The sequence below is a fragment of the Saccopteryx leptura genome, chromosome 2 (assembly GCF_036850995.1).
Source record: "Saccopteryx leptura isolate mSacLep1 chromosome 2, mSacLep1_pri_phased_curated, whole genome shotgun sequence".
Lineage (NCBI taxonomy): Eukaryota > Metazoa > Chordata > Mammalia > Chiroptera > Emballonuridae > Saccopteryx > Saccopteryx leptura.
The window spans coordinates 237,311,650-237,553,029 of NC_089504.1; the positions used below are offsets into that span (position 1 = coordinate 237,311,650).

General features: G+C 44.7%; 4 protein-coding genes, 1 long non-coding RNA gene and 1 pseudogene across 11 annotated transcripts; 4 read left to right on the forward strand and 2 right to left on the reverse strand.

Annotated features, from left to right (window-relative positions):
• The first annotated feature begins 6,367 nt into the window (after nt 1–6,367).
• Nucleotides 6,368–25,225, forward strand: OASL (2'-5'-oligoadenylate synthetase like). Its single transcript, XM_066370736.1, has 6 exons — nt 6,368–6,763; nt 11,276–11,558; nt 13,134–13,309; nt 18,950–19,191; nt 21,843–21,990; nt 23,879–25,225. The coding sequence occupies exons 1-6, from the start codon at nt 6,569–6,571 to the stop codon at nt 24,365–24,367; spliced, it is 1,533 nt and encodes a 510-aa protein (XP_066226833.1). The 5' UTR covers nt 6,368–6,568; the 3' UTR covers nt 24,368–25,225.
• A 2,900-nt stretch (nt 25,226–28,125) lies between these two features.
• On the forward strand, nt 28,126–36,704 carry C2H12orf43 (chromosome 2 C12orf43 homolog). Of its 2 annotated transcripts, none has more exons than XM_066370737.1 (6): nt 28,126–28,274; nt 30,256–30,298; nt 30,479–30,577; nt 34,152–34,225; nt 35,316–35,406; nt 35,873–36,704. In XM_066370737.1, exons 1-6 carry the CDS (start codon nt 28,127–28,129, stop codon nt 36,222–36,224), a joined length of 807 nt encoding a protein of 268 aa, XP_066226834.1. In that variant the 5' UTR covers nt 28,126; the 3' UTR covers nt 36,225–36,704. The 2 variants fall into 2 exon arrangements, with proteins under 2 accessions (XP_066226834.1, XP_066226836.1); XM_066370739.1 differs by having other exon boundaries at nt 35,876–36,704.
• HNF1A (HNF1 homeobox A) lies at nt 36,263–56,815 on the reverse strand. Its single transcript, XM_066370735.1, has 10 exons — nt 55,116–56,815; nt 47,077–47,276; nt 44,898–45,084; nt 44,248–44,489; nt 43,286–43,437; nt 42,963–43,164; nt 41,124–41,315; nt 40,360–40,481; nt 40,133–40,277; nt 36,263–38,581 (listed from the first exon to the last, which is right to left on the reverse strand). Exons 1-10 carry the CDS (start codon nt 55,436–55,438, stop codon nt 38,454–38,456), a joined length of 1,893 nt encoding a protein of 630 aa, XP_066226832.1. The 5' UTR covers nt 55,439–56,815; the 3' UTR covers nt 36,263–38,453.
• On the forward strand, nt 53,239–85,941 carry LOC136395623 (uncharacterized). 5 transcript variants are annotated; one of them, XR_010749365.1, is made up of 7 exons: nt 53,239–53,348; nt 53,463–53,593; nt 66,864–66,980; nt 68,974–69,212; nt 74,068–74,254; nt 80,812–80,882; nt 85,813–85,941. It is a non-coding gene; the product is annotated as an uncharacterized lncRNA (long non-coding RNA). The 5 variants fall into 5 exon arrangements; XR_010749361.1 differs by having other exon boundaries at nt 53,258–53,593; XR_010749362.1 differs by lacking the exon at nt 80,812–80,882 and having other exon boundaries at nt 53,258–53,593.
• Nucleotides 85,942–95,073: 9,132 nt separating this feature from the next.
• SPPL3 (signal peptide peptidase like 3) lies at nt 95,074–205,307 on the forward strand. 2 transcript variants are annotated; one of them, XM_066370761.1, is made up of 11 exons: nt 95,074–95,589; nt 151,821–151,898; nt 171,910–171,998; nt 181,699–181,818; nt 182,534–182,612; nt 183,449–183,561; nt 192,955–193,061; nt 193,444–193,607; nt 195,404–195,603; nt 196,611–196,720; nt 203,505–205,307. In XM_066370761.1, exons 1-11 carry the CDS (start codon nt 95,567–95,569, stop codon nt 203,574–203,576), a joined length of 1,155 nt encoding a protein of 384 aa, XP_066226858.1. In that variant the 5' UTR covers nt 95,074–95,566; the 3' UTR covers nt 203,577–205,307. The 2 variants fall into 2 exon arrangements, with proteins under 2 accessions (XP_066226858.1, XP_066226859.1); XM_066370762.1 differs by lacking the exon at nt 171,910–171,998.
• LOC136393977 (large ribosomal subunit protein eL13-like) lies at nt 120,865–121,894 on the reverse strand (annotated as a pseudogene).
• Nucleotides 205,308–241,380: the final 36,073 nt, after the last annotated feature.

The window sequence follows — 241,380 nt, forward strand, 5'->3', positions numbered from 1 at the left end:
AAGTTTCTAAAATAAAACTTTCTAAAATTAATAAATACTTTCTTTGGACAAGATGGAATAATGGAAAAAAAATCCACAGTATCCTCAACTGAGCATGCCCTGTGTAGCAGACCCCAAATCTAGCCCACCCCTTCTTATCCACTGGCTCTTCTCCCTCCCCATAGAAACATGCCCAACTGGTTGGCATCTTGACAAACCATAAAACCAACACATTACCAACTCTATGTTCCCTTTTAAAATCTTCAAATGCCATCTACTGTGTTAGCACTCAAATAACTGAAAGCTGCTCAACTCTCATAGATTTCACAAAACTGAACAAAAAAAAACAGTATATGAGGCCCAAATGTTTATTGTTTGAATAACTTTACATTGTCTTGAAGCTAATTATCTATCATCATAAATATGTGGCAGATGTCTGTAGACCTAGTTTAATGTTGACTGAGGTTTGCGAAATTGCCACTGCTCTTTAAACTGTTATAGTTTGAAACAACCTACTACCAATCATTGGCAATAGGGGGACCATTCAAATTTATGCAAATTTGGACATAGTCAGTTTAAAAGTTTAAATTAAAATGTGTCTTGATTGCGGTTTTTGTTTGTTTGTTTGTTTTTTATCAAGGGAGAGGCAGGGAGGCAGAGAGGCAGATTCCCGCATGCACCCCAACCGGGATACACCCAGCAACCCCGGTCCAGAATGATGTTCTGCCCATCTGGTGCCACTGCTCCATTGCTCAGCAACAGAGCTATTTTATTTTTTTTATTTATTTTTTATTTTTTTATTTTTATTTTTCATTTTTCTGAAGCTGGAAACAGGAAGGCAGTCAGACAGACTCCCGCATGCGCCTGACCGGGATCCACCCGGCATGCCCACCAGGGGGCGATGCTCTGCCCCTCTGGGGCATCGCTCTGTTGCATCCAGAGCCATTCTAGCGCCTGAGGCAGAGTCCACAGAACCATCCTCAGTGCCTGGGCCATCTTTGTTCCAATGGAGCCTTGGCTGTGGGAGGGGAAGAGAGAGACAGAGGGGGGGAGAAGGGGAGGGATAGAGAAGCAGATGGGCGTTTCTCCTGTGTGCTCTGGCCGGGAATCGAACCCAGGACTCCTGCACGCCAGGCCGATGCTCTACCGCTGAGCCAACCGGCCAGGGCCAACAGAGCTATTTTAACAACTGAGGCAAAGCCATGGAGGCCTCCTCAGCACCTGGGGCTAACTTGCTCATTCGAACCATGGCTGTGTGTGTGGGGGGAGAAAGAAAGAGAGAGAGAAAGAGAGAGAAGGGGAAGGGGAAGGGGAGGGATGGAAATGGTCACTTCTCCTATGTGTCCTGATGGGAAATCAAACCTGGGACTTCCACACACCAGGCCAATGCTCTACTAGGACCTCTTAAAAAGAAAAACACATTTATTTATTGATTTTAGTGAAAGAGGAAGGGAGAGAAAGAGACAGACAGGAACATCAATCTCTTCTTTTATGTATCCTGACTGGGGATTGAACGGGCAACCAACCAGAGCTATCTGGCCATGTGAGGTTTTTTCAAACTGAAGTTTCAAACAATGAACACCCTCCATCCTACAACCTCCTCTAGCTCACACCCTGTCTTTCTCCTCCCTTTCATGACAAACTTCTTACAAGGGTGGGCTACACTCCTGGTCTCCATTGCCCTCACCCACTTACTCCTCAGCCCTCCCTAATCTAGCTCTGCTCCCAGCTCTTCCTAAGACCGCACCCTCTGTAGTCACCAGTGGCTTCTCGGGTACTTCTTAGATCTGTATTTCTCAACTTAGCAGAGGTTTTTAAGTTCTCTGGATTTGTCACATCTCTTTGGCCACCCCAACTGGTACTTCAAGTTTCATTTTCTTTCCTATCACTTAATTTTGGTATCAATCATCCTTCCTTAAAGCACCAATGATTAATCCATGTGCTGAGGAAAACCAAATTTGTCTTCACATGGATTGATCACATTCCTTATCACCCATGGATACCTCCAAGTCATCATTTAAAGAATAGAGAGCCCAAAAATAAACCAGTGCCTAAATGGTCAAGTAATAATTGGCAAAGGAGGCAAGAATATACAATGGGATAAAGATAGTCTATTCAATAAATGGTATTTGGGGCCCTGGCCAGTTGGCTCAGTGGTAGAGCATCGGCCTGGCGTGCAGGAGTCCTGGGTTCGATTCCCGGCCAGGGCACACAGGAGAAACGCCCATCTGCTTCTCCACCCCTCCTCCTCTCCTTCCTCTCTGTCTCTCTCTTCCCCTCCTGCAGCCAAGGCTCCATTGGAGCAAGGTTGGCCCGGGCGCTGAGGATGGCTCCATGGCCTCTGCCTCAGGCGCTAGAATGGCTCTTGTTGCGACAGAGCAATACCCCAGATGGGCAGAGCATTGCCCCCTGGTGGGTGTGCCGGGTGGATCCCGGTCGGGTGCATGTGGGAATCTGTCTGACTGCCTCCCCGTTTCCAACTTCAGAAAAATACAAAACAAAACAAAACAAATAAATGGTATTTGGAAAATGAGACAGATACATGGAAAAATATGAAACTCAGCCACCTTTTTATACTATATGCAAGAATAAACTCAAAATGGATCAAAGACTTAAATATAGGACTTGAAACCATAAAACTCCTAGAAGAAAACAAAGTCAGTACAATCATGAACATTTCACTTCATAATATATTTTTTTTCCAATATATCTCCTTGGGTGAAGGAAACAAAAGAAAAAAGTAGTCAAATAGGACTACATCAAACTAAAAAGTGTTTTCACAGCACAGGAAACCACCAACAAAATGAAAAGACAATACACTTAGTGGAAGAAGATATTCGCCAATGAAACATTGATAAGGGGTTAATATCCAAAATTTATAAGAACTTAAACAATTCAACACACACACACACACACACACACACACACACACACTCACCAATGTTCATTGCAGTGTTATTTACAATACCCAAGCTATGGAAGCAACCCAAGTGCCCATCAATAGACAAGTGGATGAGACATAAAAGCTGTGGTACATATGTACAATGGAATATTAGCCATAAAAAGAATGAAATCTTACTCTTGTGACAGCATGGATGGACCTAGAGGGTATTATGCTAGCTGAAATAAGTCAGAGAAAGACAAATACCATTTGATTTTACTTATATGTGGAATCTAAAGAATAATGTAAATGAACAAACAAAACAGAAATATTCATAGATACAGAGAACAGACTGATAGTTTCCAGAGAGGAGGGGTGTTGGGGGACTGAATTGAGAAGTACAGAGTGGTAGTTACAAAATAGTCATGGGCATGTAAAGTACAGCATAGGAAATATAGTCAATAATATTGTAATAACAACTATGGATGGTGCCAGGTGGGCATTGGAAATATCAAGGGAATACTTTGTAAAGTATATGATTGTCTAACCACTATGCTGTACACCTGAAACTAATACAAATGTTTAGTTTGAATCTAAACTGTAATTGAAAAAAAATTAGAAAGTGTGACTAGGCAGTGGCATAGTGTCTAGAGCATCGGCCTGGGATGGTAAGGACCCAGTTTTGAAACCCTGAGATTGCTGGCTTGAGTGTGGGATCATAGACATAACCCCATGGTTGCTGGTTTAAGCCCAAAGGTTGCTGACTTGAGTCCAAGGTCGCTGGCTTGAGCAAGGGGTCACTTGCTCTGCTGTAGCGCCCTCATCAAGGTACATATAAGAATGCAATCAATGAACAACTAAGGTTCTGCAAGTAGGAGTTAATGCTTCTCATCTCTCTCTCCCTCCCTGTCTGTTTGTCTCTTCTGTCCCTCACTCTCTTGCTCTCTCTCAAAAAAAAAACCAAAACGTTAAAAAATTTAAAAATCTATATAAAAATGTAAATGTTCATTTGTTCAAAATCGTAAATCTCCGAAAGTTTTTCACCAATTGCTTTGAACTTTTGACACAACGTTGCATTCAAATAAATGCTCTTTTTTATATACACACTATTATATAGATATAGATGTCACACGTGACAGGTAAAGACATGCTTTTTTGAAAAACAGCACCATCTGTTGGACATAAAAGTAATACATGCTATACTAAATATTTTACGATTCCATTTCAATGTTTCCGATTTACGATCCACTTACATGCAGCCAAACTTGAGGAAGCATGGCTGCGAGCATGGCGATCATGTTCTGCAGCTTCAGATCTGCTTTTCTCAACAGAATGAACGCGACAGGCTGAAAGTGGCTGAAAGACGTCAACGAGAAACAGCAGATCAGCGTCAAACATGACTCCGTGCTCAGCAATCACGCGATTACCATCGCCTTGCATTCCGGTACAATCCAGCTGATGATTATAGTTTGAGCTGGCATGTTCTCATCGGCACTATGACTGAAGTGTGTCCTTATTGCAAGGCTCTAAAATTTAATGGAGAAACAAAAGAAATGTGTTGCGCCACCAGAAAAATTAAACTGCCTCAACTTGAAGAACTATCAGAGCCATTAAAAACTTTGCTTGCCAGACATACCGCCAAATCAAAGCATTTCCTATCTAACATCAGGAAATAGAACTCATGTTTCCAAATGACATCGTTCAGTGCAGAAATCGTAACAGCTCAATTCATGCCAACTTTCAAAGTGAAAGGACAAATTTATCATAAAGCCGGCTCCCTGCTTCAATTCCCAGTTGGTCAACATAAATTCCTACAAATGTATTTCATCGGTGATGGCAAAGATGAATTGAATGCACGCTGTGGAATTTCTACCAGCATGAAAAGGTCCATCATTTACCAACTGCAAGAGCTTCTTCACGAAACAACAATTTAGTGCGTTTGTTCAAAACAGCAATTGACATGATGTCATCTGATACACACAAGATTGTTATTCATGCTGACAAAACGGCTGCTGGAGAACATGTGTGAAGATTCAATGCTTCAAGTATAGATGAAGTGGCAATTGTTATAGTCAGAGATCAATTCCAACCTAGAGATATTGTTCTTCATTGAAGAAACAATCAATTGACAAAAGTTGCAGAAACTCATCGATGCTACAATGCCATGCTATATCCAGTCATTTGTGGGATGGTGCTGATGGATATCACTTCAACATTAAGATGATAAATCCAGTCAGTGGCGAAGAAACAAATATGAAATGCAGCGCAATGAACTATTATTCATACCAATTAATGATTCGAGAGAATGAAGACAATCACATTTTTAAATGCCGTCAATTGTTTTACCAAACATCGTAGATATGTATGCAAAAATTGAAACAGAACATTTGATATTCATCTGTTTGAGTCAGACCAAGCTTCGCTCTGAAGAATACATTCATTTGTGAGATGCAGTTGTAAATGATGGTAATACAACTAACGTTGGAAGACTAACGATTTTGCCATCTTCATATACAGGCAGTCCATGTCATATGCATGAGTATGCTCAAGATGCAATTGCGTATGTTCGTCACTATGGGTGTCCAGACCTATTCGTTACATTCACATGCAATCCAGCTTGGGATGATATACAATAGCTCTTACTTCCTGGGCAATTGCAGGTGGATAGGTATGACATCACAGCACGTGCTTTCAGACAGAAGCTGAAATCGCTGATGGATTTCATGGTAAAACATGAAGTGTTTGGATCTGTGTGTTATAAAAAAATTAATGAGCAACGTCGAAGAAGCAACAATCTTGACAGGACCTTTCGAAGGTGAAGATGTCCTCATTCCTCTCACATTCCTATGATTCTAACGTATATACCATTTCAATTTAAGAGATTGCAATTCCCAATTTGAGTGGCGTTTGCAATCACCATCAACAAAGCTCAGGGCCAATCTTTAGAATTGTGCGCTTTAGATCTACACACAGATTGCTTCTCACATGGACAATTATATGTTGCGTGTTCTAGACTTGGCAAACCAGACAGTCTCTATATCTGCACAGACAATGGAACAACAAAAAATATTGTATACCCACAAGCATTGTGAAATTAAACATATTAGAAATGTGAGCTTTCTCTTTTCTTTCTTTTCCATTTAACCAGACTGAGCCACAGCAATGTAAGGCTCGTGGCCAGGTACAGCTAGTAAATAAATAAAGTCTGTTCTGTCTGATTCCAGAAGTCCTAGTGCCCATCCCAACCATGAACAAGTCCATTTTCTTTCTGAACTTCAGTTTGTATGACAAGATGGGGTGACTGGATTGCCAGATACCATCCAACTTTGACCTATTAGGAGAGTTGCCTCCTCTAAGGGCCAAACTCAAGCCAATTTCACTTTCCAAACGTCATCAAAGGGAAACTCAAAAAAGTTGAGAATCGAAACCAATAGCAGAAAAGGTAAGCTGGAAGCCAAGCCTGTTAAGGTGGCCCCAACTTTCTGGCCTCAGCTCAAGTGTCCCTCAATGCCTCTGCTACAGCGAGGGGTCTCCAAGAAGGGATCCCCAGATCAGCCTGGTCACTCCTGGTTACTCTCCACTATGTGCCTTTATCGTAACAGGATGCTGGAGGACAACAGAGGAAGAGCCTCCTTAAGGGAGGGAGTGTATGCCAGGAGCTGAGTGTGTGGCTATATATCTGTCTAGGAGTGGTACTCTCAGACAGAGATGGCACTGTCCCCAGAGCTGTATGAAACCTCTGCCTCCAAGCTGGACTCCTTCGTGGCTCAGTGGCTGCAGCCCAGCCGGGAGTGGAAAGAAGAGGTGCTGGAGGCTGTGCGGATCGTGGAGCAGTTCCTGCGGGATGAGCCCATTGAGGAGAAGCGTGGGTCGGAGACAGTGCGGGTGCTAAAGTTGGTGAAGGTGAGGCTGATCTTCTCTGTCCCTGAGCCAGGGCCAGGCAAACCCAGTATGAGGGTCCTCATCTCGGAGGATGCTGGAGACCTCTTGCCTAGCCCCTGTTGCTAACATCTTAAGACACCCCACCTTAGCTGCCTGCACGTCACCACACTGCTGCCTTGAGCAGAACAACCTGGTAAGGAAGCTAATAACAGTTCACTTTTCAGGGTACACTAGCCTCTAACCCCTTATTACATAGAATATAGAGATATATTGCCACTAATTTGTGCACCCTGTGAGGTAAATACTATTCTTTCCCCGTTTTTCAGATGAGCAAAATAGAGGCTCAGAGACATAAGATTCCTAACAACCAAATGCAAAGCAAGATCTTTGACTGGCTCCTGGTGGGAATAGATCACCCATAAAATACCTTTTAGAAACAATTGGGGATATTTTAATATGACCTGGATGTTAGACAATGTAAGGACATCATTGTTGATTTTGTTAAGTGTAATAGCTCTGCGGTTATAGGGGAAACGTTCTCTTTTGTTGGACACAAATGCTAAAATATTGGACAAAGTTTCTTGGTGTTTGTAATTTAAAGTAGTTTCAATGGTTTTCAGCCTTTTTTACACTTGGGACTGATGAAAATAGGGAAATTATTTCTAGGACCGCTAAGGCAGGAATCACCCTGAGCATAAGCAAATTCGACTAAGATCATTGGGTCTATAATTTTCATATGACATCAGGGTGGTTAACTCTTTCGTGAACTAGCACAAAATTTTTGGCAGATGGGTCCATGGACTGGGGGTTGGAAAAGACTTGTTTAAATGAAGCAAATGTGGCGAGGAATTCAGACTTGCTGAATCTATCGCTGACTGGGTGTGTGTATACACACACATACACACACACACACACACACATGTTCATTGTATTCCATTCTCTATGTTTCCAATTTTTATAATAAAAAGGTTTTTTTTAATGAAAGCACAGAAAGGTGAAGTGATTTGCTCAAGGTCACACAGCTAGTGGTAGAGCTGGGATTTGAACCAGGGTCTATCTGACTCCATAGCAAGGGCTCCAGAGTGCCCCAGAGAGATTTTTCCCCAGGCCCTTTCTCCAGCTGCCTTATGTCACCTCCTGTCCTAGTTAAAATAAAAATTCAATAGAGTCAAAACTAAAAATGGCACGAGACTCTGACAGTCTCAGTCAATCCCTCTTTTAAGCATTAAGGAAACTGAGGCACAGAGAGGGTGACAGATGTCCCAAGGTCACACGGCAGGCTTGTGACAAAGGCAAGACTGGAATTAAGACCCCCCACCCTGAATTATGGTTTCCAGCCCAGTGCTCTAGTTCTATGTCCAGGGGCAGCCACCTTGGGGAAAGATTTAAAAGCCACAGACACCACCTCCCACCCCCTACATCTTTTCTTTGTACCCATCCTCAGCATCTGAAGCCGGTGGTCATGTGATTTAGAAGTAAAAAATCATGCATTTTGACATCAGCCAGACCAAGGTGTGATTCTTGGCTTCTTCCTTTACTGGCTGTGTGACCATAGATTCATCACCTTATCTCTCAAACCCTGGGTCTCCTCATCTGTAATTGGGCAGAAGCCTCAGCAACACCATCATCTCTCCCTCATCAAGCAAATGGGGAAGCAGGCTAAATGATTAGCACATGGTAAATGCTTAAAAAAAAAAGTATTGTTATAAGTTCTTGCCTGAGCTATCTTTTTGGTCTGGGGCACCAGTCTGAGTCAGACAGATCCTCCCAGACAACCTGGCTGACTACCCAGATGATGCAGTAGCACAGTGGTCCCCAACCTTTTTTGGGCCACGGACCGGTTTAATGTCAGAAAATATTTTCATGGACCGGCCTGTAGGGTGGGACAGATAAATGTATCACGTGACCGAGACAAATGTCAAGAGTGAGTCTTAGACGGATATAACAAAGGGAATCTGGTCATTTTTAAAAATCAAAACATCGTTCAGACTTAAATGTAAATAAAACGGAAATAATGTAAGTTATTTATTCTTTCTCTGAGGACCGGTACCAAATGGCCTACAGACCGGTACCAGTCCGCGGCCCAGGGGTTGGGGACCACTGCAGTAGCAGATGTAATGGGGGAAGTCTGCAGACAGGAGGATGCTACGAACAGAATGAGTTTTGATATTAGGAAATGACATTTACCCAGCTCTCAAATTCTGCCCACAGACCATATCCACTTCTCACCTTGAAACCATGAAATAATAGAGACACCCAAAGAGCAATGGCTAATGAGAAATAATACTTTATTTGTCCTCTAAACCCTCCCCTCACCCTAAAAGTCTGGTGACCTGGGCTGGTCCACATGAGTGAATGCTTGTTCCTGAACGAGTTGGGTTTGAACTAAATAGGTTTGAACTAAAGCAAATAATGAAACCTGGGGTTTTTTTGGTAAGATTTAAGTAAAGGCATATAATACAGTCAGATGAGGTTTTTAAAATTGATTTGAGAGAGAGAGAAAAGAAGAAATATAGAAACATCGATTTGTTGTTCCACTTACTTATGTATTTATTGGTTGATTCTTGCATGTGCCCTGACTGGGGATTGAACTCACAGCCTTGGTGTATCAAGACGTCAAGACGATGCTCTAATTAACTGAGCTACCCAGCCAGGGCAAGAAGCCTATTCTAAATAGTCTTTCCTCTCTGTCTGGGTCTTAATACTGAGAAAGGTCTTCAAGGGAATGTGGTCCTCGTCTGCACACAGGGACCCATCCTCAACCCTCTCACACGGGGCAGAAACACTGAGTCTGAATGCAGGTAGAAAATGAGAATGGAAAAAGTAGCGGGGGAGGGGGATGGCAGACTCCTCCTTCTCAGAAGCAGAGCCTGACTCATGGACTTAGGCCCCAGGGAAGCAATATATCAAAAAGCCCCACCCTGTATTCTGCTTCTTTAACTATGACTATAACTCCTAGCTAGGAACCCATAGCAAGTTGATGAGTCTCCACTGCTTCAGGTTTCTCATCTGTACTTTGGGGATAATTATACTAGTAGTCACGTCCCTTAGTGGGTGTGAGGATGAAAAGGTCTTGTTATTTATAAAGGGCTTTCAGGAGTGCCAGACACAGTGAGTGTTCATCCCACCAGGAGAGGTAACTGACCTGAGGTCTGTTCACTCCAGCAATTCTGCCTCCCAGTCCAAAGTGAGAAAGAAGGAAGGCCAGAGAGTTGTGGGTCTTTTGTATACCAGAGGCAACAGGGGCTGGAGAGCAAGCAGACTCTCAGAATATCAAAAAGACCCCTTCAAAATCCTCCAACTTGGGCTCCTTCCATTCATATGAGGAAACTGAATCCCAAGCAGCAGAAGGAATGATATAAGTCAACCAGATAAAGAAGAAGAAATGAATCCTAGCCAGTTAGCTCAGTCGGTTAAAACAGTGACCCTGGGCCGTGGACCGGTACCGGTCCGTGGGCCATTTGGTACCGGTCCGCAGAGAAAAAAATAAATAACTTACATTATTTCTGTTTTATTTATATCTAAGTCTGAACGATGTTTTATTTTTAAAAAATGACCAGATTTCCTCCGTTACATCTGTCTAAGACTCACTCTTGATGCTTGTCTCGTAAGTTCGACAATTATATTTAAAAATACCACGGTTTTTATGCCAGTCGCATAATTTTATTTTGTGCATTTATCCGTCCCAACCTAAAGGCCAGTCCGTGAAAATATATTCTGACATTAAACCAGTCCGTGGCCCAAAAAAGGTTGGGGACCACTGGGTTAGAACATCATCCTGAAACACCAAGGCTGTGGGTTTGATCCCCCGTCAGGGCACATACAGGAAGTGGCTAATGAACACACAACTAAGTGGAACAACACATGAATGGTTCTCTCTCTGTGTCTCTCTAAAACCAATTTTTTAAATAGTTAAATAAAAAAGGAGAGAGAAGAAAGAAATATATTGCTGACTTCCTGTGTGTGGGCGCATAGCAAACCTTTGGCACACACTCCCTCATCTAATTATCCCAGTTACCCAATGACTCATGGTCTATCATTTTCATTTCTCCCATTTTACAGATGTAGGATTCAGGATGATCACATAGCTGAGAAACAAGGGCAGGAGTCGAGGTCAAAGTCAGGTTGCTCCATCTTACAGCTGTGGCTCTTATCCACCAAGCAATCCTACGCCCCTTTTGTTAATGTCATAACGTTACTCAGACCCCCCCTCCCCCAGTTGTCAAACAGCCCTGTGGAGTAGGCATTCATATTCTCTTGAAACTACCATGACTCTGCAGATGAGAAGACAGAATCAGAGCAATGCAGTGTGGTAAATACGAAGCTCAGGCTCTGGAGTCAGGCTATGTTCTGTGTGACCTTGGGCAAGTGGCTTACCTTCTTAACATCTCAATTTTCTCACCTGTAAAGAGTGAGTATTGGTACTGCCCACCCCATCCGTCAGGGGTGTAGAGATTATTAAACATATGAAGAGCCTCAGGGATTGCCTGGTACAGACAGTGGCCTAGGGTAACCAGGCTCTGTGTTCTGCAGGTGGGCTCCTTCGGGAATGGCACAGTGCTCAGGAGCAGCATGGAGGTGGAGCTGGTGGTGTTCCTGAGCTGTTTCCACAGCTTCCAGGAGGAGGCCAGGTACCACCATGCTGTTTTGAGAAAGATATTGAGAAAGCTGATGACTTGCCAGGACCTGCTGGACCTCGGGCTCCAGATCTTGGGGGTGTTCCCGGGAGTCCCTGATGCTCTCGTGTTTACCATCCAGACCAGATGGAAGGAGGAGCTCATCACTGTCACCATCGTGCCTGCCTATAAGGCTCTGGGTAAGGGGAGAGGAAACCCACCCAACTCACACATTTGTCCTTCCCGAGAGACCTGCAACAGCCTCATTTCTCATTCATGGCCACATTCATCCCCTTCAACCCATGTCATGCTCGGGGCTGGTGACCACAACGCATGGGACTGACCCAGCTCAGGCTGTCATGCAGCTCAACTTGGGAAACAGATTTCTCAAAGAATCATACAGATAAATATATGATTGCAAGAGGAGGCAAGGCCCACGGAGAGGAAGGAGTTAGAAGAGTAACCTCAGGTGCTTCTGTAGCACTTATCATAGGTGGGGGGTGGGGGTGGGGGCTGTCATTGTTTGGGCTTTTCCAGAAGCAGCCTCTGATCCAATGGTTTGAGGGCAGGCAGTCCCAGGAAATGCTGGGAGGGAAGGGGAGTGGAACAGAAAGGGAAGGCACATGATAAATCAACACATAGCCTGACCTTTGGTGGCACAGTGGATAAAATGTTGACCTGGAATGCTGAGATCGCTGGTGCAAAACCCCGAGCTTGCTCGGTCAAGGCACATAGGACAAGCACTCAATGAACAACTCAAGTGAAGCAACTATGAGTTGATACTTCTCACTCCTCCCACCACTCCTCTCTCTGAAAAATCAATAATAAAATCTTTACTTTAAAAAAAAAAATAGGCCCTGGCCGGTTGGCTCAGCGGTAGAGCGTCGCCTGGCGTGCGGGAGACCCGGGTTGGATTCCTGGCCAGGGCACATGGGAGAAGCGCCCATTTGCTTCTCCACCCCCACCCCCTCCTTCCTCTCTGTCTCTCTCTTCCCCTCCCGCAGCCGGGGCTCCATTGGAGCAAAGATGGCCCGGGCGCTGGGGATGGTTCCTTGGCCTCTGCCTCAGGCGCTAGAGTGGCTCTGGTTGCGGCAGAGCGACGCCCCGGAGGGGCAGAGCATCGACCCCTGGTGGGCAGAGCGTAGCCCCTGGTGGGCGTGCTGGGTGGATCCTGGTCGGGCGCATGCGGGAGTCTGTCTGACTGTCTCTCCCTGTTTCCAGCTTCAAAAAAGAAAAAAAAAAATTAATACATAGAGCAACAGTGGGGGACAGAGGCAAGGAATTCGTGATGCATGCCCCAAAACAGCACACCCCTCAGCAAATGTGTTCTCAGAGCCCAGCTTTCTTACCTGGAACTGGGTGTCCCCTATGGTGATGGGAGGTTCAAATAAATCTGAGAGAGAGATCCAAAACAGACATTAAGGGCAGAGGCAGATTTAAGGTGGGCGCACCTGGCAGGCGCCCTGGGCCCCGACTTCTGAAGGGCCCCGCAAAACCCCAACTTTACACTTTTTTCTAATGTAAGGGGCCCAATATTTTCTTCTGTGCCCGGGGCTTCAACCCACCTTAATCCGCCTCTGATTAAGGGAAAGTGTTGGAGACATTGAGGGAAGACAATACTCCTTGAGTGGCCTAAGAATTAGAAAACGCATTTTTTCTCCAAAAGGACAATTCTCTTTATTCTCTCAGGCTGTAAGTAGAAATAGTCCAGGGCATTATAGCAACCTGAGGCTTCCTCAATCCACACCCTCTCCCTTTGCTTCCTCTCACTCTAGGGTCTTCTGTTCCCAACTCTCAGTTACACCCTGAGGTCTATGTGAATCTGATTGAAACCTACGGTGACCCTGGACATTTCTCTCCTTCCTTCTGCGAGCTGCAGAGGAATTTCGTGAAACATCAGCCAACCAAGCTGAAGAGCCTGCTGCGGCTGGTAAAACACTGGTACCTGCAGGTGAGGGGGGTGCCGGGAGGGGGGCCGGAGGAGGTGTGGAGGGCGGGGGTGGGGGTGTGTGGAGGCAAAGGCCCGATTTGTCATCTCAGGCAACTGCCTCAAGGAGAAATGGAGGTAGGTGTGTGTGGGGGGCAGGGGGGAGGGAGAATGCTAGTCTTTAGAACTATATAATGAAATAATGAAGAAGCTAGAGAAAGAGGAGGAAGAGGGGGAGAAGGGGAGGGCGATAAGAAAAACAGAAGGAAGGAAGAAAACAAAGAATTTACAGAATTTTGGTAAACAAGTACTTGGCATGCTCCATCCAGTTACACAATTTAAGACTGGCTAATGTTAATTTCACTGAGATAGCTGCACGTTAACCTGTTAAGGACTAACAAGAGGAAGATTCATTTAATTTCACTCACACCAACCTGTTCTTTGATTCGGTATTATTGAAGTTTTATTCAACAAGTTTTATTTAGCTAAATGTTAGATGTGTTGATGGACAGACACATAGAGACATAAACAGTTCGTATTGTATGATGGAATGAAAAAGTCCCATACATAGGGCTGGGAAGGATCAGTTTGTTTTTGTCTGGAGTTTTGTATAGTCCCTGGTGTCATTATTGACTTTCATGGCCAGTAGTAGTTTAGTGTTATCAGTTCATGGCCAGTAGTAGTTTAGTGTTATCAGTTCATGTCCAGGGAGGAGAGGGGGTTGTCAGGGACCGAAGAACTGCGTTGAGAAGCTGGAACTGGTGTATTGAATTAAGAATATGCAGATTGGCCCTGGCTGGTTTGCTCAGTGGTAGACGTCGGCCTGGCGTGCGGGGGACCTGGGTTCGATTCCCGGCCAGGGCACATAGGAGAAGCGCCCATTTGCTTCTCCACCCCCCCCTTCCTCTCTGTCTCTCTCTTCCCCTCCCGCAGCCAAGGCTCCATTGGAGCAAAGATGGCCCTGGCGCTGGGGATGGCTCCTTGGCCTCTGCCCCAGGCGCTAGAGTGGCTCTGGTCACGCAGAGCGAGGCCCCGGAGGGGCAGAGCATCGCTCCCTGGTGGGCAGAGCATCGCCCCTGGTGGGCGTGCCGGTGGATCCCGGTCGGGCGCATGCGGGAGTCTGTCTGACTGTCTCTCCCCGTTTCCAGCTTCAGAAAAATACAAAAAAAAAAAAAAAAAAAGAATATGCAGATTATATAACTTGCTGAGTGAGGGGTCAGCAGGTAGCTTCCTTAGCTTCTGAGCTCCCACTTTGGAAAAGCGAAAACCGAAACCCACAGGGTGGTTCTGATTGAAGGTGCAGTTTCAATATAAGTACACAAAGGAAGTAGTCACAAGATTTATTACTTACAGATCCCAGAAGCAAGGGGGTTTAATGAGGAGTGGAGGGTGGGGGCGGTGCAGGCTGTCCACCAAGTTAACAAGGTAGCAAGTACTTATTATTTATAAGGTGGTTGGGGTGCATGCAGGTCACTAATTTTTCCTGGGCTTAACTTATTTTATTTTAAAAGGTGCCCTGAGAGAAGCAAAGCAGGAACTTATGATGGGAATCTGAAACACAAGTTCTATCTAAATGGTCAGACTCTGGGTGTGAGCAGGGTTATCATACTGAGAAATGTGGAGGCAGCAACTCAGAAAAACAAAGCTGATTTTCAAAAGGTGTTTTTCTCATCACAGGAGCATGTAATTTAGATCCTTAGGTTTCATCTGTCCAATCTTAACTGTAGGGATGTCACTGATCTCAGAGATGTCCCAAGTTTGTTGATGCTCGCTTATGCCTGCCTAAAAAGTGTTATTTTTACTATCTATAATGCTGGCTTTCATAAGCCTTAGAGCACTATCAGGTCGGTATCAGGAAGGATTTTATAGGCATCATTTCCACATACGAGATTCTGTCCTTGATTTTTAAAAAAAATTTACCAACAAACTGATGTCTTCTTTTTATACTTTGAAGTATTTAATTTAGCACAGTTATGGGAACAAGATGGAATTTACTACCCTAAGTATTTTCAGTTGAGCCTTTTGACTTCAGTTCTTTGTTTGTTTGAGAGAATGTTTTTTGCCATTTTTAGTGTACAATTCAGTGGCAATTACATTCACAATGTTGCGTAAACACAACTGCATTCAATTTTCATAACTTTTTCATCACCCCACATAGAAACTCTGTACCCATCAGACACTAACTCCCCATTCTCCCCTCCCCCAGCCCCTGGCAACCACCATCTTACTTCCTGTCTCTATGAATTGACCTATTCTAGCTTCCTCAGATAAGTGCAATCATACAATATTTGTCTTTTTGGTCTGTTTTGGGTTTTTTTTGTCCTTAATTTGTAATAGTGAGATTGATGATTATATCTAATTGGATGAGATCTCTGGCAGAAACACACATTTATTCATGGATTTAATTTATTTTTATTGATTTATTGATAAATTGACTTCCCTAATTCTATCCTGGTAGAAAGGAGGACTTTTTTTTTTTTTTTTTTTTTTTTACAGAGACAGAGAGAGAGTCAGAGAGGGATAGACAGACAGGAACGGAGAGATGAGAAGCATCAATCATTAGTTTTTCGTTGCGTTGAGACTGCTTAGTTGTTCATTGATTGCTTTCTCATATGTGCCTTGACCGCGGGCCTTCAGCAGACTGAGTAACCCCTTGCTGGAGCCAGTGACCTTGGGCTCAAGCTGGTGAGCTTTGCTCAAACCAGATGAGCCTGCGCTCAAGCTGGTGACCTTGAGGTCTCGAACCTGGGTCCTTCCACATCCCAGTCTGTGCTCTATCCACTGCGCCACTGCCTGGTCAGGCAAGAAGGAGGACATTTTTTTTTTTTATTGAGCTAATGTAAATATGACTTTGTCCTGAAAAAAGGAACTTAAGGTCACTTTGTGAATATTTAACCACCATTCTGAATAGTTTTGTAAAAAGAGCCAATTTATATATGCTATTATTTTGCAAAATACTTATCTTTGTTTTTCTGAGGATTGTTAGTTTATAACCTATAGTAGAAATTTTTTATTTTATTTTTTTGTATTTTTCTGAAGCTGGAAACGGGGAGAGATAGACAGACTCCCGCATGCGCCCGACCGGGATCCACCCCGGCACGCCCACCAGGGAGCGACGCTCTGCCCCTCCAGGACGTCGCTCTGTCGCGACCAGAGCCACTCTAGTGCCTGGGGCAGAGGCCAAGGAGCCATCCCCAGCGCCAGGGCCATCTTTGCTCCAATGGAGCCTTGCTGCAGGAGGGGAAGAGAGAGACAGAGAGGAAGGAGAGGGGGAGGGGTGGAAAAGCAGATGGGCGCTTCTCCTGTGGGCCCTGGCCGGGAATTGAACCCGGGACTTCTGCACGCCAGGCTGACGCTCTACCACTGAGCCAACCGGCCAGGGCTTCAGAAATTTTTATATAAATTTTTATCCTGAGGTTTCAATTGGAATAATATATCACTCAAAGAATGTTTAGTCTTAGTTTGCACAAGTACAGCCCTATAGAGAAGGTAGGAGATACATTAAATAGAGTTATTTTCTTACATATCCATCAAACATAGAATATTAACCAGGGTAATCAATTCTTGTTTTTTTGACTTTGGTTAAATAACTGCTTTTATGAAGTCATCTACTTCTGGAATAGAAGAATCTGGTGAAATTCTGACTCAATCCTTTTTGGTAAAGATATGAACCTTTACCCATGAATTTATTCCCAATAAGACTCCATAAATACCCCATAGTGGAGGGGGGAGAGAGGGATCTGCCCACAGATAGATTAAATTGTTGTCAGATCATTCTTTTTCTTTTATATACATAAAGACAAAAAGAATTAACCCTTTTGGGTTTTTTATTTTAATTATGGGTCAAAATTAACATAGCATAAAATCCATCCATCAGTCAGCTCCTAATCTTATAGGCTATATTCTGGGAATCACATACAGACATGCAGACAAATTTTTGAGTCATTTATATTCATAATGATATGCAAGACAACAATAGTGAGGCTCCCAGGAGATAACAGAATTTTCAAGATGCACATAAGGTAAGAGAAAGAAAGAAAAATACAAAATATTATAAAAACCTTATTTGATGGCCACACAACAGAATATAATTCCTAATATCCTAATATCCATTTTCCAGTAGAGATCATGGGGTAGTCAAACCATAAAACCATATTCACAGATTGTTGTCATCAACAGGGACATAAGTGGCACTCGGCACTCTACAATAGGAACAAGAACGAGAATCAGACTTGGCCGAAAGTCAGATCTAATCCAAAATCAAAAATAGCAACAGAGCCTGACCTGTGGTGGCACACTGGATAAAATGTTGACCTGTAGTGCTGAGGTCGCCAGTTTGAATACCTGGGCTTGCCTGGTCAAGGCACATATGGGAGTTGATGCTGCTCCTCCTCCCTTCTTTCTCTCTCTCTCTCTCTCTCTCTTCTCTCTCTAAAAATGAATAAATAAAATCTAAGAAGAAATAAAAATAGCAACAGAGTAGATTTAGGGAGGAAGGAGAGAGACAGCAGCAAGAATAAAATCTATTGGCATTCAAGATTCACCCTCAGAGTTGAAAGGGGGGCGTGTCTGAGTGTGAACAGTCCAGGGAGGGGGTGGTGCATTTCTCAGGCAACACAGTTTAGACAGTTTGGGAAATAGGTCCCCCCATGATGGACAACCTCAGTGGGACCTCCAACTGCAAAAAGAAACTGAAACAAAAATCATGTATTAAATAATAACTTGCAGAGAAGTAGCAAGGGAATCAGGTTGTGGAGAAAAGCCTCAATGCAATGAAAAAATATAATGGGTGTTGAAAGAAACAATTACCAAGATTACTAGGTTTATAGTTAGTATCTGCTCGTGGTGGGAAAATAGCAATTTTCTCACATGCTTATCATACCAAAAAGGGTCAGGACATATCGCAGACAGCAACATTAGAAGAGCCCAGTATCTCCTAAACATGAGGAAATCAGAGTATCCTGAATGAATATCAGCCCAGGCAGGGAACATAGACCTTTTCTTCTGTTTTGATCTTTGTTTGTTTTGTTTTTATGTACCATTAAATGGTCTAGCGAAGATCCAAAATGAAACAAAGGCCTCATTCTTCCCAAGGCTTACAATTCATCATCTAAGTTTTAAGAATCCCACTAAAATCTAACTCATAATGGAGAAAATAAATTGTATGGCTCCGTTTAAATTCAGAGAGAGAGAGAAATCAATTTGTTGTTCCACTTATTTATGCACTCATTGCTTGATTCTTGCCTGTGCCCTGACCAGGAATTGAACTCATCACTTTGGCATATCAGGATGACACTAACCAACCGAGCTACCCAATCAGAGCAAGAAGCTTTTCTTTAAAGAAAATCTTTCTAAAGTCTAGTACCTTAAATTGAATTAACCAGAGCTGCTTAGGCTGGGATCCTGCTCACTTCTTGAGACACCTCATCATAACTCCAACCCAGGAATTATGTCAAGCACAATTGGAAACCCACAGGACTAACCTAGCCCCTTAATTCTAAAATGGGGAAATCCATCTAGGGCCAGAGAGAGAGATGGACTTGGCCAAGATTACACAGCCAGTAGATGGCAGAACTGAGACAAAAACTTGGATATTCCGGTTTATCATCCTGTGCCATCTTATAACAGATTCTTGGGGTCTCTCTCTTCTCATCTCTTTGACAGTATGTGAAAGCCAGATGCCCCAGAGCCATGCTGCCCCCTCTCTATGCCCTCGAACTACTGACCATCTACGCCTGGGAAATGGGAACACAGGAGGATCAGAGTTTTGGGTTGGATGAAGGTCTCACCACTGTGATGGAGCTACTCCAGGACTATAAGCTCCTCTGTATCTACTGGACCAGGCACTACACATTCCAGAACCCGATCATTGAGGGCTGTGTCAGAAAACAGCTCCAAAGAGAGAGGTACTGGGCCCCTGCTTGCCTACCACATGTCAGAGAGAGAAGAAAGAGAATTGAGGGAGAGGCAGTATCGAGTGTCTCTTTTCCAGGGGAGGGGGCTTTATTAAGTATTAAGGCTATACTGAAACTTTTTTTTTAATTTATTGCTTTTGGAAAGAGAGAGAGAGAGAGGGAGAGAGATTTGTTGTTCCACTTTATTTATGCATTCACTGGTTGATTCTTGTAAGTGCCCTGACCGGGATCAAACCCACAACCTTGGTATATCAGGATGACTCTCGAACCAACTGAGCTACCTACCCATCCTGGGCTGCACTGAAATCTTGTACTGACGGTTGACTTCTCAGGTTGGTTGGCCTCCTTTCAAAATCACCAGGGTCTTAGCAGTTATAAGCTTTTTCTTTGTCCCTCAAACCACTGTTATTCCCTACCTTACTTAGCCTTCTACCCTCAGAAAACCATTTTAGAATTTATTTATTTTTTTTAGTGAGAGAGAGAGAGATAGAGGGACAGACAGGAACAGATAAACAGAAAGGGAGAGAGATGAGAAGCATCAACTCATAGTTGTGGCACCTTAGTTGTTTTTTGTTTTGTTTTGTTTTTTTACAGATACAGAGAGAGAGTCAGAGAGAAGGATACACAGGGACAGACAGACAGGAACGAAGAGATGAGAAGCATCAATCATTAGTTTTCCGTTGCACATTGCGGCACCTTAGTTGTTCATTGATTGCTTTCTCATATGTGCCTTGACCGCAGGCCTTCACAGACCAAGCAACCCCTTGCTCGAGCCAGCGACCTTGGGCTCAAGCTGGTGAGCTTTGCTCAAACCAGATGAGCCCTCGCTCAAGCTGGCGACCTCGGGGTCTCGAACCTGGGTCCTTCCGCATTCCAGTCCAACACTCTATCCACTGCGCCACCGCCCAGTCAGGCATCTTAGTTTTTTATTGATTGCTTTTCTCATATGTGCCTTGACTGAGAGTGAGGGGTATTCCAGCAGAGCCAGTGACCCCTTGCTCAAGCCAGAGACCTTGGGCTCAAGCTGGTGACCATGGGGTCATGTCTATGATCCCACACTCAAGCCAGCGACCCTGCACTCAAGCTGGTGAGCCTGCGCTCAAGCTGGCGACTTTGGGGTTTTGAACCCGGGTTCTCAGTGTCTCAGGCTGATGCTCTATCCACTGCACCACCGCCGGGTTAGACTTACTTTTTTATTTATTTTTTATTTTTTTCAATACAAGGAAGACAAACCTGGTCTCCTTATGAAAAGAGGCTTGATTATAAGGATGCCCAGAAAATCGAGGCTGCAAAACTATTGGGACCTGAGGCAAACCTATAGATTCCTCTCTCCCTGACTGTGTCTCACTGCCCGCACACTGCTTTCCTCTCTGCTTCTGCTCTCTCCACACCTGCCTACTCCCCTCTGACTCCCAGGTCTGAGGCCTCTAACATCCCTGGTCCAAACTCCAGACAGAACCAGTCTGATCACTAGGTACAAGGCTCTCTAGTTGATCGCTTTAGGTCAGGTGACTCCATCCCATAAGACAGTCTGGCTCTCCTGACAGGATGATTTCAGGGAGCCAGGGATGTTGGGAGTAGCAAGCGTGGAGCCTAAAATGTTCAGTTCACTCCAATAGCCTACTATCACATTCTATCACATAGATAAAGTCGCAGCTCCCTTCTAAGTCAAAAGCCATAGGAGCACAGGGCTAGCACTTATCATGGGCTTGGCATCCAACACATGTGGTCATGCCAAGCAACCCAAGGAGGTGTACTGGACCCTCTTCAAGCCTACATTGTTTAAAATATTCATTCAAGCTCTGGCTGAGTAGCTCAGTTGGTTAGAGTGTCATCTCGATACACCAAGGTTTCAGGTTCAATCCCCGGTCAGGGCACATAAAAGAGTCAACCAGTGAATGCGTAGATAAATGGGACAACAAATCGATGTCTCTCTCTCTCTCTCTTGCTCTCCCTTCCTCTCTCTCTAAAATCAATTAATAAAAATTTTAAAAATATATATATTTATTAAACATTTATATAAAGGAAAGACACTTGGAGGCAGCTCAACCTCTCCTTTGTTGAGGAGGAATCCCATGTACTGGTTGTGAGAAATTAGGAAGGCCTGTGCCTCAGTTTTCTCATCTGAAAATAGAAATAGCAACAATAATACTAGTCCCTACCTATAGAATTGTTGTAAGGATTAAAATAAGTTAATTCACATAGGGTTTGGCCCAATGCCTCAGTATCAGTAGTTAGGGGTGTTGTTGTTATTGTTATCCAAAGCAATTCAGCAGCTCTAGCCTCAAACATAATGTAGCCTGTCAGCAAAACAAAGTCTTTGAACTTAAGAGGCCCATCTACCTGAGTGGGCATCCTTTATTGCTTCAGCATGCCTTTGGCATCTCATCCTCTTTCCCCTACCACACACGTCACCAAAATTCCTTACAAACACCTACAGAACTCTCCCAAAGAGGAATTCTTGGAAATCTAATCATCTCTGTCCCATTATTCTCAAACAATGCTGTTGGGCCTTCCTGGCCCAGGGATCTGGACATAGCAGATGCTCAGGGGCTTGAAGAGATGATGTCTGAGAAGGTTTCTTTCTGGCTTGCAGGCCTCCAAACCAGAAAGAGCCTGGACACCCTCTCCCTGTGTTTCAGGCCCATCATCCTGGATCCGGCTGACCCCACCTACAATGTGGCAGAAGGGTACAGATGGGACATAGTCGCTCAGAGGGCCTGCCAGTGCCTGAAGCAGGACTGTTGCTACGATGACAAGGACAACCCAGTCACCAGTTGGAATGTGAAGGTAATGGCTCCTTTCCTGGCTTCTGCCAGGAGCTTGAAGCCCAGAATGAGATAATGAGATAAATACACGGCATTTACTTATTTATTTCTGTGTCAACAGAGTCAATAGGGCATTAGAATCCAACCGTTTGAGGCCTGGCTGCACCACCCACCAGCTCTGTGAACTTGGGGACATTATTCTCTAAGCCTCAGATTTCTTATCTTCAAATTCTTGTCCTCCTTTCCTCTCTTCTTCCCATACCTACCAGGGCATCAGTTGCGTGAGCCCAATCATTCCTTGCACGAGCTGAGCCCAGGCAGGTGGATTCAGTCAGCTGTTTTGTTCCAGCACTGGGCTTGGGGTGGGGTGGGTGGTGGGAGCAAGGGGGCAAGGGGACAATAGTCTCTAAAAGAAATATGCACAAAACCTGAATTTTGTGCATATAAAATGAATTATAGAATTAGTTCTCTCATATTTTCAAGCTTGGCCTTCTCCCTTGATCTTAGCCAAAAGGCCAAGAAGTGATTGAGCTAAGCCTTCTCAATCAATAAACCTTTCCTTGCTCCAAACTCTGGGGGCAAAAGAAACTTCTAGAAAGAATTACCAGAGGAGATACTCAGAAAACAAAGTAAAATGCTAAATAATATAATGTGAACCCAAACCTACATACGGGAGAGGTAAAGGCCATAATAATCTATTTTATTCACACTGTACTTCACAATTTGCAACGTGCTCAGCCAGGATAGTTCTGTAAAGTAGAAATGTCAAGTATTATTATTATTATTATTATTATCACCATCATTTTACAGATGAGGAAACTGAGGCTCAAATGGGTTAATTGACCAAGGTCACACTGCTAAGAGGCAGCAGGGTTCACAGCCAGGTCTTTGTGGGGCTCTGGAAATGGGACATAAATATTATTTCTGAAGTCACCAGAGAAGATTCTTGAAGAAGAGAGGGCCAGAGGTGGGCCTTAGAAGCTAGGGAGGGATATAGACACTCAGAAAAAAGGGCAGTCTGTTCAGGTAGAGGATTGAGGCGGGGGCTGAGAGCCAAAGGACTAGAGGTGTGAGCAGGAACAAAAGTCAGGCTTGCTTGGAGCAGGGGCAGGTAGAACCAGAGGTTCTCTAATAAGGTGCAGAGATTATAGACAGGAGCCCACCAGCCCAACAAGACCCACAGATGGGCTGGGAAGTGTATGTCTCTGGATTTTTCCTGACTGGACAAACCATCATGCAAAGATTTTAAAAAAAAAATTTTTATTTACTGATGTTAGAGAGAGAAAAAGGGACACAGAGAGACAGAAACATCGATTTGTTCCTGTCTGTGCCGACTGCAGATCAAACCCACAATCTTTGAGTATCGGGATGATGCTCTAAGCAAATGAGCTACCTGGCCAGGGCTGTGCAAAGATTTTTATCTAAAAAAATCAGACGATTTGGCCATGCTAGGCCTCTATTCCTTCTAGAAAGGATCAGCTAGTGGGCTGGCCCTCCCTAGCACCCTCCAGGTGTGTTCTTCAGCCACCTGGGACTCTCGGGCCCCTGAGTGTGGCCTCTGATGGTGAAGAACAGACCTTGGAGAGGGCTCATACACCTGCTCTGCTCCTTACTGCCTCTATGATGTTCCATGAATCACTTCACCCTACTAGACCATAATTTCCTCATCTGTAAAATGGGGTAATAGGAGAAGCCACCCCTCATAGGGCTGCTGGGAGAATAAAATGCATTAAGAAGAGTATAAAAGGCACCCAGCACAGGGCCCGGAAGGTGGTTGGCACTCCCTTCCAATGTTTGGTAAATGTTTGCTGCTGCTGCTGCTGTTGAAAAGGTAAGGACAGGGGAAGGGAACTTCTGCATGTCAGACAGAGGAGTGTGAATTCAACCCCTCTCTCTTCTCTTCCTTGCAGAGGGCACGAGACATCCAGGTGACTGTGGAGCAGAAGGGTTACCGAGATTTGGTCCTCACAGTGAACCCTTATGAGTCCATCAAGAAGGTTAAAGAGAAGATCCGGCGGCAGCAGGGCTGCTTCGGCCTGCAGCGTCTGTCCTTCCAGACGCCCGGCGGCGAGCGGCAGCTCCTTAGCAGCCGCAGCACCCTGGCCGATAGCGGGATCTTTTCCGACACTCGCATCTATCTCCTGGAGACCATCTCCCCCGAGATCCAGATCTTTGTGAAGAATACCAATGGTGGAAGCCATGCCTATGCCATTGACCCCAACAGCTTCGTCCTGGGCCTGAAGGAGCAGATAGAAGACAAGCAGGGGCTGTTTATAAATCAGCAACAGCTGGAGTTTCAAGGCCAAGTCCTGCAGGATTGTTCGGTTTTTAGGAGCTATGGGATCAAGGACAGTGACACTCTCATTCTTTTTGAGAAAGCCATATATGTTCCATTTTAACTCAGCTAATTTCTTCTGGAAAACCTCTCTATGCGGTTCTCCATCTCTCCTTCCAGCTCTGCTGGAGTTATCCTAGCCAGTGGAGGGATGAGGACGGGTGTGAAAGATCAGATATACAAATGACCAGACCATATATGTCCAGAGGGTTCTGACCCACAAGCTCCGCAGCCACCAGTTTGGGAAACCAAACCACAACCTATGCAGCAATCAGCCCAAACTTGTCAAGACTTGATCAATAACTACCAGCTTCCCTAATCTCCCCCTATCCCTTCCAACTCAGCCCCAACCAGAAAGATTCAAATAAGCTCTCTATAGTCACATAGAATGATGCCCTGCCTCTAGAGAGCCCACTTCCGGCTCCCCCATGCCACCACCAGTCAAGGCATACCTGAGGTCTTCTCTCTTCTCCACTGTAAAACCTGCCCACTGCCTGTCTTGGAGTCTATGCCCAATGCAGGGGATGTTGGCTGACTCCCTTGCTATAGCACGTTGGGATTAAATAACCTTTGTTTGGGAAGTATTTGAGATCTTGCTTCCCAGCAATTGTCATCAGTTTGGCTCAAATAAACTCATAGAAATTCTAAAAAAAAAAAAAACCCAAAACCTTTGTTTATTCTCTTTTGGATGGTCTTCATGCTGTCCTAGTGGTGATTGCTTAATCCCTCTATTTTCTCAACTCTGAGAGTGAAAACTGTAGAAACTGAGAAAAAGAGAGGTAGTCTGGGAGAACAAGGAGAACACAGTGTAAAAAATCCCACTGACAGGCCCTGGCCAGGGAGTTCAGTTGATTAGAGCATCGTTCTGATACACAAAGGCTCCAGGTTTGATTTCCCAGTCAGGGCACATACAAGAATCAACCAGTGGAAAAAAAAAAAAAAAAAAAAGAATCAACCAGTGAATGCATAAATAAGTGAAACATAAATCAGTGTTTCTTTCTCTCTGAAATGCCTAAACAAATAAAATAATTATTTAAAATATAAAATAAAATCAATCAATAAATTTTTTAAAGTTCCATTGACTCCATTTTTTCTTTAAAGGAACAACATTTATAACCTTTCTCCAATGTAAAATCAGGTGGAAGAGAATGGTTTTAGCAGCTAGGTAAAAAAAAAAGCACAAATCTGGGGTTTGGCCACTAAAAGTTATTTACAATAATGGGAGAGGAAAACAAGTTATTTCACATTACAGACTTCCTCACCCCACCCCATTCCAAAGTTTAATACTTGCTTACCAAATAAAAAAAAAGACACATTTGATTCACAAGCTGGAGGTTTGAACTTGAATAAGATATTTATAGAAACCTAGAGAGGGGCAGTCTCCTTCTCCGGCCCATGTGCCACTAGGCACAGCACAAGAGACTAAAAACTCAACAGGGGTAAGGCTAGGCACTCAGGGTTTGGGAGTGTAGGCACCCCCACATCTGGCACGGGGATTATTATTATTTTTTAATTTGACTTATTGATTTCCTTCCCCTCCCTGCAGGGAGAGGAGAAGAGTGAGGGATGGCACTCATAGGTGCCTCACTTTAGTTGTTCATAGATTGCTTGTCATATGTACCTTGTCTGGACTCAGGGATTTCAGGAGTAAACAAAACCTATATAGAAAAGAATTCAGGGGAAAAACCAGTAATTGCCTTCTGCAGGGGTGGGGACAGGGAAAGAGGTAGGGCTAGGGGCAGGAGCATTTCATATTACAAACCTAACTTGGAAAACTACAAGAACCATCTTCAACTGGCCTTAAGAGAAAGACCAGGTGGATGATGGGAGAATCCACAGCAGGGAGAGGAGGAAAAGGGAACATGTCTGGGAGTGGGCAACAGCCCTTTCTTTTCTGGGCACAGGAAGGCAGCCAGGGCACCAGGTCCAGGCAGTGACCTCACAAGGACAGCACAGTTTCTACAGCTTAGAGATCACCCACCTGCCCTCATCCAGCTATTCATTTGCTCTTTGGCATGGTGTAGGCCACTCTCTGCCCCAAGGGAGGGGACAGCCCTGCATCCTGGGACCCTCTCTCTTTTTTGTCTCCTCCCTTACAGGCAGCACTATCCTCTGCCCTCTTGGCCTGGGGCTTCTGGCTCTCTGGGGTAGCAACAGCCTTTCCCTCCCTGCAGTGCTTTTCTAGCTGCAGGCACGGATCTCCACCTGCTCCTGGTCTTCCTCTGTGGGTAAGGAGGCAGATGATTCACCATGACCCCCCCTTCCAATTTCTGAGGAGGGACAGGCCATTCACTTTGAAGGGCTTCTTGAGCCCTGGCTGGATAGCTCCTTTGGTTAGAGCAGGGGTTCCCAAACTTTTTAGACAGGGGGCCAGTTCACTGTCCCTCAGACCATTGGAGGGCCAGACTATAAAAAAAACTATGAACAAATCCCTATGCACACTGAACAGATCTTATTTTAAAGTAAAAAAACAAAACGGGAACAAATACAATATTTAAAATAAAAAACAAGTAAATTTAAATCAACAAACTGACCAGTATTTCAATGGGAACTATGCTCCTCTCACTGACCACCAATGAAAGAGGTACCCCTTCCGGAAGTGCGGCGGGGGCCGGATAAATGGCCTCAGGGGGCCGCATGTGGCCCGCAGGCCGGGCAGTAGTTTGGGGACCCCTGGGTTAGAGCATCATCCAGAAGCATGGAGGTTGTCAGAATTCAGGGCACACACAGGAACAGATTGATTTTCCTGTCTCTACCTCTCTCCCCCTTCCTCTCTCTAAAATCAATAAAATAAACAAAAACTGAAAGCCTTCTTTCTTGGGAAAAATAATTTCTTCTTTTGGGAGAAAGGTCTCCTTGTGTGTGTGTGTGTGTAGGGGGGTGGTTCCCTGTGGCCCTCACACTCTGGCTAGGGCAAACTCCTGAGTGTTGTGGATTCAGCTGGCTCACAGATTATACTCTGAGGGAAGCAAGGCCCTAGCATATTGGAGGAAATACAGATTCCCGAGTCCTATCTCTCAACAGATTCTGACTCGGTTAGTTTTGGGTTAGACCCAACAATCTGCATTTTAACAGGCTTCCTAAATTATTCCTGATTCCTAAATGGATTTTGGAATCTTTGGAATGGATAATGTAGAAACTACTATATTTTTAATCAAACCCTGGGAACTAATCCTGGTTCTGTCAGTAACCCCTGCTCAACCTTAGGCAAATTTTCCCCTCTCTGTATGCATCTCATTTTTCTTATCAAGAAAAGAATGGAACCTGACCAGGCGGTGGCGCAGTGGATAGAGCGTCAGACTGGGATGCCGAGGACCTAGGTTTGAGACCCTGAGGTCGCCAGCTTGAGCACGGGCTCATCTGGTCTGAGCAAAAGCTCACCAGCTTGGACCCAAGGTCGCTGGCTCGAGCAAGGGGTTACTCGGTCTGTTGAAGGCCCACGGTCAAGGCACATATGAGAAAGCAATCAATGAACAACCAAGGTGTTGCAACGAAAAACTGATGATTGATGCTTCTCATCTCTCTCCGTTCCTGTCTGTCTGTCCCTATCTATCTCTCTCTGACTCTCTCTCTGTCTCTGTTAAAAAAATAAATAAATAAATAAATAAATAAATAAATAAATAAATAAATAAATAAATAAATAAATAAAAATAAACTCTTACGTTTGAGGAAACTCCCACGACAATTCAATGGCCATTGGCAACTTGCGTCTGAGAACTACAATCCCCACAATGCCTCGCCCCGATTCTCTGCTCTCACGTGGGGTCGTGGAAGGGGTAACGCTTTTGAAGGCGCTCCCCACAATCCTTTGCAGTAGTTCAAGATGCCGGCGCCCAGAGGTTCCATGAGTGATTTGGAGAGCGGCAGCAACAGCAGCAGCGATGCGGAGGAGCTGGCGCGGTGCCGTGAGGCGGCAATGCCGGCCTGGGGTTTGGAGCTGCGCCCGAAAGAATCGAAGAAGAAAACGGCCGGTAGGGGACTGTGTTCGAGCAGTCTGGTCGAAGGGCATAGGATCTTCCCCTGGGGTCTGCGAGGATGGATGGTGATGAAGGTGTCACCGGGACTCGCGTTCTTTTTTTCCAAGAGAGCTCCAGGGACTGAATAGGGTTCAGAATCAAAGCACAGGCTGGTGCAGCAGCGTGGGTTGTTTCATTATCCCCGTCAGGGAAACTGAGGTACTGTATTTGAATGTCTCTTGACTCAGCTTAAGTTGGCCCATCGTCACTGCAGCACACTGGGCAGCCGGCCAGCTCTCCGAAATGATGCTACAGCCACCTCTCTGGATTCTCACATTAAGCCTTTCCCCGCTTGCAACACATTTTCACACCCCGGGTCTGCCAGTGAGCTGTGTCCAACACATAAGTCTCACCGTGACTCCCTAGTGCCCCGGGAATAAGTCCAAACTCCTCATCATACGGGTACTTAATCATAATCCAGAATATGAATATGGAATGGGAAAGATATTTCATCTGTACTTTCATTAACCTCTCTTTGAAATTTAGCATCTCTTCCCCTTCTTCATGTGAGCAACAAGCTACGAGTAACTTTGATGGTACCTGTTACTTTCACCTATCAAAAGTCACAGATTTTGGCCCTGGCGGGTTGGCTCAGCAGTAGAGCGTCGGCCTGGCATGCGGGGGACCTGGGTTCGATTCCGGCCAGGGCACATAGGAGAAGTGCCCATTTGCTTCTCCACCTCCCCCTCCTTCCTCTCTGTCTCTCTCTTCCCCTCCCGCAGCCAAGGCTCCATTGGAGCAAAGATGGCCCCGGGCGCTGGTGATGGCTCCTTGGCCTCTGCCCCAGGCGCTAGAGTGGCTCTGGTCCCGGCAGAGCGACGCCCCTGGTGGGCGTGCCGGGTGGATCCCGGTCGGGCGCATGCGGGAGTCTGTCTGACTGTCTCTCCCCGTTTCCAGCTTCAGAAAAATACAAAAAAACCCCCAAAAACTAAAAGTCACAGATTTTCATATCCCATTACAGCAGTGGTAGTCAACCTGGTCCCTACCACCCACTAGTGGGCATTTCAGCTTTCATGGTGAGCAGTAGCGGAGCAACCAAAGTATAAATAAAAAGATAGATTTAACTATAGTAAGTTGTTTTATAAAGATTTATTTTGCCAAACTTAGCAAAAATCCGACATAAAGTACTTGGTAAGAACTATTATTATATGCTTTAACTTGCTGTAACTCTGCTTTGTAAATTTTATGAAGTCAAGTTACTTCCCTACTTTATAAATCACCATGACTGTGGAAACGGTGGGCGGTTAGAAAATTTTACTACTAACAGAGATACAAAAGTGGGCGGTAAGTATAAAAAGGTTGACTACCCCTGCATTACAGTTTTTGCAGATACAGGAAGGACATTTTATTCACAATAAAATGTGGAGAAAATTACTTACACTCATTCCTACTTTAAAATTACAATGACTTTTAGACACTGCTAGGTACGTAGTAGGCGCTCAGTAAATGCTGGAATCAAATTACACTTAGCCTGACTTTGTGGTTGCACAGGACATAAAACATTGACCTGGAGTGCTGAGATTTCTAGTTCAAAACCCTGGGCTTGCCTAATTAAGGCGCATAGGAGAAGCAACTACTGGGAGTTGATGCTTCCCGCTCCTCCCCCTTCTCTCTCTCTCTAAAAAATAAATAAATAAGAACTTACTCGTAGACCTGCCTGTTCATCATGGTGGTTAAGAGAGAGGCTCTGGAGCTAGTTGACTATGTCCTCATCCCAACTCATTTATTAACTGTCATTTATTAACTCTTTGACTCTGGCTAAGTTATTTTATAGTTTCCTCTTCTGCAAATGGAGATAATGGTGACCTCTCAAATGGGGTTGTTGGGAAGATTCAATGAGTTATACATATCAATCACTTAAAATTATACCTGATACACAGCAATATTGTTATTGTCATTTCCTCTATAAATGTCTCAGTTTTCGTTATTTCCACAGATGCTGCAAATAATCAGTTGCCAACTGCCCAGCCAAGCCTCAGGTACAGTGCACTTGGGACTCAAGTTTCGTATCCACTCAGCAAATGTTGGTCCCCTACTGTGTGTCAATGTGAAGTGAAACCATGGGATACCAGGGTGAATAAGGCACATGTTGTCCCTGCCCTTATCTGGGTAGCTTCTGAGCTGGCAGGAAGTGAGGACTCTGTGTGTGTGTGTTGTAGGCATAAGGTGGATGAGCATGAACAAGATGGCAACGAGCTTCAGACCACACCTGAATTCCGAGCCCACGTAGCCAAGAAGCTGGGAGCCCTGCTGGACAGGTAACCAAAAGCATACATTCTCTTCTCCTGCCCTCATTAATAGGAATAGTAATGGCTTGTAGTGGCTGAGAGCTCACAGTGTGCAACTAGGTGCTGTGGAAAGTATGTGGCATACGTCACTTCATTGCATTCATAAGCACCTGACCACATAGGTCCTATCATTTTCTAGATGAGTAGACAGAGGCTCTTTGTGAGAATAAACATTTGCTTGAAGTCACAGGAGGTAAGGAGCAGAGCTAGGACTCAAACCCAGGTATGTGACTCCAAACACCTTGCTCTTCGGCACTGCATTGTTCTGCCCTGAGATGAGAAAGGAACCTGAGAAGCAAGAACTCATTCATAAAAGGTCAAGGGACAGACAGAATTACCACTCGGGTGCTTTCCATATGTCAGGCACTAGGCCAGTTCTCCCTTACATTGGAGAATACAATTTGTAAAGATCTAGGTCAGCATTTTTAAAATAGGCGACAAGGAATACTAGTCCAAAGTGTGACTAGAACAAAAGGGTCTTAACAACAAAGAAGTTGAGAAACACTGCAGTCTGCAGACCCTCACATGCCCTTGAAGATTGTGATTCATAATTACTTAATCAAGGCTCTTAGAATTTTTGCAGTAGAGAGATCTGTGTAACTTTTTTCAGTGCAGGAGTTTCTAGACTCACTTGGCTGCTGCCTTTCTTTATGGAGGACTGATAGTGTAACATGAGACTCCTTTCGGGATACAATGGTCTAGATCAGGGGTCTCAAACTCAACTCAGCATGTGGGCTGCAGAGCAAGATCACAGCCGTTTGGCGGGCGCACTAGGTCTACAAAAGGCAACTGTTACGCAACACTTTTCTCACTGCAGTTGAAAACAAAAAAAAAATCAGTACAACAAGCACAATCGTACATGCAGTTTACTCAGTGTCACAAAATGACCAGAAACTGTAGTTCGCATCACAACGCTGTTAACTAAGCTAATATCTAGCTAGGATGCTAGAGAAATGAAAAATACAAGTAGGCCCCTAGGCTTACTTAATTTTATCCAAAATATTTTGAACTTCGTGGGTTAGTCTGCGGGCCGCACAAAATTGTTCGGCGGGCCGCATGCAGCCCGCGGGCCGCGAGTTTGAGACCCCTGGTCTAGATCCAGTCCTGATTGGCTGAACAGGTTTAGAAAAGGAGGTGAGGATGTTCAAGCCAGAGTTCTTCACTTTGAAGCAGATACCAGAAAGGACAAGTGAGCCCTTCCACAGTGTAAACCATCTGCTTTTCTGAGACAGAATGTTGGACCACACCTCAGCAGCCTGGAACAACATGACATAGTGCCAGTTCCCCAGTTTGCGAGTGTGGGAGATGTTTAGGATAGTCAGTTGACACTTCAAGCTGTGGGCACAGTTTTTCTTTCTGACTCTTCAGCTTCGGGGTAAACGGCCCACTTAGCACTACAGGGATCCACACCAGACATCTCCCCAGGTGGAACTCCAGCAGGATGCTGGTCAGTCGTGATCAGGATATTCTCTGCATTGTTTCTGTATTTCTTTCCATAGCGACTTAGTGATACTCCAGTTGGCCCCTTGCATGAGATCAGGGTTATTCAGCCTTGGCACTATTAACGTTTTGGACTGGATGATTCTTGGTTGTGGGGGCTATCCTGTGCATTGGAGGGTGGTTTACAGTATCCCTGGCCTCTACCCACTAGATCCTAGTAGCACTTTCCTCAACAGTAATGACAACCAAAAATGTCTACAGACATTGCCAAATGCACCCAAGGGGCCAGTGTTGAACCATTTGTTAGATGCAGGGTCAGAGTCAGGCACCGGGCGGCATCCTCTCTAGTCCCTCTTCCCTGTCTGATCTCCTGTCTGGGACTTCATGGGATGCCTTTGGCACATGTGGAAGGCAGTTAGGAGAAAGTGCCCAGCATGTTGCTGTGTCTGCTGTGAGGACCGTGTTGAGAGCATTGTTCTCCATATTCTGAGGTGACTTCCCTGTCAGCATTCACCAGAGACATGCTTCCTGGGCTCAGCAGTTCTTCCTGCTCTGTCCTTCTGGAGAGAGGGCTTATTTTTGTTAGAGGTCCTATGAAACTAACTTCATATTATGATGATATTAATCATCATCATAGCTACCATTTACTGCGGGGGTCCCCAAACTTTTTACACAGAGGGCCAGTTCACTGTCCCTCAGACCGTTGGAGGGCCGCCACATACAGTGCTCCTCTCACTGACCACCAATGGAAGAGGTGGCCCTTCTGGAAGTGCGGTGGGGGGCTGGATAAATGGCCTCAGGGGGCTGCATGCAGCCCACGGGCTGTAGTTTGGGGACGCCTGATTTACTGAGTACCTCTTTGTGGCCAGGCTCTGTGCTAGATGCTTGATGTCCACTATCTCGTTTAATCCAGTGACAACCCTAGGAGGTAGGGACTCCCCGTGTGCAGATGGGTAACAGAGGCTTACAGAGATGAAGTCATTTGCCAAAGGGAACACAGCTAGCAAGTGACAAAGACAGGATTCTAAACCCAAGTCTCTGAAATCTGAATAAGGCCAATGGATTGTATCAATATCAGTTTCCTGGGTGTGATATTGAACTGCAGTTATGGTAACTGAGTTACCGTAGGGACAGACTGGGTAGAGTATATGGAATCTCTCTGTATTACTTCCTGGAACTGCATATCAATCTAGTTATCTCAAATTTTTTAAAAAATTAAAAATTGAAAAAAAAAAGGAACAAAACACAACCCAGGTCTCCCCTACTCTATAAGCTGACCTCTGAACCATTTCTCTAGACTGGTCAGATCTCTCTTTTTATGCTTGCTGCCAGGAAGCTCAGAGTAAGATATGTGCCCACTCTCTAGCAAGTGTATAGGATTTCTCACCATACTTTCAGCTCTTTCTGTCCTTCTTGTGTTTATTTTCTCTTTGACCTATTTGAAAATTGCATTCCTTTTGTTGTACTATGAGTATCTCAAAAATCCTCAACATTTCCTGGGATAAAGTGGGGTTTATTTTTTATTTTTTTTACAGGGACAGAGAGAGAGTCAGAGAGAGGGATAGATAGGGACAGACAGATAGGAATGGAGAGAGATGAGAAGCATCAATCATCAGTTTTTCGTTGTGACACCTTAGTTGTTCATTGATTGCTTTCTCATATGTGCCTTGACTGCGGGCCTTCAGCAGACCAAGTAACCCCTTGCTCGAGCCAGCAACCTTGGGTCCAAGCTAGTGAGCTTTTTTTTTTTCCTTTTCTTTTTTGCTCAAACCAGATGAGCCCACGCTCAAGCTGGCGACCTCAGGGTCTCGAACCTGGGTCCTTCCGCATCCCAGTCCGACGCTCTATCCACTGAACCACCGCCTGGTCAGGCTAAAATAGGGTTTAAACAAATGAAGCACTGCAGTTTGAGCGGGCAGGGGCTGTTCAGCAGGTTATGGCTTTGGGTGTTAGCATTCTTATCAGGCCAGTTGCTATTGGCTTTTGCATTTAAGATGATATGCCCCATTCCTTCCACTTAAAAAAATTGTTTTAATTAAAATTTTTTTTTGTTGTTGTTGGTGCCCAAAATCTTACCTAAATCAACCATCTCCTCTTCCTTCAGTTCCATTACCATCTCAGAAGTTGTGAAGGAGCCAACAAAGGCTGAGGTACAGGACGTCACCCCAGAGGATGATGGTGAGTACAAATATTGATCAACTTACCACCTATGCAACTTACGACCACAATCGCTAGCCATGACTGCTCCGCGTCTGGCAGCACAAGCATTGCCCAGCTGGGCGTACGACAGTGCGGACCAGCTTCCGGCAGCACTACCATCTCCACGTGCTCCATTTCAACTGTTATCCCAGACTCAGTACAGCAATTTATGTTTTGTGTCTTGGATATTTTTCATCAAACCCCTCCCAAGGTGTCTACCAAGAGGAAATTGTCTTTGCAAATATTAAACCAGTTGTACTGGTAATGCAGTGTTTTACTTAAACCTGACGAATGTAAAAATAAACAAAATGGTATAGAGATGATACAAATGGCATAAAATGAACAAAGAAAATTATAGTATATATCACAATAATGAAAGAAAATTATTATAAGATATGACTTAAAGATTTTTATAACATCATTTCACAGTACTGCACATATAGCCTACTCAACTTAACGACCAAATCGTGTTACGACTGGTCTGTTGGAACCAATCGTGGTCGTAAGTTGAGCACTAGCTGTAGTTATCTGCTAATATCAGCTATCAGTTAGGAGTTACCTACTGTGTGTCTGGAGCGTGGTTTTGATACATTATCTTCTTCCATCTATGCAGCCCGCTCTGGGGCAGGTACCATGTGATGCCCCCACTTACAGGGAGGACTATAGGGAAGCTGAGGCTCTGAGGAAGGAAGGCACTTACCTGAGGTGACCCCTTTTGTCTGACCCTGAGCAGGAGTTCCTTACCACCACATTGCTTTGCTCCCCCGTCTGAGTTTCTGTTTCGGGCCAAACTCATTTGCTGCTTAGGAGGCTGCCTTAAGCAGGAGGCTTGACTGCTGACTTCCAAAAGGCGCTGAGGGGTTGCTGACCTGACTTGGCAGCTGGCGTCCCTCGGCACCGTCCTCTGGCTCCAGCTGTCACCAAGCACGCTCCTCATCCCGTGAGACCTCACCCCATGGTTAGACCAGAGCAACTCCTGGGTCTTTGCCTCTGGATTGGCAGCTCTTTTAGGGCAGAGGCAGGGCAGCCTTGGCACCTGGAGAGCTGACTCTGCCCCTGTGGGTTTTAGGCTTCCGCCTTTTCTTCACCTCCGTCCCTGAAGGCCCCAAGAGGGAAGCTTCTCCCCAGCCCCGCCGGAAGCGACTGCCATCCAGCTCCAGGTGAGATCGCACACCCTCTCCTTGGGTTCCCTTGGGTTTGCCCATTTTCTGTGTTGGTCAGTGTCCCAGAATAGCCAAGCTGACTCCAGTGAGGTCCAGGCTAACAAGGAGCCCTGTCAGGTCATAGTACCCACCCACGGAGGGGGAAGAAGCTCAACTGGGGATTGGCTTTGGAGGTTTACTGCCTTTTGCGCTCCCATGTTTTACCCGGTGCCTCACTCCTTGGGCATCCTGTGAGGCCTGGGCTTCATGAAGATCCCCATTTTTATAGATGAAGATGCTGAGGGGCAGAGAGGTCACTTAATGAGGTCTCATAGCTGGGAAGCAGAGAAGCCAGTGTTGGAACCCAGGTCTGCCTCACTCCTGAGCCTGAGCTCTCTACCAGCCTCCCACGCGGCCTCTCTCGAGTGGCCGCTTTGTGGTTCGGTCTCAACTCCAGCTGAGCCACACTGCCCTCCCCTTGCAGCAGTGAGGACAGCGGTGAGGAGTGGCAGCGGTGCCGGGAGGCAGCTGTGTCCGCCACTGACATCCTCCAGGAGTCAGCCATCCATGGCCCTGTCAAGGTGGACAAAGAGGCGAAGAAGAAGAAAAGGAAGTTGAAAAATAAAGCCAAGAAGGAGGCCAGCACGGACTTGACCACAGCCACCACCACAAGCAAGGCCACAGTCGGGAAGCAGGAGAAGGAGTCAGCCGAGCTCAACGGAGACCACGTGTCACTTGGGACCAAAAAGAAGAAAAGGAAGAAAAAGGCAAAGAAGGCCAGTGAGGCTTCCTCGTTCCCACCATCAGAGAGAGCAGCAGCCGTGCCTGCAAACTGACCCCAGGCGTGGGCACGGGGCCGACTAGTCCTGATGATGAGGCGCCCACCTGGAAGAGGCCTTTCTAAGCCCTGCCTCCCTCTCCAAGTTCAAGGATTTGTCTGGCAAGACCAGACGCCGCCCAGGATCGGGGCTTGCCCAAGAGTCGGGGCAAAGCCATGGTTCTAGAGTGAGAAGCCTGAGCAAGACCTGCCCTCCTGTGCTCCCACAGGCGGCTGGGGCAGACCTGTGGACTAGAACATTCTGTGGTCTCGGGAAGAAGGAGCTTCCCGTTATTTGAGACTGATGGCCAAGTGGTGAAGTTTCCATCTCCCCAGTACTGCCTGAGGAGAGCGAGTAAAGGGAGACCCTCCTTCCCCCCACCCCCACCTACTCAGCCTGGTGTGGGAGACAGTCTTCATAAGAAAATGAAGGAAGGGGTCGCCGAGGTGCCAAGGCCCAAAGATTATGAACTTCTCCCTCTATGCTGCATAGATTGATCTAACATTGTCTGAAAAAGAGATCCCCCCTCCCTGTTTTCCAGAATTTTCTTTCTCCATATTTATGAACATACCACATGTGATCATGTCCCAACCAGATTATTGAAAATAAGTTTTCAGACCCAACATGAAACAGTGATTGGGTACTGCCTCCTGGTCAGTGCTGAATCTTGAGGAGACCTTTTAAGTAAGCATCACACAGGAGGGCCCTCCTGCCTACACCCCAAGATAGGTTCCTACACCTCAGCTTTAAGACTTTAGGAATTGACACAGCACTTATGGACTGGGTTTCGTGCACCAGGGCAAGAAGGAGCAGAAGCTCAAAATGAAGATAACTTTCTGGCTTCAGCACCTTGCCTCGGAGATTCGGTGAGAGTCTGTGTGCGCCGGACGCTCCCTCCTCAGGCCCCTGGCCCACCGTGCCTCCCTCTGCTGGCCCAACCCCATCTGGGCAATATGTGGATGACAAGAAGTTTCCGACACATTCCTCGTTTACTTTACTAAAAGTTAAATAATGTACAGGTTTGCCCTTAGCTGGCTGCAAGCTGCAGGGGTGCAGCCTTCCTCAGTCCTGAGATGGAGGTGGTCTACGCGGGCCAGGTTACCTGCAGCAACCTCAGGGAGATGAGGTCACAGGAGCTCCGGACTCACACAGCTGTCTTATCCCTCTGGTGGCACTCGGGCGCAGGCCTCTCAGGGGGCTGCATCTGCCTGGATCTCTCATCCCTCAGCCATGCAGGCCCCTAGGCTTCCTGGCACGAGTCTTGTCCACACAGGTGGCTCCTCTCTCCTGATCTTGCATCTCTGCTCCCTTTGGGCACCTCCGTTCTGCTAGCTGCTCAGACCTTGCTGCCCTTTGAGCTCAGCAGCGTCTCCCCCCGCCCAGGGAGGGTCTGCAGGGCCAGAGAGGCCAGAGGAGTTGCTGCCCCAGGACTTAGCACCAGGCATAGAATCACAAGGTTCCCAGGAGCAAGGACAGTGTCCTATTCTTGAGGGGGGCTTTTCCATAGAGGCACCATGCCCACCTGGCAGCAGAAGACATGATGCTCCGGAATGAATGTCCCAGAAAACTGGAGGTCACAGGGTCCAGGGAGGGTGATGGCTCAGGACAAGGGAAGCCAGAGAGCCCTGATGCCATCACCATTAGCTTAAGCTCCCTGAGGACTTGGGCATTTGTGCCCCAGGCCCCCACAAATAGTAGCCCCTCAGGGAATGCGTATTTGAGGTGGGTACAAATGGGCATGTGGGTCAGTAGCAGGAAGGAGGACAGGATGGAGTGGCCTGCACAGGGCGTAGGTGACAGCATGGGGCTACATTGTTCTAGGGCCTCTCTTGGAGTTCAGTGAGTCAGCTGCACAGGCTTGTGTCCTGAGAAGAGTGGCTAGGGCTAGGGCTCTCCACAGGCCCCGGCTGGGGTACCGGACCAAAGCCTATTGCCTTCTGTTCTGAGTGACAAGATTTGCCCGGAGCACTAGGGATAGTCTTTCCCATGTCCTTCCAGGAACAGGCTCTGCTTCCCAGCTCTCCACAGTTCCCCCTTGTGCGCCGAAGCAGCCCTCCTTGGGTTGGGGCACCTCAGCACACCCCCTCTCCGATTCTGGCAGAGCTGGCTGGGGACCAAGGCACAGCTTTCCAGGGAAAGGCAGAGCTCCGTGGTAGCAAAGGTTTTGCAGGCTCAGATGTTCTGGTCCCCACCCCAAGCAGGCTGTGTAGACTTCAGGTGCCAGCCCCTGGGAGGCGGTTGCTGTAGTTACTGGGAAGATGAGGCCATCTGCGTGGAGATGAAGGTCTCGATGACGCTGTGGTTGGATGGCAGCAGGTGGCTGTGGCCATTGGTGGATTCGGAGCTCTGGTACAACACCAGGCTGCTGGAGGACACTACAGAGGCAAATGAAGCTGCTGGCTGCCCACCAAGCCTGTCCTGACCCCTCCCACTCATCCCCGGAGGCACTTGGGACAGGGGAGGTAGGACTTCTTCATAGCCCCTAGCCAAGCTCTGGGGACACCCAGGGAGTGGCGTCCTCAGGACATTTTAGTGGAAATGTTAGAGAAACCTTGGTGACATGGTGAGGTGGTTAGTTTTTGGCATCAGTACTTGGGTACTTGGCTAGGCTGTATTACCCAATCCTCAGACCAAATGCTAATCAGAGTGGTGCTGTGAAGGTATTTTGTAAATGTGGTTAACACCTACAGTCACTTGACTTAAATTAAAGATGTCTCTCAGTAGTGTGGGTGGGCCTCACCCAATCAGTTGAAGGCCTTAAGAGCAAAAGCTGATATTGCCCAGAGAAGGATTTCTGCCTCAAGACTGCAGTGCCAGCTCCTGCTGGCCTTCCCCCCTGCTGACCTGACTACAGCTTTCCTTGGTGCCAGCCCCACGATCACATGAGCCGATTCCTTGAAGATGTATGTGTTCCTATTGGTTCTGTGTCTTGGGAGAAGCCTGACCGATGCCAGTGGTTGAGAGAGAATGGGCTCTGGCTCCCCCCGTCCCCCCACCTCTTCAAAGACCCCCAGGCATGTTACCTTTACCTTTCTCTGTCCTAAGCTCCCAGGGCACTTCTTTTGCCTCTGTAACTTGTTTCCTATGCTCATTTCTTCTACTGCTCACTGTTTCTACCTGTGACTCTAAATAAACTCTTTTATTTAAAAAAGAGAGCAACAGTGGGCTTTGAGTTTGACCTGGGTTTGAGTCCTGGCTCTGCCACCTCGTAGCTGTGAGAGGCAAGGCCACGTCCGTCACCTCTTCGAGTGTCTGCTTTCTCTGTAAAATGAGGATGACATGCGCCTCATGGGTAAAGCAGGCTGCCTGGACCACGAGCCCTCAGTAACTGTCACTGCAGCCACCAGAGCTGGGCGGAGGGCACGAGGCTCACAGAGAGGTAACAAAATGTGCCCAAAGTTGCATACTTAACAGGTAGCTGCCCCAGGCCTCCTAGCCCAACGGCCTGCCTTCACGGTAACCTTGTAGGTTGCAGACTTGGCTCATAGGGGAATGGAAATGGATGGGTCAAGTCAGATGTGGTGGCCAGAAGAGCCCACACTCTGTTGCTATGTGGAAACATGAGTCCTTCCAATTTTCCAAGAGATGCCAGAAATCTGGATTTCTTGCTGAAAGCTCCTGTTTTGTTTTGTTTTGTTTTGTTTTTAAATGATGGCAACGATTCAAAGAAATGCTAAATCTGAACCAAACCAGCACATCCCTGAGCCACTTCCAGCCACAGCCGGCCCTGTTATTCTTCCTCCCATGGCTTTGTCTCTTTCCTCAACTAAGTCAATGAGAAATATGTTTCTGGAAGATGTACCCATTTTTCTGTGGTTTACACTCCTCTTGGCTCACTTAAGGGCAGCACAGGGTGCCCTCCAAAAACCTGCCTCCTGCCCCATCTGCTATACACGCAGCAAAGGAGGGGCAGGAAAGGCCCTCACCTGTGGGGCTGGCGCTGAGCCTGTGGGAAGGCTGCAGGTGCTGGATGCCGGCAGGGTCCTGGCTGGGGATGTGGATGGTGGTGGCCTGAGAGGCTGGCGTGTGAAGCCCAGACTCGCTGGAGGCCTCGGTGTCTGAGGCAAAGACCTGGGGGACAGAGCCGCCTCCTGAGCCCCAGGGTGCTCTCTGAGGAGGGCCCGAGGATGGGGCGGGGCAGCACTGGCCTTACCTGCTTGGTGGGTGTGAGGCTGGCCAGGGCACTCAGGTTGGTGGTGTCGGTGATGAGCATGGTCTGCGGGAGCAGGCCCGTGTGGGTGTACTGGGCCACCTCGGGCTTGTGGCTGTAAAGGGCTGGCCAGGAAGGAGAAGACAGGAGAGGGTACAGGTGTGGCACCCTGGGCTGAGCTGGAGCCCCTCCCAGGAGGGCCTCAGGGCTGGGCGCTCTGGGGGAAGTCAGGTGAGAGGCCTGAGAAATGGCCTGATGGGGCAGTGGTTGGGGACTCAGGGCTGAGTTCCAAAATGGAGCTCCAGACAAAGGGTGTGGACCCTCTCCCCAACTCCCGGGGCTGGCTCAGCCTGGCTTGGTGGGAACAGAAGGCACGGGTGCTCTTACACTGAACACAGGCCTCAGAGGGGAAGGCTGGTGCCCCCATGAGGGCATGAGTAGGGCAGAGAGCAGCGTGTCTCCAGCCCCCAGGGGCCTCTTCAAAAGGTAACCCAAAGTTTCACCTGTAGCTACCCCACACAAAAACAGACACTAGTAGGAAAACACATCTTCTCACATTGAGAGTTGTGCTTTAAACCCTGATGAACACCCAAATGTGTATCAACTCACACTTGTACACGTGGCCTCACACATTCACACATGGAAGCACATTCTGGCCAGATACCCATCCAAGCGCCCTCAGAGCCCCCTCTGTCACAGGCACACTTGTTTCAGACACAAACGGAGATCACAGTATCTGCTAGATCAGCCCCTTCCCCTGTGCTCACCATGGGGGCTCTGCAGCTGGGCCATGGTGGCCATGAATGGGTTCTGGGCCATGTGGCTCTGCACAGGGGGCATGAGTGGCTGCTGGTAGGAAGGATGCAGCGGCTGGGAGAACTGGACAGGCTGCAGCGTGGTCAGGCTGCTGCCCATGCTGTTGATGACCGGCACACTCTGTGCCTGCGTGGAGGCCAGACCTGGGGCAGGAGGGGCAGGAGTCAGCCAGGCCAACCACCTCCACTGCCTCCCCAGGTCCCCTGGGACACCAGACCTCCCTCCCAGACCTCCCAGAGCCAGTGGGTGGGGGAGGAGGTAAAGAAGACAGGAAATACCTTTGCACTAAGACCTGTCTCTAACTCAGGTGGCTTTGGCAAGTCACTCCCTTTCTCTGAGCCTCTGGCTCATTCTTATATGGACAGGAGGTGGATCTAAGTTCCCTGGAGCCCTGGGTTCCACAGCAGTGCAAAGGCCCTGGACTTAATTCTGTTTTCCTCTCCCAGAAGCTGCCTGTCTTATATACAAGGTGGGGCAAAAGTAGGCTTACAGTTATTCCTATGGGAAATAATACAAGAATATGGCCCTGGTCAGGTAGCTCAGTTGGTGAGAGCATTGTCCTGACATGCTGAGGTTGTGGGTTTGATCCCCAGTCAGAGCATATACAAGAATCTACCAATGCCTGACTGGGCGGTGGCGCAGTGGATAGAGTGTCGGACTGGGATGCGGAAGACCCAGGTTCAATATCCTGAGGTCGCCAGCTTGAGCGAGGGCTCATCTGGTTTGAGCAAAAGCTCACCAGCTTAAGCCCAAGGTCGCTGGCTCAAGCGAGGGGTTACTCGGTCTGCTGAAGGCCCGCAGTCAAGGCACATATGAGAAAGCAATCAAGGTGTTGCAACGTGCAATGAAAAACTAATGATTGATCTTCTCATCTTTCCATTCTTGTCTGTCTGTCCCTGTCTATCCCTCTCTCTGACTCTCTCTCTGTCTCTGGGGAAAAAAAAGAATCTACCAATGATGGCATGAATAAGTGGAACAACAAATCAGTGTTTTTCTCTCTCTCTCTCTCTCTCTGTCCTATCAGTCTCCCTCTCTGTCTATTTTAAATAAAGGAGAGGAGAGGGGAGGGGAGGGGAGGGAAAGGGAAAGGGAAAGGGGAAGGGAAAGAGAAGAAGAAACCGTGTTTCATATTCATAGGAAAATAATACAAGAGTAAACTCTGGACCCTAGCTGGGTTCCTCAGTGGATAGTGCCGACCCAGTGTGCCAGAAGTCATGGATTTGACCCCCGGTCAGGGCATGTACTAGAAGCAGTCAATGAGTGCACAACTGGATGGAGGTAGGAGAGATGAGTTGATGCTTCTCTCTCTCTCTCTCTCTCTCTCTCTCTCTCTCTCTTTCTCCCCCCTTCTCAAATCCATGGGAAGGAAAAAATAAATAAACTATGTTTTGTATACTCACAACTGTAAACCTACTTTTGCCCCAACCTGTATTGAGCTGCATAATAGTTCCTGTAAATAAAGTCTTCTGAGCATTAAAATAGAAACCCTAGAAAATGTTTATACCACTTCTGCTGCTGTTTTTCCCACAGACTTTTTCTCTCCTGAGGTACCATATAATGTATGGATTCTGTTTGCTGTCTGCCACCCCCCCACCCGCCCCCACTGAGTCGTTGAGATGTTGGTCTGTTCGGTTTACCTGTGTATCTCTGATACAGCACATAGCCTGGTACAGTCGGCAGTCAGTCAATACTTGAGTGAATGACTGAATAAGTCCCAGAGGCTCTGTAGCTCTTGGGGTATGTGGGAGCCACCTGAGCCCCCCCCCATGCCCTCCATCCCACCAGCTTACCAATGACCAGGGTGGAGGCGCCTGTGTTGGTGAATGTAGAGCCCAGGGAGGTGGGCTCACCAGCCCCAATGGCCATGACCCCAGGAAGGGAGGCCATGATGAGGTTCTGGGGCTGCTGGTTGAGGCCTGGGGATGTCTGCTCCAAGCTGTGCAGCGCTGTCAGGGTGCTGACAGGGGGTAGGGGACCCCCAGCTGCCGAGACCTTGAAGGGGAAGCCAAGCTAAGTGAGGGTGGGGCCACCCACTGCCTCCCTGGGGACCATGTCTCCCAACCAAAGGAAGATGGGGTTGGAAGGGCCTTCCCTACCTGGGGAGAACACTCACCAGCTTGGCTTCAGTGCTCAGCAGGCTGTGACTGGGCTCTAGGCCTGTGGGGGACACTTGGTGCAAAGGTGCAGATACTGTCACCAAGGAACTGCCACTGCTTGAGGGCGCTTCCACCCCCTCACTTGTTGCAGACTGTCCATAGCGCACACCTGGAGGGGGAGCAGTGTCCAGCCTCAGCACCCCACTTTCCTGCCCTGCAGGGTCCTCCTCACTCCTCGCTGTGTTGGTTTGCTAGGCCACTTGCCCCATCTTTAAGCAACCAGCAAACTCTGTCCAGCTCCCACCAGGCCCTGCGCTGGCTGCCCCCAACTCCTGAACACAAAGGCTGCATTTTATCAGCTCCATGCCTGCCCCCGTGCCTACTGCTATAGCTGCCATGCTGTAGGTGCTCAATAAAAGACAACTGAACCAAACTGAACTGGTGCTAATAAACTGCAGCAAATGGAGTTGACTAGAAAGCACTGGAATTCGTTGAAGGAAACCAAATCTAGTTGAATAGAACCTGAAATCAGTCGAGCTTGAGTTGAATTGAATCAAATTGAATTGGATTGCATTGAACTGGGCCGTACAAAATTAACTGAACTTCCTTGAATTATATTTTTAGTTAAATGGCGCGATTGGGAAATGGACTGGATGAACTACTGAATTTAAATGCACAAATTGGATTATAATGGAGTGAACAGAATAGAACTGACTTGAATTGAACCAAAAATGAATTGAGTTGATTTGATCTGAAATAAAATGAATTGAAGTAACCCAAATCAGAGTGATGAGAGTGGAGTGGACACATGTTGTGGTCAGTGGAGGGGAGGGGTGAGGGGTGGATAGAATAGTGTAAATAGAATGGCTGGAACCAAACTGAAGTGCTACGAGGTTTAGGTGGCTTTTGCCACTGGGGCAGTGCTCCCCAACTCTCCCTCTACCCACTGTGCCAATCCTCCTGCCCATGTAGCACTCACCGTGGACCTTGCTGGGGGAGAGGGCAGGTGGGGGCAGGCCGGGGGAGCTGTGTGCGGGCAGTGCAGGGCTCAGGCCCGGCCCCGACGGCGGCCCGCTGTATGTGTCCATGGCCAGTTTGAGCCGAAAGGCTTCTTCTTTGCGCCGATTGGCAAACCAGTTGTAGACACGCACCTCTGTGACAAGGTTGGAGCCCAGTCCCTGTGCCTGTGACGGTGACACCCCTCTCTGGATGCATTCAGCCCTGCAGAAAGAGCCACTTTTGAGCCTCCAGGCCAGATGCGGAAGAACCCAGTCCTGGGGCTCTGGGGGGAGCTCTGAGAAGTAGGGCTCTACCTGAGTGTTTGAGGCTAGCAGACCTGGGCTTCAGTCCCACTTCTGCTGTGTGACCTTGTGTAAGTGACATAGCCTCTCTTAGTGTCTCCGATCATAAAGTGAGCAGAATAACTATCGGATTGTAGTGAGGATGAATGAGATGAGCACCCACACAAGAGTTGCTTGGGTTCGGGGGGATGCTAGAAATGGAACTAGGTTTCAGACACTGAGCAGGATTTGAGACTGGGGAGCCTCCCTCGGGACCCAGAGCCTCTGCTGTTTCCCAGCCTTGCCCTGCCCAGACCAATCCAGCCCTGCTAATTGCCAGCGCTTCTACCTATTGCACTCCTCCACCAAGGCCTCTCGCTCCTCCTTGCTGGGATTCTTCTGCCTCTCGTAGGCTTGGAACAGGATCTGCTGAGATGCCGGGCCCCATTTGAAACGGTTTCTCCGTCCCTTCTTGGTTGGCAGCTCATCTCCCGTGGGCTCCTCAATCAGCCCGCCCTGCCCAGCGTGGGTAAACTCTGTAGGCACAGAGAAGGATGAGCAGAGCCCTGGCCACTCCCACCTTCCCATATCAGTTTGTGCCCGTGCTCCCCATTCTTTCTCATTCCCAGCCCGGGGTGTTGAGCTGGAGGAACTTACTTACAGCTAGAACTTAGAAATCTTCTCACCCAGTGATGACAAATATCACAGCACACTTGGGCCACCACTTTCTTAACCCGTGTCCCAGGCAGACATTGCTGATCAACCCCTGCACACTTTTCCACAGAGCCAAGATATAATCTCACAAGGCTACAGGTAAGCAACAGCATTTGTTTGCATTTGACACACGTGCCATCCCATTTTACAGGTAGGTTTCCGGGAGGCTATTTTTCTAGGGTTGCGCCGTAGAGCAGAAAATCGAATCATATCTTCTGGGTAGATTCAGAGCTGTGTTCAACATTCCACATTGGGAAATCAAGCTTAAAGCGCAGTGTTTGCCAGTAGAGAAGAGACCCAGCAGCCAGCAATTAGCCTATCAGACCATCCCTGAGCAAGCCAACAAGGGTATGGGACAGACAAGTGGCAGGACAGTTTTATGAAAGAGGAAGGGAAGATTCTGAATGACAGATACAGTATAGGCATAAAATATTCAGAAGGATATTTGCAAGACTGGGCGTGCCAATGGCTGTTTTAGGAGAAGGATATCTAATTTTTATTGTAAAATCTTTTCCCCCTCTCTATTTTTTAACTGTGTATTGCCTTTTTAAAACCTGGATAATTAGCCTGACCAGGTGGTGGCGCAGTGGATAGAGCGTCGGACTGGGATGCGGAAGGACCCAGGTTCGAGACCCCGAGGTCGCCAGCTTGAGTGCGGGCTCATCTGGCTTGAGCAAAGAGCTCACCAGCTTGGACCCAAGGTCGCTGGCTCCAGCAGGGGGTTACTCGGTCTGCTGAAGGCCCACGGTCAAGGCACATGTGAGAAAACAATCAATGAACAACTAAGAAGTCGCAACGCGCAACGAGAAACTGATGATTGATGCTTCTCATCTCTCTTCATTCCTGTCTGTCTGTCCCTGTCTATCTCTGCCTCTGTAAATAAATAAATAAATAAATAAATAAATAAATAAATAATTAGCTGGGGTCAGTGCCCCAGCCAAAAAAAAAACAAAAACAAAAAAAAAACCTGGATAATTAATAAAAATATTAGAAATTATTTTATACATAGGCTCAAAAGTGTGAAAGGGTTCCACAATAAAATATACAGATGATGTATTATAGAATTGTACACCTGAAATCTATATAACTTTATTAACCAATGTCATCCCAATAAATTCAGTAAAAAAGAAAAAAAGTGTGAAAATTCACTTGGGATTTGGTGGGGGTATGAGGCCTGAGGAAATCCACCCTCCCCTGAAAGAGCACACACAGACCCTGCCAGGTTTGTGGTGGAGGAGTCCCTGAGCATATACTTCGCCTCTGAGCCTTTACACTTCTGCCCAAAGCACCCTTCCCTACATCTCCATGGGCCAAAATTCGACTCACGCTTTAAAACTTAGCATAAAGGTCATACATACTTCTAGTGTGAACCTTCCAGATGCCCCTGCCTCCTGAGAAAAAATAGAGTACTGTCTCCTCTGCCACCAGTTCAACACTTCGGAATATACTTTATGTAGCACTCTGCATTGGGCCAGGAATAATGTGAGGGGGCTATAAACTACAGCTTTGGCTGTTCTCCCTATCATAATACACATCTCACTGTATCATAATGGTCTTTTCTCCTTCCCTACCACACAGCTCTTGGAAGGCAAGGGCCCAGTTTGTCCATCTTTGGATGCATAGGACCAATCCAACTTTCCTCTCCCAGAGTGCCTTGCGTAAGATAGGTAATAAATGCTGGCTGAGTCCCGCTCACTTCCTGTGAGTCTACCTGTCTGAGTAACGGGGTGGTGACACTTCCAGCCCCCACTGTCACGCCGCAGAGAGTCCCAGGCCTGCCAGGGAAGACAGGGCTGCAATCGGTTGTTACTTACGCTGGGCCACCTCTCGCTGCTTGCGGACATACCAGGTGTACAGGGCGGCTCGCTTCTGCGTCTTCATGGGGGTGCCCTTGTTGAGGTGCTGGGACAGGTGCGACTGGTTGAGGCCGGTGGTATCAACCACCTCCCGCTGCGGGATGTTGTGCTGCTGCAGGTAGGACTTGACCATCTTTGCCACGCGCCATGGGTCCTCCCTGGAAGGAGGGTAAGGACAGGGCACACTCAGCGGGGGTAGGGGGGCCCTGCAGGGAGGCTGGAAGTCCTGGGCACTAGAATCCCTGTTCACCCTGGGGGTGGGGATTGTGGATGAAAGCAGGTGTGGAGCCTGTGGTCTGCACCCTGACTCAGGGACAAGTAGGTATGGGCACACATGCCAGGACAAAGGAACACTGACACTGACACATGAACATGGGTACAGGGACCTGTAGACACACAGATATGGAAGAAATATAGTCAAAGGCCCACCCAGCCCCACACAGACACAGGAACAGATCACAGTTTAGAAATGGTCACATGGACACAGACACATGAACAGACCCCACGGGAAGCAGCACAAGCCCGATGGGGAGGGTCCTCACCTTTGTGTCTCCTTTAAAGACCCCTCATCCTGCCTGGAAATGTTATCTGTGGCTGTGTCTTATCCATTGACAGAGACTATAGATACCTTAAGGGCAGGAATTGTCTGGTTTTCAGCTCCTAAAATAGGCCTGACATACATTTTGCACTTGGCGATGCATGAATGAATGAGTGGATGGATAGATAGGTGAATAGATGGATGTCAGGATGGTAGGGTAGATGGATGGATAGATGGATAAGAGGATGGATGGATGGATGGATGGATGGATGGATGGATGGATGAATGGATGGGTGGATAGATGAATGGATGAATGAGAGAGACTACTGGGAAAAAATTAGATCTGAAAACAAGGAGAGAAATATGATTCTCTCACTTTATAGTCCAGGCCACTGAGACTAAGAGTACTGAGTCTGTCACTTGTATCTCTTGCCCAAGGTCACAGGACCAGCTCAGCAGAGTCCCGTCCCACCTGAAAGGATTCAGTTCTAAGTCAGCCTATCAGGTAAAAATCACTCAGGGTTGAAATGTCCCCTGACAATCTGCACTAAACCCCAGGCAGTGGTCCCGCCGGATGCCCCAGGCACTGGGGCAGGCAGCTGGATTTCAACAGTCTCAGGTGAAGGGGTTATGAGCAGGTGTTTAGAGGACTTGTAAGAAAAATGTGTGGCCCTGGCCGGTTGGCTCAGCGGTAGAGCATCGGCCTGGCGTGCGGGGGACCCGGGTTCGATTCCCGGCCAGGGCACACAGGAGAAGCGCCCATTTGCTTCTCCACCCCTCCGCCGCGCTTTCCTCTCTGTCTCTCTCTTCCCCTCCCGCAGCCAAGGCTCCATTGGAGCAAAGATGGCCCGGGCGCTGGGGATGGCTCTGTGGCCTCTGCCCCAGGCGCTAGAGTGGCTCTGGTCGCAACATGGCGACGCCCAGGATGGGCAGAGCATCGCCCCCTGGTGGGCAGAGCGTCGCCCCATGGTGGACGTGCCGGGTGGATCCCGGTCGGGCGCATGCGGGAGTCTGTCTGACTGTCTCTCCGTTTCCAGCTTCAGAAAAATGAAAAAAAAAAAAAAAGAAAAATGTGTGTGTGTCTGTGTGTGTGCGTGCGCACGCACACATGCACCAGAATCCCACTCTGTGGGCTGAGATTCTCTCACTAGAGAGACTCAGGGACCCAAGGCCATCTGTGGTTCATATTCCTGTCCTCTGGTCACTGTGGAACAGAGGGGGTCAGATTGCCTCTGCTATATAAATTCTCTCTCTCCCTTTCCTGCTGTGTCTCATCCCTTCCATCTTCCCCTCATCCTTTCCTGAGCCTTTGTTAAAAATATGTGTCACCCTGACCGGATAGCTCAGTTAGTTAGAGCATCGTCCCAAAGCGCAGAGGTTTCCGGTTCAATCCCTGGTCAGGGCTCATACAGGAGCAGGTTGATGTTCCTGTCTCTCTCTCTCCCTCCCCTTCTCTCTAAAATCTAAACATTAAATATATATGTGTGTGTATTAGATAAAACCAGCTCACTACACCAGTATCAAAACAGAACTGGGATTTGAACCCAGGTTTGCCAGATTCCGGAGCCTGTGTTCTCAAGCCCTTGACTCAGCAATTTGTTCTAGAATCCAAGACTTCTGATACATGCATGTGTGGCAAATGGCATGTGTAAGAGGTGATTCATCACCGTGTGGCTTGGCCACAAGAAAAGATTGGAAACCACCTAAGTGTCAGGAAAAGACGCTTATTAACTGAATTGCGGTGCCTCTGGTCAAGCAACTGTGAAAACCCACTGAGGGGACTGTGTAGCTACTCGATGGGACAGGTTTTGTCAAGCAGGCTGCTGTGTGCATAAAATTTAAAGTGGGATAAAAAAATGTCTGCATATTTGCTTGTGTCTGCATGAAACAGTGGAAGGACACAGACGAAACTGGTGACACTGGTGGGGAGGGGAATGGGGTGCTGGGGACAGGGAGAGGGGTGTTACTCTTCCATACTTTTTAAATTATGAAATGTTATATAATATCTGACATAAACATATATAATATTTAAAAGTGAATTCTGAAAAACTACAAGGGAAACAATGCCCAGTGCTCTGAAGTTCACGCTGCCCACCCACACTGCCTTCTCCCCGAGTCCTTCTTCTCTGTCATCAAAGGACCAGCCTTGCCTGTTCCCTCGACAATGTCCTTCTGAGATTCAGAGGTACAGAGCCTGTGTCAGCTTTGGCCCTCTGACTTTCTCCATTTTTATTTTTTTTATTTTTTTTTGGCAGAGGCCAAGTCAGAGAGAGGGACAGATAGGGACAGACAGACAGGAAGGGAGAGAGATGAGAAATATCAATTCTTTGTTGCGGCTCCTTAGTTGTTCATTGACTGATTTCTCATATGTGCCTTGACTGGGGGACTACAGCAGACCAAGTGACCCCTTGCTTGAGCCAGTGACCTTGGGCTCAAGCTGGTGAGTCTTGCTCAAACCAGATGAGCCCGCACTCAAGCTGGCGAACTCAGGGTCTCAAACCTGGGTCCTCCACATCCCAGTCCAATGCTCTATCCACTGCACCACCGCCTGGTCAGGCTGACTTCCTCCATTTTTATCAGCAGTTCCCAGATAGGCAGGGAGGAAAGGACTGTAGGGACTGATAAATTTAAACTGGTTAATAGTACGACAACATTCCATTTGTGTAAAAGTGATAGGCGTGAGAATTTTCATGTTTCCTGAATTTTTCCTGTGAGCCAGGAGCTGTGCCAAGAGCCAGTCATTTAAACCTTACAGCTACCTTAGAAAGTCAGTACTACTCGTATATCCATTTCACAGGCGAGAAAAGTGAGGCTCAGACAGGTGAGCCTCACTTGTCAAAGGTGATTTAGCGAGGACTCAAGAATATCTCACTTTGTCCAGAGCCCCCAGACCTCTCCCCAAGCTCCTCTCTCTCCCTGTTTCTAGGGGCTCCTAGGGGCCTCTCTTTCCACCTCCCCCACACCCTGGGTGCCAGTCAGAGCTGGGAGGGAAGGGCAGTACAAAGTCCAGCCTTATGCTCCATGGCAAACATGTTTATCTGTTTCTGGAGCTGGGCTCCCGGAGGGCCTCCCCCCACCCCCTGACTCCGCTGCAGTCACCAGCCTCCTGAGCAAGCCTCCCTCCCCCCCTCCTCCTCCCTGCTCTGGAGAGAATGAGCTCAGTCTTCCTCCCAACAGAGCCTCCTCTGGCTCGAACTACACACTTATTGTGACTGCCCATCTAACTCCATGAGTCTCTCTGTCTCTGTGTGCCTCTGTCTCCCTCTATCCTTCCCTCCCTCTCCTTCCTCTGTGTGTCTCTCTCTTGCTCATTCTCCCCACCCCTCCCAACACCCACCCACCCACCCACACACACACACACACACACACACACACATACTCTCTCTCTCTCTCTCTCTCTCTCTCTCTCTCTCTCTCTCCAAGGACCTGACTCTTCAGATCAGTTTCTCTGACTCAGAACTCAGAGACCACATCTCCAGGTATCCCCAGCTTTCACTCTCATAGGCTCAAAAATCAAACCAACCGGGGTTCCAGTCCCACCACCATGCCCTAGCACCTGAGGTGCGCATGCCCACAGCTCCTCTGCAGCACAGCAGTAAACCCATGCCTGCCTCAGTGCTCCTGGGAGAACTGAGCAAAAGCCTGGGAGGCTTCCAAAAGGAGCAAAATGCTTTCAGGCCCTGGCACACTGTAAGTGCTCAGTAAGTGGAACGACACTGTTACAACATCATCGATGAGTCTTGGGACCCCCAGCTCCACAGCAGAGAGAAGAGGGCCAAGGAGAGGGGAAGATATGCCCACTTCTCCCTCCTCTCACTTCCTACCCATGCTGGGGCCAATCAGATGTTCAAGGCTCCAGGCTGTTAGCTCTCTGGGCCCTGGGGTTTCAATGCCTCCGAGGTTGTGGAGCTGGGAGACCACCCTGAAGGGCCACATGTGGAGGGGAGCAGAGTTCTCAAGGTGGACCCTTCGATCTCAGTTTGAATCCTGCCACTACTCCCTGGGTGGCCTTGGGAAGTTGCGTAGCCTTTGTGTGCCTCAGTTTCCTCAACTGGAGTATGGAGCTAGCGATAACTATTTCACAGGAGGAGGAAACGAGTTTAATGCATTTATAAGCCCTTGTGATCTCGGGAATACTGCATGGAAGTGAGTTGATGGTAAAGCTGAGCAGCTGGCATGACTAGGGAGGTAGGAAGGAAGATAAACTTATCAAGGACAGGCATGAAACCTCGAGGTGTTGTGCAGGGTGTGGGGTTGGGAGTACCTGGTCCAAGTCCTGGCCTGACCACTTTACAAGTTACCTTGGGTAAATCACTTCGCCTCTCTGAGCCTTCCTTTGCTCACCTGTAAAATGGGACCACTCATAATGGCAACCATCTACTGTGCTTACTACATATGCATGCTACATGTTATGATGCTACTTAACCCTGTTGTTATCATCTCTGCCTTGTAGAGGAAACTGAGGCTTAGAAAAGTGAAGTCACCTGCCCGCGCTAGGATTGGGGAGCTGGGATTCTAACCCAGGCAGGCATGCCTCAGGGATGCCAGGTTGTCCCACCTTGACCACTATCTTACTGAGTCTCAGTGCTTTGGTACTGCACAGTGCAGAAGATCAAAGATCTCCAAGGTTGAGGTTGCTGCTCAGGGACTGGGAGGACGCAGGAGGACATCCAGGGAGGAGCCTCAGATGCAGGTTCCCCCCTCGGCCATAGCAGCAGGTGTCCCCAGGACCTCAGACACTCCTAGTTACTCATTCATTCATGCTGTATGTCAGCCACTGGGCTGATAGTAGGGGTGAGTGTGGCAAACTAGGCCACATAGACTCTTCCCTTGGAGAGCTTCTATTTTTATGGGAGATAGGAAACAAAGTAATGATCAGGGAAAAGAAAAAGTAAATAAAGGTAGTTGAAATGAGAGTTACTTGGGGTGGAGCCTACCTTTAGGCAGTCAGGGAGGGCCTCCCTGAGGAGGTGACATTTGAGCAAAAGGAGGAGAAGGAAAAAGCCATGGGAAGATCTGGAAAGAGGGTCCCAGGCAGAAGGAACAGCCTGTGCAAAGGTCCTGAAGTGGGACTCAGCCAAGTCAGTGTAACTGGAGGAAAAGTGAGGGAGTGAAGGTAGTTTCTCAGGAAGAAGTCAGGGAACCAGGGCTGGGAGTTTGAATTTCATTCATTGTCCAAGTAGGGAAATGGAGGCAGGAGGCGGAAAAGAGACTTGCCCAAGGCCACACAAGTGAATTAAGGATGGCGATATGCTGCAGCCTCAAGCATGGGGCACCCAGGACCCAGCCTGCCTCTTCCTGTACTCTGTCTTCTCCGGAGCAGTGGCTTTCACTGGAAGTCTTGCCTCTGCACCATCATTTCTGGCTTCAGACTCCCCCCCAGCCAAGTCTTCATCTAGGGACCCCCACCCTGCTCCTTCCTGTGCCCTGAGACTACAGGCCCCACTTTTTCCCTCAGGGCGGTTTCAGATCCCTTTTGTTACCTGAACAATAAGTAACCCAGGTAGTTAGTTATAAACTCTGCAGGAACAAGGAGCTGGTTGATAATTTATAGCAACATCTCAAATTTAAATGGAAAGTAAATAGCATGCTGTTAGCATTAAAGAAAACCCAATTGGGGCGGGCGGGAGCACTCCAGCCTCCTCTCAGCTTGGGGTGCCTCACTCTCTCCCCAGCCCCTTCTCCCAGCTGGGTATGAGTCCCCTTTCCTCCCACTCCTCTGCTCAGCTCGGCTCCTCCGGCCTCTCTACGTCTCCCCGTCTCCCTGGTATCCTCTCTCTTCCTCCAGCCCCCCTCTCTCCCTCAGCTTCCAGGCCTCTGCTGGTCCCCAGGGAGCACTTTGAACTCTGCTCCCTCCTTAAGTGCTATGGATCAAGACTTCCCTCCACCCACCATCCCACCAAAGGGTCTGCTGATCAAGAGGCTCCACCCAGCCAGGTAAGAGAGGCCCTTGGCACCCCCTGTCCCCCAGTGCCACCTGAAAGCCCCCATTCCCATCCGTGGTCCTGAGCAGGTCCGGCCAAGCCCCATCCTGTCCCAGTTGCCCTCACCCTGGATCTGCCATGCCTGACTCTTTGCCCCTCCCCTGCAGCCCAGCTGGGCCCTTTGCCCTCCACTTCCTGCCAAGTCCAGGGGCCTGTCTGCTCCCCTGCCCCCTGCCGAGGCCCTCATGAGGCTGGGCAGACCCTGAGGACTTCCTGAGACAGGGATCCAGCCCTCCCCCACCCCAAACTGGGATCAGGACCTTGGACAGAAAAGAGATGGTCCCCTGGAGAGTGTTTTTGGGACTCTTCCTCAGAAACCCTACTCACACCCAGCTGGCCCTTGGCCCCCAGCCCTGGTGACTAGGAGCTCTAAACGGAAAGGGTGTGAATCCCCGCTGAGTGGCCTCAATCAAGCTACTTCCTTTCTCTGGGCCTCAGTTTCTTCATCTGTGAAGCAGACTTATCCATAGCTTCCTCCCAGGATTCATTTCAACATGATCAAAATTTTACATGTGAATCCTCAGCATAGTGGCCAACTGTTAGGATGGAGGTGAAGGAGGCTTTGGGAAGGGGACGTCCTTACAGCCCCTAGCTCCCCTTTCCCCACCCCTCTCCTGTGCTCCCCATTCCCCACCCCCGCTGGGTGGGAGGTTCATTGGCCCAGGCCTCTCCAGGCCACTATCCCTACAAGTTAATGATCACAGGCCTTATCAGAGCCTTTTGCCGTTTATAAATTTATAAAACAAAAGAGAAATAATAAAGCCTGTGGGTAATTAGTAACCAGGTTAGCTCTGCTGAGGAGAGGGGACGCATCGGGCTCAGACCCACTCAGCTCTCTGGGAGTTGGGGAGCCAGAAGTGGATGGGGGTACACAATGGGAGATCGCTAATGGCGCCTACTGGTGGAGCCCTGAGGCTGTGCTGGAGAAGAGAGAAGCCCCCACCCTGAGGCTTCACCTCCCTCAGGTAAGAAAGACCTGACTGAATGCTTGAGTCCCCATATGGTCAGAGGCACCCCCAAAACCCCAGCTTTGCCCTCCCCTCCTCCACAGCAGTGCTTCCTGCCTCGGGGCCTACAACCTAAATGCTTACCAGGAAAGTTAGGGTTGTGGGGGGCGTAGAAATAGCCGCAGTGGCTAAAAAGTCCCACAACCCTGTGGTTTTCCAGGCACTTGATTTGTCAAGTCTCCTGCTTTTTCCCCATCTTGGAGCTCCCCTGGGGCAGGAGGCCACCTCCCAAGCACTGGGCTCAAAGCCTGGGCTCACGGGACCTCGGCGCTCCGCAGTGGACTAGGTCGGGGGCTGCAGGCTCCAGCCTCCAAGCAAAGGTCCCCCTGAGCTCATGGGCCCTGTCCCCCCTCCCAACAACTAGGCTAAAGGCCACAGCTCATGGAACTCAAGTCAGTAAGGCTGGTCAGAGGCTGAGGGGAGCCCTTCTGGGCTCCTTGGAGCTGGGGACAGGGGAGGGGTCCTTACTGCAGCAGGCTCTCCACCACGGCTTTCTGATGGGCTGCCTCCTCGGGGCTGAGGTTCTCCAGTTCTTTGAGGATGGGCGGCGTGAAGTCTTCCCCATCGTCGTCTGTCTCATCCTCGGAGCCCCTCGTCTCCCCCAGCCCATTGGGCAGCTCGGTCAGCTCCCCTCGACCACCGCAGGACTCCCCTTTGTCCAGGGAGCCATCTCCCGCCAGCAGGTAGGGCCCCGGCTCACCCAACGCCTGGATCAGCGCCTCTTTGCTCAGGCCTGACTCGAGCAGCGCCGCCAGGAGCTCCGTCTGCAGCTGGCTCAGTTTAGAAACCATGGCTCCACTACCACTGGGCCACGCGGCCTGGGGCCACAGGCCGACCGCCTCCCCCACCTTGGCGGCTGTCTACTTGCCAGCCGGCCAGCAGGCAGGCACAAACCAGGCTTCTTGCACCTACGGCCCCCCCAAACCCCACTAGCCAAGCCCTGTGGGCACCCCCAACCCCCAACCCTGGCCCCAGCGGCCAGTGAATCAGGGCCCCTGCCCGCTCTGTTTACATTGGAGCTGGGGAAATTCTCCAAGGTTCATATTTATCCGTGTGCTTAGCAAAGGGACTGAACTTTGGACTTCAGCCCTGCAAAGTGCAGGCCTCATGGCAGCACCGAGGGACAGTGAGCCATGGCCTTCAATGGGAGTGGGCAGAGCGGAGGGTGGGGGAGGTGGTGGTGGAGGGCCTGGGGCAGCTGGGATGAAAGGTGCTGAGAGGAGGCCTTCGGGTGAGCAGCGTCATCCTGCCTCCAAGGACCTTGCTGTAGGGGGGTCAGGCTGAGATAGGGGCACAAAAACAGCAGGTTTTCCTGGGCAACAGAAGCAGCAGGGAGTTTTAGGCAGGTGGGCCCCCACTCTCCTCAAGGGCAGGGCAAGGTCACATCCATTTTGGGACCTGCCCTCTCTGGCCTGACACCAGGCTTCTCCAAGCCGTTGACTTAAGTCTATTGTGAGTCAGGGACTGTGCTAGGCCTGGAACATGTCATTGCTTCACTGTATCCCCCCATCAGCCATGAGTAGGTACAGGAATCATCCCTATTCTACAGAGGAGAAAACGAGGCCCAGAGGCTAAGCAGCTTGTCCAAAGTCACACAGCTAACAAGGGACAAGACTTTCTGGGTGGGAATAGGATGAAGCCAGTCAGGAAATTGACTGAGGCTCACCTGTTAAGGGGACACCAAACAACTCAGCAATCAAGAAAAATAATATTTGTGTACAGTCTATTTAAAGATCAAAATGAATGCAGAGCTGAAAAGCATTAAAAACATGACCACACAACTTGCATGTGAATGTTCATAGCAGTGTTAGTCACAGTAGCCAATAGTGGAAGAATCATAAATATCCATTAGTGTATCCATGGATGAATGAAAGGGGGACCCCTCTATGCAGGGGTACATTATTTTCCCGTAAAAAAGGACAAAGTGCTGATGCAACATGGCTGAACCACTGAAGACATGATGCTAAGAAGCCAGACATAAAAGGTGGCATATTGTCTGATCCCATTTATATGAAATGTCCAGGATAGGTAAATCCATAGAGACAGAAAGTGGACTTGTGGTTGCCAGGGACCGGGGAGTCAGGCAACAGGGAATAGCTGTTCGGTGGGTGTGGTAGAGGATGATGGAAATGTTCTAAAATTGATTGGGTAGTATTATACAACTCTGCATATACTTAAAAAAAACACTGAATTGTGTACTGTAATGGTGTGAATTTTATGATACGTGAATCAATAAAATAAAAGCAAAAGTGACCCCAAAAAAGCAACAGAGGAGAAATGAACAAAAACAAAAAATATAAAAAAGTAAAAAAAAGAACAAAATAGAAAAGATAAATCAATACAATATGTTTTTTAATGAAAGCAAAAAATCTGCAATAAAAAAAATAGCAAAATGTTAAATAAAGACAGACTCAACCCTGGCCCGGTAGCTCAGTTGGTTAGAGCATCGTCCTGACATGCCAAGGTTGCAGGGTCAATCCTCAGTCACAGCATATACAGGAATTGACTAATGACAGCATTAATAAGTGGAATGCCAAATTGATGTTTTTCTCCCTCTCTGTCTCTGTCCTTTTCTCTCTCTCTAAAAATCAATCAATCAATACAATAAATAAGTAAATAAAGACAGGCTCCCACTTTTACTCACCTCCCCCAAATCCCAACCCTGAGCAAGAACTCACCATCACACCTCCATCCACCTCTTCCCTCTTCCAGTCAATGCCTTGACAAAATTTCTGCAGAGCGTCCCCGGGGGTGGTCCTGAGACCCCAGAGCAAGGGGTGCACATAGAATTAGACAGGGTGGTGCTGAGGGGCGACTCCAAAGGCTGGGGTATTCCCAGAGGGTCTACTTCTCTCGGGGTTCTGCAGAACCTGGCTTACGGTTAGCAACAGAGGAGGGGAGAAGGTGCTGTTAGCGCCCGCAGCCAGGCTAGGTCAGAGAGGTCAGGTTACAGATGTTAATAGTTTCCACCCACCTTTTCTGCCTGTCCATTCCCATACCCGGTGCTCCAGTCTCCTTTACCCTGAATTACGTCTTCATTTTTGCACTCACTCATTGAACATACAACTGCACTGCCCAGTAGAGTAGCCACTGGTCGCATGTGGCTACTGAGCACTTGAATGTGGCTAGTGCCACTGCTTGAAATGATAACGGTTTGAATATATTAAGTGAAATTTTGAAGTTTTAAAATATTTTAAAATTAAGACTTGGAAATATTAATTTCACCTGTTTCTTTTCACTTTTGAAATGGGGCTACCGCCTGACCTGTGGTGGCGCAGTGGATAAAGCGTCAACCTGGAAATGCTGCGGTCACCGGTTGGAAACCCTGGGCTTGCCTGGTCAAGGCACATATAGGAGTTGATGCTTCCAGCTCCTCCCCCTTCTCTCTCTCTGTCTCTCTCTCCTCTCTCTCCTTCTCTGTCTCTCTCTCTCCCCCTCTCCCTCCTCTCTAAAAATGAATAAATAAAATTAAAAAAAAAAAAGAAAAAAAAAGAAATGAGGCTACCAAAAAATTTAACATTACATGTATAGCTTACATTATACTTCTATTGGACAATACTGCTATGTAACTTACCTATGTATTATGCTTGTTGTTTATGGTCTGACTTCCTCTGCTAGAATGTAAGGCCCCCGAAGGCAGGGCTTTTGTCTGTCTTAGTCACTGCTATATTTCCAGTGCCTAGAATAGTGCCTCCTACATACATAGTATATGCTCAATAAATATCTGTTGAATAACTAACAATGTCATCGCACACCGACCTACCTAGCTATGTGCTAAGCTTTAGTAATGCCTTAAAATTCTCAGATCAACTCTAGGAAGTGGGTACTGTTATTATTCTGAGTCTGCAGAGGAGGAAATGGAGACTCCAAGGGGTTAAACAGCTTGCTCAGTGGCCCCTAGAGTCAGACAGTCTGACTGCACTGGATGGCGCTGGCAGTTGCCCCTTGGGAAACTGCCACCTGTCCTCCTAGCCTCCAACGTCTTCTTTTCCCTCCAATGCAAGCAGCTTCAGGGTCAGGCAGCTCACTTCCGGGTCAGAATTCTCCAGTCCAAGCAGGAAGGGTGTGTGTGCTGCCGCCCCTTTGTGGTCTCGTGGGTCTCCCGCTTGGCACCCTCTGCCAGGAGGCTGCTGGCTACCTCAGTGACTTTTTGCCTAGATTAGCGGGAAGGGTGGGGCCTGGATCCTTTGTACAACTTTTGAACTCATCAACTCCTGTGGCCAGGTGGCTGAGCTGGTGAGGTGACTCCCCAGTACTGTAGGTGAATTTGGTTTGGAGGGGAAGTCTAAGAGAAGAGGTTCCCGCAGCCCTAGTACACGTAAAAGCTGTTGTTCGGGGCCCTCTGCGTAGGGCCCTGTGATGAATGAGAGGGACCTTCAGGAACCTGACCCTACTTCTCCACAAATGTTGAGGCACGAGAAAGGAAAGAGCTGCTTCCAGTCCCCAGCTCATTCCTCCACAATCGGGGGACAAATCTGAATTGACTCTAGGTAGGGAGTGGCAGTTTGCCTTTTGGACAGTCACACAGGACCTACTTTGAATTGCACTGTCCCCACACACACCCCAACCCTACACTGGGTGGCTTCAGGCAACTGAGTTAGTCCTGTTTGACTCACCTGGGAAAGAGAAGAGAGGTGTGTATCTCCTGGCCTTGCTTAAGACAGCTTTTTGTAAAGTTGTAAAGAACATAATGCAAAGATCTCAAACTTTTTTGGTTCAAGGTGACTTTTAGTGTCTCAGTATTTTTCATGGCATGCACCCTCTCACCCCCAACCCCACAAAAAACACTTAACAGTTAATTATATTTAGTAAGTAGTTAGGTCAAAGCAACTAATAAGTATGTATGTCCTAACAACTTAGTAACTGCTTGAAAAATGCACATAAATTGAAAGTAAGCATAATATTTTAGTTTTGTCTTACCTAATCGTAAATACTAAGGGGATGAGTAGGCTCTGAACAGTTGCTCAGACCTTGGAATTAGACTGGACATCACCACCTTCATTTCCTGTTCCACACTCATTTTTTCATGATGCCTTCTTTTTATCAGAACAGCTGCCATAAACCCAGCTTTGCAAAGTTGTGACATCATCAAAAGCAGCGATTTTCAACCAGTGTGCTGCAAGAATTTTTAAAACATGCGATAGCTGCCCTGGCCCGATAGCTCAGTTGGTTAGAACACCATTTCAAAACGCAGAGGTTGACAGTTCGATCCTCATCAGGGCACATACAGGAACAGATACGTTACTGTCTCTCTCTCTCCCTTCTTCTTTCTCTAAAATCAATAAAATAAACATTAAAAAAAAATGCAATACTTGACTATTTAGTCAGGGTCACTGACTTCTTTTCCCTTAGATTGTCAAATAAAAAATGACAACAGCCAGCACATCAATAGCTGTCCAGTGTGAATGAATCAAAATTATACTTTTTTCTTGTCAGATCAGCAAGAAATATTTTTTTGGTGTGCCAACAAATTTTAGTAATTAGTTTATGTGTGTCATGAGATGAAAAGGACTGAGCCCTAGTGGGATAGCTCAGTTGATTGGAGTGTTGTCCTGGTGCACAGAGGTTGCCGGTTTGATCCCCAGTTAGGGCACATACAGAAACAGATTGATGTTCCTGTGTCTCTCGTTCTCCCTTCCTCTCTCTCTCAAATCAATAAATTTTAAAAAATGAAAAAAGTGTAGGCCCTGGCCGGTTGGCTCAGCAGTAGAGCGTCGTCCTGGTGTGTGGAAATCCCGGGTTAGGTTCCGAGTCAGGGCACACAGGAGAAGCGCCCATCTGCTTCTCCACCCTTCCCCCTCTCCTTTCTCTCTATCTCTGTCTTTCTCTCCCACAGCCAAGGTTCCATTGGAGCAAAGTTGGCCCAGCCACTGAGGATTGCTCCATGGCCTCCGACTCAGGTGCTGGAATGGCTCTAATTGCAGCAGAGCAATGCCCCAGATGGGCCGAGCATCACCCCCTGGTGGGCATGCCAGATGGATCCCAGTTGGGCGCATGTGGGAGTCTTTCTGTCTGCCTCCCTCCCATCCCCGCCCCACCACTTCTCACTACAGAAAAATACAAAAAAAAAAAAAAAAGAAAGAAAGAAAGAAAGAAAGAAAGAAAGAAAGAAAGAAAGAAAGAAAGAAAACGAAAAAAGTTGAAAATCTCTGATCTAAAAATGGAGCTATACAGTTGGTCAGAGCATCATCCAAATATGCCAAAGTTGTGGGTTCAATCCCCAGTCAGAGCACATTCAAGAATCAACCAATGAATGCATTAGTGGAACAACAAATCAATGTTTCTCTCTCCCTTCCCTCTCTGATTCTAAAAATAAAATCAACTTGAAATCAGTCAATAGCCCTGGCCGGTTGGCTCAGTGGTAGAGCGTCGGCCTGGCGTGTGGAAGTCCTGGGTTCAATTCCCGGCCAGGGCACACAGGAAAGGCGCCCATCTGCTTCTCCACCCCTCTCCCTCTCCTTCTTCTCTGTCTCTCTCTTCCCCTCCCGCAGCCGAGGCTCCATTGGAGCAGGAGATGGCCCAGGCGCTGGGGTGGCTCTGGTCACGACAGTGACGCACCGGATGGGCAGAGCATTGCCTCCTGGTGGGCCTGCCGGGTGGATCCTGGGCGCATGCGGGAGTCTGTCTGACTGCCTTCCCGTTTCCAGCTTCAGAAAAATACAAAAAAAAAAAAAAAAAAAAAAAAAAAAATCAGTCAATAAAAATTTAAATTAAAAAACAAAAAAGGGCCTGACCTGTGGTGGCGCAGTGGATAAAGCATCAACCTGGAACGGTGAGGTTGCTGGTTCAAAACCCTGGGCTTGCCTGGTCAAGGCACATATGGGAGTTGATGCTTCCTGCTCCTTACCCTCTTCTCTCTCCCCCTCTCTCTGTCTCCTCTCTCTAAAATGAATAAACTAAAAAACAAAAAAGGCCTGACCAGGCAGTTGTGCAGTGGATAGAGCATCGGACTGGGATGCTGAAGACCCAGGTTTGAAACCCCGAGGTTGCCAGTTTGAGCACGGGCTCATCTGGTTTGAGCAAAGCTCACCGGTTTGAACCTAAAATCACTGGCTCGAGCAAGGGGTCACTCAGTCTGCTGTAGCCCCACAATTAAGGCACATATGGGAAAGCAAACAATGAACAACTAAGGTGCCGTAACAAAAGAATTGATGCTTCTCATCTCTCTCCATTCCAGTCTGTCTGTTTCTCTCTCTCTCTCTCTTTCTCTCTCTCTCTGTCTCTGTCACAAAAAAACAAACAAAACCAAAACAAACAAACAAACAAACACCCTTTTCACCACAAAGCAAAAGAAACACCTGTTGATAGAAGGGGCTAGAGTCCAGGAATGCCTCTGCCTGCCATCCCCTTCATCGCCGGCAGAGGGCACACTAATTCCACGCAGCAAAAAGTTCCAAATCCGCATTGTTTTAAGAATCTCCAGTGGCTGGAGTAAAAAAAAAAAAAAAAATCAGATTCCAAACTCCACCCCCGTTGTTCCTAAATCAGACCCTAGCTGAATGCCAGAAAATCTCTTTGAACAAATGCCTCCGGCAGTTTCCTCAGGATCAAACAAGTCAAGTCGCAAAAAGGGTGTCTCAGATGTGGCTTCCACCCTCCACGTATTTATAGGACAGATAACCCAGTCTGGAAAGCCACAGTCCAGAGAGATTTACTCTATAATACAAGGACATGGATCCCAGCGAGAAAACAAATACAACTAGCCAGGACTTCCCACTCCAGCCCCAGGGCTAACGTGGGGGCACTCACCAGAGCAAAGTGTGGCAGGCTCTGCCGCAGCCTCCGCGTTGTGTGACTGAACCATAACCAGTTTGAACCTCAGTTTCCTCATCTGTAAAGAAGGGACAATGTGGGCCTAACAGGGTGGTTGTGAGAATTCAGTGAGCTAAACTGCAGTTGTAGCTGGATAGCAAGCAGGCATTCGATTAAACTGTTAATTTTCACCCTGATGAAAACTACCATTTTTGAACACCTACCTGCCAAGCTCTGCATTCAGTGTTTGTGTAAAGCTTTTTAACTCTCCTTTTAACTTTTTTTTTTTTTGCTTCTTTAACTCTCACAACAATCCTGTGAGGTAAGTTTATTATTCTCCCCATTTCACAGATGAGGAAACTGAGGCACAGAGAGGCTAAGCAACTTGCCCAAGGTCTCCCAGCTAGGAAGTGGCAGAACTGGGATTTGAACCCCAGAAGCCTGGCTCCAAGCCCCGGGATGAAATAGCCTCATGGAAGCAAACTTACATCTTTCAGGTATCGTGAAAATTGCCCCTTGTTTTTGGGGATAAAAGTAGGCCACCCAGTTGAGAGAGTCCCAAAAATAGCCAGGAGGCAAACCCAGATGCCAGCTGAGATTCCTAACCATGCTGAGTTTTCCCATATTTGCTCACACACACCTGAATTTGTGGGACCAGAAAGTGCCAACGCCCTGGTCCTATAAAGTCAGTCAATGCCGGAGACATATCATTGATGGACAAGCATTAATTAATCACCACAGCCTCGATTTAGCACAGGGGTCCCCAAACTTTTTACACAGGGGGCCAGTTCACTGTCCCTCAGACCGTTGGAGGGCCGGACTATAAAAAAAACTATGAACAAATCCCTATGCACACTGCACATATCTTATTTTAAAGTAAAAAAACAAAACGGGAACAAATACAATATTAAAATAAAGAACAAGTAAATTTAAATCAACAAACTGACCAGTATTTCAATGGGAACTTGCTCCTCTCACTGACCACCAATGAAAGAGGTGCCCCTTCCGGAAGTGCAGTGGGGGGGCCGGATAAATGGCCTCATGGGGCCCATGGGCCGTAGTTTGGGGACCCCTGATTAGCACATCAGCGATTCCAGAAAACCATGTTTCTGGGCTCTGCCTACTGAAAACAAAGCCTTTGTGAAGATACAAAGTGACAAGATACGTGCTCTCAGACCTAGTATTCCAGTCACATTAGTTCATATGCCTGGCTGGGAGTTCTTGATAATCCAAAACAAAGAAAAACCATGTGATCATGCTTCTACATGGAGAGATAGATGCAAAGGAGGCTTGAACAAGGAGGGACCCAGAGACTGAGGACATGGTGGCATGCAGGCTTCCTTTTGGGGTTACTGCAGTTTTCTTTTTCTTTGATTTTGAGAGAGAGAGAGAGAGAGGAACATTCATTTGCTCCTGTACGTGCATTCATAGAGGCTCAAACCCACAACCTTTGCGTATTGGGATGGTGCTCTAACTGAGCTATCCAGCCAGGGTGGTGCTTCAAGTCTTACACCCTGAGCAAATATTTTTAAAAGATTTTATTTATTGATTTTACAGAGATAAGGGATGGGGGGAGTGAGTATCACTCATAGTTGCTCCACTTTAGTTGTTCATTGGTTGCTTGTTGTATGTGCCTTGACCAGGCAAGCCCAGGGTTTTGAACCAGCAACCTCAGCATTCCAGGTTGATGCTTTATCCACTGCGCCACCACAGGTCAGGCACACCCTGAGCAAATTGGTTAGGGTCCTGGCAAGACAGAGATGGCATCTCACATTAGATGATTCAGGAGGCTATCAAAAAGGGGCTCCTGCCTGACCTGTGGTTGCACAGTGGATCAAGCGTCGACCTGGAACGCTGAGGTCACTGGTTCGAAAACCTGGGCTTGCCTGGTCAAGGCACATATGGGAGTTGATGCTTCCTGCTCCTCCCCCCTTCTCTCTCTCTCTCTCTCTCTCTCTCTCTCTTTCTCTTTCTCTCTTCTCTAAAATGAATAAATAAAAATAATTTTTTTTAAAAAGGGGGGGCTCTTTACCAAAGTGGGAGCAGACATACGGAGACCCAAGGGTGATGCTGGAGCTGGTAAGAGTGGGGAGCTGTTGGCAGGACTGGGGCTGGGTGGTGAGGGGTGGGTACAACCCCCAGTGCCCTGAAAAGGGCTGCTGTGGGAGAACCGAGCCAGGTGACCCAAAAGCCTGGAGTTGGAAGGGCAGTACATACCTCCACTTCCAGCTCACTCTGGTCCTACCCTGCAGTCTCCTGCAGGCCTCTTCACTGCCAGACCCAGCTGGGGCACAGAGCACGGGCAATATGGGCATGGTTACCAGGGTATGGTAATATAATAAGAAATATATATTTAGTCTTCATCCATGGTTCCTGACACAGAGTTTCTAACCCTTGATGAAATTGAGTGATAGGGGTTGATAGGAGCATCTTTTGTTATACTATTTGATTTTAGTCCTCGTTCCTGACATAAGAGTTTATACTACCTTTGTACTCTCTAGAGCAGGGGTCCCCAAACTTTTTACACAGGGGGCCAGTTCACCATCCCTCAGACTGTTGGAGGGCCGGACTACAAAAAAACTATGAACAAATCCCTATGCACACTGCACATATCTTATTTTAAAGTAAAAAAACAAAACGGGAAGAAATACAATATTTAAAATAACAAGTAAATTTAAATCAACAAACTGACCAGTATTTCAATGGGAACTATGCTCCTCCACTGACCACCTATGAAAGAGGTGCCCCTTCCAGAAGTGCGGTGGGGGCCAGATGTCCCACGCACCCATACCCCGCCCCCACCTTTGGGAGGGGAGAGAGGCTGGAGATTGAGTCAATCACCAATGGCCAACGATTTAATCAGTTGCACCCACATCATGAAACCTCTATAAAAAAATCCTAAGTCAAGGACCCTAGTCAGATAGCTTGGTTGGTTTAGAGCAGGGGTCCCCAAACTACGGCCCACGGGCCGCATGCGGCCCCCGGAGGCCATTTATCCGGCCCCCGTCACACTTCCGGAAAGGGCACCTCTTTCATTGGTGGTCAGTGAGAGGAGCACATTGACCATCTCATTAGCCAAAAGCAGGCCCATAGTTCCCATTGAAATACTGGTCAGTTTGTTGATTTAAATTTACTTGTTCTTTATTTTAAATATTGTATTTGTTCCCATTTTGTTTTTTTACTTTAAAATAAGATACGTGTAGTGTGCACAGGGATTTGTTCATAGTTTTTTTTATAGTCCGGCCCTCCAACGATCTGAGGAACAGCGAACTGGCCCCCTGTGTAAAAAGTTTGGGGACCCCTGGTTTAGAGCATTGTCCCAAAGTGCAGAGGTGACCTGTTTGATCCCCGGTCAGAGCACATACAGGAACAGATCAATGTTCCTATCTCTTTCTCTCTCTCTCTCTTCCTTTCTCTAAAATCTAAAATAAACATTGAAAAACAACAACAACAACAAAAACCCTAAGTCAAGGTATTGGGAGAGCTTGTGGTTTGGTGAATGTTGATGTACGAAATGTCCAAACCTGTAGAGAATTTTCTTGAGATTATTTTATGAGTCAAACTGACAACATATGCCAGGGAGCAAGATCTCAGATTCTCCAAGGAATAACAGTTTTTGCAGCTTCTTTTATGCATTTAAAATTAAGCAAGGGACTTAAGGAAGAAATGAGAAAGCAAGATGAAAACTGGATTACAAGATAGTTAACAAGATTATGTGCTCTCTGAGGGATAATACTGCTTCAAAGGGCATTACTTCTTGTATTTCAAAGGTGTTTTAACTTAGATGCATAAGAACAGTAGACAGGGCTGGTTTAAAACCTTTCACTAAAGTAGTTTTAGACCTGGGAGGTGACTACCCACCATGACCTGCCCAGTTATGAATTTATGATCAAATCACCTTGTGAGGTTACTTTTCATGAAACTATTTTTTGTCCACACCTATGGGGTCTGCACCAATCTTGAGTATTCATGTCAGAATTGAATTCAAGGCTGAGACTCCTGACTTCTACCTACAGATTGTAAAAAAAAAAGTAACGTAAATGAAGCCACTTTAAAATGGAGACAGAATTGCCATCCCAGAGAAACTGCCTTGTACGTCTTATTCCTCAAACCTTTGCAATATTATAAATAGGGTGAAATAATCTTTGGACTGAACCTAAAGCAGGGTTGTATCCCAACAGCTGTTTGTTATGACTATAGAAGATTAAAGATGGTCTTGAAAATTAGTATCACTCTGTTAGCTTATCTGCCACCTATGGAAATTCCTTCCTCAGCTATTAACACCCATAGCATTGCTTCCTTTTATTCACATAACTATTCCCCTTTCTCATAAATACACTGTGTTTTCACCTCCTAATCAGAACACCATCTGGGCTTCTGCTTGGATCAGTGCTTCCAGCATAACTCTTCTTTTGGATCTCAAATCAATACTTGTTGCCTCTCACATTGTCCTCTTATTTTTAGGTTAACATGTTCGCTGAATAAAATGCAGTCATGTGGCCACACCTAGACCCGAAAGAGGCTGAAAAGGGTCTTTATTCTGGGCAACATGATCAGAATTCTGTCACTAAGAAGAATTAGGTATGTGACCAGCTATAAGCGATAACAATAACATCCAAATTTGTGGAGTACTTACTAGGCGCCAAACATAGTACTAGGCACTTAAAGGTGGTCTGGTCAAATAAGGTTGCCCTGTGGCACTTCTGTAGCCAGGGAACACACGCGCGCGCGCACAACAGTGGAGCCATCTGAGCATGGCCTCTTCACTGTGAGCCACTGATGTGAGATGTCTTTGTAATGTGACTCCAAGCGGGAAGGGGTAATGTTCCCATAATAAGGTCAGGGTGACTGGTTCTGATGAAATTAAATCAAAATGCTGTAACTAGGAGGAATATGAATTTCCCATGCAGAAGATAGGATTGGGGGTGTTTTCAGAAAGAAATTTATCCTCATGGTTTGAGACATGTTTGATTTTAACTTAACTATACGTTGAGATAAAACTAGCTGCTACCTGACAAGGAAACCCCACATGGATCCAACCAACCCCATCCTCCTCGTTCCTGCCCCCAGAGGAGTCGACAAATGTGAGACTAAAGTCCCTCTGTGCCTCTGTGAGTCAGCAGAAACTCTGGGCAGAAAGACTTCTGACAGCAGACTCCGGGGAACTGTGTACTTAGCAATTTACAAAAAGGGGCTTCACTTGGAGCTTTGACATTTTTATGGAGATGGGTGAGGGGTGGCGGGAGTAGGGGCGGACCCAGCAGTGAAAAGGTGGGAGAGGGAAGTGGGCGGTGCAGAGAGGAAGGGAGCCCCACAGGGCTGCGCCCAGCCACAGAGAAGAGAGGCCAACTAGTTCTAAATGCCCTTTGAAAGGAGATTGCACTGGCCTCTCCCTGGGTTTCAGTGGGAGAAGAAGCTTGGAGGGGTCCCTCCTTGGGGAAGTGGGAGACGCCCCAAGACTGGAAACATGGTTTGGAGTTCCTAAGGACCAGTGACTGAGGCACAACCTGGGGAGACTGGATCCTGGGTGTGGGGTAGCCAGTCTGAACAAAGACACCTGTACCAAAGCGTGGCATGGAAATAGTGGTCTTGCCAGCCTTTGGGGGTTCCACAGGCTTAAATGGAGGGCACATTAGGGGGAACCAAAGGCCAGAAGGTCCCACCTCAAACATTTGTGTCTGAGGGAATCCTACAACCTCTCTACAAGACTAAAACCAAGAAGGCCTGAGTTATGACTTAAGCAGGGATGCCAACCTACAAGGAAGTCTTGGCTTAGGAACAATTTGATTTCAGAAAAATTAAGTGATGTTCCTTGTGCCTGTGGTACAAACAACAGCGTTATATTAGAGGCAGATGACCAGGCTCTTCTGTGATGAGTTTGCTCAACTCAAGGTGAAGGGTGTAACCTTCCACAAGACTTCCTTCACTTCAGCTACAAGTTTGGGGTTGTCCAAGCCACCCTCACTTTGGCCATTTCCATAATATAGAAACGAGTAGAAAACGGAAAAACGAAAAAGCTAAGACAGCGATCAAAAGTGTAGCTCTTTAGGCCCTGGCTGGTTGGCTCAGTGGTAAAGTATCGGCATGGTGTGTAGATGTCTCAGGTTCAATTTCTGATCATGGCACACAGAAGAAGTGCCCATCTGCTTCTTCATCCTTCTTCCTCTCGCTTCTCTTTCTCTCTCTTCTTCTCCCCTCCTGCAGCCAAGGCTTGATTAGAGGGAGTTGGCCCCAGGAGTTGAGGATGGCTCCATGGCCTCTGCCTCAGGTACTAAAATGGCCCCGGTTGGGGCAAGGGCCCCAAATGGGCAGAGCATTGCCTCCTAGTGGGCTTGCCCAGTGGATCCTGGTTGGGGCGTGTGCAAAAGACGGTCTCTGCCTCCCCTCCTCCCATTAAAAAAATAATAATAATAATAAAGTGTAGCTCTTTAACTAAGGTGACCAATCGTCCTCCTTTAGGGAAGACAGTCCTTCTTTTGTAAGTTCCATCCTCTCTCGAAAAGTGTCCTCCTACATGTCCTCCTTTTTGATATTGGAAGACTAATCTGTAAATGTCCTTTTTTGATTGATGCAGAGTTGATCCATTGTGTGTGATGTGACGTATTTATATTTGACATGATGATTTGTCGAAGATCAGTACAGTGCTGCGAGACGGATTATGAGACGCATGCGCTCCACACGAGAGACCTTCAGAGAGGCCACGATATACCAAGGGCGTAAATGGCTTTGTGTACTTCTTACTGAAACACGACATGGCACATACGACATTGTAGACTCACGATTATTTCTTTCTCAGTGAATATTCAATCATAGGTAAGCACAATTCATGTTTTATTAATTCATTATCTATTTAATAATTTCCAAATACGTATAATTTTATTTACAAGTATTTTCCCAAAATTCAAGTTTATTTTTGTTTGTTTGTTTTTTTACAAGCACTGAATGGTTTTTTTTACAATGGTTTATTTATTTATTTATTTTTTACAGAGGCAGAGATAGACAGGGACAGACAGACAGGAACGGAGAGAGATGAGAAGCATCAATCATTAGTTTTTCGTTGCGCGTTGCAACTTCTTAGTTGTTCATTGATTGCTTTCTCATATGTGCCTTGACCGCGGGCCTTCAGCAGACTGAGTAACCCCTTGCTGGAGCCAGCAACCTTGGATCCAAGCTGGTGAGCTTTTTGCTCAAGCCAGATGAGCCCGCGCTCAAGCTGGCGACCTCGGGGTCTCAAACCTGGATTCTTCTGCATCCCAGTCCGATGCTCTATCCACTGCTCCACCACCTGGTCAGGCCGAAATTCAAGTTTTAAAATGGAAATCTAACCTTAAATCATATCTATTAATAACGCATTTTGATTAAATAGTTGCATAAAACAGACGTTTTACCTGACCGGGAAGTGGCTCAGTGGATGGAGCGTGGGACTAGGATGAGGAGGACCCAGGTTCGAGACCCCGAGGTCTCCAGCTTGAGTGCGGGCTTATCTGGTTTGGGCAAAAGGCTCGCCAGCTTGGACCCAGGGTTGCTGGCTTGAGCGAGGGGTTGCTCGGTCTGCTGGGGGCCCACAGTCAGGGCCATATAGGAAGGCAGTCAATGAACAACTAAGGTTTCGCAGCAGAAACTGATGGTTGATGCCTCTCATCTCTCTCTCCATTCCTGTCTGTCCCTATCTATCCCTCTCTCTGACTCTCTCTCTGTCCCTGTAAAAAAAAAGACACAAAAAAACCCCAGACTTTTAAAATTAGAAAATGATAAATACACCCGAATATCACTCCAAATTAGTGGTTTTGTTTGATATTTAATTTTACTAAATGAATACTTTTTTCTTACAATTATTAAAAATTAATAGGCATGTAAGCATAATTACAATATAAAATATTACAAATGTTTTTACTACACATTTATATTATAGTGTATTATTGTTGCAATAAATAAAATGTTTCTTTTATTTACGATATTGTTTTCTTCAATTTATTTTTGTCCTCCTTTTCACTGTAAAAAAATTGATCACCTTATCTTTAACAGAGTTAAAGTTTCAAAAAATGGGAGATTTTTAGCCTTGATCACAATTCTCCATCTTCTCTACTCATAGCCTTCCCCAAAGTAGCTAAAGATAACTCCGTCTTTCAAGTTGATTGGGCCAAACATCTTGGCTTTAGCCTTGACCCCTTGCTTTCTCTCATATATCATAGTCAATTGGTCTGGAAATCAATATTAAAACTTCTCCAGAATACCCTCCCCCCAAAATCCCAAAGGTGGGTGGGTGCCGGAAGGTGGGGTAAAGGTGTGATGTTCACCATAACAAAAAGGTATCTTCAGACCAAGGAAGGATGCAGGTAACACCATAGAATATAACAGAATTTATTATAGTGTAATTTACTTACAGGGATGTAGGGTCAGAGCAGAAAGATGACCCAACAATTCTGCACACATTATTCTTCTCTACCAGATGCCTATTACAGTACTGTTTAATAGTATAACTCAGGTACTGATGATTGTCAAGACAAAGGGACAAAGAATGCAGTATGACCTGGGGGCCACACCTCCTGGTGGTCTTGTGAGGGATGATTGTTTATGGTAGATACTATCACTAGTTTGATGTTTAACTTGGCTGTTATGGCATTCTGGCCATTACATAATGAAAATATTTATGGCAACATTTTGTGGAGCACAGATAATCATCAACTAGAAGGTTTTCATATGTTTGCTAAGGACAGTGAGGTTAGTTGAAGGTCATAGTATGAAAGGAGAATGGGACACAAAGATGAAGTTGTTATTTGGTTCATAGCCACATCTAGACAGTGGTTCTCTTCATCTTCCTAGCAGTCTACCGCATCACTTTCATTGAAGGCCAATTCCCCTCATGGTCACAAAGAGGTTGCCACCATTCACTGAAGCTTCTTGGGCTTCTGTGGGGGAGAAGGAGAGGAAGGAGCTGCTCATTCCTATTGCCCCAGAGCAAGCTTCTCCTTGCACCTTTTTATTTTTTTCTTTTTCTTGTGGGAAAGATAGAGAGAGTCAGAGAGAGGGACAGATAGGGACATACAGACAGGAAGGGAGAGAGATGAGAAACATCAATTCTTCGTTGTGGCTCCTTAGTTGTTCATTGATTGATTTCTCATATGTGCCTTGACCGGGTGGCTACAGCAGACCGAGTGACCCTTTGCTCGAGCCAGTGACCTTGGGCTCAAGCTGGTGAGCCTTGCTCAAACCAGATGAGCCCGCGTTCAAGCTGGCGACCCTGGGGTCTCGAACCTGGGTCCTCCACATCCCAGTCCGACGCTCTATCCACTGCGCCACCGCCTGGTCAGGCGATCTTAAACCGTTTTTAATGGTCAGGGTGTGGGACTCTTTTGGGGGAAGGTGGGTGGAGGAGGGGAAGAATGCCCTGTTTAGTGGGTAATGAATCTCACACTGTTTATGAGGAGATGACAGTATGGACTCAGGAGTCCCCATCTGTGGTAGGAGACAATAAAACTGTTGTTGTTTTTTTAGTTTATTTTTTGTTTGTTTTTAAGAAGGAGTGTTTAAAGAAGTTTTACTTGGCACTAAAAATGTGCTTACTCCAAAACCACACCTAAAAGTTAAATATATAGCCATCACATAATCTAGCCATTCCACTTCTAGGTATTTACCCATGGGAAATAGAAACTTACATCCACAAGTGAACCTGGACCACAGATGTTCAGAGCAGCTTTATTTGTAGTAGCCAAAAACTTGGAAACAGACCAAATGAACATCAGCCAGTGAGTGGATCAGCCAGTGTGGTCAATGTGCAATATTGGATATGACTCAGCAACAAAACAGAATGAATTATTCACACACACAACTACATGAATGGGTCTCAGTTAGGCTGAATGAAAGGAACCAGGCAAAAACGAGAACATGCGGTATGATTTCACGTACTGTATATGAAAGTCTAGAAAATGCAAGGTGATCCACTGTGATGGAAAGCAGACTGGTGGTTACTTGGGTGTGGGGGTAGGGTTGTATAAGTCAAAGGAAAGACTGAGTAAGAACAAATAGAGTAAGAACACTTTCAGGGGCTGCAGGTATATTCGTGATCTTTTTCTTTCTTAACTTTTAAAAAAGTGTATTTATTGATTTGAGAGAGAGAGAGAGAGAAACATCGATCTGTTCCTGTATGTGCCCTAACGGCAACCTCAGTGTATCAGGACAATGCTCCAACCAACTGGGTCATCCAACCAGGACCCTAGTCATGATTTTGACTGTGGTGATATAGTAGTTTAATAGGTGTATACTGTACTTATGTCAAAACTTATCAAATTATATGCTTTAAATATGTGCAGTTTATTGTATGGCAATTACACCTTAACAAAGCTCTTTTTAAAAATGGACTCACCCCTTGCATTTTTTGAAAGATTGGGAAAAGATTTTAATTACTTTCAATTACATTTTTCTACCAATAAGTCATCATACAGAGACTAGGCAATCAGAAATTGTGGTTATATTTGTCTTACACATATTATGCATAGAGCTTGTTGCCTGGCTCAATAAATAGCAGTGATTGTAATTATTAATGAAGCATTCCAGATACTAGTATTTGACTGGCACAGAACTCACTATTTAGACCAGAACTTGCAAACTTAGAGGCCTTTAGGGGCCAGGCAGGTGAAATAAAGTGAGCAAAGTGAGACCAGCATGTACAGTAGGTAACAGCAGAGACTATGGCAAAAAGAATTTATGTCCAGTCTAAATGCATACACATTCTGAGTGCTAAATAAAACACTGGTGGGCAACGACTGGGGGGGGGGGTTGGGGACGGTCACTACACTGTCTTTATACAACTTAGTGATTCAATAGCAAAAACTTTTTATCTATTGGTTTTATTTTTTAATTTTTTTAATTTTTATTTATTTTTTCAAAGATTTTATTTATTCATTATAGAGAGGGAAGAGAGAGAGGGAGAAGGGGGGAGGAGCAGGAAGCATCAACTTCCATATGTGCCTTGAACAGGCAAGCCCAGGGTTTTGAACCGGCAACCTCAGGGTTTCCAGGTTGACGCTTTATCCACTGCGCCACCACAGGTCAGGCCATATATTGGTTTTAGAGAGAGAGAGAGAGGGAGGAGAGAGATGTGAGGCACCAACTGATGGTTGCCACACTTTAGTTGTTCATTGATTGCTTCTCATTGGTGCCTTGACCAAGGACTCAAGCTGAGCCAGTGACCTCTTGCTCAAGCTAGCGACCTTGGGCTTCAAGCCAGTGACCTTTGAACTCAAGCCAGTGACCTTGGGATCATGTTGATAATCCTGTGCTCAAGCTGAATGAGCCCACACTTAAGCCGGCAACCTCAGGGTTTCGAGCTTGGGACCTCAGGATCCCAAGTCAACGCTCTATCCACTGCACTACCAGGGTCATGCAAAACTATCATTTTTTTTTTTTAAAAATGCTTTTACTTGGTCCTTCCAACAACTCTGTATGCCTGATAGGAAGGAATATTTCCATTTTCTAGATGAGGAAACTGAGATTCAAAGATGTCACCAAGACTCTGGCTGAAGGCCAGTAATACTAAGATGCCAACTTGCTTCTTCCTACCCTGGTCTAAATTTTCCTCCAATCCAGCTGCCCTGTGGTTGTATGAGCTTCATTTAGTCCTATGGAGTAAACCCATGGAGGAATTTCAACTTTCTCTTCCTTTCTACAGTGGTGACTTCCAGGGGCCAGCAACGTTATGGATGGAGGAAGAGCTCAAGGAGCCCTCTGGTGGACATTCTGGAAAAAAAGAGTCAGAGACACACAATCTGCCCATTAGAGCTCCTAATTTTTGTTTTTATAAATTCCCCTTTTTAAGGAGTTCATTTGTGTTTGAGTATCCTGGGATAATAATGCAGGTAAGTTCACTTTAAGAAAGCCAGTATGTAAGAACTTAAACTTGTCAAATGAATTTGTTTATTCATTCCACAAATACTTATATCTGGTATGTGAATATCTTAACAGTTTATAGGGCATTCCAGGCAGAGCTTAAAGTGCTTCATGGGTATTAACAATTAGTTGTGAAGAAACAATTTAGGTGAGTTATGTTAAGTCTTAATCCATTCGGGCGGCCACAGCAAATACCATAGACTGAGTGGTTTAAACCAGTAATTTTCAACCTTTTTACACTTGGGGACCAGTGGAGATAGAATTAGTTTGGGAACCACTAAGGCAGAAATCTCCCCGAGCATAAGCAAATTTGACATAGATTATTGGTTGTGTCTGTAATCTTCATACAACATCAGGGTGGTTAACTCTTTCATGAACCTGCGTGAAGTTTCCGGTGGACCAGTCTACTGACCAGCAGTTGGTAAACACTGGCTTAAACAACAGAGAGAGAGAGAGAGAGAGAGAGAGAGAGTGTCAGAAACAGAGAGAAAGTCAGAGAGAGGGACAAATAGGAACAGACAGACAGGAAAGGAGAGAGATGTGAAGCAATTCTTTGTTGCAGCTCCTTAGATGTTCATTGATTGTGTTCTCATATGTGCCTTGATGGGGGGGGGGGGTGGCTACAGCAGAGCAAGTGACCCCTTGCTCAACCTTGGGCTTCAAGTCAGCGACCATTGGGCTCAAGCCAGCAACCATGGGGTCATGTCTATGATCCCGGGCTCAAGCTAGCAACCCCGTGCTTAAGCTGGTGAGCCTGTGCTCAAGCCCAGTGAGCCCATGCTCAAGCCAGTGACCTTGGGGTTTCCAACTTGGGTCCTCTGCATCCCAGTCTGACACTCTATCCACTGCACCACCTCCTGGTCAGGCTAACAACAGAAATTTTACGGCCTGACCTATGGTGGCACAGTGGATAAAGCGTCGACCTGGAAATGCTGAGGTTGCCGGTTCGAAATCCTGGGCTTGCCTGGTCAAGGCACATATGGGAGTTAATGCTTCCAGCTCCTTCCCCCCTTCTCTCTCTCTGTCTCTCCCTCTCCTCTCTAAAATGAATAAGTAAATAAATAATTAAAAAAACAAACAAAAAAACCCCCAGAAATTTTATTTCTTATACTTTTGGAGGCTAGAAGTCCAAGGTCAAGGTACCAGGAAGGTAGGTTTCATTATGGGGCCTCTATTTTTGGCTTGTAGGTAGCTGCCTTCCCACTATGGGTTCGTATCACTTCTGTGCACTGGGAGAGAGAAGGGGAAGGGGAGGAAAAGAAAGAGGGAGTGAGAAAGCTCTCTGGACATCCATCCTATTTGATTAGAACTCCACCTTCATAACCTTATTTAACTTTAATTATTTCCATAGGAGCCCTGTCATCAAATATCATACATTAGGGCCTCAACACGTGAATTTGAGGGGGGACACAAGCAGTCAGTCCATAGCAGTTATTTCCATTTTACAGATGAAGAAAATAAAGCATGGCACAGTAAATGGAATAGACATACTCACCTGTCCTGAGCTCACAGTCTGGTTGAGACGTCAAGGCTAAGACACAAAACTCAATCATTGGATGAAAAGCAGGGAGAGTCATGTGGAACCCGATTAGGATTGAGGAGTCAGAGAGCAGGACTTTCCTGAGGGAGTGCTGGGTAAGCAAGGAGGGGTGGGGAGTGGAAGGCAGTGTGGGAAACCTGGAGGCAGCCAGGAGGAAGGGATGGTGAGAGGAGCCTGGATAAACAAGCTGGGGCCACACACTGCACAGGCGGGCGGGAAGTTTAGACTTGGCCCGAGGGAGTCACAGAAGGCTGTAAGTGGAAGAGAAACATGGTCAGGCTTCCACCTTTTTGGAGGTTTATCTGGGTGAGATGAGGGTGGACAGGTGGAAGGGAAGATCTCTTCTCCTGGGCTCCTTTAAATGGACTCCCTGCCTTTCACTCTATCACACCGTCTTTTCCCAAGAAGTGTGAATGTCTTCGATCAAGTTACACAAAGCTTTTCAGGAGAACATCACTTTTTGTAAATACATACAGGGCAGTCACACCTAAAATCAGTCATAAAGGTAAGGGAAGGAGGAAAAGGCAGCGGGAGCATTTATTTGAACGCCTACTATCTGCCACTTTAAGTTCATTCATTCATTCATTCGGAGGAGTCCCACGAAATGCGTGTCAGAGACAAAGCCATTTCCCCTTCTAGGGCGCTGGGTGGACTACATTTCCCACCCCCTCTTGGACCTAGAGAGGGCCATGTGCCTTGTACTGCCAACAGGGCATGGGCAGAAGGGCTGCACCCCTCTCCCAGGCCTGGCCATAAATCACCCCTTTTAGTCTGTCATTTCTCTGTCATGTCCACGTGGAAGGGCACAAGGAGTTTAATGTGGTGGATGGAGCCTTAGGATAGAAAGGAACCAGATCCCGGAGTCGGTCAGTTGGTAGAAGGCTGCCGGGAAGTCTCTCTGACCAGGCATGTCTACATCAGAGTTTGCATGAGAAACATAAACTTTTGTTGTATTAAGCCAGTAAGATTTTTTTTAATTTTTTTTAAATTTTATTTATTCATTTTTAGAGGAGAGAGAGAGAGAGGGAGAGAGAGAGAAAAAGAGGGAGAGAGAGGAGAGAGAGAGAGACAGGGAGAGAGAACCCATATGTGCCTTGACCAGGCAAGCCCAGGGTTTCGAAACGGCGACCTCAGCATTTCCAGGTCGACGCTTTATCCACTGCGCCACCACAGGTCAGGCAAGCCAGTGAGATTTTTTTTTTTTTTTTTTTTGTATTTTTCTGAAGCTGGAAACAGGGAGAGACAGTCAGACAGACTCCCGCATGCGCCCGACCGGGATCCACCCGGCACGCCCACCAGGGGCGATGCTCTGCCCACCAGGGGCGATGCTCTGCCCCTCCGGGGCGTCGCTCTGCCCCGACCAGAGCCACTCTAGCGCCTGGGGCAGAGGCCAAGGAGCCATCCCCAGCGTGCCCGGGCCATCTTTGCTCCAGTGGAGCCTTAAGCCAATGAGATTTTTATGGTTGTGACAGCAGTGAGCCAATCCTAACATAAGATACTTGATAGTATACTCATTTTACAGATGAGGAAGCAGAGACCCAGAGCGGTTAATTAAGTAGATGGACATCATACTGCTCATAAAGGTTAGGGCAGGAATTTGAACCAAGCCATGCCTGACACAAGACATTCCTTTCATTTTCTCTTTCCTTTCTTTCTACAAACAACTTTTTAAAACTGCATAAAGAAAAAGAAAAGGAAAACTGCATAAAGAAGGCCCTGGCTGGATGCTTCAGTGGATAAAGTGTTGACCCAGCATACCAGAGGTCACAGGTTCCACCTCCCAGTCAGGGCATGTACCAGAAGCAATCAATGAGTGCACAACTAAATGGAACAATTAAGTGAAACAATGAGTTGGTGCTCCTCTCTCTCTCTCTCTCTCTCTCTTTTTTTTTTTTTTGTATTTTTCTGAAGTTGGAAACGGGGAGGCAGTCAGACTCCCGCATGCACCCCACTGGAATCCACCAGCATGCCCACCAGGGGGCGATGCTCTGCCCATCAGGGGCGTCGCTCTGTTGCAACCAGAGCCATTCTAGCACCTGAGGCAGAGGCCATAGAGCCATCCTCAGCGCCTGGGCCAACTTTGCTCCAATGGAGCCTTGGCTGCAGGAGGGGAAGAGAGACAGAGAGAAAGGAGAGGGGGAAGGGTGGAGAAGCAGATGGGCGCTTCTTCTGTGTGCCCTGGCCAGGAATCGAACCTGGGACTTCTGCACGCCAGGCTGACGCTCTACCACTGAGCCAACCGGCCAGGGCTGTGCTCGTCTCTCTCTCTCTCTCTCTCTCTCTCTCTCTCTCCCTTTCCCCATCTCTCTCCCCCTTTCTCTCTACTTCAAATCAATGAGGGAAAAAAAAAAGAAACCTACATAAGGAATACAATGCAATGTTTTGTGTGAATGCTGCCTAACTCAGTCAGTCAGTCTCCCATTATTGAGGGTCTTTCCACGTACCCCCACCCACTGTTATAATCAGTCCTTCAGTGACTATCCTTATAGCTAAACCTTTATGCATAATTCTTAATTGTTTCTTTTGGATGAATTTTCAGCAATGGAATTTCTAGGTCAAATATTTGCATGGGTTTTTTTTAGACTTTGGAAATACAGATCACCAAATATGTCCCACGCTCTTTCCACTGCCCTGTGCTGGCTTCCAAGTGGTTGGCTGGTGACTGGGAACTGCCCTGAGCTTTCTCTGACCTGACTGGAAGACGCCAGAGAAACAGGGCTCAGAGCTGCTGGCTGCACGTGGCTCTATGACGTCAAGCGAGTGAGAAGCCTGCTGGGTAATAAGCTCAGCTGACTGGCGGTGCTCATACAGGTGTTATAAATGGGGGCTTCTTTTTCAAGCCCCTCTCTTCATTTATTAAAAATTGATTCAATATAATGTATTCTTTGAATAGAGAAGGTATAGACAGCGTACAAAATTCAAAAAAGAAAAATAAACAAAGAAAAAAACCCAAAATGTGAGGGACAAAAAGGTATTGATTGCAAAATTTCCCTCTTGGCCCATCTCCTCGGCACCCAGCTTCCCTCTGTGGATATAGCCACTGTTCTAGGGACCAGCAAGCCAAAAGGTTCGTATACATTTTTTTTAATTGGATATGGGAATTGTGAGATTTAACTTGTCAGGTGCTGATGTTTTTGTATTCCTTTCAATATTCTTGAACTGTGTTCTTTGAAAGTAGAGTTGACCCTTGAACAACATAGGGGTTGGGGTACTGAACTCCCTTGAGGTAAACAATCTATGTACACACATTTTTTTAAAACAGAAAACAGCATACTATATGTACTGTTGAACAACTGGCTTTTTTTTCCCCACTTAATTTTGCACTTTAAAGATTATTTTGTATTAATCTACATAAATCTACTTTGGCCTGACCAGGCGGTGGCACAGTGGATAGAGTGTCGGACTGGGATGCGGAGGACCCAGGTTCAAGATCCCGAGGTCACCAACTTGAGCGCAGGCTCATCTGGTTTGAGCAAAGCTCACCAGCTTGGACCCAAGGTCGCTGGCTCGAACAAGGGGTTACTTGGTCTGCTGAAGGCCCACGGTCAAGGCACATATGAGAAAGCAATCAATGAACAACTAAGGTGTCACAATGAAAAGCTAATGATTGATGCATCTCATCTCTCTCCGTTCCTGTCTGTCTGTCCCTATCTATCCCTCTCTGTGTCTCTGAAAATAAATAAATAAATAAATAAATAAATAAATAAATAAATAAATAAATCTACTTTGTTTCTTTTAAATAGGTATATAGTATTCCATCATAGAAGTGGTTTGTCATTACTTAATCATTCCCCTTTCATGGACATTTATATTATTTGCAATATTTTGGAATTATAATCAGTGAGGCAAGGAACATCCTTCACCTAGTATTTATTAGACTCCCCCAAGGTGCCAGGTAATGAGGATAAGGTAGAAAATCTTCATGTCCTTATAGAACTTAAGGTCAAGTGGAGAGAGACAGTCAACAGTCACACAAACAAGTGACGTATACAGGGCACATAGGGACACGTGTTGTGCTTTGGGAGCACTGACGGGGTGCCCAGCCACAGAGACCATGCCAGAGAGGGCTCAGGGAGCACCTAGCCTTCCTTCCCTTTGTTTCCATCCACAGAAGTAGGGAGAGGAAGTGTTTGTTATTGACAGGAACAACTTTCCAATCTCATGTACAGTGTTATTATCTTAGGCCAGGTCTAACACAGGTGCATGAGGTTCACCGAAGGATTGAGAGAAGCAGGATAGGGCAGGTACGAGGCTGGTAAGATCCAGCTATGGCAAGGACAGGGGGCGGGGCATAGTGCTCTGGAGTCTAAACTATACCAGAGATAAAATAAAAAAAATAAAATAAAATAAATTGTATCATAGAATTGTCTGACCTTGAGGTTGAAGGGCCAGCCTTTCTTTTTCTTTTTTTTTTTTAAAGATTTTATTTATTGATTTTAGAAAGGGGGGGGGGGGGTGATGGTAAGCACCAGCTTGCAGTTAACCTATCATCTGTGCCTTGACCCGGCAAGCCTGGGATCTCGAACAGCAACCTCAGCATTCCAGGTCAATGCCTTATCTGCTGTGCCACCACCGGTCAGACAAAGGGCCAAGCTTTTGTGTTCCTATATTAGTCATCTACTGCAGGCTCTTGGATGGGGGAGCAGCAGAGGGTGTCATAACTTCCTCCCCTATGGGGGAAGGCAGTTCTCTGGAGAAGGAAGCAGCTAGCACTCCCAGCAGCTGAGAAATGGATGCCTTTGCTGGGGAAGGGGACCTGCGCAGGGCACCAGTAGCAGCTTTCAGACAAATCCCCTAGCGTGACAGTAGGAAGGACACAGCTCATTTGAGGAACTGAGAGATGGCCAGGAAGGCAGAGATGCAGGCATTGTGGGCGACAGTGGGGCTGGAGGCTGGGTAGAGATCATGCTCATCTCCTCAGGGTAATGGGGTCCACTGGAGGTTAAGAACAGAGGAATGACGTGACCTAACTTCCGTTTTCAAAAGATCCCTCTAGCTGCCATGAGAAGAATGGACCCTTGGGAGCCAAGGGCAGAAGCTTGGAATTTAGCAATGAGGTTAGTGGCCTGGGCCAGGCAAGAAGTAATGGTGTTCACACAAAAACTACACAAATGTTCATAGAGCGTTGTCATAATAGTCAAAAAGTGGAAGCAACCCAAATGTCCATCCACTGATGAATGTATGAACAAAATATAATGTAGCCATACAATGGAATATTAAGCCATAAAAGAGAATGAAATGTGAAGCACTGACTTGTGCTGCCACATGGATGGACTTTGAAAATATTATGCTAAAGGAAAGAAATCAGACACAAAAGACCCCATATCGCGCGATTCTATTTATACAAAATATCCAGAATAGCTAACTCCATAGAGACAGAAAGTAAATTAGAGGTTGACAAGGGCTAGAGAAGGGAGAATGAGGAATGGCTGCTAATGGGGTAGGGGTTTCACTTGGAGGTGATGAAAATGATTTGGAATTATAATGTGTTTGGTTGTACAAGTTGGTGTCTGTACTAAAAACCACTGATTTGTGCACTTTAAAAGAGTGATTTTTAAAAAAATGTTTATTTTATTAATTTTACAGAGAGAGGAAGGGGGAGAGAGAGAGAGAGGCACATTGATCTCTTCCTGTAGGTGCCCTGACTGGGGATCAAAACAGCAGCCTCTGTACTTCCAGATGATGCTCTAACCAATCGAGCTATCCAGCCAGGACAAGAGTGAATATTTTTTTTGTATGTTGTGATGTATAATTTTATGTGTCAACTTGACTGTACTAAGGGGTGCCCAGATAGCTGGTAAAAGATTGCTTCTGGGTGTGTCTGGAGGGGGTTGTTTCTGGGAGATTAGCATTTGAATTGGTGGACTGAATAAAGCAGATGGTCTCCTCCGTGCAGATGGGCATCATCCAATCCATGGAAGGTCTGACCAGAACAAAATGGCAGAGGAAGGGTATATTTTTGTATATTTCTGCTTGAGCTGGGCCATCCATCTTCCCCTGCCCTTGGACATTGGTGCACCTGATTCTCAGACTTTCAAACTCAGACAGGAACTTACACCATCAGTACCCCTGATTCTTGGGTCTTCACACTCAGACTATTTCCACCACTGGCCCTCCTGGGCCTTCAGCTTGCAGGTGGCAGATCATGGGACTTCTCAGCCTCCATAGCCATGGGAATCCATGCTTGTAATAGATCTCCTCTCATCTATATATCTGTAACCTTATTAGTTCTGTTTCTCTGGGGAACCTTATGTAAATTATATCTCAATAAAGAAGAGGAGGGGCCCTGGCCGGTTGGCTCAGTGGTAGAGTGTTGGCCTGGCGTGCAGAAGTCCCGGGTTCGATTCCCGGCCAGGGCACACAGGAGAAGCGCCCATTTGCTTCTCCACCCCTCCCCCTCTCCTTCCTCTCTGTCTCTCTCTTCCCCTCCCGCAGCTGAGGCTCCATTGGAGCAAAGATGGCCCGGGCGCTGGGGATGGCTCCTTGGCCTCTGCCCCAGGCGCTAGAGTGGCTCTGGTCGCGACAGAGCATCGCCCCCTGGTGGGCGTGCCGGGTGGATCCCGGTCGGGCGCATGCGGGAGTCTGTCTGTCTCTCCCCATTTCCAGCTTCGGAAAAACACAAAAATAAATTTAAAAAAAAGAAGAAGAGGAGGGGGCGGAAGAGAAAGAGGAGGAGGAGGAAGAAGAAAAGGAAGAGGAAGAAGAAGAGGAAAAGGAGGAGGAGGAGGAAGAGGAAAAGGAAAAGGGTGACTGGGACCTAATGGAGGAAAATGACTGTATTTGGGATATTTTGAATAATGGCTATTTTGAAGATGGGTTACTTAAGAGGACAGAGAGGGACAGGGAATAGCCTTGTATGAGTCTCTGTTTCCCCCTAAACATTATTGAGAAAAAAGCAGAGTCAGTAACAACTGTGGAGCCCATATCAAGGAACTGCTGTCTCCCCAGTCTGAACTTCTCAGAGAATGGAGAGACTATGCAGCACTGGGATTCAGGGAGTCTCAGGTTTAGAAGCCTCCACTCAATGGCTTATTGGCTTTGTGTCCTTCTGCAAGTAGCTTGCCCTCTTTGAGCCTCTGGATGCACTGGGGGAGGTGAGTCTGTGAGGCTCTGAGCTGCCATCTCAGCATTTTTCAGTACATTGTAACCCAAGTGCATCATGACAAATCCACATGCCGAAGCCTGTAGCCTTCTTCGCGTGGCTTCAGAGTCCCCAGGAAACACCTGACCCCGCCCAGCCAGCCCCAGCTCTTAAACAACACAGCCCTGCATTAGCACAATGTTTCTCCCCTTCGTGACCTCACCTCAGTTCTGTGGCTCCTGGAGCCCAATTCCGTCCCCACTTTTCTTCCTGGATCTTTCCAGCCTCATGTCTTTACTAAATTCAAATCCTGCTTCTGCCACATCCTACCTATCACCCTGGACTTATGACATGCTCTCTGAGTCTCTGTTTCCTCACCTGTATAATAAGGATTGGTGAGGAGTCAATGAGATCGTATGACACATAAAGTGTTCAACCTAGGACTTGGCACATAGCAACCTCCAGTAATTGTTAGTTTTGCTTTTTGTTTTTTTAATTTTTGAAGTCATTTTTTTTAAATGTAATATATATATTTGATACATGCCCAGCTTCTTGGTTGCTGAGCAGAGTTCCTGGGGAAGGGAGTATGTGCTGAACCAGGGCTGAGCAATCAGCCCTCCAGAGGGACTCGTGGGCTAGAAATAGACTGGTCCCCAAATACCTATGGAGCATCAGGTATGAGGGGGTGGGCGTGGCGCCTTGTGAACTGTGGCCAGCCACAGCCCCTGATTTGCATGGGACGCATGGGCTTCTTGGGAAAGACCTGACACCCTTGTCCAAGTGTCTGAACTTGGAATTCAGACAAGTTCAAACCAGCCCAACAAGCTTGGCAGGGACAGCAGAAGCTAAAGGAAGGAAAGGGGCCTCCCAGGACATCACAGGGGGCAGACACCTGGCAGAGGAGTCTGACAGAGGGCGAGGCCTGGAGATGGGAGAGAATGGTGTTCCAGGACCAGTCTGAGGCTGTGTTCGCCATCCTTCAGCCCCATGTAGTTTCATTTGCTCTGGGATGGAGGAGGCTGTGGTTTGAAGACAAGAAGGGGCTCACATGGGGCCCCCACAGCTCTGCCAAGGGATTGCCTCTCAGAAGGAGCTAAACAGGAAGCACTGCAGGGGCTGGCCAGAGAGAGGGGTCAGTGGAAGGCCTTCCAGACAGGCAGGCCCTGCAGGAAGGTTGGCAATGGGCTAGTGCCAGAGACGCACAGACAGTGGGCAGAGGACCTATGGCCTGCAAGCAGCAGGTCCTCAGAGAGAGCCACAGTCCCTGTGAGAACCCAGAACACCGCAGACAACTTGGTGACAGGGACCCACGTCCAAGGCACGAGTTCCTGCTGGCCCAGCTGGAGGGGCTTGGAGCACTGAGACTGTAATGTAGCTGTACCTGTGGCCCCATTATACTCGTGGCTCACTGGTGCCTAGTCCACACCTGCTCTGTGCCAAGCTCTGTGCCAGGTGTACAGTGAGGAGGAGCAATCAAGGGCTTCAGGGTGGCAGGGGAGGTCAATTGATCAAGCTGTGTGTTATGTAGAAAACAGGATGATGTGACCAGGGCAGACTTGGTCATTTGTGTCATAGGGTCAGACAGGGCACAGATGTTTCTTTTTCTTAGGCACCACTCTCAGGCCTTGCCTTTTTGGGGTCTCCTGTCCCACCTGAGAAGTCAGGCTCACCAGATGGCTTGCTCAGGAGCCATTTGCCCAGGTCAGCTGTGTAGCCCCCTCTGGAAGATGATGCCAGCGCTCTCACCTTGCAATGAGGCTGAGCGCGTGGGTTTGTGATGTGTTCCTACCTGCCCAGGCAGGCGCAGGCTCCAGGGTGCAAGCGTCACCTGTGACTCACTGCAGGCTGCACTGGGGAGCCGCCTGCCACACACAACACACACCACACACACCACACACACACACACACACACACACACACACACACACACACACACACACACACACACGGCCTCCAGGAGGGAATCTGACCAGAGAGAGATGCTCATGGGAATCAGGGCATATGATGATCAAGGCAGCAGCCATTACCCCTCAAACCTATACACCCCACAGTGGCTGGGGTGAAATTTTAAGGTTCATTTTGCTTCTTCCTGTGAGAAGTGGGTGTGGCCCTTGAGTACATGAAGTCAGCATTTCTCTGGGGAGTGGCCTGGGACTATCTTGCAGCATTAGAAACACTTGTTTTAAGAGGCAACCAGCTGGAAGTGGCTGCCACCAAATGGTCACCAGCCTTTTCTCCTGCTTCCTCAGAAGCACCTCCTTCAAAGTCCTTTTTTTTTTGTTTGTATTTTTCCAAAGTTAGAAGCAGGGAGGCAGTCAGACAGACTCTTGCATGTGCCCAACCAGGATCTACCCGGCATGCCCACCAGGGAGCGATGCTCTGCCCATCTGGGGCATTGCTCCGTCTCAGCAGAAATCATTCTAGTGCCTGGGGCTGAGGCCATGGAGTCGTCCTCAGCACCCGGGGCCAACTTTTGCTCCAATGGAGCCTTGGCTGTGGGAGAAAAAGAGAGAGAGATAGAGAAGAAGAAGAAGGGGAAGGGTGGAGAAACAGAGGGGCACTTCTCCTGTGTGCCCTGGCCAGGGATCGAATCTGCGACTTCCACACACTGGGCTGACACTCTACCGCTGAGCCAACCAGCCAGGGCCTCAAAGTCCATTTGATTCCTTCCTTAGTACCTCCATCTCATTCACTCAAACCCAGACTCTCCTGCCACTTCCTGGAGCATCACATTTCCCTACATTCGAAGCCTGACTCCACTGTCCATTTATTACCTGTCTGCCCTTTGACCACCTCTTTCCCTTTGCTGTATTTCAGTTTCTTCTTCTGTAAAATAGGAATAAAGAGTCTAGCCTCACAGGGCTATCAGATTTTTATTAATGTATTTAAATTTTTTTCCCCCACAGGTTTGGCGGGCTTTGAAGTATCAGATTTTTAAATCCAGCAAATATTAAATGAGCAAAGAAACAGAAGGCAGTTTGAACAGTGCCTGGCATGTAATAAGCCCTCAATAAATGGTAGCTATTTTACTGTGATCATGATTAAATATTTACTGAGTGTCTATGGTGCTAGGCATTGGGGATTTGGTGGTGAGGAAAACATGTGCCATCACAATGGATGAGGTAAAGTAAAGAATATGCAGGTCCTGGCTGGTTGGCTCTGTGGTAGAGCACTGGCCTGGCATGTGGATGTCCTGGGTTTGATTCTCAGTCAGGGAGAAGCACCCATGTGCTTCTCTACCCCTCGCCCTCCCCCCCCCCCCTCTCACTCACTCTCTCTCTTTCTCTCTTTCTTTTCCCTTCTTTCAGCCATGGCTCAATTGGTTCAGTGCATTGGCCAGGGCTTGGTTGTGAGCATGGACCAAGATGGGCAGAGCATTGGCTCCAGATGGGGTTGCTGGGTGGATCCTGGTCAGGGTGTATGCAAGAGTCTGTCTCTATCTCCCTTCCTCTCACTTGGAAAAGAAAAAAAAAAAGAATGCAGCACCTGGGACATAAAGGGTCCTCTTCCCTCCTTCCCAGGAGCATGTCCTAGCTCTGAGAACCCTCTGTCTTCAGTGTTCACTGAAACCCAGAGACCTGACATCAGATGCAGGCTGAGTGAATGCTCTGGTTGGCAGAGGAGCACCAGAATGTCTAGTCACCCAGAGGTATGCCATATATACCCAGGAAAAGGTCCCTGGGGAGGAGTCCTGCAGAGAGGTCTGCCAGAAAGGGGACCAAGCTTCCTCTAAGCTGCTCAAGAAATAAGTGTCTAGAAATGAGTTGCTAGGAACTTGCCTTTATTGGGGCCTCTCATCAGGTCTAGGTTCCCCTTTGGATACACTGACTCAGGCCTAACTCCCAGGAGCAGAGATGATTCATTTTAACAATTTGAGTCTGGTTTTTTGTTTTGTTTTGTTTTTAGATTTTTTTAGGTATTGATTTTAGAGAGAGGAGAGAGATATATAGAGAAAGTGGCGATGGGGGGTGGGGAGGAGAGGGAAGCATCAACTCATAGTTGCTTCTGTATGTGCCTTGACCAGGCAAGTCTGTGGTTTTGAACTGGTGACCTCACCACAGGTCAGGCTGCATCTGATTTTGCGATTTCACACCTCATTTAGTATTCAAAGTTGCCATTCAGAGCTTTACTGAAGGTGTGGCCTACAAAGTCCAATTTATAGGCAAGAAGTGGCACAATGTGATGCTGAGGGCATTTTAGTCACTCCTAAGAGTGTGTGTGTGTGTGTGTGTATCTCAATTATTTGACTGAGAGAACATTCAGCTGCAGAAAGAACTGTGAGGGAAGGCAGTGCTTGAAAGACATAGGATGAGATTTGCATTTTTTGTGACTGTTTACCTGAGGCACTCTCTAATCTATGTGGGAGATAGGGATATGTAGAAATCACTGGTCTTACTAGTTTGAGGTGTCAAGAGTTCAGAATTCCAAGCCAACTTCTGGAATTTTAAGGAGATCCTGACCAGGTGGTGGCGCAGAGGGTCGACCTGGGATGCTGAGGATCCAGGTTCAAAACCCTGAGGTTGCTGCCCTGAGCACAGGATAATAGATATGACCCCATGGTCGCTGGCTTGAGCAAGGGGTCACTGGCTTGGCTGGAGCCCTCACCCGTCAAGGCACATATGAGAAGCAATCAATGAACAATTAAAGTGCTGCAACTACGAGTTGATGCTTCTCATCTTTCTCCCTTCCTGTCTCTGTCTTTATCTTGCAAAAAAAATAAAAAATAAAAATAAAAAAGGATAAAATTAAAGGGAGAAGTAGACAAACTCACAATCATAATTACAGATTTTACTCTCAATAATTGGTACAAAAAATTAGTTACTAGACAAAAAATCAATAAGAATAGAAGATCTGAATATTATAACCCCCTGATTAAATTGAAATTTATAGAGCATTATACCTTAAAAAAATAGAATACAGGCCCTGGCCAGTTGGCTCAGCGGTAGAGCGTCGGTCTGGCGTGTGGGGGACCCGGGTTCGATTCCTGGCCCAGGGCACATAGGAGAAGTGCCCATTTGCTTCTCCACCCCCCCCCCTTCCTCTCTGTCTCTCTCTTCCCCTCCCGCAGCCAAGGCTCCATTGGAGAAAAGATGGCCCGGGCGCTGGGGATGGCTCCTTGGCCTCTGTCCCAGGCGCTAGAGTGGCTCTGGTTGCAACAGAGCGATGCCTCGGAGGGGCAGAGCATTGCCCCCTGGTGGGCAGAGTGTCGCCCCCTGGTAGGCGTGCCGGGTGGATCCCGGTCGAGCGCATGCGGGAGTCTGTCTGACTGTCTCTCCCCGTTTCCAGCTTCAGAAAAATACAAAAAAAAAAAATAATAACAGAATACAAATTCTTTTCAAGTCACATAGAATAGTCATCAAAATAAGCCATGGGGTGGGTCATAAACATGTTTTAACAAATTAACAAGTTTTAGAGGATTGAAATCTTACAGAATATATTCTCTGACAACAGCAGAATGAAACTAGAAATAACAAGATGTCTGGGAAAACCCCAAATATATAGAACTTAAACAATATACTTCTAAAAGAAAAACCCCATAGTATACTTAAATAAGTTGAAAACCTTATGTCCACCTAAAAACCTGCACACAAATATTAATAGCCGTTTTATTTATATTTGCCAAACCCTGGAAGCATCCAAGATATCTTTCGGTAGGTGAATGGATAAACCAATTCTAGTATAGTCATATAATGGAATATTAATCAGTGATAAAAAAGAAACAAGCTATCAAGCCATGTAAAGGCATGGAGAAGACTTAGAAGCTTATTGCTAAATTAAAAAAGGCCAATCTGTATGATTTCAAGTATGTGGCATTCTGGAAATGCAAAACTATGGAGACTGAATAAAGACCAGTGGTTACCAGGGGTGGGAGTGGGGGATAGATGAGTAGGTGGGGCACAGGGGGTTTTAGGGCGGTGAAATCATTCTATGTGACATTGTAATGTGGATACATATCATACATTTGTCCAAACTCACAGAACTATACGACACAAAGTATATAATATCTAATTTTTTTTTTTTTCCTTTTTCTGAAGCTGGAAACAGGGAGAGACAATCAGACAGACTCCCGCATGCGCCCGACCGGGATCCACCCGGCATGCCCACCATGGGGCGACGCTCTGCCCACCAGGGGGCGATGCTCTGCCCCTCCGGGGGGGGGGGGGTCGCCATGTTGCGACCAGAGCCACTCTAGCGCCTGAGGCAGAGGCCACAGAGCCATCCCCAGCGCCCGGGTCATCTTTGCTCCAATGGAGCCCTAGCTGCGGGAGGGGAAGAGAGAGACAGAGAGGAAAGCGCGGCGGAGGGGTGGAGAAGCAAATGGGTGCTTCTCCTGTGTGCCCTGGCCGGGAATCGAACCCGGGTCCTCTGCACTTTTTTTTGCATTTTTCTGAAACTGGAAACCGGAAGGCAGACAGACTCCCGCATGCGCCCGACCGGGATCCACCCAGCATGCCCACCAGGGGGCGATGCTCTGCCCCTCTGGGGCGTCGCTCTGTTGCATCCAGAGCCATTCTAACGCCTGAGGCAGAGGCCACAGAACCATCCTCAGTGCCCGGGCCATCTCTGCTCCAATGGAGCCTCGGCTGCGGGAGGGGAAGAGAGAGACAGAGAGGAAGGAGAGGGGGAGGGGTGGAGAAGCAGATGGGTGCTTCTCCTGTGTGCCCTGGCCGGGAATCAAACCCGGGACTCCTGCACGCCAGGCTGACGCTCCACCACTGAGCCAACCGGCCAGGGCAAACAGAGATTTTTTTTGCCCTTAAGGATTATCTTTCTCAAACTGGGAGGGGGTTGCAGGGGGATGAGAGAGGAGGCTGAATATGACATGAAGGTAATCATGGGAATATTAGGCAGAGCTGTTGTTCTGAAACCTGGTTTGCCTTTTCGCTCACTGGAGCATTCATTCCATAATCTTTGAGCTACTCTGAGCTAAATTCTGCGCTGGGCACGGCACTGAAGATAAAATTGGCAACAAGCCATAGTCCCTTCCCACAAGGCATTCACAATCCAGTGGGAGAGAATGACAAGTAAACAGGCAGTGAGAGTTCATTGTGCTAAGTGTTACTAGACAGGCAAATTTAGGGGTCTGTGAGAGTACAGGGGAAGTGTAGCTGACCAGTTTAGGTTTAGTCAAGTGAGACTTCCTGGACGCCATGCCTCAAAATTATTAGCAGCAGTTAAAGGCAATTGGAATGCCTCCTGGGCTTGGTCAGAGATCTGGAAGCAAAAAAGAATGTGAACCCACTGGGAAGCTGCAAGCAGTTCAGCGTGGAGTATTGGGGTGTGTGTGTGTTGGGGGGTGGGTGGACTGGGGGTAGGTGGGTTGAGGGGATTGGAGGACAGAGGTGAGAAAAGGACTGGAAGGACAGGTGGAGACCTGTCAGACCTGAGCCTTTGACCTCAGAAGCAGTGCCTAGGCAACCCAGCCAGACTTGGCACTGCCTGCTCCCCAGAGTCTGTGCCTAAGGCAGATGACGCCTCCTGCGGAGACACACCAACTCTCTTGGACACACTTGGTAGAAGGAGCGATCCTATAATTACCTTGGTGATAATTAGAGGAACTTCCATTGCCTCTTTCAACAAACACTGCAGAAGCTGTGGCCCTCTCACCTGTGGGGCTGGGGGAGCCAATGCCTTCATCTCCTGCCAAGTACACCTGACTCCCCGGCTGAGGCCCAGAGAGGTGCCATAGATACCACCTGGGACTGCTCCAGGTTGGAGCTGAGTGCAGCTGGCAGAAGGACTGAAAGTCACTCCCTGAGTGTTTCAGGCTGGGCAGCCTCCAGTCAACCCACACGCAGCCTTCAGATTTGTTTCAGCCTGGCCTTCTGGGGAAACTTCAGGTGTCCCCAGAGATTCAGACCAGGCCCTGTGGGTGCCTTCTGCTTGTGGGCAAGCTTAGCTTGAGAAGCTCAAGCCACCAGTCTCAGGGTCAAACTCTGTCTTCCTGTGAACATGGATACAGGATTTCTGGTTGTTAAAATGGCACTTTTATTTATTTGTTTTTGTGGCAGAGTCAGAGAGAGGAACAAATAGGGACAGACAGACAGGAAGGGAAAGAGATGAGAAACATCAATTCTTCGTTGTGGTTTCTTAGTTGTTCATTGACTGATTTCTCATATGTGCCTTGAGCGGGGGGCTACAGCAGACCGAGTGACCCCTTGCTCGAGCCAGTGACCTTGGGCTCAACAAGCTGGTGAGCCTTGCTCAAACCAGATTAGCCCATGCTCAAGCTGGTGACCTTGGGGTCTCGAACCTGGGTCCTCCGTGTCCCAATCCGACTCTCTACCCACTGCACCACCTCCTGGTCAGGCACAAAAGCGCATTCTAAGTGCACATAATAATGTTCATTCCATAGGTGAAAAAAATTGCAAGCAAGGATGCCAATCAAGAAGCAATATGTCTTGACCAGACAATGGCGCAGTGGATATAGCATCAGACTGGAACGCGGAGGAACCAAGTTCGAAACCCCGAGGTCGCCAGCTTGAGCCCAGGTTCATTTGGTTTGAGCAAGGCTTACCAGCTTGAGCCCAAAGTCGCTGGCTTGAGCAAAGAGGGACTCAGACTGGGGGGACTTGCCCTCTAGTCAAGGCACATATGAGAAAGCAATCAATGACCAACTAAGGTGCTGCAATGAAGAATTGATGCTTCTCATCTCTCTCCCTTCCTGTCTGTCTGTCCCTATCTGTCCTTCTCTGTCTTTCTCTGCCCTCTCTGTCTCTGTCACTAAATAAATAAATAAATAAATAAATAAATAAAAAGAAGCAATATGGCCTCACCAGGTGGTGGCACAGTGGATGGAGCGTCGGACTGGGATGCTGAGGACCCAGGTTCAAAACCCTGGGGTTGCCGGCTTGCGTGCAGCCTCACTAGCTTGAGTGCGGGATCATGGACATGACCCCATGGTTACTGGCTTGAAGCCCAAGATCGCTGGCTTGGGTAAGGGGTCACTTGTTCTGCTGTAGCTCCCCCCCCCATTAAGGCACATATGAGAAAGCAGTCAATGAACAACTAAGGTGCCGCAATGAAGAATTGGTGCTTCTTATCTCTCTCCCTTCTCTTTTTTTTCTCTCTCTCCCTTCTCATCTGTCCTTATTTGTTACTCTTTCTGTCTTTCTCTCTGACTCTGTCACACACACACACAAAAAGAAGAAGCAATATGGAAAATCTTAAGTAAGTTTTATTGTTTTTTGTCAGGTATTAATTTTTTCATTAATATTTTAAAACTTTCTTATAACACAACTTAGTTTTGTGTACCTCTTATTCTTATTTAAGTATTAAATGCATGAAATAATAAATTACCTTTTGGTATATCGTTTTTTTATACTTAAAATGGTCGGTCATTATGGCAGAGAACTGGTTGTTAAATTATTTGAATCCCATTACTGGTTTAGATGAAGAGAAGAAAACCTTTCTTATGTCTGACTCCATACCTCCATGCAGATCCTGTCTCCCTCCTTCTTCCACCAGATTTTTCCTGGCACAAAGAGTGGGAAGGCCTTGACTTTCTTTCTTTAGTATCTCCTGTCCCATCCACTTATTACCAACTTTTCACTTGGCTGTGCCTTCTAGGACAAACTGGGAACTAAAACCCAAGTGAATTGCCCAGGGGCTCAGTGTGTCTTTGTTTCATTAGCGAACTGTCTGGTCTGTTTTGTTCTTAGCTCTCCAGAGGAGTTTCAGCACCTCCCAGAGCTCCTTGTGCCAGTGGCTGATGGCTTTTCCCATTAGGTCTGAAGCCTCACTCACGCCCCAGAATGACTGTGTGCCATGTTCAAGGGTAAAGCTGGAATTCTGTAAAAGCACCTGACAAAGCTGTAAGAGTTAACACTAAGAATTTAGGCTTGCCTGACCAGGTGGTAGCGCAGTGGATGGAGCATCGGACTGGGACTCAGAAGACCCAAGTTTGAAGCCCCAGTGTCACCGGCTTGAGCATGGATTCATCTGGTTGGGTACAGCTCACCAGCTTGAACACAAGGTTGCTGGCTTAAGCACGGGGTCACTCAGTCTGCTGTGCCCCCCCCCTCGGGGCACACGGGAGAAAGCAATCAAATGAATGGCTGGGGTGCTGCAGTGAAGAGTTGATGCTTCTTGTCTCTCTCTTTCTGCCTGTCCCTGTCTGTCCCTCTCTCTGTCTTTGTCACACACACACACACACACACACACACACACACACACACACAAAGAATTGAGTCTCGCCTGACCTGTGGTGGCACAGTGGATAAAGCATCGACCTGGAAATGCTGAGGTTGCCAGTCCAAAACCCCAGGTTTGCCTGGTCAAGGCACATATGAGAAGCAACTACTATGAGTTGATGCTTCCCTTCTTCCCTTTCCCCTTCTCTCTCTAAATCAATAAATAGAATCTTAAAAAAAAAAAAAAGAATTTAGGCTCCTTACTTTCCCATTTCCCCATTATATCCCCACATCCAGTGCCATTTATGATTAGGCAGATATTTGCAGGCTGGTATCTTTCTGTGAATGGTCAGGGAAGGGTCTCTGGTACTTTTGGTAATTTCCTGGGGCCCTGCCCCAACCCTCTGCGGGACCTTGATCTTATCAGCTGGCTCTTTCCCAGGGCTCTCTGGTGGACCTTCAGAAAACACGTTGAACCTGACTGGTCTTGGCACCTGGCAGTGGGGGAAGGAGGAAGGAGAGATTGCTTCTGAAGGAAAAGTGTACTTGGCTTTCTTATTAAAGAGTTCCCCTAGGGGAACAGGCCAGCTGCAGATGTATGGGCAATGGCCAGCTGATCCATTTGGAGATAGATTCAGGGTGTGGTGTTCCCCATAAGGCTGGGCAGGCCCTGGGAAACTGGAGCAGATCCCGGCCTAAAATTGGGCAAGCTGCATAGGAGCTTGGGTACGCTGGTTTCAGGTGTACAGGCTCTGCTCCATGTGGTGCCTAGGGGTCCAGGGGGGCTAATGTGTCTGTTGCCCAAGTATACTTCTAAAACCTGGAATTGCACTGATCATTTTCATTCATGAACACGGTAATTGGCTAGGCACTTCAAAGTCTGGCCTCAATGCACCTTTTCAGTCTCTTCTCTCAACACTGCCCAGCCCACTCCTGCATCCAAGATCACTTTGAACTTTCACATCTTTGGGCCTTGCCTCATGCCATTCTCTCTTCCTAGAATGTCTTTTCTCCTTTGTAAGCCTCGGATTCAGGACTCATCCATTCCTGGAGAAGCCTTCCTCAATGCCCTGAGGTGCAATTCATCCCTTCCTCTTCTCTCCCCCAGATTCATCCCGTTGGTCTCTGATCTAGCTCTATACTGTTTACTTGTGTGCCTGCCTCCAGTATTCCAGATGGGCAGTTTCCCTGAGCATCTTGCACTTATACAGACAGTTCCTTCTCATCCTTCAGGCATCAGCTCTTTAAATGTGACCTCCTCAGCAAGAGGCCTTCCTTTGACCGCTGGATCAAAAGTAGCCCTCAGCCCTACACACTCTCTGTCCCACAGGCCTATGTTACCACCTTCATAAAACTTATCAGCGTCTGAAACTATCTAGACATATTTTTTCCGCTTAGACTGTCTCTTTTTTTTAGAATGTAAGCTCTCAGAGGGCAGAGATCTAGCAGAATCAGTTGATAGTTGACATATAATAAATATTTGTTGATTGATTAAATGAAGGCAAGTATAAGGTATTTGACTTGCCATCTCCCCCTCCCCCCCCAAGAGCTTAGCACAGAGCCTGGGTGCAATAAAGGTTGGTTGCTTAAAGTATTTGCTAAACGCATGAATGGAACCAAGGAACAAACGAAGGGACGCTGCGTTCTGCCTACGGACCGACGGTTGTTTGGCAATCGGGGACCCGTGGCCAGCAGGCTGTTGATTGACGGCTGACTGCGGAGTGGCAGCCAACGGACGCGCATTGGGGCTCCTGATTGGCTTGATGCAGCAGCCCCTCGGAAAGGGAAAGGGGCGGGGGACCGAAGCGCCGGCTCCGCGTGGAGAGGGGGCGGTACCAGGCGGCGGGAGATCGCTCAACCTCTGGGACCAGTCGGAGCAACAGTCGCCTCGAATCGAAGAACCAACGTCTCCGCGCATGGGCCGGGAGCGAGGGGCGGGACGCGCGCATCACGTGAGCGTGTTTTGGGCACGTGACACGCGCGGGGCCAAGGCTCGCCCCCGCCCCTCCTCTCCTCCCCTTCGCGGGTGTGAGCCCAGCGGCCTCGCCTCATCGCCTAGCGCCCCCCTCAGCCACCGCCGCCGCCGTCACCTCCGCCCGCCGGCCATGTCCCCCGGCCGCCGCCGCCGCCGCCGCCCGAGCCCGGCGCTCCCGCGGCCCAGCGCGCAGTGAGCGCGGGGCCCGCTTGCTGCCCGCCCGCCCCGGGCCCCCTTGTTCTCAGCGCCGCCGCCGCCGCCGCCATGTTTGGTTTAGAGCCGCAGCGGAGCCGCCGCCGCCGCCGCCGCGGGTGAGGGAGGCCGAGAGCGGAGCCTGCCCCGCCCCGGGGCCCAGGGCGCGGGGCCGCCTCGGAGCCCGGCCTCTCCCTGCCAGCTGCCTTCTCGGCCCGCCCGCCTGCGAGCGAGCGAGGGAGCGAGCGCCGGGCCGCGGCCGCGCCTTCCGCTCGCGGCCCGAGCGAGCCCGCCGCCGGTCCGTTCCCCCGCCGCCGGGCCCGGCCAGAGCCTGCAGCGGAGTCCTTGAGAGTCAGCGCCATGGCGGAGCAGACTTATTCGTGGTGAGTGCGGGGCGTCGGAAGGCTGGGGCGCGGCGAGGGAGGGGGTTGGGGCGCCGGCGCGGCCGGCCCGTGGGGAGGAAGAGGAGGAGGAGGAACAGGTGCGTGTTGGGGTGCACGCCCTCCTCGTTCCCACCAGAGGGGGCGGCCGGTCCTGGGCAAGGCGGAGAGGCCGGGGACCCTGTGTCCAAGAAGGGGGATGGAGGAGGAGGCGGAGGCCGCGGTGGGTATGTCATCTGGTCATGGGCGGAGCAGGTGATGGAGAAGGGGAGCATTGACCCTATGGATGGGAAGCCCACGGATAGGAAGTTGAATCCCACGGGCACCCCGGAACTGACTTGAGTGGGTGGCTCCTGGGGCAGGAGAAATGGAAAGGGTGGAGAGAGAAGCGGGCTAGGGCAAAGGTGGGCCACTGGGCTGAGTGAGGACAGGTGATAAGAGGCCAAACTTGGAAGTGGTAAGCGAGGTGGAGCCGCCTCTCTTGGGGCTGCTGCTAAGCCCTGGGATGGGGAGTAAACGGAGAGTTGGTAAGGTGAGCAGAGGCCCTGGTGTAAAGAAAGGAAAACCGCGGACGGAGAGCGTCTTGGGAACTATGGAGAGGAGTCCCTGGTGAAGAGGTCGGAAGGATTAACCAACTTATGAAAAGGAAGTCAGCGACGGTGGGGCACGGGCAGAATCATTGATAAGGGTTGGTACTCTGTTCAGAACTCGAACTGGCTTGGCGCCCTGGGTCTGGTGCAGATACGGCGGATCTGCAAGTTATGCCTATTTTTATGAGGCTTTTAAAGTTATTAAGTAGTTTGTTAAGGACTGAGAAGTGTACTATGTAGTGTATAAGTGAGAACGTACCTATCTTTAGAAGGGAGTGCTAAGATTTGGGGAAAGGGAGATGAGAGGCCTTCCTTTAGCATGCATGGGTGGGTGGGGGGTAAAGGAGTGATGATAGTATCCGTGAAGATTGGATATTGGATAGTATGGAGAAAGTAGCCGCTGGAGGGTGAGGAAGCAAGAAAAGGGTGATTGGAAGTGTGGCAATGGGAGATCTGGTTGCAGTCTAGGGAGATTGTTCGAAGGTGGTTTACTCTGAAGCAAATGTGCTTTGGGACTGAACTGTAGGCTTTCCTTTCTTAGAGAAGAGCATTGTAGAGTGAGAAAAGCATGCTGTTTGGAATTGCAAAACTTGGTTTGGAGGTCTGGTTCACCACTAACTTGCTTTATCACTGGACAAGATAGTGCTCCATTTCTTTTTCATTATGGATAAAATAGGGGAATTAGGTTTTAAATAGGCTGTAAGGATTAAATGAACTACGGAGGAAAGGATGAATTGCAAACTGCTGTATTTTACTATATTATTATTATCTTAGGGAAACGACTAAGAAGTGGGTCATATCTGAAAATAAAGAATGGTTTTAGGTAGAAGGTTTTAATTGAGTGAATGATTTGTGGTGGTTGGGGTTAATGATAAGTCAAGAACTTTGTCTTTACAAAGGGAAAGAGGATTAGTGATTGAAGGTGATAATTAAAAAGGGAACTCCAGTGATGTATATACAATCTCAAGAAGATAATGAGAGATAGAAATAAAGTAATGCTAAAGGAAGGTCTTGGTGAACAGTTGTGACTGCATATGTACTTTTTTCAAAAACGTGTAAACTAATTTGATAGTTTTGAGCAACAGTGAGCTGCCTCTTGGTAACAGGTGATATCAAACCCAGGATTGCAATTTGAATGCTTTTTGGGGGAGTACTGTACATTTATTACAGCTGGGGACAGTGAAACCAAGGAAGGGCTTAGGTTAGAAGAAGCAACAGGATAGATAGAACCTTAGGTGATGCTGCTTTGGCACTCTAAAAAGTTATAGGAAAGAGGTGAGCCATGCTGGGCTGCATGGACTCAACTGAGAAGTAAAAATCACAGTGACATAAGTGGGTCAAGGAGTGGCTGCTTTTAGCTCATTGAAAAATCAGAGAAAAGGGGGCCTTGAAGACTGGTTCTGGGAGTTAATCCCAGGACAAGCTGCTGCTGCTTCCCTGTTTGAGGACCCTTAGAGATTAGTACAAAGGGTAAAAGTAGGCCCTGGCTGGTTGGCTCAGTGGTAGAGCATCAGCCTGGCGTGCAGGAGTCCCGGGTTCGATTCTCGGCCAGGGCACACAGGAGAGTGCCCATCTGCTTCTCCACCCCTCCCCCTCTCCTTCCTCTCTGTCTCTCTTCCCCTCCCACAGCCATGGCTCCATTGGAGCAAAGTTTGCCCAGGCGCTGAGGATGGCTCTGTGGCCTCTGCCTCAGGCGCTAGAATGGCTTTGGTTGCAACAGAGCAATGCCTGAGATGGGCAGAGCATTGCCCCCTGGTGGGCATACCGGGTGGATCCCAGTCGGGTGCATGCAGGAGTCTGTCTGACTGCCTCCTGTTTCCAACTCCAGAAAAATACAAATAAATAAATAAGTAAGTAAGTAAGTAAATAAATAAAAGAGTAAAAGTACATTCCTGAGGAAAGGAGAGGCACAGGCATGCTCCAAGGAGAGCACCCTACAATTCTTTTTTGTGGACCAAGTAAGAAATGAAGGTAAAGGTGCTCCTGGTCTTGTCTTGTGGTTACTAACTAATCCTGAGCTTCTTAACACTGACCCAGCTGAGAGCGGTGATGGCTGCCCTCCTGTTTTTACTCTGCTGTATAGAGGCCTTGGAAGGTTGAAAGGGTAAACACAGCTGCCAAGAAATGGGGAAAATGAGAGTGTTTTACTAGGCAGTTGGGCCACACGCTATCTCTTTGTGATGTTTGACTTCTCTACTTGTTAAGGGGGATTACTTTGTGAAGTTTGACAGTTTACAAGATTATCCTACTGAAATACTTCAGTCTCTGCTCCTTTTTTTGCTCTACAGTCAAAGCTCCTTAAAATCATAATGCTTAGCTCGTAATATTTAGCATGTTTTGAGATGAAAGTTCTTACATCATCTTGAGAGTGTGGTGTATAAGGGGAGAGGATTAGGAAACCAGGCAGCTACTGCCATGTGGCGTTTAATATACATACACCAGGTCCTCAAATAACGTCCTTTTTGCTCAGTGTCTTTTTGTTATAACCATGAGATGCTATAGGAACTTAGCTCTCATTTCTATCAGCCTATGATAAAATTGGTTTCGTTATATGTCGTTTCACTTTAAGGTGCAGAATCTGTCGTAAGTTTTAAGTAAGGATTTACTATGTACTCATTTAGTTCTTATAAGTACTTGAGGTAGGTGATCTTTTCCTGTTTTATAGAGGAGGAAACTTAGGCTCAGCAGACCAAGTGATTTGTCCAAGATACTTTACCTGTGATGCTTTATTTTGTTTGACATGAATTCTTCCACTTTATTCATTCTCATTAAAAGTGTAGCCTGGCCTGTGGTGGCACAGTGGATAAAGCATCAACCTGGAATGCTGAGGTCGTCGGTTCAAAACCCCAGTCTTGCCAGGTCAAGGCACACACGGGAGTTGATGCTTCCTGATCCTCCCTCTTTCTCTCTCTCTCTCTCTCCCTCTCTCTCTCTCCCCCTCCCCCCTCTTTAAAATGAGTAAATAAAATCTTTAAAAAAGTGTAGAAGAGGTATTTCAAAATTACATGTAAACCAACTTGGATTATCTGTCAGTTTGCAGTATCTTACTGTTCTCTTGGTTTGTCCAGGGGTCCCCAAACTTTTTACACAGGGGGCCAGTTCACTGTCCTTCAGACCGCGTTGGAGGGCTGCCACATACAGTGCTCCTCTCACTGACCACCAATGAAAGAGGTGCCCCTTCCGGAAGTGCGGTGGGGGCCAGATAAATGGCCTCAGGGTGGACGCATGCGGCCGCGGGCCGTAGTTTGGGGACGCCTGGAACAATCAAGAGTTGTTTAGTTTAGATTTTTATTTTATTTTTTTTACAGAGACATAGAGTGAGTCAGAGAGAGGGATAGACAGGGACAGACAGACAGGAACGGAGAGAGATGAGAAGTATCAATCATTAGTTTTTCATTGCGCGTTGCAACACCCTAGTTGTTCACTGATTGCTTTCTCATATGTGCCCTGATCGCAGGCCTTCAGCAGACCGAGTAACCCCTTGCTGGAGCCAGCGATCTTGGGTTCAAGCTGGTGGGCTTTTGCTCAAACCAGATGAGCCCGCGCTCAAGCTGGTGACCTCGAGGTCTCGAACCTGGGTCCTCTGCATCCCAGTCAGACGCTCTATCCACTGTGCCACTGCCTGGTCAGGTTGTTGTTGTTGTTTTTTTGTTTGTTTGTTTGTTTGTTTGTATTTTTCTGAAGCTGGAAACGGGGAGAGACAGTCAGAGAGACTCCCGCATGCGCCCGACCGGGATCCACCCAGCACGCCCACCAGGGGCGATGCTCTGCCCACCAGGGGGCGATGCTCTGCCCCTCCGGGGCATCGCCCTGCCGCGACCAGAGCCACTCTAGCGCATGGTGCAGAGGCCAAGGAGCCATCCCCAGCACCCGGGCCATCTTTGCTCCAATGGAGCCTTGGCTGCGGGAGGGGAAGAGAGAGACAGAGAGGAAGGGGGGGGGTGGAGAAGCAAATGGACGCTTCTCCTATGTGCCCTGGCCAGGAATCGAACCCGGGTCCCCTGCACGCCAGGCTGACACTCTACCGCTGAGCCAACCAGCCATGGCCCAGGTTGTTTTGTTTAGTTTAAAATGGCCTCTTGAGCCTGACTGGCGGTGGTGCAGTGGATAGAGCATTGACTTGAGATGCTGAGGTCCTGGGTTCGAAACACTGAGGTCATTGGCTTGAAATCCAAGGTCGCTGGTTTGTGATAGAGGTCACTGGCTCAGCTTGAACCTCTGGGTCAAGGCACGTATGAGAAGCAGTCAATGAACAACTAAAGTAAAAGCAACTAGGAGTTGATGCTTCTCATCTGTCTCTTTTCTCCCTCTCTCCATTCCTATCTTTCTCTCAAAAACAAAAAAACCTAAAACATACATACACATATAACCGTATACTCTTGAACTTTATTTGTATGTGGCTTTTAGGGAAAGCAGCCTATTGAGAACAGTGTGTCAGTATAGATTTGCCTGAGATGGAGTCAGTGAAGAATATAGAAGCATATGAAAATAGCTTCCCTTAGGATTTTTGTATTATAAGAAATATAAATTATAAAACATGATTGGCCATGAGTTGATAATTGTTGAAGCTCAGTGATGAGTACATGTAGGTTCATGATTTTATTCTGATACTTCTGCAGGTTTAAAATTTTAGTAAAAGGCGAAAGATTAATGCGATCTGAAGAAAAACTGGAGTATACAGGTTTAAAATTTTAATTTAAAAATAAAGCCCCTTTTAAGGCCAGTAGCCGCAGCCAACATCACAGCTGCCTGGCTCTTGCAGGTTCCCATTTAATTCCGGCAGATTTTAATGAAACAATGGAGCCAAGAACTGGTGGGCCATTTTCCTTTATTCTAGACTTGTACCGGCCAATGAATAAAAACAAACACACAGGCACTAAAACTTGTTCTTTCCAGTTTTTTCCTAGAATCAAAGGCCTTACCAGCCTCACTCAGTCTGCTCTGCATGCCTCCATTTTGGCTACTTCCTCCCCTCCAACCACGTGGCCTCTCTCCTGGAACAAGTGGTCTCCTCTTCTCTCAGCAACAATGTGGTCTCTCCCCAAAATGGCTTCCTAGCTCCTCCTTTTAAAACTTTTCCTCTGGACAACCCCCTCCTCCAGCACACATTAGCATAACCAAGCCCCTTCCCAAGCAGGAAGGCAATCAGCCACCCCACGTGGGCAGCGCCATCTTTAACAATAAAAGTGAGCATAAAAATCACATTAAATTTATTTGCCCAACACCCTATACATAAATTTATGCTGTTTCCTGGTTTCTTGTGCTTGCTTTCTTCCTAGCAAATTCTATCAAAATCCTATTTTCCAAGGGTCTAGCTCATATTCTACCTAGCTGTGAAACATTTTCTGATCACCCCAACAGAAAGTGGTCATTTTATTTATATTTTAAATTTTATTTTTTTAGCGAGAGAGGAAAGAGAGAAAAGACAGACAGAGACAGGGACATAGATCTGCTCCTGTATATGCCCTGACTGGGGATCAAACTGACAACCTCTGTGCTTTGGAGCAGTACTCTAACCAAGCCTTCCAGCAGGGTGTGAGCTCTTTATTTTTTATTTTTTTATTTTTATTTTTTTAAGATTTTTTAAATTTATTCATTATAGGGGAGGGGGGAGAGAGAGAGGGGGGGGGGAGGAGCAGGAAGCATCAACTCCCATATGTGCCTTGACCAGGCAAGCCCAGGGTTTTGAACCGGCAACCTCAGCGTTTCCAGGTTGACGCTTTATCCACTGCGCCACCACAGGTCAGGCCTGAGCTCTTTAGTTTTATTATTTGTAGTTCTGTCTTCATCACACCTTCCTTTTCACCTGTGAATACCTATCTCCTCACTAATTTATAAATTCTTTGAGGGTAAGGATGATACTAAAATAATCTTTGTACTCTCATAATGCTTAGCACATTGTCTTGCCCATGGCTTCTGCTTCATATGTACTGAATGGTTGAATATGATTGTAGATTTAGGGTGATTCATCCTTTGTTGAAGGACTAATTAAGTATAAGGGAAGCTATATGTAGATATTTATAATCCATATACTTATAAAAGAAAGCTTTAGGTAATTTAGTTTTCTTGTGTCTCAGTGCCTCAATGCTGTAAGAATGAGGAATACCATCCCTTAATAAAGCATTTTGTTTGTTTTGATGAGCAAGAGAGAGGGCTGGGGGGGACAGACGGGAAGGGAGAGAGACAAGAAGCATCACCTCCTAGTTGTGACACCTTAGTTGTTCATTGATCACTTTCTCATATGTGCCTTGACCAGGGGGGCTCCAGCCAAGCCAGTGACCCCTTGCTCAAGCCAGCTACCTTGGTCATCAAGCCAGTGGCCATGGGGTCATGTCTGTGATTCCACACTGAAGCCAGTGACCCCACGCTCAAGCTGGTGAGCCTATGCTCGAGTTGGTCAGCCTGCACTCAAGCCCATGACCAGGTTTCAAACCTGGGTCCTCAGCATCCCAGGCCCATGCTCTATCCACTGCCCCACCACCTGGTCGGCCCATAATAAAGTTTTAAATACAAACTATTGACAGAAGAAGTTAAAATAATTGGTAGTCGGATTGATTCTCTCGTCAGGGCACATACCAGAGCAGCTCGATATTCCTGTCTCTCTCTGCCCCTCCCCCCTCAAAATAAAATAATTGGGAGTAACACCACAATCTTTATCATGACTTAACTGCAGATTCTACTTGTATTCTTTTTACTCTTAAGTACTGAGGAAATGAAGGCATGTGAAAATACAAATTGAAGGTGCAAACTAGACTTATTAATTTGAGAAACACTCTTTGCTCAATATATATTTATGAGCAGTTATCTTAGTGTAACTTCTGTGAGAAATGAGTTTGTTTCTTGATGGAGTCAATGCATTTCTTGTACAGTATGTAACTGCACTTGAACCTTGCTAAAAATTACTTACGTTATGCTTAATGTTGGTTCAGGAGGAAAAGGAAGACAATATATATGAACCTCACACAAATGAATTTTGTTCCCAAAGTGGTATAGTAATTTATTGTGTTTTCTATGTGCTGAAGGTTTGCAAACATTGCTATATAAGGAAACTGAGGCTCAAAGAGTTTAAGTAACTTACCCAAGGATGTAAACTGTAAAGGGTTCAAACTTAAGACGTTTTGACACCAAGGCTCTGACACTGAATCTGTCTCCTTTATTTCCACAACCACTACTCTACCCTCTTTGAGTCCCCTGTTAACCTTTCTACTGGGTTCCTCCATTCTCCTACAATGGCTATTCTCCTCAGTGGTCTTCTTACAACCTCAGTCAAATCATGTCAGTCCTTTGCTTAAAACTCTTGAGTGGCCTTTGGCCACACTTAGAATAAAATCCAAACTCCTTAGTAAGGCTTTTTTTTCCATGTTCTGATCTGTGTGTCTGAGGGGATGATAGACAGTAAACAAACTAAAAGTTACACAGGAATAAAATTCTTTCTATTTTAGTACTTTCCCAGCACTGTAGATATATTTACTAACTAGATGAATGAGCATGCTTCCCCTGGGTCACCTATCTTAAGATCTAATATAAGGATTGCATTACATAGAGGTAATATATTGTGATAATGGACACTATCCTGTCAGGTATTCACAAATAGTACTAAACCTGAAGATAAAAATAATAAAGATCCCTAGAACTAATAGAAACCTTTTCTACTTTCAGATTATTGTTGTGTATCATTGCATCATGTCTATTGTAATCATATCTGATTGTGTGATCATTGCATCTGCGAAAGTTTTTTGAAAAAAACTAGTGGAAAATGTGTAATCTAGGATCTTAGACTTTAGATTTGCTCGTTGTTTTAAAAATATGTTTTACCTATAGTTAAAGTGCTATGATAATGTTTGGTGATGTGTGATTCAAACTAAAATTAGCTCAAGCTAAGAGCATGAATTTGTATTGAAATTATTTTCCTCAGTGTTTCTTTTAAAGCCTTTTTGGGGAAAAAAGCTGGGGTTTTGTAACCATATCAACCTGTAATTTATCAAGTAGTACTATGAATTAAAATGCCCAGTGTTCATGCGTTTTTTCAAAATAGATTTTTATGTGACTTTTTAAAAGATAAGCCATTGAATTGTGAGGTGTTATGTACTGTATAATTGCATTTTATTTCAACATTAATAACTTACTTAGTTTTCATTATCTGTTTCATCGTACCATCTTATGAAAAATCGGGATTCTCTAAGAACAGTATCTACCATATTTCCTCATGTATAAGATGCACCCTTTTTTGAAAAATTTGGGGTCTAAAAACTGGGTGCGTTTTTTACAGTGGTTGTAGATTGTTTTACTTGCATTTCTCGCTTTTTTGCACTTGTTTTTGCTCTTGTTTAAGATAGTGATTCATCATCAGACGCAGATGAGGACAAGCTAATTGAATGGAGTTTTGACAGTGGTGAGTTGTATGAATTTTATGATGAATAAAACTTGAGTTTATTAACTTTTTTTTAAAGAGAGATTCACTTTTATTTATTTATTTTTAAAATATTTTATTTATTGATTTTGAGAGAGAGAGGAGTGAGAAAGAGAGAGGGCGAGGGGGAGGAGCAGGAAGCATCAGCTCCCATATGTGCCTTGACCAGGCAAGCCCAGGGTTTTGAACCGGCGACCTCAGTGTTCCAGGTCAATGCTTTTTCCCACTGCGCCACCACAGGTCAGGCCTAGTTTAGTAACTTTATGTAATACTTTTTTTTCCCTTCAAATTTTGGGCCCCAAAATTAAGTGCGTCTTATACGTGGGGAAATACGGTATTTGTTGTCTACTTGTTAGATCCAGATAGGTTTTAGAGAGTTCTCATGATAGCTGTGATTTTTCTTGTTGGAGTTTAACCAACATTTAAACTTTGACATGTCCATTTTAGTGAACCTTTTCTTAACATGTTCAAATAATGCCATATAAAGAGAAATAGAAATAAGTTTGCTAATTGTCATTGAGTTATAGTATTGTCTGTGAAATGTCTTAAAGCCATCTGCTTTTAGTCACAAGTTTCATTGTTCATTGCTACATTCCCTAAAATGAAGAAATATTGTTAATTAAATAAAGGCTACTTTTGTTTCATAAGATACTCTTGTCTTGATCTTTTGAAGGCAGTTTCCCTCAAGATTTACTCAAACAAGGAAAGAGCAGTGGTGTATGTAATCCTAACCTTTTCCTGGTTTTCTTTGGAATGCACAGGAAGTTTTTCTACCCAAAGAGGCCTAAGGAGGGGCTGTTAGCAGTTCCTTATCTTACTCCACACCAAGACTGCCGAGCACACCCACTTCCCTTCCTCTGCAGGCTTCAGGCTTGGGCTTCACTTTTGACCTAACTAGGACATGTGTAGCAAAGTACCTGGTTGCCGTATATAGACATTTTGACCTAAAAACAGTGCTTACCGTTGTGGTATTGTTTCTTTGTCTTAATTTTTGCCAGATGTCTAGTTTTATCTCCTACATTTGACTAAATCTTTAAGACTTGCCTGATAGCCTTAACTTTTAATCCTCTTACTATATGTTTTGACTTTATTAAGGTGACCAATCGTCCTCCTTGAGCAGAGGTTCTCAACCTGTGGGTCGAGACCCCGGCGGGGGTCGAAGACCAAAACACAGGGTTCGTCTAAAGCAGACCAAGGAACCCTTTGCTCAAACCAGCGACCTTGGGTCTTAGCTGGTGAGCTTTGCTCAAACCAGGTGAGCCCGCGCTCAAGCTGGCGACCTTGGGTCTCAAACCTGGGTCCTCAGCATCACAGTCCGACGCTCTATCCACTGCGCCACCGCCTGGTCAGGCTTAAAAATATTTTAAATGTAACTTTTTCATAGGTGCTCTATCTAGTCTTATTACAGAAATGCCATGTGGTGCCAGAGCTGGGCTAGCAGGAGGTAGTTTTGAGATAAGGTTAATCAAGAGAGGGTGTATAAAGAGGGAGTAGAAGACCAGAAGTTGAGACTGGGGAAACTAACAATTGAGAAATGAGAAGAAGAATCAAAGGAGGTTCCACCAGAGGTAGGATAATTAGGAAAGTGATTCAAGAAAAGGCACAAGCCATGGCTAGTTCAGTGGTAGAGCGTTGGCCCGGTGTGTGGAAGTCTCGGGTTTGATTCCCAGCCAGGGCACACGGAGAAACACCCATCTGCTTCTCTACTCTTCCTCCTCTCCTTCCTCTCTCTCTCTTCCCCTCCCGCAGCCAAGGCTCCATTGGAGCAAAGTTGGCCCTGGCACTGAGGATGGCTCCATGGCCTCTGCCTCAGGCGCTAGCATGGCTCCTGTTGTAACAGAGCAACCAACACCCCTGATGGGCAGAGCATTGTCCCCTAGTGGGCATCCTGGGTGGATTCCTGTTGAGTGCAAGCAGGAGTCTGTCTCTCTGCCTCCCCACTTCTCACTTCAGAAAAAAAAAAGGCACAGAATTTTTAGGGACAGGAGTGTAAAAAGCTGCAGAGTTCAGAGAAAAGAAAAAACAGGCTATTGAATTTACAAAGGAAGTCATTATTGAAAGTGCACTAATAAAGATCAGACTTGTGAGGGTGAAAGCCAAAGTAGGGATGGGTAATGAATAAATAAAAGCATCCTTTGGGTACTGGCCATTTGTTTGAGAAGTAAGGTGAGAAAGACAGAAGGAAAGAGGATGCAACCATACAACAGGGTAGTATAGGTCCTTTGTTTTCTTTCTTTATTTTCTTTCCTCATGAAGGAGAGAATTGTGTATTTGAAACCAGAGAGAAGAAGAAAATCTTGGAAAGGGATTTTTTTTAACTGTAGTTTAATTTTAGAGATTTCTACATATGTATATATTCATTTTTTTTTTTTCTTTTTCATTTTTCTGAAGCTGGAAACAGGGAGTGACAGTCAGACAGACTCCCGCATGCGCCCGACCGGGATCCACCCGGCACGCCCACCAGGGGCGGTGCTCTGCCCCCCAGGGGGCGATGCTCTGCCCATCCTGGGCGTCGCCATATTGCGACCAGAGCCACTCTAGCGCCTGAGGCAGAGGCCACAGAGCCATGCCCAGCGCCCGGGCCATCTTTGCTCCAATGGAGCCTTGGCTGCGGGAGGGGAAGAGAGAGACAGAGAGGAAAGCGCGGCGGAGGGGTGGAGAAGCAAATGGGCGCTTCTCCTATGTGCCCTGGCCGGGAATCGAACCCGGGTCCTCCGCACGCTAGGCCGACGCTCTACCGCTGAGCCAACCGGCCAGGGCTATATATTCATTTTTAAAAGGTTTTATTTATTGAATTTTTACAGAAAGAGAGAGAGAGAAAGGGGGAAGGAGTGGGAAGCATCAACTCGTAGTAGTTGCTTCTCATATGTACTTTGACAAGGCAAGCCCAGGGTTTCAAATCATCAACCTCAGCATTCTAGGTTGATACTTGATCCGCTGCACCACCACCAGTCAGACATTTTTATTTGTTTGTTTATTCTTTTCCAAATGAGAGGAGGGGAGATAGGGAGACAGACTCCCACATGCTCCCCGACTAGGATCCATCCAGCAACCCCCGTCTGGGGCTGATGCTCTGCCTATCTGGGGCCATATTCATAACCAAGCTATTTTTAGCACCTGAGGCAGAGGCTTCATGAGCCATTCTAAGTGCCTGGGACCGAACCAATCGAGCCATGGTTGTGGGAGGGGAAGAGAGAGACAGAGAGAAAGGAAAGGAGGAACGGTGGAGAAGATGGTTGCTTCTCCTGTGTACTCTGACCGGGAATCGAACCTGGGACATCCACATGCCAGGCCAGCATTCTGCCACTGAGCCAACTGGTCAGGGCCTATTTATTTTTAAATCATGGATTTGTCATAAGTTGTAAAGAAAAAATGAAGAATGAATGCTTGATATGTACATTTGGTCTGTTTCCTTTGGTTTTTATATTGTCTCTAGTTTGGATTGTATTGCATTTGGATGGTAGGGTTTTTTAAAAAATTGCCTATAGTATAAAATCAAATCCCTAAGTCCGACTTTCAAAACAATAGGGGCTTTCTGACCAGGCGGTGGTGCACTGGATAGAGCAGGGGTCGGGAACCTATGGCTTGCGAGGCAGATGTGGCTCTTTTGATGGCTGCATCTGACTTGCAGACAAATCTTTAATAAAAAAAATAATAACGTTAAAAATATAAAACATTCTCTTGTATTACAATCCATTCATTTCCTACTGCTCATGTTCATGGTTGCGGTTGGCTGGAGCCAATCACAGCTGTCCTTGGGGACAACACCAAATTTTTATTGGATAATGTATAACATACACAGGTGGTTGTATGGTTCTCACGGAATTACATTTTAAAATATGTGGTGTTCATGGCTCTCAGCCATAAAGGTTCCCGACCCCTGATGTAGGTGATACTGAACATGACACTTCCAAGTATAGTGATTAAATCTCCTATGCAAATCACCTACAGTCTATCTTCCCTTTATGCCACAATTTAGGAGGCTGTATATGAAGATGGTGGCTTCGAATAATGGAAGGGGACACTGCTTAAAGGAAAATTGTAAAGAGAGTCCTCCAAACTGCATCAGGCTGTAATATGAACAATAAATAAACCCTTATTGTTTTAAACTGCAGTTTGGGGGTTGTAAGTTAATAAATACACTACTGCCTAGTCCAGGGGTTGGGAACCTTTTTGGCTGAGAGAGCCATGAACGCCACATATTTTAAAATGTAATTCCGTGAGAGTCATACAACTACCCGTGTACGTTATGTATTATCCAATAAAAATTTGGTGTTGTCCCGGAGAACATCTGTGATTGGCTCCAGCCACCCGCAACCATGAACATGAGCAGTAGGAAATGAATGGATTGTAATACATGAGAATGTTTTATATTTTTAACATTATTATTTTTTCCCCCCTTTTCTGTATTTTTCCGAAGTTAGAAACCGGGAGAGACAGTCAGACAGACTCCCGCATGTGCCTGACCGGGATCCACCCGGCACGCCCACCAGGGGGCGATGCTCTACTGAGACCAGAGGTCACTCTAGCGCCTGGGGCAGAGGCCAAGGAGCCATCCCCAGCAACCGGGCCATCTTTGCTCCAATGGATGCGGGAGGGGAAGAGAGAGACAGAGAGGAAGGAGAAGGGGAGGGGTGGAGAAGCAGATGGGAGCCTCTCCTGTGTGCCCTGGCCGGGAATCGAACCCGGGACTTCTGCACGCCAGGCCGACGCTCTACCACTGAGCCAACCGGCCAGGGCCGAGGGTATTTTTTTTATTAAAGATTTGTCAGCCCTGGCCGGTTGGCTCAGCGGTAGAGCGTCGGCCTAGCGTGCGGAGGACCCGGGTTCGATTCCCGGCCAGGGCACACAGGAGAAGCGCCCATTTGCTTCTCCACCCCTCCTCCGCGTTTTCCTCTCTGTCTCTCTCTTCCCCTCCCGCAGCCAAGGCTCCATTGGAGCAAAGATGGCCCGGGCGCTGGGGATGGCTCTGTGGCCTCTGCCTCAGGCGCTAGAGTGGCTCTGGTCGCAACATGGCGACGCCCAGGATGGGCAGAGCATCGCCCCCTGGTGGGCAGAGCTTCGCCCCTGGTGGGCGTGCCGGGTGGATCCCGGTCGGGCGCATGCGGGAGTCTGTCTGACTGTCTCTCCCTGTTTCCAGCTTCAGAAAAATGAAAAGAAAAAAAAAAAAAAGATTTGTCTGTGAGCCAGGTGCAGCCATCAAAAGAGCCACATCTGGCTTGTGAGCCATAGGTTCCCGACCTCTAGGATGATTATCTCCTTAAAAATATGCCAGGGCACATTGATATGCCAGTTGACCTGGGATGCTGAGGACCCAGGTTCGAAATCCCAAGGTTGCTGGTTTGAGCTGGAATCACAGACTTGAGCCTGGGATCACTGGCTCAGTTGGCAGCTCCTGGTCAAGGCACAGAAGAGAAAGCAACCAGTGAACAACTAAAGTGCCACAATGAGTTTATTGTTCTCATCTCTCCATCTTCCTGTCTGTCCCTTTCTCTCTCTCTCGCAAAAAACAATTGGGGCTTATAACCCTACTCCCCTAAATTTTTTTTTAAAATACTTGAAATTTCAGCCAAACTTGATTACTTAGTTTCCCTTCTCTCAAACTCTATCTTATTATTTTTTACAGAGAAAGAAAGGGAGAGAGCATAGAGAGACAGGAACATCTATCTGTTCCTTTATGTGCCCTGATCGGGGATTGAAAGGCAACCTCTTCTTCCAGATGATGCTCTAACCCAGTGGTCCCCAACCCCTGGGCTGTGGACCGGTACTGGTCCGTGGGCCATTTGGTGCTGGTCCGCAGAGAAAGAATAAATAACTTACATTATTTCCGTTTTATTTATATTTAAGTCTGAATGATGTTTTATTTCTTAAAAAAATGACCAGATTCCCTCTGTTACAGCCGTCTAAGACTCACTCTGATGCTTGTCTCGGTCACGAGATACATTTATCCGTCCCACCCTAAAGGCTGGTCCGTGAAAATATTTTCTGACTTTAAACCTGTCCGTGGCCCAAAAAAGGTTGGGGGACCACTGCTCTAACCAACCGAGCTATCCCACGAGGACACCTTTCTCCCAAACTCTAAATTTGTTAAGTCTTACCCATTTTTCAAGGTTTAGGTGAAATTCTGACGTTTTGTAACAGAATGGCCCAAGGGAAATAATTCTTCTGATGCTGATCCTGTCAGATAACAACACTTAAGATTTTCTGACTTTGTATTGAATATATCTATGTAGCTGTTTTCCAACCCTGACCTCTGTAAGGATAGGATCAAAGTAATTGATTTCATGTTGCAAGAACCTACACATAGTAGGCGCTCAGATTTTTTTAAAAAAGAATCAGTATTTTAGCCTGACCGGTGGTGGCGCAGTGGGTAGAGCATTGACCTGACCTGGGATGCTGAGGTCCCAGGTTTGAAACCCTGAGGTTGCTGGCTTCAGCGCAGGGTCATCAACATGATCCCATGGTTGCTGACATGAAGCCCAAGGTTGCTGGCTCGAGCCAAGGGTCACTGGCTCAGCTGGAGCCTCCAGTCAAGGCACATATGAGAAGCAATTAGTGAACAACCAAGGGACCACAACTATGAGTTGATGCTTCTCATCTCTCTCCCCCTTCCTGTCTCTCTCTCTCTTAAAAAAACCAGAAAACTATTTTAGAGGTGAAATTTGCCAGATGCTAGATTTTAGAATAGATTATCTCCTTAAAAATATGCCAGGGCACATAGAAGAGAGGAGAGAATACTTACCTAATATCTCCTTGTTCTTTTGAAGAAAATACAAAGCAAAATTATTACTGTTAAGTTGGGTCAAGTGTTATGGCCTGATTTGCCTAACAGCCTAATAGTTATATGGCATTTAGAGAAAGAAAGTGGCTTAGCCTGTAACTGAACAGCTAAGGGTAATGTTTACAGAAAACCCTAGGTCCTTTTAGGAGTCTTTTTGTTGTTGTTGTTGACGGACAGTGAAAGAGTCAGTGAGAGGGACAGATAGGCAGAAAGGGAAAGATGAGAATAATCAATTCTTTGTTTTGTCTCCTTAGTTCATTGATTGCTTTCTCATTTGTGCCTTGACTGGGGGGCTACAGCAGAGTGGGTGACCTTGGGCTTCAAGCCAGCGACTTCGTGTTCAAGCTGGTGAGCTAGCACTTAAGCCAGTGACCTCGGAGTTTCGAACCTGAGTCCTCTGTATCCCAGTCCAATGCTCTATTCACTGCGCCACCACCTGGTCAGGCTAGAGTGGTCTTCATTTATCTCCAGTCTCCAACTTGACCACAGTCTGACTGCTGACAACTTACTTATACTTTATCTTCTCAACAGACACTTATTAAATATGTGATGTACATTGTTTTTTAAGATTTTATTTTTATTTTAGAGAGAGTAAAGAGAGAGAGAAAGGGGAGAGGAGTAGGAAGCATCAGCTTGTAGTAGTTGCTTCTCGTATGTGCCTTGACCAGGCAAGTCCAGGGTGTCGAACTGGTGACCTCAGCATTCCAGGTCAATGCTTTATCCACTGTGCCACCTCAGGCTGGGACATACATTATTTTTTTTAAGTGGAGAAACTCTGCCCTTTTTTCTTTTTTTTCAATTAGCACAACAATTTTAGAGGGAAAATTTCAGTAACATGCTCAAATGAAAAAAAAAATTTTTTTTTTTGTATTTTTCTGAAGTTGGAAACGGGGAGGCAGTCAGACAGACTCCCGCATGCGCCCGACTGGGGTCCACCCGGTGCCCATCTGGGGCGTCACTCTGTTGCAACCAGAGCCATTCTAGTGCCTGAGGCAGAGGCCACAGAACCATCCTCAGCGCCCGGGCCATCTTTGCTCCAGTGGAGCCTTGGCTGCGGGAGGGGAATAGAGAGACAGAGAGGAAGGAGAGAGGGAGGGGTGGAGAAGCAGATGGGCGCTTCTCCTGTGTGCCCTGGCCGGGGATCGAACCTGGGACTCCGCATGCCAGGCTGACACTCTACCACTGAGCCAACTGGCCAGGGCCTCAAATGAAAATATTTTGAGGGACGCTTCCATTGTGGTATGAGCTGTAAGCCATATGAAGAGTAGCTTCTGAGCAATTAACTCTCTTTTGCTACTATTTTAGAAATATATATATATATTATATAAGTTTAAAAAATTTTTATTCATTTTTGAGAGAGAGAGAGAAGGGGGCAGGAGCAGATAGCATCAACCCCCATGTGTGCCTTGACCGGGCAAACCCAGGGTTTTGAACCGGTGACCTCAGCATTCCAGGTCGACACTTTATCCACTGCGTCACCACAGGTCAGGCTCAGAAATTTATATTCTTTATATTTAAACTTTTGTTTAAAAGCTAAAAAATTATTTTTAAAGACTGCTCTTTTAATTTTTTTTAAAGACTTTTAAAATAATATTCAGAAAGAGCAATTAAAAAATCTTTTTGGCCCTGGCTTATTGGCTCAGTGGTGGAGCTTCGTCAGCCTAGCCTGTGAAAGTCCCAGGTTCGATTTCTGGTCAAGGCACACCGGGGAAGCACCCATCTGCTTCTCCACCCTTACCCCCTCTCCTTCCTCTCTATCTCTCTCTTCCCCTCCTGCAGCCAAGGATCCATTAGAGCAAAGTTGGCCTGGGCGCTGAGGATGGATCTGTGGCCTCCACCTCAGGTGCTAGAATGGCTCCAGCTGCAATGGAGCAATGCCCCAGATGGGCAGAGCATTGCCCCCTGATGGACATGTCGGGTGGAACCCTGTTGGGCGCATGTGGGAGTCTGTCTGACTGCCTCCGCGCTTCTAACTTTGGAAAAATAAGAAAACAAAAACAAAACACCTTCTTGGCCTGATGTGTGCAATGTTTAAGATTTCATAGATACAGTAACACCTCAGTCTTAAATTGATACTTTTCCCTTTAAGCTTTAAGGTCAGAATTAAATAACTAGTCATCTAGAATAGGCATAAATCAGAAGATTGGGGGATTAAGAGTTTGTTTTTATTTTTAAAACTTGTTGAAAATAACCTATAGGTCTAAGGATGACTTATTAGACTGGTATTCATGGATAACAAATGTTCTAAGAGTCAGAAATAAAGGGTATTAACCAACTTAGAAAAAAGGAGTAACAAAGTAGGAGAGAAGTGTGAATAACAGATGTGATTGGACAGTAGAAGCAAAGGTGAAAGTTAGAGATAACAAGCATCCTTAAGCTTCAAGTAGTGAAACCATCTGGAAAATAGTGTCAGCTACTAGAGAATAGGAAACAAATCCAGAATCATCATATAGTACAGGTATAAATGGCTCTATACAGCTCTGGAAATCCAGCTTTGTGCTTCAGTTTAGACTTACCAAGTTGATAATGAATCAGCATTTGATCTTAGCCTAGTTTTAGTGCACTTAGTTTGGCATCACAGCTAGAGACCTTGGAGACATTCTTTTTTTTTTTTTGTATTTTTCTGAAGCTGGAAACGGGGAGAAACAGTCAGACAGACTCCCGCATGCACCCGACCAGGATCCACCCGGCACGCCCACCAGGGGCGATGCTCCGCCCACCAGGGGGCAATGCTCTACCCCTCTGGGGCGTCGCTCCGCTGCGACCAGAGCCACTCTAGCGCCTGGGGCAGAGGCCAAGGAGCCATCCCCAGCGCCCGGGCCATCCTTGCTCCAATGGAGCCCCGGCTGCGGGAGGGGAAGAGAGAGACAGAGAGGAAGGAGAGAGGGAGGGGTGGAGAAGCAAATGGATGCCTCCCCTGTGTGCCCTGGCCAGGAATCGAACCCGGGTCCCCCGCACGCCAGGCCGATGCTCCACCGCTGAGCCAACCCGCCAGGGCCAAGATAGTCTTGATTCTCATCAAACAAGTCTGTAAATCTTGTTGAATCTATATCTTTTCATTCCCCTCTTTTTTCTTGTATGACTCTGTGTTATCTAGTATAGTGCACTTGCCTCTTTCAATTGTTTGTTTCCTTATTCATCTCCTTGTAAAGTTTTGAGGGCATGGATTATATTTTGTTCATGTCTCTATCCTTAGTGGTTTGGCACTTAGTTTATTAAAAATGGTTGTTATTCATACTGATACTTTTTTATTTACTTGGTAAGAGGAGGGGAGATACGTGAGGCAGACTCCTGCATGCAGTCTGACTGGGATCCACCTGACAACCCCATTTGGGGCCAGTGCTCAAATGCTGACATATTTTTAGGGCCAGAGGCTGACACACTTGAACCAGTTGAGCTACTGACTGTGGGAAGGGAAGAGGGAGAGAAGGAGGAGGGGGGAGAAGCAGATGGTTGCTTCTCCTGTGTGCCCTGACCAGGAATCAAACCCATGACATCCATACGCCCAGCCTATCTCCTGAGCCACACTGGCCAGGGCCTGATTTTTAAAATAACCATAAAAAAAAGTAAAATAAAAAAAGTAAGATGAAAGAGTATGTGATATCTTAAATTATGTGGTATCTTAAATTGCTATCAACCCTTAGTGTAAAAGCACACAGGAGAAGCAACCAACCGCTTTTGATACTTGAAGGGACAAGTATGTATCAAATATCATTTGAGATATATAGATTACTCTTATGCTGAGTAAATGAAACTTGTTATTATTCAGTGTATTAAGTTGGACCTACCTTGATGATCATTGTTTAATTTATGAAACCTCTTTAAAAAAGTACATTGGGAGAATTGGTTATTGTGTGGGATACTATTGTCACAATAATACTGCATAACAAATTAATCCCCAAACCGAGTGACTTCATAGCAATTAAATATTCTGTAGGTTGGCTGGGGCAACTTTGCTTCTTTCTTTAGATCTATAAATCAGCTGGGTGGTGGGGCCCAGGCTGAATGGGCAGTGGCTACGCAGGGTCAGCCTCCTCATGGCAGTGGCAGGGGCGCACAGGAGAGCAAGTGGAAACCTGTAAGACTTCTTGGGTTCAGGCTCAGAACTGGCACACTACCATTGCTGCTTCTTTTTGGGGGGCAAAGCAAGTCATGGTGGAAACCAAAGAAAACCACAAAATTAAACCTTGCCCCTTTAGTGGGAAGAGCTGCAAGATCACATGGCTAAGAAGTAGATTCAGGGAGGGGTGAGGAATATTGATTGACCAGTAATGCATTCTACCACAGTTGAAGTTTCCTCAGTTGCTTTTTCAGTTTGTTCTAAAGTGAAGTACGGTATTTTTCTTTTCCTTTTTTTTTTTAAGATTTCATTTATTGGGCCCTGGCTGGTTGGCTCAGTGGTAGAGCGTCGGCCTGGTGTGTGGGAGTCCCGGGTTCGATTCCCGGCCAGGGCACACAGGAGAAGCGCCCATCTGCTTCATCACCCCTCCCCCTCTCCTTCCTCTCTGTCTCTCTCTTCCCCTCCTGCAGCCAAGGCTCCACTGGAGCCAAGTTTGCCCAGGCGCTGAGGATGGCTCTGTGGCCTCTGCCTCAGGCACTAGTAATGGCTCTGATTGCGGCAGAGCGACGCCCCCTGGTGGGCATGCCGGATGGATCCCAGTCGGGCGCATGTGGGAGTCTTGTCTGACTGCCTCCCCGTTTCCAGCTTCGGAAAAATACAAAAAAAAAAAAAAGATTTCATTTATTGATTTTAGAGAGAGAAAAAATGGGGGGGGGGGAGGACTGGAATCATCACCTTGCTTCCTGTATTTGCCTTGACCTGGCAAGCCAGGGTCTTGAACTGGCGACTTCAGCATTCCAGGTCAATGCAAAGTATTTTGTATACTCAGATTTCTTTATTTTTTATTTTTTAGTGAGAGGAGGGGAGGCAGACAACTCCTGCATGCGCCCTACCAGGATCCACCTGGCAAACCCACTAGGGGGCACTGCTCTGCCCACCTGAGGCCATTGTTTCATTGTAACCAGAGCCAATTTTTTGCGCTTGAGGTGGAGGCCATGGAGCCAGCTTCAGCACACAAGGCTAACTTTCTCGAGCCAATCAAGCCATTGCTGCGGGAGAGGGAGAGAGAGAGAGAGAGAGAGAGAAGGAGAGGCGGAGAAGCAGGCTTCTCCTGTGTGCCCTGACTGGGAATTGAACCTGGGACGTCCACACACCGAGCCATCTGGTCAGGGCCTCAGATTTTACACAGACCTCCTTTTATAGCATTCTGTCTTTCATTCTATTTATTTATTTTATTTATTTATTTAGTGAGAGGAGAGAAAAGGAGAGGAGAGGAGGGCAGAGAGACAGATTCCCACATGTGCCCTGACTGGGATCGACCCAGCAAGCCCAGTAGGGGTGGTGCTCCATTGCTCAGCAACTGAGCTCTTCTTAGCACCTTAACCCTTTGAGTAATGAGGTTTTTTTATGCTCGCTGACCCTTGGGAGTTTTTCCAAAAATGAAATTAGTTCCAGTTACAGTTTTATTAACTTAAAATCGTGTTTGTTTGATAACCAGTTTATGGAAACAAGAACAACATACATTTGCCTTTTTTTAATGTTGCCTTACACATTTTTAAAATAAAAATTTTTGTACGATCATACTCTGGATGGTCAGGAGGCACAAGGATGTACATGAATGTTCATACTACTCAAAGGGTTAAGTGGAAGCCATGGAGTCATCCTCAGCACTTGGGGCCTAACTTGCTCCAATGTAGCCATGGCTGCAGGAGGGAAAGGGAGGGGGGGGGGGGAGAAAGAGAAGCAAGAGAGGGAGGAGTGGAGAAAGAGATGGGCGCTTTTCCTCTGTGCCCTAACGGAAATCGAACCCAGGACATCCACATGTCAGGCCAATGCTCTACCCCTGAGCCAACCAGCCAGGGCTGATGTTTTATATTTTTAAATAGCTTTTTTTTTTTTTTTTTTTTTTTATTTATTTTCATTTTTTTTTTTTTTCTGAAGCTGGAAACAGGGAGAGACAGTCAGACAGACTCCCGCATGCGCCCGACTGGGATCCACCCGGCACGCCCACCATGGGGCGACGCTCTGCCCACCGGGGGGCGATGCTCTGCCCATCCTGGGCGTCGCCATGTTGCGACCAGAGCCACTCTAGCGCCTGAGGCAGAGGCCACAGAGCCATCCCCAGCGCCCGGGCCATGTTTGCTCCAATGGAGCCTTGGCTGCGGGAGGGGAAGAGAGAGACAGAGAGGAAAGCGCGGCGGAGGGGTGGAGAAGCAAATGGACGCTTCTCCTGTGTGCCCTGGCCGGGAATCGAACCCGGGTCCTCCGCACGCTAGGCCGACGCTCTACCGCTGAGCCAACCGGCCAGGGCCTTAAATAGCTTTTTTGAGATACCATTCATATACTTAGACGATTTACTCATTTAAAGTGTACTATCTAGTGGTTCTTAGCACATTCACAGAGTGTAGTGCAACCAGCACTACAATCAATTTTAGAATGTTCTTTCATTCCAAAAGAAGTTCTGTGTTCATTAGCAATTACTCCCTTTCCCCCTTTTCTCCAGCCCTTGGCAGCTACTATTGTACTTTTGATTTCTTTGCCTATTTCATATAATGGGATAAAATATGTGATCTTTTGACTTCTTTCACTTAGGTTAATGTCTTTAAGTTTCATCCATATTGTAGCATGTATTAGTGCCTCATTCCTTTTTATTGCTGAATAATACTCTACTGATGGATAGAACACATTCTATTTTTTCTGTTCACCAAACATTGCTGGATGTTTGGGTTTTAATTTTGGACTGTTATGACCAGTGCTGTTGTGAACATACATGTACAGGTTTTTGTGTAGATGTGTTTTTTCCTTTCTCTTGCAGTGGAATTGCTGACTCACAGGATTTCTCTGCTTAACATTTTGAAGAACTGCCAAACTTTTCCAAAACAGCTTTACCATTTTATGTTCCACCAGCAATGTATGAGGTCCCTAATTTCTCCGCATCCTCACCAACTCTTGTCATTGTCCATCATTTTATTAAAGCCATCCTTGTGTGTGTGATGTGTTTATTTGCTAATGCTTATATTCAAGAGTTTGTAGAGCAAAAAAGCATTGGTTTAAAGTGGTAGACCGGTTTATTCTTAACAGTGTAGTACCAAAGTTGAACCTCAGTTTTAGTGACCTAACAATGTAGTATTGAGGGGAAAAAATAATCTTTTGGCTCACAGATTTTACATGCTAGACTCATTAGGAGGAAATTAGCCTCCAAGTTCCTCTCCTTTGGTTAAGTGAGTGACCGAATTACTCTGGTAGCCTGCTTCCTGGTCATAGTTCCAGGACGCTGACTGATTTAATGACTGAGGTTTTTGTTTGTTTTTAATGGGGTTGGGGGCAGGGGAGGAAGTCTTCCATATCTCTCCTTTGCCAAGAAGGTAATCACTAGAGGAATTAGTTGTAAAATATGACCTTTTCTGGGCAGCATTGTCTAACAGAAATATAATATAAGGAACATATGCTAATAATTTAAAGTTTTCTGGTAGCCACATTAAAAAGTAAAAATAAACAGGTGAAATTAATTTTAATATATGGTTTATTTAGCCCAGCATATAAAAAATACCATGTCATTGAGTGCATTAATCAATACAAAAATTAACACAATATTTTTTTAGTACAAAATCTCAGTTTAGACAAGTCACATTTGAGGAGCTCAGTAGCTACAAGTGACTAGCAGCCATCATGTTGAATAACAAACACAGTTCTGGAGGTCAAAGAGCTTCTGCTCATGTATGTATGATTTGTGTATCTTCAGGAAAAACAGATGCTTGCTCAGCCTGTATTCTTTAATTTTATGTTATTACTGCCCCCCCTTCTTTTAATGTAGATGAGGGTTTTTAGAGGGTACAGAGAAGAAAGCGCCTTTCAGCTCAGGTTTTTGGTTGAGTAGAGCTTAGTTAACAGGAGAAAGAAAAAAATTGGTCTCCCTCATTAAGGATGTACTTACGTTCTATAATTCTTTGCAAATGAAAGAAAATTGTAGGAACTGCTGTTGTTTGGTCCTTATTCTAATTGTTCTAGATGTTCAGGGTCTGTTTTGGCCTATACTTTATCGCAGGGATCCCCAAGCTACGGCCGCGGGCCACATGCGGTCCCCTGAGGCCATTTATCCGGCCCTCGCTGCACTTCCGGAAGGGGCACCCTTTTTTTTTTTTTTTTTTTTTTTTTCCTTTTCTGCATTTTTCTGAAGCTGGAAACGGGGAGGCAGTGAGACAGACTCCCACATGTGCCCTACCCGGATCCACCCGGCACGCCCACCAGGGGGCGATGCTCTGCCCATCTGGGGCGTCACTCTGTCGCGACTAGAGCCATTCTAGCGCCTGAGGTGGAGGCCATGGAGCCATCCTCAGCGCCCGGGCCATCTTTTGCTCCAATGGAGTCTTGGCTGCAGGAAGGGAAGAGAGAGAGAGAGAGAGAGGAAGGAGAGGGGGAGGGGTGGAGAAGCAGATGGGCGCTTCTCCTGTGTGCCCTGGCCGGGAATTGAACCGGGGACTTCCACAAACCAGGCCGACGCTCTACCACTGAGCCAACCGGCCAGGGCCAAGGGGCACCTCTTTCATTGGTGGTCAGTGAGAGGAGCATAGTTCCCATTGAAATACTGGTCAGTTTGTTTATTTAAATTTACTTGTTCTTTATTTTAAATATTGTATTTTTTCCCGTTTTGTTTTTTACTTTAAAATAAGATATATACAGTGTGCATAGGGATTTGTTCATAGTTTTTTTTTTAATAGTCCGGCCCTCCAACGGTCTGAGGGACAGTGAACTGGCCCCCTGTGTAAAAAGTTTGGGGACCCCACTTTATCGGTTATATGCTGCTTGCACTGTTTAACCACATAGCTTACTTTGTTAGACAGATAAGGTTGTAGATTTGATCTTGCTAATTAATGAATGACTTTATGCCTGTTGGCCTCTCAGGATAGTAACTAAAGCAGAATAAACAGGATCCTTTCTCTTCCAGGAGTTTACAGTGTTGTTAGAGACTGCTAGCATTTATTGTGTCAGGTGCCAGCAAATGTAATTAAGACAACTTTAAAAGAAAGGAGATTTCAGGGGGGCCATTCTATAGAATCTTTCCCAGTCAATCATTTGAGTACCTTTACTCATTGCTTACATTTTTTTTGGTCATATTTTGGAACACTTGATTAACATTAAATTTTTTTCCTGAGTGAGAGGAAGGGAGAGAGAAGGTGAGAAGCATCAACTCGTAGTTGCTTTCACTTTAGTTGCACATTGATTGGTTTTTGTATGTGCCTTGACCAGACAAGCTCAGGATTTTGAACCAGTGACCTCAGCATTCCAGGTCAATGCTTTATCCACTGCACTTACGTTGTTAACTTGGATGAAGTCCCAATTTATTTTTTTGTTCTTTTCTGTGCTTTTGGTGTCATATCCAAGAAACCATTGTCAAATTGAGTGTCAAGCTTTCCCCCTATATTTTCTTCTAATAGCCTCATAGTGTTGTTTTTTCTTTTAAATCACAAGTTGCCAACAGCAGTTTATTTTTTTCAACATCCTATTTTGCAGCTTCCTTGGCCCTTTTTGCCCAGATGCCAACTAGCTGGACATTGGTGTGGGCCCTGGGAAGACTGGCAAACACCTTAAAGTTCTCTTCCTCTGTGATGACCCTAGCTTTCTCCTTGTAGACCAAGGGTCTCAAACTCGTGGCCCGCGGGCTGCATGCGGCCCACCGAACAATTTTGTGCGGCCCGCAGACTAATCCACGAAGTTCAAAATATTTTGGATAAAATTAAGTAAGCCTAGGGGCCTACTTGTATTTTTCATTTCTCTAGCATCCTAGCTAGATATTAGCTTAGTTAACAGCAGTTGTGATGCGAACTACAGTTTCTGGTCATTTTGTGACACTGAGTAAACTGCATGTACGATTGTGCTGATTTTTTTTTGTTTTCAACTGCAGTGAGAAAAGTGTTGCGTAACAGTTGCCTTTTGTAGACCTAGTGCGGCCCGCCGAACGGCTGTGATCTTGCTCTGTGGCCCACATGCTGAGTTGAGTTTGAGACCCCTGTTGTAGACATTCTGTAGGGGCATGACTGGTTCTTTCAGTTGGTTCAGCAGAGCTGTCTCCCGTCTTGGGGGCCAAGGGCCTACTGGGGAAGAGGATGAGTTGGGAGTGGTATTCCTTCAGCTGCTGCACATTGGCCTGTAGGGACTAAGTGGACTTGTTCTGTCTCCTTGGATCCACTGAGAGGCCAGTGGTCCCAACCACCTTCTTCTGGTGGATGCCAGCCACCCTTAACTCCTCCAAGCTGAAACCTCTGCTTGTTCACACTAGTGTGGTACGTACCTCCCCATGGGGGCATTTCACTATGGACCTGATGGGTACGGAGCAGGGCACACTTTGGCTTGCCAGGTCTTGCTTCTGTGGATCTTTCTTGCTTGTTGGTTAAATCATGTGGCAACATACTGCTCCATTTCTTGTGGAACTGGGGCTTCAGGATCATGCCATTTTGGCTAGGCACCATGGCTGCTGCCTACCACCTTCCCCAAAGGAAAACTGCCACTGGAAAGCAGCTTTATAGTTTTAACTCAGGTTTATGACTTGAATTTTTTAAGCAAGAGAGAGAGAGTGTGGGGTTGATGGAAAGGAAGGGAGAGAGATGAGAAGCACTTTAGTTTTTCATTGATTGCTTTCTCATATGTGCCTTGACTGGGGGGCTCCAGCTGAGTCAGCGACCTTGGCTCAAATCAGAGACCGTGTCTATGATCCCACGTTCAAGCCAGCGACCCCGTGCTCAGGCTGGTGAGTTTGCACTCAAACTGGATGAGCCCACGCTCAAGGAAGTGACCTTGGGGTTTTGAAACTGGATTTTCAGTGTCCCACGTTGACCCTATTCTTTGTGTCACCGCCTGGTCAGGCGACTTGAATCTATTTTGAATCTATTTTTGTATATGGTGTCAACTTCATTCTTTTGTGTAATTCCTTCTTAATAGAATGATAGTGTACCATACACATTATGATCCTGTATCTTGCTTTTTTCACCTAATAATGTAGGGGAGCTTTTGAGTATGGCTACTTTAACAGTTAAAAGAGAATCAAATAAGAATATTAATCTCAGTAATGAAAACTGAAAAAAAAGGAAGGGAAAAGGAAAATGGAGTGTATGGGAATAAGTATCATCAACTTTTGCTGTCAGGACAAATGGTAATTTTGTTTAAAGTTTATTGGGCATGTGGTTAAAACTTGGTGTTTATAATTCTTTAATTGATCCTCTAAAGTGTGGGTAATAATACTTCCTCCATATTACAGTTGAAAAATGATTACTCATCCAAGATTTTATAGTTAATGAGAGGCAGAGCTAGAATTTGAACACAGGTATTTTTGACTCCAAAGCTAGGGTTCTTTGCTATTAATGGCTCTCTGAGAATAAAGGTAACCTTTAATCAAGTAAACTTAAGAAAGGCTGCATATTAAATTCCTCTCTTGGAAATTCATAGCCTGAATTAGCATATTATGAGCTCTGAGAAGTTCAGTAAAAAAAGAAACTTGTTTAATTTTCTTTAAATGTTAAGACACTCACTTGCTCAAGGGAAGAGTTTGCTTGCCATCTTAAGGGTACCTGGAACAGTTCTCTCTTAACACTATTTTGGGAAGTGCCACTCAAGGTTGTTTGTACTGTCCAGAAACTCTTACTCTTTTTTTTTTTTTTTTTACTTTTTTTTTTTTTTAGAGAGAGAGAGAGACAGAGAGAGAGAGGAGAGAGAGACAGGGGGGAGGAGCTGGAAGCATCAACTCCCATATGTGCCTTGACCAGGCAAGCCCAGGGTTTCGAACCAGTGACCTCAGCATTTCCAGGTCGATGCTTTATCCACTGCGCCACCACAGGTCAGGCCTGTCCAGAAACTCTTACAATAAGGCTGTCCTTCATAAATTATTAGAATTGTAAATGTGGATTAAACTGTTTTTGTGCTTTCCATCACCTGAGTATCATTTTTACTGTTATTGCTCATCATGGTGGCAGAAAAAGGATGTGATCATTGATAGTCTCCTTCCTAGTCATTCTTGCATTTCTGGGGTCTTGTGATCATTCCATTCAACTCTCAGAAACAGTGGCTGGAAGGAATACTGATTTTCCTCTCCTCTTTCCCAGATATTTAAGGTAGGGTCAGACAAGGCTCTGCATGCTTCTTCCTTCTTCCTTACCCTTGCCAGAGGGTCATCACCAGTTCTATGCATATACTGAAAGTTCTGATGTGATACTAGGTCCAGATAAGGAACATGAATATCATCAGTGTAAGAATGTTCTTATTACTGCACTGCTTCTCTCAATTGAGCAGGTTTTGATTATACCAAAAACAAACTACTCTGCTTTGGAAACACTTGACAATGGCTACAATATTTAAAAGGAATAGGGAACACAGGAAGTTGAGCTTTTCATTGTTCATAACCTTTGCAGAGGGCTCATTCAGGCTGACTAAATTTTAGGGTTACTCAATTAACAGCCCCCTCCCCCTTTTTAGTGAGTGAGACAGACAGGGACAGACAGGAAGGGAGAGAGATGAGAAGCATCAACTCCTCGTTGTGGCACTTTAGTTGTTCATTGATTGCTTTCTCATATGTGCCTTGACCGAGAGGCTACAGCTGAGCCAGTGACCCCTTGCTCAAGCCAGCGACCATTGGGTCACGTCTTATGATTCCACGCTCAAGCTGGTGACCCTGCACTCAAGCCAGCGACCTCAGGGTTTTGAACCTGGGTCATTCTGTGTCTCAGGCCGACACTCTGTCCACTCTGACACCACCTGGTCAGGCAATTAACAGCCATTTTTAAGTCTTTTAGAAAATCTTTTTAGTAATAATTGGATGCTTTTGTGCCTTAATAAGATATACTGAATGCAATTTAATGTTTATTTGACTGTTAAGGCTGTGGTAGCACCCCAGACGCTTGCCAGATCAGTTACTCTTTTCCTGTTTCATAGATATAGATGCTGTAAGATAGAGCACATCACCCCTGATTTTTCGTTAACTGTGCTGTCTGCTTGCATACTTCTCTATTTTATGTCAGCAGGACTAGATTCACTTATCTGTTAAGGGTGTAATTTGATAGACTCTTCCAAAACTTACTAGTTTCTTCAGTAGTCTAAAGCTTAGGGGTGGATGGGCCATGTTTACAAAAATATTATTATTCTCCTACTGAATGTTGAGAATTATTCTGGCACTTGATGGTGAATTCTTGGGCTTTTCCACACCTTAGTTTCCTCTTCCTCCCTCACAGGAGGCTGTTACAAGTATTATCACATTAAAATTCTTTTTTTTAAATTTATTGATCATAAGAAGGGAGAGAGCGGGAGATAAGGACATTGCTCTGTTCCTGTATGTGCCCTGATGAGGGATCGAGTTTTGTCACATGTAATCCTGGCAGAGCTGTCGGTGAAGGCTAAATTGCTAACTTGCACAAACCACAAAGAACTCCATTTGAGTAGCTCAGTTTTCTTCTGTTTGAGGGAGAATCGAATTGTCCCTGTTTTTATTTTTGCTGGTGGTAGTGGTAGAGGGGTTTTTGTTGTTGTTTCAGATACAATTTATCTCCTCACCAGCTTTCATCATGTACCCTGTAGCTTTTCTGAATCACCATGAAAAGGTGAATTTTATCATAAAACAGTGGTTTTTAAAGTGTGGTCCCTGTACTATCAGCATCTGAACCACTTAGGAATTTTTTAGGGAATAAAATTCTTGGCTCTTCCCCAGATCTTCTGAACCAGAAACTCTGGGTGAAGCTCATCTATCTGTATTTTCACAAATCTTCCAGGTGATTCTGATGCACTTTTTAAAATTTTTATTTATTGATTTTTACAGAGAGGGGAGAGAGAGGTGGGGGGGGGGGATGAGAAGTACCAACGCTTAGTTGCTTTATTTTAGTTGTTTATTGATTAACTTGTCGTATGTGCCTTTATTTGGGAAAGCCCAGGATTTTGAACCAGCGACCTCAGTGTTCCAGGCAGACACTCCATCCACTGCACCACCACAGGCTAGGCTGTACACCCTTGACTTTTAAAATAACTGATCTAGATCCATGAATTTGCAACATTTGGGACAAACTCTGAAACTTTCTCTCCGTGTGTTTTGGTTTGTATCATCTTTCCTTTATTAGTTTTAAAACAATACCAAAAGAATCATGAAATAAAACAATTTACATTACAGGTTTTTACTTTGGTACTATTGTGTATATTTTTAATGTTAGTGAAAATAATTTTTTTTATTCATTTTAGAGAGGAGAGGGAGAGGCAGAGAGAGAGAAAGGGGAGGGGGAGGAGCTGGAAGCATCAACTCCCATATGTGCCTTGACCAGGCAAGCCCGGGGTTTTGAACTGGCGACCTCAGCATTTCAGGTTGACGCTTTATCCACTGCGCCACCACAGGTCAGGCAAAAATTAATTTTCTTTTTTTTCATTTTTCCAAAGCTGAAAACGGTGAGGCAGTCAGACAGACTCCCGCATGCGCCCTACCGGGATCCACTGGCATGCCCACCAGGGGGTGATGCTCTGCCCCTCTGGGGCGTCACTCTGTTGCATCCAGAGCCATTCTAGCGCCTGAGGCAGAGGCCACAGAGCCATCCTCAGCGCCCGGGCCATCTTTGCTCTAGTGGAGCCTCGGCTGCAGGAGGGGAAGAGAGAGACAGAGAGGAAGGAGGGGGGAGGGGTGGAGAAGCAGATGGGCGCTTCTCCTGTGTGCCCTGGCCGGGAATAGAACCCGGGGCTCCTGCACGCCAGGCCGACACTCTACTGCTGAGCCAACTGGCCAGGGCCCGAAAATAATTTTTTTAATGTTTGATGTCAGGTGTTTGTCCTTGTGACATTTTAAGGAGTTAACACAGTTCTTTGCTTTTAAATATATTTCTGGAGATTTAGAAAGGGGAGATGTAGAAATTAAAATCCTGACTACCATATTTTTCGCTCCATAAGACACACCTGACCATAAGACACACCTAGGGTTTTAAGGAGGAAAATAAGAAAAAAAATATTCTGAACCAAATAGTATGTTAAGATATTTAATAAAATACCGTATTTTTCGCTCCACAAGATGCACAGGCATTTCTCCCTCCACTTTTTTTTTTGGGGGGGTGCGTTTTATGGAGCAAAAAATACGGTATATACAGGTGCTTTCCCTCATCTGTTTAGGAGAAAACTGGATGAGCAGATGCAGAGGTGATAAAGAATATATCTTTAATAGAAAATGTCAAATTGGCATGGAAAATATGTGTGATAACGAACTTGAAGTTCCCTATATGGTTTGTCTTAGCTTGTTATCTGGAGTTATGCACTTTGCATTTCGGGCACCATAGGCCCACACCTCCAAACAGTTGGCCCAGGCACTGTTGGGTGCCCCAGCAGACTCACGTGAGCATCACAGGATATTTTTAATTTTCCAGGGAAACACAGTGACATATGTCAGACATCATACAAATTGCTAGCTTAAGGTAGCTCTCAATTCAGCATTAAATCACATTTCTTTTGATATGCCATATTTTTGCAGAGCTGGGATTTTGGCTGTTGTTATCAATAAAGCAAGTGCTGTATGAAAAACAGTGTGAAACAGGGAGTAAGGGTTGCAGTGTCCAATTTGATTCTAAGAATCAGAAATAGAAGTGAAATAATCAAAAGGTGCTAAATTGTTTGGACATAAACACATAAGTGTGGACCTCAAAGAACAGTAATATTTTTTTAGCTTAGAATATGCAATAGCCTAACCTGTGGTGGCGCAGTGGATCAAGCGTCGACCTGGAATGCCAAGGTCACCGGTTCAAAACCCTGGGCTTGCCCTGTCAAGGCACATATGGGAGTTGATGCTTCCTGCTTCTCCCCCCTTTTTCTCTCTCTGTCTCTCTTTAAAATAAATAAATAAATAAAAATTATTTTAAAAAAGTTAAAAGAATATGCAATAAAAAATGATAGATTCTTAGAGTCATGATCTGAGAAAGTTTAGGAGCTTCTGGCTGTAGCCCCCCCCCCCCCCCCCATCAAGGCACATATGAGAAAGCAATCAATGAACAACTAAGGAGCTGCAATGAAGAATTGATGTTTCTCATCTCTCTCTCTGTCTGTCCCTCTCTGACTCTCTCTGTCTCTGCCACAAAAAAAAAAAAGTAGGAAGGCCAGGGAATTATACACAGCACAGTGGAGAAGGAGGCAGTATTTGGTAATGGTATGTGGTCCTAGGGCCATATGCTTTGGTTTTGAGTCCTAGTTGGTTTTTTTTGTTTTGTTTTGTTTTTTTTTGTATTTTTCCGAAGTTAGAAACTGGGAGAGACAGTCAGACAGACTCCCGCATGCGCCCGACCGGGATCCACCCAGCACGCACACCAGGGGCTACGCTCTGCCCACCAGGGGGCGATGCTCTGCCGCGACCAGAGCCACTCGCAGAGGCCAAGGAGCCATCCCCAGTGCCCGGGCCATCTTTGCTCCAATGGAGCCTTGGCTGCGGGAGGGGAAGAGAGAGACAGAGAGGAAGGGGGGGGTGGAGAAGCAAATGGGCGCTTCTCCTATGTGCCCTGGCCGGGAATCGAACCCGGGTCCCCCGCACGCCAGGCCAACGCTCTACCGCTGAGCCAACCGGCCAGGGCTTGAGTCCTAGTTCTTTGGCTATGTGACTGTGGCTGAGGAATGAACTTTTCTAGACCTGCTTTATTATTCATAAAATAGGAATGATAACATCTCATAAGGATTAAATAAGATATTGTAGATAAATGTGCTTTATAGAATTTAAAATTTCTATATAAGTGTGTGGTGGGCTGAATAAGGGCCCTTGAGAGATGTCCACATCCTAATTTCTGTTACTATGAGAATGTGAAAGAGATTTTGCAGATGTGATTAAGTTAAGGATCTTGAGATGTGGAAATTATTCTGGCTAATCAAGGTGTGTCCAGTATAATTACAAAGGTCCTTATAAGAGAGAGGCAGGAGATCAGAATGAGTAGTAGATTTGATGATGGAAGCAAGAGGATGGAGTGATGAGATAAAGAGAACATGAGCCGAGCCTCACCACGCAGTGGCGCTGTGGATAGAGCATCAGACTGAGATGCAGAGGACCCAGGTTCAAAACTCCAAGACCACTGGCTTGAGTGCAGGCTCATCCAGCTTGAGTGTGGGATCATAGACATGACCCAGTGGTTACTGGCTTGAAGACCAAGGTTGCTGACTTGAAGCCAAGGGTTGCTGGCTTGACCTAAGGTCGCTGTCTTGAGCCAAGGTCACTCACTGTGCTGGAGCCCCCTGGTCAAGGCACATATAAGAAAGCAATCAATGAACAACTAAGGAGCCGCAATGAAGAATCGATGCTTCTCATCTCTTTCCCTTCCTGTCTGTCCCTGTCTGTCCCTCTATCTCTCTCTCTGTCTCTGTCACACACACATGAGAGAGAGAGAGAGGAGAGAGAGAGAGAGAACGTGAGCTTGAGAGAGAGAGAGAGAGAGAGAGAGAGAGAGAACATGAGCTTAAGAGTACAAACAGGCATGCCTCTAGAAGCTGAAGGCCAGGAAACTAAGTTTTCCCTCAGACCTCCAGAAAAAAACCAGCTCTGCCAACACCTTGATTTTTTAGTCCCATAAGACTCATTGCAGATCTGTGACCTCCAGAATCATAAGAGAGATTTGTGTAGTTTTAAGTCACTAAGTTTGCAGTAATTTGTTACAGTAGCAATAAAAAACTAACATAGGATGTTACTCAAGTAGAAAAGGGGAAACTTTTTAACAAACTGTTAGTCCATTGTCAAAGACTCAAAGTTCTTTTTCGTGGTGAGGAGTCTGGAATAGCAGTAGTAGTTGGCATTTTAGACTTCCTATACTGTCGTAAACTTCCATGCTTGTGGACATGTTGAGAATATTTCCTCTGGGCCCTGGCCGGTTGGCTCAGCGGTAGAGTGTCGGCCTAGCGTGCGGAGGACCCGGGTTCGATTCCCGGCCAGGGCACACAGGAGAAGCGCCCATTTGCTTCTCCACCCCTCCGCCGCGCTTTCCTCTCTGTCTCTCTCTTCCCCTCCCGCAGCCAAGGCTCCATTGGAGCAAAGATGGCCCAGGCGCTGGGGATGGCTCTGTGGCCTCTGCCTCAGGCGCTAGAGTGGCTCTGGTCGCAACATGGCGACGCCCAGGATGGGCAGAGCATCGCCCCCTGGTGGGCAGAGCTTCGCCCCTGGTGGGCGTGCCGGGTGGATCCCGGTCGGGCGCATGCGGTAGTCTGTCTGACTGTCTCTCCCTGTTTCCAGCTTCAGAAAAATGAAAAAAAAAAAAAAAAAAAAAGGAAAATAGCATATAAAAAAAAATTTTTTTTTTAAAGAGAATATTTAACATTCAGATGGCTCTAGAGACTGGGTAAGTAATTATATTTGAAAGGAGCTATGGGGGAGGATCCATAAGCCTCTGGAAAGGTAAGAGTGTTCCAGGAACTGAGTTCCCTTGGCAAGTCCTGGAGCTGACCTTTACCAATCACCCATCATGTTTCTGAACCTAGCTTGGTCTAGCAAGTTATTTAAAATAGTTTCTCCAAGCCATATATGTATTTAAAGTTTGCACACCAGAGGGTAGTATTTCAGAACCACTCTGAAGTGTAAACTTGTAGTTTTATGTGGACTGGTGATTCAGCTGAGGGAAACAGCTGACCTGTGTTTTGCCTGTATACCAGGAGTGAGAAAAAGTAGGTTTATAGTGCTTATCAGTGATTCTGGAATCTCAGTGAAATAGGATTTTTCTAGTCCCAAAGATATAGACCATATAACTAGTGAAACATGTTGACAGCCAGCTAGAATGCTTTGTACAAGCCAGACATTTTACAAGCCAGACATTTTTCTTGGATATATTCTCAGATGCCAAATGCATACATTATACAGAATACATTGGTTTCTGGTTTGTGGTGGGTTTTTTGTTTGTGTTTTTAGAGCAATTTGGCTTTTTGCTTTTTTTTTTTTTTTTTAGATTTTATTTTTTTTAGAGAAGAGAGAATTGGGAAGCATCAACTCATAGTAATTGCTTCCTGTATGTGCCTTGATCAGGCAAGCCCAAGATTTTGAACCAGCAACCTCAGCATTTCAGGTCGACACTATATCCACATGTCAGCACAGGTCAGGCTGGACTTTCTTTTTCTTTTTTCAATTTGGAATTATTTATTATTATTTTTATCGTGCACAAGAGACAGAAAGGGAGAGAGATGAGAAGCATCAACTCATGGTTGCGACACCTTAGTTGTTCATTGATTGCTTTCTCATGTGTGCCTTGACCTGGGGACCCATTTGAGCCAGTGACCCCTTGCTCAAGCCAGGGACCTTTGGGCTCAAGCCAGCGACGATGGGGTCATATCTGTGATCCCACGCTCAAGCAAGCGATCTCAGGGTTTTGAACATGGGTCCTCAGCATCCTAGGCAGATGTTCTACCCACTGCACCACCACCTGGTCAGGCACAGTTTGAATTTTTCTAAGTAAAATTCATGACTTTACCTGTATTTGCTATATATAGGTAACCTAACTTCTAAATCTTTTAAGCAGTTGGTGGGGTGAACAGATCAACCATTTCAGCGACTTGAACAATACTTTGGGAAACTGTCCTGTCAGTTGGCTGAATTTTGCAGAAGTGGGTACAAATAACAGGAAATTTTTTACCTTTACAAGACTGACTTAGATGGTTTGATAAACAGTGAAGCTTTTTAGAGTTGATCATCCATCTAGTAAGATTATTAGAGAAGGGAGGAAATCAGGGGCATATATGTTTAGCTTTACTTTTATTAATGTAAAAGCATTTATGTAATGTTTGCATTACATCCCGAGCCTTAAATATTTTTTTAAGAAAAACTGAATGTCATACAAATCATCTCTAGTGTACTCATTTTTTGGTCATCAATGTTATACATAGAGGTGATAAAGAATAATTTATGCACACTTTTTTTTTTGTATTTTTCTGAAGTTGGAAACGGGGAGGCAGTCAGACAGACTCCGCATGCCCCCGACCGGGATCCACCGGCATGCCCACCAGGGGGTGATGCTCTGCCCATCTGGGGCGTTGCTCTGTTGCAACCAGAGCCATTCTAGCGCCTGAGGCAGAGGCCACGGAGCCGTCCCCAGCACCCTGGCCAACTTCCTTCAGCTGCTGGAGGGGAAGAGAGAGACAGAGAGAAGGAGTGGGGGAGGGGTGGAGAAGCAGATGGGCGCTTCTCCTGTGTGCCCTGGCCCGGGACTCCCACACGCCAGGCCGATGCTCTACCACTGAGCCAACTGGCCAGGGCTATGCACACTTTTTAAAAATAATTTTTCCTTGACTGTTAGCGTACTTTATTTCCTTACACACTAAAAGAACATAATTTAAAGCACCTGTGAGCAACCTAGCCTTTATTTTCCCTTTGTAACCTTCTGGATTTAAGTGTGACTTTTGGAAATGAAACAGTCAGAAAGTAATTATGAAAATTATAATTTTGGCTTCTTTTAGTCATAAATAATTAATTTCACAAGTCCTTGTAAAAAAGTGCAAGCAGTATAGCAATTCTCAAGTAATACTTGTTAAGCTAGTGCACTTCAGGGAGAGCTTCTTAGTCATTCAGACCAGACAAAAAATAGCAATGTTCATGTCCTATCCACCCATCTCCCAGCCCCCCTTTACCTATGTGGAGGGTTTTTTGTTTTGTTTTGTTTGTGTGTGGGAGAGACAGAGGCAGACAGGAAGGGAGAGATTTAAACATCAATTTTTTTGTTGAGGTTCCTTAGTTCATTGATTGATTTCTCGTATGTTCCTTGACAGGGGGGAGGGGCTACAGCAGACCGAGTGACCTCTTGCTTGAGCCAGCAACCTTGGGCTCAAGCTGGTGAGCTTTGCTCAAACCATCTGAGCTTACGGCTCAAGCTGGCGACCTCGGGGTCTCGAACCTGGGTCCTTCACATCCCAGTCCGATGCTCTATCCACTGTGCCACCACCTGGTCAGGCTGGAGGGGTTTAATTTGAAGTCTTAGTTCTGTGACTGTGAGAATAATCCTAGACCCATATCCATCCTGTAGTCCAGGGGTCCCCAAACTACGGCCCGCAGGCCGCATACGGCCCTCTGGGGCCATTTATCCGGCCCCTGCCTCACTTTCGGAAGGAGCACCTCTTTCATTGGTGGTCAGTGAGAGGAGCACATTGACCATCTCATTAGCCAAAAGCAGGCCCATGGTTCCCATTGAAATACTGGTCAGTTTGTTGATTTAAATTTACTTGTTCTTTATTTTAAATATTGTATTTGTTCCCGTTTTGTTTTTTTACTTTAAAATAAGATATGTGCAGTGTGCATAGGGATTTGTTCATAGTTTTTTTTTATAGTCTGGCCCTCCAATGGTCTGAGGGACAGTAAACTGGCCCCCTGTGTAAAAAGTTTGGGGACCCCTGCTGTAGTCTATAGCTCACTCCAGGGCTTTAGGATTGAATGGCTTTGGTTGGGCCTGTTTTCTCAGACTCGGCTTGAGGTTTATATCCTGATCCTGATGTATTAGAAAATGTCCATTGGAAAAAATGAGATCAGATACTGCAAGTACAACTTTGCTTACAGTGCCAATTAGAGTAGCCTTGAGATTCTCTCTTAAGTCAGTGCTAGTTAGTCTTCTTTCTCATTAGGAGGTGGTACTTAGTCTAGGTCAGAATTCACTCTTACTTGTACACACGGGCCACCTGTCTTCTCATCACACTCCAGTGCTGATGAACAAGAACAAGGCTAGTTTTGTTTGCATAATGCCCTACTTTTCCTTTTCTGTCACCATTCAACTACTTATAAAATCATTCTCTACCCAAACCAGAAAATATCCCCATTTATCTCATTAAGTAAGATGACACAGTTCATATTCACTGTGGCTAAAAGCAAAGAGACATGCTAAAAGCAATTATGGTATGTACCGTATTTCCCTGTGTATAAGACGCACCTTAAAAAAAAAAAAAAAAGGGAGCCCTGGCCGGTTGGCTCAGCGGTAGAGCGTCGGCCTAGCGTGCGGAGGACCCGGGTTCGATTCCCAGCCAGGGCACACAGGAGAAGCACCCATTTGCTTCTCCACCCCTCCGCCGCGCTTTCCTCTCTGTCTCTCTCTTCCCCTCCCACAGCCAAGGCTCCATTGGAGCAAAGATGGCCCGGACGTTGGGGATGGCTCTGTGGCCTCTGCCTCAGGCGCTAGAGTGGCTCTGGTCACAACATGGCGACGCCCAGGATGGGCAGAGCATCGCCCCTGGTGGGCGTGCCGGGTGGATCCCAGTCGGGCGCATGCGGGAGTCTGTCTGACTATCTCTCCCTGTTTCCAGCTTCAGAAAAATGAAAAAAAAAAAAAATGGGGTCTATATACTGGGTGCATCTTAGTGGTTGCGGCATTTCAAATGCCATAGATGGAACTGAGGACGAGGCAATATATGAAGATAGTGATTCGTCATCAGACACAGATGAGTACAAGCTAATGCATGGGAGTTTTGACAGTGATGAAGAATTAATTAATTTTATGACAAATTAAACTTGAGTTCAATAACCATATAATACATTTTTTTTTCAAATTTTGGGCCTCAAAATTAAGGTGAGAGTTCTTATACATGGGAGCATCTTATACATGGGGAAATATCGTAAGTATAAGAGGACAAGAAGACCAGTGCTCTACTATGGAACATTATTAATATTGGCACTTTTTTTTTATTAGACTAAAAGCCAGTTCAAACTGCTACCTTAAAAATAAACCTAATCTGCCCTGGCCGGTTGACTCAGTGGTAGAGCTTTGGCCGATGTGTGGAAGTCCTGGGTTTGATTCCTGGCCAGGGCACACAGGGCAAGCACCCATCTGCCTTTCCACCCTTCCCTCTCTTCTTTTTCTCTCTCTTCCCCTCCCACAGCTAAGGGTCCATTGGAGCAAAGTTGGACTGGATGCTGAGGATGGCTTTGATTGCAATGGAGCAATGCCCCAGATGAGCAGAGCATTGCCCCCTAGTGGGCTTGCTGGGTGGATCCCATTCAGCGCATGCAGGAGTTTGTCTCTCTGCTTCCCCGTTTCTCACTTCAGAAAAATACAAAATAATAATAATAATAATAATAATAGCCCTGGCCGGTTGGCTCAGTGGTAGAGCGTCAGCCTGGCGTGCAGAAGTCCCGGGTTCGATTCCCGGCCAGGGCACATAGGAGAAGCGCCCATCTGCTTCTCCACCCCTCCCCCTCTCCTTCCTCTCTCTCTCTCTCTCTTCCCCTCCCGCAGCGAGGCTCCATTGGAGCAAAGATGGCCCGGGCGCTGGCGATGGCTCCTTGGCCTCTGCCCCAGGCGCTAGAGTGGCTCTGGTCGGGACAGAGCGAAGTCCCAGAGGGGCAGAGCATCGCCCCCTGGTGGGTGTGCCAGGTGGATCCCGGTCGGGCGCATACGGGAGTCTGTCTGTCTATCTCCGTTTCCAGCTTCAGAAAAATACACACACACACACACAAAAATATATATATATATAATAATAATAATAATAAAATAAACCTAATCTGTGTTTCCAGCCCCCTAGAGAGACTAACTAAATATTTTTATTTCTCTTATTTAAAAAATTTTTTTTATTGCATTGAGGCGACATTGGTTAACAAAATTACACAGGTTCAGGTGCACAATTCTAATAGTGCATCATCTGTATATTGCTGTGTATTTACCACCCTAGGCCAAGTCTCCCTCCATTGCCATCTATCCCTCTTTTCTTTTTTTTAAGTTTTTAGTTTTATTTTTTGGAAGAGTAGAGAGAGAAGAGAGAATCATCAGTTTGTTCCATTTATTTATACATTCATTGGTTGATTCTTATATGTGCTCTGATCTGGGATCGAACCTCAACCTTGGTGTATCAGCACAACACTAACCAATGGCCTTCTGTAGTTTCCAAATCATTGATCAGCAGGCCTTTTTTCTTCTTCATTTAAAAAAAATGTCGTCTTGGGCTTGACCAGGCGGTGGCGCAGTAGACCGAGTGTCGGACTGGGATGCAGAAGACCCACGTTTGAAACCTTGAGGTCACCAGCTTGAGCGCAGGCTTATCCAGCTTGAGCACGGGGTCACTGGCTTGAAGCTCAAGGTCACTCACTGGCTTGAGCCCAAGCTCTCTGGCTTGAGTAAGGTATCAGCTCTGCAAGGCACATATTAGAAAGCAATCAGTGAACAACTAAGGAGACTAAGGAGCCACAACAAAGAATTGATGCTTCTCATCTCTCTCCCTTCCTGTCTATCCCTTTCTCTCTGACGCTCTCTCTCTGTGGGGAAAAAAAAAAGTCATTTTGGTGCTTTTCCATTAACTAAATGTTTGTTAGAGCTCTGTTTTCAGTACTTTCAGTACTATATTTTTCCCTTTTCACTATTTTAGAAAAATAACTTATTCGGGAACATTTTTTTACAGGAACATCTTATAGGTTATCAATAAGGGTTCTCTCTGCCTCCCCATAGCTTCTTGGTGTGTAGTATAATGTTCTGCCATTATCTTAGGTTGAAGACAAGCATTTCTTTTTGCCATCACAGTTTATAGCTGTGCTTTATTTTCTGTCTGTACTGCTATAGTCTAGCAGAGGAGATGCATACAGTCTGTGTTGGTGATCAAAATTAATTCAGCCTGCAGATCCTTAGATTTACAATTGCAGATGTGTAGATAGTACTGGGGCATGATAGAAGCTTAAGGCGTAATTATTAAGTGTCATGTGTTGCCTTAAATGTCTAATATAGTACAGGTGTATGTTTAAATGTGCAAACCAAAATAGTTCTTTGATTTAGGCTATTGATTAGTAATAAAAGCAGGAGGTATATTATGTTGATGCTTATTTTGCTTTGAAGAAAGAAGTTGTAATTGCTAGGTAGTTATTTACTGAGACTGACCAAAGGAATTCAGTTATCACTTGTGTGTGACCTTTCACTTTCCAAACTCAGAAACTGATAGATGTAGATAACAAGGGATACTTGTTTTTGTAACATTGGGTAATTGTATAAAGCACAGACTGGGACTTGGCCAGTTAACACAATTTGTTTCATATTACAGAACGTTCAATTTATACAGTCAACTAGTCAATACTTTCTAATTATTTTGGTTTAGAGTTCCACTTTGTTTTTGTATTTTTGAAAAAAATTTTTTTTGTCAAGAGAGACAGAGGGACAGATAGGAACAGACACCCAGGAAGGAAGAGAGATGAGAAGCATCAGTTCTTCATTATGGCACCTTAGTTCATTGATTGCTTTCTCATATATGTCTTGACGGGGCGGGCGGGAGCTACAACAGAGAGAGTGACCCCTTGCTCAAGCTGGCAACCTTTGGGCTCAAGCCAGTGACCCCGCATTCAAGCTGGTAAGCTTCAGTCAAGCCGGCAACCTCGGGGTTTTGAATCTGGGTCCCCTGGCTCCCAGTCTGATGTTCTATCCACTGCACACCACCTGGTCAGGCTGAACTAATTTTTAATTTTTCAGTCATAGTTGACATACAGTATATTAGTTCCAGGTGTACAACTTAACAGTTAGACATTTATATAACTTACAAGGTGATCACCCCAATAAATCTAGTATCTATCTGATACCATACACATAGTTATTACAGTAGTATTGACTACACTTCCTATGCTGTACTTTATACCCCCATGACTATTCTGTAACTACCAATTTGGGTTGTTGTTTTTTTTAATATAGATTTTTAATTTATCGATAGTTTTTTTTTTTTTAGAGAGAGGAGAAAGAAGGTGGGGAGGGAGAAGGGGGAAGCATCAACTCGAGGTAGTTGCTGCTCTTATGTGCCTTGACTGGGCAGTCTCGGGGTTTCAAACTGGCAACCTCAGCATTTCCAGGTTGATACTTTATCCACTGTGCCACCACAGGTCAGGCAATTTGTGCTTCTCGATCCTTTCGCCTTTTTCACTCAGTCTTCCAAACCCCCTGTTGTCTGGCAACCATCAAAATGTTCTCTGTATGTATTTCTGTTCTGCTTGTTTGTTATTGTTTTATAGATTCCACATATAAGTGAAATCATACGGCTTGTTTTTTGCTGCATAACAACCTCAAAACCTCAGTGAATTAAAACCAACATTTATTTTTGTTCTAATTGGTATGCAGGGTTGTGCAGCTAGGCCAGGTTGGGCTTTAAACTTATAGCTTGGTTCAGGTCTGTTTTATAAGTTTTTTTTTCTGTGACCTAGGCTGAGACACAGTGGCTGCCTGGGCATGTGGCTAAGTGTTCTTCTTATATAGGATCACAAGAGTATAAAGGAGGATGAGTTGAAACATGCAGTGTCTCTTAATTCTTTAGCTGGGAACTGGCACATTGATATTTCCTCGTTTTATTAGCCAAAGTAAAGTAAATGGCCAAACCCAGTATCAGTGGGGCCAGGGAATACATGTTCCCACCATGGGAGGCATTGCAAAGTCACACAGCAGTGAGCACAGTATATTCTAACAAGGGATAAAGAAATGGGAATGATTTTTCCTTAGAGTGAGTCAGTTAGGCATATACTTGGATACATTTAAATAATCTGATTAAAATCAGTAGTAATAGTAATGTTCAAACTAAATTAATAAATGATTGTTTATTTACTATCACCAGAAAAAGCAACAATAATGGTAGTGTTCATCTTCTCAATGTCTGAAGGCATTTGCTGTGTTGAGTAGTGATTTTTAATACTAGCCTCTTGTATAAACTGTAAAAAGGCCTGAAATCTTTGTTCATGCTCAGTCTTAATAAGCAACTTATTCCCATATTCCCATTTGTTCTCTAAAATTTAGCAAACTACGAATTAGTCAATTTATACATCAGCTATTATAAAGGATTTCAGGTCAGCTAAAATACAGAATTAGTGAAAAGGTGGGGCCCTTAAAATTAACATTTTTAAACAACTGGATCACCGAAGGCATATGGTAGGAGCATTGTATGCAGTTCCATTAGAAAGTTTGTTTTTGCCTTAAAAATTTTTTTTTTCAATTATAGTTTACATGTTTTTGTCTTTTTGAGAGTTTCCAGTGGTGGTAGAAAAGTAATTTTGTAGATTCTGAGGAATCTAGGTTTTAAAGGATAAGACAGTGTTTTTTCCTACTAATTTTAAGTATTAAACTTTTTTCCAAAGAAAAGGATAGTTTGAAAAACTAAGATGTCATAGGGTCTACTTTGAATAACAGTATTGTAGGCCATCGTTATTAGGATTAGGTTTTAACTTTATGTAATAAAAATAACTCAAGATAGCAGTGACTTACACAGTAAAGAACTATAGAAAACAAAAATATTTTGTCTTAAAATGCAGCTATATATATATATTTGGATTTAAAAAGAGCTCAGATTTTAATATAATGTATTTCAGCTAATCTATGACTGTTGATTTAAAATGGACCATTATTTTTATACTACTAAAAAATGGCAGTCATTGTAAAATACACTTTCAAGTTCAAAGATAATTAAAATGTGGGAAAAGTGTGTCTTTGACATTAAATTTTTTCATGCCTGGCTTTTTGTCTCATTTCTCTTCAACTAGCCAGTTGAAGAGATAATTATTACATGTATTTTAGAACTGTTTGGTCAAATGCAAAAATACTAGGCAAAAAACAATGCACCACACTAATGATAGCACTCATTAACGTCAGGTTATACAGGGGTAGGCAAAAGTAGGTTTAGAGTTGTGAGTACATGAAATACAGTTTATTCTTGTATTAATTATTAATTATTGTATTTACCATATGAACTACTGTAAACCTACTGTCCTACCCCTGGATAACCAGTTAGCCTTTTCTTAAAAAGCTGAGCTAACAAGTTACATTAAAATGTTACTACTCTGGAGAAGCAATCAGTGAGCAACTAAAGTGATATAACAACCAGCTGATACTTCTCATCTCTCCCCCTTCCTGTCTGTGTGTCTCTCTCTCTTGCTTGCTAAAAAAAAAAAGAGAAAAAGAAAAAATGACTACTCCGGCTCTGGCGGGGTCCTCAGTGGATAGAGCATCATCCAGGTGTGCTGAGTTCTTGAATTCAATCCCTGGTTAGGGCACATACTAGAAGCAGCCAGTGAGTGCACAGCTAAGTGGAACAACAAATTGATGCTTCTCTTGCTCCATCTCTCTCCCTCTTTTCTTCAAATCAATGGAAAAAATATAACTCTGTATGAGCTATACAACATACTTCAAAACCTAGTAGCTTAAAGTAATCATTTTTGGTTGCCATTTTTGAGAGAATTGTAGAGTCACATGCAGTGGTAAAAAAAAAAATAACACAGAGAGATCCTATATGCCCCTTGCCCAGTTTCTCCCAATGTTAAATCTTGGAAAACTAGTGTAATATCACAGCCAAGATATTGGCATTGGCATTGATGTGACCCACTGACCTTATTCAGACTTCAGCAGTTTTACTTTCATTTTTGTGTGTGTGAAGGTCAGTACAATTTTATTGCCTGTGTATGTTTGTGTACTCATCACGACAGTAAAGGTAGTGAACCAAGACTAACACTAAAGGTACCCCTTATGTTGCCATTTCGTGAGCATACCCTACATCACGTCCCTCTTGGTGCTGACCTGCCATCCTCATTCCCATTACTAATCTTTGGCAACCATTGTCTGCCACTTCTAAATTTTGTCCTTTCAGAAAAATTATGATTCTGTAATCTGAACTTGGAACAGGGCTCAGTTTAGATGGTTTGTCTTTGCTTCACATGGTATCTGCTGGACTTTCCCAGGACTGGAGAATCCAAGATTGTGTCAGTCACATGCTTGGAGCCTTGGTGCTGGCTTTTGGTTAGATGCTCCCCCCATGGCCTCTCTCATGTAGTCTCTTTTCCTCCAGGGACTCTCTCTTCATGTGGCCTGTTTCTAGCAGTAGAGCCTGGACTTCCTTACATGCCAGCTCAGGGCTCCCAAGAAAGTAAAAATGAAGCTGCCAAATCCTTTTTGACCTAGGCCCAGAACTGGCACAGCCTCACTTCTGTAGCAGTCTTCCGATTGGAGCAATCACAAGTGTAGACCAGATTCAAGTGGAAGGAAAACAGACTCTGCCTCTTGGTGGAAGGACCAGCAGGTGTGTGTAAGGATGGGAAGCATAGTTGGTGGCCAGTTTTGCAAACAGTTTGCACATTCCAAACAAGATAGTTGGATTATAGGATTGATGGTGCATGTGTCTGCTTGGATCTGTTGTAAATGTTACCTTGAAATGTGAATTAGTTTGAATTCCATAAAGTATGTAGACTGGTAAGATTACATAGTTTTCTACTGTTGATTTCTATTTCAAATAGAACAGTTCCTTTGCAAGGCAAGTTGCCAGAGTTCAAGTCATCAGCCAAGTCTAAGGATTCCCAAGGGGCCTGTGGTATTTGCAGAACAAGTAGTTGCTTGAAGTGGCTGTTAAGATGTTAGGAATGGTTCACCTCTCTTTTATTTTCCCAGGCTAGCTGTTTTCTTATGATCATAAAAGGGGCTTGTATATGAAGTTCCTGATTTCTATAATACAAATTTTGAGAGACTATACAGATTTTCCTTTTTTCATTAAGTTTTTTAGGGCATAAGATATCTTCTACTTCATAGTAAAGGTCTTTAAAGGGGGAATAAGGTTGTATGAAGGAAAGAGACATTCATTTCAGCTAAGAATTTGAAACCAGGAGAGCATTTTCTCTTAAGATTTTTTTGACTGTGGAATGGTTGTTCCTTCATTTTGTTGTGAGAGTGACAGTAGAGTGGGTTGAAGATTAGGTCATGGATTTCGGTGGAAGAATTCTTGATCCTGCGTTACATTGTAAGGAATAAGCTTTCATAGGATTTCTGGAATGAGAGGTAACTAAAGAGCTATTGCTAAGTTGAGGCTGTATGCTTAGACAGACTTTAGTAAGTCATGATGATGATTAAGTGTGGTTATGGTTTCAAATATAGAAATGAATTTTTCACTGAGTTTTGGAACAATGTGTTATTTGGCTGAAAGGTTCTTCCTGCCTTATAACTGATTACACAGACATTTATTATGTATGGGGTACTTTGTTAGACATCATTAAAGGAAAAGTTAGAACAAGGTCTTTATTTTTCAGGAGATTGTGGTCTAACAGGGCAAATAAAATATACACAAATAGTTGATATATAATACCAAGATGATAACATAGAAGTTAAAAATAAGAAAATATTATAGACAACAAACAAAGTTACCTGAACATCATTATTCACTCCTGTAAAATAAATGTGGCCTAGTTCTCTTCTATTTCTAAAATAATGTAATTCTGAAGTGTGTGTTTCAATTATTAGTTAGAGGCATATACTTTTTTTTTTTTTTTTGGACAGAGAGGGAGAGAGTTGAGAAGCATCAATACTTCATTGCGGCTCCTTCGTTGTTCATTGATTGCTTTCTCATATGTACCTTGACTGGGGGGCTACAGCAGAGCGAGTGACCCCTTGCTCAAGCCAGTGACCATGGGGTCGTGTCTGTGATCCCATGCTCAAGCCAGTGACCACGTGCTCAAGCTGGCGAGCCCATGCTCAAGCCAGCGACCTTGAGGTTTCGAACCAGGGTCCTCTGCATCCCAGTTCGACACTTTTTCCACTGCGCCACTGCCTGGTCAGGTGAGGCATATACTTTTTAAATAAGATATATTAGATATCGTGATGATTCAAAATATTTAGTACTGCCTATTTTTGAAATGTTCACCCACTGTTTTATATAGTTGTGAACACGATTTTTTTAAGTGAGAGGGAGATAGACTCCCACATGCGCCCGACTGGGATCCACCCGGCTACCCCAACCTCCACCACCACCCCTATCTTGGGACTGAAGCTCGAATTAACCGAGCTAGCCTCCACACCTCTGCATTCTAGATTATGGTTAACATACAGATAGTTCTGTGAACTCATTAGCTAGGAAGAATTTATAGGCCAAATAATATGATTTCCGGAAATGGTGATCGGTAATCTTAGAGATAAATTTATCTCATAAGCTCTAGCCCCGCATTTGCCCCACTTTAGTTATGTAAAATAAAGTTATCCATGGATCCCACTCCTTTAATATACCTCTATCACCTGGAGTTTAGTATATGAAAAGCAACTCTCCTTTTCCTGTGCTTTCTTGCATGCATGTGTTTCTCCTTCTTTGTTCCATATTTTTATTGTATTGAACCATCATCTCATTTACCCAGTTTTATTCTTTTCTCCCTCTGCTATACCAAGTTAGCTGCCTCCTAAAATGTTTCTGGTATTAACCTCGGTTCAGGTATTCTTCCTAGATTTTTATAATAGACTCTAGGCTCTCTCCTGGTCTCTCTCTTAAGGCCTACCCCTGCCCAAATTAATTTACCTGGCCAACCTTGTTTTCCTGTTTCTGATCCCCATGCTTCCAAGTACTTAGGTCACCCCGCACTTGTCACCATGCCATCATTCCTGCGATGCCCTTCTTCTCCTAGCTAGATTCCACATCTCTACATCTCCTTATCCTTTGAGAACAATTCAAATATCATCTCTTCAGATGAGGCTGATGTCATTGGTCTGCAATTGAAAATTTCTTCCTCCTCTTCTGTAGATATCTATTCTTATTGAAAGTTAGATCTCTTTCTGGTTTATATGGGGTTGTTTATGTGCATTTTATTTTCTCACATAGATTGTGATCTTGAAGCCAAGAGCTGTAAGTTTTTACTATGTCCCCATAGTGCTGATGTAGTACTTAAAGTGGTCCCTTATACTTTAGAAGGGCCCAGTAAAACATCTGTCCAGTACATTGTTTTTAAAGAGTTTCTGTGTAGTTCAGATCTGATAATAAATAACAGTCTGTAAACAGGCTTGCCTTTATAGTATAGTGAGTCCTAAACTGCTGTGAGGGCAAACCTTAAGTTCCCTCCTTGATTCTGAGGATTTCCAACTACAATAAAAAGAATTATTTTCATAAGTGTGGTATTTTCAAATAACCTGTTTTTAATCTTAAAGAGGGGGCTTTCTGTGTTTTTCTTTTTCTTTTTCCAAATATTAGAGCCAGAAAATTATAGTATTAGGGGAATCTCTCCTAATCTTTTCGAGGTTAATTAAATGTCTTGCATCTTAGTATACTGCTTAAATTTGTCATTTAAACCAAATTTTAGGTACTTGGTGCTTGCTTCTTTCTAAGGTTGATGTACTGTCTTGTTTTTATGAATGTTATCTAAATACTAATTTTACATGTATAAAATAGGAATAACTAATGATAACTTTGTCACAGGGTTATTTTTAGCTTTAAATGGGCTAATTTACTTAAAGCATTTACTGCACCCTACATGTATTAAATGTGAGTAAACTAAGCAGCTATAATTACTTATAGAAATTTGAGTTGAGATTTCAGATTGTTGGTGGTATGAAGGCAAGTGCTGCTGCTGCTGCTGCTGATGAATTTTATGTTTTGAACTGTGCTGAGTAGTTTCCTAGGAATCAGACTGGCCCTGAAATGTTATGTCAGCTGAGAATTTTGGTTTCTAGGTGACAGTACTGCTGTAGGAAACAGGACTGGTTCTCCCTTCAGAGAAGAATGCTTTCAGTGGGAATGCACAGTAGCTTTTCTGTTTTGTTATCAGATCCTTTCTTCCCAACTCTCAGATTAAAATGATAGTCAATGTAAAGAAGAGGATAGAGAGCCTCTGCAAAAAGGATCAGGAGCTGCAAAACTTTAGAGGAACTGCTTGGAGAGAGGGGAGATATGAAAGCAGTTTTGTTTTGTTTTTGGGTATTAAGCACACACTTATGCCTGACCTGTGGTGGTGCAGTGATGATGATAAATCATCATCCTGGAACTCTGAGGCCGCTGGTTTCCAAACCCTGGGCTTGCCTGGGCAAGGCACATATGGAAGTTTAAAAATTAAAAATACAACAACAAAAAACAAAGCACACACTTATAGTAGAAATGATGAACTCCATAATAGGAAGGGAAAATTGTCTCAAATATATGTGGCTGAGACATGAATTACCAAAGTATCTAACCTTAGAAATTCCCCCTGTTCTGGGACAGTCCTGAACTTCTCAGGTTTATCTTGATAGAACTGATGGAAGCACTGTGACTTCTATTGTCAGGTTTTTTTTTGCTTATCTGTAGAAATAGGTTTGTCACTAGTAGGAAATAGGTTGGCTACCAGGAAATAACTGTCAACCAGTAGCATCTATTTTTATAAGTCACTGGAAGTTTTCTTCTTAAAGTCCAGATTTTGGGATTGCATGTATACTTTCAAGATTTTTTCCTAGAATTATTTCTAAAGATATTATCAACATTAAATAGCAGAGAATAATCTTTTTTTTTTTTTTGGTATTTTTCTGAAGCTGGAAACGGGGAGAGACAGTCAGACTCCCGCATGCGCCCGACCGGGATCCACCCGGCACGCCCACCAGGGGCAGAAGCTCTGCCCACCAGGGGGCGATGCTCTGCCCCTCCGGGGGGGGGGGGGTCGCTCTGCCGCGACCAGAGCCACTCTAGCGCCTGGGGCAGATGCCAAGGAGCCATCCCCAGCGCCCGGGCCATCTTTGCTCCAATGGAGCCTTGGCTGCGGGAGGGGAAGAGAGAGACAGAGAGGAAGGCGAAGGGGGGGGGGTGTGGAGAAGCAAATCGGCGCTTCTCCTGTGTGCCCTGGCTGGGAATCGAACCCGGGTCCCCCGCACGCCAGGCCAACGCTCTACCGCTGAGCCAACCGGCCAGGGCCAAGAATAATCTTTTAATGAGACTGATAGAGTGAACATAAGTTTGCTACAGATTTTTTTTTTTTTTGTATTTTTCTGAAGCTGGAAACGGGGAGAGACAGTCAGACAGACTCCCGCATGCGCCCGACCGGGATCCACCCGGCACGCCCACCAGGGGGCGATGCTCTGCCCACCAGGGGGCGATGCTCTGCCCCTCCGGGGCGTTGCTCTGTTGAAACCAGAGCCATTGTAGTGCCTGAGGCCGAGGCCATAGAGCCATCCTCAGTGCCCAGGTCAACTTTTGCTCCAATGGAGCCTTGGCTGCGGGAGGGGAAGAGAGAGACAGAGAGGAAGGAGAGGGGGAGAGGTAGAGAAGCAGATGGGTGCTTCTCCTGTGTGTGCCCTGGCTGGGAATCGAACCCGGGACTCCTGCACGCCAGGCCGACGCTCTACCACTGAGCCAATCGGCCAGGGCCTCCAGGCCTTTTACATCATCCCAAACAGAAACTCAGCCCCCATTAAATAATAATTTCTCATTACACTTCCTCCTTGCCCTGGCCACCTCTGTCTACTCTGTCTCTGTGAAACTGCCTATTTTAGGTCCCTAGAAATCATACACTGTTTGTCTTTTTGTATCTGGCTTATTTCATTTATAATGTTCATCCATGTTGTAGCATATGTTAGAATTCCCTTCTTTTTTTAAGAAGGAATGATACTCAGTTGTAACTGTGTACTACATTTTGTTTATTCATTCATCCATTAGGTTGCTTCTACCTTTGGGCTGTTGATAATGCCGCTCTGATGTTGGTGTATAAGTATTTGCTGGAGTCCCTACTTTCAGCTGTTTTGGGTATATATCTAGGCCTTAATAAGTTTTATGGGCCCATATCCTGAAAGAGTATTTAACATTCAGGAGCAGAGATACTAATCCTGACCAGCATGTTAACACAAATTTTTGCCAGGTTTTTTTGTTTGTTTGTTTTTGACGTAAGTCGGTAGACTAGTTTTATTTATTTATTTTTTGGATGTATCTGTCCAGTTTTTCCAACACCATTTATTTATTTATCTATTTATCTATTTATTTATTTTTACAGACACAGAGAGAGAGAATCAGAGAGAGGGATAGATAGGGACAGACAGACAGGAACAGAGAGAGATGAGAAGCATCAATCATCAGTTTTTCATTGCAAGACCTTAGTTGTTCATTGATTGCTTTCTCATATGTGCCTTGACTGCGGGCCTTCAGCAGACCGAGTAACCCCTTGTTCGAGCCAGCGACCTTGGGTCCAAGCTGGTGAGCTTTGCTCAAACCAGATGAACTTGCGCTCAAACTGGCGACCTCAGGGTCTCGAACCTGGGTCTTCTGCATCCCAGTCTGACACTCTATCCACTGCGCCACTGCCTGGTCAGGCAAATTTTTGCCAGTTTTTCAGGAAATTTATTTAGTTCAAGTTCTAAAGTAAGTGATACAAAAATATCTTCAAAAGCTATATTATAATTTCCTTTTCTGAAAATGAGCCCGTGGTCAAATGAAAATGCATAAAGCACTTTGTTTCAGCTTGTACCTATATACTTTGAGAAAACCAATTACCTAGTTTGTGCCTTGCCTTAAAAATATATCTGCAAGCCCTGGCCGGTTGGCTCAGCGGTAGAGCATCGGCCTGGCGTGCGGGGGACCCGGGTTCGATTCCCGGCCAGGGCACATAGGAGAAGCGCCCATTTGCTTCTCCACCCCCCCCCTCCTTCCTCTCTGTCTCTCTCTTCCCCTCCCGCAGCCAAGGCTCCATTGGAGCGGAGATGGCCCGGGCGCTGGGGATGGCTCCTTGGCCTCTGCCCCAGGCTCTGGCGACAGAGCGTGGCCCCTGGTGGGCATGCTGGGTGGATCCCGGCCAGGCGTATGCGGGAGTCTGTCTGACTGTCTCTCCCCGTTTCCAGCTTCAGAAAAATACAAATACATATATATATATATATACACATATATATATACACATATATATATATATATATATGTATATATATCGGCAAGCCTGACCTGTGGTGGTGCAGTGGACAAAGCATTGACCTGGACTGCTGAGGTCACTGGTTTAAACCCCGGGCTTGCTCAGTCAAGACACATACCAGAAGCAACTACTACGCTCCCTCCTCCCTTTCTCTTTCTCTCTCCTCTCTTAAAATTAATAAAGTCTTTAATATATATATTTGTTAAAGCCAATATAGGGCTATTTCTGGCTGCTGGTGTTTTAACATGGGAGTTAAATTATGTTGCTGGATGTGTGCTCAAACCACCAAAAAATGTACATGCTTTTGAAACTGTAATATGAGGACCTATCTAAGAGAGTAATTCACAGGAAAGAATTGAAGCGTATTGCCATGGAAGCCTTCAGTGTGGGATCTCATTGCTGTTTTATTAGAACTCTTGTAAATTCTTTCTTGTCTGTCCTAGGAAATAAAATGTGTCTGGAAACAAAATTACTCCAGAATCACCTTTACTCTGGGAGACTAATATCTTCCTTTCATATGAATTTGGTCAGACATCAGATTCTGTATCTGGTGGAAGTAAAATATAAAATATTAACATATGGTGCATCTCATATATGTTCTTTCCTTAAAGTATTTGGTGATAATAGATATGAAGAATGAAGATTCTTTCTTTCTAGTCCAAAAATATTTTGATCTTGGAAATCCACCTCATCTTAATGGTGTGAAAATAGCAATGTTTAGGACTATTGCTTGTCTATACACACACAAACCACTCTGTGCAAAAGAAGAAATTGCGCCTCCTTGGCCAAGTGGGCTCAGGCTCATAAACATCACTTTTGTGAAAGGAAAAGATGTGCCTCCCACCAGTGGAGTACATCCACCCACTAGGACACAGGACTCCCCTTCTCCCTGCCGTTGAGTTCAACCAAAACAACAGAGGGAATATAGAAGCAGATGTGAGAATCATGCTATCTTCTATTTAAGCCAGATATTAAAGAGATTTACAAAAAAAATGTAAAGGAACAATCTTCATCTCACTAAATTCTTTAGTGTTTTGGAAAATAGTTACTTTTCTTTAAAATTGTTATTTATATGTTCACATATAATGGTTTTATTATGTTTAAATGAATTTGTGGATACTCTGATTTCTAATATGATAAATATCATACCACTAATCCAAAGGAATAAAAGCTCTTAGGGTGTCCTCCATTTTAAGAGTATAAATGGTCTCAAGACCAAAAAGTTTGCAGAGTGCTAGTCTAGGGCAATGTCTGTGCAGGGTTGGAATAGTAGTTGCTTGGCTCGTGGGGTGAACAAGAATGCTCTCATTGTATAGCTGGAAGGCTGACACATAGAACACATTATAGAACAGTACCCTCTGTGTCTCAGTTTGGCATGGTTTCTAGCAGGATATGTGTTATAAGCACTTGCAGCTAGAAATAGATATTTGGTTTTAGAGCAGTTACTAAAATCCAGCATGGTTCTGGAAATCTTAGGGTGTAGAATATAATCTTATATATGTGAGAAATCTCTGGTACTCTTTGTCTTTGTTCTGTTAAGGTTTGGAGGAATGTAGTTAAGAGTTAGTGGTTTTTGTAATGACCATTATAAAATATTTCAACTGAACAGCTGACCTATATTAATACAGCACTTAGTGTAAAGTCTTGAAATCTGTTTTAGTACATTTAGCTAACCTGATTTTGGCATGTCTCAAATGTATCTATTTAGTTTATTTTTGCATTTTAGTAAGAGTTTCTTTATTTCAGAGTGTAGTGTCATTCCTCTTTTTAGTGTGCATTTAGAGTTTCTGGAAACAAACACCTCAGTAGGAGATCCGGAGAGAAGACACATTTCTGTTGATGCTTTGAGTCGGAAGTGTAGGATAGGGAAAGACTGTGAAATAAATAAGATCACTGGGCTTTGATTTCCTAAAATTGCCCAGACTGTCCACCCTTTTTTCTTGGAATACTTTTCTCTTTCTACCTATCTTATTCTGGTGTTACCTCAGAGGCCAGACCCCAATTCCTATATTAAAATTCTAGGTTCTCTGTTTACTTCTCAAGTGTTGATGAATGAATCTTCAATTGTGTGGGCAAAGAAAAGAATAGAAGAGAGTTATGGGCAAGGCCCTCTTCCTCACCTGTCATTATTAGCAGTGAAAATTTTTAGGCATTTTATAAAAATTGATTTTAGAGAGAGGAAGGGGAAGAGAGAGAGAATGAAACAAAACATTTATTTGTTGTTCCACTTATTTATTTTTTTACAGAGACAGAGAGAGAGTCAGAGAAAGGGATAGATAGGGACAGACAGACAGGAAAGAGATGAGAAGCATCAGTTTTTCGTTGCGATACCTTAGTTGTTCATTGATTGCTTTCTCATATGTGTCTTGACTGCGGGCCTTCAGCAGACGGAGTAACCCCTTGCTCGAACCTTGGGTCCAAGCTGGTGAGCTTTTTGCTCAAATCAGATGAACTCGCGCTGAAGCTGGCGACCTCGGGGTCTTGAACCTGGGTCCTTCTGCATCCCAGTTCGATGTTCTATCCACTGCGCCACCACCTGGTCAGGCTGTTGTTCCACTTATTGATGCAGTCATTGGTTAATTCTTATACGTGCCCTGTCTAGGGATTGAACCTATAACCTTGCCGTATGTGGATGACACTCTATAACCTACTGAGTGGTACCTGGCCAGGGCTTAGACATTTTTGAAATTGCTGTATGCTTATTTTTATTGGCTTGTAGAGTAGTTGAAAAGGGAGCCTACTTTAGGAGACCAACGGCGTAAACAAATATTGGACAAATCTGTTAGGCAAAGGAAAAAAAAGAGCTGTGGGTTGGACCCTAGGATTTGCCAAATTTTAAAAAAAGTAACCCAAGAGAAAAATTTCCCCCTGGTTGATCAACCAGAGACTCTACCCCTATAATGGCTTACCTTTATCTGTCTCTGCTGGTATTATGTAGGTTTTACGTAAATTAGATTTTAGTCTGTAAATATTGGGTGATTAAATTTAGAAGAGAATTACAGTTTTTGGTAGCCTGGGAATAGTGTTGACTTTGTCAGTGCTAATGACATGCCAGTGATCAACCAAATGAAAGAGTAAGTTAATCTGAGAAAGGATATTTCTGATAATAACTATTTTTGGGAGGGAAGAAAAAAAACAGTGTAAAAACCTAGACTCTTGAGCCTAACCTGTGGCGGCACAATGGATAAAGCGTCAACCTGGAATGCTGAGGTTGTCTGTTCGAAACCCAGGCTTTGCCTGGTCATATGAGAAGCAACTACTACAAGCTAATGCTTCTGGCCCCCCTCCCGGTCCACTTTCTCTCTCTCCTATCTCTAAAATCCATAAATAAAATCTTTAAAAAAAAGAAAACAAACCCTAGAATCTTGAAAATAAAAGTTGGTTGGGCCTTCATGTTTATCTAGGCCAACAGAGGATTTCCCAGAGACCAGAAAGAAGAAAAGGCTTGCTCAGGGAAGATCAACTGGCTAGTTATAGTTTAATTAAAGATAGGAACTAGAGTTTCCTGACTCCCCAAGTTTGTCATCCAGTTTGGGGCAGATGATGAAATCATTTTGGGAGACTGGAGTTAGGCTGCCCATGTTCAGAACTGTACCTGGCTCCTTATCTCAAAAATTGTGATAATCAAACAAGTCCACAACTCCCCAAGTCAACAACTCTGCAAACTCAGTATTTTCTTATTCATTTGGAAGCCAGCCTGATATAAACTGATACATAGTTCTTCATTTATCTTCCTTAGAGTAACTGTTCATATGTTTACTATAGAAGTATTAATCTTTGATTATTAAAGTACTACTCCATACTGCAATGGAGCTGTTTTTCTTTGTAAAATCCAAAATTCTAAATTCTGAAACACATCTGTTCTCAAGGTATAGTTTTGGATAAGGTGTTGTGGACATGTAAGACTTAACCTTATAGAATGTTTATAAAAAGTTAAATGCTCAGTAAAATGTTAGATGTTATTGCTATTGCCGCTGATAAGATCTCAGCACTCCAGTTCCCCTGTGAACAGCACAGGGCTTGGGAGTGTCTGTCTGGCACAGAGACATCATTAAATATTTGCTGAAATGAAAACTGGGAAATTGATTTAGGAAAATCCCTAGCAAGAATGGGAAATGTGGAGGGTGAACTCTTGGAGACTTGCAGACAAGACTTCTGGTAGTCAAGCCGTGGAAGGGTGGTAAGGAATTGGCTGCAGGATTGAGAGAAGTCGGGGAGGTGGGTGTGGAAGCTGTGGCACTCATTATTGTTCCATGTGAGAAGTGAGAAAAGGGGTGTTAAGAATGCAACAGATTTCTAGGTTTGACAACTGAGGGGATCATGAAACCATTCCTGAGAGGACCAGATACGAGAGAAAGAACAATGACTTTAGTTTTGAACTGGTTGACTTTGAAGAACTTCCTCTGAGACCCCTGGATGGAGAGAATCAGCAGGCAGTTATAAAAATGGAAATGGAATTTAGGAGAGATTCAGGCTTTACCTCATCACTGAGTAAAACCGATAAAATACTATGGGAAATTCAAGTGTAAACTGATAAAAATTTGATCACTGAGACTTTTTATCATTGGTACTGAGTTGGTAGATATTATAGTACTTTTTGAATTAGGTGTGGATGTTATAAGCATATATTGTATGCTATACAGAAATGGGATTTTTACATTAAGATTATTCAGCATCCTGTGAATATTAATCCATAATAGCTGTGGAAGTTAGCATATCTCATTTTATTGTTATTTTGTGAATGTTAATTGATACTGTTTTTCATATTAAAGATGAAGTCAGAACTTAGTGGGGTTTGTGATCTTTGTTAGACTGTAAATTCCATGAAGACTTGCTGCCATGTGATTTAATATTTTTTTCTCTTGTTTCTCTAGGGCCTATTCCCTGGTGGATTCCAGTCAAGTGTCGACATTTCTGATTTCCATTCTACTGATAGTTTATGGTAGCTTCAGGTAAGACGCTCTCAGAGGGGGACTGTTTTGGTTGGAGGTGGAAGTAGTCCTGCCCCAACAACAGTGTTAGCACCAGAGCCTGCTGCTCTGGGAAGAGATACGTGACTCGGATAGGAATTGAGTTTGAAGGAGATAGTTCTGATAGTTATTCTTTAATTTGGCAGCTGTTAAAACACTTCTTGGTTTTGCTTATATGATTTTGACATTTTAATGCAAACATGCAAACATGAATTGCTTAAATTCTGGTTCTGAAAATAATGACTCGCATAAGCACTCACTGGGAAAGTTAAGGAGAGACTACTTGACAGTGATTCTACAGTCTCAAAGGGAAGAAAAAGTTTTTCTTAATACAGAGGCATTGACATAGTTTGAGCCGTATGAAATTGCCTGTAGTCAACTTTTTTGACCTATAGAAATAATTTATGGTTCAACCTACTGTAATTAGAATTATAGACATTAGCATTTATCACATATTTTCTCTGCTGACCTTGGGAATAGGAATAGGAAACTAGACACTTACTCCCTTTTTCACTATCCTTTTTTGAAAGGAAATGTAGTGGTTCCGTAACTGAAGTAGTTTATGGTTCGTACACTTAAAAGTGAAGGCCACATGAGGAATTTTAAATTGAGAGATTGAAAGGGAATGATGGTGAAAAATGAAGTAGGAGCCTGACCAGGCGGTGTTGCGCAGTGGATAGAGCGTCGGACTGGGATGCGGAAAGCCCCAGGTTCGAGACCCCGAGGTCGCCATCTTGAGCGCAGGCTCATCTGGTTTGAGCAAAGCTCACCAGCTTGGACCCAAGGTCGCTGGCTGGAACAAGGGGTTCCTCGGTCTGCTGAAGGCCCGCGGTCAAGGCACATATGAGAAAGCAGTCAATGAACAACTAAGGTGTTGCAATGAAAAACTGATGATTGATGCTTCTCATCTCTCTCTGTTCCTGTCTGTTCCTATCTATCCCTCTCTGACTCTCTCTCTCTGTCTCTGTAAAGAAAAAAAGAAAAAAAAGAAAAATGAAGTAGGTATGATATAATGATTTTGAACTGTCCAGTATTATATCTGGCTTTTAATGAGTGCTTAGCAAAATCACAAGCTCTGCCTCAACACTGAGTAGAACAAGTACAATTCTGTTGGTAATTCCAGTATCAACTGATAAAAGTTTTAATCATTGAGATGTCTTTCGAGAGCCCTAATTCATAATAACTCTTAGGAAGCATTAAAGAAGCCAAAGCAACTTAGAACTTAACACATAATCTTGATATTTTGTATTGCTATCCTTTGGACAAGTTCCTAATTTTGTCTCTTTGCATATATAATATATTAGCATTTCAAAAGGCTGGGTAATTTTTAACTTATTTATTTTTTACAGAAAGAGTGAGTCAGAGAGAGGGATAGACAGGGACAGACAGACAGGAATGGAGAGAGATGAGAAGCATCAATCATTAGTTTTTCATTGCGCGTTGCAACACCTTAGTTGTTCATTGATTGCTTTCTCATATGTGCCTTGACTGCGGGCCTTCAGCAGACCGAGTAACCCCTTGCTGGAGCCAGCGACCTTGGGCTCAAGCTGGTGGAATTTCTGCTCAAACCAGATGAGCCCACGCTCAAGCTGGCGACCTCGGGGTCTCGAACCTGGGTCCTCTGCATCCCAGTCTGACGCTCTAACCACTGCGCCACCACCTGGTCAGGTAAGACTGGGTAATTTTTTTTTTTTTTTTTTTTATTATATAATTTTATTTTTTTAATGGGGTGACATCAATAAATCAGGATACATATATTCAAAGATAACAAGTCCAGGTTATCTTGTCGTTCAATTATGTTGCATACCCACCACCCAAAGTCAGATTGTCCTCTGTCACCTTCTATCTTGTTTTCTTTGTGCCCCTCCCCACCCCCTATCCCTCTCCCATTCCCCCCTCCCCCCCCCCGTAACCACCACACTCTTATCAATGTCTCTTAGTTTCACTATTATGTCCCACCTACGTATGGAATAATACAGTTCCTGTTTTTTTCTGATTTACTTATTTCGCTTCGTATCATGTTATCAAGATCCCACCATTTTGCTGTAAATGTTCCGATGTCATCATTTCTTATGGCTGAGTAGTATTCCATAGTGTATATGTGCCACATCTTCTTTATCCAGTCATCTATCGATGGGCTTTTTGGTTGTTTCCATGTCCTGGCCACTGTGAACAATGCTGCAATAAACATGGGGCTGCATGTGTCTTTACGTATCAATGTTTCTGAGTGGAACCACCATACTTTCTTCCATAATGGTTGTACTACTTTACATTCCCACCAACAGTGTATGAGGGTTCCTTTTTCTCCACAGCCTCTCCAACATTTGCTGTTACCTGACTTGCTAATAACAGCTAATCGAACAGGTGTGAGGTGGTATCTCATTGCCGTTTTGATTTGCATTTCTCTAATAGCTAAAGAAGATGAGCATCTTTTCATATATCTGTTGGCCATTTGTATTTCTTCCTGGGAGAAGTGTCTATTCATATCCTCTTCCCATTTTTTTATTGGATTGTTTGTTTGTTTGTTGTTGAGTTTTATGAGTTCTTTGTATATTTTGGATATTAGGCCCTTATCTGAGCTGTCGTTTGAAAAAATCATTTCCCATTTAGTTGGCTTTCTGTTTATTTTGTTATCAGTTTGTCTTGCTGAGCAAAAACTTCTTAGTCTGATGTAGTCCCATTCATTAATTTTTGCCTTCACTTCTCTTGCCATTGGAGTCAAATTCATAAAATGCTCTTTAAAACCCAGGTCCCTGAGTTGAGTACCTATGTCTTCTTCTATGTACTTAATTGTTTCAGGTCTTATGTTTAGATCTTTGATCCATTTTGAGTTAATTTTTGTACAGGGGGAGAGACTGTAGTCCAGTTTCATTCTTTTGCATGTGGCTTTCCAGTTTTCCCAGCACCATTTATTGAAGAGGCTTTCTTTTCTCCATTGTGTGTTGTTGGCCCCTTTATCAAAAATTATTTGACTATATATATGTGGTTTTATTTCTGGACTTTCTATTCTGTTCCATTGGTCTGAGTGTCTATTTTTCTGCCAATACCATGCTGTTTTGATTGTCGTGGCCCTATAATAGAGTTTGAAGTCAGGTATTGAAATGCCCCCAGCTTCATTCTTTTTCTTTAGGATTGCTTTGGCTATTCAGGGTTTTTTATAGTTCCATATAAATCTGATGATTTTTTGCTCTATTTCTTTAAAAAATGTCATTGGAAGTTTGATGGGAATTGCATTAAATTTGTATATTGCTTTGGGTAATATAGCCATCTTGATTATATTTATTCTTCCTAGCCAAGAACAAGGTATATTCTTCCATCTCATTATATCTTTTTCGATTTCCCTTAACAATGGTTTATAGTTTTCATTATATAAGTCCTTTACATTCTTTGTTATGTTTATTCCCAAGTATTTTATTTTTTTTGTTGCAATCGTGAAGGGGATTGTTCTTTTGAGTTCCTTCTCAGTTGTTTCATTGTTGGCATATAGAAAGGCTATTGACTTCTGTATGTTAATTTTGTATCCTGCGACCTTACTGTATTGGCTTATTGTTTCTAGTAGTCTTTTTGTGGATTCTTTGGGGTTTTCGATGTATAGTATCATATCATCTGCAAAAAGTGATACCTTTACTTCTTCTTTTCCGATATGGATGCCTTTTATTTCTTTGTCTTGTCTGATTGCTCTGGCTAGAACCTCTAGTACCACATTAAATAAGAGTGGAGAGAGTGGACAACCCTGTCTTGTTCCTGATTTAAGGGGGAAAGCCTTCAGTTTAGTGCCATTTAATATGATGTTAGCTGATGGTTTATCATATATGGCCTTTATCATGTTGAGATATTTTCCTTCTAGACCCATTTTGTTGAGAGTCTTAAACATAAAATTGTGTTGTATTTTATCGAAAGCCTTTTCTGCGTCTATTGATAAGATCATGTGGTTTTTGTTCTTTGTTTTGTTGATATGGTGTATTACTTAACCGTTTTACGTATGTTGAACCATCCTTGAGATTCTGGGATGAATCCCACTTGATCATGATGTATTATTTTTTTAATATGTTGTTGTATTCGATTTGCTAGTATTTTGTTTAGTATTTTAGCATCTGTATTCATTAGAGATATTGGTCTGTAGTTTTCTTTTTTTGTGCCATCCTTGCCTGGTTTTGGTATGAGGGTTATGTTGGCTTCGTAAAATGTGTTTGGAAGTATTGCTTCTTCTTCAATTTTTTGGAAGACTTTGAGTAGAATAGGAACCAAGTCTTCTTTGAATGTTTGATAAAATTCGCTGGTATAGCCGTCAGGGCCTGGACTTTTATTTTTGGGGAGGTTTTTAATGGTTTTTTCTATTTCTTCTCTACTGATAGGTCTGTTTAGGCTTTCTGCTTCTTCTTGACTCAGTCTAGGAAGGTTGTATTTTTCTAGGAATTTATCCATTTCTTCTAGGTTGTTGAATTTAGTGGCATAAAGTTTTTCATAGTATTCTACAATAATTCTTTGTATATCTACGGTGTCCGTGGTGATTTCTCCTCTTTCATTTTGGATTTTGTTTATATGAGTTCTTTCTCTTTTTTCCTTGGTAAGTCTTGCCAAGGGTTTGTCAATTTTGTTGATCTTTTCAAAGAACCAGCTCCTTGTTCTATTAATTTTTTCTATAGTTTTTCTGTTCTCTAATTCATTTATTTCTGCTCTGATTTTTATTATCTCCTTTCTTCGGCTGGTTTTGGGTTGTCTTTGTTCTTCTTTTTCTAGTTCCTTAAGGTGGGAAGTTAAGTGGTTCACTTGGGCTCTCTCTTGTTTGTTCATATATGCCTGAAGTGATATGAACTTCCCTCTTATCACTGCTTTTGCTGCATCCCATAGATTCTGATATGTCGTATTGTCATTTTCATTAGTCTGTATATATCTTTTGATCTCTGCACTTATTTCTTCTTTGACCCATTCATTTTTTAAAAGTATGTTGTTTAGTTTCCACATTTTTGTGGGATTTTTTTCCTCTTTTTTGCAGTTGAATTCTAGTTTCAAGGCTTTATGATCAGAAAATATGCTTGGTACAACTTCAATTTTTCTGAATTTGCTGATGTTGTTTTTGTGGCCCAACATATGGTCAATTCTTGAGAATGATCCATGTACACTGGAGAAAAATGTATACTCAGTCACTTTGGGATGAAATGTCCTGTAGATGTCTATCATATCCAGGTGCTCTAGTGTTTTGTTTAAGGCCACTATGTCTTTGTTGATTCTCTGTTTGGATGACCGATCTAGAGCCGTCAGCGGTGTATTGAGGTCTCCAAGTATGATTGTGTTTTTGTCAGTTTTTGTTTTAAGATCAATAAGTAGCTGTCTTATATATTTTGGTGCTCCTTGGTTTGGTGCATATATATTAAGAATTGTTATGTCTTCTTGATTAAGTGTCCCCTTAGCCATTATGAAATGGCCATTTTTGTCTCTGAGTACTTTTCCTGTCTTGTAGTCAGCATTATCCGATATGAGTATTGCTACACCTGCTTTTTTTTGGATGTTATTTGCTTGGAGTATTGTTTTCCAGCCTTTCACTTTGAATTTGTTTTTATCCTTGTTACTTAGATGAGTTTCCTGTAGGCAGCATACAGTTGGATTTTCTTTTTTAATCCATTCTGCTACTCTGTGCCTTTTTATTGGTGAGTTTAATCCGTTTACATTTAGTGTAATTATTGATACTTGTGGGTTCCCTATTGCCATTTTATATCTTGCTTTCTGTTAGTTTTGTGTCTTGTTTGATCCTTCTCTTTTGTTTTTCTATCTTTTGTTTTTATTTGGTTGTATTCCATACATCTTTCCACTGTTGCTATCTTTTTTATCTCATGTGCTTCTGTGGTGGTTTTTTCAATGGTGGTTACCTTTGAATAATGAAAAGGGTCCCTACCCTGTTCATTGTAGTGAACTATTTTGTGAGTACTTTTGCACTCCATCGTCCTTTGCTACTGTTAATCTCCATCTTCTCCCCCTCTTTCTTTTTGTTGTTGTCACAGTTTAAATTTGGTTTTATTGTGTTCTTCTTGGAGCTTTTACTTGTGGCTCTGTTTTTTTTTGTTCTTTGTATCTGATTGGAGAACCCCCTTTAGTAATTCCTGGAGTGGGGGTTTTCTGATGATAAATTCCCTCATCTTTTCTGTATCTGTGAATGTTTTTATTTCTCCTTCATATTTGAAGGATAGCTTTGATGGGTATAGTATTCGTGGCTGAAAGTTCCTCTCTTTCAGGACTTTAAATATTGGGGTCCATTCTCTTCTAGCTTGTAGAGGTCAGGCAAGACTGGGTAATTTTTAAAAATCTTTAGAGGCCCTGGCCGGTTGGCTCAGCGGTAGAGCGTCAGCCTAGCGTGCGGAGGACCCGGGTTCGATTCCCGGCCAGGGCACACAGGAGAAGCGCCCATTTGCTTCTCCACCCCTCCGCCACGCTTTCCTCTCTGTCTCTCTCTTCCCCTCCCGCAGCCAAGGCTCCATTGGAGCAAAGATGGCCCGGGCGCTGGGGATGGCTCTGTGGCCTCTGCCTCAGGCGCTAGAATGGCTCTGGTCGCAACATGGCGACGCCCAGGATGGGCAGAGCATCGCCCCTGGTGGGCGTGCCGGGTCGATCCCGGTCGGGCGCATGCGGGAGTCTGTCTGACTGTCTCTCCCTGTTTCCAGCTTCAGAAAAATGAAAAAAAAAAAATAATAATAAAAATAAAAAAAAATAAAAAAAAATCTTTAGAGCCCTGGCTGGTTGGCTCAGTTATAGAGCGTTGGCCTGGCATGTAGAAGTCCCAGGTTTGATTCCTGGCCAGGGCACAGAGGAGAAGCGCCCATCTACTTCTCCACCCTTCCCTTCTCCTTTCTCTCTCTCTCTCTTTCTCTCCCACTCTTCCCCTCCCGCAGCCCAGGCTCCATTGGAGCAAAGTTGGCCTGGGCTCTGAGAGGGCTCTGTGGCCTCTGCCTCAGGCGCTAGAATGGCTCCTGTTTTGACAGAGCAGTGCCCCAAATGGGTAGAGCATTGCCCCCTGGTGGGCATACTGGGTGGATTCCGGTCAGGTGCATGCAGGAGTCTGTCTGCCTCCCTGCTTCTCGCTTCAGGGGGGAAAATAAATCCTTAGACTCACAACTCTAATACTACAGTAAGTCCTCATTTAATGTTCTCAAAAGGTTCTGCGCCTATAAGTTAAATGACATATAATGAAGCCAGCTTTATCAGAGGCTGATTGATGTAAGCAAGAGTTGAGTTCCTGGCCCTGGCTGGTTGGCTCAGTGGTAGAGCGTCGGCCTGGCGTGCAGAAGTCCCGGGTTCGATTCCCGGCCAGGGCACACAGGAGAAGTGCCCATCTGCTTCTCCACCCCTCCCCCTCTCCTTCCTCTCTGTCTCTCTCTTCCCCTCCTGCAGCCGAGGCGCCATTGGAGCAAAGATGGCCCGGGCGCTGGGGATGGCTCCTTGGCCTCTGCCCCAGGCGCTAGAGTGGTTCTGGTCGCAACAGAGCGACGCCCCGGAGGGGCACAGCATCGCCCCCTGGTGGGCAGAGCGTCGCCCCCTGGTGGGCGTGCCGGGTGGATCCCGGTCGGGCGCATGCGGGAGTCTGTCTGACTCTCCCCGTTTCCAGCTTCAGAAAAATACAAAAAAAAAAAAAAAAAGAGTTGAGTTCTTACAGTGTCTCACCACCATTATAATTAAATAGCGTTATTTATACATTTATTAGTACATATGACCTTTTCTTTGGCATATATTGCATTTATATGCTATGTACATCTTCATAGTTTAAATCATTTCACCTAAGAAAGTTATTTTCCACAATTATCTACTAATTTTTAGTAATTGGATATTTCTTTGTGTTACTATCTTATTCCACCCTTGTTGGACATGTAGGTTGTTAAAGTGACCATATTTTTATGTGTTCTTTTGCTTTGCTTGAATTACGTAAGTAAAATAGCCAAAACTTGAGTTATTTCGCCAGAGAGTATAAACTGGTTCTTACTGCATGTTACCATATTGTTTTATAAACAGGTTATACAAATTTAGGATCATGCAGGTTTTAAACAAATTCTATACTGTAAATGTACTACAGAATTATAGTAATGGAAAAGATTTCTCTGAACTTCCTTATTTTACAGATGAGGAAACGGGAGCTCACCAAGTTGAGTTAACCTGATAAATCTTTATTATATGCAGCTTAAGTGTCAGTTTGTCGCCAATAGCTTATTGGTTGCTTGCGTAACTACTAGCCAATGGGGTGAAGTTGCCACGGCTGAACGCAAATTGAGCGTGTCAGGGGGAAGGTGAACATTTGTTTGCATTGGCAATCATCTGTTTTACATAAAAACTACGTCTTAACGTAATTTCTTTTAAGAATGCCTCCTAGAAAATACAGCACTGAAGAGGAGAGAAAAGGAGCTAAAGCTGCACAAAAACGGCTTTCTCGAAAAAAGAAACCACTGAGCAGAGAAAGACAAGGCTTGCTTCAGTTGCAGAGCAAATGTGTCTTTCTCGGCAAAATGAGACTGATGAGCATAGAGAAACAAGGCTTGCCTCAGATGCAAGACAAAAAAGCCTGTCTCGACAAAATGAGTCCCTTGAACAAAGGCAGGAGAGAAATGCAAAAAAACGACAGAGTAATGCTGACCGAAACGCAAAAAGGATTAAAACATATTTAAATCACCTTTATTTATTGAGCTAGCGGTGGCTCTTAAGAAATGTACCGCCAGTGGTTTCCTTCATTGCACTCTACTTTAAGCAATTAAGCAAGTAGAAGGGGGAAACCCTGTGGGACACTAAGCAAAGGGGCGTCCTTGCCGCCTGCCCTGGATAATTCAGTTTGAATTAGCAGACACCTTTGCACAAATCATTTTAATTACAATTTATAATATCTAGAACAGCAGTCATTTCGTATGACCGCCGGGCTTTCTAGTATTACATAATTCATTGGTAACAAAGTCAGGATTGGAACTGAGTTAGGATTTTGATCCAATACCTTATGTCTTATATACTTTATGATGCCTTTAATTATATATTTAAATTGCCCTCGTTGAATACATTTGGAAGTGTTTTCTGAAAAAGATTATGTTAAAATGTGATATATTCTTTAAATATATGGTAGAACTCAGCAGTGAAGACATCTAATGTCTGGCTGTTCTTTGTGAGAAGATTTTTTGTAGTTGTTTTTATCCTGCCTTTGTTTACTTTTATTTAAAAGTACTAGTAAGGACTTTTCTTGTGGTAAAATATATATAACATGAAATTAACCATTTTAATCTCTGTAAATATACAAATTTAGTAGCAGGTAAGAGGTTTTCAAAACAGGTTGTCTGTCTTGTAGCCATTCTAGCACTAGGATGTGAAATGATACCTCCTGGCTTTGATAGCATTCCCCTAATAACTGGAATTAGGATGTTGAAAAGGTATTGAGCCTCTTTTCATGTGCCGTGTGATTTTTATTCTTTAGGGGAATATCTGTTCAAATTTTTACATGTTTTTATATTGGGTTGTTTGTGTTATACAGAATTTTAACAGTTCTCTATTCTAGATACAGGTTCTTTAAAACCTATGATTTGCAAATAAATATTGTTTGGTTTTGATTTTTAGTGCTTGTTTTACTACTTCTACCCACCCACACTCCAAACTATTGATAGAGTTGTTTTTTAACCAGGTTTATGGAGATATACAACGTACATTTCATCAAGCTCTTCTATATAAAGTGTACAATTAGTTGGTTTTAGTATACTTACCAAGTTGTGTAACCATCACCATAATTCAACTTTAGAACATTTTCATCATCCCCCAAAAACCTTATACCCATTAGCAGCCATTCCCTTTCTCTCTTTCCCCTGTTCTAAGTAATGACTGATCTTTAACATTTTCTCTATGGATTTGCCTATTCTGGAGATTTCATGTAAGTGGGATATACAATATGTGGCCTTCTGTGACTGGCTTCTTCCACTTAGTTCTAACATATACTGGTATTTCATTCCTTTTTATTGGCAAATAATAGTCTTGTTTATTCATGCATCAGTCGATAGACATTTAGGTTGTTTCCACATTTTGGCTGCATCATGTACAAGTTTTTGTGTGGCTGTATGTTTTCCTATCCCTTGGGTAGATACCTAGGAATGGTGTTGCTGGCTCATATGGTAACTAATATTTTGAGAAACAGCCTGTTTTTCAAAGCAGCTGTCCATTTTATATTCCTACCAGCAAGGTATGTGGGTTCGATTTTCTCTTATTATCTGTCATTTTGATTATGCTATTCTGTTCTGCTGATAATCTCATTGTGGTTTTGGTTTGCATTTTCTTTTTTTCTTTTTTCCTTTTTGTGTTTTTCTGAAGCTGGAAACTGGGAGGCAATCAGACAGACTCCTGCATGTGCCCGACCGGGATCCACCCCGGCATGTCCACCAGGGGGCGATGCTCCGCCCATCTGGGGTGTCGCTCTGCCGCAACCAGAGCCATTCTAGCATCTGAGGCAGAGGCCACAGAGCCATCCTCAGCGCCCGGGCCAACCTTGCTCCAATGGAGCTTTGGCTGCGGGAGGGGAAGAGAGAGACAGAGAGGAAGGAAAAGGGGAGGGGTGGAGAAGCAGATGGGCGCTTCCTCCTGCACGCCAGGCCGACGCTCTACCACTGAGCCAACCCGCCAGGGCCGGTTTGCATTTTCTTAATGTTGTTGAACATCTTTTTCTGTGCTTGTTTATCATCTAGGTGTTGTCTTTGGTGAAGTGTCTGCTCAGATCTTTTGCCTGTTTGGAAATTAGGTTGTCTTTTTGTTGTTGAGTTTTGAGACTTCTTTCTGTGTTGTGAATATAAGTCCTTTATCAGATAAATGTTTGCAAAGACTTGCTCCCCAGCCTGTGTTTATTACTTTATTTTCCTGATAGATTGTCTGAGATAAAATGTTCCTCTTTATCTTTAGCGACAATTTTTGTCTTAAAGTTTTACTTTATCCGATGTTAGTGTAGCAGTTCCAGCTTTATTTAGTTGCATGTGGGATGATTTTTTTAGCTTTTTTTTTTTTTATTTCTTTTTCATGTGGGATGATTTCTAGTTGATAATTCTATTTCTTTACTTCTTATAAGTCTACCTGGATATTGTTTCTTCTTGAGTTAGTTTTGGTAATTTGTGTCTTTCTAAAATTTATCAATTTTCTCTAAATTGTCTCATTTGTTGGTATTATTCATTTTATTCAGGCTGTCCTTTTACAATCCATTTAATTTCTCTTGGTTAGTAGTGATGTTCCTGCTTCCCTTTTTTTATATTAGTCATCTGTGACTTCTGATATTTTTTTCTTGGTCTAGCTTAAAGCTTTGCCAGTTTTATTGATCTTTTCAAAGGACCAACTTCTGGTTCCACTGATTTTTTTTTCCATTGATTTCCACTCTAATCTTTATTTTCTTTCTAGTTCCTTAGGTGGAAGCTCAAGTTAATTGATTTGAAACCTTTTTTTGTGTGTGTGACAGAGGCAGAGAGAGTCAGAGAGAGGGACAGATAGAGACAGACAGGAAGGGAGAGAGATGAGAAGCATCAATTCTTCATTGCGGCACCTTAGTTGTTCATTGATTGCTTTCTCATGTGTGCCTTGACCGGGGGGCTACAGCAGACTGAGTGACCCCTTGCTCAAGCCAGCGACCTTGGGCTCAAACTGGTGAGCCTTGCTCAAACCAGATGAGCCTGTGCTCAAGCTGGCAACCTTGGGGTTTCGAACCTGGATTCTCTGCGTCCTGGTCCCAGTATCTATCCATTGTGCCATCCCCTGGTCAGGCCGAAACCTGTCTTTTTTAACATACGCATTTTTTTTTTTTAACAGAGACAGAGAGAGAGTCAGAAAGAGGGATAGACAGAGACAGACATACAGGAAGGGAGAGAGATGAGAAACATCAATCATTAGTTTTTCGTTGCGACACCTTAGTTGTTCACTGATTGCTTTCTCATATATGCCTTGACCACAGGCCTTTAGCAGACTGAGTAACCCCTTGCTCGAGCCAGCGACCTTGGGTCCAAGCTGGTGAGCTTTGCTCAAACCAGATGAGCCTGCGCTCAAGCTGGCAACCTTGGGGTCTCGAACCTGGATCCTCCGCATCCCGGTCTGACACTCTATCCACTGCGCCACCGCCTGGTCAGGCAACATACACATTTAGAGCAGTAAATTTTCCTCTAAGCACTGGTTTAATTGCATCTCATACATTTTATATTTAATTTTATTCAATTCAAGATATTTTCTAACTTCCCTGTATTTGTTGTTTTCCTTTGACCCATGATTTTGTTATAGAGTGTTGCTTACTTTCCTAATATTTGAGGATATTTCAGAATACTCTGTTTTTGAAAGGAATTTCAACAACCTAATTAAATTTTGTTGTGGTCAGAAACATGCTTTTTATTAATTCAATCCTTTTAAATTTGTTGAGACTTATTTTATGGCCTAGCATACAGTTCATCCTGGAGGATGTTCATGTGCAGTTGTAAAAATCAACCTTTAACAGAGAGTTGAGAGCAGAGGGTTACACAGTTTAGTTTATGTTTTATAAAGACTGTTCTGGGTACTGTATGGGAAATAGATTGTTTGGTACAAAGGAAAGGTGGAATAGGAAAACCTGGGAGAGAAATGATGATGACTTGAACTAGGCTGATAGTGGTAGAATAAAATATCAGTCAGTTTAGGACGAGATTGCTGAGGGAATGGATACAGTATGTATGAGAGAGAAGCGTCTAGGGTGACACCCAAGGTTTATGGCCTAAACAACTGGATCCAAAGATGGTACCATTTTTGAGCTAGAAAGCTCTGTAAGAGAAGCAGATCATAAAAGATTTGTGAAGTGGACTGCTTATTTATCACCAGGCTTTCGCATTTTTAAGTACAGAGGGAAACCTATGTCAAGTAAAACTAGATTCTAAAAGCCAAAACAAATCTTTGATTTAAGAGCCCTTATGTTTGCCGTCCTTAAGCTGAGCTTGCTAGACTTCCTTTATTACCTAAAGCTGACACCTGTCTCTCCTTAATCTTTCCAACTGCTCAGAAAAAAATAGCATAATTACTCATCTTAGCAGTAAGTCCCCAAAGAGAGACCTACAGGAAAGCATTGCGAGAGGGAGAGGGAAAGAATGATAATTGGAGGAGGAAATGAAGGCCATTAAAAGGGGTTATTCTGATAAGCAGATAGACCCAGGAATTATAATGTGAGGCTGGTTTAGAATTTCTTAGGCAGTTTACTATTGTCAAGACACGTGAGTCTAGGAAGGAGGGAAGGGAAGATGGAATAACAGAAATTGGATTTACCATCCTACCTAAAATAATGATTTTCAAGTTAACTGTTCATTGGACAACAAAGGACAGTAATCCTAAGAAATGATCAAGTTTTCTGTCTTAACAAACTCCTCCCTCCCCAAGTCAACTTTATAGTAACAGAAAATAGAAAGGTGGTTACCGAAAGGGGGAGAGATTACGAAAGGGTACAAACTTTTAGTTATAAGATGAATAATTTCTACAGACCTGATTATATCATGGTGACTATAGTTAATGTATATTTGAAATTCGCTAATAAAAGAGTAGATCTTAAATGTTCTGACCACAAACAAAGGCAACTTTGGGAGGTAATAGATGTTAATTAACTTGACTGTGGTAATAATTTCACCATGTATACATATATAAAAATATTGTATTGTTTACCTTAAATGTACAGACACTCCTTGACATACGATAGAGTTACATCCTGATAAACCCATCATAAGTTGAAAATACTGTAAGTCAAAAGTGAATTTAGTACACCTAACCTACCGAACATCATAGCTTACCTAGCTCACCTTAAATGCTCAGAACACTTACATTAGTATTAGTTTATAGTAGGGCAGAATCATCTAACACAAAGCCTGTTTTATAATAAAGTATTGAATATCTTGTGTAATTTATTGAATACTGTACTAAAAGTAAAAACAGAATGATTGTATGGGTATTCATTATTAACACACAGTTGAAAATGCATAGGGCCTGAATGGTTGAAGCACTGAATTAAAGTTAATTGCTGGATGATAGGGTTATGATGGCAACAGAGTCATCAATCTCTTCTGATGAGGCTGGAGAATGGCTGGTTTCTCCTGAATGTGTTTCAGTTTTGTACCATTGTAAAGGTGAAGAATTGTAAATTGAACCACCATGAAGTTGGAAACCATCTGTACCCAATTTTTTGTCAAAAATAAACTTAAAACAAAAATTAAAGATCGTTTCCATGTCATGGTACAGGTAGGAAGATTCCCTAAGTCGAGGAGACGGCTCTTAGGGTCCAGAGATACTGAAGGAGCTAGAGTTAACAAGTCAGAATACAAAAGAGAAGAAAGCTTACAAAGAGAGAAAACTCCAGAGATCTGCAGATGGACCCTTTGATCATTCATCAGTGTGGGTCAGTGCATGTGTGCGAGAAGATGACCTAAGAGGAAAGAATAATGTGAAAGGATTAAAGGGGAGATTAAGAGAGAACCTGTTCCCACCAGTCAGATGGAAAAGCATTATGATTCATGTGGCATTGGGTAAGGTATTCAGAAAGGTCCTGCTTCAGTGGTAGAGAATAATTACCCTCGGCTGCATACTGCTTCAGACCTGCCTAATAAATCATAAAAGCAAGACCTGAGCAAATTAAACTATTTCCAACTAGCTAACAGCATCTCAGAACAAAGCTCAAGAAGATTTATAGTACTATAAAAATATCAAGCAGCCAGTAGGAATATAAAAATATTGAGACAAGGTAAAACTCACAGTGTCTGGCATACAAGCAAAGATTACCAGGTAGCAAAGAGGAAGGAAAGCATAACCAATGATGAGAATAATCAATCAAAACTTACCCAGTTGTCTCAGCGTAGAGTCCTGGGTTTGATTCCCAGCCAGGGCACACAGGAGAAGCGCCCATCTGCTTCCCCACCCCTCCCCCTCTCCTTCCTCTCTATCTCTCTCTTCCCCTCCTTCAGCCAAGGCTCCATTGGAGCAAGGTTGGCCCAGGCATTGAGGACGGCTCCATGGCCTCTGCTTCAGGCACTAGAATGGCTCTAGCCCAAACTTTTTACACAGGGGGCCAGTTCACTGTCCTTCAGACCGTTGGAGGGCTGGACTATAAAATAACTATGAACAAATCCCTATGCACACTGCACATCTTTTTTTTCTTTTTTTTTTTTTTTTACAGAGACAGAGAGATAAACAGGGACAGACAGACAGGAACAGAGAGATGAGAAGCATCAATCAGTTTTTCATTGCGCATTGCGATACCTTAGTTGTTCATTGATTGCTTTCACATATATGCCTTGACCGTGGGCCTTCAGCAGACCGAGGAACCCCTTGCTCTAGCTTTGCTCAAACCAGTTGAGCCCGCGCTCAAGCTGGCAACCTCGGAGTCTCGATCCTGGGTCCTTCCGCATCCCAGTCCGACTTTCTATCCATTGCGCCACCACCTGGTCAGGCTGCACATAACTTATTTTAAAGTAAAAAAACAAAATGGGAACAAATACAATATTTAAAATAAAGAACAAGTAAATTTAAATCAACAAACTGACCAGTATTTCTTTTTTTTTTTAATAATTTTATTTTTTTAATGGGGCGACATCAATAAATCAGGATACATATATTCAAAGATAACATGTCCAGGTTATCTTGTCGTTAAATTATGTTGCATACCCATCACCCAAAGTCAGATTGTCCTCTGTCACCTTCTATCTAGTTTTCTTTGTGCCCCTCCCCCTTTCCCTCTCCCCCCTCCCCCCGTAACCACCACACTTATCAATCTGACCAGTATTTCAATGGGAACTGTGGGCCTGCTTTTGGCTAATGAGATGGTCAATGTCCGGTTCCATATTTGTCACTGCTAGCCTTAACAAGTGATATGACGTGCTTCCGGAGCCGTGATGTGTGTGTCCCACATCACTGGAAGTAGTACTGTACCTCTCACTGACCATCAATGAAAGAGGTGTCCCTTCCGGAAGTGCAACGGGGGCCAGATAAATGGCCTCAGGGGGCCGCATTTTGGGAACCCCTGCTCTAGCCAAAACGGAGTATCACCCCCTGGTGGGCATGCTGGGTGGATCCCTGTCAGGCGCATGTGAGTCTGTCTGACTGCCTCCCTGCTTCTAACTTTGGAAAAATACAAAAAAAAAAAAAAAAAAAAAATCCTACCTAGCACTGACACAGATGCTAGATCTAGCAGAGAAGTACATCAAAACACATAATGTAATTCTATTACATATGTACAAAAAGATTTTAAACTGCCCAAATCAAACTTCTGGAGATGAAAATATTATCTGAGATAAAAAATACACAGGATGGGATTACATCAGTTAGACATTGCAGAAGAAAAGATTCATGAAGTTGAAGGCACAACAATAGAAACTATACAAAATTATATAAAGAAAAGAGAAAAAAATTTAATGAAAAGAATATCGTTGAACTATCATTGAACATGAGCAACCTCCAATGGCCTAATGCCCTGGTTGGCAAACTGTAGCTCGCGAGCCACATGTGGCTCTTTGGCCCCTTGAGTGTGGCTCTTCCACAAAATACCACATGTGGGCGCTATCTCGATAAGGAATGTACCTACCTATATAGTTTAAGTTTAAAAAATTTGGCTCTCAAAAGACATTTCAATCGTACTGTTGATATTTGGCTCTGTTGACTAATGAGTTTGCTGACCACTGTCCTAATGTATGAGTAACTGGCATCTCTGAAAGAAGAAAAGGAGGGGCAGAAAGATACTTGAAGAAAGAATGACCAAGATGTTTTCACACTTGAAAAATACTATAACTCACAGATCTAAGCAGCTGTATAACTTTCAGGTATAAGAAACATGAAGAAAACTACACCAAGGCACATCTAATCATACTGTTTAAACCAGTGAAAAAATTGAAAATCCAAAAAGCAGCCAGAAAAAGAGAGGGCAGGGAGCAGATACATTCCCTATGGAGGATCAGAGATAAGGGTGGTCATCAGATTTCTCATTGAAAACAGTACAAGTAAGAAGACAGTGGAAAAACAGAAAGAAAAACTGTCAACATAGAATTCTATCGCAAAAATATCGCCCAGAAATGAAGACAAAGTGAAGATGTTTTCAGACACACAAAAACTAGAAGAATTTGTGACCAACTGACTTCCACTACAAGAAATGTTAAAGGTCGTACTTCAAGCAGATTAAAAATGGTATCAGTTGGCAATCTGGAGCTGCAGAAAGGGATGAAGATCAAGAAATGGTAATCACATTGATGAACATAAAAGGATTTAAAATTGTTTAAAAGATGTTTGTACAAAAGATAATATATCAAAAAAAAGGTAATATATCATGGAGTTTATAGCATAACATGTAAAATGTTTTGAGGGGGAAAATGAATAAGTACTGGCTCTGGCTGGTTGGCTCAGTGGTAGAGCGTCAGCCTGGCGTGCAGGAGTCCTGGGTTCTATTCCTGGCCAGGGCACACAGGAGAAGCGCCCATCTGCTTCTCCACCCCTCCCCCTCTCCTTCCTCTCTCTTTCTTCCCCTCCCGCAGCCAAGGCTCCATTGGAGCAAAGTTGGCCCGGGCGCTGAGGATGGCTATGTGGCCTCTGTCTCAGGCGCTAGAATGGCTCTGGTTGCAACAGAGCGACACCCCAGATGGGCAGAGCATCGCCCCCTGGTGGGCATGCCGGGTGGATCCCGGTCGAGTGCATGCAGGAGTCTGTCTGACTGCGTCCCTGTTTCCAACTTCAGACAAATACAAAAAAAAAAAAGAATGAAAATGAATAAGTACTGTATAGTTTATATACTGTATAACCTAAAGTTAGACTTTGTGGGTTAAAAATGTATACTCTGAACTTTATAGCAACTCCTAAAATAAAAATACAAAGAGAGCTAATAAGACAACAAATAAGATAAAACAGAATTATAAAAAATACTGTATTAATCCAAAAGGAGGCAGGTAAAAGGGTGCCCCCTCCAAAAAAAAAAAAAAGACATAGAAAACAAATAGCAACATAGTATTATCAAACCTAATCATAGCCATAATCACAGTAAATGGAATTGGCCTAAACACCCCCCAGTTAAAAGCTCACAATCATCAGATTGAATTAAAAGCAAGATCCAATTACATGCTATAGATATAAAGCCAGAAAAAAATACTCTTAAGATTGGGGAATGATAACTTTGCTTATACTCATCAAAAGAAAGCTAGAGTGGCTGTATTAATATCAAACAAAGCAACTTTCAAAGCAAGGAATAATATTACCATAAAAAAGGTTGTTTCATAAGCAACAGGATATAAGAATCCTAAATGTTTATGCATATATTAAAAGATCTTCAAAATACATGAAGCAAAAGCTGATAGAACTTCAAAAAGAAATAAACCCACAAATGTAGCTGAAGATTTCAGTACTCCCCCTCAATAATTAATAGAACAAATGGTCAGAAAATCAGCAATGATATAATGATGGTTTGATCAAATCCAAGGTCACAAAGATTTCCCCCATGTTTCTAAGAGTCTTATAGTTTTAGCCCTCAAATTATTTAAATTTAGTTAAATAATGTGTAGAATTCAGTATCTCAGTTGCACTTCCCACATTTCAAGTGTTCATGTGGCTAATGTCTAGCACATTTGTCAGGGTAGATACAGAACATTTCTATCATTGCAGGAATTTCTTTTGGACACACAAAAACCCACAAACTTGTTCTTTAAGGGACATTGAAAATGAGATTTTTTTTTTCACTTATTGAGAGTAGGAGAGGCAGAGACAGACATCCGCATGTGCCTAGACCAGGATCTACCCGGCAAGCCCACTAGGGGGCGATGCTTTGCACATCTGGGGCCCTTGCTCTGTTGCAGCCTGAGCCATTTTTTAGCACCTGAGGTTGGAGGCCATTGAGCTATCCTCGGCATCCGGGGCCAACTCTAATCGTGCCATGGCTGCAGGAGGGGAGGAGAAGAGAGAGAGAGAGAAGCCAGAGAGGGAAGGGTGGAGAAGCAGATGGGTGCTTCTCCTGTGTGCCCTGACTGGGAATCGAACCAAGGACATCCACACGCTGTGCCGATGCTCTACCACTGAGCCAACCGGCCAGGGCCGAGCTAAGATCTTGAACAGGTAGTTCACAAAGAAATAAATAAATGGGCAAGCGCACACATATAAAATTGTTCAGAGTTTAAAAAATTCTAAATTGAAACAGATAGCATTTTTAGACCCCCAGACTGACAGTGACTACTTCCTTCAGGTCTTGATTCATAAGTTAAACCAATGAGGCTTTCCTTGCCCACCTTATTTAAAATTTCAAACTTAACCGCTCCATTTCCTGCCCTTTTCCCTTAACTCTTAGCACTGATAGACCATATATTTAATTTACTTTTGCTTATTGTCAGTCTCTTTCCTCTTTCACTGTAAAAATCTGTTTTGCTATTTAAAAAATTTTTATTTATTTATTGTTTTTAGTGAGAGAGGAAGGGGGAGAGACAGATAGGCAGGAACATCTATCTGTTCCTGTATGTGCTGTGACCAGGGACTGAACCAGCAGCTTCTGTGCTTCCGGAGGATACCAACCGAGCTTTCTGGCCAGGGCTTCACTCACTATTGTCCCTCCAGTTCCTGGAACAGTCCCAGATAGAGCAGAAACTCAGATGTTTATTGTTGAATGAAAGCTGACAAAGTGTAGAGAAACAAGTACTTTCATACACCGCTATCAGAGTAAATTGGTCTGGGAAATAGTTGTGTAGTATATAAAAGTCTCAAAATTGTGCTTGCCCTTTGACCCAACATTTCTCCTTCTAGGTATTTGTCACATAAGGAAGTAATTAAAGATATGCTGGAAGATCCAGCCACAGTGGAATGCTTTTAAAACTCAAACTCTGACATATTGAAAGGAATGTAGATTGTTTTGAAATATGGCAAGAACTGTTTTGCAGAGTTGTTCAAAAGAGACCTTTCTTTCTCTCCAGTACCCTTAGCATTTTAAAATACTGTTTTGTTACTTTTCTAATCTTCTTCTTTCTTGAGAAAAACTAAAACTTACCTTTATAATTTTTTCCCACAGGTCCCTTAATATGGACTTTGAAAATCAAGATAAAGAGAAAGACAGTAACAGTTCTTCTGGGTCTTTCAATGGCAACAGCAGCAATAATAGTAAGGCACTTTATGTCAGTGAACTGTCATACATGTAGTTGTTTAATTTGATTCTATGACCCCGGTTAACTCACTGGGCTCGCATGGTGTTTGTTTTAACAACATCTAATCTGTACGGTATAATTTGTTAAATTCTTGTGTTTTGAATCTGAACTACTGACTTCTTGTGTACTGCTTTTAACTCATGCCTACAAGCTTGCAGCTGAGGTTCTTTATTTTCTTAAAGAAGATAGGTTAGTATCTGCCTGTTTATGACTTCATTTAAATACTTCGTTGGGGCTGATAATTTTTAGGTGTTGATCATAAATTCAGTGACTCTTAAAGATAGCTACTTGAAGTACTTGAAAAATTAAGCACTATATCTCTTCTGATGTTTAAGATTTTATCAGAATATATGTTTTTAAAAAAAGAAATGTGCTATATGGCATGTGTTCAGCAGCATTATTCATAATAGCCATAAAGTAGAAACAGCTGAAGATCCATAAACTAGTGAATGGCTAAACAAAATATGATCTATATACATAGAATGCTATTCAGCATTAAAAAGAATGAAACACATGTACGAACCTCAAAACATTGTGTTAAGTAGCCCTGGCCAGCTGGCTCAGTGGTAGAGGGTTGCCCCATGTGTGGATGTCCCAGGTTTGATTCCGCGGTCAGAGCACACAGGAGAAGTGACCATCTGCTTCTCCACCCCCGACCCCCCCACCCCCTATACCTGCATCCATGGCTCTATTGGTTCTAGTGAGTTGGCCTCGGGCTTTGGACTCCATGGCCTTTGCCTCAGGTGCTTTAAAAAAAAAAAAAAAAAAAAAGGCTTGCTCTGGCCGGCTGGCTCAGCGGTAGAGTATCAGCCCAGCGTTTGGAAGTCCCAGGTTTGATTCCTGGCCAGAGCACACAGGAGAAGCATTCATTTGCATCTCTACCCTTCCCCCTCTATTTCCCCTCCTTCAGCCAAGGCTCCATTGGAGCAAAGTTGGCCCGAGCACTGAGGATAGCTCCATGGTCTCCGCCTCAGGCACTAGAATGGCTCCAATTGCAGCGAAGCAATGCCCTAGATGGACAGAGTATCGCCCCCTGGTGGGCTTGTCAGGTGGATCCCAGTTGGGCGCATGTGGGAATCTCTCTGCTTCCCTGCTTCTCACTTCAGGGAAAAAAAAAAGGCTCGATTGTTCAGCAACGGAGCAATGGCCCCAGATGTACAGAGCATTGCCCCCTAGTGGGCTTGCTGAGTAGATCTTGGTCAGGGCACATGTGGAAGTCTCTTTCTCTGCCTCCCCTCCTCTCATTTAAAAACAAAAACATTGTGTTAAGTAAAAGAAGCTAGACAAGAAAAACTAGATATTGTATGAGTCCACTTATGTGAAATATCCAGAAAGGCAAATACATAGAGACAGAAAGTAGATTAGTGGTTGCCTGGGCCTAGGGATGGGAAGAAAAATTAACTGTAAACTGGCAAGAGGAAATCTTCTTGAGTTAATGAAAAGGTTCTAAAACTAGATTATGGTGACGGTTTTACACTTGGTAAATTTAACACAAAAACATTATTGAATTTTAAACTTAAAATGGGTGAATTTTATAAATTGTACCTCAGGGTAGTTATAGAATATTGGTAATGCTTATTATAAAAAGAGAATTGAGTTAAAAATGAGAATCAGCTAGATCAGGGGTCTCAAACTCGCAGCCCGCCGAATAATTTTGTGCGGCCCGCAGACTAATCCACGAAGTTCAAAATATATTGGATAAAATTAATTAAGCCTAGGGGCCTACTTGTATTTTTCATTTCTCTAGCATCCTAGCTAGATATTAGCTTAGTTAACGGCAGTTGTGATGCGAACTACAGTTTCTGGTCGTTTTGTGACACTGAGTAAACTGCATGTACGATTGTGCTTGTTGTACTGATTTTTTTTTGTTTTCAACTGCAGTGAGAAAAGTGTTGCGTAACAGTTGCCTTTTGTAGACCTAGTGCGGCCCACTGAACGAACGGCTGTGATCTTGCTCTGCGGCCCACATGCTGAGTTGAGTTTGAGACCCCTGAGCTAGATAATATTAAGATATTAAGAGTTGATATTGGATACCTACCATTCACTCGGCATTCTAATAGATATATGAAAGGTGCAAAAAGTGTAAGAGCTGGTTCCCAAGCTGTTGCATGAGCATTGTGGCCAAAATACCTTCCAAGGTGTTAATAAAATGCTAAGAGACAATAGCAAATACCGCTTCTCATCCAGTGCCTACAGCAGATACTTTTGACCCTTGAGATAACCTCAGAATCCTTCTGAACAAACATCTACTACCAGTAGATAGAGTAAGTATTGGAGCTATGAAGTCATTTTGACATCCATATACAAAGAATAAAGAGAAAAGCAAGTCAGGGTGAGCAACAGTGGGTCAGGTTAGAAAGGGACTCTTTTCTCTAGAGGGGATTTTTTTTTTTTTTTTTTTTTTTTTTGTATTTTTCTGAAGCTGGAAACGGGGAGAGACAGTCAGACAGACTCCCGCATGCGCCCGACCGGGATCCACCCGGCACGCCCACCAGGGGCAACGCTCTGCCCACCAGGGGGCGATGCTCTGCCCCTTCGGGGTGTCACTCTGCCGCAACCAGAGCCACTCTAGCACCTGGGGCAGAGGCCAAGGAGCCATCCCCAGCGCCCGGGCCATCTTTGCTCCAATGGAGCCTTGGCTGCGGGAGGGGAAGAGAGAGAGAGAGAGAGGAAGGAGGGGGTGGGGGTGGAGAAGCAAATGGGCGCTTCTCCTATGTGCCCTGGCCGGGAATCAAACCCGGGTCCCCCGCACGCCAGGCCGACGCTCTACCGCTGAGCCAATCTGCCAGGGCCGAGGGGAGTTTGACTTGAAACAGTGTACCTGGATTGATGGGGAGAAGTCATCATTCCGGGTGGGAAGAACATAGTAACAGGCACAGAGGGAAGAGTGAGCACATCTTATAGGTTAACATTACCGCCAAATAGGAAATACTAGGGATCTAATATAAAGTTAGATAGAATATCATGGATGATCTTGGAAGTTAAATTGGAGATGATTTAATTTCTGTTTTAGCTTCTCTAATTATTATTATACTATCCCATCAATGAAATTATACTTGCCCAGTTTTCACCCAGTTATATAAGTTGTCCTCAACAGTGTAAAGTGGACATGATAAATACAGTAAATAGAATCATTTAAATATGAGTCTTTTCATAAACTTGACATAGATCCTTGTGTGAGGTAAAATACCATAGTAATAAATTACCAGGCACCAGATAAAACCCAGTGTCAGGATCTGATTTTCAGGTTAAATTATTGCATAGCAGTTTACTATCTACCAATATTTTAAGCCAAATCACATTATACTCTTGAAACTCCTTTAAACGTTGTGTGTTGTATAGCAAATATGCAAGTGATGTACTTAAACCAGATTATAATCTGTTGTACATTGCATCACATTAGCCTAAAACAAGATTAGGTATAATTTAACCCTCAAACAGGGGTTAAGTCAGTCCATACAGTAGAAGGAAGTTACCTGGAACATTAGTTTTTAATTTTTTCATTATTAGTTTATAAAGAGTAGTAGATAGTTGTTCAAGTGATCATTTTCTTTAAAAAAAGTATTGATTTTACTGAGGGGGGAGATGAGAAGTATCAATTCGTAGTTGCTTCACTTTATTTCATTGATTGACTGTCCCATGTACCTTGAGCAGGTAAGCCCAGGGTATCAGACCGGCATCCTCAGTGTTCCTGGTTGATTCCAGCACAGGCCAGTATAAATGGTCATTTTATTAAATCTGCCTCCTGTGTTGTGCTGAATTGTCCTCAGCAAACATATTTTCATTGCCTAGTCTGGGCCATAGCTACCAAAAAGCAGCACAGATTAGGCTAGAATGCAGCCCACACAGTCAGGAACAGCCTGACAAAAGAAACGGCTGATGCAGAGAAGGCCAGTGCCACTTATGGAGCATGGCACCATTCTAGATGAAGGGATGGTGTGGAGAACGGGATGCTTTAATCAAAACAGCGAAATAATAGCCTGAAAGATGAACAGAGAAGTAAAAGATTGTGTAGGTGCTAAAGAGACTGAAGTCCTGAATGATCAGCAATGTAGAATTGAGGGGAAAGGTCTTAAGAAAAAAACAGTATGAATTTAGTATTAAGATTTTGGTAGGAGGGTTGTAAACCAATTGAAGGAGAAAGTGAGTAGTGGAGAGAGGTTTCTTTTTTTTGCTCCTTTAAAAAAAAAACTAATGATTTTTTTTTTTTTTTTTTTTAAGAGAGAGGAAGGGAGGGAGGGAGAGAGAGACAGGAACATTGATCTGTTCCTGTATGTGCCCTGACCAGGGATCAAACTGGCAACCTCTGCTTCAAGACAGTGCTCTAACCAGCTGAGCTTTCTGACCAGGGCAAGAGAGGTTTCTTAAAGGTTGCTGTTGCCTACTCCAAAAATAAGAATCAGAACATGAAAGTGAGTGAATTACAGTTATGCATAACATAACAGCATGGGTGTTTCTCACAGTGTTGAGTGAAAGAAGCCAGACACAAAACAAATACGTATTACATAATTTCATATATATAATAAGTTTAAAAAAACCAGGCAAAATAAATATGTATTAGTATTGTAAGGTGTATACTTGGGTAGAAATGGGTAGAAAACAAAGTAAAGCAAAGAAACTATCATGAAAGTCAGCTAATCCTTTGGAGGAAAGAAAGGGGTTAGTGAGTTGGGGAGAGTGCAACAAGGACTTGTGAGGTTGCTAAGTTCTGTTTCTTGACCTGGGTGGTATTAACTATGGGATGAGTCACTATGCTCTACCAGGGGTCCCCAAACTTTTTACACAGGGGTCCAGTTCACTGTCCCTCAGACTGTTGGAGGGCCGCCACATACAGTGCTCCTCTCACTGACCACCAATGAAAGAGGTGCTCCTTCCGGAAGTGCTGCAGGGGGCCGGATAAATGGCCTCAGGCGGCTACATGAGGCCCGCAGGCCGTAGTTTGGGGATGCCTGCCTACACTTTAGTTTTATGTGCTTCTCTGTATGTGTGCTAGTTTTCAGAATAGAGTTAGAAAGGAAGGGAAAGGCTCCTTCAAGGTCCTCTCTGATTTTCCCTAATCTTGCTCTAACTTCTGTCTCATCACTACATCTGCCCCAACAAGTTTTTAGAGATTTTACCCCTGGTGCATCAGTCCTTCATTTAATTTGTATTAAGTGTTTTTTTGTGTGTGTTTTTTTCAAGAGACAGGAAGGGAGAGATAAGAAGAAGCAACTCATAGTTGTGGCACTTTAGTTCTTGATTGCTTCTCGTATGTGCCTTGACAGGGCGGGGGTGAGAGCTTAAGCCCCTTGCTCAAGCCAGCGACCATAGGATCATGTCTGTGATCCCACACTCAAAACCAGCAAACTCGGGCTTGAACCTGGGATCTCAGCATCCCAGGTCAACACCTTATCCATTGCGCCACCACTGGTCAGGCGTAAGCGGGCTTTTTTTTTTTTTTTTTTCATTTTTCTGAAGCTGGAAACAGGGAGAGACAGACAGACTCCCGCATGCGCCCGACAGGGATCCACCCGGCACGCCCACCAGGGGCGGTGCTCTGCCCCCCGGGGGGGGGGGATGCTCTGCCCATCCTGGGCGTCGCCATATTGCGACCAGAGCCACTCTAGCGCCTGAGGCAGAGGCCACAGAGCCATGCCCAGCGCCCGGGCCATCTTTGCTCCAATGGAGCCTTGGCTGCGGGAGGGGAAGAGAGAGACAGAGAGGAAAGCGCGGCGGAGGGGTGGAGAAGCAAATGGGCGCTTCTCCTATGTGCCCTGGCCGGGAATCGAACCCGGGTCCTCCGCACGCTAGGTCGACTCTCTACCGCTGAGCCAACCGGCCAGGGCTTAAGCGGGCTTTTTAAACAGCCCCCCCACACACACACACACACACTAATCTAACATATTGAAGCCCTTCATTAGATTCCCCCTATAATTTATTTGAACTATGAAAATTGATGGAAATGTACAGTTGGAATTCTCTTTGTTAATAGAGATACACATCTTCATCTCCTCACTTGAACACTAAACTTTGTAAGATCTGGAAATTACTTTTTAAATTCCTCACACTTGCTACTGTATAAAAGGTATTCAGTAAATAATTGGTTAAAAGCATGCTTCTCTCTCAAAGGTACAAAATCAGTAACTTTCCTAACAGCAATACCAGACATATAATTAGCCTGTAGCTATGTTCATAGAGTGCTAAAAATAATGTCTTTGTACATAACTTTTAATTGTCACCATGCCTTTTATGTTGATTTTAGCTTTAAAGTTTAAGTCTTACTAATTATGGCTGGTCTGTTTGCTCTGTTTTGTAGTCCCTGTGTTTTGGCTAAAATTTTTAATTAAGAGCTCTTCCCCCTTAGGACCTTTTCTCCAGACCTTTAGTAAGTGCAGTATTGAAGTGTGTGCATTGTTTTAGGTAGCAGTTGTCAGCAACTGAAGGAGCTTAATTCGCCCTGTGACATTGCTATTTGGTAAGCACTCTTGGGCATCCTTCTATGAAACTAATGGAAGCAGTGTCTGAATACCCCTGGTTTAAAATCTGTGCTTTCAAAAGAAAAGAAAGAAAACACTGTGCATTCTATCTAATATTCTAGAAAGGTTCTTTGTATTCAATTCATTTTAATTGCAGCATGAATTTCTAAAATTTAGATTTATTATAAACATTTATTATAAAACATTTTGTTGTTGCCCTACTAAATAGTCTTTGTTTGACCCAGCCATTTAATTTTTTGTTTATATTTTAAACTAATATAACTAATCTGTAGACTACATGATACTTCGTTTTACAGAAGAGGGAGTGTATTTTAATATTTATAGATTAAAAAAATATTTTCTTAACCATATATAAAAAGATCATTTATTTGAGAAACCATTATTTTCTGTTGTGAAAGGTACCTGAAATTCTGTAGTTTCTCTAGTTCTTCTTTGAACTATTGTAGAAAACTCAAAAACTATTTAAATGAAATTTAGTTAGAGCATTCATAGTTTTGTCTTTATAAATGTCCATAAGACACTTTAAAGGTACACCTTCCCCCTAAGCCCCCAAATGACCCATGTGCCATGCTGAATTCAGAATAGATAGACTTCTTCTCTAGGTCTTTTCTGTTTTGACATATAGATAGATCACTCTTCCTGAATTGAATTGCCCTGTTCCTTAAGTGAATTATTTGACTCATCTACACAGCCAATAAGAAGCAACTTTGTTTTATAGAAATATTTATTTCACCAAAATTTCTAAATAGCTTTCTTAGGGACAGGTAAATTTAGATACCAGAGAGCAATTTTTAAATGTTGGTTGATGATTGCAGTCCTTTGTGTCTAGTTATGTTCATCCTGTTTGTGTATTTTATTCATAGCCTTAATTTAATGAAGAGAGGCTTTTACTAACGTTTCATATGAAAACTCCTTTTCGTAAAATTAAATTTATTAGGGCAACATTGGTTAATAAGAAGTTTAAGGGGTACAGTTCTATAACACATCCTCTGTATATTGCATCTTGTGCTCATCGACCAGTTAAGTCTTCTTCTGTCACCATGTATTTGACCCCTTTTCCCCTCTGGTAGCCACCCTACTGTTTGTCTAGGAGTCTGTTGGTTTTGTTTGTTGCTTTCTGTTTTATATCATGTGTATGATGAAACCATATGGTTCTCGTCCTTTATCCTCTGACTTATTTCACTTAGCATGATAATCTCAAGATCTGTCTGTGTTGTCACAAATGGTATTATTTAATCCTTTCTCATGGCTGTGTATTAGTACATCTTCTCTATCCAGTTGTCCCTCAGAGGACACTTAGGTTGTTTCCATGTCTTGGCTATTTTGAGTAATGCTGCAATAAACATAGTAATACATATATCTTTACAAATAAATGTTTTCAAAAATTTCAGGTAGCTAACCCAGAAGAGAGATTGCTGGGTCACATGGCAGCTCTAAATTTTTTGAGGAGCCTTCATACTATTTTCTATGGTGGCTGTACCAATTTATATTGCCACTAGCAGTGTATGAGTCCAAATCTCCAACACTTGTCTTGATAGTAGCCATTCTAACAGGTGTGAGGTGGTATCATCTCATTGTGGTTTTGATTTGCATTTCCCTGTAGCTAGTGAAGTTGAGCATCTTTTCATATATTGCTTGGCCATCTTTCTTTCTTTCTTGGAAAAATGTCTTTTCAGGTCATCTGCCCATTTTTTTAATTGGAGTTTGGGTTTTTCTTGTTACTGAGTTGTGTGAGTTTTTTTATATACGGTATGTATTTTGGGTATTAGCCCCTTATGGTAGGTATTGTTTGCAGAAATCTCCTCCCACATGGGTTGCCTATTGGTTTTGTTGATGGTTTCCTCTGGTGTGCTTAAGCCTTTAGCTTGATGTAATTCCATTCATTTATTTTTGCTTTTGCTTCTCTTGCCCTTGGGGTAAAGTTTACAAAAACCTTTCTGAGACCACGGTTCAGAAGCTTAGTGCCTGTGTTTTTGTCTATGTAATTTATTGTTTCAGGTCTTCAAGTGTTTAACCCATTTTGAGTTAATTTTTTGTGTTATGATATCAGCTATTCTAGTTTCTTTATTTTGCGTACGGCTTTCCAATTTTTCCAAACATTTATTGAAGAGGCTTTTCTTTCTTCATTGTATGTTATCAGCTCTTTTGTCAAAAATTAGTTCCTATATATGTGGGTTTATTTCTGGTCTCTCCATTCTGTTCCATTGGTCTGCATGTCAAACGACTCCAAATAGCCAAAGCAGTCCTGAGAAAAAAAAGAACAAAACCAGAGGTATCATACACTCTGACTTGAAATTATTCTACAGAGCTATAGTAATCAAAACAGCATGGTGCTGGCAAAACAACAGACACACAGCAAATGAAAATTTCTTTAATTCCTCTCACGCACTTATGACATCTCAGCAGGGCGAATTTAGAAATAGATCACAAGCAAGATAAAATAGTAATTTTTCCTTTCCACTCAGTGGTTAACATGTGTACCTTTTCCACCAAATATTGTATTAATGTTTCTCAACACTGGATGCAAAATAAAATTTTGTGAGTTTTTGCTGGGCCTACTAATCCCCAGAGATTTCAGTTTAATTAGTCTGGGGTTGGGCCTGGGTATTGCAATTTTTAAGCTTCCAGGTGATTCTAATGAGCAGCTAGGAACGGAGAGCCACTGTGCTAAATCCTCTTTGTTCTTTAAAAAGTTCTCATAGAGTAACTTTGCTGTTTTGTTCTCTCCCTTTTTCCACTCCCAAAGTCAGTCCTCAACTATTAGCAACAGTGGGGAAAAGTGCACATGAGGACAGTAAACCCTCAGATAAGGCGAAATAATTTTAGTTTAAACTACCTCTTTTACCAATTCATAAATTGATGAATCTAAATTTTTACTACCTTTGAATATTCTTGATTTCATTTGTTTTTGGCAGCCTGTCATCCAAATGGTTAGCACTTCAATTGAACAAGTATTTTTTGAGCAGCTACTAGAGCATATTGAAGGCACTGTGAGGAGAGCAAGGAGCTCATAATGTCACTGGAAAAGAAAGATTTAGGAGGCCTAGATAATAATATGTATCTTATATACAAATCTGTAGAACTGTCTACATTCTAATGACTTAATGTATCTAAGGTACACAGCACGGAGTTACATAATAACAAGTGGTTAAAGTGTCTCTTTTTCTCTCTCTCTTTCAGGTATCCAAACTATTGACTCAACCCAGGCCCTGTTCCTTCCAATTGGAGCATCTGTCTCTCTCCTAGTAATGTTCTTTTTCTTTGACTCAGTTCAAGTAGTTTTTACAATATGTACAGCAGGTAAATTAATTTGTTTATTCTTAACATTAACTTAAAAGGAAATGTGTTCACTTTTAATCATCATTCAAACATTAAGATTTATAGGCCATGCCATTCATCAGGTTTTTCTTCGTAAGTCTAGCTTTTCTCCCCCTCCCTCCTCTTGCAGCACATAACATATATATCAGTTCAAACCTGCCAACATAGTCTATCAAAAGGCCAGGGGTTTGGAAACTCACGAACTTTATGACACCAGAACAGGATCACTTTGGCTGTGACTCCTTGTCTGGTAGGTTACTAGGAAGTCCAGATTGGCACAGTGGTCATTGGCTACCCCTACTGATGTTTCCGCAGGTAGAAACATTGCTAATCAAGGTAACTCGACTGTCAGCTTTCTGATCAGTTTTTAAGCTAAGCAATGATGGAAATGTATAATACATGAACAAAATGCTAGACTTGTTAGGAGATAACCCCTGGCTCACTATTTATCATTGAGATAGAAGGGAAAGAGAAAGCCTGTGCTTCCCCCTACTTCAAATCAGGGTTGGGTTTTTGTTTTTTTAAGAAGTTATCTGTGCAATGCTAAGGAAGATATTTTTCTTCTCTGATTATATTCACTTATCAAGAAAAGTATTCTCAGAAATGATTAAGCTTCCATAAGTCATGCCATTTTTTTATAATGTTAAAAAAAAAAAGAACCACAACAAAATTTAACCATACATTTTTCTCTCTGTAGTTCTTGCAACAATAGCTTTTGCTTTTCTTCTTCTCCCGATGTGCCAGTATTTAACAAGACCCTGTTCACCCCAGAACAAGTAAGGAGTTGGGAATGTCTCCTGAATTATAAACTTGTACATATTTTTCTTTCATACTTGTTAGCATTACTAGGAGTCTAAATTTCTGGTGTTAACTGGAGCACACACATGCTAGAAAACTGGGAAGTGAGAGGTTTGCTTTTTAAAACTGAAAGATAGTACTTCCTTTTGCACCTTTCCATAGCAGAGAAAAAATAAACATAGGAAGTCAGAGTCATTGTGATATGCTTCCTGCTTAGATTATTGAAAGATGAGAAGTTTCCTTTTAAAGCAAACATTCTCTGCCTTTCATCTTTGGTGACTTAGAATATAGACTCTTCACTTAGATTTAATCCCAGGGTTCACACCTGAACTCCTGAAGCTGGGGCTCTATGGAAACAAAAGTCTGTTGCTAATGAAGTGCTGTGTACACTTAGGAAACCAGTCACTTGTGGGCAGCTGGTTTTCCCTGAATTAGGGGTAACCAAATAGATTTACTTTAAGTATTTCTTCATCTTTGTTAATTAGTAACTTTTCTCAGTATTTTCCTCATAAGAATAGAATTCCCCCTATACTTATGATCTCCTAAGATTGATAATGTCACTTTAAACTTCTAAACATCCATGTTGATAATTTGGGATAAAAAGTACATTATCAAATGGATTCAGAAATATAATTCTCTAAGCTCTCTGTAGTTTACTCCAAAGAGGTTTGGGTATTTTTTATATGTGTGTCTAGATACTTGCCTACCACTCTAATCTGGCCCTAATAAAGTCGAATCATAAAGAACTAAAGGAGTTTGGTCATTGAATAAAATGTATCGCCCATTAGTCCAGTAAGTGTCATGTGTCTTCCAGGATTTCCTTTGGCTGCTGTGGGCGTTTCACTGCTGCTGAGCTCCTGTCTTTCTCCCTCTCCGTCATGCTCGTCCTCATCTGGGTTCTCACTGGCCATTGGCTTCTCATGGATGGTGAGGAATGCGTTACAAGTTAGAGCTCTAACATAGTTTATAGAGTTAAATTTGTCCTCCTTTTCTCTACTGTCTGTATATTAGTCATACTGCTTCTGATTACCATGAATATTAGGTACCCAAAGATGCTATCTATCATTCATATTATTATTTTTAAGATATTTTTAATCCTTTGAGTAGTTTTTTAAAAAATGAAATTAGTTCCAGTTATAGTTTTATTAACTTAAAATCATGTTTGTTTGATAACCAATTTATGGAAACAAGAACATACATTTGCCTTTTTTAAATGTTGCCTTACACATTTTTAAAATAAATCAATCGTACTCTGGGCCGTGGCCAGTTGGCTCAGCGATTGAGCGTTGGCCTGTGTGTGGAAGTCCCGGGTTCAATTCCTGGCCAGGGCACACAGAAGCTCCCATCTGCTTCTCTACCCTTCCCCCTCTCCTTCCTCTCTATCTCTCTCTTCTCCTCCCACAGCCAAGGTTCCATTGGAGCGAAGTTGGCCCGAGCCCTGAGGATGGCTCCATGGCCTCCGCCTCAGGCACTAGAATGGCTCCGGGGCAACAGAACATTGCCCCCTGGTGGGCGCGCCGGTGGATCCTTGTCAGACATATGCGGGAGTCTGCCCCCACCCCACCACCACCACTTCTCACTTCGAAAAAGTACAAAAAAAAAGAAAAAATCAATTGTATTTTGGATGGTTAGGAGGCATGAGGACGTACATGAATGTTTGTACTACTCAAAGGATTAATAAGACCTTTTTTGAGATATGATTCACATACCACATATAATTTACTTATAGTGCACAATTCACTTTAGTATGTTCAGAGTTGTACAGCCATCACAGTCAGTTTTAGTGCGTTTTTGTCACCCACCCCGAGACTCCTACCCATTAGCTTTCACTACCCCATTTCCTCCACCCAGGCCGTCATTCACTAATCTACTTCGTCTCTGATTTGTCTCTCTGGACAGTTCAAAACCAAGGCTGTTTTGCTCATGATCAAATTGGATAGAATTTAACAAAAAGGATTTTATATTTCTTTCTGAATCCAGAATTAATAGCATAGCCTTAATAAAGAAGTTTTAAAACCTAAGGAAAACTAAAATCTTACCCATCTGTTTCAAGAGTATTTTTTGTTTGTGGTTTTTTTAGTTAAGTTACTTTCACCAGTAGAAGGATTTGAAATTTATATGTGTCAAATTAATTAGTGAAAAACTCTAACATATTATTAGGCAACAAACTATAGAGTGATTGCAAGTTCTGTAAAATTATATTTAAATGGCATGTTATTTTAATCAAAGGTGATAATTATAGGAAAAGCACATTTAAAAAAAACATACAAAACATTTACTTTTAAATGTTTTTGCTTAAGAAGATACAGTTATGGTGATAGAGAAGTGGGCGTGTGGGGAGGGCAGGATGGGAAAGCGGCAGCACAGGGGCCTCAGTGAAGCTAGGCGGTTTCCCGCGCACAGGCTGGTGGCGGCCCTGCAGAGCTGTGAGCGCTCCTGTCCAGCTAAAGAAATCCCACTTTTACAGCTTGATCGTCTTAGACATTTTAAACATATATTATTCTGTAAACATAGCATTTGTTTGTATGTATTTGTTTTCATAGTTGTTCAGTGCTGTTTTTTGAGTAGCAACCCCTGGGCCGCGGACCAGTACCGGTCCGCAGAGAATGAATAAATAACTTACATTATTTTCGTTTTATTTATATTTAAGTCTGAACGATGTTTTATTTTTTAAAAATGACCAGATTCCCTCTGTTACATCTGTCTAAGACTCATTCTTGACACTTGTCTCGGTCATGTGATACATTTATCCATCCCACACTAAAGGCCGGTCCGTGAAAATATTTTCTGACATTAAACCAGTCCGTGGCCCATAAAAAGGTTGGGGACCACTGCCCTAGACCAAGAATTCAAAGTCAAAGCGGTTCCTTGAGGTTACAGATCAGGCTGCTATTTAGACCCACATGCAGATCCCAGTGACTCGGCATCTGAATCACCAGTGCCTGGTTCCTGCACTAACTCACCTTTTCTGGTTTCGGACAGTCTCACTTTAGCATCATACATTGCCTTATAAAAAACATTTACTGCGATCATTGGCTTCAGGACTTGAGTGCCCCTATGCATATAAGCAGTCTGAAGTACGGCATTTAAAATTTTTAAGTGGTTGTAAGAACAGCTAAATTTTCCAAATTGAGAGCCATGGCCGGTTGGCTCAGTGGTAGAGTGTCGGCCTGGGTTCGATTCCTGGCCAGGGCACACAGGGAAGCACCTATCTGCTTCTCCACACCACCCCTCCTTCCTCTCTGTTTCTCTCTTCCCCTCCCGCAGCCAAGGCTCCATTGGAGCAAAGTTGGCCCGGGCGCTGAGGATGGCTCCATGGCCTCTGCCTCAGGCACTAGAATGGCCCTGGTTGCAACAGAGCAATGCCCCAGATGGGCAGAGCATCGCTTCCTGGTGGGCATGCCGGGTGGATCCCGGTCAGGCGCATGTGGGAGTCTGTCTGACTGCCTCCCCGTTTCCAACTTCAGAAAGGTACCAAAAAAAAAAAAATCCAAATTGAGTATCAGTGCTTTCAATATTCTTAGGTATCGGTGTGTGATACTGTAGAGCTTCTATAGGTGATAAAGAGGAAGTTGAGGAAATATATGACACCCAAAGTCACAGGAGCTGCTTGTGGCAGCAGGGTCACGCCTACTTTTTATACACTTGGGTTTGAGAGATAAAGTGGCAGGTTGGCGTTTGACTTTTCCTGAGAGAAACTCTTGATTTCTGCAGCAGAAAGGTTTAACTAAAGATAGCGGATAGAAATTGAGCACACTTAACTCCCCTACACAAGTGTGAGTGAAATGAGATAATAAAAGTTCCAGGTGCTACTTTTTAAACTAGAGTAAATATATACAGTAATCACCTAGCCTGGACTGGTTAGTCTCTGTGCTTGCAGACTCAGAGTCCCCATGCTGACAAATGATGCTTAAAGCACCTTGACGTCTCTTGTTCCCTGGGTGGTCTGGGGCTTCTCTAATCCCGCTCTTAACTTTTGATGGCCCTGCTTTCATGGAACTCTTAATTCATGTGTCCAGACATACATGGTATTGGTTACAGGTTTTGCTAAGAGTTAAAGTTTACTAAGCTGCTGACCCAGAAAAGATCTGATATCTTTCATAACAGCAAGCAATGTGTTCTTTATACTCTTATCTCTACCCTACCTGAGCATTGCTTAGGACAGAAAATACCTGTTTACTAGTAGTGGTTAAAAAAGAAAAGGTTGGCCTGAATGGAAGATGACGTTCTTTTTAAGAGAAACTGATTTCACAGCCATCTGAAACATTTTAGAGCAAGTCAACAGAATTTTCTGATGTATTTCTGCTGGCAGATGTGGGAATATGCTTATTAGACTTGCTAAAGGAAAACTGGGATAGCAGCTCTCTGTAAGACACACTCCTATAGAATGTGCATTCCACTACAGCTTTTGTTCCTCTAAAGTAGAGTCATTAGAAAGTTGGCACTGAAGGATAGACTTTTTCCCAATGACCACTACCAAAAATCCATTTTCATTGTGAAATTCATCTAATAATTGAAATGTCTGACTGTTCATTGAGGCTCCCATAAACCCTAACTGGCCCTAACTAGGAGACTTATATCATTTTCTATCATTATTGCTACTTCCCAATATTTACTTGTCCAAGGATGTCTTCTTCCTGCTAGTTTGCACTGGTTAAACTGCCCTTGTGAACAAATAGTGTTTTCTGTGAAAAGAGAGAGAGGAGTATTCTTGAGTTTTTTAATAATTATTCATTTTTCAGATTATAGTAATGTGTGTTTTACTTGTTTTATGCTATTACAGAAAATGTAACGTTCTAGCCATGGTCTTTAACGTTCTTTCCAGACTTCTCTGCAAAGTCAGAAATGATCTTGTAGGCAGTGATTTGAAAGATTTTTAAATGGGTGGTTCTTTTTTTTTTTTTTTTATAGCAAGAGAGATGAGAAGCATCAACTTATAGTTGTGACACCTTAGTTGTTCATTGATTGCTTCTCATATGTGCCTTGACTGGGGGGGCTCCAGCTGAGCCAGTGACCCTACGCTTAAGACGGATGAGCCCACAATCAAGCTGGCCACCTCAGGGTTTTGAACCTGGGACCTCAGTATCCCAGGTTGAAGCTCTAGCCACTGTGCCATCACTGGTCAGGCAGCGAGTGGTTCTTAATTAAAGCCTATTCTTTGAAGTTAGAGTAAAAACTGATAAATGTGGTTGTCCTGGGACTAATCATGATGTATGTTTTCAGGGTTATATTAAGAAGTGCTAATATTAAAAAGAAACTTCAAAATTTTCTTGAACTAAACCTAGAGCTCTTTTAAAATTTACTGTTTCATCTGGTAAATTAAGCTTTTAAATTGGGGAAAGCTTTAAAGGATTTGACCAATGGGTGGTGTAGTATGTGAGGATGACTCTCTTGTGCACATACACCTAGTGTTCAAGCTCGTTCAACCAGGTTTCCAGTCTGCATCCCCTGGCCAGTTCAGGGACTGGATGGAGACGGGTCTTACCAGATGTCTAGTCCAGCCCCTCACTTGGTAGCACTTGCTACTAAGCTGTGATTGGAGAATATTCAGTGCCAGAAATCTAGCAATTGATTTTTTGTTTTGTTTTAAATACTAGACTCTGGCACTTAGTCCACATAGGGCTTGCTCTCAGAAGTAAGCACTGCTTAAGACCTTACAGGTTATATAATCCTTTCAAGAACATTTAAGCTCAGTTTGGTGTCATTGTCTTTGTCTTTGGCCCTACTGGTTGTGGAAGACAAGGAGATAGAGATTATATCAATAATAAATTGAATGATTATAGCTAAGTGGTTAAGATGAATAATTTACTTTCCTAACACCATTGCTTAATTTACCTTTATCCAAAAGGTAAGTTTTTTTTGGGGGGGGGAGAAGCTACTATGGAGAGCCTAGTTTCTCAAGCGCATGGAGCAAGGGAAAACAATCATCTCTCTTTGTTTTGGCTTGGGAAAGCCCTTAAGAGAAGGTAAGATTTTTCTGGGGTTATTTGAATGAAAGAATGAAGAAAAAGACAAGTTAGATGAATAGTTGAGTGTGTTTCGGGCATAAGACATAGCTTGTGGCAGTATTCATGTGAGGGTAGGAGTGATACTCATTAAGCAGACTTATCTTAAGAACCTTCTTGGAAGTGGTCAGAGGAGTACATTCTGCCTCTTCAAGCATGGAGCTTCAAGCACACTGGGGAGACTTGGTTGGCGTGGAAAGAGGTAACTGCTTAACCTAGATAGGAAGGAGGAATAGGTTGAAAAATGGGAACAAAAGGAGATGGACTCTGAGGCCAAGCCTGTGTGGCACAGCACTGTTCTGTGAGAGTGTGCCCAAGGGTTTGTGGCATTAAAATAGACTCCATCCATGTCAGAGCAGGGAACCTAGTGACCTTAAGGCAGGAAATGATATGAACCGATTTCTAACAATGGTAGTGAGAGGTAGGTGGAGAAAGCAGTATGGGAAAGCACGACCAAGGTTTGCAGTAACAATAAAGATTAATATCCCAAAATGACTGCAGGTTGAATGTACGTATGAAAGACTGATAAATTGGAAGCTTAGGGATAGAATGAGATGGTCTAAAATAGTGATTTTCAACCGGCATGCCACAAAAAATTTTAAAGCGTGCAAGACCTATTTAGTCGGGCACTGACTTCTTTTCCCTTAGATATTGTCAAATAAAAAAATAACAACAGCTAACACAATAGTTATCTGGTATGAATGAATCATACCTGTATTTTTTATCTGATGGGCAAAAAATATGTTTTTGGTATGCTGCAGAATTTTAGTAATTGGTTTGTGTGCTATGAAATAAAAAAGATTGAAAATAACTGGTCTAGAGTTTGGGAAAAGTCTGTTACTAAGCAGTTGTCTTGTCCCTGTTTGGTTTCGGCCCAGGTGGGTAGGATTAACATAAGATGAGTAATAAAGCCATGAATAGTTGCTTAGACCATAAGACCTGTAAAGGTTCCTGCTGCTTCAGGATTAATAGGGTGAATGGTAAATTGAAGAGTTCTGGAATGTATTCAAGTCAACCACACATGTTAGAGGCATAGACATTTAACATGGGGAGCCACCTCCTTGGCTTGTCAAGTGGGTTTTCATACCCTCTTTCAGCTGTCAGTCCTCTGACCCTCATTGCCCACACACTCCTGCCTCTTGTCTGCCCTCCTCAGGTCTTTATTTCTTCCTTTGTTCCCTTGATGCTCTGCACTCCACGTGTTCACTTGTAAGTTCCTGAACAGATCGCCTTTTACACTAGACCCCTGGTCAGCAAGCTGCGGCTCACGAGCCACATGCAGCTCTTTGGCCCCTTGAGTGTGGCTCTTCCACAAAATACCACGTGCAGGCGCTACCTCGATAAGGAATGTACCTACCTATGTAGTTTAAGTTTAAAAAATTTGGCTCTCAAAAGAAATTTCAATCCTTGTACTGTTGTTGATATTTGGCTCTGTTGACTAATGAGTTTGCCGACTACTGCACTATACCATCACCCCAGCTCAGCCAGCATTTCTTCCCAAACATGTATGTGAGCTGTTCTGTGCTCATTAGTTCTGAGCCTCTGTACCAGGGCTTCTCACCCCCCACTGATCACTGTTGTCCCTCAAGCCAGCAGAGCTTGTACCTGCCAGTGTCCTGATTATTTGTCAACACAGCCGAACATTTGTTTCCTAAGGTAATTAAAATGGGAAATCCCGGTATTAAAAAATGAATGTGGGCTGACCTGTGGTGGTGCAGTGGATCAAGCGTCAACCTGGAACACTGAGGTCACCGGTTCAAAACCCTGGGCTTACCTGGTTAAGGCACATATGGGAGTTGATGCTTCTTGCTCCTCCCCCCTTCTCTCTCTTCTCTACAATGAATAAATAAATAAATAATAATTTTTAAAAAAATGAATGTGGGCCCTGGCTGGTTAAGAGCGTTGTTCTGAAACAACAAGGTTGCAGATTCAATCCTTGGTCAGGGCACACACAGGAAGCAACCAGTGAATGCACAACTGAGTCAACAACAAATGAATGCTTTCCTGCCCCTCCCCTCTCTTTCCCTTCTCTCCCTAAAAATCAATCAGTCAAATAAAACTTTGGTTGGATAGCTCTGTTGGTTGGAGCATTGTCCTGGCATGGAGGTTGCCAGTTCAGTTCTCTAATCAGGGCCCATACAAGAGCAGCTCAGTGTTCCTGTCTTTGTCCCTCTGCCTCTCAAAAAAAAAAAAAAAAGTGAGTTGGTTATATCATGATATTATGGGCCTGCCATTTTTTTGTGGGTCCCCCCCTCCAGCCAAGAGATAGTAAGGGAGAAAGGGGAGAAATGAGAAGCATCAACCTGTAGTTGTGGCACTTTAGTTGTTCATTGATTGCTCTCACACATGCCTTGACCAGGGGGCTCCAGCCAAGCCAGTGACCCCTTGCTTAAGCCAGCAATCTTGGAGTTTCAAATCTGGGGCCTCAGCATCCCAGGTCGACACTATGTCCACTGTGCCACCATTGGTCAGGCTTAAGTACATTTATTAATGCTTTAAACATATTTCAGTTATTTCTTTGCATCTTGAAATGTTTCCATTTTTGCAAAGCTTAACTGATGTTAACTAGTTAATACAGTTTGTTATATCCATTTGAAATGACATTAATTTGCATATATTTTACTAGTTTGGTTCTACTTTTATAAAATCCTAAAAAATTAAAGGAGACTATAGTAAAATGAGCATCCTAGATTATCATAAAGTCAGGGATAATGTCTCCAGAATACACACTGGGGAGCTCAGTGAGTCCTCGCAATGAAGATGACAGGAGGAATGGAGTTTGTCTCCCTAGTTTACTACTATTTCCAGCCCTCTCTTTTGTAAGGATGGAAATTATCTTTCTCTTTGTTTGCGCAACACCATACCTAAAGGAGGAACCCATTAAGGATTACATAGTTGAATTGATGTATCCAGGGTATGCCAAACTGTGATATAGGCAGACCTCATTTTATTACGTTTTGCTTCAGTGGGCCTCACAGATGTCGTATTTTTTACAAATTGAAGGCAGGACCCTCCACTAGCAAAAAGAATATGACTTACTTTATTGTGATCTAGAGCTGACCCATAATATCTCTTCGGTATGCCTGTGTCTGCCCACTTTGTTACATACATTGACAGTTTACCAAATCTGTTAAAATGATAAACATCTGTGATATAGCTTTACTTGCTTTTCTTACTTTCCTTAGACTAATTTGAAGTTTGAAGTTGATTAAACTTTTAATTCTTCATTTATTCAGCAATTATTTGTTGAATGTCTACTATCAAGTGCTGGGGATCCACAGAAAAAAATAAGCCATAGTTTCTGTCTACTAGGAGTGCCAAGTTTAGGAAATATAAACTAACTTGTATATAAACCACACTATTATAGAATAAATGCAAAGAAAAAATAGGTTAGGTCAGAAAAGACTCCCTGAGGAAGAGCTTTCTGTCCTGGCCTCTAGAACTGAGGATGAATTCTCCTGGGAAGAAGCCCAGGACAGGGCCTCTGGGTAGAGCATAAAAAGAACATAGCATGTGTCAAGCAGAATGATCATTTGGGGCATCCTGAGAACAGCAGCAGAAGTGCACGCCGAGGGCGGGGTGACTGGACAGTGCCCCCCTGTGCATCCCTGCCAGTGCCCAGCCGAGTTGGTCCCCTTCCATGCCACTTCAGCGAGAACCCACAGAGGTTTGTGAGCAGCCGCATGGCCTCATCAGACCTGTGTTTTCAGAAGAATGGAGGCAGAGAGCTGAAGGCAGGGACAGACTGTTCACCTGCCGGGCCTGTTCTAGACTCCGGGGATACAGTAGGGGCCTTACCCTTGAAGACCTTACAGTTTTGTTGCGAGGAGAGTTTTTAAAAAGGGTACAGCATGTGTCAGATTTTGAGAAGTGCAAGACGAAAAAATAAGGCAAGGGTAGAGAGGAATGAGTTGTTGGAGCAGTGGCCCTGAGTAAGTGAAAGGGCAGCGGTACAGGCGAGTGAACTGGAACGTAAGGAGCGAGGGTGATGCATCTGCAGTGATGACAGAGGCAGGAAACAGGCTAGGTGGTCCCGAACTGTGTCTGCTCTGGGCTTTATCAGAATTGAAAATCTCCTGGGCCTTACAAAGTTGAGCACCAGCTATTATTGAGAAATGGGATTTCCCCAAATACTAGTAGGTCAGAATGGGCTAAAATGGGTATTTTGCCTGTAGGCTGTAGATTCTTAGACTGGGGGCTCAAGGCTGCCTGATTGAGGGAACTTGATGACCTTGTTAAGTATATGAGCTGAATAGCTTGTGGAAAGGAGAGGAGCCCGTGCTGACTCTGACTGCTGTCTGCGGTCTCCTCCCAGCCCTGGCCATGGGTCTCTGTGTCGCCATGATCGCCTTCGTCCGCCTGCCCAGCCTCAAGGTCTCCTGCCTGCTTCTCTCAGGGCTCCTAATCTACGATGTGTTTTGGGTAAGTGTCTGTTTCCCTGAAGCCACAGTTTTCCTTGTGTTTAATTGGAGTCTTAAGTATCTCAAGTCTGGCTGGCCGGAGTACCTCCCACTTAAGACCGCTCCCTCCAGTCCTAAACTGCATGTATAAAAGCTGAGCAGTAAGTGAGGTGAGCCTTTGTTTCCTGAGAAGTGTTACACAGATAACCTGTGTGTGACAGTGAGGGCAGAAGAGGGAGCAGGCAGACAAGGTTCTCTACCCTGGGAGCAAGGATTTTCTCCTCAAAGCATGCCATCAGTTTGATGTTGCGTATTCTGAGACTCTACTCTTTAAGAACAGAGGTTGATGCTGAAAATCAGGTTGCTTCCAGCTCCCTCTGTTAAAGGTGACCTCCACTTGGCAGGTGTTTTTCTCCGCCTACATCTTCAATAGCAACGTCATGGTGAAGGTGGCCACCCAGCCAGCTGACAATCCCCTTGATGTGCTTTCCCGGAAGCTCCACTTGGGGCCCAATGTTGGGCGTGATGTTCCTCGCCTGTCTCTGCCTGGAAAACTGGTTTTCCCAAGGTAAGACTGACATATCAGGCCCGTGACAGTGAACACACTGCCTTCCTGTTCATTGATTGATTTTTGTCACCAGCATTCTAATCCTAGCCTGCAAAGGCTTGTGATTCAGCATCTCCATCTTACAAATGAGTAAGAGAATACTGACTTGACTTGCAAAATTCATCACTAAGTGATATAGGTGCTGCTTTTTATTATTGACTAATGTTATCAACACCCATGTGTTACGACTATTAATTCTCTCCAGCCAATTTAAAATATATTTACAGGAGATTCTGGATCTTTTTACTTCTAAGACATTTGTAAAAATTATGTCCTAATGCTTATATTTTACAGTTCCTGGTAATATAATCTTGGAAAAATTAATCTTCTGCTTTACTCCTGTGTCTAGTGGTAGTTGGGTGCTTTACTCCTGTGTCTGGTGATATTTGGGTGCTTTACTCCTGTGTTTGGTGGTAGTTGGGTGCTTATCTGAAGGCTCAGCAGTGAATGTGCGACAGATAGTGAACTGCTGGACATTTCTAGAGATGGCAGTGCTTAAGCAGACCACTTGCTGTCATCTGCAAGGTGCTCTCCTAAAGTCCTGTGGGACTGGGTTGAAGACCTCTATTGCTGGTACTCTTGTGGCATATAGTCTCTAAACTTTTTGTTTATTTATTTTTGTATTTTTTCGAAGCCAGAAACGGGGAGGCAGTCAGACAGACTCCTGTATGCACCCAACCGGGATCCATCCGGCATGCCCACCAGGGGGCAATGCTCTGCCCATCCAGGGCGTCGCTGTCTTGCGACCAGAGCCATTCTAGCTCCTGAGGCAGGGGCCACAGAGCCATCCTCAGTGCCCGGGCCATCTTTGCTCCAATGGAGCCTCGGCTGCGGGAGGGGAAGAGAGAGAGAGGAAGGAGAGGGGGAGGGGTGGAGAAGCAGATGGGCGCTTCTCCTGTGTGCCCTGGCCGGGAATCGAACCTGGGACTCCCACACGCCAGGCCAACGCTCTACCACTGAGCCAACTGTCCAGGGCCTTTTTTTTTTTTTTTTTTTTTTTACAGAGAGAGAGAGAGAGAGTCAGATAGAGACAGACAGACAGGAATGGAGAGAGATGAGAAGCATCAACCATCAGTTTTTTGTTGCGACACCTTAGTTGTTCATTGATTGCTTTCTCATATGTGCCTTGACCCCGTGGGGCTATAGCAGACCGAGTGACCCCTTGCTTGAGCCAGCGACCTTGGGTTCAGGCTGGTGAGCTTTGCTCAAACCAGATGAGCCCGCGCTCAAGCTGGCGACCTTGGGGTCTTGAACCTGGTTCCTCCGCATCCTAGTCTGACGCTCTATCCACTGCTCCACTGCCTGGTCAGGCTAAACTTTTTATTTTTTAAGTGAGAGAAGGGGAGATAGACTCCTGCATGTGCCCTACTGGGATTTACCCGGCAGCCCCCATTTGGGGTCGATGCGTGAATCAGCTGAGCTATCCTCAGCACCTGGGGTCAGTGTTTGAACCAGCTGAGCCACTGGCTGAGAGAAGGGGGAGAGGGAGGGGAAGATAAGCAAATGGTTGCTTCTCCTGTGTGCCCTGACTGGGGATAGAACCCAGGATGGCCGCACACCAGGCCAACACTATCCACTGAGCCAACTGGCCAGGACTAATCTCTAAACTCTTAAAAACTAGTGTTCAACCAGTAAAGATTTCCATCTACCATTCAGATAAGTTCTTTGGCTTTTTAAAAAGCTGACAGATTTTGCACAGGAAGGAGAGAACAGAATTATAGAGTGTGGCATCTCTGACATATGACACTGCGTTCCAGCTCCACTGGCAGTCACTTCTCCATGTTGGGCATTGGAGACATTGTGATGCCCGGACTCCTGTTGTGCTTTGTCCTTCGTTATGACAACTACAAAAAACAAGCCAATGGTGACTCCTGTGGTGCCTCTGGACCCGCCAACATCTCTGGACGCATGCAGAAGGTCTCCTACTTTCACTGCACCCTCATTGGATACTTCGTGGGTAAGAGAGACCAGCACCTGCGTTTGCACTCCCTCTCTGGCTGTCCTCCACCCCTGGAATTAAGCCAGGCCTTTTAGCTGCAGACGCTGGGTGAAGGGAGAGCAGTGACTGGTTGCTGTCCATAGGCGACCAGGAAGGAAAGCGCCCCCAAGCCCACAGCCTGCTAGCACAGATGGCGGACCTGTCTCTGCTAGCCAGCCCAGGCCCCTGAGTCTGAAGAACGTTGTAGTAAGAGTGTGCTTTGGCCTCAAAGTCAAGAACACTACCATCTAATGATCCTGGGTCAGTCTGGGTGCTTATTTAAAAATCTTCAGCTCGAGTTTAATGAATGTCATGCGTATTTTCTACTTTATTAAGCATACTGCCCTTCATGTTCTCTCTCAGACTCCCCCCAGGATAGTTCTTCTCTAGCAAGCTCACTTACAGGCAGCTCAAGAGGTCGTGGCCGGGTGGGGCACACGGGCCTGCAAGTGCGGCAGGGACCGCGGGGAAGGGCGTGGGGAGGTGCCTTTCTCACCTCCTACTCACGTTAGTGCCTCCCTCCATCTATAACACTTCCACTATGTGGATTTATTCGGTCTGAAAACAGGGACTGGGCAAATGCTGTTTCCCTCCAGACAGATGGGAGGCTCCAGGAGGTAAAACGCCTTAACCAAGGCTACAGAGCTCTTGTAAGTAGCAGAGGTGAAACTGGAACCTGGGCCTCCTGCCTCCGAGTCAGACGCCACATACCACAGGAGACAAAGGGAGATTGGTCACTCAGGGCCAAAGTGCGGGCTCAGACCAGAGCACCAAGTGCGAGTTGGGCTGGTCACAGGTCCTTGGAATTCTAGAGTTGGTGTTTTATAAACTGCTGAAACTGGGCATTTACACCCTACTCATAGGATGGCCTATGTCTCATTAGATCTGTACGCTCTTGGGACTGCCAGGGTGCGTCCAGGTGACAGATAACTGCCCTCAGGGCCTGCCCCTGGGAGTTATTCACAGCCGCCTCTCTATTTTCATAGGTCTGCTCACTGCTACAGTGGCATCGCGCATTCACCGAGCGGCCCAGCCTGCACTTCTCTATTTGGTGCCATTTACCTTATTGCCACTTCTCACAATGGCCTATTTAAAGGTGAGAGAAGCAGTTATAATTCTGTGAAAGCAATAACTGGCATTGATCTTGGACTTGGGTATGTATTCTCCTTGTTGGAGGTGGTTCTACTTAAGCTCCTCAGCTCTTGATCTTGACAACAGGGTTTTGTTCTTTTGTTTTACTAACCTGATATTAGCAACCTCTTCCAGATTCTTGCAGCCACTGGCAGAAAATGCTAATGGGTGAGACCACTACACCACCTGCTCATGGATAATTAACTGAAGTCCCCACAGCCCAGCTGCAGAGACTTCCTGCTCCTCCTAAAAGCAGCACCCTGTTGCCACCCAACAGCTCTTTTAATAGTCTGCATTAAAGTTTGGAAATAGGAGCAAGCAGAAACAACAGGGTGTCAGCACAGCCACCTGGCGTTTTTCCAGTGAGACGCTCTGCCAGGCAGACTTAGTGCCTCAGGCTGTGAGTGCCTGCTTGGCTCCAAGTGGCTTTCCAAAACTCCCCAGCACATGAAGCTTGCACAGAGGTCTCTTCTACACAGGACCCTTTCATACAGCGGACCAGGTAGAGACTAGGAAGGCTAGAGCGCGGCAGCGGTTCTCTGGGTCGGAGGGGCCGCTGAACACCACTGTTTACATTCCCTGTCCACCGCCATAGTGAGGGCAGAGCCTCTGTCCACATGCTCTGGCCGGCCTGCCTGCATTCTGTTCCTGGACACATTGCCTGAGTCCATTTCTGCCTGAACAGAGGGAGCAGGCAGGACCCACAGGGCTGTTACATGCACCTGGCCTCCACGTTTGCAGCTGCTCCAGCTCAGTAGGCCACTGCCCCAGACACCTAAAGCACCTGCTCAGCTCCTACCACCCTGCATGCACAGTCTACACAGGCATACTTCTGCATAAAGCCACTTTTCTAAGAATTTCGGAAGACAGAACTATTTTCTCTAACTCATAGAAAGTCAAAGACAAAAAAATCTCTCACAAGAAAAAATCCCAGGAGAAAAATTGAATGGAGGCCCTGGCCAGTTGGCTCAGTGGTAGAGCGTCGGCCTGGCATGCAGAAGTCCCAGGTTCGATTTCCAGCCAGGGCACACAGGAGAAGTGCCCATCTGCTTCTCCACCCCTTCCCCTCTCCTTCCTTTCTCTTTCTTCCCCTCCTGCAGCCAAGGCTCCATTGGAGCAAAGTTGGCCCGGGTGCTGAGGATGGCTCTGTGGCCTCTGCCTCAGGCACTAGAATGGCTCTGGTTGCAACAGAGCAACACCCCAGATGGGCAGAGTATCGCCCCCTGGTGGGCATGCCAGGTGGATGCCGGTCGGGCGCATGCTGGAGTCTGTCTGACTGCCTCCCCGTTTCCAACTTCAGAAAAATACAAAAAAGAAAAAAGAAAAATTGAATGGAAACACAATTATTAGCCTGATAAAGAATTCAGAATGGGCCTGACCTGTGGTGGCGCAGTGGATAAAGCGTCGACCTGGAATTCTGAGGTCACCGGTTCAAAACCCTGGTTTCCCTGGTCGAGGCACATATAGGAGTTGATGCTTCCTGCTCCTCCCCCCTTTCTCTCTCTCTCTCCTCTCTAAAATGAATAAATAAAATCTAAAAAAAAAAAAAAAAAAGGAATTCAGAATGGTGATAAGTCTCTTCACCAGACTTGAAAATGGAATGGAGGGACTTAGGTAGTACGTAAACAAAAGAGCCAAGCAGACCTGGAGAACGTAACAAATACACTGGGTTGGCTAACACAGAGCAGATCAGTGGCCTAGAAGATGGAGCAGGGGAAATCAACATCTCAGAGCAGATGGAAGAGGAAAGGGTTTAAATACATAAGAATAGCTTAAGGGACCTCTGAGATAACAGTGGTGCTCAAGTACTTGCAGTATAGGGATCCTAGAAAGAAACGATAGAAAGGGACAGGAATTCCTTAATTTAGTTAAAGAAGTAATGGCTGAAAACTTTTCTAATCCAGAAAAGGAAGCAGGCATCCAGGTCTGTCTAGGCAGCACAGAGAGTTCTAAACAAGATGAACAAGGAGACCCACACCAAGACATATTGTGGTTAAAAGGGCAAAAGTTATAGACACAATCTTGAAGCAAACGAGAAAAACAAGAAAAGAACCTACAGTGTGGAATAACCTACCGAACAAGGTTATTCAGAATTGAAGGAGAGATGAGAATTTCCCAGACAAACACTGAAGTATTTCATTACAATTAAGCCAGCTTTACAAGAAACAGTCAAGGGTTATCTTTAAGTAGAAAAGGAAAGGCCATGACCAGAAATAAATATCCAGATAGTAAATAAATACAGCAAATCAGACAAAAGCTACTACAAAGGTTAAAAGAATAAAGTATTAAACTACAGTAAGTAGTTTGGAGATACATAACATAAAAAGGTCTAAGGTGTGACATCATGTGCTGCCTCAAAAACTCCCACACCTTTCTTCCCTCTCAGGCGTGCATCTCCTAAACTCTAAGGGTCCCCACAGACTTGCTATCAGGGGAGCAATGGCGGTGGCGGTGGCAGCAGCAGCTTATACCAAGCTAACCCCCTACACCTTTCTCCAGGGCCCCTTTTCTCGACTTCCCAGTGAGCTGATAACAGTCCCGCCTTGGCTCATTTTTTTCCTACAACATTTCCAGTGAGCCAAAGAAGCCGCACCTAGGTATTCCTGGTGCTTCTCTCCTACTCCTTCCTGGTTGCACTGGCCCCAGCTTTCTTAACATACTCTAAAAACTGACATCAAGAACATAAAGCATGGGGAGGGACGTAAAATGTAGTCCTTATATATTTGAACTTAAACACCAATCAGCTTAAAATAGACTATTACAGATAAAGACAGCTATCCATGAACCTCATGGTAACCAAAAGCCTACAAAAGATAAAGAACAAAGAGAAAGGAACCTAAACAGATTTAAAAACAAAACAAAACAGCAAAACAAGAAAAAAGCAAAACACAAGGGAAGAGATCAAGAGCAGAAGAAAATGGAGGACAACTATAGAAACAATGAACAAAATGGCAATAAGTGCATACTTATCAATAATTACTTTAAATGTAAATGGAGTAAATGCTCCAATAGGAAGACATAAGATGGCTGAATGGACTTTTTAAAAAACATGACCTATCTCTACAAGGGACTCACTTCATATTGAAAGACAGATTGAAAGTTGAAGGGATGAAAAAGGAACACCTAATATGAAAAGTGATTATTAATGAACATAAAGGGAGAAATTCACAGTATAGTAGGGGATTTTAATACCCCATTCACATCAGTGGCTAAATCATCCAGACATAAAATAATGAAACAATGACCTTAAATGTCATATTAGATGAGAGCAATTTAAACTGCAAAATACTTCCAGACTAGATGGTGGCATAGGTAAACACAGCACCCAAATCCCCCCAAAACCACATCACAATTACAACTAAACTACAGAACCACCATCGTTCAGAGCCACCTGAAGTCTAGCTGCATAGAAGTCCTACAACTAGGAATTTAAAGAAGCAGCCACATCAAGACTGGTAGGGACGGAGGACCAGGCTGGTCCCACCCCAACTTGTGGTTTTTTTAAAATTGGGAAGGAGGTCCCTGTTGAGGAGTGAGGGGTCCCAGGGTTCCAGAGCCAGGAGAAGTCCCCATAATTTCTGGCTGTAAAAACCAATGAGGGTGGTGGTTGAATGATATGGAGAGAGGTAGGAGTCACGGGCAGCTTCTCTTAAAGGGCCCGTGCACGTACTTGGGCTCACTCCCCTGTGAGTAGGCTTGAAAATGTTTAAGTATTTATATGCACAGAAAGGTAAAAAATACTATGGTAAGACAAACATCTGTCCAAGTTGCATTTAATAGGTAAATGTACCTGTTATAGCTTACATACAAATTCTACTTAAGAACCTATCTTATTTGTAACCTGGGGACTATCTGAACAGAGAACATTTTGACAATTGCCAGACAGGAGGGGTTTTGGGGAAATGGGTGAAAAAAGTATTACAGAATAGTCGTAGGGATGTAAAAGTACAGCATAGAGGATATAATCATTCTAATAACTGTATGGTGTCAAATGGGTATGAGACTTATCAGAATGAACACTTAGTAAGTTATATAATGCCTGATCACTGGGTTGTACACCTGAAACTAATATAATATTGTATGTCAACTGTAACTAAAAATTAAAAAATTACTTAAATCTGCAGAATACACTTTTTTTTTTCTAAACACACACAAACCATTCTCCAGGATAGATCCACATTAGGCCACAAATAAAGATTCAACAAGAATGAAACGATAGCAGACATCTTTTCTGACCACCGTGACATGAAACTAGAAATCAACTACGGAAACAAATGAAAAGAGCAAGTTTTCAAAATTTATGGGATGCACCAAAAGCCATTCTAAGAGGGAAGTTCATAGCTATACAGGCCTACATCAGGAGACAAGAAGATTCCAAGTTAAACTCTACACCTAAAGGAATTAGAAAAAGAAAAACAAAACAAATAAGTAGAAGGAAGGAAATAGTTAAGATCAGAAATAAAATAGATCTTGACCAGGCAGTGGCGCAGTGGATAAAGCACAGGCTCACCAGCTTGAATGTTGGATCATAGACGTGACCCCATGGTTGCTGGCTTGAGCCCAAGGTTGTTAGCTGAGCTGTAGCCCCCAGTCAAGGCACATATGAGAAAGTAGTCAGTGAATAAGGTGCCGCAACGAAGAGTTGATGCTTCTCATCTCTCTCCCTTCCTGTCTGTCCCTATTTCTCTTGCTAAAAAATAAAGAAATTTTAAAAACAAAATATCAATAAAGCTAAGAGCTGGTTCTTTGAAAAGATAGAAAAATCTTGAGGCCAAACTCACCAAGAAAAAGAGAACCAGGATTGGGGTTCTCACCAGAACCCACAAGGCTGGCACCTAGGTCTTAGACTTTCAACCTTCAACCTCCAGAACTCAGAAATAAATTTGTTTATAAGCCAAAATAAAAAAAGAGCTTAAATAAATACAAATGAAAGAATTTACAACTGATAGCACAGAAATACAAAAAATTAAACACTATAAAACAAGTATATGCCAGCAAATATAATTTAAAAGAAATGGATTAATTACCAGAAGTGTAACCTTCCAAGACTGGAGCAAGAAGAAGTACAAAATTTGAATAGACTATGAAATGCTAGCAGTGAAATTGAAGCAGTAATTTAAAGAAACAGCTTTCAACAAATAAACATCCAGAACCAGATGGTTTCACATGTGAATTCTACCAAACATTCAAAGAAGAAAATATTTATCCTTGTTAAACTATTCCAAAAAATTGAAAAGGGATGCTTACAAAGTCATTTTATAGGCTAGCATTACCCTGATACCAAAGCCAGATAAAGACATTACAAAAAAAGTGGCAGTCAGTAGCCTCCATAAATATAGATTTAAAAATTCTCAACAAAATATTAGCAAGCCAGATTGAAATTCTCAACAAAATATTAGCAAGCCAGATTCAGCAATGCATTGTATATTATGACTAAGTGGGATTCATCCCAAGGGTGGTTCAACTTCCAGCAATCAAGCAATGAACTACATCATGATAACCAAAAAAATGATAACCATATGATCATCTCAGTGGATGCATCTAACAAAGTTCAGCATCCTTTTATGTTAAAAACTCAGTGAGTATAGATAGAATATATATTTTTCTCAATATAATAAAGGCCGTACATACCTAAAGCTAATACTAAATTCAGTAGTGAAAAGCTGAAAGCTTTTCTTCTAAGATCAGGAACAAGACAAATGTGCTCACTGTTACTTAGGCACAGCAGTCAGATAAATAATAGGCATTCCAAATTAGAAAACTCAGTATTTGCAGATGATATGATACTGTATGTAGAAACTAAAGACTCTACCAATCAACTACTTGAACTAACAAACGACTGTAGTTGCAGAATGTAGAGTCAGTGTACAGAAATTGTTGTATTTCTATACATCAACAGTGAACAATCAGAAGATGAAATTAAGACAGTCCTGTTTACAAATGCATCAAAAAGTTTATTTATAAGAATAAATTTAATCAGAGATGATAGACCTGTACTCTGAAAACTACAATATAAGATATTGAAGAAAATATTGAATGAGATAGAAATAAATGGAAGGACATACCTTGCTCATGGATTGGAAGAATATTCTTAAAATGTCCCTATGACCTAAAGTAGCATACAGATTCTGTACAATCCTTATTAAGATACTATGTAATCTCACTTATATGTGGAATCTAAAAAAAACCCTTAAATCAATAAAGTTTGTAAATAGAAAATTTTAAAAACTAGACTTGGAGCATTATTTTATTTACAAGATTTCTATTTTCAATTCCATTTTAGAGGAGAGGAAACAGGTAAATTAATTTGCCTAGACCCCTTAGTCGGCAAACCGCGGCCCACGAGCCACATGTGGCTCTTTGGCCCCTTGAATGTGGCTCTTCCACAAAATACCACGTGCAGACGCTACCTCTATAAGGAATGTACCTACCTATATAGTTTAAATAATTTGGCTCTCAAAAGAAATTTCAATCGTTGTACTGTTGATATTTGGCTCTGTTGACTAATGAGTTTGCCGACCACTGGACCATCTTCTGACTCATGAGTGATAGAACTTGTACCAGGACAGAGTTAGTGAAAGCCCTTCCTTGCTCACAGAAGGGCTAGTGGGTTCTTCATAGAATGGTGGGTTACTCTTTAGTCAGTAAAATGTGAACATTCTTTGATACTCCACAGAAGCAGCCTGAGATCAAGAATTTGTGTGCCTTATGATTAAACCTGTAACTTAGTCAAGTTCCTTCTTTCCCAGGGTGACCTCCGGCGGATGTGGTCTGAGCCGTTCCACTCCAAGTCCAGCAGCTCCCGATTCCTGGAAGTATGATGGAGCATGGAGAGTGACCAGAATGGCCATCTTAGTCCTTTTCTGTCAACGCGTGGTTTTGTTTCCTCTTAGAGTTGGCCTGGTACTCGGAGATGTACCTACCTGTTTCAGGAACTGACATGGGATTGGATCTGGCATTGGAAAGGAGCTTGTTTGCAGGAGCACGGTGCCAGCACCCTGCCTGGGGCCTTCTCTTGTGCCGTGGTAGAGGTGGAGCCCTCCTGCAGTGACGGACCCTCCCCAGCGCTCCTTCCTCTCCCCGTTTTTATGGACTTGCACCAGACTGTTACCTTTTGGGGATGGAGATATGACTGTTTAAAACTGACAACGGCAAGGAGTCGTTCTAGACCTTTTGAACACTAAAAGGATGAAAAACATTAGCAAACCGAAGTTTCTTCAGTGAACCCTCAAGAACTTTGGGACCAGTATCCTATGGGGGACGCAGCTTCAGAGAACTGAGACAGAAGCTCTTCTGTCGTTATATTCTTCTTTCCTTTTTTTGGATTTATTAAATATTTTCTGTGGTGTGAAGTGACTTATTAAATCCACAGACATTGAGTGACTTCTTACAACATACACATACGAATTGTTGTAAAGAGTTCATGTCCACCCAGATGTTGTGTTGGAAGTGAACGAGGGCACGGTTTTTATACATACACACATAGATATATATGAATAAACAAACTTAAACCCTGCTAAGATCATGCTGTGTAGCAGACAGGGGCTTGCTGTAATTGTTAGCATGTAGAGCCACTGACTCGGGCTTTCTTGTATATGGATAAGCTGCTGTCTTTTCCTCCACAATTGAACGTGCAGTTAAAAACCAGTATAGTATTTGTACTGATATACTCATGGACTTTAAGGGGACTCTCATTTGGTTTTGATCAGCGTAGCAAATTAGGGATGAAAAGAAACCTTTTTGGCCCTTTTTTTGTTTTTACAGGCTTCTCCTTTATGGCGTTTTTATTAGTACTTTCTTCTTGAACCAATGCATGTATTATAGCTGCAGGTGTCTTTGTGCTTTCAGATCATAGTAATGTACTACTTGTAAATACATTTTTCTATTTTCTATATTTTGTATTATTTTTTTTTTTGGCATTTTGTTTCATTGGTGTGCTGTATTTTCCATGCCCTCACTCCTTTAAGAAAAAAAAAGGAAAAAAACAATCCTGTCCTTGCTGTTGTAATTATGGTCTTGGTTTACCTGTGGTGACAGCTGGGTACTGGGGACAGTTGTCAGGTGCCCCTCTGCAGTGCACCCTACATTCCAGCAATTGTGGAGAGAGCAAGCTGCCCTGCCCCCTTTGAGTCTGGCCATGCGCTGCGCTGCAGTCTGGGCTGGAGCCAGCATTCCCGTGGTGACCAGCGTGAGTGATGTCCCCTTGCCGTCGAGCAGCCCCAGCCTGATAAGAAACTGGCCATTGTTCAGCCACAGAGAGAAGCCCGGAGTTGGCCTGCACTGACAGCAGAGGCCAGAGAAGGAAGGGTCCGTGTCCTGCTTTGTCCCGTGTGCAGGTGACTGCCTCTGCCTTGACCTGTGTAATGAACGGGTGTGCAGTGATGCCTGCCTGCGGTGGGCAGCGTGGTGGGCAGCACTACAGGCGATGTGTCTCGTGTCGTCAGGGGAATGTGAAGCGATTGGGACGGTGCATTTCTCTGTGTCTTCAAATCCTGCTGAGGGCTGTTTTGTTGGGTTTTTTTGTTTTTTTTAATAAATTGCTCCTTTCTAGACTTTGTCACCTCATCTTCACTTTTGGTTGTTGGTACCAGAGGTCCCGTCACCTCCTACCTGCTCTGTTTGTCCCTGAAGACTAATGGGAAGATCCTCTCTGTCTCCAGATGGGGTCCCCTGCAGCTCTAGCTCGGTCCTGAGATGTCAGAACCAAAGGTTCTGTTGTCCCCAGAACTCAGAACGGCCTCTGGATTTGGTCAAGACCAGAGTACACTCCTATACTCACTGCCGGTCCACCGCACTTCTTCCTCAGCTCTCCAGGATGCTGATGGCTAATCAGGAGACCCGGGTGGGGACAGGGGTTCTATCAGAGTGACTCCAATTAAAGGTAGGTGCCAGGAAATGGTTAGAAATACCCTGGCAGTTGGTCGTTTTAATTTTTCTAGCTTCTCATACAAAAACTAAATCCCAAACAGAAGGAATGTAACTTTATGTTATTCTCACTTCCGTGCAAGTTTTGGGGGAGAGGGGAATGCCCTACACTGGGACTCCTGAATGTAATTTGACTTCAGTTGCAAGTCTTCCAAGACCTTAAAACTTGAGCAGAACTGCATAAATTCCTTTTTTTTTTTTTTCTTTTCTGTATTTTACCAAAGTTAGAAACGGGGAGGTGTCAGATAGACTCCCACATGCGCCCGACCAGGATCCACCCTGCATGCCCAGGAGGGGGGGATGCTCAGCCCATCTGGGGCGTTCTGTTGTGGCCGGAGCAATTCTAGCGCCTGAGGCAGAGGCCATGGAGCCATCCTCAGCACCCAGGCCAACTTTGCTCCAGTGGAGCCTTGGCTGCAGGAGGGGAAGAAAGAGAGAAAGGAGAGGGGGAAGGGTGGAGAAGCAGATGGGTGCTTCTCCTGTGTGCCCTGGCCGGGAATGGAACCCCGGACTTACACTGGGCTGATGCTTTACTGCTGAGCCAATGGGCCAGGGCCACACATATTCATTTTAAAATCAACCACAGCAAACACTAGAATTTCCCCAGTTTGGAAGTAGCGCCCTTTTGAAGAGGGAGCTGCAGCAAAGCACATGCTTTCAGTGCCCACTTACATCTCCCCTCTGCCCTCCGCGATACACTTTGTCCTAGTCTCCTTTTTTCCTGGTTTCTCAGCTATTCTGAGTTTGGGGTTTCTCTAAGAAGTCTTGAGCATTAGGCAAGTTGTATTTTCAAAGCTGCAGCATGGACCCCATTCCTTCCTCACTACTCTGAGGTTCTTCCCCAAAGAGCCTGCATGTTGGAACTCCCAAAGGGAATTTTCTTCTTTCTAATCTGAGCTAATGAAGAGATACCAGCCAGGTTTATGCAAAGCCAAGCATGTTCCATTACTGTTCTTCCAGCTCACGTCTTTTCTGGATTAAGATAGCTCCACAGCTCCCTGTTTACACTGGGGTGGAGAGGACTTTGGGAAGTGTAGGCTGCTATCTGAATCGCCTTGTGGCCTGCCAGCACAGGCCTTGGTTAAACAGGTAAGTTATCTTAGCCACTTGGGGGGGGGGGGGAGGACCAGTTCTCCATAAGGGTGAAGGAGAGGAAGTTCTGTTTTGCCAATAAAGTGTTAAAAGATAGAATCTGCTGTCTGCATAGCAGCTCACATTACTGCCAACCAGCTCCACTGTTGTCTCTGTAGGTGTTTTGTAAAGCCTAACCTTTATGTCAGAGCCTCAGTGTTGCAGTTTTGTATACCGGTGCAGAGCACTGGTCAAGAACAGCACAGTTCTCCCCAGGAGCGGGGCGGGCGGGGCAGGCCCCTGTGGTGCCTGGTCCTGCCCTGCTGCTGGCCTGGACAAACTCTGCCCTTCGCTAAGTCAGTTTCTTTGGTGGTTTCCAACAATGAACTCACTTCAAGAACAATGGCTCCTAACACAGGTATCTGTACTGAAATGCTGCAAATCAAGTCATGGAACTCGGGCCGCTTCCATCTTCTTGGGGGGACATGCCAGGTAAGAGCTTCTTAGTCTAGAAATTATTTCTATTTTATGCAATTTATGGACTGCTATTTGCAAGACTCTAAACTCTTGACTTCTCTTGTTTGTGGAGCCTCTCCCAGGACAGTGGCCCCACTTCTTTGACCTTGTCAGCCATAACTCGTTTCCTCCTTAGCCTTTCCCTTGGCATTCCAAGCCCTTACAGGGAATCCATTTGTGGTCAGTTGGTCATGTTTCAGCATCAGCTCTGTCGGGCACTGGGTACTCAGCCAACCAAACCAACCATCCTGCTCCTCACTCGAGTGCCCCAATGCAAGGTTGCTTTAGCACCTGACATGTGGGGAAAGAGAAGTGGCAATTGTCTGCACACACCAAATACCAGATGATGCAACACTGAGTGAGAGCTTATCCAGAATATTGTACCCACAACTCGGGGCCCTGCTGCAAGTAGCAGAGCTGGGAATGCTGTTTCTCAGGACTGGGCCAGCCTAAGACGCTCGAGAGCAGGGTTACAAATGCTCCTTATTCCCGGCCCACTGGGGCAAGAGGAGCCTGGAGCCCCTGAAAGACATGGGCCAGCGTTTGACCAAGCACACTGGTCTCGACAGCACGGATCAGAAGTCCCACTACTGAAAGCCAGGCGTTAGGAGGCGTTTTGTAGCAGTGGTCACCTCAGTGCTATAGAGGTCTTAGACATGAGGTGTTGTTAGAAACGCATGTGGCAGACTCAGCCTTAGTTCACAGTTCCTTCAGTGTGGATTTTTTCCTAGTCAGTTTCTTAACTTCCAATAAGTCTGTTCCCTGATGGGTAGAGCCTATAAAAGATGCTATTGTGTCTGTGGGTCCACCTGTTTTGAAGGCCTGGACTAGGAGGCAGGTGCCGGCCCTCCCTTCAGCCCTAAGCAATGCAGAGAATCATGTCCTCAGTAATGGACTGGAAGAACCACAGGAGCTGTGGTTGTTTGAGTAATGCAAGTGTACACATCTGTTTAAATCTGATTATTTTAATTGCATTCTGACTCCACAAAGTAGTGTGTAGAGTGCACAGAAAACACAGTAGACCAATAAACGCAGTGTTAGTAGTGCCTAACAAACACTCATTTAATCCTTTAAGATTAAGGGACTAAGAGTCAGAGGGGCTCTGTCACTAGCCCAAGGCCCCAAGTGGCCACATGAGAGATGAGTGCCATCTTGTGTGTCCCCAAGGCTTCCAATGCCATGTCTATGCTTGAAACTCCTGTTTGTTTTTCTTTAGCTGCCTTGTGGTACCGCAAGCAAGACAGGGCCTGCGGGTAGACAGCTCGGAGACCATGGGGAGGGCCAGGCGACCGGAGGCCCCCTAGGTGACACCTGTGGCACAGGCCCAGAGTGTGTGAGAGGTAGTTGAAAGGACCAGGGCACTAGGATGGGGGGGGGGGGCGGGGAGGGGCGGGGGGGCGGCACTGTCCCCAACTGTCCCGCGGGCACACCCATGACTCATCCCTCGGAGGCTCTGCCACCGAGGAGGCCAGGGCTGCTTCTCCCCTGTACAGCAAGGCCTCGGCCTCTTTTTGAAATCCAGTTTCTGCTTCAACTACCAAAACTCAGGTGCACCCGTTGCCCCCAGAAACCCAGGCAGGCCGAGCGGACCTTCGCTAGGAAGTTGATGGGCAACGAGTCTGCGGGTGAGGCAGGGGAGCTGGCACCCAGAGTCCTGAGGCGGGAATGCTGGCAGGGGGCCATCTTGCTGCCCTCTCTCCATCTCTTTGGCCCCCGGACACCCACGTCCTGTCTTGCATTCCTAACAAGGCAGAAGCCCACGGCCCACAGCTTGGCAGACTTCCCGACCCACAGTCTCAAGTCTACTTCCCTCTCCTGAACTGGTTCCCGTTCCTTTGTCGTCCTGGGTCTAGTGAGACTCCCAGGACTCGGTGGGGGCCGGAGCCTGCTGTCAGCCTCCTCTGTTCCAGGCCTCTGTCGACCAGCAAGCCAGTGGCGAGTTTTTAACCATAAGCCTGGGCCAGTTCTGGGTCTTGACATTTTCCTCACACACTGCGGGGCTTGGTACAAAGGGGTGGTGGTGGGTGTCCCTCCACTGCCACAGCTCCTCGGGGAAGGGCCCAGCCAGGGTCCCTCATCTGGTCAGGTTTAAGAAGCCACCTCCCAGAGCCCTGAGGGCCGGCCCTGAGCCACTGTTACCAGGTCAACCATGGCCAGTGAAGGTGCTCACAGCAGCAGCACGAAGTGTCCCCAGCACAGGACACAGAGAGCCCTGGAGGGAACTCTTGCAGTAACACGGCTGGAATGGATTCCGCCTGAGGGATCCTGAACAATTTGGTTGCTTAACACCAATATCAACCTCTAACCTGATTCTACAAACACACAAGGTCATCTTTTTCCCTACTTTTGATTTTTTTTCCTGATAAGTGCTACCTCTCCCCTCCTTTACTTCAGTGTACTTTAGAGCAATGGTCTCCAACCTTTTTTGGGCCACGGACTGGTTTAATGTCAGAAAATATTTTCACGGACCGGCCTTAAGGGTGGGGCGGAGAAATGTATCACGTGACCGAGACAAGCGTCAAGAATGAGTCTTAGACGGATGTAACAGAGGGAATCTGGTCATTTAAAAAAAAATAAAACATTGTTCAGACTTAAATATAAATAAAATAGAAATAATGTAAGTTATTTATTCTTTCTCTGCGGACTGGTACCAAATGGCCCACGAACCGGTACCGGTCCGCAGCCCGGGGGTTGGGGACCACTGCGTTAGAGGCCGCTTGTTTTGAGAAGAAAGGTGACCGCTGCCTGGAAGCCACCCTGCTGGTCATCGGAGGGCCTGTGTTCTCAACCTCCAACGCCCTCGGATCAAAACACTCAATGAGCCAAACTCCCAGCCTTTTTTGTTTTTTTTTCCCCAAATTATAAGAGAAAGTGTATTTAGAAAGTTACAGAGGTAGCAGAGGTGAGCCAGCTGGGCTGCGTAGGCTCAGGAAACCAGTTACAGAGGCAGAAGAAGGGCCCTTGGAGCTCAGGAGAGACAGGCAAGGACACGCGGCCTGGAGAGGGGGAGGGAGGGGAGGCAGGCATGCTCCCCAGGGGGAGCGCGCCACCCCAAGCTGATGTTCAAATAAAGGGCAGTGTTATTCTCGGGCTCAGGTCAGCCAAAAAGACAGGAGAGGGACAGGAGCAGACTTGAGCATAGCACTCTGATGATACTTTCAGGTCTGGGCAGAAGTCATAACTGAGGTATCCCCGATAAAGTAGATGAATAACTGATGAATGACCCTGTCCCAACTGAGCAGAGGAATCCCTGATTGTCACTGGGAAGGGTGACCTGGCCTTTGGCTGGAGCCCAGCCTGTACAACCTATCCAACATGGCTGAGGACGTGACCGCCAGACCTAGCAAAGGAAGATGTGAAGGAAGAAGGAACGTAGCGACGATGCAGAGAGAGCTCAGAGGACAAGGACAGGGGGGAACTGTGATGGGGAGAGCCTCAGCCAGTGCTGGCCAGACATCAGATCACCTGCCAAAGGCACTGCTGCCGTTCCAAGTAATACAGAAGAACTTGCCAGTTAGTAAATGGAAGAATAAGCTCCAAACACTGGCCTGTGACCTTAACCATTGTCCTTCCTCCTCATCACAGGATTACAGAGACCTCGCCCTCAAAAAACAGGTCATTCAACACTTCATGATGGCTGACTGGCCTGTTAGCTCCAAAACGTTCTCAATCCAACCACTGCCCATAGCAAATAAAGATGGTGGCAACATCCTTGACGCTGGCCTTCCCAAGTCCAGTGTGTGTTCCACATTGTGGGCCAAAATGGTGGTCAGCTCAGACTGTTAGTAAAATTTCATGATATTATATAGGCAGGGCAGCTTTTTATTGCTCATTTTATAGACCAGGAAACAAAGTTTCAAGGTCAGCTCATTTGCCCCAGGTCTTTCCGCCTGCAAAGCCTGAGCTTATTGGCTGGCCCAGGTGATCAGAAGCTGATCACACCCAGGTTTTGTAAACATGACTTGTTTGCCTTAACCAAAAGTGAGGGAATTTCTGTAAACAGAAAGACCTCTGCCCTTTTGGAAGTGGGGGACCACCCTCCCTTTATGAGGCAGGCGAGAGCTGGAGTTTGGCTGCCTGAGCCCAGTGCTGACCCAGCTGTCCCAGTGATGCCTAGCGATGTGGACTGCTCCCTAAAGAGGGGCCTGCCTCGCACAGGCTCGGGAAGAGGGACTGGGGTGCGCGCCTCCTAGCAAACCAGGACCAGACAGAGAATGTCCTGGAGGTGTTCAGAGCAACCAGGTTTCAGTGTTAAAATTATGACTCCCCTTCTGCTGTCAGAAAACAGAGCCATGGAAACAGCTGCTCACGGCTCTTCTGCTCCCCAGTAAGGGCATGCTGCGAATCAAACCAGTCCTCCTGCTAAAAATAACTTTAAGTAAAAGATCCTTTGAAGAACAATGGTGACGGTTCTACTTCTGCTAATGGGAGAGGAGCTCCTATTCACCAAGCTGTCCACAGATGACAACTAGAAATTCTCAGCAAAATATATCAAACTATGTTAAGGTAGGAAAGAGCGCCCAAATTCCCGAGAAACCCGAGGGGAGCTGACAGTTGGAAGGGCAAGGCATTGGGTGAGTTCCCAGTTTTACCGCTTTTGCCTGAGGACAGGCCCCATTTGGCACCATGTAGAGTATTTAAGCAGAAACCTGCAAGCGTGTGGGCTTCAATAACCAGAGGAAAGGATTCAGAATGACCCCAGCACCTCAAAGTAAGGAAATAAATCCCAGGAAGCAAGTGGGAACCTTCTGGGTACAAGCTCTGCCCAAATCTCTGATCCCTGCACTCAGGGCAATTTCAACCAGCTAAAAGAACTAAGAAGAAATATCAGCTGCACCCACCACAGATGATCAGTTTTAAGTCTGAGTTTAGCCAAATTCACTGCTTGAAAAGATAAGGCAATTTAATGGAAACTGACTTAGAAATGACCAAGATGTTAGAATTAACACAAGATTCTTTTGAGGGGTGGGAGAGAAAGAGAAGCCTCAACTGATTGCTCCACTTAATTGTGCATTGATTGCTTCTCGTATGTGCCTTGACTGGGAATGGGACCAGCAACCTCAGGCTCAAGCTGAGAGGTCAGTGACCCCTTGCGCAAGCCGGCAACCTTGGGCTCAAGCCAGTGACCTCAGGTTTCAAATGAGCAACCTCAGTGTTCCAGGTCTACACTCTATCCACTGTGCCACCACCAGTCAGGCAACACTCAAAAATTTTAAAGCAGCTATTATATTATGCCCAAGAATGTAAAGGAAAACTTTACATTCTTATAATGAATGAACAAACAGGAATTGGCAGCAGAGAAATAGTAACCAAAAAAAAAATTCTAGAACTGAAAATTACAATACCTGAAATAAATTTAATGGATGGGATCAATAGCACATTGAAGATGACAAATTGAAGAATGAGCTTGAGAAGGGGGGCTTATAAACCTTCTCTGTAAAGAATCAAATACAGGTAGTCCCTGGGTTACAAACAAGATAGGTTCTGTACATTTGAAAATGTATGCACAGAAAAGTAAAAATAAATACTATGTTAAGATAAATATCTAACTTGCATTTAATAGGCAAATATTTCTGTTCCAGCTTACATACAAATTCAACTTAAGAACAAACACTACAGAACATATTTCATTGGTAGCCTGGGGACTCCTGTAGTGCATACTTTTGGCTTTGTGGGTCAAAGGTCTCCAGTGCAACCCTTCATCTCTGCCATTGCAGGTGGAAGCAGCCACTGTAAATGCATGGGGATAAACGGATTCAGCCCGGGGATGACCACAGTTTCTCAAGCCCTGAAACAGATCAGTAGACATCTAATCTGTAGAATGGAGAGGAAAAAATGATTGAAAAATTATCAGAGCAGCCCTTGCTGGATAGCTCAGTTGGTTAGAGTGTGTCATCCGTATATGCCAAGGTTGCAGGTTCGATCCTCAGTCAGGGAACATACAAGACTCAATCAGTGAATGAATAAATAAGTGGAACAACAAGTCAATATTTCCCTCTCTCTCTCTTTCTCTCTCTCTCTCTCCCTCTCTCTAAAATCAGTTAAAATTTTTTTTAATTTTTTATTTTATTTTATTTTTTTACAGAGACAGAGAGAGAGAGTCAGAGTGAGGGATAGACAGGGACAGACAGACAGGAACAGAGAGATGAGAAGCATCAATCATTAGTTTTTCGTTGTGCATTGCGACACCTTAGCTGTTCATTGATTGCTTTCTCATATGTGCCTTGACTGCGGGCCTTCAGCAGACCAAGTAACCCCCTGCTTGAGCCAGCGACCTTGGGTCCAAGCTGGTGAATTTTTGCTCAAACCAGATGAGCTCACGCTTAAGCTGGTGACCTCGGGGTCTCGAACCTGGGTCTTCCGCATCCCAGTCCGACACTTTATCTACTGCGCCACCGCCTGGTCAGGCTAAAAAATTTTTTAATTAAAAAAAAGTATCAGAGCCTCATTAACTTTTGGGATAACATCAAACAGTCTAACATACATTGTAGCCCCACAGTGAGAGGGGAGAAGGAATTCGGCAGAAATCTGTTTGTGGAAAAAGTAATGGCCATGTGTTTCCAAATTTGGCAAAAGTTCAAGAGTCACAGCAAACCCCAAAAAGAATAAATACCTAGAAAACCACATCTAGAAACTTCATAGTCAAACTGCTGGAAACTAAAAACAGAAAATCTTGAAAGCAGAGAGATAATAATAATACATTACATAGGAGAACAACACAATTGTAGGAAATACTGCAAACTTCTCATCAGCAAAGAGACTGGGAGGCAATTACATCTTTAAACATGAAAGTAAAACATGTCTACCCAGAATTCTACATCCAGTGAAAACATTTCTTTCCTGTTTTATTATTTTCTATTGCATTTATCGGGGCAACATTGGTCCACAAAACCATACCGGTTTCAAGTGTGCAATTCAACAAAACATCATCTGCGCCCCACATGTGTGGCCATCACCCCACAAGCGAAGTCTCCTTCTGTCCCTGTTTATCACCATTCGCCCTCCTCCACCTCCCCCCACCCATTCCCTATGGCTATCACCACACTGTTGCTGTGTCTATGTGTTTTATTTTTATTTTAATTTTTTTCTTAATCCCTTCACCTTTCATCCAGCCCCCCAAACCCCCACCCTCTGACAGCTGTCAGTCTGTTCCATGTGTCCATGCCGGGTGAAATATTGTTATTTTCACATAAACTATAGTTAAGAGGATTCATCACCTGCAGGCCTGCATGATAAGAATTACTGAAAGTTCTTTAGGCTCAAGGAAAATGACACCAGATGGTAATTCAGATTTACAAGCAGCAATAAAGACAACTTAATTTCAAAACAGTGCCCAGCCAGCCCTGGCCGGTGGTAGAGCATCGGCCAGGCGTGTGGAAGTCCCGGGTTCGGTTCCAGGTCAGGGCACACAGGAGAAGCGCCCATCTGCTTCTCCTCCCTCCCCTTCTCCTTCCTTCCCCCTCCCCCAGCCAAGGCTCCATTGGAGCAAAGTTGGCCCAAGCACTGAGGATGGCTCCATGGCCTCTGCCTCATGCACTAGAGTGGCTCCAGTTGCAATGGAGCAATGCCCAATGGGCAGAGCATTGCCCCCTGGGCATGCCGGGTGGATCCTGGTCAGGTACATGTGGGAGTCTGTCTCTCTACCTCCCTGCTTCTCACTTCAGAAAAATACAAAAAATAAAAAACCAAAAAAAAAGCAGTCCCCAGTAATCCTTCCCAGTGTTGACCATGTTATAAGTGTATGGTCCCCTCCCACACTGTATCAGGGATTGCAGAGACCAGCTCTGCCAAGGGCAGTCCCTAGTGGAAGGCGCCACAAAACTTAAAGAAAGCACAGACACAAGATGCAGAAAAGATGGGACCAGTGGTCTACCAGCCTCAAGGATTGAGAGCCCAGATACGCGAGTCCTCATCGTATTTATCATATTTGTCTTCTTTCTACTTATCATAAAGCTTCATTCAGTACATGAGGTAATCATCCTCTGGCACATCAGGCCAAGCTTGCTTGTCAGCATGCACTCGGGGGAGATAGGAAATGGCAAACAGTCCAGAAGCTTCTTGTGCAGATAATCACGTCAGGGACCTGCGTTCCTGAGTCTGCACGAATGGTATCTGTTCAAGGCAACATTCTATTCTCAGGCTATTCCTCCCACATCCCCATCCCTGCGTCAAGGCTTCGAGTAACTAAGAGCCCTGGCCAATATTTTGACAGTAATCTCATAAGAAACCACAAGCCAGAACCATCCAGCTAAGTCAATTCTGACTCCTGATTCACAGAAACTGTAGAGGGCAATAAATATTTATTGTGCTTATAAGTCACTGAGTTATAGGGGTAATTTGTTAAGCAGCAATAGCTAATTAGTACAGCTGGCAATAGTAAATATGTAGATTAAATATAAAAGACTTTTCTCTTAATTTCTTTAATATGTGCCTGACTGAGGTGGCGCAGTGGATACAGCGTTGATCTGGAATGTGGAGGTCACCAGTTCAAATCCCCAGGCTGGCTTGCCTGGCCAAGGAACATACAAGAAGCAGCTATACCTGAGAAAAGCCAATAAAGGAATTTAAGTGGAATATTTTAAAATATTTGATTAACTTAAAGAAGGCAGATAAAGAAATAGAGAAACAAAACACAGATGGACAAATAGGAAACAAATAGCAAAATGACCAACATAAGTAAAAATTAAACAATACACTAAAGGATCATATACCACGATGAAGTGGGACTTATTCCAGAGATGCAGGATGGTTCTACATTCGCAAAACAGTCCATGTGCTAGACCAGGGGTCCCCAAACTACGGCCCGTGGGCCGCATGCAGCCCCCTGAGGCATTTATCCTGCCCCCGCCGCACTTCCGAAAGGGGCACCTCTTTCATTGGTGGTCAGTGAGAGGAGCACAGGATGCATCCACAAAGCGCGGTGTCGCTCACGTACAGTACTACTTCCGGTGACGCGGGATGCACACGTCACGGCTCCGGAAGCGCGTCATATCACTTGTTACGGCTAGCAATGACAAATATGGAACCGGACATTGACCATCTCATTAGTCAAAAGCAGGCCCATAGTTCCCATTGAAATACTGGTCAGTTTGTTGATTTAAATTTACTTGTTCTTGGCCCTGGCTGGTTGGCTCAGCGGTAGAGCGTCGGCCTGGCGTGCGGGGGACCCGGGTTCGATTCCTGGCCAGGGCACATAGGAGAAGCGCCCATTTGCTTCTCCACCCCCACCCCCTCCTTCCTCTCTGTCTCTTTCTTCCCCTCCCGCAGCCAAAGCTCCATTGGAGTAAAGATGGCTCGGACGCTGGGGATGGCTCCTTGGCCTCTGCCCCAGGCGCTAGAGTGGCTCTGGTCGTGGCAGAGCGACCCCCCGGAGAGGCAGAGCATCGCCCCCTGGTGGGCAGAGTGTCACCCCCTGGTGGGCGTGCCGGGTGGATCCCGGTCAGGCGCATGCGGGAGTCTGTCTGACTGTCTCTCCCCGTTTCCAGCTTCAAAAAAATAAAAAAAAAAAAAAAAAAAAAAAAGAATAAATTTACTTGTTCTTTATTTTAAATATTGTATTTGTTCCCGTTTTGTTTTTTTACTTTAAAATAAGATATATGCAGTTGCATAGGGATTTGTTCATAGTTTTTTTTATAGTCCAGCCCTCCAATGGTCTGAGGGACAGTGAACTGGCCCCCTGTGTAAAAAGTTTGGGGACCCCTGTGTTAGACCACATTTGTAACATTGAAGGAGAAAAAAAATCATATAATTATCTCAACACATGCAGAAAAAGCACTTGACAAAAACTGAACATCCATTTATAATAGAAACTCTCAACAAAGTGGGTATAGAGGGAATATATCTCAATGTAACAATGGCCATATATGATAAGTCCATAGCTTAACATCATACTCAGTGGTGAAAAGCTGGAAGCTTTTCCTCTAAGATCAGGAGCAAGAATGCCCACTCTTGCCACTTTATTAAATGTAATTTTGGAAGTCAGAGAAAAGCCAACCTTCAAATCCACAGGAATTGCACAGGGGCCCAAATAGCCAAAACAATCACATTAAATGTAAATGCCCAGTTAAAGGCAGAGCTTCTCAGATGGGATTTTCAAATCAAGGCCCAATTATAAGCAACCCCAACTTGCAAGTATAAAGACATAGGTTAAAAGGATGGAAAAAATACCTATCATGCTAACACCAATCATAAAAAAACTGGAGTGGCCATGTTAATTCCAAAATAGATTTCAAAACAGGGATTATTACCAAGAATAAAACAGATCATTCCACAATAATAAATTGGACAATCTATCAGAAGTACATATTAATCCTAAATGTTTAGGTAACTAATGATAAACTTCAAAACAGATGAAGCAGAAACTGAAAGATATAAAAGGAAAGTAGTCTAATCCACAATTATAATTATACCTCTCTCACTAATTCACAGATCAAGTAAGTAGAAAACAAACAAGGACATCGAAGATTTAAACAACACAATCTATCACCTTGACCTAACTAATATTTATTAAACACTCCATTCAACAACAATGTATATTCTTTTCAAGTGCACATAAAAGGTTTACCAAGACAGACCATAAAATAAGTCAATAAATGAAAAAGGACTGAAATAATACAAAGTATGTCTTCTACCACAACAAAACTCAATTGAAAATAACAAAGATCTAAAAAAATCCTCAAATGTTTGGAAACTAAACAACTACCTTCTTAATAAGCTTTGGATCAAAAGGGAGGAAAGTCACAGGAAAAACTAGAGAAAAAAATTTTTTTCAATGAAAACATGACATGTCAAATTGATGGGGGTACAGCCAATGCAGGGCTTAGAGAGAATATATAACATTAAGTGCTCACATTTGAAATGAAGAAAAATTTCAAATAAATTGCTTAAGTTTCTACCTTAATAAACTAGAACATGAACACCTAATAAACACAAAGCCAGCACAAGAAAACACAATAAGAATAAAAGCAGCAATATCAATGAAATCAAATATAAAAATATAATAGAAAAATAATTAATTAAACCAAAAGTTGATTTTTTTTTTTTTACACCGAGATAGAGAGAGAGTCAGAGAGAGGGATAGACAGGGACAGACAGACAGGAATGGAGAGAGATGAGAAGCATCAATCATCAGTTTTTCATTGCAAGACCTTAGTTGTTCATTGATTGCTTTTCTCATATGTGCCTTGACCGTGGGCTTTCAGCAGACCGAGTAACCCCTTGCTCAAGCCAGCAACCTTGGGTCCAAGCTGGTGAGCTTTTGCTCAAACCAGATGAGCCTGCGCTCAAACCAGATGAGCCTGTGCTCAAGCTGGAGACCTCGGGGTCTCGAACCTGGGTCCTCTGCATCCCAGTCCGATGCTCTATCCACTGCGCCACCGCCTGGTCAGGCCAAAAGTTGATTCTTTGAGATCAATACATTTATAAACATTTAACCAAACATTAGGAGGGGAGAGACACACACTATCACCATCAGGAATTAGAGTGGGAACATCACCACATATTCTCTCTATAGTAAAAGGATATTAGATTGTTATAAAAAAACAAACCTTTTATGACAATGAATTTGGGAATGTAATTGAAATAGAAAAATTCCTGGAAAGACAAAAACTACCAAAGCTTGGCTCAGCGGTAGAGCATCGGCCTAGCGTGCGGAGGACCCGGGTTCGATTCCCGGCCAGGGCACACAGGAGAAGCGCCCATTTGCTTCTCCACCCCTCTGCCGCACTTTCCTCTCTGTCTCTCTCTTCCCCTCCCGCAGCCAAGGCTCCATTGGAGCAAAGATGGCCCGGGCACTGGGGATGGCTCTGTGGCCTCTGCCCCAGGTGCTAGAGTGGCTCTGGTCGCAATATGGCGACGCCCAGATGGGCAGAGCATCGCCCCCTGGTGGGCCTGCCGGGTGGATCCCGGTCGGGCGCATGCGGGAGTCTGTCTGACTGTCTCTCCCCGTTTCCAGCTTCAGAAAAATGAAAAAAAAAAAAAAAAACTACCAAAGCTCAATAAAGAGATAATAGATAACCTGAATTGTTAGCCATTAAATTGAATTTATAGTTTAAATCAGTGGTAGTCAACCTGGTCCCTACTGCCCACTAGGGGATGTTCCAGCTTTCATGGTGGGCGGTAGCGGAGCAACCAAAGTATAAATAAAAAGATAGATTTAACTATAGTAAATTGTTTTATAAAGATTTATTCTGCCAAACAGTGAAAATTTGACATAAAGTACTTGGTAAGTTATTATTATATGCTTTAACTTGCTGTAACTCTGCTTTATAAATTTTATAAAGTAAAGTTACTTCCCTACTTTATAAATCCCCATTACTGTGGAACCAGTGGGCTGTTAGAAAATTTTACTATTAACAGATATAAAAGTGGGTGGTAGGTATAAAAAGGTTGACTACCCCTGGCAAACCTTCCCATAAAAAGCCTGACCAGGTGGTGGTGCAGTGGATGGAGCATCGGACTGGGACCCAGGTTCGAGACCCCGAGGTCGCCAACTTGAGTGCAGGCTCATCTGGTTTGAGCAAGGTTCACCAGCTTGAGCCCAAGGTCGCTGGCTTGAGCAAGGGGTCACTCAGTCTGCTGTAGCCCCCCAGTCAAGGCACATATGAGAAAGTAATCACTGAGAAACTAAAGTGCTGCAACGAAGAATTGATGCTTCTCATCTCTCTCCCTTCTAGTCTGTCTGTTCCTCTCTCTGTCTCTGTAAAAAAGCAAAAACCTTCTCATAAAGAAAACTCCAGTCCCAGAAGTCTTCAAGGGTAAATTCTACCAAATATTTAAGAAGGAAATATTACTAATTCTACAGATGTCTAGAGAGAAAAGAAGACTTCCTCTAGGAGGGCAGCATTTTTTTGATACCAAAACTAGAAAGACATTACAAGAAAACTACAGACCAATAGCCTTCATGAACTCATACCATAAACACTCCTAAAAATTTTTAGCAAATTGAACCCAATAACATATAAGAAAGATAATATATTATGACCAAATAGGATTTATTTCATGAGTGCAAGTTTAGCTTAACATTTAAACATCAATCAATGTCATTCATATCAACAGACTAAAAAAGAAAAAATAAAACAGATGAAGAAAAAGCATTTAACAAAATCTAACATCCATTCCTGTTAAAAATACTTTTTAGGCCTGACCAGGCGGCAGCACAGTGGACAGAGCGTCGGACTGGGATGCAGAAGACCCAGGTTCGAGACCCCGAGGTCGCCAGCTTGAGCGCAGGCTCATCTGGTTTGAGCAAAAAGCTCACCAGCATGAGTCCAAGGTTGGTGGCTCGAGCAAGGGGTTACTGGGTCTGCTGAAGGCCAGCAGTCAAGGCACATATGAGAAAGCAATCAATGAACAACTAAGGTGTCACAACAAAAAACTGATGATTGATGCTTCTCATCTCTCTTCGTTTCTGCCTGTCTGTCCCTGTCTATCCCTCTCTCTGACTCTCTCTCTCTGTAAAAAAACAAAAAAAAAAAACACAAAAAACAAAAATACTTTTTAGCAAATGAGCAGTAATAGAAAGTAACTAGAAATAGTTCCTTTCTATTACTGCTCATTTGGATAAAGAGCTCCTACAAAAAAGCAAACTAGAACGAGCATTGCACTTATCACTGAAAGAAATCAACAGAAAATAGTGTGGAAGAAAATGGTTATTCAGAAAGCCACATTGTGGAGTGTGCAGGGATGAATTTTTCTTATGATTCCCCTAAGTATTGCCTTAACCAATTGTATAACTGACATTGTCAGATTTTCAAAAAATCTATGTGCTTGTAATTATCCTTATGATCTTTTAGATATAAAAATAAATCTACAAACTCTAAAACAATAACGGCAAAAGAATTGAATTGATGGACTGAAGAAATGGAGCTGGATTACTAAACCTGCAGAGAGCTGAGGGAACTGTCCAAAACGCAGCACACAGGAGATGGAAATGTTAAAAAAAAAAAAGAGGTTAAGAAACAAAGAAGATAGAATGAGAAGGTCTGAATTGCATCCACTAAGAATCCCAGGTGGAAAACAGCGCTAGCCACCGAGGCCTGTTCTGAGAATTAGAAGAGAAGAATGATAACCAAAGCGAACATGTGCAATGTTTGCTCTGTGCCCGCGATGCTCTGTGCGGTGATCATCTGTGGGAAAGAACTGACGAAAATGTCCTCAAATCAGCATATTCAAGTCATGGCACCCACATAAAAGCGGATACCAGGAAGCTATTCAAAAGCTTAAGGCAGATCTGTAAGCACTGATATCCGGTGCTCTGCAAGATACGCTGGTAACTGGAAAAAGCAAGGTGCCAACCGCTGTGGGCCTATGCGTACGTAAGAGCGCGTGATAGGGACAGAAGCGCAGTCCCTGCACAGAGGTCTGGGGGGAGTTGTAAGGATGGCTAACAGAAAGGTGGCCAATCGTCCTCCTTGAGGGAGGACAGTCCTTCTTTTGTAAGTTCCATCCCCCCTCAAAAAATGTCCTCCTACATGTCTTCCCTTTTGATATTGGAAGACTAATCTGTAAATGTCCGTATTCTATCGATGCAGTCGATCCATTGTGTATAATGTGACGTATTTGTATCTAAATGAGTACTTTTTTCTTACAATTATTAAAAATTAATAGGCATGTAAGCATAATTACAATATAAAATATTACAAATGTTTTATTATGCATTTATCATATTATAGTGTATGAATAACAATAGTGTATGAATAGCAATGAATAAAATGTTTCTTTTATTTACAATATTGTTTTCTTCAATTTATTTTTGTCCTCTTTTTCATTGTAAAAAAGTTGGTCACCTTAGTAACAGTCATCGCTCTTCAGGGAAGCAGGGCAGAAGTTTGACTTCACTATGGACACTTTTCTGTTTGAATTTTTAAATTTTTGTCTGCATTACATAAAAACTTTATTAACAGAAACTTTAGCCAAGCAGTGGGAAACAGCCCTTAAGTGTACAGCAGGTGGGCTCTGTGTCCCCAAGAAAGCCCTCTGTTGATCAGACTCCAGGCCGACAGCCAGGTTCTTGGCCTGTGTGCCCCCAGGGTGGGGGGTGGCGGGTTCGAGGCTGCCCAAGTTGTCCCTGTCCCAGACACCCACTCCTGTGTGGGTGGGTGCAAGACCTAGCTCCTTCCTCTTTCTCATGGGAGGGAATCAAGGTCATAAAATGATGTCACTTGTCATCATTCCTGAATGATGCCACATGATGCAGTAATAATCGACTGGGACCAAAGGCCAGGGACACGCCAGTAAAAGTGTGACATGAAAGGCAGAGAAGCAGAGACGCACGGCTATGGCCTCCTTCCGGGAGAAGTCAGTATCCCATTCCATTTCTGAAGACGAGGATCTGGAAACCCAGGCCTGAGTATATTATTTAAAGCTAAAGAGGGCAACTGAAAGCACTAAAAGTGTCTTAACTTTCCAAATTTCCCAGGGAACGACGCTACAGCAAAAGAGAAAAAAGGAAAGAAAACAGGGCTGACCTGCGGTGGCGCAGCGGATAGAGTGTCTACCTGGAATGCTGAGGTTGCCGGTTCGAAACTGGGACTTGTGTGGTCAAGAGACAAACGAGGAGCAACTGCTATGAGCTAGTGCTTCCCACTTCCCCTCTGCCTTCCGTCTCTAAAATTAATAAATAAAATCTTTTTTTTTTAAAAAAAAGGAAAACAAGAAGGAAGCATAAAAAGGGGGAAAGTTGGCCCTGGCCAGTTGGCTCAGTGGTAGAGCGTTGGCCTGGCATGCAGAAGTCCCGGGTTCGATTCCCGGCCAGGGCACACAGGAGAAGCGGCCATCTGCTTCTCCACCCCTCCCCCTCTCCTTCCTCTCTGTCTCTCTCTTCCCCTCCCGCAGCCGAGGCTCCATTGGAGCAAGGATGGCCCGGGCGCTGGGGATGGCTCCTTGGCCTCTGCCCCAGGCGCTAGAGTGGCTCTGGTCGCAACAGAGAGACACCCCGGAGGGGCAGAGCATCGCCCCCTGGTGGGCAGAGCGTCGCCCCCTGGTGGGCGTGCCGGGTGGATCCCGGTCGGGTGCATGCGGGAGTCTGTCTCTCCCCGTTTCCAGCTTCAGAAAAGTACAAAAAAAAAGGGGGGGAGGGGAAAGTTAAAATCACGAATCTGGTCTTAATATAAGTGTGATAAATTCACTTAGTAGAAGAAAAAAATTCATATTTTAACCAAAAGGATAACTCCCAACTACTTAAAAGCGACTCAGAAAGTTCCAAAATAAAAGCTCAAGCAAAGATACCCTAAGAAAACAAACATTATAAGAAAGCAAGAATGTGATGGTCTCATCAACCAAGCTGAATTTTGGTTAAAAAGCATTAAGAACAAAAGTTTCATAAAAGTGGGGACCCTAATCCACATTGAATATTTCATGATCCAACCCAGACTGTGAACCATGGGTAATTTTAGAGAAGGGAAGGCGACTCAGGATCAAACACAGGGGCTGTCCATAACTTTGAATGTTTCATGACAATGTTTCAGTTATTTTTTCAATAATTAAAAATTAAAATGTTGCCCTGGCCAGTTGGCTCAGTGGTAGAGCATTGGCCTGGCATGTAGAGGTCCCAGGTTCGATTCCCGGCCAGGGCACACAGGAGAAGCGCCCATCTGCTTCTCCACCCCTCCCCCTCTCCTTCCTCTCTTTCTCTTTCCCTCCTGCAGCCAAGGCTCCATTGGAGCAAAGTTGGCCCAGGCGCTGAGGATGGCTCTGTGGCCTCTGACTCAGGCACTAGAATGGCTCCGGCTACAACAGAGCAACACCCCAGATGGACAGAGCATTGCTCCCGACTGGGCTTGCCAGGTGGATCCCGGTTGGACACATACAGAAGTCTATCTCTCAGCCTCCCCGCTTCTCACTTTAGAAAATTAAAAAAAAAAATTAAAATGTTAAAATCTGACATTGTTATGAACCTTTACTGTCAAATGTTTCAAATTATATAAGCAAAAATGCAAGACAAGACATTGATAGAAATAAAAATGCAGTTGAAGAACTATGTGATCTTCTTCACTCCTTGACAATGCAAGTAGAGAAAAAAATATGAATAGGAAGAAAAAACAGACCTTGCCTAAGACAGAGCTTGTGCTCTCCTGACACCGCCTCTAACGCATGAATGATGCCACCATCTGTCCAGCTACCCCCCGCCCTGTCACTCCATCACTGGCTCCTGTCCTTTCAACCTCCTAAATACCCTTGGGATCCATCCATCCCTGTCTGTCACCTCTGTCTCCACCCTGATCCAAGATATTACAGTATTTCCAAGTATAAGATGCACCTTAATTTTGGGGCCTGAATTTAAAAAAAAAAAAATGTATATTACATAAAGTTATTGAGCTCAAGTTTTATTCATAAAATTCATACAACTCTTCATCACTGTCAAAACTCCCACCCATTAACTTGTCCTCATCTATGTCTGATGATAAATCACTGTCCTCATATATTGCCTCACCTTTAGTTCCAGCTATGGTATTTGAAGTGCTGCAACCATTGTATAAGACGCACCCAGTTTTTAGAACCCAAATTTTTCGAAAAAGGATGCATCTCATACATGGGAAAATACGGCATTATCTTGCCCCTAGATCATTACAAGGAGCTGCCTAATGCATTCTGACCCATGTTCCCCTTCTACCTCCCATCACCTGCTTTGTACACCACAGCTAAAGTGATCTTTCCAACATGAAAATATTCTCATACCGCCTCTCTCAGTCCAGTGGGTCAAGGGCTTCCTGCTGTTCTCAGGATAAGGCAGAAATCCATAAGGTGACCCTTAGGGCTGTGCCCACCACAGTCCTCCCTGCTTCTCCAGTCCCTCTCATACCATCTCCCTCTCTGTCCGCTATGTCTTTCCATTCCTTAAAGATCACAGGGCATTCGCACAAACCACTTCCCAGGCCTGAACTGTTCACCTCCAGTCTATCTCATTAATGCCAACTCATCCTTCAGATCTGTTCTCCTGGCATCTCATCAGAAAACCCTTCTGTGGCCTACCATTCTAGCTCAGCTCCTCTGTCCCATGCTCTCAGAGAACTCTGTTCCTTCCCTGCATGGTACTCATCCCATTCAGGCTATTATTTGATCAATGTCTGCCCCTCCACCACCACCGCAGCCTACACAGACTGTGAGAAAAGGAACTGTTTTTTCTCACCCAGTTTCCCCCAGTGGCTTGCCCTCAGGATAAGGCAAATGTAGTAGGGGCTGTAATCAATGCTAGTGATACTAATGAATCTGAATCAAATTATCAATATTTATTAGATCAATCTCATTCTCTATGTACTGTCATAGAAAACAACCTTTTTAGTTCTCATGGAATACTGATGAAAATTGACCATGAATTAGATTCGCACAAAACCTCATAGGCTGAAAAGCGGAAATTGACCACTTTCTTTGACCACCGCACATGATGACTAGAAATAAATATGAAAACTCAAAACTAAAAACAGCCAGGAGCCTGAACAGGAAGTAGCGCAGTGGATAGAGTGTTGAACTGGGATGCTGAGGACCCAGGTTCGAGACCCCAAGGTCACCAGCTTGAGCGCCGGCTCATCTGGTTTGAGCAAAAGCTCACCAGCTTGGACCCAAGGTTGCTGGCTTTAGCTAGGGGTTACTTGGTCTGCTGAAGGCCCGCGGTCAAGGCACATATGAGAAAGCAATCAATAAACAACTAAGTTGTCGCAACGAAAAACTAATGATTGATGCTTCTCATCTCTCTCCGTTCCTGTCTGTCTGTCCCTGTCTATCCCTCTCTCTGACTCTCTGTCTCTGTAAAAAAAAATTAAATAAATAAATAAAATAAAAATAAAAATAAACACAGCCAGGACTCTGTCTCCTCCATGGCTGTGTTACCTATAATAGGTGGTGCTCTATGCCTATTTGTCAAATAAACAACAGATGAAATTAACCCTTTGAGTAGTGAGTTTTTCTCATGCTCTCTGACCCCCGGAAGTGAGTTGTTTTTCAAAAAATGAAATTAGTTCCAGTTCCAGTTTTATTAATTTAAAATCATGTTTGTTTGATAACCAATTTATGGGATCAAGAAGAACATACATTTGCCTTTTTTTAATGTTGCCTTACACATTTTTAAAATAAATCGATTGTACTCTGGATGGTCAGGAGGCATGAGGACGTACATGAACATTCATACTACTCAACGGGTTAAAGTCCCCCCCACCCCCCAAATAGGAGAGGAAGTCCCAGAGCTGGACTTGTTACCTGTCGTGTGGTCCAGGGGTGGCACCTAACAGCAAGAGGCGATGAGAGCACAATTACATAAGACCTTCAGGTAACAGGGGCAGCCAGGGGGAGCTTATTCTGCCTGCTACAGTCACCCTCTGGCCCCGAAAGATTCACATCCACTGCAAAATATATTACCCCATCCAAAGGTCCCCAAAAGTCTTAACTCCTTACACCAACTCAAAACCCAAACTCTCATATAAATCTTGTCATCTGAAAAGTCCCCAAAAGCCAGTCGTGAAGTTCTTAAGAGAATCAATGTCTCAACTGTTTTTTTATTTCTGTTGCAACACATGACCACACACTTGGTAGCCTTAGGACGAGAGAGATGTGTTATCACACAGTTCTGGAGGTCAGAGGTGCAGCCTTCCTCATGTAACAGTCACAGGTTCCAGGAATTAGGGTGTGGACATCCTTGGGGGGCATCATGTTGTGTGTGTGTGCCCTGTTCGTCCTCCTGGCCCCAAAAGATTCACGTCCCTCCACATGCCACCTACATCACCCATCTGAAGGTCCCCAAAAGTTTCAACCGGGAGTCCAAAAGTTCACCTAAACCTTGTTATCTTAAAACTCCCAAACTTCATCATCAGCTGCATTCGCATCAGCAATGAGTCAGGCTCTGAGCAGGGTATGTCCCAGGCCACACAGTCTCTCTCCTGTGTGGGCCTCTGAAACTAGAAAACCAATTGTCTTCTCCCAAAACACAAAGGTGGGGCAGGTATAGGTTTACAGGCATCGACATTCAAAAGGAAAGAAAATGAAAGGAAAAAGGAGTCATGGTCCTAAGAAATTCTGAAATCTAGCTGGGGCCAACCCAGGTTTCAAGGCCTGGGAATAAGCCTCTGTGGTGTGAAGCTCCGCCCCCTGAGCTCATGGCCCCGCCCCCTGACTCACCCTTCCTTTTCCCTGAACTGTAGCCCTCCCTTGCTGCTGAGCAGCTTTATCGGTCTGTTTCCTGCATACAGGCTTTTTAAAAGGGTCCAAAAGCTTTCTTTCATTTTTGTACTCTCTGCCGCTTTCAGTCCAAGCTGGCAGCGGTATAAAATGTTCAAGAACTCTATGGGTCACCTGTGTATGTCACAGGGATGCCGGCCAGGGGACAGGAGACCCAGCCTCAGACCTTTCCTACATAATCACATCTCTATGTTTGGCCTCTGCTGAGATGACAAGGAATCTGAGCCGCCCATCAAATCTCCTCAGACTTTTATGTGATGAACAGTCTGACCTGAGCCAATTTTCAGGTCTGGGACCCACTGATTGAAATAGTGACAAGGACGCTGTAACATCACGGCAAGTATATGAACCATGAGAATTCCCTTCAGTCCTTCCCCAAAGGAAGTACGGTCATTAACTGGGTGACTGTGCCCTTGGGGAGGGAGGAGGTAATAACCAGGCACTTCAAGGACTACCCGGACACAGGGTCTGAGTTGACATTGAAATCCAGAGGCCCAATGTGTCATCACAGCCCCACCCACAGGGTCATAGACCAAACGGAGTCCTAGCTAAAGTCCAGCTCATAGTGGGCATCCCGTGTCTGTGAATTCACCTAAAGGTCACTGTTCTGGTCCCTGCATGTATAACTGGCATTGATATACTTGGCAGGTGTAGTGACCCCTACACTGGGTCCCAGGGTATGGGGGACATGCTGTCACAGTGGGAAGGCCACACGGAAACCTCTGAAATTCATACACACACATACACCGGCCATCCACCAAGAGGCACTGAACAATCAAGCAGCCAGACTGACTCAGCAGGTCGACCTTAGCCAGCGTTCACCATCGGCCACCCCAGAGCTGGCACAAAGGTACATGAATGGAATGGTCATGGTAGCAGAGGCCATATGCTGTCCCAACAGCATGGACTCCTGCTTGTCAAGACTCATCGAGCTGCTGCTGCCCCAGAATGTCCAACTGGTCAGCAACCAACACCAACACTGAGCTCCCATGTGGCACAAGTCCTTGGCCACCTGGCAGCTCATCGACACACGTCCCCTCCCATTCCAGAAGGGCCAGTGGTTCATCCTCATGGGGACAGATGCTTACAGAGCCTCGGCCAGCACCGCCACCCACGGGCTTACATAATGCACGGCGCCCAGGCCTGGAGTCCCACCAGCACCGGGCGTGAAGGAGGTGCGAGTCCACCTTCATGGTGGTGCAGCTGCGGCATGGATCGTGCCGTCCACAAGCAGCCTCCGCAGAATGCTGGAATGGCCTTTGAAAGGCACAGCTGAAATGCCAGCTAGGAGACACCCACCCAGGACAGGTCCTCTCCGTTAGGAGGCTGTTTTTATTAAATCAGGGACTTCTATCTAGTCCTGAGCCTCCACAGGAAGATACACCGCTCTTGATGGAAACAAGCACAGGTAACAGGAGTTGCCCAACTTGCCATATTGCGCTTCCCACTAGGCAACTCTGGGCTTTGTGAGGTCAGGGGTCCTAGTCACCAGAGGGGTGACCAGCGGGAAGTTTGCTGTGCTATAAGCTCCAGCTGCTGCCCAAGGATCAGCAGAGAAAAGGGAATGGCCAGGCTGGAGAGGTAAGTGATCCGCAGGAGGAGGCTGTGTTCCCACAGTGGGGATGGGAGCACACACACGGGACCCAGGAGATCCGCTTGGACTTCCCCGGGTATTTGCTGGCCCCACGCACCTGGGAACAGACACCTGCAGCAGCCCCAGGCTGAAAGGGGCTGTCTCTCACTAAGTGTTCAGACCCTTCCGGAACAAAGATGTGGACCCCTCCACCAGGCAGGCCACCGGCACCTGCCAAGGTGATTGCTGGAGGTAAGGCGGAGGCAGAACGGGTGGCGGAGGAGGCTGAGGCCGAGCAGTTTTCGATCCCAGTGTCACATGCAGCAAAGGCAGCCATCGGTCATCTCACTGACTTCCTTCCTCTGAGTCTCCCTTGAGAAACCATGGAAGGGCTGCTCCCCAAACCTGTGTGGAGAAACAGAACTGAAAACACGCCTCGCTGCCCTCCAGCATCGGGGTGTGTAATTGACCGGGAGCCCCAACTGCTGAGGCCTGAACCCCACACTCCAGTCTGTGCTGAGGCCTTGCCAATCCCACCGGCCTCTCTCAGCCACGGACACAAGGAAGGAGAACACTGGGGCAGGCCGGTTCCTGGGAGACCCAGGACTCCCCTGACCACCAGCTTGGGCTTGGGGATCCCCTGACAGCTTTGCAAAAACTTCCTTAGGCACGGCAGTCTAGGGCGCCGCCATCCAACCTTGTCTCTGCTCTCGTCCGCCGGTGGAATTACATTTCAGTCTGACCGCCCTCCCCGCCTGGACGGGCTCCTCATTTTGTCTCACACAAGTGTTTCCCAAAAAAAATCCTTGCACATTTCATCTCATTTCGGGGTGCTGCTTCTTGAAGGTCCTAGACCAACAGAAGGCCTTCTGAAGGGATGGCGCCAAGAAAAACATGGAACTTATAGGACATGTGATGTATATGAACACGCAGAAAATATAATCAGAAAAGACTGTTTTTTTCATTCTGTTGGAGAGATCGGGGAAATGAATATTGCATCCACAGGACTAAGCAAACAGAAAATGAAGCACTGACTAACTCCAGGAAAAAACAACATTGTTGGGGGAAAAAAAGACATCACTAGTTGGCTCAGCTGTGACAATAAGTGACATAGCCCCAGTAAGGTCAACACCAAATACTGACTAAGCCAAAAACTGTGACATAAACTAGACCGAGAAAGCGGAGGGAGAGGAGGTAGGAGAAAGGATTGGGGAAAGAAGGCTCTAATTTGAGCCTTTATTACTGGACAAGAACCTGACCCGCGCAGTTTCCATCCCAGACCCCTGAAGAAGGGGAGGGGCTTAGGAAGCCCTACTTTGTCGTGTACCATCAATAAAGTTCACTATACCAAAAAAACAACAACAACAACAAAAAACACCCAACAACAACAAAAAAAACATAGAATCCAACAGTTATAAATCGAGAAATAGAACAAATAGCATAAATATAGAAACACCAGCACTAATTCACTTTTGAAGAGCACAGACAGGTAAATACTGGAAGAGTCTGGGCAAGTGAGAAGGTTGAGGCAGGGGGCTCAGGGTTTTGCTATAGCCTTGTAATACTATTTCATCATTGTGCATTTTACTTTAAGGAAAAACAATTAATATAAAATGAAAATATCACATCCCAAAGCTACTTATAAAAATTATGCTAATGAAATTTAAGATCAACATACATGGTCTGTTTTCTAGGAAAATACAACAAAATTGATCCTAGAGAAGGCAGAAAAAAGAAACATTCAATATCCCAGAATTGACCAGTATGTCTACAACAAAGATAAAAAGCAGTTAAAAAGTGAAAATCCTCTGTATGACATGTCATTATACATTTGTCCAAACCCACAGAATGTACAACAGCAAGCCTGAACCCCAATGTCAAATCAACTATGGACTTTGGGTGATAACGATGTGTCATGTAGGTTCACCCAGTGTAACAATGTGCCCTCTGGTGGGGGGTGTAGCTAATGGGGGAGACTCTGTGTGTGGGGGGGACAGGGGTATATGGGATAGCTCTGTATTTTCTTCCCCATTTTGTGTAAATCTAAAACAACTCTAAAAATATTAATGTCTTAAACTGAATTAATATTAATGTCTTAAACAGAAAAATATTTACTGCCCCCTGTCCTTCAAAAAGGCATCTTATAACAAGTGTCTGTGAGGATGTGTAGCAACTGGAACTCTCTCTCACTGTGGGTGGGGAGGTAAGTGAGCACAACCACTGTGGAGCAACGTTGGGCAGTAGCTACTAAGCATATGCTTATCCTGTGACCAGCAATTCCGCTCCCTGGCATACATTCAGCAGAACTGAGTGCTTCTGTCCACCAAATGACACGGAGAGGAATGTTCATGCCAGCCTGATTTTAATACGCAGAGATGGGAAACAATCCCAAATCCATCAACAGCAGGAGGTGTAAACAGATCATGACATATTATTTAAACGAAAGGCAAAAATTCAAATTAAGTATTGACGAATTGTCAACAGAGCAAAAAAGCAACCCACAGAATGGAAGAAAACATTTACAAATCACATATCTGCTAAAGGAATGATACCCAGAATATATAAATAATTGCTACAATTCAATTAAAAAACAACAACCACCAAGCAACCAAATTCAAAAATAATCATGGATATTGCTCCAAAGAAGATATACAAATGACCAATAATTATATGAAAATATGCCCAATATCCTTGGTCATTAAAGAAATGGAAATCCAAACCATAATGATAAACCACTTCATACCCATTAGGATGGTTATTATAAAAAACAAAACAAAACTAAACTTCTTATAAAATTCAAATAAAAACAAAATAGAAAATAACAAGTGTTGACAAGGACACAGAGAAATTGGAACTCTGCGTTGCTGGTAAAAATGTAAACTGGTACAGTCACTATAGGAAACAATACGGTGATTCCTCAAAAAATTAAAAATAAAATTACAATATGATCCAGCAATTTTACTTCTGTGCATACACCAAAAAGAATTGAAAGCTGAAATGCAAACAGATATATTTATATCTCCATGTTCACAGCGACGTTATTCACAATAGCAAAAAATAGAAACAATCCAAAAATCCAACAGAGTAAACAAAATGTATTATATAAAGAAATATAATTTAGCCATAAAAAAGAAGAAAATTCTGACACATGCAACAACATAGATGAATCCTGAGGATATTATGCTAAGTGAAACACACCAGTCACAAAAGGAAAAACGTTGTATGAATCACCCACCTGAGGTTGTTCCCAGAGTTGTCTAATCCAGAGACAAAAAGTTGAATGTGGTTGCCAAGACCTAGGGAGAGAGATATGGAGTTATTGTCAAATGGGTACAGAATTTCAGTTAGCAAAGAAGAGAAAGTTCTGGTGGTTTGACTGTCCAACAATGTCAATGCACTTAATTGTCACTGAACTGTATGCTGAGAAATGGTTAAAATTATAAATTTTATGTCATGTATTTTTTATTACAATTTTTTTAAAAGAAATATGTATAGACAGGCTGCCTGGCCCACAAGCAAGCTCTCTTCTAGTTAGTGCTGGTAACCCTTGGGAGATTGGGGAAGGGGGGGAATCTTTCTGCTAAAGAGAAGTGCAGCCCTGGCCGGTACCTCAGTTGGTTAGCGTATTGTCCCCATATGCCAAGGTTGCAGGTTTGCTACCTGCTCAAGGTGCATACAAGAATTAGCCAATGAATACATAAATAAGTGGAACAACAGATTGATGTTTCTCTCCTCTCCCTCTTTCTAAAATCAATACATTTTTTTTAAAAGTTAAAGAGGTACAGTCACTTGGTGAGATGGCAGAAACTGAGGTCAAGCTCTGCTTTGAGGCAAGCCTGCTGTTGTGAATGAAGCTCAAGCTTGGTGACATGGCCTCTGAGCTCACCCCCCCCCCACAGCAAACCCCCTCCCTAATGTAAACACAGCAGGAACGACAGGCACTTCGTCACCATCACCGATACCCTCTGGAAAGATGGGTTCAAAGGCAAAAGACAACCAGACTCATGAACATGACCACAAAAAGAGATCCGAGCTGAACCAGCCATGCAAGATGAGCCAGACTTAGCAAAACAGATCAGGAACTGGAAACACGCATTGCAAATGCCCACGAAGAGGGAAGAAAGGACAGTCATCACACACAGTGGGGACAGCCCGTTATAATCAAGAACTAAGTGGACAATACCGAACATGGGAAGATAAACAATAGTTGAAATAACACAATAGATGAAATAAATAGTGTAAGTGGACAACTGAAGGGGGGAAAAAAGTAAAATAAAAAAGACTTGGGTTAAGAAAGTCCTCTGAGGGCACTGGAAAACAGAGATGGGAACTATAGAAAAAGATTTGAGACATGTTGAATGTTAGCATCCATACAATAGTGTGGAGAAAGAAAAATACACATACACAAGGGCAAACTTTTCAATAAGTAACATCCAAGAACGTTGTGAAATTCAAGCAAGATAAACACAAAGTTTCACTGAGTGATTCAACAGGCTCAGTGATGAAAAACACCTCTGGCTGTACTGGCCTGCCAGCACATGCTGGGGAGGACCCTGACCCAATTTAGCTTATAGCTACAGCTAAAGTAGAAAATTCTCATGGCCTCAGCATTCCTAATCTTACTAACAGAGGCAGGATGCGTTCCTTGTGCGTCAGCCTTGCAGATATTGCGGGAAGGCGGTTTATATCTTAGAGCAGTGTGTGCTTTGCAAAGATATTGTACAAACGTGCTGAAGTAACTGTAACCTTGTGGGTTTTGTGTGTTTGGTGCTTCCCCGCGCAGCGGACAGACCACCGGCTGGTGAATGAAAGCTCTCCAAATTCCCAATCAATTTGGGCTCTGGTTCCATTCCTTATAGGTTAACCATAACACTGGCCATGTTATAGTCAAAATAACCTCAATGGTAAAGAGAAAAACAACTGAAAGCTTTTCAGAGAGCGGTTTACCTACAGTGGAAGAGGAAAATATAGGGTCGGCATTAGGCTTCTCAACTGCGACGCCAGAAGATGACAAAGGTATTCTGAGCTCTCAGAACACCCACTATACAAAGGACCCCAGTGAAGCAATCGTGGAGAAAGTGAGGATATAAATGAATCCAGGAGCACGTGGATAGGTATGTGTGAAATCAGATGAGAAAATGCCTTGGTAGGTCGCTGGGACTGATGGAGGAAAAGAAAAAGTGAGGGGGAGGAAGTATCTCTGACAGCTTTGAACCAGAACCCTGGATATGAACGTGAGTATAGAGCAGGGTCGGGAAACTTTTTGGCTGAGAGAGCCATGAACGTCACATATTTTAAAATGTAATTCCATGAGAGCCATACAACGACCCGTGTACCTTACGCATTATCCAATAAAAATTTGGTGTTGTCTCGGAGGACAGCTGTGATTGGCTCCAGCCATCCGCAACCATGAATATGAGCGGTAGGAAATGAATGGATTGTAATACATGAAAATGTTTTATATTTTTAACATTATTTTTTTATTAAAGATATGTCTAGGCCCTGGCCGGTTGGCCCAGCGGTAGAGCGTCGGCCTGGCGTGTGGGGGACCCGGGGTTCAATTCCCGACCAGGGCACATAGGAGAAGCGCCCATTTGCTTCTCCACCCCCCCCTCCTTCCTCTCTGTCTCTCTCTTCCCCTCCCACAGCCAAGGCTCCATTGGAGCAAAGATGGCCCAGGCGCTGGGGATGGCTCCTTGGCCTCTGCCCCAGGCGCTAAAGTGGCTCTGGTCGCGGCAGAGCGATGCCCCGGAGGGGCAGATCATCGCCCCCTGGTGGGCAGAGCGTGGCCCCTGGTGGGCGTGCCGGGTGGATCCCGGTTGGGCGCATGCGGGAGTCTGTCTGACTGTCTCTCCCCGTTTCCAGCTTCAGAAAAGAAAAAAAAAAAAAAAAAAAAAGATATGTCTGCTGGCCTGACCTGTGGTGGCGCAGTGGATAAAGCGTCGACCTGGAAATGCTGAGGTCACCGGTTCGAAACCCTGGGCTTGCCTGGTCAAGGCACATATGGGAGTTGATGCTTCCAGCTCCTCCCCCCCTTCTCTCTCTCTCTCTGTCTCTCCTCTCTCTCTCTCCCTCTCTCTCTTCTCTCCTCTCTAAAATGATTAAAAAAAAAAAAAAAAAAAGCCACATTTGGCTCGCGAGCCATAGGTTCCCGATCCCTGGTATAGTTTCCTTTCTGGGTGATGGGCATGTTCTGGAATGGGGTCGTGGTGATGATTGTGCAACCCTATAAATGTATTAAATGCCACTGAACTGTACTTTTTTTCAAGAAAAATGGTTAGCAAACTATGTTATGTGTATTTTACCACAATTTTAAAAACTCAGACATAAAATACCAAGGAAACTCCATGTTCATAAAATAATAGTCTTCCAAATAACTCATAAGTCAAAGGAGAAGAACATAGAATTCAGAAAACTGAGTGATAGTGAAAAATACAACATATCGGCTCTGGCCAGTTGGCTCAGTGGTAGAGCGTCGGCCTGGTGTGCAGGAGTCCCGGGTTCAATTCCCAGCCAGGGCACACAGGAGAGGCGCCCATCTGCTTCTCCACCCCTCCCCCTCTCCTTCCTTTCTGTCTCTCTCTTCCCTTCCCGCAGCCAAGGCTCCACTGGAGCAAAGTTGGCTCGGGAGCTGGGGACAGCTCCGTGGCCTCTGCCTCAGGCACTGGAATGGCTCTGGTTGCAGCAGAGCGACTCCCCAGATGGGCAGAGCATCGCCCCCTGGTGGGTATGCCGGGTGGATCCCAGTTGGTGCATGCGGAGTCTATCTGACTGCCTCCCTGTTTCCAACTTCAGAAAAATAAAAAAATAAAATAAAATAAAAATACAACATATCAAAACTTATGAAATGAAGCTAAAGTCATGCTTGGAGGGAAATGTAGAACTTTAAATTCATTTATTAGGGAAAAAAATCAATGAACATTTATCCCAGGAACTTCGAAAAAGAATAGCACATTGAATAAAAAAATAACATAGAGGGAAACAAAACTTTTTTTATTTATGATATTTTTTTTTTCTACAAAGACAGAGAGAGTCAGAGAGAGGGATAGATAGGGACAGACAAACAGGAACGGAAAGAGATGAGAAGCATCAATCATCAGTTTTCGTTGCAACACCTTAGTTGTTCATTGATTGCTTTCTCATATGTGCCTTGACCGCGGGCCTTCAGCAGACCAAGCAACCTCTTGCTCGAGCCAGCGACCTTGGGTCCAAGCTGGTGAGCTTTGCTCAAACCAGATGAGCCCACACTGAAGCTGGTGACCTCGGGGTCTCGAACCTGGGTCCTTCTGCATCCCAGTTCAATGCTCTATCCACTGCTACACCGCCTGGTCAGGCGGAAACAAAACTTTTAAATAAAATTTTATTTTACTTATTGAAAAAATTTAAATGTACTGATTTTATAGAGAGAGGAAGGGAGAGAGAGAAACATCGATTTGTTATTCCATCTATTTATGCAGTCATTTGTTGATTCTTATATGTTCCCTGAACGGGGATCGAACCCATGCCCTTGGTGTATGAAGACAATGTGCTAACCAACTAAGTTACCCAGCCTGAGCTTTAAATAAAATTAATTTTAAAAACACAATACTGAGGATGTAAGGTACAGCATAGTAACGATAACAATACTGCATTGCACATTTGAAAGTTGCTAAGAGAGTAGATCTTAAAAGTTCTCATCACACACACACAAAATCTGTCACTATGTACGGTGATGGATGCCAAGTAGACTTATTGTGGAGCTTATGTCACAATACTATCCCAATAAAACAAGTCTGAATATTTTGTTAGTGGAGGATCTTGCCTTCAATTGTAAAAAATGGAACATCTGTCAGGCTCAAAGTGATGTGCAATTTAAAGCAAGGTCTACCTGTATAATTAAATATTGAATTGTTATGTTGTACACCTAGAACTGATATAATGTAGGTTAATTATACCTCAATTTAAAAATCTTAAAACAAAAAACGCAATGCTGAATGCCAATAAAGTCAAAAGTTGGTTCTTTAGAAAGACAAAATAACTGATAAACCTCAAATTGATTGAGAAAAAGATCAAATACCAATCACAAAAGGAAAGAATAAAATAGGGACCTATCCACACTATCACTGCCAAAAATAAGCTGCACGAATCTAATCATGAAGAAACCATCTGACTCATCTAAACTGAGGGACAGTCTATAAAACTAACAGACCTGGATGCTTCAAAATGCCAATGTCGTGACAGTTTCAGGAACAGTCTTCCAGCGAAGGAGACATGAGACCTCTCAACTAAGTATAACAGGTGATTGCGGACCTTGGGGAAAAGCTGTCCTGAAAGACATTGAGACAACTTGTCACTGAGGTCTAGAGATGACAGTTTATCACGGGGAAGCTTCCCAACTTTGGCAACTGTCCTGTTGTGTGACTGTCCTTGTTCTTTTTTATTTATTTTTACCAGCATGCTCTTTTAATTTTACATAAGAGAAAGCAATAGATTCATTAAGTACCAAAACAGAGGAGAAGCAAAACACACACACAGTTTGAGAACAGTAAACTTGGGAATTTTTTCTTGGGTAAGCAACCAAGCCAAACAAGAGACTCACAAAGACACAACGTCACCAGTTTATGGATTCTCTAAGAAACGGGCCGAGTTTTGCGGCGAGCTCAAGCAACCAGCTGTCCCTGTGTTATGACTGCGACCTTTGTTAGGCACTTCCACGTTAGGCTGTCTAGATCAGGGGTCTCAAACTCAACTCAGTATGTGGGCCACAGAGCAAGATCACAGCCGTTTGGCGGGCCGCACTAGGTCTACAAAAGGCAACTGTTACGCAACACTTTTCTCACTGCAGTTGAAAACAAACAAAAAAATCAGTACAACAAGCACAATCGTACATGCAGTTTACTCAGTGTCACAAAACGACCAGAAACTGTAGTTCGCATCACAACTGCTGTTAACTAAGCTAATATCTAGCTAGGATGCTAGAGAAATGAAAAATACAAGTAGGCCCCTAGGCTTACTTAATTTTATCCAAAATATTTTGAACTTTATGGATTAGTCTGTGGGCTGCACAAAATTGTTCGGCGGGCCGCATGCGGCCCGCGGGCCGCGAGTTTGAGACCCCTGGTCTAGATAGTATCTATCCTTGAGAATTTCTCAACTCCCCCCAGTTCGATCCAACTCAGCTACCCAAGCCATGCAGGCTATCGGGGCGTCTGTTGCCTCTGACACAGCGTTATGAATCAAAAATTGCTTAGAAACAATGGTTCTGTATTACTATTTAAATCTGTGCATAATGCAGCAAAGTTGGACAAAAAGCTTAAGGACCTGTTCTCTTGTGTCGTCTTCATGTGACCCCCATTAGTCTTTGAGCACCTTTCTGCATCTGGCACAAGACAGAATCAGATCTCCTTGTCCTTTCCCTGCCTAGACCCGGATTCAGCCATTTCTCCAGGAGCCCCTTGTTCCTTTCTGCTGGGGGATGTAGTTAGAAAACAAATTCTGAGCACTAAGTGGGCTCATTGCTATTGAGGCAGGATAGTAAGAAGCTGAGGAAATTCCTGGGCAAGGGGGACGGGGAAACTGAGGCGAGACCATTAAACAAGGCCAAACAATTTAACCAACGTACAGGCAGCTAGTGAATGGCAAGATCTTATCTTCCGTAACCAAAGGCACCTGAGAAACAAGTGGTTTCTATCTCTCCGCTCTGTCAGGGAGATGGAGGACAGAGACCGTTTAACCCTTTGAGTAGTACAAACATTCACGTACGTCCTCGTGCCTCTGGGCCATCCAGAGTACGATCAATTTATTTTAAAAATGTGTAAGGCAACATTAAAAAAAGGCAAATGTATGTTCTTCTTGTTTCCATAAATTGGTTATCAAACAAACATGATTTTAAGTTAATAAAACTGGAACTGGAACTAATTTCATTTTTTGAAAAACAAAACTCACTCCTGGGGGTCAGTGAGCATGAAAAAAAACTCACTACTCAAAGCGTTAATGCCACTGTGCCAGCCCAACTGAAGGACGGATCAAGTCAGGGGAACAAATAACCTGATGAGAGCCAGACAGACTCAAAATAAAAGTAGAACAGTAAAGGCCCTGGCCAGGTATCCCAGTTCGTTAAGCACCATCCCGATGTGCCAGGGTTGTGGGTTCAATCCTCAGTCAAGGCATATATAAGAACTAACCAAATGATGGCATGAATGAATGGGTAGAGAAACAGGTCAATGTATTTGTCTCTCCCTTTCTCTCTCTCTCTCTAAAAATAAAAAAATAAAAAAGTGAAACAGTAAAGCTGACCAAACAAACATCCCAAACTCCCTTAATACACTCATTTTGATGCATCAGAATATTAAAAATGTACCTGCAGCCTGACCAGGCGGTGGCACAGTGGAGAGAGTGTTGACCTGGGACACTGAGGACCCAGGTTCGAAACCTCAAGGTCGCGGGCTTGAGCGTGGGCTCATCTGTTTTGAGTAAGGCTCACTAGCTTGAGCCCAAGGTTGCTGGCTTGAGTGAGGGGTCACTCGCTCTGCTGCAGCCCCCTGGTCAAGGCACATATGAGAAAGCAGTCAATGAACAACTAAGGAGCTGCAATGAAGAATTGATGCTTCTTATCTCTCTCCTTTTGTGTCTGTCTCCCTTCAACGCCCAGGTGCTTTCCGGCAGGTAGGATGGTGGGTCTGAACACCATGCCAGGAGGGTCCTGGGCCTGAGCAGGGAGAGCTGCCTTCCCAGCCTGGCTGTTCCCTTCTCGGGACTAAGGCTCAGTTTGGACTCCCTCCATTCCCCTTTGAGCCTCAAAGTACCCTCCCTCTCTCCACTACCTGAAAGAATGACCCAGATAGCTCGACCTGTGGTGGCACAGCGGATAAAATGACCTGGAACTCTCAGGTCACTGGTTCAAAGCCCTGGGCTTGCCTGGTCAAGGCACATACAGGAAGCAACTACTATGAGTTGATGCTTCCTGCTTCTCTCCCCTCTTTCTTTCTCTCTCTCTCCTTTCTCTAAAACCAGTAAGTTAAAAAAGAAATAGAAAGACCCAAAGACAACTTCAGCCACAGCCTGGTCCCACACCCTTCTCTGGGCCAGGAGGGTTCGTGGAGCCACCTAACACCCCTCTCCCTGCTGCTTGCTGGAGTCAGGGCCTCAGAAAGGGACAGACCTTCATCTGCACCCATTTGGTGGGGGGGTTCATCCCTGGCTGCTCCTAGTGAGAAGCCCCGATCCCCACCCAGCTCTCCGCAGCCTTGGCTTGCAACTGGGCCCAGGGTGGGGACTGGCCCCAGGAGCCCCACGGAGGGCTCAGTGAGGCACTTACCTGGAGCAGGAGGAGGCACAGCTCACCCAGCCTTCTGCCGCTGCCCTGGCGGGGCCTGACCGTGGGAAGCTGATTAGGACCACGGGAGCTGCGGGAGCTGCAGTCCTAATGAGCAAAGGGGCCTTACCTGTGCGCCTGCGTGGGCGCCTGTCAGCCCCCAGGTGGTGGGCATCAGGAGCTTAATTCCTGGGAGGAGCTCCTTGTGGCTGCCCTGCAGAGCTCTCCGCCCTCCGCGCCCCCTCCAGGACACCCAGGCCAGGTGCCCGCACAGTGAGTGCACCAAGCCATCCTCTTTCAAGGGAGCCTTTGCTTAGGTGCAGGGGCACTGCCCTCCAGGGTCTCTGATCCGGCCAAAGTTGAGGCCAGCCTTGCAGGGTGGAGCCCTGGAGAGGGTGGAGTGGGCAGCTGGAGGCTGCTTGCTTGGTGGGGGCAAGACGGGCAGTACCCGACCTGGCAAAGAAATCCACTCATGGTGACAGCAGGTGCTATTCCTATGGGGCAGCTGTGTTAGGCTTGCTTGCTGGTATACCAGCTGCAAGCACTTTGCTTTATTCGTGCATCAGCACATGTGCACAGCCTATATAAGGCTATGGGCGCTTGCACTCCAGAGGGTGGGGATTGCGGATGCGCGGAGTGCTTGTTCACAATGCTGTGAGGGGTCATTTTGCTGTTTGCCTGACAGATGGTTTCTCCTGCCTGTGTGCTTGTCCGCCGTTGTGAGACTTTATTAAATGGTAATAGCCCAACGCTTTCTGGCTCTGCAGTTTCTCTACCGTCTTCCGGAGTCTAATGTGGACCTGCCTGGCCTTGGCCACCAGCATTACATGTGCCCATTGGATGGTGGCTCCACATGGGTCCTCTCTCCGTTGTCTTCCCCTCTAGAGCCCTCACAGAAACAGGTCGGCTTCTCTGCCCCTCCTGCTCTGCAGAGGGCTGTCCCCATCTCCTTTAAAATATTTGCTTGCTTGCTTTTTTGTTTTCTCTTCATTCACCTCATTAGGTCACAGCAATTAAAAGCATGGGCATGGCCCTGCCAGTTGGCTCAGTGGTAGAGCATTGGCCCGGTATGTGGAGGTTT

Excerpts from the sequence above, each read along its gene's own strand:
- SPPL3 (XM_066370761.1), top strand. The coding sequence starts at position 95,567 with ATGGCGGAGCAGACTTATTCGTG. Across the intron at positions 95,590-151,820 it reads GCGGAGCAGACTTATTCGTG|GGCCTATTCCCTGGTGGATT; the intron begins GTGAGTGCGGGG and ends TTGTTTCTCTAG. Across the intron at positions 182,613-183,448 it reads CCCTGTTCACCCCAGAACAA|GATTTCCTTTGGCTGCTGTG; the intron begins GTAAGGAGTTGG and ends TGTGTCTTCCAG.
- HNF1A (XM_066370735.1), bottom strand. The coding sequence starts at position 55,438 with ATGGTTTCTAAACTGAGCCAGCTGCAGACGGAGCTCCTGGCGGCGCTG. Across the intron at positions 45,085-47,076 it reads GCAGCGAGAGGTGGCCCAGC|AGTTTACCCACGCTGGGCAG; the intron begins GTAAGTAACAAC and ends CTGTGCCTACAG. Across the intron at positions 38,582-40,132 it reads GCTCAGCGCCAGCCCCACAG|TGTCCTCCAGCAGCCTGGTG; the intron begins GTGAGGGCCTTT and ends TTGCCTCTGTAG.
- C2H12orf43 (XM_066370737.1), top strand. The coding sequence starts at position 28,127 with ATGCCGGCGCCCAGAGGTTCCATGAGTGATTTGGAGAGCGGCAGCAAC. Across the intron at positions 30,299-30,478 it reads ACTGCCCAGCCAAGCCTCAG|GCATAAGGTGGATGAGCATG; the intron begins GTACAGTGCACT and ends TGTGTGTTGTAG. Across the intron at positions 34,226-35,315 it reads CGTCACCCCAGAGGATGATG|GCTTCCGCCTTTTCTTCACC; the intron begins GTGAGTACAAAT and ends TGTGGGTTTTAG.
- OASL (XM_066370736.1), top strand. The coding sequence starts at position 6,569 with ATGGCACTGTCCCCAGAGCTGTATGAAACCTCTGCCTCCAAGCTGGAC. Across the intron at positions 11,559-13,133 it reads GCCTGCCTATAAGGCTCTGG|GGTCTTCTGTTCCCAACTCT; the intron begins GTAAGGGGAGAG and ends CTCTCACTCTAG. Across the intron at positions 19,192-21,842 it reads AAACAGCTCCAAAGAGAGAG|GCCCATCATCCTGGATCCGG; the intron begins GTACTGGGCCCC and ends CCTGTGTTTCAG.